This window comes from Pelodiscus sinensis, chromosome 7, assembly GCF_052426305.1.
Source record: "Pelodiscus sinensis isolate ZL-2025 chromosome 7, ASM5242630v1, whole genome shotgun sequence".
In the NCBI taxonomy this organism is placed as follows: Eukaryota; Metazoa; Chordata; order Testudines; family Trionychidae; genus Pelodiscus; species Pelodiscus sinensis.
The window spans coordinates 4266217-4516281 of NC_143058.1; the positions used below are offsets into that span (position 1 = coordinate 4266217).

Sequence of the window (250065 nt, forward strand, 5' to 3'; positions counted from 1 at the left end):
CTAGGGCTGCCGGGAGGCAGCAGGTCCACACCCCCTTGCCAATGAGGAGCAGCCATTTCAAGCAGCAGTTTGCCCTGAGGCAGGGGTAGATGAGGCCTGGCAGTGGGTCACTGAGGCAGGGTTGGTTTAGGGGGCTGGGGTTCCTTGGGAGAGGAGGCAATATTAGGAGGAAAGGGGACTGTGGGTAGGAAGGGACACAGGGCCTCAACCAGCTAGCGGGGGCACGCTGAGGCTGAAGAGCCGATTCCTTGAGTCACCAGCAGGAGGCGCTGCGGTGGTGAATCACTACCCTGTTGCAAAACCAAAGACACTACAGCTAAAACATCATCCTTGCTCTTTATTTTTCATCGGCGGGGCTTGAACCTGGGACCTCTGCAGCAACTAGCACAAGCACTCACAAGGTGAGCGATGACTTCAGATGAAAAGCACGACACTAACTCGTACCTTCATTACACAGCCCGGCTTTCAGAAAGGAGCAAACATCTGCCGTGATACTAACACAGGTTACACTTACGAACAGAAGTGCAAAGAGTTGATAATCCGGTCTGGGGGCACGTCTACACTACAGGGTTCTTGCGCAAAACCCTGCGGCGCGTCCACACCTCACGCGCGTTTTGGCGCAAGTAAATTTACAGTGACTTGACGGAACAGAGGGGTTTTTGCAGTATAGGTATTCCTCTTTCTACGAGGAATAACTCCTTTTTGCACAAGAGCTCTTGCGCAAAAGGGTGTGCGTGGACGGGAAACAAGGGGGGTTTTTTTTGTGCAAAAACAGTCTATCGAAAGAAGCACAGGTGCCCTGGTGGCCATTCTGTTGATGGCAATCAGCTCTTTCTTGTGAGAGAGTAGCACTGCAGTCTGGATGCTCTCTTGCACAAAAGGGCATCGCTTTTCCGATGTGCTTTTGTAGTGTGGATGTGCTTTTGCCCAAGAAGTTTTTGCAGAAGATCTCTTCCACAAAAAGCTTCTTGCGCAAGTAGCCTGCAGTGTAGATGTAGCCTGGGAGAATAACGTCATATGCTTTTTCAGTCTTGGCTTCTCTATATTCCCGCTCCTTGACTCTTAACTTGGAAAGGTGTCTCTTTCACTTATCCTGCTTATCTAGCTATGCCACTTTCTTTTCCCTCTCTTTCTTCCCCCCCATCCATTTGCTTTGTTTAACTCCTCTCATAGAACCTCCCTTTCCTCTTTGGCTTTTGGCTTGTTCTCGGCATAAGGAGCTCAGTGCAGCAAGGAAGCTACATAAAACCAAAATGTAACGCACCAAATCCTCACCATTGCTGGACAGTGTGGGGCGAATCATGAACAAATCCCTGACTGCCACTGATCTAGTATTTCATAGCTAGAGCTCTCTTCTCTAGGATGCACAGCATCACGCTTCATTAAACCGTTTTCCCAGCGGGTTATTTCGAAGGAGGAAGAGAGACCCATTATAGGCTGGTCTGTTGGTTTTTATGATACTCATGAACATGTAATCGAGGTGACTCCAGCAGTAGTTAAAAACCAAATAGAGTTGTCCAGGATAAATCATTATGTAGATTTCTTTAGCCTCAATTAGATATTATCAGGGTGAAAAAGACTGTACAAGTGTGAGTGAGCCCAAGAGGCCTGATTTCCTGACTATCTTGTCCTTAGTGTGGTCTCTAACACATGTACCACGTTGGTGTAAAATGTTATCAACCCCGAGCATCAGCAATTTGCAGCCACATGTTTTGATCTGAGGAAGTGGGTCTGGCCCACGAAAGCTCATCACCTAATAAACCATCTTGTTAGTCTTTAAAGTGCTACATAGTCCTGTTTTTTGTTTCAGCTACACTGGACTAACATGGCTACATTTCTATCACTTTTGCACATGTGGAAATACTTACCCAGGGGTGTGTCTAGACTACATGCCTCCTTCGACGGAGGCATGTAGATTAGCCAGATCGGAAGAGGGAAATGAAGCCGCGATTAAAATAATCGCGGCTTCATTTAAATTTAAATGGCTGCCCCGATCTGCCGATCAGCTGTTTGTCGGCAGATCGGGGCAGTCTGGACGCGACGCGCCGACAAAGGAGCCTTTCTTCATCGGCACAGGTAAACCTCATGAAACCAGGCTTACCTGTGCCGATGAAGAAAGGCTTCTTTGTCGGCGCGTCGCGTCCAGACTGCCCCGATCTGCCGACAAACAGCTGATCGGCAGAGCGGGGCAGCCATTTAAATTTAAATGAAGCCGCGATTATTTTAATCGCGGCTTCATTTCCCTCTTCCGATCTGGCTAATCTACATGCCTCCGTCGAAGGAGGCATGTAGTCTAGACACACCCCAGGGTAGGAGGCAGTGGAGAATCAAGCCTCCATGTTGGAGGCCTCCAGCCACAACTTAGAGCAATCCATCCCGTCCGGGGGAGGTTGGAGGTAGCTGTCAGTCATGGGATTGTGCAGGAGGTGACAATGGTTGTATAACCACCACCAGGCGGATTTGAACCTGAACTGAAGCGGAGTATAGAAGCCTCTACCCTCTGAGCTAAAAGCCAGCTGGCTCCCAACCCCTGCTGTAGAGGTCTCTTGGTCTTAACTGTTGCTGGGGTCTAGGTACCACTTGCATTGCTCAGTAACCACACTAGGTGTGTGGGTTACAGTTGCAAATCAGAACTCCTTGCAGTACCAAAGGGCTAGCATCTATGTCTAAAAACTTTCCAAAAATGTCTTAATTGGGGCCAAAAATGTAAAGAACATGTCGCAACAAAACACCACGCTGGGAGGAGGTCAAACAAGCCAGGTTGTAAGTAGTCGGGCAGAGTGACATTGCTTCTACAGGGAATAAACATGTGGCAAGCATGCGTTACCCACGGAGGTACAGCACAGATCACGTCCAGCGACTCCTGGATCTCTCTCTGTGGAAGGAGGGAGTAGGAGGGCACAGAGAGGAGTTGTACAACGGAGCGGAAGGAAAACTCTTGGCTCAGGTCCCAGAGTGTCTCTGCAAGGATAGTCTTGCTTCAAAATGTCTCTCCATGAAGTGATGCTGGAATATGGGAGCTGACAGCTGGTGGACTGGACGGCTAACACGATCGGTAACGAGATAGGGATCTTTTCCCATCTGTATGGCCGACTCCAATCTGTGGTAGATCAGTGGAGACCAAAGTTTGTCTAACAGCCCATGGGAAATGAGTTGGAGGGTTCTGAGTCAAGTTCCCAGTGGGCAGCGGAACATGTCACGAAACTTCCCCTGCTACGTCTGTTGGCCTAGACCCGTTGACAATCTAAGCAGAAAAGTCACAGGCCAAAAAGACTCAATGGGTGAAAAACAAGAGTTTCTTCTCACCTTGAGACTAGTTGCTCTGAGTTTTCACTATCATTCTCCAGACTGCAGCTACAGAGAGGCCTTCAATCTCCAGGCTAGTCAATCCAGCACCTTTCAACAACATTAGAGGACTTTTTAAATGTGGAAATACTACTCCAAGCCATCTATCGCGGATTAGGGTTTTACCTGTTATCATGAGAGGAAGTGCACAATTTCACAAACTCATAGGTGGTGGTGTCTAGATGCTACAGTGATTGGCTCCATGGAAGGCAGTCTCCCAAATTCCCCTGTGCAGGAACAGTAAGAAATTGGCAAGACTCTCCGTTGCCATCTGACAAAGCCACTCTTGACTTTTATGCTCATTAACTTTCTGCTGGTATCTGGGAAGCCTGAATCAGGTCGGCAGGGATGGCCATGTTTCAAAACACCAGCAGAGTCATGAGAATTCAGCAATAAGCATCAGCCACTGGATTTGTCTTTTCTGTTGGAAAAGTAGTAACTTCAGAGCGCTTCCCCATGAGTGAAAAGCCCCCTTTCCGAGGCAACAGACATTCACGCTACGTCACTAACTTGAGTAACCATGAAGCACCTACAAAGTGACAAAAAGTCACGGCGTGTGTGAAAGGAGCAGAAAGCCACTGAAGAGAAGGGAATGGGTTGTGCGATCCAATGGAGCAGGAGTCAGTGGAACGGGATGAAGTTCAGACAAGGATGGATAGAACTCAAGAAATGTTTCTCGTTGGTGGAATCTAGTAGGTTGTGGGATAATGGCCCAGAGGAAGGGGATAAAGTCTCATCTCTTGGAACAAATAGAATAGGACTGGCCAAAGCAAAAGAAAAAATGTAGGGATCAAGTGTGCACGGGGCAGAGTGGGCAAAGGAGAAGTAGACAACCTGACCCCATGGGATATTTAAGTATTTAGTCTACAATTTAATGCGCAGATGCCTAAAAGGTCAGCATAGGTCTTTACATAATCGCTACTACTTCGGGTGGTGCAACTACAACCCAAATGAATCCCCGAGAAAGAAAACATGTGCCTCCCAGCTGGTAGGAAACCGTAGGAAATATTCCATTCGCAGGAAGCTTGTAGAACAATTCTGTTCCTTCCCCACCCGTCCCTCACCCAAGAAGAATTTCACAAACCCTCTCTTTTCCTGATCCCAGGACAACTGCAACCCGTGGTGAGCCTGATCCCATGAGTTTGTGAGATGAGGAGAACTTTCTAGGGGTGGCTGAGAGCCCTCAGATCCTGCTAATTTCAATGGGAAAGGAGAGTGCCCTCCAGAATCGGGCCCTTGGGTTCCTCTTTTATAGACTCGGGTGAGCTCCTGACACATTCCTCCCCATCACTAGCCCCATGATTGAACTCATCATCTCCTATCTAGAGATCGGACAGTGCCACCCTCCACGGGTTTTATCTACCTGGACAAAGTCCCCTCTGGTCATCAGCAGTACTGATAAGAAAAATATTTAGAAGTACATTGTCCTATCATCAAGCAGCAATGGGCTTAAACTGCAGCAAGGGAGGTTTAGGTTGGACATTAGGAAAAACTTCCTACCAGTCAGGGTGGTTAAACACTGGAATAAATTGCCCAGGGAGGTTGTGGAATCTCCATCCCTGGAGAAATTTAAGGGGAAGTTGGACAGACACCAGGGATGGTCTAGATCAGCGGTTCCCAATGGCCGTGCACACTGCCAGGCCACACCCATGGGGGCGGGGCTGAGGCAGAGTGGGGCAGCGCGCAGACCCACGGGCAGGTAGAAAGGGGCATGGAGGAGGCAGTATAGAGCCCGCACAGCCAGGTGTTCCCCGGGATGTTGGCAGAGGGGGAGGCGAAGCAAAGAGGAGTGCAGATAGATGGAAGCAGTGCGGAGCCCTTGCAGCCGCTAATCATTTTTGTTGCGCTTTCTTTGACCTTTTCCATTTCTACTGATTTGTTTTGAGATAAAATTACCAATTCTATCTATAAAACACTTTCCCACCTTCTTCCTGGTAGGCGTTGGAGTTCTCATAATAGTCTGTAAAAGGTTAGATTCCTTTGAGCGAAAAACAATAACTTTAAGACTATTATGGCAATGTATCTATGCGTGTATATAGATCATGCATTGACACCCCAGTTAGTCAGGGTCTGAACTTCACCATGCCAAGGTTGTTGTCTGCTCTCTGGGGCATAAGATAGAAGAGAGAGAAATTGAGAGAGCGCTCCCCTTTCCATCACCATCGATCTAGGTTTACAGTCGTTTTCTAACGTTTTCATGGAAACCTTGTGCTCTTCCTTTTAAACAGTGATCTCTGTGGGTGTTGTTTTCTGCCTATTCATTCTCTTTCTCCTGGCTAGCATAAGGCAAACTATTCTATATACCGTATTTTCCGGCGTATAGGGCGACTGGGCGTATAAGACGACCCCCTAATTTTTTAATTAAAAGATAGGGTTTCATCTTATACCCAGCGCCCCTCCGCCTCCTTTGCTCCCGGTGTCCCTGGTCTGCTGGAGACGGTCCCCAGCAGACCAGAGGCACCGGGAGCAAAGCCACAGCAGCTTTGGAAAGCCGGGGGGGAAGCCGGCAGGGGGGGCAGCCCAGGCGCGCCTGGGATGCCCCCCCGCTGGCTTCCCCCAAGGCTTTGCAAAGCCGCGGAGGGGCTCGGGCGGGGGGAAGCTGGCGGCGGGGCATCCCAGGCGTGCCTGGGATGTATACCTGGCGTACAAGACGACCCCCGATTTTGGGGGATGTTTTTTAACATCAAAAATCGTCTTGTACGCTGGAATATACGGTATTTTACACTGACATCATGAATCTCTACTGAGAAAATCAGAATACAACTGATTTCTATGTTTCTGCTCACATTTGAATGTTATATATATAAAATACTCTAATTATAAGGTTCATTATTCATTCATTTTATATTCTTGGCGGAGGTGGAGGCTGTCAGCAGGGGCTGGCTGCTGGATTTCACTAGCACTTCTGGGAGGGGTGTACGCAAGACTTCGAGCGGAGCTGGGACACAGTGCTAGGTCAGAAGGGTGGGGCCGTGGGAGATGGGTTGTGGTGCCTTCTGCGTGGGCCGGCCATGGCCTCGTTGGTGGCAGTGCGTGTTGCTGTGGGGAATTTCCCTGTTGCACGTGCTCCCAGCCTGGGCGCCTGCATAAGCCTGGCTCCACACAGAGTCCGCCCTGCCGAGGGATGCAGCCCGCCACTGATGGTTCTGCTCATGAGATACTTGGCTGGAGGGGTGAAAAGAACAGACATTTCTTACAGTACTATCCTATCACAACGTGCCCTCTGAGATGGGGGGGCAGTGTGATACAACAGTACCTATAAGAAATATGTGTGTGGGGGGGAGGCGCTCAGGGCAGGGAATATGGGGCGGGGGGGGGGATGCAGACGTCAAGGTTGGAGTGTATGAGGAGCCTGGGGCAGGAAAGCAGGAGGTTTGGCAGACTGGCAATATCGTATTCACATATTTGCATATTCATTATTTGCATAATAAATATGCAAATACAATTATACCGGTCTGTCAAAAGATTGTGAATGGGTCTGCTGGTATCAAAAATGTTGGGAACCACTAATCTAGATGGTGCTTGGTTCTGTCATGAGGGCAGGGGACTGGACTTGGTGACTTCTCAAGGTCCCGTCCAGTTCTAATGTTCTATGATTCTAAGAAATATAAATGTTCACAGTTCTTTTATTTTTCTACTTCTGTTACTTGCGCTCGTTGAATTCTCTCTTCTGAGCATTACAGTACTGTACTTATAACAGTGCGTAAGCTAGGGACTGTCCACACAACCACAAGGTTTCAAGCATACAACCTGTAACGGCAGTGGTTGATTCATAGGATCTCATTCACTATTATATATTGTCACCCCAAGGCTGTGCAGATTTTGGGGCATAGCCAGGTTTCTTCCAACAGGAGGGGAGATAAGTTATGTGAAACTTTGGTTATTTTCTTAGTATAATGTGTACATTTGTGTGTGCACCAGTCCTTAAACACAGGTGGTCATAAACAGCATGCAGGCAAACCTCTCCTTCCAAAATCTCAGCACAAACAGCAGCGCCTGGTTCACAGGGAGCAACTGTGCACCAAGAATGGATTCCAGTTAGAGAGAAAGAGGCAGAGATCAAACTCTCCTGCTGTTTGCAAAACAAAAATGCATCTGAAAACTAACAGTGCAGTTTGCACATCAAGAAAAAGAACCTGTTTATCCAAACACAACACCACTATCTAGCAATGCCTGCCTCAGCAATATATATCTGCATAAAATCATTCAGCGCTAATATAGGATGGAGGATATGACACAAGTAATAAACAGAGCATGAAATATTTCCCTAGCAAAGTGCCACAGGAAATACAGCGTTCAACCAACCTTTTTGCTATTTTATTTAAGGTTCTAGGGTCCTCCCAGGAATGATAATATGATTTCACATTTTTACAGACTTTACACATGATACCCAGGAATCACTTCCTTACTAAAATGCAGCCACTTTTGTTTTGAAACATGGCTTGCTGGTTAACAGTTCACAGAAATGCTACATACTTTTAAGCTGAGGCTACAAAACAAAGAAAAACAATGCATCCAATTGACACAGCAATGGGAATTTAATTAGGTAAAACAGAATTATCCCAGAATGGAATTTGGCCAGGACTTTTGGGCCACATTCACAGTAGGCCAAATTCTATCATGTTACTCTGAGGACAAACATAAACTGTAGAAATCCAGCAGCAAACAGCAAAACAAACTACATAACAAACCGTGACTGTAAAACTGGCATCGTGGGGTTTCTGCTTTATCGTCTCTTAAAGGGTATGTCTACACTGCAGAGTTTTTCTAGGAAAACAATAATTACGTCCACACCGCTATTGTGTTCTTTCAATTTTCAGTCGAAAGAATGGAGGGGTTTTTCTGAAAGCAGTAAACCTCATTCTACGAGGAAGAAGCCTTTTTCCGAAAAAGCTTTTTCAGAAAAAGGCATGTGTGGACGCGGAAGAGAGGGGTTTTTTTTGAAAGAAGAGGCCTCCAGGAAAAAGCACAGGTACCTTCGTGGCCACTCCATCCACAGTAATCACAACTGAAATGCGAGATAGTATCCAATCAATGTGGATGCTATCTTTCAAAAAAGCAGATCGCGTTTTCGTTGAGCTTTTGCTGTGTAGTTGCGCTCTTTCGAAAGAAGTTTTTCCAGAAGATCTCTTCCGGAAAAGCTTCTTCTGAAAGAAGCCTGCAGTCTAGACGTAGCCTTAGTGATTCCAGATCAAATTTTCCGGCTTAAAGAGATGCCTTTTCTAGCAGTCCGTCATGCCAACTTTGCTCCCTCTGCTACCACAAAGACAGGTTCGACAGGCCAAATTATGCTTATTGTGACATCAGAGCCACCTCGTTGCTTTTTATATGTTTGCACAGGCATAAATGAGCAGAATTTACTAAACAACTCTTTCGAGATACAAAAGAGAATAGAATTAAGTTGCCTCTCTCCTAGCTGTGCTGGCTCTGTGGGACTAACAGAACTAAAAAGATGCATGAATGTAGTATGATCATTGATGCTGGGATTTTTAGGAATCTAGTTAAAGTCGCCTTTTCGTAATTCGTGGCTTCGCTCCAAGGAATCCACACAGCAAGGTTACAAGAATAGCACAGACAAAACATATCACCTAGGGAGACGGTTCTTTCCTGGTGTCACATGCAGGTGTGTAATGTATTCTATTGAGACTTCTGCAGCCAGGAAAAGGAGAGTTCGCAATGAGAAAATTTTATACTTACAGCTCTGCAGGGGTTTGTGTGTGTCGACAATAACCGCAATGGATGGAAGATATTGTGGTTGTGTACGTGCACTGTAGCTTTCAATATCAGCCGTTACAATGCCTGACTTTTATTTGCATACCTTGGCGACCATATGTGCTCTCAGTTTTTGTCAGCGTAAATAGCAGGAAATATACTTGGAAGCAGGAACTTTGTCAGGGGATGGGGTGTAAGATCCAATCACATATGACCCAAAAGGACCAGAGGAAAGCGAGATCCCTTTAAAACCCCGAGCTCTTTGCAACAGATTAAAGGTGTTTTCTCACTTTCAAGCTATGGAAGGAGAAATGCAGACGACCTAGAAGCTAAAAGCTTTTTGAGTAAGATCAGTTGGGTACCAGTGAGGGCACCAGTAGTGCAAAGATTCAAGAACAGGTTAGAGATGCCGTTAATAGGCATGTTAAAGGAGGATTCCCAGTACAATGTAGAGAGGCTCAGAGTGCTTCTCAAGGGATCTTTTATGGCCTAGCAAGCGGCGAATCTAGAGTATGTATCTTTCCTTTATAGCATGGGATTGGATAGCAAATAGGGGATTTATCAGCTAACTTGTTTGCCCTCTGCTGGAAGGCAAGAGATCGGCAATATTTCGAGGTACATTTTCAACATGCTCATTTATCCTGCTGGGCTATTTTGCGTATGGCTGCGTGCGCTTCTCCCTGGCGAGTGGCGGGATTGTAATGCAAAGTGTAAATAGTGATGGGGGCAGATGAAACGGGGAATACGGAATGGGTCTGTGTTCGAATGAGAACGCCCTGACGGTACATCAAATGATACCAGAGGGTTACAAACACGTGTAACTTCTCGGTGACAGTTTTCCCGTGACACGGTCATGATCATACCAGCCCCCTAGAGCCTCTACAAAGCGAGCGTCTGGTCTAATTCCAGTTCCCAGGGGGCAGGCGGCCGCAGCAGAAAAGGTGGCAGCTCTGTTTTGTGCAGGCAGTACAGAGTAGACAAGCCGTCACCTGCGACGGGCTCATTGACTGATGCCGGGTCGTTACGGTTGGCATTTACCGTCGGTGGCAGGGGTACCCCACTCCTGGGCCCCAGTACCCTGCACAGTCCTTCCCCGGACAGTCTCCATCCTGCATTACTAGCCTTTGGCAGGGTTGAACCTCTGGTTCCTCTGCCACAAAGGGCATTGGGGGCCAGTGTCCCGGGGTCAGCCTGAGCTGCTGAAACAGTCCTTTCCAGCTCTCAGCTGGGCTCTCGGGCTGCCCGGAAAAGGTGGGTCTGAAACCCCTGTTCGGAGCATCCTGCACCCTCTTTGCTTTCTCTGACAATGTTGCTGTTACCTCTCTTAGTCTGCTCAGGTCTCTTCTCACTTTACTTCCTCTCTCATACTCCCTGCATGGAGGGCGTCCTTTTAAAAGGCTCCCTGGCAGCCTCAAGTGAGATCAGCCGGCCCTGACTAATTAACAGCAGCCCTATCTCCTTTGCGCCTGATTGACCAGGGCTCTTGCTGCCTCAGGGCTACCTTTGTCTCTCCTGGTTGTAGTCCTCCAGCCTGGCCCTGTCTCACACCCCAGCAAGGGCAATCGAGGACTGAACAAATATTGGAGTTGCTACTCCTCTCTCCAGTCAGCCTCTCTAGAGATTTGTAAGCCTCGGTGAGCAAAGTGTTGGTGGATTACAGAGCAGGTAGGACCCGACAGTAGTGGGATAGCTGCCTAGTGGTCTCAGCGGGCAGGTTGCCTAGTGGTCTCAGCATCAGGATGGAAACATCCCTGGACAGCTGAACACATCGTTCAGCTGGCCTGAAAACATCCCCGTATGATACGCCAGAAGGTTTAAAACAAACAAAAGGAAGTTTTCTTCACTCAGCACACAGTCAACCTGTGGAACTCCTTGCCAGAGGATGTTGCGAAGATTAGGACTTTAACGGGGTTCAAAAAAGAGCTTGATAAGTTCAGGGAGGTTAGGTCCATCAATGGCTAAATCATCAAGATCATCGAAAGTGAGGGCCTCTCCACTCTGCCGCATGGTAACAATCCCAGGACATTTGCTGTAGGAGAAGGGGGGTTTCCCCAGAGCACTTGGTGTCCCAGAGTACTTGGCTACATTTCTGCTTGTCCCCCTCTCGTGTGTTGGGTAGTTGCTGCTTCTTTAGTATTCAATAGAGAGATCTTGGAGTCATTGTGGACAATTCTCTGAAAACATCCACTCCGTGGGCAGCGGCAGTCAAAAAAGCAAATAGAATGCTGGGAATCATTAAAAAAGAGATAGAGAATAAGACAGAGAATATCTTATTGCCTCTGTATAAATCTATAGTATGCCCACAGGTCAACCACTGCGTACAGATGTGGTTGCCTCATCTAAAAAAAGATATCTTGGCATTGGAAAAGATTCCAAAAAAAGGGCAACAAAATGATTAGGAGTTTGGAACAAGCGCCATATCAAGAAAGATTAAAAAGGCTGGGACTTTTTAGCTTAGAAAAAAGGAGACTAAGGAGGAATATGACAGAGGTCTATAAACTCATGACAGGTATGGTGAAAGTAAATAAGGAAAAGTTATTAACTTGTTCCTATAACATACAAAATAGGCATCACCAAATGAAAGTAAGCGGCAGACGGTTTAAAACAAGCAAAAGGAAGTTTTCTTCACTCAGCACACAGTCAACCTGTGGAACTCCTTGCCAGAGGATGTTGTGAAGATTAGGACTTTAACAGGGTTCAAAAAAGAGCTTGATAAGTTCATGGAGGTTAGGTCCATCAATGGCTATCAGCCAGGACTGGTAGGATTGGTGTCCCTAGGCTCTGTTTATCTGGAAACGGATGACAGGAGAGGGATCATGTGAGGATTACCGATTGTGTTCATTCCTTCTGTGGCATCTGGCATAGGCCACAGTTGGCAGACAGGACACTGAGCTAGATGGCCCTTTGGTCTGACCCAGTCTGGCTGTTCTCATGTTCTTTTGTTCTGTTCTCTCTGCCCCCAGAGATGCTGCCTTTCACCAGGTGCTGCTCTGCCAAAAAGAAAGGGGATAGGCAGTGGAGCCAGGAACCGGCAGCGTCTTTCCCCCTGGGATTTTGAGGTCTATGGGCAGTGGTGTGATGGTCTCAACCTCTGCCGCCCACATCACACTCCTTCCGCCAAGAGAGCAGAGCAGAGGGGAGCCTCAGAATTCTCCTTCTTTGGGGACGTTTTCTGTGACAGGGCAGATCTGGTCCATCCATTGGAATTTGGACAGGACACCCAGGCTAACTCCTCAGCTCTTGTGATGGGATGAAAATGCCCAGGTCTCCCTTCTCCCCCGGGAGGTGAATGCTCTCCGTGCCGTGCGGCCCCGCTTGGAGAAACGAAGCTCGGAGTTATTCCATGAACCAGGCACGCCCCACGGACTTGATCTTGTATTTAAACTGACTTTGGAGGCTTTCCCCCTCCTACTCCCGTCCTTGCTAAAACAAAAACAAAACCTTTGGCTCTTTGTGAGCCCGCCCCTGCAACGAGACCAAAGGTCCCCTAATAAATAGCTCCCTGCGTCTTCTCATTTCAGTGGACAGGCGCGGGTGGAGCTCAGCCGTTCCCAGCGTGGAGCAGCATAGATGCTAACAAAGGTCTCTGTGTCCATATAATAAAGGCAGCCTGAACAAGGGCCCCATTAGATTTAAAGCAAGGCTGTAGGGGAACACTGGATTTTCCAGCTGACGCTATTCACAGCCACAACAATACCGCCGAGGGGAAGTCGGAAAGGTCTTCTTGCAAGGCAGACACATTCCACGCACAGAGCAATTCGTTAGGCCCTCATCTTCCCTCCAGAGAAGTGGCATCAGCCTCTCCATCAGCTGCAACTTTCCTTCCTCCCATCCCTACGTGCCAGCCCAAAGGAAACCCAGGAGGTGAATTTTAGGGAGGTCGAGACCTGAATCCAGCAGGTTCTCCGAGCCCTCTCTAGATATGTGGGCAAATGGTTCAGGATGGAGAATCATCGGGCCTCTGATTCAATTGTTTATGTGGTCTGGCATGGCCTTGGTGGGTCACTTCACCTCCACGTGAATTTTACTTTCCCCGTCTGTAGCACTCGGCTTCCTTTGCGGGAGTGTAGTGAAAATGAATCCATGTCTGGAATGTCCTCGTGAAAACGGGTGCCGTCCCTGTGTTGGCGACCAATTTTCAACAATCTGGGGGCTAGCGTCCTGGCTTGTCACATCACACCCATGGCTAAAGGTTCAACGGGCTGCCAACCCGCCTGAAGAATCAATGGGAAACCCTCAGGCTACGTCTAGATTGGCATGATTTTCTGGAAATGCTTTGAACAGAAAAGTTTTCCGTTAAAAGCATTTTCAGAACAGAGTGTCTAGATTGGCACAGAGGCTTTTCCGCAAAAGCACTTTTTGCAGTAAAGCATCCGTGCCAATCTAGATGTGCTTTTCCGCAAAAAAAACCCGATCGCCATTTTCGCGATCCGGGCTTTTTTGTGCAAAACAAATCTGAGCTGTCTACACTGGCCCTTTTGCGCAGCAAAAGTTTGGCGCCAAAGGGACTTTTGCCTGAACGGAAGCAGCATAGTATTTCTGCAAAAAGCACTGATTTCTTACAGTAGGAAGTCAGTGCTTTTGCGGAAATTCAAGCGGCCAGTGTAGACAGCTGGCAAGTTTTTCTGGAAAAGCAGCTGATTTTCCGAAAAAACTGGCCAGTCTAGACACAGCCTCGGTGTCTGGCACGGAGGGACTCCCCACCTCAGAGGCACCCTGGAGAGGAAGGGGAGCCAAATCTTTCCAGAGCTGCTGGTAGGGGATGGCCTTCACCCTGAGCAGAGTGGGAAGTGCAGGAGGCTGAAGAGGTGGTGAAGAAACCCAAAGGTACGCCCCTGAGTCACCCTGGCAGGGAACACCGGCTCTCCAGAGATAACGCAAAACCTGCTGCTTCAAGCCTTCAAAAACTGCGGCACCAGCAGAGAAATCTAGGCATTCGCCGGAGGGGGAGGGAAGCAAGATGCAGATGGAACGTACCATGCCAGAAGCAGGTCTGGAAGACCCAGTAGCTCTGTGCAGCAAGGCACCACAGTTTAAGGCTGTGGGCATAAGCACTGACTCTATGGGGCTCAAGAGGAAAAATTAGTGGGTGCTAAGCAGCCACCTGGCAGCCAAGCACCCCTCCTTCTGCCTCCCTCCTCCTCATGCCTTCCTCACCCATCTCCTAGCGCTGCCTGGAGCATGCAGCATGGAGTTCCACCAGTAAGTTAAAGACTCGGGGCTCTGGCCTTTAACAGTGGTCCCCTGTGCCCCTGTGCTGAGTGTGGGCTGTGCCCTTTGTAGTGTCTGTGCCACAGATGCTGTCACACAGAGACCAACTCTACCCCAGTGCAACTATTCCCATAAACTACATCAGCAAAATGCAACTCGTCGGGGGGCAACTTAATCCAGCCCAAATGCGCTTTCCGCAGACTTTATTCCAGCTCCTTCCTCTCCGCCCAAGTGAAATCACCGATAGTTTTCCAGGTCGAACTGTGCCTGCTCTAGGACAGTTTGCTGGCCCAGCTCTGTCGCTTAGGGGTCACACCATCACACCCCTCAGCTATACCTGCCAGAGATGGGGACACAGGAAAAACCTAGGCTGCATCTAGACTGGCAAAAAACTTGCCAGATGTCTACACTGGCCGCTTGAAATTCCACAAGAACACTGACAATCTATTGTAAGATTGTCAGTGTTCTTGTGGAAATACTATGCTGCTCCCGTTCAGGCAAAAGCCCTCTTGTGCAAATGCTTTTGCGCAAGAGGGCCAGTGTAGACAACACGGTATTGTTTTGCACAAAAAAACCCCGATGGCAAAAATGGCGGAAAATCATGCCAGTCTAAACGTAGCCCTGGTTTTTAAAATAAGTCAGAGGAACTTTTTCAAACCCCAGGGGAAAAATGGCTTGAACGCCATGCCGAAGCTCAGAGCTGAGACGTACTGTATCCGAACTGGTTCATCCTAGGGATGTTACATTTAGATGAATCGGCTAATCGAATAGTCGATGCAATTTGCCTCAGGGCTGTGGCCTCACTTCAAAGGCGAAAGTTCTGTGGGGAGTGTGGGGCCAGCAGGGGACTCAAGCCGTCCCCCACTGGCCCTGTGTTCCCTATCAAGCCATGGGTATGGCTGTGGGGCAATCTAAGTGAGAAAAAACCACCTTTCATTTCTATAGCACTGTGCAAACATTGCCCAGGATCCCAGGGTGGGGCTCTCTCTGTGCCCCGGTGGTTTTCTGAATGAAATGCTCCTTTAGCTGGTCTCAGATCACCACCCCAGGGCAGAATTCCCTGGGGGCACAGCCCCTCCTACATCCCCCCTTCAACCTGGCTGGTGCCAGGCGCATTGTATGGGCTTCCCTGCCTCCTGTTGATCCCTGGTTGCCCCCCAGCAGCTATTTTGACTCCAGAGGGGCACGTGCTCTCACCGTTTGGGGACAGCAGCCTGCCGTTCTCAGGGAAAGGCTCCCACGTTAGGGCACAGAACGTAAAGTGACAGAAAGGCAGCATCGGAAGGGAGCTGAAGACGCCGTCGGCAGGAGGCAGGACCAAGCAAACCCAGGCTGTCCCTGAGAGGTGTGAGCCCAACTCGCTCTGGAATGTCTCCGTCGATGGGGTTTCCGCAGCCTTGTTCCAGTGCTTAACTAGCCTCAGAGTTAGGAGTCTGTCCTAGTATCGGACTTAAACTCAGGGGCTCGCAGTGAGGAGAGATAAGGGCCACAAGACCACCCCACCTCCACCCCTAGCCCAGGGGAGGGCCAACACACACCCCTCTGTCCCAGGTCCCCCCCCCCCCCCGCTTCCCTGCCCCTGCTCTGGCCTCTCCTCACCTCTCCACACCCTTGCTCCCCTGAGCAATGTAGCCTGAGGGATTGGAGGGGGAGGGGAGCTGGGCCTGGCAGCAGGGGTCCCCCCCACTCACCAGCAGCCCCAACATGGCCCCCGCTCACACTGCCCCGTGGGGGGGCGGAATGCAGGGGCGGTCCTGCCCCCAGCGGGAAAGGAAGCGACAGAGCCGGGGGAGCAAAGCAGCTGGGGCCGCCTGGCTCCAGAGAGTGGGGCGAGAGGGGAGGTGGATCCCTGCCACCGGTGCCAGCCCCACTAACTCCCCCAGCTGCCTTGCTCGGGGACAGAGGGAGGCAGCGGGGGCAGAGCAAGGGTGAGGAGGGAGCTGGCTCACGATGGGGGCTGTGCTGAGTAGCAGGGGAAGCGGCTGGCCCTGCTCAGGGCATCTTTATCCCTCCCCTGGCCTTGCACAACCGCCTCCCCTCCCTCCTCGGCCCCCTGATCCCCTACCTCAGCTGTCTCTAGGGCACCATAGAGGGCCCATTTATTCCCATTGCGTCGTCATGGCTACACTGGGCCCGCTTTGGCTTGGGTCTCTGCTGCGCCCTTCCCTCCCTTGCAGCCGTGAGGCCTGGAGCCCGCGGCTCAGGGCTGGCTTGCGGGTGCGGAAGGGATCCCTCGGCCGGAGGCTGGCCAGGTGGCTAATGGGCTCCTCTGGGTGCCGGATTGTGTTGAGGCTGGTTGGGTGTGTCCTGTGCAAAAGGCACCTTATACACGGATGAAATAAATACACAGAAACCACTGGTTTTAATCCCCCTTTCAGTTCGCCCTTTTCTTTATGACCACGACCCGTCCACCCCGCCGGCACCGCCTCGCGCCGAGGCCAGCCCTGTGCTACAACAAATGCTTTGGCTTCTGCTAGGACAGTGGTCTCCAGTCTTTTTACACCCAAGATCACTTTTTCAATGACAGACCAAGCCAAGATCTACCGCCCCGCCCCTTCCTTGAAGCCCCGCCCTCTCTCTTCTCCTCCTCTCCATCACTTGCTATCCCCTATCCTTATACTGCTACTTTAAAAAAAAAATTCCCACCATTCCTCGCAGCTACTCACCTGTGCTGTTGCTCGGTGAGTAGCTGCTCCTCAAATGAGGAAATCTAAGGTAAATGTACTGCGCAGGCGTGCAGTTCAGAGAGGGCTCAAGAGCTGCTCTTAGAGCCCCTGAGATCTACCAGTAGATCACAATCTACTGATTGGTGACCACGGTGCTAGGGGGAGCAGACGTCCTTAATGGGACAGTCCCGTGTTTAAGCCCTTCTGTAGGTGCCTCGACTTTTTCGACAAAACAGGCAAATTGTCCTGTATTTTCTATTCTCCTCCCCCCCCCATCGGCACTGGGGTGCCCTGTTGCTGGCCGGATCCCTGCTCACCAGCTGTCCTCCCATCAGTAGTGAGCAGGGAGGCGGGGGCTGACGACGTGGCTTAGTGCATGGGGCTTAGCGCTCTCCCGGCTGGTCCATTGCAGCCTCTGCTGTGCGCCGGCTCTGGACCAGCAGAGAGATGACCCCTGTCCTGTTTTCAGCTGGTATTGGCTGCAGCGGCCACTGAGGGCAGGTAGACACCAGGTAGCGGCGAGTTCGGTATCGCCTCTGCTGCCCACCGATTGGCCCTTCACCTGCTCCCCCACTTGCTGTCCTCTCTCTGCTTTGCCTCTTCGCCCCCTAGCTCCCTCACATGCCCAACGGCAGGGCACGTCCTGCTCCCAGCAGCCTGGCCAAAAGGCTCTTTCCTTACCCCATGCCCTCTGGCTGGGCAGGCACCAGGTGAAAGCCCAGGCCCTCTGGCTCTGGAGCCGCTAAGACCTGTGTGGGCCAAAGCCCTGCCCAGCACCGGCATGGGGGAGCCTCTCTGCCCCTCAGCTAAGCTCGGGAGTGATTTCCTGCCCGTACACACCCCACACAGGCAGGCTCCACAACAGCCCTTGGGGCAGGGCGTTAGCGCCCTCTCCACCCAGCAGTCCTGCCCCTATGCACCGTCCCCCGCTGAGCGACCTCTCAGGCTGGGTTCATTGAAGCCCCTTCAGCCAGGCTCTCTAGGCCCTGGTGCACAAGGCAGCCTTGGGGTTTCCTTGGTGACCAGCCGCAGCCGGGAGGTGGTAGCTGCCTTTCGACACTGTCTTGGCAGGAAGGAACAAGCTGCTTCCGGCCCATGAGAGCTCTCCTGGGAACAAAGCACTGTTTGCACTAACACTTGCCACCAGCAAAACTTTGGTCGGGGGAGAGGAGGGGTGGGACGTTTAATCCCCTGTGAATGACAAAAGCTTTGCCGCTCAATTGCCAGTGTAGACAAACTCTCAGGCTAAGTCCGCACCGGCTGTAAGAACTAGGGGCCACCCAATGAAACTAATGGGCAGCAGGTTTAAAACAAATAAAAGGAAGTTCTTCTTCACACAGCGCACAGACAACCTGTGGAACTCCTTGCCTGAGGAGGTTGCGAAGGCTAGGCCTATAACAGGGTCTAAAAGAGATCTAGATACATTCATGGAGGTTAAGTCCATTAATGTCTGTTAGCCAGGGTGGGTAAGGAAGATGTCCCTGGCCTCTGTTTGTCAGAGGGTGGAGATGGATGGCAGGAGAGGGATCACTTGAAGATTCCCTGTTCTGTTCACTCTCTGGAGCGCCTGGCATTGGCCACCGTGGGCAGGCAAGAAACTGGGCTGACCCCGTCTGGCCGTTCTTAAGTAATTTTCGGGCTCAGGAGTGTGAAAACCCCCTGCTCCCCGCACACAGCAAGCTACAGCGCCGTAACATGCCGGTGTGCACCGAGCGGCAGCACTGGGAGCCAGGCTACTCCCCTCGTGGAGGTGGTTTCCACAGAGCACCGGGAGATCTCTCCACCAGCGCGAGTGCAGTGGCCACCCGTTCGGTGGGAAGCGTTGCCATGGGAGCGCTGCGGCGGCTGTGCTTTTCCGGGTCCACGAAGCCTCGGGATCCCTGAGTGGAGGTTATCTGGCTCCCTGCAGCCAGAGGAAGGGAACAGCCAATTGCTAGGCGGGAAGTGGGGTAAGGGGATTTGGGGGCTTCATCTCCTGGCTGCCTCCTGGCTTCATCTCTGCCTCCCCGCCCCCGTCCCTGTCAGGGTCCCTAGGGGGTTCCCCCACCGCCAGCTGTCCCCAGCCACCATTGCTTTGTGTCTTACATCCCCCACCCCACTCCCTCATGGGTCTTTCTTTTCCTAGAGAGTCAACTCGGCTGAGCACCAACAGCCTCTATTTGCAGCCCAGCCACCGGCTGGCATTTCACAAAGCAAACACTCGGCGCTTTTATCTCCTGTTAATTATCACTCCGGGTCGGATCACGCTCGAGGACAAGGCCCACTCGTCTTCTTGCCCCGAGGTCCAGTCTGCGCCAAGGCATGGGCAGGAGCAACAGCTGGGGATGTGGATTGGCTAGGCAGCCAGCCTTCCGCCCACGTCCCTGCCCCTTTGGTGCAGCAACGAAACAAACAAAGAGAGGAGCGAGCGAAGGGAAAGCAGCAAAGGTCGCCAGTCCCGCTAGGCAAGTCGATGGCGCTGGGCCCAGACAAGGTGCATCCCCTTCACGGTCAGGCTTGTCTTTCAGCCCCCGCAGTGGGAGGAGGCAATGCCATGCCCCCGGGCTTGGTACCTACACCACCAGCACTCCCAGCTATCTCCGGGACACCACTGACTTCCTGAGAAAACTACAATGCATTGGTGATCTTCCAGAAAACACCATCCTAGCCACCATGGATGTAGAGGATCTCTGCACCAACACCCCACACACAGATAAGAACATAAGAACATAAGAACGGCCGTACTGGGTCAGACCAAAGGTCCTTCCAGCCCAGTATCCTGTCTGCCGACAGTGGCCAGCACCAGGTGCCCCAGAGAGGGCGGACCGAAGACAATGATCAAGCGATTTGTCTCCTGCCATCTCTCTCCAGCCTCTGACAAACAGAGGCCAAGGACACCATTTTATCCCCTGGCTAATAGCCTTTTATGGACCTAACCTCCATGAATTTATCCAGCTTCTCTTTAAACTCTGTTCTAGTCCTAGCCTTCACAGCCTCCTCTGGCAAGGAGTTCCACAGGCTGACTACACGCTGTGTGAAGAAGAACTTTCTTTTATTAGTTTTAAACCTGCTACCCATTAATTTCATTTGGTGTCCTCTAGTTCTTCTAGATGGAATACAAGCTGTCAGGAACAGTATCCCTGATGATGCCACGGCACAAACGGTGGCCGAGCTCTGTGACTTTATCCTCACAAACAACTATTTCAGATTTGGGGACAATATATACCTCCAAACCAATGGCACCGCTATGAGCATCCGCATGGCCCCACAATACGCCAACATTTTTATGGCTGACCTGGAACAACGCTTCCTCAGCTCTCGTCCACTAACGCCCCTTCTCTACCTATGCTACATTGATGACATCTTCATCATCTGGACCCATGGGAAGGAGGCTCTGGAAGAATTCCACCGTGATTTCAACAGCTTCCACCCCACCATCAACCTTTGCCTGGACCAGTGTACACAAGAGACCCACTTTCTGGACACTACAGTGCAAATAAGTGATGGTCACATAAACACCACCCTATACCAAAAAAAAAAAAGGGGTCAAGATATTGAAGCCCCAGGGACTCGGGCTCAAGAACAATGTTCCCTCTAATTTTTTCCATCCATGTGCAGAATAATTTTTTTTCTGTGCACCGAGGCATGTGCCGATGTGCACCACCCATAGAAATGCATGCTGGCTGCTATTCACCTGGGTGGCATTTGAATCTCTCCTGGGTAGCCGCCCAAGCACACAGCTTATAGGAGACACTGGTGCCCAGACTAGCGTTGATCTACTAGCCTGGGGACCAATAGTAATGCAGGCATGGGAGCATAGGCTTCAGCACAGGCCAGTTGCTCCGGTACAAACCCACTGGGGACCCTAGAGACGTGCCCAGGCCACACCCTCCCTGCTACCATTACATGTGCCAGCTAAATGAAAGCCAGGGTGGGTTTGACCTCCTGCACTACCAGCGCACTTTCATTGTGGTGCTGCTGTTCCTCAGGCCCTCATCAAGAAAATGACACTAATGAAGTTATACTAGGAATTAACCTGGCCCAGTGTGAGTGCATCATTTGTCCTTCTATCTGCTCCACTTATAACATAGAACACCGTTATCGGAATAGTGAGGGGTCCGGACGGGGAAAAGCACCAGACACGGCCAATTCTGCACTTCCAAAGTGCAAGCTCAAAACTGTAGCGGTCGTGAGGTGGGGCTCAAGGGCGGGCAACAAGCAGCCCGTGGGCCAGATGTGGTTTGCCAGGGTTAGCGCCCGTGGGCCACTAGGGATGTAAGCGACTAGTCGACTATCCGATAAGCAGAAGCTTATTGGACAGTCAGCTAGTGATGTGACAAGTCGCTTCCCCCCCCCCCCCTCCTTGCTGCTTCTATCAGAGAGATGCAGCAATGGCGGGGAGCAGGAGCTGGTGCTGGGGGGAGCGGGCTTAAAGGGCAGGGGAGGTAGAGGCACAGCGGAGGCGCCCTTATCGACAAATGGAATAATCGATGGAAATTCCATCGACTCTTTGATTAGTTCATTAATCTGAATGTAACATCTCTAAGGGCCACCAGACACTTGATTGACCTGGGCGTCTGCAGATACAGCCGCTTACAGCTACGGAGTGAGTTATTGCTCCCAGTCAAGCGTGACGAGCTACCGGTATCACACATGGTAAAATCAGTTCAGTGGGGAAAGGCCTATATTGCCTCTCACCTGTGGGTTTGCAAAGGTCCCTAGAATTTGCTTGTTTCTAAAAACAAATAGCCCAGAGCAGTTTTTTTTTCTGAAATAAAATTAAATCAACGTCAGCCTCTCGTGAGCAACCCTACAATTCCATTCCAACACCCACAGCCAGAGCCCCTAAACAAGACAACAGCAACCTACTGGGCATGCACCGGGGGAGACAAAAGTAATCCATCCTGTAAACTTACTTCAGCATGGAGCTTCTGGGGCTTTGAAATCAGACACCAAAAAGACAGACTCTAAACAGTATTTAAAACACCACAAAAGTGTCCTACTTAGACGAGGGGCTCAGGTCTGATTCATGGGCATCTCCATCCCCAGCCATGACCCTCCCAGCTGGAACCACAGAACATGCCAGGGTGTATGTACTGTTCTTGTTGGAATGGAAAGGGCAGGGGATTTGCATGTGCTTAGGTGTCTTTACGGGGGTTGGGGTTTTGTTCATCATACTGGCCAAGCGTTTGGTAAGTAGGGCTCTACCAACAGGAACAGCTTTACCCTAGTGTAATGCCGACAGCCAGACTTTGGTTGTAAGCACCACGTTAGTTAACACAGTACAGACTGCAGATCCCTAAACCGGAACTCTCTGGTCCAGCAACATCCATGGTCCAGCAGGATCATGGATGTTCCTGGGCCGGCTGGGAGTCAAACACTTCAGCGCATGCTTAAGCCCATCCCTTAATCCCCATCACTGGGAATTAAGCATATACTCCAGTGCTTTGCTGAATCTAGGCCTCTCTTAGCAGGAGCCACTGCAAGCCCAGCGTTTTTGAAAACTGGGACATTTATTTGAAGGGCCTAAATACAATTGAGAGGCGTAAGCTTACCCTGAGTTGCTGGGATCTTTCTTCTCCCTTCTTCTCTTCTTGCAAGAATGGTGTGGAGCAGCTCTTCTGATTGGCTGCTCTTCTTCAGGAGGTGGTACAGTGGGAAAAGCAGCCAGTCAGAGTTTCTGGCCAGGGCTGGAAATGATTATAAGGCTGGAGCTATTTTGTCCCGTGCTGGAAATTTTTTACCAGACTTCCTCCAGCAGGGGTCAAAATCCCGACGCTCTCCCAGGAGAGTTGGCAACACTGTTACCACAACAGGCCAAGTGGGGACGGATGAAATGTGTGACAGCATGATTACGTCCACCACGTGGAATCCACCAATTAGTGCTCTTTATTGACAATGCAGATAGGGGGCATAGCTCAGCCATTAACAAGGGCAAATTACCAGAGCTGGCTGGAAAATTGGAGCAGGAGAGGAAAGATTCCCACCCAAAAAATCTCTCTTTTTAAAAAATGTCTCTACAATCTTTCAATGAAAACCCACCCTTTTTTGGTGACCAAAGCTAAAGATTTGCTGAAAACTGGGGGGGGAGGGGGAGAGGAGGGAATCAGTTTGGGGTTTTCAGTGCAAATTCAGAAAATTTTCATCAAAAAAGAGACATTTCCAAGCAGAAATATCTGATTTGGAGAAGATGCTATTTTTCATCTAGAAACATTTCCAATTAAAAATGGTGACCAGCTCTAAAAATTAGGTGATGTCTTGCACATCTTGGTCAGTGGTTACAGTATCACTGCCAATGCTAGTCGATTTCAGCCATGTTAGTCGGTTTCAGTAAAAAACAATGAGAAGTCCTGTGGCACCTTAAAGAATAATACATTTATGTTAGCATAGTTGGGTGTTAGCGTAATAGCCTAACACTCCCATCTTTGCATGTGTTTATATTCCTACCAAACTGAAGTTTCCACTTCACACGTCTGATGAAGTGGGCTCCAGTCCACGAAAGTTTATGCCCAAATAAATCTGTGAGTCTTTAAAGATGCCACAGGATCCCTCATTGTTTTTATACGCCTGACTGTTTCTCTTTCTGAGACAGCAGGTAAATAGCACATAACCATGCTCCAGAAAACAAGATAACGCATGCTTTGCACTGTTTGTTTTGGCCTGGAATTTGCTGTTGACTTTGAGGGAATTAATTTGCAGTATTCTACAGCTTAGCAGTTTCCCCAATCCCTCAGCACATACAAACCCCTGAAAGGAAAACATTCAATGCATACCCCATCTCTATAGAGTGCACGGTGAGTGAGGCTCTTTTAAAGGAATAGCGGATTAAACAGAAATGTCACACTGTTTTAGGGGCAATAGGGATGTAAAACCTAGCCAGGCTGGAGCGCCCCTGCACATGGCGTGCCGGGCTGGGCCTGCTGCATGTGGCCGACAGGGACCCGCTTCAGCCTCCTGTTGGTTAACCGGTTAAGCGTTCACATCTCTGGTGGGCAACAATAAACTAATCCTCAAGTGGGGAGACGTGCAAGTCTGCGGGGTAGTGACTGGTAAACTTGTTTAGAGACTGTTCCTATTGACACCACCCGGACACTGCGGCCTCACCAAATCTCGCTCTGCCAGTGATACTCAGACTGACGCCCACGAGCTACAGGGCCCTGCCATGTATCTCCTGTGCTTTTTTGCAGCACATACTAAAACACTGTGGCTGTGTCAACACTGGGCCACTTATTCCGGAAAATCAGCCGCTTTTCTGGAATAAGCTGCCCTTGAATTTCCGGAAAAGCACTGACGATCTACTGTACCCTTTCCAATTTCTCCACATCTTTCTTGAAATGTGGCGCCCAGAATTGGACACAGTATTCCAGCTGAGGCCTAACTAGTGTAGAGAAGAGCGGCAGAATGACTTCATGAGTTTTCCTTACAACACACCTGTTGATACAACCTAGAATCATATTTGCTTTTTTTGCAACAGCATCACACTGTTGACTCATATTCAACTTGTGGTCCACTATGACCCCTAGATCCCTTTCCGCCATGCTCCTTCCTAGACAGTCGCTTCCCATCTTGTATGTATGGAACTGATTGTTCCTTCCTAAGTGGAGCACTTTGCATTTCTCTTTATTAAACTTCATCCTGTTTACCTCTGACCATTTCTCTAACTTGCTAAGGTCATTTTGAATTATGTCCCTATCCTCCAAAGAAGTTGCAACCCCACCCACTTTGGTATCATCTGCAAACTTAATAAGCATACTCTCTATCCCAATATCTACATCATTGATGAAGATATTGAACAGTACGGGTCCCAAAAGAGACCCTTGCGGAACTCCACTTGTTATCCCTTTCCAGCAGGATTTAGCACCGTTAACAACAACTCTCTGACTACGGTTATCCAGCCAATTATGCACCCACCTTATCGTGGCCCTATCTAAGTTATATTTGCCTAGTTTATCAATAAGAATATCATGCGAGACCATATCAAATGCCTTACTAAAGTCTAGGTATATGGCATCTACCGCTTCTCCCTTATCCACAAGGCTCGTTATCCTATCAAAGAAAGCTATCAGATTAGTTTGGCATGACTTGTTCTTCACAAACCCATGCTGGCTATTCCCTATCACTTTATTAACTTCCAAATGTTTGCATATGATTTCCTTAATTACCTGCTCCATTATCTTCCCTGGGACAGACGTTAAACTGACCGGTCTGTAGTTTCCTGGGTTGTTCTTATTCCCCTTTTTATAGATGGGCACAATATTTGCCCTTTTCCAGTCTTCTGGAATCTCCCCTGTCTTCCATGATTTTTCAAAGATCATAGCTAAAGGCTCAGATACCTCCTCTATCAGCTCCTTGAGTATCCTGGTATGCATTTCATCAGGACCTGGTGACTTGCTGACATCTAACTTACCTAAGTGATTTTTAACTTGTTCTTTGTGTATCCTATCTTCTAAACTTACCCTCTCTCTGCTTGTATTCACTACGTTAGGCACACCTCCAGACTTCTCGGTGAAGACCGAAACAAAGAAGTCATTGAGCATCTCTGCCATTTCCAAGTTTCCTGCTACTGCTTCTCCCTCCTCACTGAGCAGTGGGCCTACCCTGTCCTTGGTCATTTCCCCTCCTTCCCAGTGCCCTACCTCCTTCTCCATCACAACCACTTCATTCAATGGTTTGGACCCCCTGGCCATAGAGAAATCTCTGACACACATGTCCCCCTTCCTTCTGCCCAGTTGCATTTCCCTTCCATGGATCTTCCTCTGCACCCGGACTCAGCACTAGTACAAGCAGGTTACTTTGATAGGAGATGCTGGTATTTAGGGGGAGAAAAGTGGAGGAATGCGATACAAATAAAAGGAAAACCCAGGGTGTTTGGATAAGGATCCACCATGCCTTGATGGACTTGTCAAAAACTTCTAGAACCCCAGAACTTAGAAGTTAAAATATGAAAAGTTAAAATTACTTTGAGAATTTAGATGCCTTCAAGACACCAGGGCATGATGGAATGCAGTGCTTTTTTTGTGACGGTACTGCCTGGCACCTCTTGTCAGAGCTCAACAACTTTTCCCCTGGAATACCAGCAATTTTATTTATTTATTTATTTATTTTACAAAAAAAGCATTGATGAAATGCATCCTAGAACACTCAAGGAGCTGATAGAGGGGGTATCTGAGACATTAGCTGTCATCTTTGAAAAGTCATGGAAGTTGGGAGAGATCCAGAAGACTGGAAAAGGACAAAAATAGTGCCCATATATAAAAGAGGAAATAAGGACTATCCAGGCAACTACAGATCAGTCAGCTTAACTTCAGTGACAGGAAAGATAATTAAGGAATTCATCTGCAAACATCTGGAAGATAATGTGACAAGTAACAGCCAGCATGGGATTGTAAAGAACAAATCATGCCAAACCAATCTGACAGCCTTCTTTGATAGGATAACAACCCTTGTGGAAAAGGGAGAAGCGGTTGACCTGGTATATCTAGACTTTCGTAAGGCATTTGATATGGTCTCAGGATATTCTTATCAATAAACTAGGGAAATACAACGTAGACGGGGCTACTGTAAAGTGGGTGCGTAACTGGCTGGAGAACCGTTCTCAGAGAGTAGTTATCAATAGTTCACAATCATGCTGGAAGGGCATAAGAAGTGGGGTTGTGTAGGGATCAGTTCTGGGACCAGTTCTATTCCATATCTTCATCGATGATTTAGATACTGACATAGGGCACCGGATCGCCCTCAGGCTGCATCACTTGGGGGAGGGGGAAGAGACGGGGGCGGAACGAGGGCAGGGAAAAGGCAGGGCCTGAGGTGGGAGGGTTGTCCCAGACCTTCTCCGGGTGGGGGAGGGTCACATGGCCGGAAGGCCTCCTCTCCCCCCTTCACCAGTCGCTTCTGTTGAGAGCCACGGCCGTAAATCTCAATCACAAGCACTTTTCCCAGAAGTCAGTCCTTCCACGTAGTGATTTTTTAAAAAACATCGAATAAAAGCATTTATGTTCAAAAACCTGTCCTAGGACGGCCTGTCTGCGTTTCTTCAAACTCCCTGAGCCTGCCCCATCCTTCGCTAGCAGGAGACATTTCCGTCAGGAGCTATGCTAGAAGCCCACAAGGGACCGGGGGGCATGTTCGGAATGGAAAAGTCTGTGCCACTTTAACCATGGCGCGGCCAAGCAATGAACAGCACAGCACCACGGAACACACACGGAGCGTTAATCTCCCACACGAGCTTTTCTAGACCTAGAAACCGCGGGTATTGCTGCTGCTGTTGCTTTTGCGCGCTCTCTCTTTTCAACTGTCCGTTTGGCTAGTGTCCTGAGTTCAAGCCAGGAGATAGCTACTGATTAACAGCAAATTAATAATTAGATTCCAGAAGGCTGGTGCAGGAATGCACATGGGGTGAGAGGTTCTGTGTGCTACCTCAGAAAATCAATGACTTGGCTCTGGCATTGGTTTCTACCCAGAGAGATCATTTGGAGGAATTCTCCAGTTGTTCCTTAATGTGACTGCTAAGAGATGAAGTACTTGCACAATTAGTGACAAAATTCTTGGTCACCACATCGATCCCTTGCTCTTGATGTTCTTTCCTTCTAAGGCCTTGTCTACCCTGGTGACAGCGCAGAGGGGAGGTGTAGCCACGCACCACAGTGAAAAGTAGGCCGTGTCCATGCTGTTGGTGTGTAAGCTGCATGCTGCAGGGAACTGCTCTGCCTGAGGGAAGCAGCGGGACACAACGCTACCAAAACCAGCAGTGTAGACAGGTATCAGAGGGGCAGCCGTATTAGTCTGTATCCACAACGAGAAGTCCTGTGGCAACTTACAAACGAACAGATTGATTTGGGCATATGCTTTCGCGGGCAAAGACCCGCTTCGTCAGATGCCGGGCGTGGAAATGACAGAGGCAAGTATCCCTATACTAGCGCGCGAAAAGAAGGGAGCTACCTTATCAGCTGGAGGACCAGTACTAACAGGCCAATTCAGGCAGGGTGAAAATGGCCGTCTCCCAACATTTGAGGAGGAGGTGTGAATGAGTATGGACAGGGCCGGTCCAAGCCATTTGTGTGCTCCGGGCTCCGGAAGCACAGCGCCACCCCCGGGAGTGCAACGCATGCGTGGCCCCGCACCTGGGCGCCTGCGTGGCCCCGCCCCCAGGCACCCAGCGCCTCTGTGGTCCCGCACGCGGGTGCCCGGTGCGTGCATGGCCCCACCCCCAGGCATGAAGAGCATGAGTGGTGCCGCCCCCGCCTGGCCACGCAGCCCTGCGCGGCGCCCCCTACAATGGGGCACGGCGCCCCCTACAATGGGGCACCCCAGGCAGTTGCCCAATTGGCCCATACCTTGTACCTGAGTATGGACTGCGCTTTCAATTGACGGATCTCATCTTCTATGATGCCAACCCAATCCTCGACGGCAAATCCGATTACCCATGTCACATAAATCCCTGCCCTCTGTGGGTGTTGTACACTCTTTTTGGACTCTACGCTTTTCTTGTAGTGTCTGGATATGCTGACGCTCAAAGCGATTGAGAGCTTGTACAATAGTTTGTCACCAGAACAATCTGTCCAGTGCTAGGATTTCCAAGTGACCAGAAATCCATGACTTCATATTGACCCTGAAGACATCTTTGTAACGTTTGTACTGACCACTACTAGAGCGCTTTCCCTGGACAAGCTGTCCGGAGAAGACCATCTTCAGTAACCGTGAATCATCCATCCTCCTAACATGACCAGTCCAGCAGAACTGGTTGCACATCAGCATTGCTTCCTGCCCAAGACACCAAACAGCTTAAGGACCTCTACGTTAGGAATTCAGGCCCACCAATTCACATGAGCAATCTTCTCAAAGCCAAGTATATGGAATGGATCAAGGTTCAAAACATGGCAGTGATATAGGGTCTGTGACTCCAAGCTACACAGCAGGATTTTCAGGATAACTGCCTGATACGTTTGTTGTCTTCGTATAAAGTTTAACACCATGGTCATTCCATAAGCACATGGGCAATCTTCTGAAAGCAGCACTGGCTTTGACTAGTTGAGCAGATGCATTGTCATCAGCAGGGCTCGAAGATCGCGGCGAAAACCACTCGCCAGCCCCGCACTGCGCATGCGCGAACTGCTGGTGAACTGGGCGACCGGCTGAAATCGACTCGCCACGGGCAAGTAGATCAGCGGGTTTGTCGAGCCCTGGTCATCAGCATTTATGCTGGAGAACAATACGCTTCCAAGATAATGAAACTTATCAAGGAGGTATGAATACCCAGAGAGGGATTGTGTGGGCACCTAAAGAGCCAGGGAGGGTGTATATCTACTTGCCTGAGCAGTGCTTCACCATCTATACTACTATTTATACTCATGTTAAGGGCCACGCAAGCTGCTAAAAGTGTAGACATAGCTTGAGTGGCCAGGACCTATTTAAATAATGCTAGTCCTTGTCAGAATAGCACAATAGGGCTGAGCAAAGAGCCAGGGGTGGAGCTGGTCAGCAATTTTCCGATGGAACTTTATTTGTCAGAAAATGCAGCTTCATTTATAAATGAAAAAAATGTTCTGGGACTGCCAGACTCCCTGGAAAACAGAATTTTTTCAGCCTTTCCCTCCCACAAAAGTTTTTGAATGTTTGATCTTTCATCCCAATTCCGGACACAAATGTTTTCTAAAAGTTTCATGGGAGGGAAAGAATATTTTCAGCCACCCCTAGCAACAGCACTTCTTCTGCAACAGACCAGATTTATTAAGTGGATCACACAATTCGGGCCACTGAGTTGCAGAGAGAGAGAGAGAGAGAGAGAGTGTGTGTGTGTGTGTGTGTGTGTATCTGGAAATAGAATATGGGCAATGTTGTTGTACCCATGTTGGTTCAGAATAGACAAGGCAATATCTTTTATTGGTCCAACCCCTGAGCGACAGTTATACCGACTTATCCCTCTACCCCTATTTAGACAGTGCTATGACAACAGGAGAGCTTCACACGTTGATATAGCTCATGCCTCTTGTAGGGATGCTAAATTTAGATTAATGAGCTAATCGAATAGTCGATGCAATTTGCATCGACTATTCGATTAGTCGATAAGGGTGCCTCCACCTTCGTAGTGTAGCAACAGCCCCAGAGCTGTTGCTACACTTCAAAAGCGAAAGTGCTGTGTGGAGCACGGGGCCAGCAGGGGACTCAAGCAATCCCCGGCTGGCCCTGTCCTCCATGTGGTGTTTCAAAGCGGCAGCACCGCATGGAGCCCAGGGTCAGCGGGGAGTCCCCAACTAACCCCAGGTTCTTCCTCTTCCACACACCCCTCCCCTCGCTGCCTCTTTCTGATAGCCGCAACAACGGGTTGGGGGAAGCAACTAGTCGACTAGAGTGTCAACTATCCAATAAGCATTGGCTTATTGGATAGTCGACTAGTCGATCACATCCCTAGCCTCTTGGGAAGGTGAATTAACTACGACAATGGGGAAGAGGTCTCCCATTGGTGTAGGAGCATCTTCATTTAAGTGCTACAGCAGTGCAGTAGCATCAGATACAGCATTTTTAAGTGTAGCCTCAGACTTCACAGAGCTTCGCCTCTGGTCTGGAGAAAGTAACCAGGATGTCCAAGTTAAAGACAAGGTGTGGGACAGATTAAGTATAAGGGTTCTCACATGTTGCAGGAGAGCACTTAAGTGAGCAATTCATATATCTGCACCCATAGGACAATGGAGGATTAAGCTGGCAGGAAGGTTTGTGACAATGAGACATAAAACTTCTCTGTTAAGTCCATGGCTCTCAGCTTCCAGTGGAATTTTGCGTTTAAGTTCCCAGGCTCAACGGTTGAAGATGAGGCGCTGATTTCCCGTGAGGACAAGGACTGGGAGGTCAGAGATGAAGTGATCACTTTGTTCTGTCCATGTTTGTTTTTGTCCATGTTTTGTGTTTGTCCATGTCCATATTCAGCAAGTGTTTGTCCACGTGTGAAAGTGTGTTTTTAAGCTTTTATTATTTGTCTGTGTGAGTTCATTCAAGAGCACAGCGATTGTCTGGTTTCACACACAAAGTTGTTGCTGAAGCATTTGATGGACTGGAGGAGGTACGCCACATATGGCAACAGGCATGTCTAGGTCCCATGCAGCTGGAAAGGTGTGTTGTGGGGGGGTATTGATCATGGAAGCCACGGAGATACATCTGGAGGTTTTGCATCTGTTGTTCGGACAAAGTCTGATGCTGTTTGAGTTAGTGTGTCTGTTCTGCAGGTAGTTTGCTTCTGGTGACGGGTTTGGAGAGATGGGTGGGTTGTTTGAAAACCAGAAGAGAGAGTGTGAGAAACATTTGTTTCAGAACATGGCCTCCTTCAACCATAGGTTCCAACTCTTTGATGGTCCCTTGTGTGGCTTCTAATACGGAGTGGTAGGTGAGAGCTAGGAGTGTAAAGTCAATGGGGGTGTTCCATATTGAAACAGTTTCTGCTGGGGTGTTTGGGTGGCCCGTTCTGTGATGTGATCTATTTTCCTGGGGACCTTCCTTGGGGAAATCTGTTCTAATGGTTAATTACCCACACTGCTAAACTAAATAATGAAACAATGACAATAGACAACTATGCTTCGCATGCCTTGTGTAGCAAGTCCTGCAACACCGTAAGAGACAATACTTTTTTGTTCTAAACCTATGATCGATTTTTCCACGTTCTTGCCCCCCACTTGCCGGACTCCATCCATTGGCTGGGAAGCCTTTTGCAACTTCCACTGCACTAGAGTCAAACAAAAGCAAACAAAGCACAGCCCTTGCGCGGACGAGGCTGGTTAGACTCAGCATTCCCTTGCGTTTTGGGTTATGGAAAGAGTCGTTCGAGCCAGGCCCATAGCAAACTTCTAGAAAGAGTTCACAGAGTTATGTAAAATATTTTCCCGGCTTGGGTAGCTGGCAAACTTCATTTTATAAGAGAAATGGAATGTATTAACACAAAATATCCATCGAGCTCTTGTGGGTTTTCTTTCTCCAGAGGGTGGAGGACCCAATCAAAGAATCTTTCATCTTCATTTGTCTTTTGGATGCTAAACGCTCAAGCAATTCAGAATATAACCGGAGCCAGATTTTCTCTCTCGCATTGAAATAGAACCTCTTTTTCCCCAAGCAGAGATGTAGTCCCCTTTTTATGAATGGACATATCTTTCTGCGCTAGCAACAGCTTCTATTTAATGAGCCTATTTCATGCCAAAAATTATTACTACAGTAATTCCTCATTTAACACGTGCCCGCTTAACACGTTTTCGCGATTGCACGATTTTTTTTTTAGGAAACATTTTTTGAATTATTCGACCATCCCCGGAATAACACGATTTTCCTAGCCAGCCTGTCGCCGGCAGCTGTGCGGGGCTTCCCCCGCCTCCCTGCAAAGCAGCGGAGGGTTCGCTGCTCGTCGCGCTGTTCCACAGCGAACCCCCCTCGCCGGACGCAGTGCAGGTCCCGGCAGACCCGTCACAGGGGCATACTCCCAACCCAATTCCCCTCTCCTCTCCTCTCCTCCCCTTCCCTTCCCCAGAGTCAGACACCTCCCCTCCCTGCTGTAACCCAGTCCCCTTTCTCCCCCAACCTTATGTCCTGGTCCCAACAGACACCACCGCTTGAAACACAACCCCCACCTTTTCCATTATTTTCAATGGGAAAATTGACCCCGCAGAACACGTTTTCACTTCACACGCTCATTTTCTGAAACATCTCGATAGTGTTAAATGAGGAATTACTGAACTTTGCATTGTGGAAACATCCAGAAGTTCCAAACAGGGCCCTGTGGTGCTCAGTGCTATGCAAACAAATACACTAAAGACAGCGCCTGCTCCACAAGGCTCACGTCACCGAAGGTGATAAAGCAAGGTGGACGCGTGGAAAAGCTGGGAGGGGACAAGGTAGCAGCACACACACGGCTGCCGAAGGAAGTACTCTTAGGGCGTGTCTATATGCTGCAGCTAGGAGCCCAGGTAGAGACTCAAGCTAGTACCACTCAAGTGAGCGCAGTGTGGACACGGTGGCATTGGCAGCAGTGTGGGCGAGCTGTCCATGGAACAAGCCTGTGCAACCACCTGTGACAACTTTGACCACTAGGCCTGCTCTCTGATGGGCGGTCTGCAGGCCGGACTGGATGGCTCGGAGGACTGGTAACATACACTTGATTATAGTTAGGCAGCTGGCGTGCTGAGACCACTGCCTCCGACGGGATGAGGGGGACCAGACAGCCAAGCAATTAGCACACCTACTTCTGGCCCCTTGCCCCTCTGTCAGGTCAGTCTAGGTGCCTGTTCCTGACCTTATTTGGGAATCCTAAGAACATAAGACCGGCCGTACTGGGTCAGACCAAAGGTCCATCTAGCCCAGTAGCCTGTCTGCCGACAGTGGCCAACACCAGGTGCCCCAGAGAGGGTGGACCGAAGACAATGATCAAGCAATTTGTCTCCTGCCATCCCCCTCCAGCCTCTGACAAACAGAGGCCAGGGACACCATTTTATCCCCTGGCTAATAGCCTTTTATGGACCTAACCTCCATGAAATTATCTAGCTTCTCTTTAAACTCTATTATAGTCCTAGCCTTCACAGCCTCCTCTGGCAAGGAGTTCCACAGGTTGACTATGTGCTGTGTGAAGAAGAACTTTCTTTTATTAGTTTTAAACCTGCTACCCATCCTGCTTTCCCTCTGCATCAGGGCCTTCAAAGGGGCTGGCTAGGAGGATCTGATGTCCCTCTGATGCCAGCCCAGAGTCCTCTGAGAAGCAATGACGGCAGGTTCCTCCCTTCAGCAAGTCCAGGCACATTTCCCTCTTCCTTACCAATAGGCTCCTTCAGTCTGGGACATGGCCCCTGCAGTTGAAACAGTAAATGTCTCACCCCATAGAGTCCAAAAGAGCTGGGCCCTCTAGGTTCTCACAAGGTACTCTTCCCTTGTGTCCCCCCATTTGTCTGCACCCGTTGACTCTTTTCTGATACTTATGCGGTGATGGTGGAACAAGATTCTGCCTGAGGGCCTTACCGGCCCTGTGGTCCCTTCTCAAGTTTGACCGTTTGACTAGCTTCCCAGAGAAGGTTTCCTTTCACCAGCAGCCTGTCCGCTCCCTTAGCCTGCGCTTCGGAGCTCCCTTTGAAACCACTCCTCCAGTCAGAGCATATGCAGCGGATTGGGAGTATGGGAAGTTATGCGGGTATAGTATTGTCTTTTAACCCCTTCAGGACCAGAGCGGTTTATATACCTCATCTGCGCTGATTAATCCTCCTCTGGAATATTGTGACCAGTTCTGGGCACCACATTTCAGGAAAGATGTGGAGATATTAGAGAAGGCCCAGAGAAGAGCAACCAAAGTGATTAAAGGTCTCGAGAACATGACCTATGAGAGAAGACTGAAAGACCTGGGTGTGTGCAGTTTGGAAAGAAGACCGAGAGGGGGCATGAGAGAAGTTTTCAAGTACCTAAAAAGGTGTTACAAGGAAGAGGGAGACATTTTTTTTTCTTAAACTCTGAGGCTAGGACAAAAAACCATGGGCTTAAATTGCAACAAGGAAAGTTTAGGTTGGACATTAGGAAAAACATCCTACTTGTCAGGGTGGACTAAACTGCCTAGGGAGGTTGTGGAATCTCCATCACCGGAAATATTTAAGAGCAAGTTGGACAAACATCTGTTAGCAATGCTCTAGGCAGTGCTTGGTTCTGCTGTGAGGGCAGGGGACTGGATTGATGACCTCTCGAGGTCCCTTCCAGTCCTAGTGTTCTGTCATTCTATCCCAGAGACCAATACTTTCCTTGTGTTCCCCCCATTTGTCTGCACCCGTTGATTCTTTTCGGATACTTATGTTGTAAGATCTTTGGATTAGGTACCACTTCTTCTGTGTTTATACAGCACCTATCACAACAGGGCCATGGCCATGACTGGGAGGTATAGGCACTACGCCAACACAAACAACAAAATTGTTGAGGAGAATGAGAGACTTAAAAATCTGAAGAAGTGGGCGGTGCCCTCAAAAGCTCATGATACCATCTACGTGTTTTGTTAGCCTTTCAAGCGCTACCAGACTATTTATTGTTTTTTAAGTTTATCCTGTACAGACTAACTCGGCTACCCCCTGGAAGCTTAAAAATCTCAATTTGCTGGGAAGAGTTGAATGTTTTTATTGTTGTTTTACCATGTTTTGTGTTGCCTGCAATAGGATTCTGTGTTGACCAGGAATAATGTGTTTTCAGCTGTTTAAGATCTCTGAATTCTCTGCTGTGGATGCCGACGGTGGTTTTTTCTACTTTTCTTTCCCTAACTGGGATCCGGCCTACACGTCTTGGTACATGTTTTTTTTCCCCCTGAGCATTTTCTTGAGAAGTTTATTCTTTATATCAAAAAATTGCTCATGCAAAATCACCATCACGATGAACAGCCACAGGGAAGACTGGCTGGGTCATGGAGACTGGGTCATGGAGACCCTTCTCCACAAATTATCTAAATTCACACCCATTGCCAGGGTATCTGAGGGTACCTACCCTGAAACTAAGCTTTCTAGCTCAAGGGGGAGGCATATAGGGAACGGTGGTTTCGAAGATGGTCATACCTTTGTAAAAGTGAAGGCCTCTGCCTCTGCCTCTCCCTCTCCCTCGGATTGACACCATAGCACCTTTGTCTGCCACCACCTTTAAAATAAGGCTCATTTTGGGGAGGGAGGTTCCCCTTTAAGATAATGCATTCTCCTCCTTCACAGCTCTGAAACTGTTCCAATTCCGAATTGGCAGGCAACAAAGGTGACTAGTAGGTTGTTAGTCTCTGGAAGGGCAGAGGCTACAGAATAAAACGTTTGTCTCCTACTAATATTAGATTTAATCAAAGGAACGGAGAAGGGTCACGGAGCAAATTCCTGAGACCAAAGTCATGTGTTATAAATAAATATTTTTGGCGAGGCCGGAGGCCCCTTTGGAAAAGTCCAGCAAGTCCAAAGTAAAAATATTTCATTTCATTGGACACCATAAAAATCCTTCCTGTTTTCCAATCTTTGGTGTTAACAAGTCTTGCCATAAGCTGGTCTCCGCTGTCTGGGCTGACGCATCCTTTCTTTACGTCATGCAAAGCACCAAGGAGAGGGGACAAGGCAGACGTGAATGTCCCAACGAAAGGAGGAGATGCTTCTGATGAAGCAGTTTTTACCCACAAAAGCTTATGGCCAACTAAACGTGTTGGTCTCTAGGGGTATGTCTGCACTAGCCACCCCAGTTCGAACTAGGGTGGCTAATGTAGTCATTTGAACTTGCAAATGAAGCCCAGGATTTAAATATCCCGGGCTTGATTTGCATGTTCCCGGGCGCCGCCATTTTTAAATGCCCTGTAGTTCGAACTCCCTTCCCACAGCTACACGCGGCGCAGGTTAGGTAGTTCGAACTAAAGCCCCTAATTCGGATTACCGTTACTCCTCATTGCAGGAGTAATGGTAGCCCAAATTAGGGGCTTTAGTTCAAACTACCTAAGCCGTGCCGTGTGTAGCCGTGGGCAGGGAGTTCGGAACTACCGGGCATTTAAAAATGGCGGCGCCCGGGAACATGCAAATCAAGCCCGGGATATTTAAATCCCGGGCTTCATTTGCAAGTTCGAATGACTACATTAGCCACCCTAGTTCAAACTAGGGTAGCTAGTGTAGACGTACCCTATGGTGCCATGGGACTCCTCATTGTTTTCGCAGATACCGACTAACACGGCGACCCCTCGGAGACGTGTCACCGAAGAAAGGAGACATTACTTAACATGGGCCACCATCTAGTCTTTGGCTCATTTTCTGTCTTGTTCTATTCCTGGACAGAGTTGCTGCCTCCTCGGGGTTTTCACATCCCTTCCTCTTGCCCCAATTCTGCTAACTTGGTGAATGACTGAGCAACCGGTTTAGTTGCATCTGTGAATGTTGCGCCCAGCATTCCATTGCCAGGGACAGCCAGAGCTGAGCCCTGGTACCCCTGGACTTGGCAGTTCATAGCACCAGCTCCTCGGAGCTTGCCACATCAGTTATGAAAGTAACAACTGCGAGAGCTTTGGCACCTCTTCTGCTACCAATTAAGCACTGCATGGCTCCCAGCTGCCTTTTTGCTCTTAATCACCACTTCAGTCTTTAGATCCAGCAGCAAGTGGATTGCGCTTTGCCATGGGTCCTGAGGACCTTTTGACTCATGACTGGACGTATTTTTCAAACATGTGACACCCCATGGGAGAAAACAGGGTAAACGTGCAAGTGCTTCCACACTGGAAGAAGGGTGGTCTTAGAGTCCCAGACGCAAGACCGTAGCTTCTCCTGACTGCTCCCTCTCCCCATCGGTGCAGTCTGAGGCTCTCCAGCACAGCTGCATTTTCATGCTGCCACTGTATTCAGTGTCACACGGAATGGGACAAAAGCGGTGGCGGGTATTGGGACTTCAGAGATGTCAATCTGGATTAAGTGGCAATACTTGTGGCTTCTTTGTGGCGTCTGTGGCCAGAGCCATGGAGTGCCCTCTCTGCCAATAATGAACTCAAAAGAGAAAAATGGATCATGTCAACTTGATGCACTTGCTCATTGACCTTCCAATGGGGAGCGCATTGGATTTGCCCTTCCCAAATGCTGGCGATTTGGGGCTTTCAGAAGCGTTGAAGATCCACAAGCCCAGCTGAAGGCAATGGGAACAACGGGTCCTCAGCACCTTTAAAAAGGAGTCCCGCAAAGCTCCTGGGAATAACGCTCTTGGGCCCTGAAAGAGTCACCTCCTGGCCCCGCTCAGCTGCCTCCTGGGATGTGCTCAGAGTTCATATCAACACAGAACTGGAGAGGAGGGCGGCCAGTGCGTGTTTTTTGACTGTGAAAGGGGGAGAACTTAAATGTTGTGCTGGGAAAGCCGCACCACTGAGCTTGTTAACATTTAAAGAAACAGCTTGGCCCGAGACCACACGCCAATCCCTGCCAAACATTCATAAAAGTATATTTAGCAACCAGTGGAAAGCCAAAGCCTTGTCAAGAGAAAACACGTTGAATACGTGGAACAGCAATTAGGCCTTTTCTAAGAAGCAGTTTTCATAAGACACCATTCCATCTAACCACTTGGGCACCAGAAGCATAGCTGCAACGCGGCTAGGCTTAAATCTTAAAGGGCATAAGTTCACGGTCACACATATGGAGCAAGAATACGTTATGGAGGGTGACTGCCCATTTTCAGAGAACTGCAGCCAATTTTAGCTGTGCGATTCCCAGAAAAGTCAATGGAGCGAATGTCTCCACAGGACACTTGAAGACCTAGCAAACATTCTGTGTCAGAGAGCAAGCACCTAGGAAACGCCACCTTCCAACATGCCTTCTAGCTTGGTCTCTTCCCTAGTAAAACATCCTGAAGAGAGAGAAGCCAGAAGGGAACACACTGTAGCATGTCGTATCCAGTGGACGCGGGAAGCCTTCTCTTGCAATGGTTAAACTACTCCCCAGTGAGGACTAGACAGTTCAGAAAACTGGGAAAGGAATACATTCTGCTGCAAGGGTCTGGGGGCAGATCCAAACCAGATCGGTAATGCCTGGAAGCTGTTCCTCTCTGAAGTTTGTCTGCTAGCATATGGGAAATCAAAGGGCGGATCATAGAATCATAGAGCTGGAAGAGACCCCAGGAGGTCATCAAGTCCAGCCTCCTGCCCAAAGCAGGGCCAATCCCAACTAGTCACATCTGACTGAACCACTCCGCACGGGCCAACAATCTTCGTGGAAAAGCTGAGGACCTGCTGGTGCCCTGTTCTACCCATTCTGGGCCTTCCGTCTCCAGCATGCTGCATCCACTAGACTCAGAAGGCAGAGCGTTGAAAGCAGGCTATACATTTCCTGGGAGAAGGGAATCGATTGCAGCCCTTCTCGGAGCACCGCTGGCGTGCAGGGAGGGAAGTATTTCACGTGATCCCCAGAGATATCTTTGCTTATGAAGTGCTGCCAGGTGCCACTCACCACCACACAACCTTGGGGCCACAACCAACGTTCCTGCCAATCGTTTTCATCCACGTGCGGATTTTTTCCATCTATCTGCGTAATAATTTTGAATGTGCACCAAGGCATGTGTGAATGTGCACCACCAGTAGAAACACAAATCCTAGCGGTGGGCGGCATTTGGATCTCTCCGGAATGGCCGCACAAGCGCCCAACTTACAGGGCACACTGGATACAAGATGAAAAACCTGGAGAGCCCTTAGTGGGCTGCAGTTCTAAAGCAGGAGCGTCTGTGAGCCTGTGCGATCGGCTCCTATTTTGTATGAAGTCTGAGGAAGCGGCAGAAAGCATCCCCCCACCCACGGAGAAGTGGCATGCAGGAAGAGAGGATCAGACAAGCCGCCGGCGTATGGTTGGTCGTACAACAGGAAAATAGCTTCTAGAAGGCCTCCGCGACGGACTCAGGAGGCAAGCTGTTTATGTAAATAAGGAATCACATTAAAATAGGCTAGTTGGGGCGTTACACAATTTGCACAAACTCTCCAGATTTCCCCGTCTTCATCCTTCTCAGGTAAGCTCAAAATCAGTTTGGTTGTCCCTTACCTCACGGCCACTCTCTTGCACGGTCTTCCCAGGTCACATCTCTGTAGACTTCCCCTGATGGCCTATGTAGCGGAGCTGGGCTTAATTGCTTGTCTGAAGATGCAAGGATGTAGACCAGGGCTACTCAATATGTGGTCCGCGGGCTGGCCCACGGTGTGGTTTGGGTTTACGAGGGGCTCAACATGCGGCCCGTGGGTAGGAGCCAAAACAAAAAAGTAGTCAATATAAGTCTTCTGTTGACATGCGTTTTAGTTGTTAAATTCCTGGACTGTCATTGCTCATTAAAAGTGCTGTCACATGGGTGGAAATCAGGTAACTATTGCATTTTATTAATATCAGCAGAACTGACTTAGATGGGGCCTGTGTGTTGTGCAGTCTTGCCTTCATCTTTGTATTCATGCCCATCAGTGTGAAAGAAGCTATTTGCATATATATTTGCAAGTCTATGCAACCACACTTCAGTTGCATCCCTCGGCATGTGCTGTGGTATCATTGTGGCCCCCGGGGCTTCCAAACTTCAGTTGCCTTGATGTAGACATGATCAACGGTGAAAATAACTTATAATTTCTTGCAGGTACTGCTCTATTGCAACCCGGGTCCCTGCCAGCTCTTTCAATAGCTCTCTGCCAGTTTTTGCCACCGCTCAGCCAGCTCTTGCTGGAGCTGCACACCAGGGCTCACCCGCTTCCTTTCCCCTCTGCACGTGACCCCACCGGGGTTCTTGTCCTGGCTGTGCATGCCTGCAAGGGATCACATAGGCTTGGGCGTGTCTGTCATGTCAACTGTGAGGTGCAACATGCATGGTAACTCCTAGCAACAGGTGCCTGCTACAAACAGTGCCCGAGCCTTTGTACTCTGGTTCCCACCCAGTCATTCAGTATTTTCTTACAACGCCCTCAGCGCAAGCCGGTCCCAAGAACACTCAAGAATGGATGAGTTCAGACTAGCAAAGCCCATCTCATTTCTATGAATGAATCATAGAACCCTAGAACGGGAAGGGACCTCGAGAGGTCATCAAGTCCAGTCCCCTGCCCTCACGGCAGGACCAAGCACCGTCTAGACCAGCGGTTCCCAGCCTTTTCCAGATGGGGACCCATTTTGACAATTCAGGAAGACTTGGTGAACCAGGGCAATTCAAAAAATGTGTGAATGGCTCTTTAAGAGCCAGCTGGGGAGACGCCCTTTTGAAACGTAATGGCGACCCATATTTGGGTCTCAACCCATAGGTTGGAAAACCCTGTTCTAAACCATTCCTGACAGGTGTCTGTCCAACCTGCTCTTCAATATCTCCAGACATGGGGATTCCACAACCTCCCTGGGCAATTTATTCCAGTGTTTCACCACCCTGACAGGCAGGAAGTTTTTCCTAATGTCCAATCTAAATGTCTCTTGCTGCAGTTTAAGCCCATTGCTTCTTGTCATCAGAGGCCAAGAACAATCCCCCCCCCCCCCCCTTACAGGCTGGAAATCAGTCTCCTGCCAGTGCTGGGACAGCCCCTCGGGTGGAAAGGCTAACAAGCTTCCCTGGCCTCAGGCAGTGCCCATGTCGCATACATGATCCCCCTGGAGAAGTATTTTAAAAGGATGAAACTGGCCAAGGAGAAGACAGTAATTCTAGGAACAGAGAAATTGCCTGAGACCCCAAGTGAGCTCCAATAATAAAATGACATAGCCTCAGGCAGTTGCTAACCTTTTCCTTCAAACTCCCCCGCCTGGATGATGGGGATTATGAGACCCACGAGTCTGCTTCCAGCCACTCTCCTGTAAGGGGTCCTGGGAAGCGCTGCCAGGAGCTAGAGACAAGGGAGCTATAAACCGAGCTCTGAAAAGACCTGAACAGTCAGACTGTCCAGGAGCAGAGCTCCTTCAGGAGAGACTCCAAGATACTACGGCTCAAGCCCAAGTCGAGTGTCAGCCAACTCCACAGCCCGCCGGAGCGGATTCCTTCTTCAGTCACAGCACCCCCCCGATTCATCCGTTCCCACCCACACGGTCACAGGTCACTTTGCACCTCGCTGTTCCTTAACTGCTGCCCGCTGGGTTAGCCCGGCGGGTCTGCAGTGCATTGTGGGAGGTAAAGGATAGCTACCTGAGAGGTGCCCTGCTGTAACTTGTTCGCTTTCAAAGTCATTCCAGCGGGCGGCTGCTGTTGAGCCGGATCTGCAGAATCACAGTTGGGTCATGGCTCCTTCTTGAACTTGGTGGGCCCTGTGCTCTCAGGTGGATTTGCTTGCCTGAGGCTCGCAGCAGCCCTCAATTTTAGGCAACTAGGGCACCAGCTTGCTGTTTGTTGAGTTCCTCTCAGCACTGGCCCGTGTAAGGTACAGAGGGAGAATCTACTTCAGTCTTTTCCCTCAGTGGAAACGGGGAGTGAGTGTTTGGGGGGAACCCACCCTCTACTCCGGGTTCCAGCCCAGGGCCCTGCAATGAGAGTCTCCAATACCAGCTGCGAGACAGCTACAACACCCCTGGCTACTTCTCCGCACCTTCCTTTCTCAGGCTCGTCCTCCCAGTACCCTTCAGGCAGCTCTTTCCTCCGTCTTCTCCGCTACTCATGCACCCTGCGGGAAAGCTCCTTTTAAATCCCGTCTCAACTGGCTCTTTAATTGGCCCCAGGTGTTCTAATCAGTCCAGGCTCACCTGACTCAGCAAGCCCCCTCAATTAGCCCCAGGTGCTGAACTGACGCTGCTGGTTCTAGACGAGGCCTTGCCAGTTACCCTGGGAACAGAGATTTTCTTAGTCTGAGGCTAATCTCCCTCCCTCCCATTACATTTTTGTACCCCTCCGACCTGACTCTGTCATATAATATTCAAAGTCTGATTCTTTTCCCCAACGACACAAACTGAGGCCGTTATTACAAACACGGCACCAAGGGGGTTAAGACTCCACTTACTTGACCATAAACTCTTGGGGGCAGGACCTATCTTTGTGTCTGTACAGCAGTTACCTCAGTGAGGTCTTGGCCCATGTAGGGCTCCTAGGGGCAGCAGCAATACAAATAATAAACAAACCCTACCATCCAAAGTTCTTGTTCCTCTTTTTAAACATTAACATATTAACCCTTGTGCGGCCTTCTGGGGACTCAAGTGAGAGAAGCTTGGAGCGGAGGTAGTTTAATCGAGTGCAACCCCTAGTTCCCTCTGAATAATGCCTCCAATGGGTCCAGATTCTTACTTATAAAGAACTTTGAGATCCATGGTTGAAATAAAAGTTCTACGGTGGTCACTTAGCCAAGTCCTGCAGTCCTTAAGGGGGCAAATCTTCCCCTAAAATCAGTGGATGCTTTGTTGAGGAAAATACAGGATTCGCTTCTTAACATGTAAGCGGAACGCCCCAAGGATTACAAGCAGTAACAATATGTCAGGGTCCTTGGCTTCCAAACTTCTTTTTGAAACAAAAGACTGGTCTCATCTACAACGCATCTCAGCATTATAAATCTGTTTTAAAGGGGAACCGTAGTTTTAGCAGGTTTAAAACTAATAAAAGAAAGTTCTTCTTCACACTGCACACAGTCAACCTGTGGAACTCCTTGCCAGAAGAGGCTGTGAAGGCTAGGACTATAACAGAGTTTAAAAAAGAGCTAGATAAATTCATGGAGGTTAGGTCCATAAACGGCTATTAGAAATGGTGTCCCTGGCCTCTATTTGTCAAAAGCTGGAGAACGATGGCAGGAGACAAATTGCTTGATCCTTGTCTTCGGTCCACCCCCTCTGGGGCACCTGGTGCTGGCCACTGTCGGCAGACAGGCTACTGGGCTAGATGGACCTTTGATCTGGCCAGGTATGGCCATTCATATGCTCTTATGAGCTAAGTAACTAAATGGTTAATGTAAAGGCAAACAAAGGAGGGATGTAAAATCTGCTGAAGATGTTAACCGGCTATATGTGCAGCGTGGTGGGCCCAGGCAGGCTGCTCCAGGCTGGGTGCCGGTTAACCAGTAAACAAAGGGAGGTTTAAAGATGTGGACTAAAAAAGACTTTTTAAAAGCTGGATTTCAGTAGAGCAACAGTGCACTCCAAGAGGCTGTTTGTAGTAGTGCAGACTAAAATGAATGCTATAGCATTAACTGGTATTAATGGGCATTCTGCATTAGTAAGGATTACACAAAGTATACACTAGTCCTTCATTTAAAAAAATGTTTTTTGCACTCGTGGAATGCGCCAAATTAGCCTTCCCACAAACTGAAATACCATTGGCACCACTACAGAACTTTTCCCCATCAGAGCTCTTGACAAGCAAGACTAGACTCCTCCAGCCACAAAAAATGCATCATGGCATGTCTCCTCAAACTGCTCCCCCACTCATGGGCCTAACGCTGCCCTGGAAGGAAGCTTGTAAGGTGGAGGCAGAGTTTTCTCTCCACTGCCCGTTCAGATTGGACTGTCAGCTGAGCTAACGGGTTCATTAGGGATGTCTGGATGCATCCAAGAGCACACCCAGCAGGAATCAGGTGCCGGGAAGGATGGGGAACAGTCATTCGTTTCAAGTAAACCAAATAGCAAAGCTTTTTCTGTGCATGGTTACTCTCCTTTCTGCTGTATCCTCAGCAAGTAAAATATGCCACCGTCAGAGCAGCCGGTTTACACGAGACTGAATTCCCTTCTCCCAGGGAATGGAAGTCACATTACCATGCAGTATGATCAGTGCCATCTCCCCAAGACATTCAGTAAGCAAACAAAGACTTCTTCCCTCCTATTAATAGAGATTAGTTCCAGCTGGGTTTTTATCAGAAACTCATAATGGATTCTATCTTCTATAATTTCATAAATAGCATTAGGAATGTATATAAGGCAGCGGCATCATTTCCAGTTCCTACCACTAGTATATCAATGCCATTTCTCATAACTTTATCACAAACCTCACATGGCTACGTCTACACTGGAACCCTTTTCCGGAAATGCTTAAAACGGAACAGTTTTCCGTTATAAGTATTTCTGGAAAAAGCGCGTCTACATTGGCAGGATGCTTTTCCGGAAAAGCACTTTTTCCAGAAAAGCGTCCGTGGCCAATGTAGACACGCTTTTCCGGAAAAAAGCCCCGATCGTCATTTTCACGATCTGGGCTTTTTTGCGGAAAAGACTACTGTGCTGTCTAAACTGGCCCTTTTCCGGAATAGTTTTTCCGGAAAAGGACTTTTGCCCAAACGGGAGCAGCATAGTTTTTCCGGAAAAACACTGACAATTGTACAGTAGATCGTCATTGCTTTTCCGGAAAAGCAAGCGGCCAGTGCAGATAGCTGGCAAGTTATTCTGGAAAAGTGGCTGCTTTTCCGGAATAAGTGGCCCAGTGTAGACACAGCCATGGTGTTTCACGTAAGAATCTCAGCGCTCATATGAAACAAAAAGTACATTTCTAGCCCCCAAGAGTTCCGCGGAAGTTTGAAAATATGACCCAAATGCACTCATGGCGAAAGGGAACCTCTCCCCCGGCATCTTGTATCTCACCACTGTGGGGGGGTCTAGCATGATTTCTGAACAGTCCATCAGCTACTTATGACCAGGTATATGCAAAGTTTACAGGGACAGTTCATTAATTTATAGACAGCCTCTGCAAACATCCCATCTTGGCTTGCGATTTAACCAGGTCTCTTACTCAAAGCAGGGTTGGAGGTGGGTTAGTACAGGAAAAATCCATGTATTTAAAGGGGTGAGTGGTATTTCCTTTTTGGAGCTGCAGCACTAGGTCAATACTCAAGAATAGCACGGGTGTGGGGGGAGGAGAGAGGTTGGAAAGGCCTGAGCGATGGAACCACAACTATTCATTAGAGATCCCATGGCAGTTTCTACCAGGAACACTAGATTCGTGTAAGCTCCCTATGGCAGGACCATCTTTTTGTCCTGTTTGTACACCATCTAGCACACGGTCATCCTGGTCCACAACTGAGGCTTATAGACTCTACAAGAATACAAATAATGGGCCAGGCTATTTCTTAATGAGAGCAGTTACCCTGTGCCTGTCTAAAGATTCCGCTGTAGTTTCACTAAAAACAGTACTTCCCCTTCTTGTTTACAACCCTATTTTACAGTGTTCCTGGCTACAGTTAAGCCACTACCAGGTTCTACCACGTGGTGTCCACTGTGATCCCAATAGAGCAGTGGATTTCGACTTATCAACCACCAGGGGTCACACCCGCACTACCTGCATGGCCCTGAGGATGTCACATGGACCGCAGCTGCACGCTGATTGGGTCACAGGTGGAGAACTACTGCTGCATAGCCATGTGGGAAGTGCTGCAGGGTCCCTGCTGAATGCCGCTGAATTTCTGTAGCATCCTCCTTGCACAGCCTCAGCCATCTTTGTGAGCGGCTCACCCATGCTGCTTAGCGATGACAGGAGAAGCCGCTGGCGTGCAGGGCTTTTCAGCACGTTCAGGCGACAACGGACTGAATTAAAAAGCTGCTGCTTATGTAAGAAAGTTGTCTTTAATTTGAAGTTATGCAAAAACATGTCTGCTCAGAGCTTTTGGCCGCACTGCAGAATTACCGCTAGCCACAATTTTGTACATAGTCCCTGGTCAGCTTCCAGATCAGCAAGTGGCGTCTGTCTCCAGTTCTACTTCACATACACCTAGTAATCTTCACAGATTTCCTGGCGGTACCCCACTTTCAATATGGAGAAACTTCAAGGCACTCCAGTATAATGAATGGCAATGGGTCCAAGAGGAACAAGATAGTAACAGGAGTGCTTTGGCAGACTGGCTATGCCCTATCTAAAGAGGAAAATTAGACTACCAGTTGGAAAGGGAACTATACTGTTGTGCAGGAGGCACCACACAAACCGGGGTGAGCGGACGTGGAAACGCCTGACGCAAGGAGAGTTTGGCTGAAATGGGCCTTCTTAAATCATCCCTTTCCTTTAGTCCCTGCATCCCTGTCACCCATGACAAACCACTGGGCTAGTCTCAAGAACTATGAAAATAAAACCAGGCATATCCGAACTGTGGTGAGTAACACATTTCATCATACAGCGGATTTTGCTTCAGGTCCCCGCTGCAAGACAAGATTGTTCTCCCCCCCTCTCCTCCCCCAATCAAATTATTTTGCTATTTCCCAATGGACAGCTGGCAGGTGAGTCGATTGAACAAGAACCCAACTGGAGAGCTGTCAGGCTATTTATCCCAGCACATCTATGTGCAAGAGGGGCTCCGTGTACTAGTAGCCACAAGCCTACTTGCCTTGCTGCAAGTGGAATTCTAAAGTGCAGGCCTGCTGGTCAACACCCCCTGCTGGACACAGCCCTTCATTTCTTCTTCGGGAGGAGGTTTAACACTCCCAGCTGTCTGACGCAGGCATCCAGCTGTCTGTCAGCTTCGGTGTCCTCCAAAGACTTCACATTAGCTTGCCCAGCACAGTCCTTCTGCAAGCAGAGCAGCTCCTGATCAGCTGTGGAGAGGAAAGGCAGTCGTTAGGCCCTTCCTTCTTCAGGCAGATTGGTAGGGGTAACTCTCGGGGTAATCAGGGGAGGGGAATGTTGACAGAGGCAATCGGGGAAGAGTGCTCAGAGCTGGAAACCACGGCAGCCTGGGTGTCCTTTCTGGCATGAGGCTGAAGGACAATTGCCACAGCCACTCGTGGAAAGACAAGCGTCCCCCACCCATCCCGGTACTGCCAAGTAGCTGCTCATGAAGACGTGAGCTGAACTCCAGGCAGCAGCCGTAATGATGTCAGAGGAGCTGCACACCAAGGAGAGCTGCTGTGCTAGAAAGTATCTCCCCAGATGAATGCACCCAACATGTATATGGCTGGATGCATGATCTTTTCCACCCAGAAATGGCTTGATCTTTGGATTTTCCTCGGATGGCCACCAATAGCCTGTTCTAAAATTGAAAAATTGTGAGTAGCTAATGGGTCTTGACATGCAGGGTGCATATCTAAGACTGCCCCGGACACCAATGGGTCTTTGGGGCAAATCAGAGAGTGATTTAAACAGAGGAAAAGTCAGTATCATTTTGTAAGAGAATCAGGTTAGTGCCTAACTACCACTTTGCCTTTGTAAAAAATGGTAAAAAGCAATAGGCCATTTAGGTCTGCAATTTCAAGACACTTGCGGCTGACTTGTCCACTACAAGCAATACCTTCCACGAGAAGGGGTACAGACAGCAAAGCCCTATCTCCTCAAAAGAGTGAGTTCAGCTGACCCATGGATCAACTGGCCCCTAGTTGGGGGGTACAAGGTTGACAGGCTTTTTAAAAATTGATTTGCTAGGGACAGATCTTGACTTTTGGAGAAGACACTATCTTGGCCACATTGCGAACCACCGCTCTGTACATCCGACTCAGCCAACCTTAACACAGCACATCCATGGATTTGAAAAAGAAGTGACAAAGGTGTATATTGGTGTCAGGCCTAACACCAAAAGGCAGAGCCTTACTGGGCCTTCCAGTCTGGACATGGCTAAGTACATGGTCTCAAGGAGATCCTAAAACCATGTTATTGTATTATAATTCCAAAGTACTTGGAAGAATCACACTCCGGTTCTATCAAGAAAGGAGCCATACAGAATTCTTCTACAGAGACTAAATATGGACGTGATTAAATCAGACCCAAGCACCTCAGATCTTTGAGGAAGTTTCAATGTGGATCCAAGCTCTGTGCATTGCTATTATCATCCACAGGAGTTAAGATAGTAAGGGGACACTTCAAGTTAAAAAAAATATTCTTTTAAATGTTGTTACCAGCAATCTCCAAGAGTCCATTTTGGGGAGTCTTTCAGGAAGCCACAAAGGAGAGAAATTATGTTTTAAAGAAAATACTCTTGTGAAACTACAGAAATTGTCAGAGGGAATCAGGGACAGCATCATACTTGAACCTACTTTCAATTCAGTTTTTGAAAGTGACTAGGTTGCACAATGACAACATCAATTTAATAAAAATCTCAAGCTCAAGAATACAAATCTGCTTTCATTTATCCGAGCAAAGGTCAAAGTCAGTTACCTGCATGGCTTTCTGTCTGTGCCTCAGAAAGGGCTTTTTGGGTGGACTCCAGTACCTTAGTCAGATGAGCTTTCTCGCTTTTGAACATACGCTCTTTCTGATGAAGGGAGGCTATCCTGGTTTCTGATTCCGCTATCAACTGTTCCAATGTGGTAGCATCTGACTGCTCACTAAAAAGTAACCAGAAATAGAATTAACGTAAATTGACCCTATTCATTCAATTAGACATACACAAATCTTGTAGGAAAACAGGCACACAGGAATTGCCAGATTGGATCATTCTTGCCCAGTGTCCTGTCTCCAACAAGTGGCCTGTCCCAATTCTTCAGAAGAGGGTCTAAGAACCCTACAATAGATGACATGGGATAATCGGCCTTCCATTAGGTCTCTTCCTGGTATCTCAGAGTTAGAGATTAGACCAAGCTCTTGAAGCATGTGGCCCAATATCCCTTCCAGAAGATTTGGTATGGATAATTAAAACAACTCTGGATATCCTTGATACCCAAGTAAGTGTCCAACCTGTCTTTCAAGAGCAACAGTCTCAATGGAAAGGTAAATCATAGGATTCGTGGAGCTGCAACTCCCCCAATAGGCCGTTTGCAGTACTGCAACCCAACGTCCACACCACCACAGCGAGGATGGATTTAGCAGTTCTGACAAGTTCCATTCATGTTTATTTTTTTTTTCCTGTGTGAATGTAATTCTTGTGTGATGTGATGGAAAGACAGCCCTGCACACTGAATATCAGCAATGTGGGGCAGTTACATAGCGCTTCCTCTTCAAAGCTCTTGACAAACATTAATTAGCTGACATCCTCTACGCGGCCATAGACCCAGCAGACCTCACCCTTCCCCAAGAGCAGGTATGTCAGAAGAAGGTATTTTCATTACAGTAACATCCTTAGAGTCTCCAGTCAGAGCTCAGGGCCCCTTTGTGCTAAGGGCTGTACAAACAAAGGGGGAAATGAGAGTTCTGGAGTTGAAGAGCTTCTTAACAATGAGATACAACAGAAGGATGAAACTTACAGTGTTGCCTGGCGTGGCAACAATGTTTGTGTGCTCTGAACAGCCCTTAGCTTCTGGCTGGGGCTCCTATGTGCTACAATGATAATCGTATGCTTGCTTACATTCATAGACTCCTTTGCGGTTACAAAAATTGCAGATATCCTCAGATCTGCAGGGCTCTATTCATTCAGACTAGCTGCTCACACGACAGAGTGCCACATCTCGCTGTTATCACACATGGAAACATTCTAAAGGCATCACAGCGAAGACGGTCCCCAAGAGAGACTGGAAGGAGGATAAAAGGGTGACCTTAAGAATTTCGGGGGAGGGGAGAGGGAGACATAAGAGACAGCATAAGGGAAAGCACGGAGGTGCTTGTAGGAGACATCAACGAACGGGTTTGTTCTACGAATGGGTTGTGAGATGAGCGGGACTTGGCACTCATCTGGAGAGATCACAGCATGGCCCTGCTACAAAGGAAGGTGAGGATAAATACAGTGAAGAGAGCTGTTCAGATACTATCCTAACAGGAGTGAGGGCAGATAAGTCCCGTAGACGAATCATTTATATTGCAGTAGTGCCTACAAGGCCAGTCAACATCTAGACCTAGTCACTGGACACCCGCATAAAAAAAGGCAGCTCCAACCTGTTGGGGAAATCTCGCTCCCCTGGGGTACAGAGTCCCCAGAAGGATCCGAGGATGGAGGTCAAAGCAGTGAGGCAGGAGAGACATCTAGAAGGAAAACTTTATTATGCATGCATGCAGGCTGACAGCTACCAAAGTGAGAGCAGCAGCAGCCCTGAGAGAGAGTTTCAGGGATCCTTTATACAGTATGTTCAGACAGTTTAGTTGTTGATTGTTTTCTTTAACATATCAGAGTCTCAGCAGAAGTACTCTGAGACGTTTCTGTTCACACCAGAAGTGCTAGAAGTCAGTTTTACAGTACAAAGGCACATGAGAATCTGAGTGAGGAGTCTACAAGGCAAACTGTGACAAAGATAAGAGTTTACATGGCAATTTATGACAGACTAGGAGTCTCCATGAAGTTGAGATAGGAGGCATTGTAAGGGTCTTGATTAGAGTTCAGATGATTTCTCTCTGTTACAGGGAGAGAGGCCTGGATAACTTTTAGCCCTTCCAGCAGTTTTCTTTGAGAGAGTTTTGATTTCCTGCACAGTCCCCCCTTAGACACAATTGGAGTTATTTGATTTTTCTCCCACAAACCCCACAGGGTTTACATAGCAACATGATGGACGTTTGGGGTTTTTGTAGGGCCAGAATACAATAAAAGCACAGAGCACCACACACCAAACTAGGACCGTCGGTCACTGATGTGTTCATCTGAATGTGCCATTTTACTCTAAAATGTGACTGCAAAAATGGTACTGTGGGGCTCTGTGTGCACTCTCTCTCAGACAGTAGATCACACACACACAGCTTACAACTTATAGGATTTTTTCCCCCTGTCAGTTCAACACACACAGCCTGGTCTACACAGCACCAAATTTTGAAATATAGCGCTATTTTGAAACGTCCCTTGCTCCTCTTAGAATGAGGTTGACAGGGATGTTGGAATAGCGAGCCCAAAATAATGGGCTTGCTGGGAAGATGCAGGATAGTTATTTCAGGGTGCTCTGGTATCCCGGAATAGCGTTGCAGTATAGACGTATCCCGACAGTCATTGTTGGGTGGCTATGGCTTTCCACCTCAAATATCACAACTGGTAAAAGAGTTCTGAAGGCCAAACTCAGCCATCAGTGACACATCTGCCACTCACTGCATTCAGCAGGGCTGCTCAGGGGTAATTAAGTGCAACTTTGTAAACAATTCTGATGAACAAGATGGAAGAATCCGGCACTCCCTCTCCTAACTGTGCTGGCCTGGCAAAACAAGGAGGCGTTAAGACTTATTTTTGTCACTCCTCTGAGCAAGACAATTCTGTAAACTTGCAAGGAGCAATTTGAGCAACAGGAATGTGCCATTTGTACAGTTTCTTCTCCAAAGATGGCAGGTTAGAGATTCTCCAGGTTAGCGTTGACGCCTGATTGAACAAGCAAGCTAAGAAGTATTAACCTAACAGTTAAACAGGTTGAACCCAGCTGAACTGAGCTTGCCTGGCACAGCCGGGGAGAAAGTATGGGAAGATAGCGCTAAGTCTTTTCTCAACTCATGGGTATATAAAATGGACCCTAGTAACTTAGAGCCTGCTCAAAATCACATTGGCAACAGCAATCTCTTAGGGACCACTATAAAGACAGAGAAACCTGTGCTTAAGTCCTACCTGTCCCACCACCTGCCATGCCCTCAGCCCACACCCCTCCACCTTGACATGCCTCCTTCACCTGTTGGGAAAGGGAAGGAGAGAAGTAGAAGGGGCTGTGTACAGCCAGCTAGAAACGGATTTATGCCACCGGGAGATTCCCTTATTCTGGGGAAATCCCTGACTGACTCTTTAGGACAGCTTTCCTGCCACTTTGCAAGCAAGACAAAGCTGATACACAAGGAAACCAGGATCCGACACAGCATCTTTGCAAAGAAATGCAGGGAACTAAAAATGTTGCCTCCGAAATATGCTGTACATGTTCCCTTATTTAAAATGGCAATCGACCCCACTGGCAGACTCCCTCTGCAATTGAGGGAGAGGAAAGGGGAGAATTCTTCTGGCCTTAGATGAAAGCTTGTGACCCTTGCTGCAAATGGTAGAGCACATCAATGCTCTCAGACATTTCCAACGTGCCCTTTGCTGCAGTATTTTGATACATGAACCGACAAAGAACCTCTGAGGTCTAAGTGAATCTGATTGTTCCCGCCTACCATGCTTTAAAACGGTTGAAGAATGGAAGATTCATAGGGACAGTTCAAAGAAGAAGACAGCCTCCCAAGTTTAACATTGCATCATTAGTAGCCACTGGCTTATGCTAAGCCACAGGGTCTTGCTTTGTTTATATTGTGGGGAGAAAAAGAAACAGTTAGTCAAAGGAAACCAACCTCTCAGCAGTCTCCTAGTCCAGAGCAAGGGCCAGCTGGCCTTTAAAGCAGGACAAGCAATAGACCCGACAGAGTCCACTTGGCAATATCACCTCACTACCCAAGCAGAGAGAACATCACATACCTGCAGCTGCAACCCCAGCCCACAACTGAATCATTCAGGCACATAAAGGGCAGCCTTTGGGCTCTTGGCAGGTCACCAGCTAGCCCACCCCTCTGGTTGTTTTCTCTCATGCCCTGGTGGAAGAGACACTAATTGCTCAAATGCTACTATTTGATTTCATTTAATGAACCAGCTTAAGCTTCCAGCGTTCGTACTGTCCCTGTGTCAACGATATAACCCGCTCTGATGTGATACATGTACCGGTCTAATCACCATCTTTGAAGAGGCCACACTAGTGCCCTGCTAATCACTCTATATAGGCTATGTCTACACTGGCATGATTTTCCGGAAATGCTTTGAACGGAAAAGTTTTCCGTTAAAAGCATTTTCGGAAAAGCGTGTCTAGATTGGCAGGACGCTTTTCCGCAAAAACACTTTTTTTGCCAATCTAGACGTGCTTTTCCGCAAAAAAGCCCCGATCACCATTTTATCGGGGCTTTTTTGCGGAAAACAGTACTGTGCTGTCTACACTGGCCCTTTTGCGCAAAAGTCTTTCAGAAAAAGACTTTTGCCCCAACGGGAGCAGCATAGTATTTCCGGAAAAGCACTGACAATCTTACATGAGATCGTCAGTGCTTTTCCAGAAATTCAAGAGGCCTGTGTAGACAGCTGGCAAGTTTTTCTGGAAAAGCGGCTGATTTTCTGGAAAAACTTGCCAGTCTAGACACAGCCTATCAGTATATTGCAAGCCAAACACCCTCTGCTCGACCTGGGTATATCCATACCTGGTATCTTGAGCAATATCCTTTTTCAGTCTTTTCAGCTCAGATGCAACAGCCTGAAGTTGTTCTCGAGTCTTGTGTTCCTCCTCCAGTAGTGGATGCAAATGCACAATCTGCGCCACCAGAGGTAGACAGCTGTCTCTTTCTGTGGCGCTACAAAAGCAGAATAGAAAAGCATTGTTTCTGTTCCCAGTCACTGTTCCATTGACCACACTAGGTGTTCGTTATACATGGCAAAACTGCTTTAGCCCACATGTGACGGAGTGGGGAACTTATTCATGCCGGTATGTTGCAGGTGAGTTCTGCTGTCCTATAGTGACCTGGTGCATGTGCCTCAGTTTCCTGGAGCACTGTACCAGGATAGGAATTTTGGGTGTGATAGCCTCCCACACTTACACACTTACCCTTGTAATCTGAGCCCAGGAGAAAGTGAGACCAGGTGACAGCTTTTGCCTAGGAAGCAGGACAAAGGCCGGAGAAGGAGCCTGGCTGGGCTGCTGGAAGTGGGGCAGTCTGGGCTGGTTTGGGGAGCAGGAAGGGAGCCGGGCCCTAGCTTTCGGGGCCCTTTCCCAGAGATGGATGGTGCTGACGGCTTCTGGTTACTGTGCTGACAAATCTGCTCTACGCTGTGTCCCTGTCAACTAATAAACCTTCTGTTCTACCTGTCGGCTGAGAGGCACATCTGGCTGCAGTTGGGGGCGCAGGGCCCAGTGACTCCCCTGCCACGTGGCAGGTCTGGTTCCAGCCGGGCTGCAGTGTCCTGCCCGCCATAGCTGGAACTGGGGCCAGTGAGAGATAGCTTTCCTGCACGCTGGTGCCAGCCGGAGCAAATGAGGGTGGGGCAGGCCAGCCACTTGCCACCACATGGCCCTGCCAGAACTCACCAGGCCGCTGCCGCCACCACTCACCTTCCTGTCCAGCAGCAAAGTGAGCGGTTGTGAGCACTGCCGTGCGCCCCTGCAGGCGAATTGAGCAAGCCTGACATTTTTCTTGTGCACAGCCTCGCAGGCGGGCAGCTTAGAGGGAACCCTGGTGTGTTGTAAAAAGCCCTTTCACGTTCATTTACAGAAAGCTTCCTGCCAATCAAAGACCTTGTGATATGGCACTGACATTAAATCAACACACAGAGGTTTCTTACTTAACATTGCAGTCTGCAAGTCGTGATTAAAACATAAAGCTAACCACGATGCTGTTTAATGAGAAATGTTAAAAGACTTATTAGGAGACTTACTATTGTGCTATTTCTGTCTCAAGTCTCATGATCTCATCCTTCTCTGTGCTCACTTTCACTTCGCTCTCATGCACCTTGCCTACCAGGAATGACAGTAACATCTGGAAAGGCAAAAATAGGGGAAAAAATTCAAGTAAACACAGAACAAGCCAGACTTGCTAGGTGGAGTTTGAAAGCTCTGGTATTAGTCTCAAATCATAATTTTTTTAAAAAAAAATCTCTATTTTTGCCTTGAAGCCTCTAGTTTTTTCCTTTTCCAAAGTTGTGCTGGTGAAAATGCACCTTAATAGTCTCACTACCAATTAAAATTGAGACATCAGCAAAGCTGAACTTTACCAGCAGATAGCAGTCTCCTACTCAGATACCACGGGAAGATGGGAAAATATATTCTTCAAACACACAGAGCACTACGACTGGGGGTGGGTTGTCAAACTCTGTTTCAGAAAGCCTCTAGTGTCTGACATAGAAGACCCAACTCTGTTAGCCAAAACGATAGCAGGATCATCAACCTCTACATGTGAGCCAGCCACCAGCAAAGGGGGACAGAGCGCCACATGGAATGGGTGTGGTCGGTCACACCCTCATTAGTCCTGTGGATTTTTATTTCAATGAATATTTTTATAACATTAACTGCCATTAAACCAGGAGAAGTCTATGTCATGGAGTTAGCACGGGCTTGGGAGCAGGTCACCTCAACAGGGCCATGCTGAATGGCAACAGCAAGTAGAGGTGACGTGTTTTTGAGCACACTCGTCAGCCGGGTGCTAATTCAACAGTCAAGAGGCTGTTTAAACCACTAACAATAAGATTTGTAAGGAAAGCCACACACATATGGACCATAATGAAACGCATTACCCAGTTCACAGAACCTTACCTCTAGGTCCGCACTGCTTAGGTCAGAGAGCAAGTCATCTTCATCCCTCGTTAAGTAGGACTGTACCTTTTCCATCTCTGACACTGTAATAAGAAATACATAAGGGCTACGTCTACACCGGTTCTTGCGTTAAAGTAGTTGCACAAGAGAGCATTTATACTGGCATGTGCTTTTGCGCAAGAGCATCCATGCCAATGTAGACGCTCTCTTGCGCAAGAAAGCTCTGATGGCCATTTTAACCATAGGGCTTTCTTGAGCAAGAAATTCATGTTGCCTGTCTACACTGGCCTTTTCTGGAAGAGCTCTTGAGCAAGAGGGCTTATTCCTGAGCGGGAGTGTCAGAGTTTTGGCGCAAGAAGCCCCAATTTCATACCTTAGAACGTCAGTTTACTTGCGCAAGAACACGCGGCAAGTGAAGACAGACAGCAAGTTTTTGCGCAAGAGCGGCCGCTTCTGCGCGAGATCGCGCCAGTATAGATACAGCCTCAGTGTCATGCAGCAGCCCCCCCTAAGGACTTTTCAGCCACCTCAATGAAAGATAAGTTGGGCTGATTTTCCTGGCTCCAAAGAAGCTCAAACCACTGGGTCCTGGCAAATCATCCCTGCCAGAAACAACTTACCCTGAAGCTCATGGAAAGAACATCTGAAGAACAGATTTCTTTTGCTTTTGAAATTGACCAGATTGCACCAAGGGTCAGACCTTTAAACTACAGGCAGTCCCCGGGTTACATGGATCCGACTTACATCGGATCCCTACTTACAAACGGGGTGAGGCAACCCCGCACTAGCTGCTTCCCCCCAGCAGACCAGGGAGACGCGAAGCTAGCGCCCCCCCGCAGCAGACCAAGGAGACACGGAGCAGCTTTTCTCAGCAGACACCTCAGCTTGAGAATAAAGGACTGAGGGAAATGAGGTGTGGGAGATTAAAACTGAGCTCTGGAGAAATGTTTGGCTAGTGTTTCCCCTACAATATGTACCAGTTCCGACTTACATACAAATTCAACTTAAGAACAAACCTACAGTCCCTATCTTGTACGTAACCCGGGGACCGCCTGTAATTCCTATGAAAAGATACAGCAAAACCATCTTTAACCACAAGGACCCCACTTAGCCCTGCCCTCAATACACTCTCCAGTAGTAAAGTTTATGTATTTTCAGCAAAGTGCATCATGTTTGTTCACCAGGTGGCATGGCTGCTCCTCATTCAGTTACTGTAATTAAGGAAGTGCTGGTGTTCAAACAGGAAAAGAAATGACTAAATTCTTCAGTCTCACTTTTGCAGGTGCAAAATTCCCTAATCAATGAGTTTCTCTCAGGCTAAGGGATATAACTCGTCAGATCACTTGGTAAAGTAGTGGTGGCACATCACTGAGTAAACAAAATCCCTGCAGGTAACATTGAGCTTTCATGGCCTGTTGTCACTGACTTCAATGGGAGGAAGGCCTTTGTCAAGAACAACAGCCGAAAACATATTATCTTCTCTCCTCTAGAAACCTACCTGCAAATCTTTCCTAGGTCACCAGAAAAACAAGCAGTCCAGACTTAGCTTGGTCTCTAGTGGGTCATAATCAAATCCCATCAAAACCAGCCAGCCAAGCAGCCCGTCTCACTGCGCCCCTGCTGGACCAAGGCATGGGGAGAACTGCAGTCAGGCGGGATGCTGGAAAGAGGAGTAGGTGGCAGAAGAGGCAGAAGCTGGGGGAGACCCAGGGTTGGCCCCAGCTCAGCAGCTGTAACCCTGTTCCTTCAGCAGCCCCAAAGCTTCCCCTGCCTCAGCCAACCCCACAAACCCAGCTTCCCTTAGCTACCTCCTTACCTCCAAAGCCCCTCTATCCAAACCCCCAAGCTTCAGACCCTCGACCTCTGCCCTCGTCCTCCACCCCAACCCCCATATTCTGGTCCCTCTGCCGCAACCCTCCACTGACTTCCCCAGCCCCACACCTGCAACCCTCCCCCGCCTTCTCCCCTCCCCCCCCCGCCTTCTCCCCTCCCCCCACCAGCCCCCTCCCCCGCCTTCTCCCCTCCCCCCACCACCCCTCTTTCCTGCCTTCTCCCCTCCCCCCCCCACCAGTCCCCTCCCCTGCCTTCTCCCCTCCCCCCCACCCCCTCCCCCCAACCCCCTCCCCCGCCTTCTCCCCTCCCCCCACCACCCCTCTTCCCTGCCTTCTCCCCTCCCCCCCCCACCAGTCCCCCCACCCCCCCCCCCTGCCTTCTCCCCTCCCCCCACCAGCCCCCTCCCCCGCTCCTTCTCCCCTCCCCCCACCAGCCCCTCCCCCGCCTTCTCCCCTCCCCCCACCAACCCCCCTCCCCCGCCTTCTCCCCTCCCCCCACCAGTCCCCCTCCCCCGCCTCTCTCCCCCCCAGCCCCCTCCCCCAGTGGAGGACACGGGCCGAACTGTGCCGTCACTCACCGCATGCAAATGCCCATACGCCTAATTTGCATAGCAATCCCCCACCCCCACCGGAGCGCCCGCCGCGCGCGCCTCCCACCGTTTCAAACGCGCCGCTCGCAGTGACCTCATCGCCCTGCGCCGCGGCCGCCACCAGCGAGACGGGGCGCGCCTGCCGCTCCGGGGAGCCCGCCCTGCCGCTGGCGCCCCCTGCTGGGCGGCGGCTCACCCGCGGGCCGGGCGCTCTGGGAAGCAGCAGCCTCACCCCGCCAGTGGCGCACTGCAGCCCAATGGCGCAGCCAGCCCAGGAGCCTGCCCCCCGGGGCAATTAGCCCCCCTGCCCGCAGCCAGCCCCAGCACTTGGCAGTCGGCGGCTTGGCGTCACTCAGGCTTCCCTCCAGGTGTGGAATAAATTTTATGTGCACCAAGACGTGCAGATGTGCACCAATCGAAACACACGCTGCTGTCTGTGGGAGGCTGCAGGCACTGTTAAATCAGCTGACTCGCTCCTGGGGGGCACTCAGCTCACAGGGAACACTGGTTGCCTCCCAGACCATCCTGGCTCAGAGCCACTGATGGACCTATCTTCCAAGAATGTAGCTCTGTTATTTAACCCAGGGACACTTTTGGCCTTCGCAACATCCCCTAGCCCTCAGTTCCACAGGGTGACTGGGTTGTGTGAAGAAATCCTTTGAAACTTGCTGCCTATTAAATTCCTTGGGTGTCTCCAGTGCTTGAGTTACGTAAAAAAGAAAGTAACATCCCTATTCATTTTTGCACTGTAACACACAAGGTAGCCCGGCATTCACACCTTGCTCACTCTTGTAACCATCCCTGGATAGAGCAGTGGTGGGCAGCCTGCAGCCCACTGGGGTTCTACGTGTAGCCCACAAGACATTTTGTCTACTGTTGCCCATGCACAGGGTTGCCAGATTTCACTGGTTTCCAGCTGTGTATTTTTTTCTACCGGTATTAGAGAGGACATAAAGGACATGTGAACTGAGATGGGTACTGAGGGTGTGTCTAGACTACAGGGTTTTGTCCACAAAAGTGGACTTTTGTCAACAAAACTATACCTGCGTCCACACTACCGCTGAGTTCTGTCGACATAACGTCGACAGAACTCAGCAGTTTTGTCGACGCTGGTAAACCTCATTTCACGAGGCATAACGCCTTCTGTTGACAGAGTTCTGTCGATAGAAAGCGTTATTGCATGTAAACTGTCCTTGCGTCTACACTGCCATGTCAACAAAGCAGCTTGCTTTGTCGACAGAACTAAATGTAGTGTAGACGCTCTGTCGACAGAAGCTTTGTCGACAGTATTTGTCGACAAAACCCTGTAGTCTAGACACACCGGCTACGTCTACACTGGCCACAATTTCCGGAAAAGGGATGCAAATCAGGTAAGTCAGGATAGGGAAATCCGCGGGGGATTTAAATATCCCCCGCGGATTTAAATAAACATGTCCGCCGCTTTTTTTCCGGCTTGGGGAAAAGCCGGAAAAAAAGCGTCTAGACTGGCGCGATCCTCCGGAATAAAGCCCTTTTATGGAGGATCTCTTATTCCTACTTCAAAGCCCTACTTCAAAGTAGGAATAAGAGATCCTCCGGAAAAGGGCTTTATTCCGCAGGATGGCACCAGTCTAGACGCTTTTTTCCCGGCTTTTCCCCAAGCCGGAAAAAAAGCGGCGGACATGTTTATTTAAATCCGCGGGGGATATTTAAATCCCCCGCAGATTTCCCTATCCTGACTTACCTGATTTGCATCCATTTTCCGGAAATTGTGGCCAGTGTAGACGTAGCCACCCTGATTGTACACAACATCAGCTATGAGAGCCATACACTACCTCTGCATCCAAGTAGAGCAGTGCTACAGTTCAATTAGCATAACCCACCAATTCTAGGTACGCAAGCACAGTTAGCACAAATACCCTATCCTAGGAGAGCTTCTTGGTTCCAATTTTGTGGCCCACAGAGATGGTCGACCACTCACACAACCTCCTCACTAGCTTCAGTATAGACTATGCCTTGTGAGGTTGTATTTGAAAATATAATTTGATGGTCATTATTGTCCTGGTAAAATATGTGTGGCAATGTATTTGAAGTTTAGGTTCTACTGTATGGTGTTATTAATATGTTCCAGCTGAGGCTCGCAAACAGTGTCTCTGTGTCTTACTAAGGAGTGTGTATTCTGCTTAATTTGCATTTAAGCAAAAAACAGAGGCAGCAAGCAGGAAGGGGGTAAAGGAAGCTCAGACAGGTGAGGGAAAGCAGCCAGGATCATCTCTCTCAATCAACCTTTCGTTTCTTTTGCCCAGCTAGAAATGTTTTTCAAGCGAGGGATTGAGACAAAAAACAAATGAACATACCAAACAATCCCCTCTATCCTCCTGCCCATCATGTTCATAGCACCAGACAAGCATGGAAACATTCATCGAACTCTGGGAGAGGGCTTACCTAAGAAGTTTGATCAGTAAGACTGCTGGAAGCATATGGTGGGTGAGACATGGTGCTTGAATGCGATAAGGCTTGTCTACACTATCGTTTAAGGCAATGTAATTTACGTCACTCAGGTGCGAAAAAGCTCCCCTCAAACAATGTAAGTTACAGTAACGTAGTGTTTCACAACATGCGGCGTTGCCAGGCAATACTCTTCCGCTAACAGTTTCTGCCTCTTGTTGAGGTGGAGTAATCCCATCGGCATAACATCTTCGCCAGCGACGACCGCAGCACAGCTGTATCATTGCAGCTGTATCAATGCAGTGTGGGAGTCTAGACTAGCCCATACCTAGGCACCAGCAGCACTTTTATTATTTTATCTAATTCAGTGTGTTTAAATGGAAGCGCTTGGGAAATTCCATTTGGTATGGCAAGTTGCATGCATGCTATTTTTTAAAGAAATAATGGACTTGATATAAACTCGTGTTGTCCAAGAGAGGGCTGGGTAGGGAGCATACAATTCTGAGGGGAATCAATTGCCAGAAAAGGACACAACGCGAACAATGGCAGCCCACTGTCTATGGTAGGCTCAGTGCAGTTCATATCCAGTCAGGAGTGAGGGAGGACAGCTGCTCTTCATGATTTCAATTCCTACTCCATACGGATTCTTAACAGGGCTAGTCCCCCCTCAATGCTATGGAACACCCCCACCTCCCAAAAAAGCAGCACTTGGCGGGGTGCGAAGAGAACCTATATTCAGGTTCCAAAGCACGTGAGCTCTGCCCCTTCTCTCACTTTCCCCATACCATCTCACCCCTTCCATTTAAGATTTCCTCAGAAATACAGAATACTGACTACAGCTATGCCACAACTCTCAAGGTGCCACATTAGAGCCTACCTAGACTTTTAAAAACACGCACAGCCCACTGAGTCATTCAATTAATAGAACTGCAGTGGAATGGTGCTGATTGACACTGCACCATCAGAAGTAGCTCCAAAGATGATGTGTCCAGGACTGTAAAAAAAAAGATACAAAACTTGCTGTGAGTGCCTCCACAATACTATAGCCTACAATTAAGCAGATTCACAACCACAGTGCAGAAGACTAGATGGGATTCTGTACAGAAGAAAAAACAGGATTCCATTCCACTACACCCTTTTTATTGACAAAAGGATAACGGAGATTTTCAGACGCTGGAGAAGGAAAGTACGAATCATGGTAACAGGTAGAAGCTTCTACTGGTCTTTCAATTCCTTCAGTCTTCTGATGGCAGATTTCACTGTCACTGCCGACGTGGTGCTGGAAGAAAAAACATCGTGTCGTTCCTGCAGTGAAGCAACTAGCAAATCCATTGTACTCCCCATCCATTTAAGTTTACAAACTGAAGAGAAGCAGTTATTACTCGGTCCAATTCCACTTTAATATCCCATGACACAACACATCTGAGACGGAGCAAGCATACGTAGCTATTTCTAAACTGCGCTAAAAATTCTGAATTTGATGACTCTGATATTAAACAAGTCATCAAAAAAGCAACAAAAATGTTAAACTTTGCTTCAACTACCAGACAAAGTTAGATATGTTTCCTTACTTATAGGTCCAGGCCCCACCAGCTACTGTCTTCATACAGGATCCGCAATGCCAGATACCTACAGCTTTCCTCTTCATTTTGGTCTGTAACACAAAGTGTTTATACGCTTTCAATCGAAGAAACCAAGAAAACCAGACATCTTTGTTCAGTCCAAATGAATGACCTTCCAATATTATTCCAAAAACAACTCAATGAAAACAGGATATAAATGTTAACTTTTCACAACAGCACCATTTCCAACCAGAGTCAGAAGAAATATGAAGACAGCAGACTTTCCAGATTTCTTGACATAGGCCAACTTCAGTAAAAGCATTTACTCAGGGAACGTCTACACTACTGCATTAAGTCGACCTAAAGTACACAACTCCAACTACATGAATAATGTAGCTCAAGTCAAAATACCTTAGAGTTGAGTTAATGCGGGATCTACACTATGGGGGATTGGGTGTTCAGGTTGATGACAGAAACTCTTCCGTCGACTTACCTTACTCTTTTCATTGGGAGCAGAGTATACAGGAACTGACTGGAGAGTTCCCTGTGGTCAATTTTGCAAGTCTTCATTAGACCAGCTAAATCGACTGCTGGTGGATTGATCTCAGAGCCTCAATCTTGGCTGTAGGGTAAATGTGGTCTCAGGCAGATACTACAGGGTGCTCAGCACATTTGAACGAGGCCACTTTAACTGTAGGCATCTGAATCAGAAATTGGTGGATAAACTACTAACGCACGGAGCGAGTAGTCTTTCAAATGTCTGAGATCTGAATTCAAAACTTAATTTTGGTATGAGATCAAGTAGATGGTTTCATACCAGTCTAATTCAAGAGATCCAGGCTGGAATCTAAAATGTTGTTTCTAGGAAAAACTTGAGGATTACAGAGTTTTAACCTGAGAATTACAGGGTTAGTCTTTAAAGCGCTACTAGACTATTTGTTGTTTAAGTTTTTCCTGTTACAGACTAATTCAGCTACCCCTCTGAGGGTTTTAACAGCCAGAGGTACATGAAGAGTGAATAATTTTATCTTATGTCCCTTTATTAGAGGTCTAACATTTTCTTTTCACTAGCACCACTATGCAACAGTGAAAAATACCCTGAAACTATGTTAACTGAATTGCCACAAAAATATGTAACCTGAAACACGGTAAATCTTTTCAGATAACATGAAAAGGTAGGGATTTTGCAAAAAGGCGTAACCTTTAGATCTCTGAAAGTTGTGCACAATTCAAACAACACTTATCGACAGTCATTAACATGTTATATATTAAGAGGTGGAGAAATCCAAAGCAGAATTCCCATTTTTAAATTTCAACCACTGTAAACCTCTGAATTTGTTGGTGTGAATCCTGGGGCTCTTACCTTTCCACAGAAGGAGCAGGTATACTTTGCATGCTGGCTAATTTCAATTTTCTTTACCATTTTCCTGAGAGAAGCTCCATAACGGGTACCATATTTACCCACAATCCCAACTTTCTTGGTGCGCTTTGCCTGTCAGGATAGAAATCACCACACATAGCTTAATTAAAACCAGAGACTGGTTAGCGGTTTATTAAACAGCAGCCAAAGAAGTAAAACAAAATTACATGCACACTGCTTTCATCTATTTTAATTAATTATGTAACAGTACTTTTAGAGAATAGGTTCCACAAAAATGCTGTATAAAAACATCAGTGTTCTTGAGTGCAGTCACAGACAAGATCCCTGTAAGCTGTGCACTTGGGTAGTCCCTCAGGAGAATTTCAACTGCCCCCCAGATGATTAGCAGTGTGCCCACAGCTAGGTTACAGGTTTCTATTGGTGGTGCACATTCACACATGCCATTTATTCTGCACTAGGGATGTAAAATCCCATTTAATTAGATAACTAGTTAAAACATGTTTAACCAGTTAAACGGGTGGGAGGGCTGTTCCAGCTTAGCTGGAGCAGCTACCATCAGCAGTGGGCCAGCCATAATCGTCCTGGTGGTTATCTGTAACTGGTAAGCATCACCATTTTCACTCCTATTCTGCACATGAATGGAACAAAAGTCTGCACATGGATTAGGGACGTAAAAAAAACCCATATAAAAATAATAACCTTGTAACCAATAAATGTCTTGTCGGCTACATGGTTAATTGTGGGGCTGCCGACTGTGCATGCTCCGGCCGGGCACCAGTTAACTGGTTATATTCCTAACGTGGATGGAAAAGATTAGAGGAACACTAATTGGGGCCTAAATGAGGTTTCCATCGTCGCATGTCTACAGAGCCTTCCAGCAGATGTTCTCTGGATCACACTGACAGACAAAGTCTTGCAAAACGAAGTATTTTTATCTCCAAGTCAGATATAAGGGGAAAAAAACCAGACAAAGACTACATGACCTGCTCAGATTCACACAGCAAGTTGGTTTGACTAGTCTTGCCATTACCCATCATCTCAAGTTTAAACTTCAAGCCCCTGCTTTCAAAGTCTGCAATTCCACTCTGGCCTCCATCTCAGGTCTCCTCTCTAAACCCATTCTTCATCAATCCCTTCACGCTTTCAAGGATGCCAGCTTCGATTGCCAGTCCTAACACCCCAGGCTCAGAATGACCTCCCAAATCCTAGCACACCAGGGCCTATGCTTTCTCGTTCACATCTCCTGAAGACCCTCTCTTCCTCTGCAAAGCCTAGAAAGAGCTCGGGATGTCAACATGCAGTCAACTATAGGATTAATGGATAAGCCTCGGCTTAATCAACTACATGCATTCCCCACCCTTGCTGCCTCTGTATCAGAGGCAGCAAGGGGGGAGGGAGCAGGAGCTGGGGGAAACAGGCTTAAGAGGGGGGAAGGCAGGGGAGGCTGCCAGGTGCAGCGGGCCTGAGCTCCCCACAGACAGAGGCTGCTCCATGATACAGAAGCAGCAGCATGGAGTAGCAGGGGATTTCCCCAGGAGTGGGGCCAGTGCACCGTGGCTGACAGCCCCACCCCTGGGGACTATAGAATAGTTGAGTAACCGATAAGAACTCATGTAGTTACTCAACTATTCAATTACCTGATATCTAACATCCCTACAAAGAACATGAATGGAAATCAGAATACAAAGAGGAATCTGTTACTCTCTCCCTGGGTTCTCCTTGATCCTCTTCCTGCCCTAAAACCCCATAAAGGGAACAGCTTTGAGATCAGTGCCTGGTACCTTCCCAAGGTACCTTCTCACTGTCAGAACTCAACAGAGATGAGCCAACAGCGAAGTTCAGTGCTGCGAACCTGTTTCCTGGCTCTCATCATCATCCTGATCACCGGACAGCCAGACTCAGGGAATGCAATGATGCAGGCTGACCCACCCGCCAGCCCACAATCAGGTAGAGACGGCAAGAGAAAGCTACCACCGGGGAAGTAAAATCCCATTTATTATATGTTTAACCAGTTAACTGGCCCACCATGTCACAGATTAGAAGCCCCTGGAGCACCCCCCGCCACACAGCAGGCTCAGCCAGGCGCGGGTTAACTGGTGACCCATAAGCATCACCAGGTAAGGATAGTGATAGAAATGTAGCCGTGTTAGTCTGGGGTAGTTGAAGCAAAATGCAGGTAAGGATGATGCTTATTAGGTTTACCTGTCTACACCCCCTCCCGGCACCCCAACTTCAGTAGCGGGGTTCTACCCAGTAATGGGAAGGGGGCTGCGAGGAATGACCCCAGGCAAATTGGGCCAGCAGGTAAAGGAAAACACTTACCTACCCTGCTTCCTCCAAATCCCTCAGCTCTATCCCCCCCTGCCCTCACTCAGCCCAGGCCCTGCCCTCCTCCTTCTGCAATACCCTTTCCCTGTGGCCCAGGCCCTTCCCCTACAGCCCAGGCTAATGGCTCCCCCCACCCCAAGCTCAGCAGTTCCTAACCACCAGGCTGCGAACCGCTGGCTGCCGGGCCGCAGCGGCTCTGGGGGCCGGGGTACATCACCCAGCACCTCCCCTCCCACCGCGGTTGTTGGGAGAGGCATGTCCCGCCCCACCTCTCAGCCAACCAGTGCTGAGCAGGGCAGGGTCTCCTCCCAGAGGTGGAAAAGCAGTTCGCTGTACGGAGCCGGGCATGACAGCCTTAGAGCACTTAGAGCAGCCCCAACACAGGCAGCATGGTCCAGCTGGTAGCAATGTGGGGCTAGGTGAGGTGGGCAGGGCAGGGCTAGGTGAGGGGGACAAGGCAGACACTGGGGGCTCTGGGGCAGGGCTAGTGCTGGAGCAAAGCTAATTCTGGGGGGCTCTGGAGGCAGGGCTAGTGCTGGGCAGCTCTGGGGCAAAGCTAATAGTGGGGGGCTCTGGAGGGAGGGCTAGTGCTGGGCAGCTCTGGGGCAAAGCTAATACTGGGGGGCTCTGGAGGCGGGGCTAGTGCTGGGCAGCTCTGGGGCAAAGCTAATACTGGGGGGCTCTGGAGGCGGGGCTAGTGCTGGGCAGCTCTGGGCCAAAGCTAATACGGGGGGGCTCTGGAGGCGGGGCTAGTACTGGGCTGGGCAGCTCTGGGGCAAAGCTAATACTGGGGGGCTCTGGAGACGGGGCTAGTGCTGGGAAGCTCTGGGGCAAAGCTAATACGGGGGGGCTCTGGGGGCAAAGCTAATACTGGGGGGCTCTGGAGGCGGGGCTGGGGGGGGGGGCTAGTGCTGGGCAGCTCTGGGGCAAAGCTAATACTGGGGGGCTCTGGAGGCGGGGCTAGTGCTGGGCAGTTCTGGGGGCAAAGCTAATACTGGGGGGCTCTGGAGGCGGGGCTAGTGCTGGGCAGCTCTGGGGCAAAGCTAATACGGGGGGGCTCTGGAGGCGGGGCTAGTGCTGGGAAGCTCTGGGGCAAAGCTAATACGGGGGGGCTCTGGAGGCGGGGCTAGTGCTGGGCAGCTCTGGGGAAAAGCTAATACTGGGGGGCTCTGGAGGCGGGGCTAGTGCTGGAGGGCTCTAAGGAGCAAGGGGCTCGCACTGGGGCGTCCGAGGACTCTGGGGGCTGGGACTAGTTCCATTTTATTTGCCTATTTATTATCTGCGGAATGAATATGCAAATATTCAAATCCAATGAATATTTTGGCCCGCCAACAGCTTGTGCCCGGGTCTGCCAGCCCGCGACATAAAAACAGCTGGGAACCGCTGCGCTAGCTCTTACCCTCCCCCACCCACCCCGACCTGCTCGGCCCGGGGCCTGTCACTCTCCCCCCCCCCCCCCGCCGCCTCCGCGGCCCGGGTCCTGCCCTCGCTGCCCGGCCCCCTCCCACGCAGGGAAATCGGGCTGCGGCTGCCCCTGCCCCCCGCCCCGCTCGCGCAGGCCTCGCGGCACCGGCTCCGGCCCCCGCCCGCGCGGTCGGGGCGGCCAGCGGGGCGGATGGCGGCGGATTGAGCCGGGCCCCCCTCCGCCACACTCACCATCTTCCTGCCGGGCCTGGACGCAAAGGAGGCGGCACTTCCTGCGCAGGCGCGATACCCGGACCCGGACCGGAAGGAAGGAGGGCTCGAACCACAGAGAGGATGGGAGCGCGAGGCGGAGTGGGGCGCTCTGCACCGCTGGGGGTGTGCGACTCTATCGTCGCCTTGCTGCAGCACCTGCTCGAGGGAGCAGGAGCTCTGCTGCAGCTGTTCCAGGGAACACACGTTGCTGGGTCAGGCCCAGCCAGGCCTGCTTGAGAAGGGGGAGGAGCCCCACTTTCTTACCCTGCTTAGCCCCCCTCTGGTGCTCAGCCCCCGTCTCCCCTTCACACGCTAGGCGAGCAACAGCCTTTGGTGGAACCCCCCCGTTGCATTTCTGTACAAAGACCATCCTGGGGTAGGAGCCAGGCATTTGTACACAGGGGCAATATGCTGAATACCCTGGCTCCAAAGTGGGGCAAACCTCTGCGACGGTTTAATAGCAGCAGAGAGGATACGTGAGCACTGGTGTACTCGCTAAAAGCCCTTGCGTGGAGACAGACGTAGCCTGAAGCCTACTTCTCTGCTCTCACTCAACAGTCGCACTAGCAGCAGTAGGGGAGTGCTGAGGAATTCAAGGCAAAGACAAGCCGAAGGAAAAGTCAGAGAATTAGAACAGACACTACTATACAACAATATAGCAAGTTTAATTGTGCCCTTTAATTTCAGGAACAGAGGAATTGCAGTAGAAGCAGCACTTGTCCACCTACTCTTGTGTGTTAGCTGAGCGGGAGCTAATACCCAATGCTGCAGAGGAAGGAACAAGACCGCCCACGCTGGACAACAATAACAGAACCTTGCCCTAGGGAAATTTTCTTCCTAACCTCTTCCAGTCAGAGTTAATCATATGCCCTGAAACACCAGAGCTTTGAGCCTCCTGCCTCATTGTTTCCCATGCAGGCAAGCTGTTGACCTCACTATTATAGGGTCAAAGACTACAATTGGTTTTTTAAAGATGCAGGATAATTTTATGACCAATACTTCTTTCCTGAATAAATATTAAGTGGTGAGTCCAACACCAAACCTTAGGTGTTGATCTTCCTCCCACAGAAGTGCAGGTTGGGTTATGGGTTTTCCCCCCTCAGTACGTTAACCCATGCAGTTGGCAGGACCCCAGGTGTGACCACCCAACTGTCTGCTGTGATACATCTGATCCTATTTATACAGATTAGCTAGCGGCATGACAGACAAGAGGGTGGAGGAGAGGCTATCACGAAAGAACAAAAGGAGAAGACAATCAGTAGATTCAAATAAGACCATTCAACAGGAAACAGGTTCATTGCCATCAGTGAGCAGAGATGTCACCTCATGAATAAATGTACAATTAGAAAACTATGATCTAAAGCTAAGTGGAGTTAAGAAAACAGGAGATAACATAGTAGAAGACTTGCCTGGTATTGCCCAGGTCTGGCTAAAGGGGAGGGGGAAGTCAAAGGCCTCCCACCAGCAATCCCCAGAGGTACGGGGGAAAGAGTGTAGGCCTGCCGATGCAGCCACACTGGGTGGCCTGACAGTGCTGCACCTGTGGGTGCTGGGGGTAGGTAACTGGAGCTGTACTGCCCAGCCCTAGTGGTGCTCCAGGGGGAATGGCCGTGGTGGTGGGGCTTCTCCCACACCGGTTCAGCACTGGAGCCAAGGACCAGCTAAGGAAGGGTTTGGAGCGGGGTCCACTGACCTGGGCCGGTGGCTGGCAAGATGGCAAGCCATCCCCAGCTGGCCACTCCCTTCCTGGTGCGGCTGCCCCCACTGGTCACGCTGCGGGACAGCTTTCCCCAGTGCTTGCTGCCCCCTGTGGTGACTGTGCAGTATCGCGTCCCTCTGATCAATCCCCTCCTTTCCATGGTATGGATAACAATCCAATTCCAGGCACATCCCATTTTCCTGCCACAACCAAACCCTGACTTTGCTTTAAATTCATGGAGGTTTGGTCCATCAGTGGCTATTAGCCAGGATGGGCAGGGATGGTGTCCCTGGCATCTGTTTGTCTGGGAATGGGTGACCGGAGAGGGATCACTTGATGATACCCTGCTCTGTTCCCTCCCTCTGAGGCACCTGGTATTGGCCACTGTGGGCAGACAGGATACTGGGCTAGATGGACCTTTGGTCTGATCCAGTATGGCCGTTCTTATGTTCTTAAGTTAGGATAAGAGGAAGCTGCACACCAAATGTGGTGGTCCTAGCTGTTAGCATTTAAGGCAGAGGTGCAGAACCTAAAGCCCTGGCTTGCCTGATTCCAGACCCCCGAGGCTCAGGGTCCTGCCCTCGAGCACTGGACAGCATGCACTGGTGCTCCAGTCCCTCCGCTTCTCGTGTGCAGCCCCTGACTGCCTGTTCTGCAGGTCAGTGGCCTCCGACCCAAAAACAGTTCCCCACACCTGGCTTAGGAGGCACTCAAACAAACGGACTCACAGACAGACGGACACCTCTAACACATATAAAAAGACACAGCAGGTATAATGGATGAAAAAGGTTTGAATATTTATCTTTCTTAATCTAACAAAAGCTATGGTGGGGGAGGGAGGAGAAAGAATCAGGATATACAAGCAGTTATCACAAAAGCAAACTTCTGCTTCCATGCCGACAATCCAAGGATTCAGCTGCTGCAAAGCTACCTATGACACTTTCAGCATTACTTCCCTCCCAGAGTTTTGAGTCCCACACAAAACATCTGTCATGCTTTTCAGTTTTATGCAGCTAAATTTGGTAAATCTGTCCTGTGATAATAGGGTTATCTAAAGCCTTCAAACTCACAAAATGGGATTTATTTGCAGCTTGAGCTGGAATGATCCATCATTTGGAAAATATTGTCGAAATACATTAATGCAGGGATACAGCACATATCCAGACAGTAAAATTGATCTAGATCACAGTGGATTTTATTGGATTAGAAGTTTAGCCACAGAATGCAGATTTCTGACTGCCTAGCCTAAAAGCCCATGAACCAAAAATGGATAGAGGGGTTAGCTGGTTTTATTGTTAAGAAAAATCAAAGAACACAGTAGATACAAGAACGATAAAAAGGGGAACAGCAAATTTGGAGTTTTAAGAGACAAAAAGTCACTGATAATTTATAACAATTCTTAGGTTACCCCACCCCCTACCCCCAAACTGGATTTTTAAAAAAACATTCTTTGATCATCATACACATAAGGCCTCAATGTCCCTCACTTCAGGCTACAGTTATCCCGCAAAAACCCCGCCGCATTCAAGGAATGATTTCCTCTTCCGCTTTTTTTCAGAAATACCTCGTTTCACAAGGCATAAGGGCTCCGCCTAAAGGGGAGGCCCATCTAGACTGGGCCAAATGGTGGAAAAGCCTCTTTCGCAAAAGCGACTGAAAAAAGCTACGCAAATAGCAGCTGCCCGTCGTCTAGACCTAGCCTCAGATCAAAAAAGGGAATTTGTAGGATTCAGAAAGTATCCCACAAACAACATGGAATTTCTCTCTCTCTCTCTCTCAAAAAAAATCCAAAGAAAAACAAACCCAGCAACTGAATACCGTGCTATGTGGAAGATTATGAAGAGATGGCCGTGTTGTACGATCCATGAAGGGAATGCTCGAGTAATCCAAACTCAATGGACTAGCAGTGCTGTTGAGTTCTGTCAATACTTATAATAGGAGAATCCAGTTTGGTTTAATTAAGAAATGATAGTGATCTTGATCAACTGGTAAACGGGGTGTCAGCAAAGAGTCTTCTCCGTTGATACCCACATTTTCCCCTCACCAAAAAAAACCAACCCCCCACAACACAGGCTATAGTTACAGGCTGGGGACTCTCTCTGAGGATGCAGTGACTCTGAAAAGGCCTTAGCTATCGGTAGATAATCAGATGGGCAAGAGCTCCCAGTGAAAACTGTTGGCAAAAAAACGTGTGATCCTTGGACGCATAAACGGGGACAGGTTGAACCTCTATGGTCTGGGACTCTCTGGTCCAGCAACATCTGTGGTCAGGCAGGACCAGAGATGCTGTAGGACAACCGGCGAGCTCCCGCTGCAGAGGTTGCTGGCAGTCTGCACGCCCAGTAGGTTGGGGGCAGTGAGCCCCACCAGCCGGAGTGCCCCCGCTGACCAGAGCGGGACTAGCAGCCGTGGGCTGGGAGCTCTGCCGTGGCCGGAGGAAGACTGGCCTGGAGAGTAGCCCTGACTTTTGGGGCCCACAGCCCCGCCATTAAGAGCTGGGCCAGCGACCTGGAGAGGAGCCTGGCGGCGGGCAGGGAGCCCTGCTGGCCAGAGTGGGGCCAGCAGCCCATAGAAGAGCCCCACCAGGAGGGCTGGGGGCAGGAGAGCCGAGCAGACGTGCTGAAAGTAGCGCAGTGGCTAAGGCTGCAGTCAGGAGGGGAGCAACAGGAGAGCCAGAGGCTTGACGTCCCCAGTCCGGCAAATTCCCTAGTTCGGGACCACTTGGGTCCCAATGAGTAATATTCAAATTACTCATTTCTGAAAGTCCTTTGAGGGAAAAAACTGTAGTTAAACTTCCACATTATTAATACACATGGCAAACTGTTTGCCATGAATCCCTGTATGCAGTAATAACATTAACCTTCCAGCATACACGAGTTCTGGAGGACTAGCAAACAGGGAATCCTCTTAAAATAAAAGGGAAGCAACTGGATACAATCAAGAATGGAGACCTTAGACTTTCTGGAATGCCCTGCTGCCTGTCTCCAACTAGCTGCACCGTCTGCAGAAATGTGTGTACTTCTGGCTGGGGGTGCAATTCCCGGCTGTAGGAGCCATACCCATGCTAGCTCTTGTCGAACAGGAGTGCTAAAAATAGAAAGCAGCCATGGCAACGGGATGGGCTAACTGCCTGAGTATGGACCATAAATTAGCGAATATAGCCCACGGGTTGTCCATGTTTTTACCGACCACGCCCTGCCCCTCTGCAGAGTACATATGTCCGCGTCTTATGCAATTTGATTTTTGCTCATTTTACTCGTATTACAAGACAACAAGATCAACATAATAAAATCAGCATCTTCGATTTAATAATAATTGAATAAGAGCGGCAATGTTGTTGTGTTTACTAAAATAAAATAACAAGACCCAGTATTATCGGGCTGCATGATGTCGCAATCTTCAATCTTGATAGCTGGCACATGGCAACCACATCAAAGACCGCCAGATTCTTTTATGAAGGCGGCAGAAGTCTCTGCAGTTTATGTACGTCTGCGGGTTTTCTAACATTTTTTTACACACGATAGAAAAACTGTGGGTAATATGAATGCATGTTATACTTGGACGTATGTTATATTCGCTAATTTACGGTACTCATTGGGGATCTGAGGCACATACTCCGTGGCTACAGTCGGATGCAAACTTGTGCAAGATCTCACCCCACCTTCCACTGTAGATGGACCTTTTCTGAGGACCTGGAGGGTATAAACAGGCTGTGTACCAGCAACGAGCAATCTTGACTAAATCGTTAAAAGCCCTTTTCTCCAGGGGAAGATTTTCTTCTCTTTTTACGCTTGAAAGAGCAACGCGAATGTCAAATGTTCTTGAAAAGTCTCAGCGACTCTGCTGAGATCCAGCTGTGATTTTATGAGCCCCATTCCAGAGCAAGAGTATACCGGATGTCCTTGCGTGGAACTGGAGATTTAGCAGCATGGAGATAAGAGTAAATAGAGACTTTGATGGGAGGCAGAATTGTCCAAAGACGCAGATTTCAGACGGCGACTATTTGCCGCTCCTGCTCCTCGCACTGATGGGAGGAAGAAAATCATTCCTCAGAGAAGATAAGACTTGTGCATGAAGCCTCTCCCCATCCCTTTCACTGCTTCCTGCAGCCCACTGAATACAACCCTCTTTCAAATGGCCACAGGTTAGCACAGTCTGTAAAGGGTTAGCTGCAAGCTGTTGAGAGCCATTGGGGAGAGACATCCACCAATGTCATCTAGAACAGCGTTTCTTAAACTATGTTCTGCGGACACTGGTGTTCCATGAACAACTCGCAGGTGTGCCGCGACCTCTTCTTTGTTTTTGTCTTGTTTTGTCTGACTTTTTTTTTTTTTTAAAGAAAATATTCATAAAATAAATAAATAAATACATAAATGGAGATTGCCTATCTCCTAGCACTGGAAGGGACCTTGAAAGGTCATCGAGTCCAGTCCCCTGCCTTCACAGCAGGACCAAGTACCATCCCTGACAAATTTTTGCCCCAAATCCCTAAATGGCCTCTGCAAGGATTGAACTCACAACCCTGGGTTTAGCAGGCCAGAGATCAAACCACTGAGCATAGGTTTTCCGCATTAAAAAGAATTATTGTTTGGTGTTCCGTGGTCTCAAAATGTTTAAGAAACACTGATCGAGAGGCTTGTGCAGGTAGGCACCTACACAGGGCTGGACAATAGTCTCCTGCATGTGGCTCTTTCGATCGAACGTCCACAGTTGGACTTTTCTCCTCTCTCATTTTCCTCCTGCGATCCTTTCAATCTGCAGCCTACAAGTGAGAACTCGTTTTTCATAGCCATGAATGAATCACTGAGGCTCTGGACCAGATGCATATGAATCTTGTAGGACATTTTCACACTTATGGGCTGCTATTTGCAGTCAATTATGCGACAAAACCTTAATTAGGGAAAGCATTGGCATTGTCAATGTGTTCACAGGGCAGAAGTCTCTTGCTTTGGTGTCAATAATGCTTTTAAGTATTGTCTGGTAATCATCTGCAGCTAAGGACCCTGGCTAAACAGCAGCAGTGAGAGGCAAAGTGTAAGAATGGAGTTTGTTCCTTTCTCCACAGATGGTTACTGGGAGATGTACTGTCACCGTGGAAAATTCATACAACGGACTCCTATTCATTCTTACATAACACACTGTCAATTACACATGCCCAGCCAAATCCTGGGCAGTTTCTACAGGTGGAGCCTCTCTAGTCCAGCACACTATGGTCTGCAACCTCTGGGGGCCAAGTTTCCTACAGTCCCATAAAGTTTGTTTACAGCCACCAGTCCAGGCTCTCAGGCTGTGTCTAGACTGGCCAGCTTTTCCAGAAAAACTTGCCAGCTGTCTACACTGGCCACTTGAATTTCCGCAAGAGCACTGACGATCTCATGTAAGATTGTCAGTGTTCTTGTGGAAATACTGTTCTGCTCCCGTTCAGGCAAAAGTCGCTTTTGCACAAAAGGGCCAGTGTAGACAGCTCAGATTTGTTTTCCGCAAAAAAGCCCCGATCGCGAAAATGGTGATCGGGGCTTTTTTGCGAAAAAGCGCATCTAGATTGGCACGGACGCTTTTCCACAAAAAGTGCCTTTGCGGAAAAGCATCCGTGCCAATCTAGATGCTCTGTTCCGAAAATGCTTTTAATGGAAAACTTTTCCGTTAAAAGCATTTCCGGAAAATCATGCTAGTCTAGATGCAGCCTCAGTGTCTGGGTTGTTCTTTAGCTCCAATTAACCCCTACATGTCTTCTCAGAGCCCAGTAAGCAGTGGCAGTGTGGGTGATGTTGCTAGACGATCTTGACCTCCTGTAGTCTGGCAGATTCGCTCAAGATCCGTAAGTCACCGCCACTGCAGCAGAGTAGCAACAGGGGAGGGTACACCACCGTGCCATCTAACTGTAGTCAGAGCAGAGTTGGGTGGCACAGACGCCCGACAGGCCTTTCTCCACTAAAACCTCCACCACTCCACAGTGGCACTGCAATGGCAGCGAATTACGGGTCCTAAAGGGGACAATATAATAGCAGTCTTAGAGGGATACAAAATGCCCATCAAAGGAGTGGTTGGCACCTAGCCTAGAAGCCCGGGGTGTCCAACAGGCTGGCCGCTAGCCCCATGTGGCTCTTTGGCTGGTTGAGGGTGGCTAGTTGGCTCACAACATGATTTACATTTTCAGAAGAACGTGGCTAGTTCACTATAGCAGTAACCACTGCTTCAGAATGGATTGGATACCCCGGCTATAAGCAAATGTCCCTTATCAGAGCTAAAGCACTTAAAGGTGATGAATTGTTCACCAAAGAGATCCGAGCGGCAACTACTGTAAATAATTTAAATAAATGCTAATGCTTCTACTGGCTCGGGTACTTCTAAGACCTCCAGGCGCAGATGTGAGACAAGACTCCAAATCAAAGCAGCAGCAGGTGCACAGAGCACATAAGAGAACTGTGGAATCAATTTCTCTTCATGCAAAGGGCTGAGTCTGAAGCAGAGGTGGGCAAAAGAGCCTCCACAGGCCAGGGATCTGGTGGGGAGTGTGCGAAGTCTCCTCCCACCCTGCGAGGGGCCAGGCACTTCTAAGTGCCCCAAGTTCCTTGCAGGATGGGGGCAGGGCAGGAGGAGACGTCATGCACTCCCCCACCCCCACGCCAATCAGGCTCTGTGGGTGGGAAAGCAGGAAGTGTCCTGGCCCCCTTTCCTCCTGAGGTACCGCCCTTTTCGGGGTGGCCTGGGACCACTTCAAAAATGTCTGAAGTGGCCCCGTCAAAAATTATTGCCAGTCCCTGGTCTGAAGCCTGTTTCCTGAAGTGTGGTTTCTTCTGTAAATGAGCGAGAGCGCATACAAGCATTTCCGTACGTGTCTCTGGATGGCAGAGATGATTTTGAGCCTCAGTTGGCACGTCAATCAAAACCAAACACAGTGGAGAGAAAATATGGGGGCGGAAGGAAGCTTAACAAGAGGCTATGGCAAATCCATGGTAGTCACGGATTCAAATCTTGGTTGGATCACTTCAGTCCTTCTCCATCCCAAGGTAGACACATCACTTTCTAAGCTTACTGCATGGGGGTCTTCAGGATGTGATTTAATAACTGTGGTGTGCAGTAACTGCAGGTCGATCAGCAATGGACAACCTGGGCTAGTGAGCAGGCCACATGAGTGACCCTCCTCCATCTCAGTGGTATACAAGGTTGTCGTAGCCAAGACAGGCTCCCGGCATAAGATAGTTTTGCTAATTGTGCTTAGAACGTGCAGGTTGAACAGGAGCAGCACTTTGGTTGGAGGCAGAGGGACCAAACGGCTCTCATGGTCAATGCTGTGTGTTATCAGCATGTCCTCCCCCCACGTACGATTACTGTAAGTGCGTGTCGCTTCACTGGTAGGGGAAAAAACCCGACACGGACAAAAACCAGCAGAATGTGGCAACCCTGCGTGTGAGCAGCGATAAGCAAAATGTCTTGTGGGCCACATACAGAGTCCCAACGGGCCGCAGGTGGCCCTCTGCTGCTATAGATGGTCATATAGGCTTACCTGTTAGCCCAGGCCATTCGGAAAACGTGGGGTCAAGGTCCTGATGGTAATGATCCTCTTCACTTGTTGCAGATCTAGAGACCTACTAAGGATGCGAGTTTAACCAGTTCACTGGTTAACCCAGAAGCTGATGCTTATGGGTTTCCTGTTAACGGTTCAACTCTGCTAGGGAGCGCAGGGCCAGGAGCCGGGAATTTTACAGCACCCTTCCCAGGTAACAGAATTTTGATTGGTTACACCGTTACTGGTTTTATACACGTACATCCCCCAGAACTACTCCAGTATCCAAAATCCTCATCTCTGCTCTGTTGTGCCCCAGACTGCTGCTAAGCTGCCCCCTACCATCTCAGCAGTAGCTGCCTGGCGGGGGAATTGGCTCTTGTATATATCAGTAGCAGGTGAAGGTCTTTGGGGTGGCAATATTTTGCCTTAATTTGGCTCTCTCACTGTTCAAGGCAGCCTGTACCCATTTGCTAGTTCCTCCATGTGACACTCCTGCAATGGGAACAGGTGAGCATTATTTGCAAAGCAAACAGGTAGGGAAACTGAGGCCCAGAAGTGACATTCCTTGCCGAAGGCTATTGTGAGTCATTGGTAAAGGCAGGGTTAGGATTCAGGACTTGGGACACTGCGCCCTCCATTCGTTCACCCAGACACGTACCTCCTCCTTCCGCCCTTTTTTGGGGGGGAGGGATGAACAAGTTACAGAAATAAGAGAAAATCTTCTCAAACCCATTCATGTGTTTTATTTTTGGAAACTCAAAATAATACAATGATTCTGTGGAGTTTTTTAAAACATAAATAAAGATCTTTTAAGTGTCTCTTCCTTTCTGGTTATCGTCTGGTAAAAAAATCTTCCAGACGCCGTTTCTTACATGGACTCGTCGAGGAGGGGTCCACTGCCGCACTCCTGGGCTCAGACGCCTGGCAAGCGTCGACCGCCTCCACGAGCAAAGCTTCGTCGAGGTCGTCTCCCTGTTCCGATAAGGTCCTCTGGAAAAGGTCGTAAATGGTCTGCTGCTTCGGATCTTGCTGTGAAACGAGAGCAGAGAGGTTCCGCACACAGGGTCGCAACGAGCAAGCCAAAGCGCTGGCGACGATCATTCGCTCCCAGCTCTGGTTTCCCTCACGGCTCCCCTGACCCATGGAGAATGGAATTCTAGCGTGCGACAGGCCTGGGCGAGACCGGCAGGGACTCACCTGACCTCATCTCGACTGCTGTGCCCTCTGCAACGAAGCCGCATGCCCCTATTTTCTCAGAGGTGCAGGGAAAGGAAGGGGTTGAGCCGCAACATTTAGGGGGAGCTTTTCCCATGGAAATGTCTCTAAGCATTTCCTCATGGAGATTTCCTCACAGTGAAAGCTAAGGGGCGGCTCTCACGGATCCCTGTGAGGAGCGGCAAGAGGCCAGGCATATACACACATGGAGGTCCTGTGCTCCCTGCCGGCTCTGGTCCCTGGCAGCTCCAGCAAGGACTCCATTGGTCAGGGCTGTGCTTGGTCTCCCAGGGAATGCGGGCTCAGCAGATGGTAACAGAGCCTAGAGCTGTATGTACATTATGAGCACAAAGCCTGCTGAGTGACAGTTGGGGGACAACATGGCTGCCCTGACTCCACCCTCTTTCCCGTGTGGTTCCCTCCCACAGGGCGAAATCCCCACAGGGCTAGAGGGGCCTGAGGAAATGGTGAGGCAGAGGCACCAGGGCCACCTTCCGCATCACAAGACTGGGCTCTTTGCATGGAGGGTCCATTCCAGCACACCTCAGGGAGGAAGGTGCCCTGCACTGAAGGCAGAACTGGGGCCAGCTCTCCTCCTCTGTTAACAGCTCACTCGAGCACGTTTGGTCAGTTTAACGCCTCCAGTTAACATCTCAGGGCAGGTCTTCACCTACCAGGAAATCAGTGCTCTGGCAATTGATTCCCCCAGGGATCGATTTAACAGGTCTAGTACAGACCCACTAAATTAACCACCGATGGCTCTCATTGACTCCGGTACTCCACAGGAACTAGTAGTAAAAGGGAAGCCGACAGGAGAGTTTTTGAAGTGGAGACCCCCTGGCACCTCGACCTAAGGAATGTCATTTCCAGCTACGCTGTTCACAGAGTATCTTCGGTCAACAGTGCCCCATCCTGTAAGGCCTGTCCTACTTTCACATCACTTACCTTGTAGAAGTAATTAGTGGCTTCCGCGGTTTCAGAGAAACTGGCTTCAGAAAGACCAGCTTCACCCAGCACTCTTATCTTCTCTTGAATCATGGGCCTAGGGGAAGACGACAAGCACCAAATCTCACCCGCAAGGCAAGTGGGAACCTTTAAGATGTCACAGGCTCCTCTCTTGGTAGCAGAATACAGAATCATTTGTCAGGAGAGGCAAGGGGGGAGGAGAGGGAGGGTGATCTCTTTCATCGCACTCACTGTTACTGGTGAAAGAGACAAGCTTTCGAGCTTCCATTCTTCCTGTCTGGGTACTCAGGCTAAGTCTCTACTGGCACTCTACAGCACTGTAATTTTCTGGCTCAGGGCTGTGACCTCCACCCGCTTCCCCTTTAGCTTCCAGCACCACAAGTTACAGCGCTGTTAAGCACCAGTGTGTACCAGGCAGCTCCCAGCGCTGTTAGCTATTCCCCTTGTGGAGGGGGTTCACACAGAGTGCTGGGCCACACTCAATTTAAGGCATACATTTTTAAGTATGAACAAAACCTCAGTCTCACAGCTAAACACAAGGGGGGGAACAGGTAAATCAACAGGTAAATTCAAGGTGAGGTGGGCAGTTAACACCTCTCCAATCATAAAACAAAGGCGAGATAGTAGGTGACAGACTGTTATATGAGCCAAAAGTCCAATGTTTTTTGATCTGAGGAAGTGGGTCTGGCCCACGAAAGCTCATCATCTAATAAACCATCTTGTTAGTCTTTAAAGTGCTACATTGTCCTGCATTTTGCTTCAGCTACCCCAGACTAACACGGCTACATCTCTACCACTATTCCAATGTCTTTGTGTGCGTTTCAGTGCCAAGCAGAGTTATCAAGTTTCCTTGATACTGAGACTGGGACTTTTCAGTTTAGAAAAGAGAAGACTGAGGGGGGATATGATAGAGGTCTATAAAATCATGAGTAGTGTGGAGAGGGCCGATAAAGAAAAGTTATTTATTGGTTCCCATAATAGAAGAACTAGAGGACACCAAATTAAATTAATGGGTAGCAGGTTTAAAACTAATAAAAGGAAGTTCTTCTTCACACAGCGTGTTGTCAACCTGTGGAACTCCTTGCCAGAGGAGGCGGTGAGGGCTAGGACTATAATAGAGTTTAAAGAGAAGCTGGATAGGTTCATGGAGGTTAGGTCCATAAAAGGCTATTAGCCAGGGGATAAAATGGTGTCCTTGGCCTCTGTTTGTCAGAGGCTGGAGAGGGATGGCAGGAGACAAATTGCTTGATCATTGTCTTCGGTTCACCCTCTCTGGGGTACCTGGTGCTGGCCACTGTCGGTAGACAGGATACTGGGCTAGATGGACCTTTGGTCTGACCCAGTATGGCCGTTCTTATGTTCTTATGTTTGAGGAGAAGGACTGAGAGGTTTGATACCGAGTGATGGTTTTGTGAAGAAAAGCACTTGCCTCTGGGTGCTATGGAAGTTTCGCCTTTTATCATTTTCCTCCTGCAAGTTCATTTGAGTGCCCAGTGAGTGTCTGGTTTCACCCACATAGTTGAGATACACACAATAATGTTCAAAAGCTTCAGAGGGGGAGCTGAGTTAGCTTGTAACTGGAAAAACGTAAAAAACAACGAATCGTCTAGCAGCACCTTAAAGACTAACAAAACACGTAGATGGTATCGTGAGCTTCCTGTCATCTGAAGAAGTGGGTTGTGCCCACGAAAGCTCACGATACCATCTACATGTTTTGTTAGTCTTTAAGGTGCTGCTAGACTACTTGTTATTTTTTTAAGTTTTTACACAATAATGTGAAAGGCATGTGTAGGACCCACACGGTTTGCACGGTTTGTGTTGGGAATGTCAATCGCTGTAGCAGTGGAGATATGGCTGAAGGTTTTGCATTGATGCTAGCAGGATTTGGGGCCACTTTGGGGGGGTAACCCATGGCCTGAGGGTAGCTTGCTTCTGAGGAGGAGCTTGGTGAGGTTGAGGTACTGTCTCAAGGCCAGCAGAGGAAGTTTCAAAAAACTTCTTTTCAAAAAATGTCTTTCCTCCCATCGTGGAGGAGTTGTAATTGTTTAATAATGCCCCATATGGGTGCCACCGTGGGGTGATATGTGGTAAGGGGTGGGCAAGAGGAGGGTTCCCCCCGTATACTGAAGCGGGTATTCTCAGAGCGCTGGGGTGGTCCGTTCCATGACGAGATCTATTTCTCCGGTGGCATATCCTTACTTGTAACAGTCCATTTTAAGTGAGTCAAGGTGTGTCTCTCAGGGTGTGTCTAGACTACAGGGTTTTGTCCACAAAAGTTGGCTTTTGTCCACGAAACTAGACCCGCGTCTACACTACCACCGCGTTCTGTTGACAGTAAGTCAACAGAACGCGGCAGTTTTGTCGACGGCAGTAAACCTCATTTTACGAGGAATAATGCCTTTTTTTTCCCCGAAAGTACTTTCGACAAAAGGCGCTATTCCATGCAAACTGTGCTTTTTCAAAGGAGAGCATCTAGACACTCTTTCAAAAAAGCGGCTTGCTTTGTCAACAATACTGATCGTAGTCTACATGCTCTTTTTCGACAGAGGCTTTGTCGACAGCATCTGTCGACAAAGCCTCTGTCGAAAAAGGCGTGCAATCTAGATGTAGCCTCAGACTCTCTTCTGGGAACATCTGTGGTATAGGAGTGCCTAGCTGTGGATAACAGAGGTCTTGGTGTCCTAGGGGCGGGTACCGGTTCTGTGGGATTCTTGAATACAGCTGTCCGTAGGATTCCATAGCTGAAGCCGATCATGGTGCTTGGGAAATTGATGCTGATGGGGGAGGGTTCTAGCGAGAGTCTGACAGACAGTGTGTGGCGGTTGAGCTTGTGGTGGAAGTATACGAGGAAGTTTTGGCCGTCTTTCCAGCGGATCAAAACATCGTTGGGGCATCTCAGACGTATCCTTGGTTTTGTGGTGTCATTTACCATGGGCCAATGAAAAACTACCATCTTGGAGTATTGACACGCACCAGCCCTTTCATCTTAGGACAGGCACCATGCTAGCAGAGCCAGTCCTAGTAACCCACGTCAATTTCACTAGGCCATTTTCTGTTTGTATGCACACCCCTAGGACGCTGTGTTAAGTTTTGGGCACCTCAGGGCCAGAGATTGTAAATAGAGGAATTCAGAGGGGAAAAAAAAGCAGTAGCCTGGATTAGAGAGGCTAAACGGGAATGACCTGGATGTAAAGGGGAAGAGCTACACATGGGCAGCTGAACTAAGGGGAAAGAGGATGTGATTGCAACTGACAAATATTTGGAGGGTGTTAAGTTCCAAGTGAGAAATTGGCTCCATAGGGTGGAACCAGAGTGACCGTTTCTATTTCCCAGTCCTAGGATTTGCAGCACATGACAGGAAACTAGGAAGAAGCGAACACCAACGCACAACTAATGACCCTTCATTAATAAAATGACCCCCAATCCCCCGGAGTGGGCATGAGAGGGAGGACGAGCGAAAGGATAAGTATGCCCTCCTCTGAAAAGCACGTTTCCTTCCAGTCAAGCATGAGCGATTGCATGGACGGCACTGTACAAATAAAAAGCCAAATTACTGTCATTAGCGTTCCTTGAAATGTGGGCGACATGTCGGTTTCCAGTTCCTTGTGATGCAAGGCTGTAATTATTTGCAATCATGATATTCTGGGAACTGTAGAAGTTCACTTCAGCTCATTTACTCTTGCTGATGAGCTAATGGAAAGATATAATTTCGGACCAAGTACCAGCTGGTGGATCGTTTTCCTCCCTCGATTGCAGATTCCCTTCCCATCACACTGTACTCCCAGAATCCTCGTGAGCCCTTCATCCCACCAACCTGCCTACAAGCCAAAGCGGGATGAACTGTGTTCCCGCCGGGACACTTCAATGCTTCTTTGTGAGCTGATGAGGTGGCTTTGCTGAGGAGCGACATGGGAGACAGCAGATCGGCCTTCCTCTGTGTGCCCAGCAACTCAGGACGCAGGCAGTTGTATGGGCCAGATCTCTGCTGACCACTCTGGGTGCATCTTATTTCAACATACTAATTTGACACTGCAGGGAAGCCTCAAAATGAGTCCGAGGCAGCTCATCTATGTTAGGGAAGCCTATCTCGATTTAGAGGCACTGGGGAGGCATAACTTACAATGGCCCTGGGAAGGGTCTATTTCAAAATAGCATCAGTGGAGTGCCTACAATAGCTATTTTGGAACAGGCGTTATTCCTCATAGAATGAGGTTTACAGATTTTGGAATAAGCCGTTATTTCGAAATAACAGAATGGCTGTGTAGACGCGTGCATTGTTATTTCGAAATCACTCTCATTATCTCGAAACAATGGTGCAGTAGAGATGCACCCTCAGAATGAGCCACCCAACGGCCTTTCCTTGGAGGTTTCCAAGCCAAGCGCTAACGAAGGTGATACACGTCTGTTTTACTGGCTCGTCCCCTTCAGTGACAAGGCCAGACTGTTAATAAGACTTTGCCCTTTAGAAAGCCTCGCTCCAAACCGAGCATGTCACAAGCCTCACTCTCTCAGCACCCTGAGAGCACGTAACTGCCTCCCCCCCCAATGTACCGAGGAGAGTACCAGCATGGAGAAGTCAAAGAGACAGATGAACAGCTGGACAGAGCATATGCCACTCCCTACCATAAGTAGTCATCAGCCGTGCCTTTCGCCACCAGGTAGTGAATGTCAACAGAACTGGTTTGGCCAATTCGATGCGCCCGATCTTCTGCTTGAATCAAAACCTGAGAAAGCAACGAACAGGGTAACACACAAGGATTTACAAAACCGGCCCCAGGAAATAGGGACTTTGTTTCTGACGCTTAACGACCCCTAATTATACCCTATTAGCACCAGGCATGCCCTGCTGAGATCAGGGCCCAGCGCAGGCCCAGCCTGGCCCCTCCCCCTATGAATTTATAACCTAAACAGACAAGTGCCCAATGGACAGGAGGATGGAAGGGCTATTCCCCCCCTTTTCTACAAGAGGAACTGAGGAGACAGAGAGATGAACCAACTTGCCTTCGGACATGCAGGAAATTTGTGACAAAGCAAGAATCTGAGTTGAGATCCCAGGCCAGCACCTGAACCCCAAACATTTACCTGCCTCTAGGGCACTTTCTCTGATGCCCTTTAAACAATCAGCTGCTAAAAGAATTCCCTTCACTCAGTTCCTGCATTATCAGATGAGAGAGAGAGACTCCATGTGTGAGAGTGAGTGTGAGTGTGAGAGAGAGAGACAGACAGACAACTGGCACAAAGTACTGCACACTGCAAAAAATAATCCCAACTACACATACAAAATGATGGGGACTCATTTAGCTCTAAGGACTCACGAGAGAGATCTTGGAGTCCTTGTGGCTAGTTCTCTGAAAACAGCCAGGCAATGTGCAGCAGGAGTCCAAAAAGCAAACAGCAGGGGCTCTTGTGCATTTCAAAGGGGAAGTGCCCGCATGGAGCCTGGGGTTAGCAGGGGACTCGCCAGGTGACTCTGGATTCTGTAGAAATGCCGCACAGAGCACAGGGTCAGCTAGGGAGTCCCCAGCTGACCTCAGGCTCCACGCGCCGCTGCCGCTTTGAAGTACTCCCTCTTTCCCCTCCTTTGCTGCCTCTACCTGATCAAGGCGGGGGGTGGGGAGAGGAGCGACGAGTCGACTCGACTATCCGATAAGGATTTGCTCAGGCAGGGGCGGTGCTGCTTAGGAGCCGGACCTGCGGCATGCACCCTTATGCCCACTGAAATCCAGGGGAGTGAAGTTACTTCCAGGATCAGGTCCCAGGAGTCTAAATCAAGACCTAGTAAAACATGGAAGCCGCATGAACCTGCAAACCTAGAGAGACAGGGCCTGGAATCTGCGGCGTGAGCTCAGACCACCTCTTTACCACGGACTTATTTGCTATTGGCTGCAGACTCTCCCCTCCCCTCCCCCTCCACCCCCGAGTAGATAGGCCTGGAGCAAAATGCCGGGGCCAGTGGCATCCGATGGACAATCAGAGAGGGGGAAGAAGGACACGACTGAAGAAGGGCCCGTTCAAAGCAACCAGCTGCTCGACAGCGGTTCTCATGATCCCGGACAGGAGGGCTGGGCTTCAGAGACAGGAAACAATAATCTGTGTCACCTTGGAGCACTTCCCAGCAAAGGGTAGCATCAATAGCTCCATTTTACAGATGGGGAAACTGAGGTAGTGAGCAGCGACACAACTTCCCCAGGTCTCCTGAGTCCCGACCCAGCGCTCTCTCCGCCGGAGCGCACCACTTCAAGTCACACTGCCACCTTCGGCTCCTTACCCCAGGGTTCCAGAACAGCTCCGCGAACACCACCAAGTCAGCTGAAGAAAGCGTCAGCCCCGTGTTGGCAGCAGTGAGGGACAAGACAGCCACAGAGTGCTTCTCGGAGAACTGGAACTTCTGGCACAGAGACTGGCGCTCGGCAGAAGATGTGGAGCCATCAATGCGAATGTACCCCACGTGCTGGGAGGAGGAGAGAGCGGTGAAGAAAAAAATCGTTAGCGGGTCTTTATTTACCCAAGTTTTAGAGAATTTCCTACCCCTCATCTGGGTTTGTGACTGGGGAAGCGACAAGGCTGCAGAGACTCAGAAGAGATTCCAGTGTTGCCCAGCTGTTCAGCAGAGTGCCCACATTTAGGTTTTGTATTTCTCTTGGTGGTGCACATTTGCACCTGCCTCAGTGCACATGAAAAATTATTCCCCACATGGATGGAAAAAAATCTGCACATGGACGGAAAAAGATTAGAGGGAACATTGCTCACAGCCCACCTCATGAACTTGGAGACTCTGATAAATCAGATGAGACTGGCATGGAAAGTTGACCTCTGCTCAACACAGAAACAGGAGAAAGACCACTATGCAGCACTACGCAAGCGAAAAAAATCACAGCTACACAGGCCCAAGAAACTAAAGAAATGCAGGTATAGCTGGGGTTGCCTTTGCCTTCACGCCACCTTCTCCTAAGAGGCGTGAAATGCGGCAGTGTCGCCATTCGGTACTAAAACAGCGCCGTACACACATCACTCCAGTGGTGGTAAACAGCAAGAAACATCTGCAGCAATAGATCTCATGTACACAGAATGTGCATCACTCAGACTGTCTCATTTTGGAGGCTCAGGTATCATGGTCAGGGGGCACCTTGGAGCGATATCTGTGTCACCAACTTCCACACAGTAGGAGACTTGCCAGAACTCTCAGGAGCTTTGCTGTTGGAAGAATAAAAAAAATTAACAGGAACCTGATTTAAGAACTTACTGTTTTCTCCAGCTCTTTGCTTATTGCATTTAGTACTGTCTTGTGATGAGCAAACACCAGGAATTTGTGTCTCCCACTTTCCAGTAAATCCAGGATATATTCTCTGAATTAAAAACAAATAATCCAAGTTATATTATTGAAGTCTCTATTGTCCCATTTACACATCACTTTCAAATCCTAAGAAATATTGTTCATCTGAGGCAGAAATCAGGAAACCAGTCAGCAGAAAATAGCACTTCAATAGTATGTATTGATTCATTACTTTGATACCCACATATAAAAAAAACAACCTAGGGACACATCACCCATTATTTTTCTGGACAGCTGGTCACTGAATGACAAATGTATCTATTTTTATTCGTATGTCACTGAGTCATCCTTGATAACACAGAGTGGCCCAACTTAAAGTAATTTCCATTTATCCATCACATGCATCCATTTGTATTACTAACTCGACACATCTTGTGCAATACATTATGTTATCCAGAAGGCAATTACCCAAAATGCATTTATTTCATGCTGTTGTCTCTCTACACAAAGGAAACTTCTATGAAGAACAAATGCATCAGGACGTCTTGAAGCGAAAGACTAAACTCAGTTGACAATGACGTTGGCTGCAGTGAAAGTTTTTTTAAATTTCTCTTTAAAAGGAGCAAACCAATTCAATCATCAATGTCAAGTAAAGAATAGCCCAAACCAGAAGACTAGGTCCTAACCCCAAATCCATATTCTTGAAATACAGAACTAGGCATCTCAATTTGGGCCTCTCTGCCATTATAATCAAACAACTGGGCAGGTATAGAGATCCTGGAAGAAGAGAACGTTGTGCGTTGTAAATCTTTTTTTTTTTTTGTTGGCTGGCTTGAAGCTGCACTTGATTTTGCAGCCATCTTCTCTCAAAGGCACAGTTTTTCTCTTCTCACTAGTCAAATACAATTTGCTGGGTCACTAGGAGGCACTGGATTAGCCTCCAAGGATAGGACAAACAGCAGCATGCTTAAATTGCAGCCAAGGCGGTTCAGGTTGGACATTCGACAAAACGTCTTGCCAGGGAGGTTAAGCACTGGAATAAATTGCCTAGGGAGGATGTGGACTGTGTCATCATAATAGGAATCTCCAAACACCTGTCAGGGATGGTCTAGATCAGGGGTACTCAACTGGTGGCCCAATTAGCACACGACTGCATCCCAGCTGTGCGCTAAAATCATTCAAAATTTGCCACTCCAGTCTGGTGGGTCTATTGAGGGGGAGATGGCGTCTTGCTGCCTACACCAGCACACCAGCCAGAATGGGGCTGGTGAGCAGCTGCAGAGGGCAGGAGAGTGTGTCTGTGGGTAGGTTTGTCTGGACAGTGAGGGGGTAAGGGGCACTGGGAACTAGGAGTTTTGCCCGGCTGCTGCAACATCCGCAGGTTTTACGTGGGGCTCCTCTCTGTCTCAGCTTCTGGTTTCTGGCCCCCCGGGTCTGAGTTCTAGCTGCTGTCTGGTCCTGGAGTCCAGCTGCTGCCCGGCCCTGCTCTGGGGGTGACTGCGCTGGGCATAGAGGACTGGGGGTGTTTATTTGGGGGGGTGTCATGGTTCTCAACCTGCGACCTCCCATAAATTCTGGGCCAGCACGCAGCCCACGATGATAAACAGGTGGAGAGTCACTGGTCTAGATAATATTTACTCCTCCCTCGAGTGGAGGGAACGGGCCTGAAAGGCCTCGAGGTCCCTTCCAGTCCTCTGAGTCTCTGACCACCCCCCAACTTACATCACGGCACGGATTTTGGCTTCTGCGGTTCTGTTATAGAAGAGGAATAGCGCTTCCTTCTCCTGTTGCTTCTGCAGAGAGGGGAAAAACCGAACGTTAGTTTCAAATCTGCCTTCCCTCCACGGTGTCAGCCACTCCTGCGTGCCTGATGCCGCCGTCAGGCGCTGTGCTGGGGAAAAGCGGACAACCGCTACACCGTGGTATTTACAAAACAGAGTTCATTCATGGAGAGGAAAACGTGGCACTTACCTCTGTGAGGCGTGTACACGTACGCACACACCCCGGAGCACTTCCATGCACTACCAAAATTCTGCTCCTGCTGCCTACCTGCACCTGTACTATTCTGACTGGGGACCACCCAAGAGCTGGGAGAAGTAGATTTGCCCCCCAGCTGCTCAAAATTAAAATTCATAAACCAGAAGGAGTATGCTCTCAAGCGAACCATGTTTTATTTCCCCCACAGATGCAGTGCTGGCTCTATCTGCGCTACAAACAGCCATATTTAAGCACCGGGGTGGCCAAATCGTGCCATAATTTGCTTTTTTCTTACTGTGCAGACAGAAAAATGCATCATAACCAATGTTAGCACAGATGGGTCCAGTGATAAAAGCCTTTCCGAAACCTTGATCAGCTACAGACTTCGAACAAGTCACTGCAGGTATGTTTCCAGGTGTAAGTTTGAGTCCTTTTCAGCGAGCGCTAGCTTTGCCACTGTGGCCTGTGCCCATGCAGTGGTACAGACTAGCCGCCACAGTACAATCCCGACCAAAGTCCTAGGTATGTACTCATGACGCTGCTATTGTCAGTGCATGAGGCTGATCAGACCTAATGTGGGTAAATTACACCTCCAGCTCCCGGATAGATAGAACTCAACTCTCTCTAGACCTCAAGAGTCCCATCTGTAAAATGGGAAAAACAGCAGAGGCATTGCCAGGGTAAACAGCAGTTTGCCAGTTTGTAAGTGCCATAGAAAAGTCTCTAACCGGGTTATAATAGGCATTTTCTGTTCTCTGTTCGTTCGCTTTCGCTCTCTCTCTCGCTCTCTCTCTCTCACACACAAACACACACACACACACAAAACAGTTGGCTACAACTGTGATTCACAGCCCTGTTGGTTACATTTGTCAGGTAAGTGGGGCTAATGAGGTAAGGCAGGAGAGTAAATCCAGAGGAGCGAAAGACAATAAATAGAGTGAAGAAGAGATAAAAGGCACCCAGCTAGGGAGAGTGACGTGGGAAATGAAAGTGATCTAGAGCATGACAAGAAGATGAAAGAGCAGAAACTGAAGAAAGAGGCAGCTGACCTGTTAGGATTATTGATGTGCATTCTTGGATACCCACAAGAGCCATTTAAAACAGTTCCCCTTGATTACGTCTGCTGTACATTTCGATGCTGATGTTGGGATCTAGGAGCTGCTCTCCACTGATTTGAAGTGAGCTAAGAATGCTCACTCATCTCGAAAAGACAGAGGCACCTGAACTATCAACAGCCCAGGACACTAGCAGTTTTGGACTCACATTTGTGTATCCTTTGGCCATGTCATTTGCAGCAGCGGCTAGCTCAGCCTTAGTCTTTGAATTAATGCCGTCCGGAGACACCACAACCATTTTGCGCTGCTTTGCTGGAAGCTGAGAGAGCACGTCAGATTTCAGGCGGCGGATCATGACCGACTCTTCCAGTAAAAGCTTCAGTTCTCCTAGGTTGGAAGACCCGGAGTAGACCCAGCCCCATGGCATCTGAGGAAAAGGAAAGCACAATCAGCAGTTACAAACCCCATCAGAGCCTTTAAGCCAGTGTTTTTTAAATGAGGCAGTTGGAGGTGTGCCACGGAGAACAGAGTTCAAAATGGCCACCCTTAAAGGGGCAGGCGATTTTTTTTTTTTTTTGCTCAATAACCCATCACCCCCCCCCCACCCAATCCTTGGTGTTCTTCATTAAAAAAAAATATTGTTTAGTGTTCCTCGGTCTTAAAAAGTTTAAGAAACATTCTCAGCCAGGGGGATGGCTAGGGAGCAAACTGCCAGAGGAGAGCAGGTGGATCCGGAGCAGGCCTGTCTTTAGGGAAATGCTGCACAGCCTTCCTCCTTCAAAAAAGCCTTTACACGATAAGACTGATCCCTGAGAGGCCCTTTCACCCGCCAGTCCTTCTCACAAAAGCCCTACTCCAAGCAGCTGTGTGCCCCTGAAAATAGCTGAGACTCCATGAGGTCCATAAGGAGATATTGCTGCTGCGATTGATTTTACGTGGAAGGTGAGCAGCTACTCACGAAAGGGCAACGGCTTCATGGGGCAGGCAGCCAGAAGAGGCCATGAGTTTGGGCAGGAGCTGGAAGGCATCCTGGCTCGAGTGTGTGAGGGGACATGGGTGGAAGGAAACATTCTCCTGTGCTGGAGGCAGGTGTGCGAGAGCCCAGGTGCGGGACTGTATTGGTCAGTGCTAGGCTGGGACGGGAGGCGACCACTGAGGGGGTCGCAAGGGCAGGTCAAGGAGCAGTACCTCACCAGGCCAGAAATCCCGACTGAGCAGCCCGCAGAGGTGCAATGTATTTCACCAGGCTAGTGCATTTCCACACTGCGTGCATCACTGGTGGGACGAGAGGCCTCAGGTTGGGAGGCAGAAGCAGAAGGAGGGGAGAGGCCAGGGGGAGGGGCACCTCTAGAGGTGGAGAAGGGACTGTGCTATTGTTGCTTCCGTCCCTGCTCCCCTTTCAGCCCGTTCGTCTGTGGCCGTTCTAAAAATGGTTACCAAACCCCTCAGCGCCAGGGGCCAATGCCCGACCAAAGAGGGATCCATGCAGGCTTGCTACCTGCCGGCATCTGTGTCCGGGGTGGGGCTGGAGGACGACGCCCGCAGTGGTTAAGTGACTTTGCACACCTACCGAATGTTGAGTCAGTACCTCTCCCCACCGTGCCTGTCTCCTGATCAGCACCCCCCCGATGGGCAATGCACATCCCCGGCTTCTGCCCCTGCCTCGTCCGGCTCCGAGGCCCCCAGGTAGCTTGCAGGAAGTGGGTACAATGACATTTGGCCCCATCTCCGCATAACTCGGCTGGTTCTCCAGGCACCTCGCTTTCCTGGCATCAATTCTGCCACGGCGGCTTGCCACGGGCTCCCTCTGTTCCCTTCTCCCAGAAGCAGCTACCGTTCTGCCTAGCGGGCCCTCCCAGACCTGGTGTACAGCAAGGCAGGGACTAGCCGGACTCCTCACCTCAGGCTCATCCCTGCTGTGACCTTAGTCCTTTCTCCAATCGTTATCAGCATCCTCTGCCATACACAACGTAAATTTAGGTTGCAGGCTCCCCAGACGTCTCTCTGCCTGTACGCCCACTGCAGTGTACTAAAAACACCACTACCACCACCAATGCAAAACGAGATTACCTGCCTCTTGGAGAGGAGGGGAAGGTGAAAGAGCAAATGTGTATGAAGAGCTAATGTGTATGAAGCAATCTCGGTACAATCAGCAGGATTTCTTCCCAGGCTGGCGCCTGGCATGTTTGGAAACGTGATTTTGAAGACTGCTTTGGAGGGGGCTTTCCTGAATGTCACGTCCTATCGCTCTCTTCTCTGCTTCCTCAGAGAACAACTACACGGACAACCAACACCGTTACAATGGATCTCGTCTCTCAGCACCATTTCCTCTCTGCAGGCTACATAAGCAACGGGGGTTTTAACTTCCTACCGGGATCAGCCTTTGTGACCTTCTTTGCATCAGGTGGATCGCAACGTTTAACTCGACATTACGTGGTATCCAAAATGAAACGGAACGCGGCAAATGGAATTTCAGCCGAGAGGTGCTTTGTCTCATCTGAATGCCCATGCAATTCTGCTCTGGGTAGGGCTGATTACAAGGCCAGTGAGCAGAGACGCCTGCAGAAATTTCGCAAATGGAACCATCGTCTGGTTGTTACGGATTGACTTTCCATTTGAAACGTACTGAAAACCGACTGTGCAAAATGAGGACTGCGATTGGTGCCGATTCTCACACCCGTTGGTGTTTGCTAGAGAGGGGGCAAGGAGCTAGCTCAATGTCTAAGTCCCTATCTACAAAGGCGCTCAATGGCCCAGGGCCAGCGGTTCTCCAAGAGCCTGAAGTTTTGGAATAGGGATGTGATTTTTTGGCCCAGGGGAGCTTCCTATCATAAGGGCAAAGTATGTCTGCAGGGGACAGAGGTTCTTGAATGGCCACTCCACAATTGAGCAGCACATTTCTATTACTATTATTTGTTACTGTAGCACCCAGGCGCCCCCGTCGTGGATTCTGTTGTGCTAGGTGCTGTACAAACAGAACTAAAAAGCAGTCCTGGTCCCAAAAAGCTTCCAGTCTCAGAAACTAAGGACCACCACAACCCCTCACACCTTCTGCTCCAAGCATGTTCATTCTAAAAACCCCCAAAAAGCAAACCACCCTTTCTCCCCAAAACCAACACCCCACCAAAATAAACCCTCCCCACACAATTCTCCCCACAAGTTGGGGGTGGAGAGAGAGGGCAGGGATTCAACAAACCACACGTGAGAGATGTAATTCATGCTGCTTAATGCCGGACGGGAAGACACACAGACACTACATGTGATAGAAGAGCGCGGTAAGATTTGGGGTGGGTCAAGACACTGACGTGCCGTGTGACATCGGAAGGTGGAGAGCATGGCTTAGGGTAGAGGATCACGGATAATAAAGAAAAGGATGCTGCTGTAACCACGACACTACCACTAGTGCCCGGCGCCTGCTCTGTCGACCGTTAGCCAAGGAGGGTGCCATTGTTACATGATTGGTTTCCATGGTTACAGGCGTGTGTTACTGGAGTCACACCCTCGCAAATGTGGCCTTCGGGCTCTGTAACATCATCGCTATTCCAGATCAGTACGTGAATCTTAATAACTAACCCTAGCAATGAGTTCTGATGGGTCATTTCGAGAAAGTTAAAAATTGAAACGATCATTGTAAAAAGTAGCATTACCTGACGACCTGAGCGCTATATGTTTAACAGGACACAGTGTAGAACAAGAAGAACACAAGAACGACCAGACTGGGTCAGACCAAAGGTCCATCCAGCCCAGTATCCTATCTGCTGACAGTGGCCAATACCAGATGCCTCAGAGGCAGGGAACACAACAGGTTATCAGCATGTAATCCCTCTCCTATCACCCATTACCAGACAAACAGAGGCCAGGGACACCATTCCTACCCATCTTGGCTAATCGCCATTGATGGACCTAACTGCCATGAATGTATCTAGCTCTTTTTTGAACCCTGTTAAAGTCCTAGTCTTCACCACATCCTCTGGCAAGGAGTTCCACAGGTTGACTGCAGTGAATGAAGAAAAACTTCCTTTTGCTTGTTTTAAACCTGCTGTCTATTCATTTCATTTGGTGACCCCTAGTTCTTATATTGTGGGGATAAGTAAATAACTTTTCCTTATTCACTTTTTCCACACCAGTCATGATTTTATAAACCTCTATCATCTCAACCCCCTTAGTCTCTACTAAATAAAACCCAAGGAAAAATGAATAGAAATTTATTCTGACACCAGACATCTGGCTTTGATCCCTAATATCCAAGAACAAATGCATCAACTGTGAATTTATCAAAGTATTAAAGCGTCTCACTCAAGTCAGTAAATTTATTACAGCATTAACAGAAGCTGTCAAACCTTTACAAATTCGGAGTATGCGTTGAGCTAAACATTATTTAATTTTTATCGGTTATTTCCCAACCCCAACCAGTTTGAAAAATGGCTTCACAACATCTACTTCAAGAAACTGAGCAGGGCTTGTAAATAAACAGCTGACATTTCATTGGTTGCATTTTTAAAAACACAGGAGGTGCCAAGGAATTGGATCATAAACAAATAAACTCTAGTTTTATAGCTTTTCTTATTGCCTCCGCCAGAGATGTGCAGTTTCTGCCATGAGACTAAATCAATTTTTTTTAAATGCTGCACTGCCAGGATTTTATTTTAAATTAAATGGTTCAGGTTTGTCCATTTTTGTTTAATGTAACGATTACAACAGGATTTATTATAACTCATAACTCATTTATATGGCACCTTTCATTCCAGTGGGTTTTAAGAGGCTTTTCAAACTCTCTTTTACTCTGTTCAGTTCCACTCACCACCCTCACCTCGCTGCTTCTGCGGGAGACAGAGACGCTGGAGCGCCAGTACAGTCCACCACTTGCAACTGGGAAGATGAATTTTAGGGAGGCAGAACAGTTACCAAAACTAGAATCTGGCCGGGATTCCTCCAAATCTCAATTATTAGGAGGAATGCAAAGGAACCCAAAATGGCCAGCAGCCTCAAAGCATCCGCCGCCCTCTACTGACCTGCCACATTGGCGTGTCTTCCTTTGAGCTCTCTCATCCCAGTACTCAACTCACCAGGCTAAACGTGTGAGAGCCAAAGGGCGCGTAGCTGACGGAGGATGTGACTGCAGGCCATGATAAATGCAGAAGTGGGGGTCCGCAAAAGTACCCCAAAACTGTATCTCTCCAGGCTTTGGTATAAAAATTCCCCCCAAAATCCTAAAAACCTAGATTTGGAGATAAAAAAATCCACTGCCACCATCAAGTGCTTTTGGAACCACAGACAGGGGTGGACACTTGAAACCAACCCCAGGGAACCCCAAGCTCTTTTCTCCAAAGAGCTTGAAAAAGAAAAGAGAAAACACAAATTACTATTCCCTAGTCAGAGGCAGGCAGATCCCACAGATAGATTCTTCAGGACTCAGAACTGAACCAATTCCAGGTTAATAAAAAAGAAAGAACTTTTATTATCACAACAATACTCCTGTTACAAGCACAGTTGGATTGGCTAGATGGTAAGAGCCACCAATTAATAAACGCATGGGGAATTTTCCCATGGGCTCAAAACTTAGTTACAAAAGAGAGGAAAACCCATTTCTAACAGCACAGACATCAGTTCCAAAGTCCCACAACAGAAAACAATCAAACCTGACGGATTTATCTAAACGTTACCCTACTTACACATTATGAAGAGTCTTTTTCTTGGAGAGACACGTCTTCCATCTCCCTCAGTATCTAGCACAAAACTGACCCAGAGACAAAAGGAAAACCCCAAAATTCCTTTGAAATTCAGTTTGAAATCTCTGTCTGCATTTCTATTGGCTGACTGCTACCTGGCCAGGTACAGTTAACTCCTTAGTCCCCAGGCTGCTGCCCATCCCTCAGGACCATGACACATGGAGACAAAACACTCCCACCAGAGTGGGCGTTAGCCCTCAAACTGAATCTCGGTTCTTAATTTGCCCTCCTGTGCTTCGGGATCAGAGCACACTGCAGGGAAGGTCTCTCTCTGGTCTGGTGCAGCATTAGCAAAACCCTGCCTCCCTGACTCCCAAGTTTCCGGTCCAGTCCCCAACTCTTTTCACGGAGGATGTAGGATCCGAGCATGCAGAAATCTCAATCCCTCCCGTCACGGATCATTGGCGTTGTTTCCCACAAAGCAGCCCTTGTTCCCTGCAGACTCGCTGGCTGAATTCTTTCTAGTTTCACGACAGCCGCTGCTATCACTCACCAGCACTAATGACTCAAGCAGCTGCCGGCAGGAGCCTCAATACTCAGCTGCCTCGTAAAGGTGGGCCTTTCCCAATGAAGCAAAATAGTTACGGCAACCTTGGGGCTTCTGGGCAGCGACCATTTAAGACAGGACGTGGCTATTGATGGCTCCTTTCCTGTGGCTTTTACGGGAGGTGACAAGCTCATTTAAACAGTGGCGCAAACACGGGCCTTTATGGGACCCAAGCTAATGCTTCCCTGCTGCTGTGCTCCGAGCGTGGACGTGAGAAGCTCTCTGACTCCGTGTCTTCATCCCAACCTGAGCCCCACGTGGCTTGTACTGACGCAAGTCGACCTTCTGGAGCCCTACCCCACAGGTGCCTGAAATACCAAACCTATTCAGTCTTGGCCATGCAGGAAACTAAGGCCTGTTCCCCCCAAGAGTGCTGCTGACACAGCTCAGAGAGGAAGAATTCAGGAGCTGCCTGTGAAGACACGCCGCATGCACTGTGCCCCTCTGAATGAGCACCCCTCGGTGACTCAAACCCCCTTAATGCCCCCGGGAGAAGGGGCTACAAGACTATCCCCATTCCGGTACATACAGGCTGGTTCACCCAAGACGGTCAAGTGAGGCCTTCAATGAAAGCCTGTCTAGACTGGTCTTCAGTATTGTTGTGCACGAAGCGTTCAGACGCTAGACAAGGGGTTATGTTACCATACTGAAAATACAGCGGCCAAGTCAAGGCAGAAGTGAAAAATACACTTCCCCCCAGACAGGAGTAAGAAGCGTGTGTGTGTGTCGCTGTCCAGATATAGAATCATAGAATAATAGGACTGGAAGGGACCTCGAGAGGCCATCGAGTCCAGCCCCCCGCCCTCAAGGCAGGACCAAGCTCCACCTACACCATCCCTGACAGATATCTATCTAACCTGTTCTTAAATATCTCCAGAGAGGGAGATTCCACCACCTCCCTTGGCAATTTATTCCAATATTTGACCACCCTGACAGTTAGGAATTTTTTCCTAATGTCCACTCTAAACCTCCCCTGCTGCACTTTAAGCCCATTACTCCTTGTCCTGTCCTCAGAAACCAAGAGGAACAAATTTTCTCCTTCCTCCTTGTGACACCCTTTTAGATATTTGAAAACCGCTATCATGTCCCCCCTTAATCTTCTTTTTTCCAAACTAAACAAGCCCAGTTCATGAAGCCTGGCTTCATAGGTCATGTTCTCTAGACCTTTAATCATTCTTGTCTCTCTTCTCTGTACCCTTTCCAATTTCTCTACATCTTTCTTGAAATGTGGCGCCCAGAACTGGACACAGTACTCCAGCTGAGGCCTAACTAGTGCAGAGTAGAGCGGCAGAATGACTTCACGAGTTTTGCTTACAACACACCTGTTGATACAACCTAGAATCATATTTGCTTTTTTTGCAACAGCATCACACTGTTGACTCATATTCAACTTGTGGTCCACTATGACCCCTAGATCCCTTTCCGCCATGCTCCTTCCTAGACAGTCGCTTCCCATCTTGTATGTATGGAACTGATTGTTCCTTCCTAAGTGGAGCACTTTGCATTTCTCTTTATTAAACCTCATCCTGTTTACCTCTGACCATTTCTCTAACTTGCTAAGGTCATTTTGAATTATGTCCCTATCCTCCAAAGAAGTCGCAACCCCACCCAGTTTGGTATCATCTGCAAACTTAATAAGCGTACTCTCTATCCCAATATCTACATCATTGATGAAGATATTAAACAGTACGGGTCCCAAAACAGACCCTTGAGGAACTCCACTTGTTATCCCTTTCCAGCAGGATTTAGAACCGTTAACAACTACTCTCTGACTACGGTTATCCAGCCAATTATGCACCCACCTTATCGTGGCCCTATCTAAGTTATATTTGCCTAGTTTATCAATAAGAATATCATGCGAGACCGTATCAAATGCCTTACTAAAGTCTAGGTATATGACATCCACCGCTTCTCCCTTATCCACAAGGCTCGTTATCTTATCAAAGAAATATATAAATGAAGCATCATAAATTAACATGATGGGTGGCCATTCACCTAGAAAGTCATGTGTTAATGAAGAGATGTTAAGCCGACAGTGCAACAGCATACGAGAAAACCAAGCCAGAGGTGGCCATCCTGTCTCTGAGCACAGACAAGGAACTTTGGCGGTGTGTGAGGGTGCAGAGAAGGCACCCCCTCTCCGTGGGCCTAGCAATGAAATGGGCAGTGTGTTTGCAGAGGTGGGAGCTGAGCTAACCTTGGCTGAAAACGAGAGATTTCCTCAGACAGGAGGTTAACTGGAGAGCTGAGTTAGTCTCTAAAAAGCGCTGTGCTAGGATTTTGTTTTACATGTAGCCAGTTTGTTTCCAATTAAGAATGTGACTAGTTAACTGGTTAACCGGTAAGCCTCGCCCTTAACTGGGCTTACCAGTTCCAGTTCACTGACAGGGGCTGGAGCCCCTCCCATTCCACCGCAGACAGGGGGGCTGCTCCAGCCCCTCCACCCTTCCCCCCCTTTAATCGGTTAACTGGTCAAACAGCCCATTGAATGGGTTAGCTATAATTTTGCAGCCCTGTCACGTTACTGAATTTGAGGGGAGCAGCCAGATCACTGCTGCACCCGTAGGTGGGGGTGTTGGCCCCAAAAAAGGTATAAAAGGGGCCATGTGGGGTGTTGAATAAAAGTTCACTGTCTGCTAATCCTATGTACGCTAGTCATGTGATTGTATAATGTCTGTGTGTGTAGTTAGGAATCTGTAATCTGTGTAGATACTGAGTATTTCTCTGCATGTGGTTGAGCATTGGGCAGAGCCCGGCCTATGGACATGCTAATCAGCAAGGCCCTGTGGGACAATGGCACTCGATGGGCCAAGGACACACCTAAAGAAGGAATGGTGACTCATACCTAAGGGCTACCAGCAGGGAACACAGGAAGTAGCCGTGGGCCAGGTGACCTGCTGTAGCCAAGAAGAGACCAGGAAGGAGGGATAAATAGGCCATGTGGTGGACTCCATCTTGGTTCTCAGCTCAGCACTTCATCCCAGAGGCAGCAGTGCAGGGATCAAAGAGCCGGAAAGACCCGTGGACCCATCCTGATCCTAGAATGTGCAACAAGGACTCTTAAGCCAGCAACTGTAACGGCTCTGCTAGAGCCTGCATCGAGAACTGGGAGATTCGCTGTATGTAATGTATGATTCTTTAGCAACCTCACTCTCATACTTTTCTTTCTTGTGGTAATAAACCTTTAGTTGTTAGATGCTAAAGGATTGGCCCAGCGTGATTTGTGGGTAGGATCCAGAGGGTAAATTGATCAGGGATCTGTGGCTGGTTTCTTGGAACCGGACAGAACTTGTTTGGGGTAGGTGGGATTGGGTGCTAGGACCCCCCACCGGTGTATGAGGCCCGGGGCCATCTGGGGTGCGGATATTGCTGGGGTGTCAGAGGGGTTTTGCTCGCGAGGCTTCAGGCAGGCAGCTGAAGCGCTCTGTGGGACTGGTTTGTGGCCTGTTTGGAGAGGTCACCAGTCTGGGGGCTGTAAGGAGCTCCGAAGTTGAGCAATTCGCCCTGAGCGGACGCCCTCAGCTGTGCCCAGACACGGCCCGGTCCGTCACAAGCCCTATTTCCAATATCCTCACTATCTCTGGAATCTAGACGATGATAATAAACGTCTCCTCCTCACTGTCGCTGTACTTCAGGGCGGTGGTGTCAAGGACAGTACAGGTCCGGAGCGGAATGGTACAAGCTGGGGGTAGCCTGCTCCTTGGGGACAGCAGATCCGGTATTGTGCAGCACTGGGGCGGACAGCACAGGGAATGATTCCAGGGGAGTGGGATGCACCTGTTAACTTACAAGGCAAAGGACGGGCTGGTCTAAGTTCAGAGGAGAAAGCTTGCTTAGTGGCTGACAGGCTGATAATGTCAGGGAGGATGTTGAACTGTCATAAGAAAGGGGACAGTCCTGGTACCCCAAGAGCTGTCAATGGACCCTAGAGTGGCTGGGGAAGACTGAGGGGTACACGATAGCAGCTTTCAAGTACCTAAAAGGGTGTCACAGGGAGGAGGAAGAAAAATTGTTCTCCTTGAGCTCTGGGGGTAGGACAAGAAGCAATGGGCTTAAACTGCAGCAAGGGAGGTTTAGGTTGGACATTAGGAAAAACTTCCCACCTGTCAGGGGGGTTAAACACCGGAATAAATTGCCGAGGGAGGTTGTGGAATTTGCATCGCTTGAGATATTTAAGAGCAGGTTAGATAGACACCTGTCAGGGATGGTCTAGAGCAGATGGGGACCCATTTTGACAATTCAGGAAGACTTGGTGACCCAGGACAATTTAAAAAATGTGTGAATGGTTCTTAAGAGCCACCTGGGGAGACACGTGGCGACCCTTTTGAAATGTAATGGCGACCTATATTTTGTTGCCAGAAGGGGGTTGCGGTGCAATGAACTTTGAGAACCGGTTTCTAACATAGGCCGGGTCCCAGCCCGGCAGCCCTACAATCATCAGGAGGAGGTGGATCACAAAGGCAGCTTAAAGTCTCCATTGCTCCCCTGTCTCGGGACTTAGCAAAAGCAGAGCTCCAGTGCTCAAACGGCCAAGTCCCTCGGGCGGTTAAAAACAAGCATGAACATACAGACGACGAGAAATTGGTTTCCAGATGGCTAGTTCTAACTTGCAGCGGCTCATCACAGTCAGACGCCACGGGGTCCGGCCCTCTCATATCAGACTCGCCTACTGCTGTGATGACCGATTTGCCTTTTGGGCTGTTAAGCCCGCATCTTGCTAAGGCAGGTTTTAATTGAGTAGCTTGGCTTCCCCAGCCCCCATACACGGTTTACACACAGCCCAAAATGCTTCACAGCGTGAGAGCTTTCAAAGCCCTGCTGTGAGCAAGAGAAGAGTCTTCCTGAAAGTGACAGGCGGAGGCTACCCGCGGGAAGAACACAAGAGGGGTGAGGGTCTCCACTCTGGCAAGGAGATTAGCAGCCTGCCGGAGCCGGACAGCGTGAACGCGCGCGTCCGAGGCTACCGTTTCACCGCTAAGACGCTCCAGTACCTGCTTGGCATCACAGTAGCGGAGTCCGAAGGAGTGGAACTGAGGGAAGAAGGCTGGTCGGACAGCCACGATCTGCGTATAAAGCTCCGCGGGCCGCGACACAGCCGGGGTTCCCGACAGCAAGATCACCCTTTTAGCAGCCTGCAAAACCAAATTTGAACACGTCTGTTACTCAGATGACTCTCCCCCCCACACACACTTTAGGGAACCACTTAGGCAGCTTCTGCGAACTCTAAATCACTCCCCCAAAATGAAAGTCAAGTGCAATTGTTTCAACTCTCCTAAGGGAAGGATGCACGGTCTTAAAAACACCTTTGCTAGGCCACAGTGTTTTGAGGACAAGGGCTCCCTTCTCCACGGAGGAGCACAGCGCCCTGCCTGTCGTGGCTCCCGAGGAAAAGGGTGGTCTATTTTTACTGCGGCACTTAGACAACTGGCATTCGCCCCAACACCCGTTCAAATCTTACGCTGGGCTCAGCATTCGAATCAGCAGCAGATGTCACAGGAAGGCTTCAAGCACCTCCAAGGTGCAGTCTCTCCTCCCGCATAAATTCAACTGCAACCAGTAGGCAGCAGCAAGCCATAAACACACTCTGTCCTGCACACAGACACGCGAGGCAGGGAGTAGGGATGTCAATTCCCGTTTGAGCAGCTCTCTCGTTTCATCAGCTAGCCAGTTAAACGTTATGTTGAACCGGTTAAACAGGAGTAGGTAGGGGGCAGTCCTCCAGTCACGGTGAGATACAGTGTACCAGCCGGACTGGAGCATCCACTGCCAAGCCAGGCCAGGCCGCCAGTTAACCAGAAGCGGTAAGCATCACCTGGTAAGAGTGATGTTCACTGGTTAAGCAGGCACATTCCTAGCAGGGAGGCAAGAAAAGTTTGAGACTTATTTAAAAACACACACACACACACACACACACACACACTTCGAGACAAATTACACACACACACACACTTCGAGACAAATTACACACACACACACACACACACACACTTCGAGACAAATTACACACACACACACACACACTTCGAGACAAATTACACACACACACACACTTCGAGACAAATTACACACACACACGAGACAAATTACACACACACACACACACACACACACACACACACACACGAGACAAATTACACACACACACACACACACCTCGAGACAAATTACACACACACACACACACACACACACACACACACACACCTCGAGACAAATTACACACACACACACACACACACACACACACCTCGAGACAAATTACACACACACACACACACACACACACACACACACACACACACACAAAGTTGGAGACAAATTTCACTGCCTGGCTATACAAACTGCCTGCTGGATACCAAAACCATCAGCTAATAAACAACTGTCATGCAGGAAAATCGCATGCAATAGATCAAATGGGAAAAGAAGTCAGCACTTAAAAAAAAAAAAAAAGATTCCCCACAAAAGAGAACTGCAAATGGAAGAGAAATTCTATTTTATAAACATCAAATCCTCACTTGGCACTTTTGCCTTCTTACCTCCAATAATATCGAATCCCCCCATTACTAGAGAGCTATGAATTTCCCCTGCTCTAATATCACACACAATAGTTAAATTACACATGCCTTGTAATTTCCTGCATGGTTTAATGCAGGATCATTAAAATAACAAAGAGATTCTTGAATGACATCTACACCGACAGCTCATTCACACGGCAATGAAAAAGAAAATGAAATTCTTTTATCGTTTCAGCGAGATCTACCACTAGCCCAAGTCTATTCACTAGACTGATTCATTCACTTGCCGACCAAGTCTGGAGGAAGAAGGGTTCACTTATCAGCTACCGGAAATTAATTCCGCAGTTCTTTGTCAGATAGTCATCGGCTGAAGTCAAAGTGACTGGGATTTTTTTCCCCCTATTAAGCAGATCGGAGAGGCAGATGTGGTCAGAGCGAAGGTCAGACAAGACTCGCTAATACAAGAAGCAGGGTTTTTGTAAGGTGAATACACAGAAGAGATGCCAGCTTAGTTGACTTCTGGGAGGGAGCGAGGGGGGCTAACGTGTGTGGGACAGAAGGCCAGCTGCCTCAATTGAAGAGGAGGGCACAGAGCACATGTGATTCAGTGGGAGAACAAAGGCTAAAACAGATACAGAAGTAGAGGACTCGGGTTCAGCACGCGAGTCCCAGATGGGAACCTTAAGTCGAGAGCCCTGAGGGGGCCACTGCTCAAAGAGGCCAGAGGAACTCTGCTCAGAGATAGGGGACAAACAGGGGCCAAAAGTAAGCCCTGCTATGACCGCACTGGCGGATGGCCAACCTGGCCAGTGCCAGCGGGAGGCTGACACGCTTGCCTGCAAGCGGACGCTAAGCAGGAGCGTCTGAAGGAGCTGGAAGGAGGGGCTGACACCTGGCGCACTCAACACAGGAATGTGCCAAGGTCTCCTGCTCTCTGCAGATAGAGCAGGCATCAGGGCACCCGGGAACTATGCCAGCTACGTGCCCACGCTCACAGCTCCGTATCGGGGCCACCGACGAAAGAACCCTGGAAGATCACGGGTGGAGCAACGGCTGGTCTGTTGGGGGTCCTGCCCACGCCCAAAGAGATGCCAGGTTGACAGCCCTGGAAAATTATCTTCCTACCGCAGCATGGACAGTGGCAATGCAATCTTCTCTGCCATGCCCTGCCTCCTAGGTTCACAGGGGAGATCGGTCTCCCTGGCTCCAGCACGCAGAGGACGTCTAACCAGGGACCAAGCCCTGCCAATGCTGCAGTGGACTGGTCCAAGGATGCTCAGCGCTGTACGAAACACAGAGAACAGGGCGGTCCCTGACCTAACGAGCAAAAATATTTGGGGGGGGAGGGAGGTTTGTGACGCAGACACCTGCTCATTCGGAACTGAGCTAAGACAACTGGCCTCATTCCAAAGGAACTGCTGAAACGCCGAAGCAGATGGCAACAGCTTTCAGTCACTACTGACAGAGGCTGGATTCCATGCGATGGAAAATTAGCAACAGACACGAAAGGCTTTTATCCTCTCCCTGGCCGTTCAGGCGGCCTCTTCCCAGATCCTACATTTTACCCCACGACAAGGTGCAGAGGGACTCCCGGAGCCACAGTACGCAAGAATTTAAGTCTGGCTTCTGTTCCTTCTCCCCCTGCACAGGTGCGGAGAAGGGGGCTATGAAAAGGGCTGCTACCGAGGGAGAAAGTCAAGAGCTGGGTGAACCCCTAGCTAGATGGGGGTTTCCTCGTTTCTTTTGCTTGCAGTGACTGTTCTGAACAAACATGCTAGAGATTTGCTCCTGCTAAGTCTCGCTGATCACGGCTTAGGCTGCATCTACGCTACAAGTTATGTCCGCAGAAATCATGTCACTTGATTGGGGTGGGGAAGGGAGAATAAACCACCCGAGTGACATAAGTTACACCAACATATGTGCCAGTGCAGACAGCCCTACCTTCCCACTGGTGTTCGAGAAGGTCGTTTTATCCTGCCGATGGGACGGCTCTCTCCCATCAGCTTAGCGCCTCTTCACCAGACACCCGGCAACTGGGCTGTTGCAGTGCTGTACGCATAAAGGTGCCTACGTCTAATTTCCTCAGAGATTCCCGATGGTGTCAGCAGTGGGATTTCAGACCAACAAACAGAGAAAATCTACTAAGCTGGAGCAGAAAAAGCTGGCTGAATGACTGGTGGAGCAGAAGTGCAAAATAAGACAGCTGCGACCAGCAAGGACTTTCCAGCAAGAGCAAACCTTCCTAACCAGTCGAAACATGTTACCACAAACAGCAGCAGCGATACAACACTGCTCAGCCCCCGGATCCTAACCTTCCAGGCTGGCAGTCTTCTCCCCACAGTCTCTTTAGAGAGGGATGGCAGAACAAGGAGCAATGGTCTCAAGTTGCAGTGGGGGAGGTCTAGGTTGGAGATTAGGAAAAACTATTTCTCTAGGAGGGTGGGGAAGCACTGGGCTGGGTTCCCTAGGGAGGGGGTGGAATCTCCATCCCTAGAGGTTTTAAAGTCCCAGCTTGACCAAGCCCTGGCTGGGTTGATTGAGTTGGGATTGGTCCTGCCTTGGGCAGGGGGCTGGGCTCAATAACCTTCTGAGGTCTCTTCCAGCTCTATGATTCTTTTGCCATTTCTATAGCTCCGTCCTTGGGAAAGTGAGTAAGGGAAGCCAGCTGTGGAGTCTCGTTCATTGGAAACATGCGCCCTGTCCTGCAGCCTTCAGCGATCATCACCATGGCCTACAATAATAATGCCACCTTCTTAGCCAGCCTTTCATTTGTAGATCTCAGGCACTTTTTAACGGATGCCCCGCACACGATGGGACGAGTTCCGCAGACTTAGCCACACTTCCAAAAGCCGCTTCGCAAGGACTGGTTTATGTAGTATTTCCCACCCCTGAGCAGGTACAGTACTCCGCGTTGAGGTCAAAACCCAGCGCCCAACCGCTTCCAAGTGCGGAACGGAGGAAGTGATGCCGCACAGAAATAAATGAACATGCAAAGAGGCTCATTTGCATACAATGGCGCTCTGGATGGCAATGAATTTCACAGCATGAGCCCCACGATTCTCTAACAAAGCTGATGCTTTTTTTTCTTCCTCAACACAGCTGGTGCTGGAGGTGCAGTGACAGAGGCTGCAGTTCCTGCTAACTCTGTCATTTTGAGCTGATTAACGTATTATCCGGACACAAAGGAAGCCCCCCAGGACCATTTTAAGGCAGAAGCCAGTCCCGCCTGAGAGATGAGACTTGTGGAAGGGGAAAGATACCGACTTTGGAGAACAGGTTGCTCTATGCCGGTCGGACAGTGCCCTGGATCATGCTCAGGTGGAATCAGGACTAGTCAGAAGCCCGAATCCCACAATACTCAAGTGATTTCTTTCTAGAACGTAGAATTGCTGCCAAAATAGAGTCTTTTTTTTTTAATGGCAGTGGTTGCATTTGCCTGGGGTAGGATGGGACGATGCAAGGGGTGCAGGGAATCACAAGCTCTTGAGATTATGACCAAAAATCTAGCATGAGCCCTGAGGACCAAAATCGTCTGCAACTCCAAAACAAAGTTGTTGCGCTCTGGGGCCCTGGTTCCACGGGAATTTGCATATCTTCTTCCGATCACTTTTTCAAAAGCGGGTCTTTCAAAAGTGAAAGTAGTCTGGATGCTTTTTTTTTTTTGAAAAACAAAAAACAAAAAACAAAACCCTTTTTGAAAAACCGCGTAAACCTCCTTTTTTTAAGGAAGAGTGGGTTTTTTCCCCCGAAAAAGGGTGTTTTTTTCCAGGAAAAAACCCGCATCCAGACTACTTTCACTTTCAAAAGACCCGATTGCTTTTTCGAAAGCGGAAGAAGATATGCAAATTCCCACGGAATTTGCATATCCTCTTTCGGAAAAAACCCCCGTAGTTTAGACATACTCACAGAGACTTGGTGGGATAATACACACAATCAGACTATTGGCACAGAAGGGTACAGCGTGCTCAGGAAAATGGAAGAGGTGTTGCTTTGTATGTTAAAAACATGTACACTTGGACTGAGATTGAGACGGAAATAGGAGACAGACTGATTGAAAGACTCTAGGGAGGATAAAAAAGGTAAAAACCAAGGGTGATGTCATGGTAGGGGTCTACTACATATCACCTACACGGGAAGAAAAGGTAAATGAGGCTCTTTAAAAACAATTAATGAAATCATAAAAAGCACTGGACTTGGTGGTGGTGGGGAACTTCATCCACCCAGACACTTGTTGGAAAAACACCACAACAGGACAGACTATCCAAAAAGTTCCTATAATGCATTTGAGACCATTTTTTATTTCAGACGCTGGGAAAAGCTACTCGGGCGGGGAGGCGGTTCTATATTTGATTTTGACAAATAGGGAGAAACGGACAGAGAATTAAAAGCGGAAGGCAGCTTAAGTGAAAGTGACCATGAAATGGTAGAGTTTGTGATTCTGAAGAATGGCAGGAAGTGAAAAACAGCACAATAAAGACAGTGGATTTCAAGAAGGCAGACTCTAGCAAACTTAGGGAGTTGGTTAGTATAATCCCAAGAAGGAAACTAGTTCAAGAGAGCTGGCGATTTTTCAGTAACACTATTAAGAGCATACGAGCAAACTATCCCACTGCATCTGAAATACAAATAATACAGCAAGAGATCGCCCTGGCTTAACTAGGAGATCTTCCATTTTTGTAGGACTCCTGATTTTCAGACAACTGAAACAAGGTCACATTACAAAGGTCAAATATAAACAAACAACTCAAATACGTGGGGACAAAATTAGGAAGGCCGAGGCACAAAATGAGATTAAACTAGCTAGAGGCATGGAGGGTGAGAAGAAAACATTCTATAAATATATTAGAGGCAAGAAGATGACAAGGGACGGGGTAGGCCCATTACTAGAGCCCTACCAAATTCATGGTCCATTTTGGTCAATTTCATGGTTGTAGCATTTTTAAAAATTGTACATTTTCATGATTTCGGGTATTTAAACCTGAAATGTCACAGTATTGTAATTGGAGGGTTCCTGACCCAAGAAGGAGTTGGGGGAGGCAGGTTTGCAATATTATTGTAGGAGGACTGCTGTGTTGCCACAGGTAAAGGGAGCCTGTGGTGGGCAACCCAGAGGAAGAGGGAGAAGGTATGGAGCGGGCACCCCAGTTAGCAATTAAAATTTGGATGGGGGGGAGGGGCCACACATACAAAATGGGAAATGGATGCCTAGGAAGGAGAACTGCAGAAAAGGATCTAGGGGCCATACTGGATCATAAGATAGATAAGAGTCAGCACTGTGGCTAAAAGAGCAAACATCATTCCGGGATGTATTAGCAGAAGTGTTGTGTCGCAAGCAAGACATGAGAAGCAATCCTTTCGCTCTACTCCACGCTGACTACGCTTCAACTGGAGTATTTTGTCCAGTTCTGGGTGCTACATTTCAGGAAAATATGTGGACAACTTGACGAAAGTCCACAGGAGAGCAAAAAATAAATACACGGAAGACCTAGAAAACGTGACCTATGAGGAAGATTGAAAAAAACGGGTTGTGTAGTGTGGAAAAGAGAAGAGTGGGAGGAAAGGAAGCAATGGGCTTAAATTGTAGCAAGGGCAATTGGACAGAAGGAAAAACTTCCTACCTGGCAGGGTGGTTAAACACTGCAATACATTGCTGAGGGAGGTTGTGGAATCGCCATCGCTGGAGATATTTAAAAGCAGGTTAGACAAGCACCTCTTACAGATTGTCTAGATCAGACAAACTGTGGGGCAGGACCCCACCGTGGGTCACAACTCCATCTTAATGGGATCGCCAGGGCTGGCTTAGAGTTGCCGGGGCCTGGTGCCAAAGCAGAAGCCTGAGCAAAATCACTCGGGGCTTCAGCCCTAGGCAACAAGGCTAAAACAGGTCCCCTGCCTGGGGCTGTGGGGCTCCGGATTCGGTCTCCCCTCCTGGGGTCATGTAGGAACTTTTGTGGTCAGAAAGGGGTCACCATGCAACCACGTTGGGGGACCCTGCTCTAGAGAATCCTTAGTCCTGCCTTGCTGCCCCTTCCACTCCTATGACTTTATGTAGCTAGGGTTGCCAGGCATCCAGTTTTCAAAGGGGAACGTGACAGGGCCTTAAAAGTCTGCCTGGCATCACAGTGGCGACTCAGAGCTAAAGCAGATTCCCTACCTGGGGGTCACAGGGACCTGGCAGCCACCTCCTGGGAGCCGCAGTGAAAGCACCACCAGGACCTGCCCCCAATTCTCTCCCCCCAGGATCCCCCTCCACACCCTAACTCCATTCCAGAACCCTCCACCAAGGTCCTGTCCCAACTCAGCGCCCCTCCTGCATCCCAAATCCCTTATCCCTGGCCTCACCCCAGAGCCTGCAGCCGCAGCAGTACATCCTGGAGAAGAAACTCAAGTGGGGCCCTCAGGTCGGGTGGGCAGACAATGACAAGGGGGGGGGGGCATTGGGGACATCTCCTCCCAACCACTCCAGACAGCCTTTCAGTGGGTGATGGATGCTCTGGCCAGGCCCTCCAGGGCCCCAGGCAGCATCCCGGGGAGATGGCTCTCCAGCAACAACGGTGCCCATCTTACAGCCCCCACTCCCTGGCTGGACAGGGCAAGCCCCCACATCCCAATCCCATTCCCTCACAGGAGCGCCCGGCAGACAGGCAAGCGCCGGGGTCGGAAAAGAGCCAGGCCTGGGAGCGGTGGGCCTGGATGCTAAGTGGGTGCTACGCCCCTGCCTCACCTGCCTCCTGCACCCCAGCCGGGAGGGGAAAGTGAGCAACAGAGGGAGGGGTGGAGCAAGCGGGACAAGAGTGCTCAGTTTGGTGGGATTAAGAAGTTGGCAACCATACACGCAGCCTGGTTTTTTAAAGTACTAAATCAAAACACGCTCTTCCAAACTGGGAGGACCAAAACTTCTTCCCTACCCGTGCCTGGCCCTTGAGGGAGTAGCAGAAAAATCTCTGGTGTCCAGTACAGAAGACCAAGACACGTTGCTGTTTATACGAGTGATTATTTCTACCAATGCACAACGGTGGGACTGCAGCCACATGCTTTATGCCGGGGTAGACGGGAAAGCAACGTACATCACCACCCTGCACCTACTCGAGGCCACATTTACACCAGAGCAGAAAAAGAGGAGTTACACGTTACCCGTCCCACCTTCGGTTAGAAAACGATCAACTACGATCTTCGAGACTGAAACAAGCCCACGGAAAAGCGTTTCGGAAACAGGCATTCAGCCCTGTTGCTCAGACGGCAATTTCCAAACTCATGCTCAACTTAAGTCTTCTTTCTCGATTTCCTCTGAGTAGTGGGCACGTTGGTCTAAATCACCACAAACATTTCGAAGTTTTACTTGCCACTGTAGTAAGGAAGCGCCGGCACCAGATTCCAGGGCAATAAAAGGACCTGATAACAAGTACCCAAGCGAAGCACGCTATCAGCTGCAGAAACATTTCAATTTAAATCCGGCCACGGTGGTTACAGACGTATAAATATTTATAGCAAATAAAAAGCAGAGATCACATTTCTTAGGAGGTTTTTCCTCTGCCATAAATCAGCTGGAGTTTAAGCTTTGGAGGGTGCCTACATACTTGCTACTCAAGAAAGTGACTTACACACCCAGAACGAAATGGTGTGCTGCCTCTCCAAGGGGGCGTAGGCAGATTTGCACACTACAGACTCTGGCGGGGGCAGGGGGGGAGAGAATAGAGAGGCCCACAGTTCAACGAAGGGGTTGTCTGCACTTTGAGCTGGGGGTGGTTCCCAACATGAGACATACCCGTGCTAGCTCTGAGCAAGTGTGCTAACGAGTGGTGAGCGTTGGGATGTCTTGGCCATATGCCCATCAAAGGCTACAGAATGATGCTCAGGGCAGCTAGTCCCTCCCACTGCTGAGAGCTAACTATTTTTAGCAACAAGCTCGATCGGAGCTAGCACAGGTGTCTCTCTCCAAGCGGGGAGAGTACATAGCTATGCTCTGGGGCTTGCTGTTTTAACTAGTGCTAGAAAAGCAGCAAACTGTAGCCTCCCGTGACTTCCCATTGCCCTCACCACTACAGTCAGCAGCACAGCCATACACAGCATTCCCATAGTCAGCTCCACCACTGGCACACCCCTACCCCAGGGCCTGTGAGAGGCACCTTGACCACACCACACTGCTCTGATCCTCTGACACAGCATAAACAGGCTGAACGGAGGGGAGGCCTTCCCCCTAGGTCTCAAAGCATGTAACGATAAACGATACACACTTTTATCTAGCCCACACAAAGTCCTTTAAATCTTTAGAATCTCGAGGTTTTGCTATATCAACCCATTTTGGCGCTTATTTGAGGCACAAAAATTAACAGTCAGCTCAAGACCTTGCTTTTTTTGTTCCTTTAAGTGAGAAAATACGTAATAGCTGCACCACAAATCAAAATGAGAGCAGCCAGATTTGAAACGATCAAAATGGCATTCACCTGGGCATCTGATATACAATTGGTGTGCACATTTTGGCCTCCATTTCCTTGCTTCTTACCACTTTCAGTTGAAAGTACAAAAAAAAAAAATCAACTTCCCTCCAAAGGACTGAAACTCACCATTTTGGAAATATTAGTTCTCCATTAAGTGTGATTAGTCACTTTCAGTGTAAAACCGTAAATTCTAAACAGGTTAACAAAGGACACTGGTCTCCTTTTGGAGTGGCCCCAGAATGTTACCTGCTATCCTGGATCCCACAAATACCTTTTGGCAGCTGATCCTCATGTAATTAGAAATAGGAAAGAAAACGCTTTCTAGGAACTGACCCACCTGGTGGAATCATAACACATCTGTAGTCCACCCAGGACTTCATAATTGCAAGCCGTGACAGACCTTAAATCCATCTAACAGGACAGGGCCTTCCACACAAGTGAACAGAGAATTTCCTTTTGTTGTAAGGGAATCAAGAGTGCTCTCTCTCACACCCCCTCAGCTGAGCAAGTCTGATCCTCCAACCAGCAGAGGGGAAGAATTCGCACTCGAGTAGGTGTTGTACATTACATGAAAGTGATGCAACAGAAAAAGGGCCCTGGTTTAACTTATTGCAGTTTGCACAGAAAGTTGCAACATATGCTCAACTTACAAGTCTTAAAGTCTCACAACCAATGGCAAACAGGATTATTTTGACCTTTATTCGTCTAGCTTGCTATTTTTAAATACACGTACAGATGTGCATTTTTACTACAGCCCTGGGAGGAACTGTTGTTATCCCTGTTGGGATATAGATATTCAGGCCAGATGCTCTGGCCAGATCCACTGCTCCACCGGATCCTGCTTCATCAGTTAACCATAACGTTTAACCAGTTAACTGATTACACGGGATTTTACACCCCTCGGAGGAAACGGTCGAGGGCGGGGGCATACAGAATACACACCTTAAGAAGAGGCATTGCAGCTCGGCAGCGTGCGGTTTTTGTGTTCTTTAGGAAATGAGATTCATCCTGAAACAAAACAGGCGAGAAAATGAATGGAGCTCGGTCCTGATCCATAGCTTAGCTCTGGAATAAAGAGCACATTCCCAGAATCCTATGCTTCATAATGTTTCAAGCCGATCGTCCCCAAATAGGTTGCAATCTCTGGGCTGGCCACCAGGCTATTTTGACCGTGAAACCATCACAAAAGGGGCAGGACTGCCTGCAAATTCGGAGGAAGGGGGGAAACAAACATTCAAACACAAACCATGACTGAGCATAGCCAAGCCAAGCAAGCGGAGAGAAGAAGTAAAAAGAGGCAAAGAATTTCCACCACTGATCTTCATTTGCCACTGTGTGTCCTTTCTTAAAGTGGAAATTCACAGGGACCCTGGCGTGATGCTGCCTCCCTCAAATGAAGGGGTTAATGAAAAGCATCAGAAGTTCAGAAATCTAATTAGAAGCCTACTGTTTTGCTGTTAGGGCTCTCCAGGTGGATAATAACCTCCCGGCTGAGACATGACTTGCAGAATAGGCTACATTTCCTTTGTTGCAGTTTAGGCAGAACTTAACAACACGAAGGAAATTGGCACCGTCCAAGGGTACGTTCTTGCTCATCTTGCTGTGCTTGGCTGAGCAAGCAGCCACCCGGAGAAAGGAGGATACACCACTTAGATTCCAACACACAGCTTTCTCCTTCCTGGTTAGCAAGAAGGTAAAGTTATTACGACACCAGGCAGAAGACGACGACTGGAAGAAAAAAGTAAGGAGGCTAACCACTCCACGGGGCCATTTTGACACATACAAGATTTGAATGTGCATACACCTGGGCATGGATAGTGCATCTGTCACTGTAGCGCAGGTTAAAGGCAGTGGACTGATTGCTCTAGATGCAGAGATCCTTAATCCCAAACAAGAAGTGGCTGTGACTTTCCTCCGTCCTGATATGCTCTCTGTGCCTGGACCCTTGCAAAAATCAATCAAAGGTGAGAAAAGTTCAGTCTCCAGAGGCTGGTCTGTTCTCATCCGCTCTGCTGACACTGCCAACAACTGCCATCATGGTGCTTTATAGGACAGAAACATCTGTTCACTGGAAATCAGGCCGAGAACGCTCAACTCACTTCACACAAGATAAAAAGGGCCATCAAACCGTAATGCCTTTTGGTGGCTACCAATCTAGGCTGGATTTGAAACAATGAGAGTGATAAAGGTTCCCATCAAACAGATACATAACTAGAGACCTATTTTAACTAACAGGAATGGAATTGAAGTCTATGTAAGAATTTTCTATAATGCCTAATCCCTTTGTATCTAAAAAAAAATATAGATTATAGATTCGGAAAGCAAAGAGAACGTAGAAATCACACACACACGCAGAGAAAACACCACGCCTGCAATGGAACAGCCCCACTGAAGCACGTGGCGCCAACCTTGATTTTGTCTACACTGTATCTTGATACATTAGAAAAGATTCTGGACATTATTCCAAGAATTTTTTGGTGTACTGGATTTGTAGAGAATGTAGCCAATGGCAAAACTGTATAAACACCGGCCCTTCATTGAACACATTCACTGTGGCATTCTTTGGGCAAAACACAATCCCATTGACCTTCTAACAGAGCATTTCTGGGACTCGATTCTCCAGCCACGGGAAACATCTGTCTTCCCCTGAAAGTCAATGGGAGCGGCTCACACCCAGCAGGGACGACATACGGTGTCAGGAGTTGGCGAGGAGGAGGAGGAGGAGGAGGAGTACAGAGCAGAGGAGAAGCAAAGCATATTTGAGATGGTTTCAGGCACCCTTCCCATATAGATCTACAGGTACTAGTGATAGCTGGAGACTGCCCGGGAGCCAATGTACGGTTGAATGAATTCATTACCAATCATTAACAGAACCGGGATCAGAATGTTCAAGCCCATGATGCAATTACAATGGGGGAGGGGGAGAATAAAGCCATTCCCGCCCCCCTACACAAAGTAATGTAAAAGTTATGTAACTTGCTGGGCAGAGCATCCAGTCTCTACAAAGTTTGCTCTCTACAAATGCTTCTTAACAACCCAGGAGAACCCAGCCTATCCAGGCCTCCTACTGCCGTTTAAAGGAATGCTACTTACAATAATGACAACTTGGAAAGTGTCTTTGAGCTGCTTCTCCATCTTGCTGAGGAGGTCAAAACTGATGATGTTGATCAATTTTGCTGACCGGTTGTCTTTACCTGTCAGCACAACATTGGTGCTGTCTGGGTTCAGGGAGGGAAGCCACCTATGAAACGCCTGGGAAAGGAGAACAAGTGATTACGAGGATGCTGAAACCTCTCTCACGTCTTTCCTTGGAGGATCCCCAAAGCTATAATGGAGCCTCACAACCACAATTGTGGAAAGAACCCGCCTGTGCTTCAGTTTTACCCATCTGGAGAATGGGTCTAATGATGTTTAAGTGACTGGCTCAAGGCCATGCAGCGAATAACTGGCAGAGCAAGCATCAGGAGTGGAGTCCCACGTGCTGGGCACTCCACTATACTCCTCCTAATAGGAAGACCCAAGTCTGCTATCTCTTTGCTACTTGCTCAGCATGGACCCTAGCTGTGACGAGACGTGACCAGGAACTAAAGACCATCACAACACCCAAAGGGCAAGGTGAATTTATCTGGCTTTGCCTTCCTACCGTACACACATAGCTACATGGATTAGGGGGTGGGGGAGAAGATCTACAACAACACCACACTCCACTGCATGCACATCTCCCCTCCAGGAAAGGAGGAGAGAACAAAAACCAGATGCCAAGTCGATACATGACCAGGTAGTACGCAGACAAGAGCCGACCCAGAACGTGACCAGAGGCGAAAACGCTCAGCGCTTCTGAAAGTCAGGACCTAAGACATTCCGAGCTGGGCACCCAAAACTGGAGAGATCCTAAATCAAGAGCTACCTGTTAGAGTGCTGGCCCAGATCTCCACCAGCCTCTGAAGGATGCTGCCGCCATCTTGTCCTTCCTCATCCCAAACGCAAGCCACTTTACTCCCTGTCACAACTCAGCTAAAAATCTAAATGCGTCTGCCGAGTGCCCGGAGCTTTGTTGTACCAACGGTAGCGGAGAAAGAGAACTGTTGTACGTAGTACCAAGGTCCTGCCTCACAACACCAGCCAGCCAATTTACTAGTCTACAGGCCTCAGTACAGTGAGCTGAAAAAAGACCGCCACCGTCAGGCACGAAACGTATTAGCACTTCTACACTTCACTTTCTCCCAGCATTAATCAACAGTTCACAGGTAAGGAAAGCAGGCCTCAAAATCATCTTGCTCACACAGGCTGCTTAATTAACAGTCATTTTCCTCCGAGGACAGGGCCTGCAGTCCTGCTTTCTTTCTATTATGTGTATTGCCAATCCGGGAGAGTGCCCATCTCTAGGTCCTGACTCGGGCCGGGTAGCAGAGTCCTGATTAACAAGGACAACAAAGAATTATGAGGATTGTGTAAATTAAAGCTAATGGACCGAATTTTGCCCTGGAAAAAAAAACCACTGGTCACGTTTGCTGAGCTCAGCAGGAACTGAAGAACACAGACTAGAATTCAGCATCTGGAATTCTGTACCAGCGGAGACGTTGGTAGAACCCGCTTTGGTAAGTTTCAAAAGAAGTGGGTAATTGCTCACATGTCATTGGGGTCCTGGGCATTATTGAAATTAAGATGCGTAAGTGCAGTGAGCCTGGTTCACATGCACAAGGTTAAATCGACGACATGGTTACAGGGGAATTTTTCCCCTTAAGGTCTTTTTGTCGAAGATCTGTAACCTGCCTCGAATACAGCACGAGGACCATCCATTAGGCTCAGGCAAGCATTTATCTTATGGTCAGTGTCTTGCAATTGCAGGGGATAATGGAACCTCATCCCTTCCTGGGTTTTCCCATTTTTCTAACTGGATGGCAATTTTGCCATCCTTCATAGTATCCATATTTTAAAAAAAGAAAGGAAAAACCAAACAGGCGAGCCCTTAAAAGCGCTCCTTAAACATGCAGTACCTCTGCCCAGGTGAATCGCACTGACGAAGGGGTTACCACCAGCAACGGCCACTCCTTTCGGTAATACGCTGCAATGCAGATCGCCTGGATCGTCTTCCCCAAGCCCATGTCATCCGCAAGAAGCAAACGGCCTTCTCGGGAGATGGCAAAACTGAAAGAACGTGAAGCAGAAGGGTAAAGCCTGGTCCCATCTTCTCAGCCAAGTTTAGCACCACCTCTCCCAAGTCAGAGACGCTCGCTCCCGAAGGAGAGGGAAGAGCAGGTGGCTTCGTTGGCAGCCCTTTGGTTTTATTTTTCAAGTACATATTAGCGCAAGGGTGGGCAATCATTTTTGCTCAGGAGCCACTTCAAAAATTTTAGAAGTAGCCCAGGGCCACCCTGGAAGGGTGGGGCCTAAACAGGGAGGGGCGGGGCTACCCCACCCCCAGACCATGATTAGACTGGGGGTGGGGGTGCTCCTTTGCCCCCACTTCTCACTAGGCACCCATGCCCTGGAAAAGGCTTGGCACGCTCCCCCACTCCCAGGCCAATCAGGGTCTGGGGGCAGGAGAGCAGTAGGGCCTCCACAGGCTGGAGCCAGATCCACCCCTGTATTAGCAGCAACCTGACAATCCAGCAGCCAGGAGCCGTCTGCTTAGCACCTCGGCCGGCACAGTGCAGACAACGGCAGCACAAGCTTCCCTGCGCAGCCCTGCCAAGATGCCTCCCCCTCAGTGGCATGGACCATCTCCAGGACAACAGACAGTTTTACTTGGTTTGCTACAGTAAGCTTATAGCTTTATAGTAAAGAAATGTGGCTGTAATGCAAGGGACCTACAGGCCATATCTTGTATGTTAAGCTAAGGGAAAGTTAGTATCTTTGTCTGGAAACTTTCGCCCAGATAGCACAGTTAGCTTGCATATATCTGGGACTTTCATCCAGATAGCAAAGCCAGCTTGCATATATCTAGGACCTTGCACCTGGACAGATGGTGCCAAGATAAAGAAACTTTTAATGGCATAGGAGATTTCCAAGAATACCCTCAAACTTAACAAGTACACCACCAAAAGAACAGAAATAGCATAGAAACAACCTAAGTGAAAATCATTTAACATCATTACTATGCATGCACCATCAATACATACAAATATGCCATGTATGTCCAGCCTATAGAATTAGTGTACCCAAATAGTTTGGGGGCGAGGAAGTTAAATTTTGGCACAGGAGGAGGACCCAAGCACCTAAGCATATAAAACAGGGTGCCCAGAGCTTTTAGTTATTCCGAGAAGTTCAGGAAAGGGAAAAGAAGAGCAGGAAAAGTTAGGAGTTGAGGTTCGTCTCTAAACTGTGTCTTCCTAATAGTCTCTTAGTTCAGGGCCAGGTTTCTCAGCTTTCAAGTGGGAAGTGCAGAGGCTAATGCTATGAGCTATTGAAGCTAACTGTTGAGCTAAGTGATAGAGATGTAGCCGTGTTAGTCTGGGGTAGCTGAAGCAAAATGCAGGACAATGTAGCACTTTAAAGACTAACAAGATGGTTTATTAGATGATGAGCTTTCGTGGGCCAGACCCACTTCCTCTGACTTAAGCCTACTTTAAACTATCTCAGCACACCTTTGTCTCTTATCACCAGGTCATCAAGAATGGGTGTGAGTCTATTAATCACCACATATAGAAATATTCCCAGGTGGATCTTAGACTAACAATACTGCATTTGTAACCCCAATTCATTTTACCATTCGAACTGCTACCTCTATCCATATATTTTAATGCAGTTTTATACTATTTTGTCTCTGGGTATGTCTACACTACACAGCTATTTCGGGATACCAGAGGTATCCCAAAATAGCTATCCCGCATCCAAGGAACACGCCTGTTATTTCGAAATATTTTTTTGAAATAACAGACACGCTATTTCGCTATCCCTGTAAACCTCATTGCACGAGGGATAAGAAATGGCTCAAAATAGCACTTTATTTCAAATTTTGGCACCGTGTAGACGCGCCAAATTTCGAAATAGCCTGATTTGAAATAAAATCTAAATAAGATATGCAAATTGCAGAGCACAAATTGCATATCTTATTTCGAGTTCAGAGTGCAGTATAGACACACCCTCAGTGTGAAAATCCGGTCATCCTCCAAGGGCCCTTTGTATATTCTGTGCAGCCTCATTCTAAGACAAGAACCTCATTAACTTCTGATCAGTTCAACTGATGAGCCTACAACCCAAACTAATATTACCCTTCCTAAATCAGGCTACATATGGAAGCACTGAGACAACACTGACTATAAGAACTTTACAATAAGTCTCTCCACGGCTCCTTCTCTCCTCAAACTCCTTGCACAGTCTGAACTAACTGAAAAGGAGCCCTTTTTAACTGGTCTAAACTGATTCTTCATTGGCCCCAGGTGATCTGACTAGTCTGATTCACTTGACTCTGGAAACATGCTAATTGGCCCCAGGTGGCTTAATTGCCCTAATTGGTTCTGGAAAGTTCCTGCTGGTTCTGGATTGGCCTTTGTTAGTTTACCCCGAGAACAGAGACTTACTCAATCTAGGGTTACTATACTTCCCTTTTACCACTCTCCTGTACCCCTCTGGCCTGACCCTGTCTCAGCCGCCATTCTGACCTTCGTCCAGGGGACCTGGCTCCTAGTATTCTCCCATTGGCACACAGCACTCTGGCTCCATCATCAAGTTCAGTGCTGAGAAAAGACTTGTCCCGAGATGCTTAGCACCAGCACGGCACCTTCCGAGGCCTGGTGGAGAGCAAGCTCTGGTCTCAGTCGCTGGTGCCCAAGGAAAAAAAAATAAAAAGAAGCTGGATTGTCGGTCACTTCCAGCCAAATCGAAGAAAGTGAGATCCTGGTGGGCCACAGTTGGCTCCTGTCCAGACAAGGCAGTTGAGTTTGGGCCCCCTACATTCACCGGTCCCAAGGAGCCAGCAGCTGCCACTTCCTTCAGCATTGGAAGTGTTTGAAACCACTTAGGACCTGCTGCACCTTACAGTGACATTCTTGCCTTCTAGGCAGTGGCAGGAACCTCCAGTAGAGTGAGGCCAGCAATGATGTCCAGGCATGCTCCCTCTCCACACCTAGGCACTCCCCAAGCGCTCAACGCCCTGAACTTCAGCTCCTCCATGGTCTTCAGTCTCAGAGGCCTCAGCGTCAGACTCCTACCACTTTTGGTGGAGTACATAAGAATGGTCACACTGAGGCAGACCGAAGAACCACCTCGCCCAGTGTCCTGTCTTCTGACAGTGGCCAATGCCAGATGCCCCCAGAGGGAATTAACAGAGCAGGGAATCATCAAATAATCCATCCTCTGTCACCTTCCCAAACAGAGTCTACGGACACCATCCCTACTCATCCTGGCTAATAGCCATTGATGGACCTATCTGGAGCATTGCATCACATCTGGAGTATTGCATCCAATTCTGGGCCTCCTGTTACAGAGGGACGTGGATGCGCTGGAGAGGGTCCAGCGGAGGGCAACCAAAATAATAATGGGGCTGGAGCACATGACCTATGAGGAGAGGCTGAGGGATTTGGGCTTATTTAGTCTGCAAAAGAAAAGAGTGAGGGGGGATTTGATAGCAGCCTTCATCTTCCTGATTAAAGGTCTAGAGAACATGACCTATGAAGCCAGGCTTCATGAACTGGGCTTGTTTAGTTTGGAAAAAAGAAGATTAAGGGGGGACATGACAGCGGTTTTCAAATATCTAAAAGGGTGTCACAAGGAGGAAGGAGAAAATTTGTTCCTCTTGGTTTCTGAGGACAGGACAAGGAGTAATGGGCTTAAAGTGCAGCAGGGGAGGTTTAGATTGGACATTAGGAAAAAATTCCTAACTGTCAGGGTGGTCAAATATTGGAATAAATTGCCAAGGGAGGTGGTGGAATCTCCCTCTCTGGAGATATTTAAGAACAGGTTAGATAGACATCTGTCAGGGATGGTGTAGACGGAGCTTGGTCCTACCTTGAGGGCGGGGGGCTGGACTCGATGACCTCTCGAGGTCCCTTCCAGTCCTAGGATTCTATGAAGGGAGGTTCCAAAGTGGATGGAAAGAGGCTGTCCTCAGTAGTGATGGATGGCAGAACATGGAACAAGTTCACAGGACCAGATGGCATTCACCCATCTGAAAGAATTTATACGTGAAATTGCAGAACCATTTGCTGCCGTTTGTAACCTATCCTTAAAATCAGCTTCCGTACCTAATTACTGGAAGATAGCTAATGTGACGCCAATATTTAAAAAGGGTTCTAGAGGTGATCTTGGCAATTACAGACCAGTAAGTTAACAGCAGTAGTGGGCAAATTAGTTAAAACTATAGTAAAGAATAAAATTGTCAGACAAATAAATGAACATAATTTGTTGGGGGAAAATCAACATGGTTTCAGCAAAGGGAAAACATGCCTTACTAATCTGCTAGAGTTCTTTGAGGGGGTCAACAAACATGTAGACAAGGGGGATCCAGTGGATATAGTGTACTTAGATTTCCAGAAATCCTTTGACAAGGTCCCTCACCAAAAGCTCTTACGTAAAGTAAGTTGTCATGGGATAAGTGGGAAGGTCCTTTCATGGACTGATAACTGGTTAAAAAACAGGAAACAAAAGGTAGGAATAAATAGTAAGTTTTCAGAATGGAGAGAGGTAACTAGTGGGGTCCCCCAAGGGTCAGTACGGGGACTGATCCTATTCAACCTATTTATAAATGATCTGGAGAAAGGGGTAAATAGTGAGGTGGCAACATTTGCAGATGATTCTAAACTGCTCAAGATAGTTAAGACCAAAGCAGAATGTGAAGAACTTCAAAAAGATCTCCCCAAACTAAAGTGATTGGGCAACAAAATGGCAAATGAAATGTAATGTTGATAAGTGTAAAGTAATGCGCACTATGTATACAAAATGATGGGAACTAATTTAGCTATAACTATGAGAAAAAGATCTTGGAGTCATGGTGGATAATTCTTTGAAATCATCCACTCAATGTGTAGCAGCAGTCAAAAAGCAAACAAAATGTTAGGAATCATTTAAAAAGAGATAGAGAGTAAGACAGAGAATATCTTATTGCCTCTATATAAATCCATGGTACGCCCACATCTGGAACACTGCCTACAGATGTGGCCGCCTCATCTCAAAAAAGATGTATTGGCATTGGAAAAGGTTCAGAAAAGGACAACACAAATGATGAGGGGTTTGGAATGGGTCCCATATGAAGAGAGATTAAAAAGACTGGGACTTTTCATCTTAGAAAAGAGGAGACTAAGAGGAAATATGATAGAGGGCTATAAAATCATGACTGGTGTGGAAAAACTGAATAACGAAAAGTTATTTACTTCTTCCCACAATATAAGAACTAGGGGTCACCAAATGAAATGAATAGGCAGCAGGTTTAAAACAAACAAAAGGAAGTTTTTCTTCACTCAGTGCACAGCCAACCTGTGGAACTCCTCGCCAGAGGATGTGGTGAAGATCAGGACTTTAACAGGGTTTAAAAAAAGAACTAAAATTCATGGAGGATAGGTCCATCAGTGGCTATTAACCAGGATGGGCAGGGATGGTGTCCCTAGGCTTTGTGTGTCAGAGGCTGGGAATAGGTGACAGGGGAGGGATCACTGGATGATTCCCTGTTCTGTTCATTCCCTCTGGGGCACCTGGCATTGGCCATGTGGGCAGACAGGACACTGGTCTGGATGGACCTTTGGTCTGACCCTGTCTGGCTGTTCGTATGTTCTAAGTGAGTCCAACCCACTATCTTGTCATAGGTCAGCAGCCAGTTCCAGATTCTTCAGATGAAATTAACAGCACAGGGCGATTAATCAAGTAACCCATCCCCTTGTCATCCAGTTCCAGCTTCTGGTCCTTAGAGGCTTAGCAACACCCAGAGCATGGGGTTGCACCTCTGACTAGCTTGGCGAACAGCCAGAGAATTCGTTTAGCTCCTCCGCTGTGGCCTTGTCTTCCTCGAGTGCTCCTTCAGCACCTCGCTCAGCCAGTGGCTCCACAGACGGTTTGGCAGGCTGCCTGCTTCTAATGCCCTTGCACATTGTTTTGCTGGTAGTCTGTGTCTTTTGCTAGCTGTTCTTCAAATTCTTTACTGGGCTGCCTACTTATTAGGCCCCAAACCATTTTATTCCATTGCTGCATCACACCTCAAACCAAAAGTCAGGATGAAGACTTGTCCTTAGGCCACTGGATTGTACATGGTAGGAGAGACGCTTTGTGTGTGGGGTGGGAGGGTCACTGATAAGACTGAGCAACAAATATATCATCTTTCGCTGCACAGACACCAGGCTGCTACAGTACGGTGACAAAACAGACGGGTTAAAAACTGCCACCTTGCTTCTGAATGACTTTGATTTTGCTGGGGTTGACTCAGACCCTGAGAGATGTTTGAATCTGCTCTTTCCATGATACTACTAAACACTCTTAGTCTTCCAGACTTTACCTTCATGCAGCTAGCAAAAGAGTCCTAATCGCCCTATGCTAAGAACCGCAGCTGTGACATTTTGTTGCTTGAGTCTCATCACAGTGGCCAGAAATGAGAAGAAAAAAAATCAAAAAAGTTGCTCCCTCCACAATCAGTTGTTTTGAATCTTCCTTGGGCTCAGTTTTGATCCCCTACACGTGCCGTTTGTAAAGAAAGTCAGCTAATGCACAAGCTAGATTGATGAGACAAAGCAAACGAGACCTGTACATACAGTCAGTCCAGAGGGGCATATCAAAGACGTACCAAAGGGAGAGATTTACATGACTTGGAAATACTTCACACTACAGTGTGCCGTGGCAAAGTGTGATTTCCTTCTGCAGTCATCCTGAGAAATTCTGGATATATACTGGCCAGACATGTGTGACAGGTGCCATTATCCTTCTATTCAAAGACAAACGGAGTCCAAACCAAAGCACGATACCCCTAGCCCTTGGGGAAATATGGATGCAAGTCCATCTCTGATGTTTTTTTTCTATGAACCAACAAAAAACAAAAAGCAAACCAGTCCTACTAAGGATGTTGTGATGGGGCGGGCCATGTCTACCCCGCAGAAGCGGGCCCGCCCCGCACTGACCCAGCGATCGCCCTCTCGCTCCTGGGGGCGGCCAAGAGCACAGGAGCGACATGCGGGCAGTGTAGCGCCCCCGCCGCTCAGCTGAGCGGCGGAGATGGGACAGGTGCGGGGCATCAGCTTGCGCATGGCCCGGAGGCGGGGCTTGCAAGGAGCGTGGCGTGCGCCGCCGCTGACGTCAGACGCCCCGGACGCCGACACGGGACTTTTAAAAACCGGCCTCAAGGTCAGGAGGGGGAAGCACCCGGGGGGGAGAGGGCAGGGAAGAGGCAGAGGAGAACGGGGCACGGAAACGGAAACGGAGGGTAACAAAGGAAGGTACCAGCGGGGTAGAAAGTAGCCCAGGGCAGGGCATGGAGCCGGCGCACCGGTGTGTTTAGGGCATTCGCCCCTCCGGTGGGACAAGGCCTCGCGACCCTGTCCTTAGGGCCCTGGGCTGGGGTCCGGGAGAGAGGGTGGGCCCGGACCCCCCACCCCGCACGCCAGCCGTCACGTGCACCGTGGCTCGGGGAAAGACGGAAAACACGCACCAGTGCGAAAGACTCCTGTAGATACGAGACTTTTGGGGGAGAGTGAGAGGGGGAGGTACGGGACCCCCACAGATGTTAAGAGGCAGGTAATTGACTACTCATGTAGTCGATACAATTTGTATCAACTACACAATTTGTTGATAAGGGAAGGCTCTCTGTCCTGGCTCACACAAGTCCAGAAGCTTCCCCCGCTGCAGCTCTGCAGTTTAAATGTAGTGGGAGCTAGGCATGCAGGCAGCCTGGCTCCTACTACATTTAAACTGCAGAGCCGCCGCAGGGAAGGTCCCTGACTGGCGTGAGCCAGAACAGAGCCGGGACGGCTGCAGCTCTGCTTTTTAAATGGTGTAAGAGCTGCCTGGCTACGATTACATTTCAGATGCAGAGCTGCAGCAGTCCTGGACCGGCGCGAGCCGGGACTGAGCTGGGCGTGCTCAGTCCCGACCTGCACCGGGTCCAGAAGCCACTGCCCACGGAGGCCCATGCTCACAGGCAGTCCGGGCTGCTGTGGACGGGAGCTGCTTCACAGCAGCAGTCGCTGTCTGCGGGGCAGAGGGGGAGGGGAGAGGAAGGGCGGGCTCCCTGCTGGAACCCCCCACGGACAGGGGCTGCTGTCCGAGCAGCCTCTGACCACGGCGAGCCTGGGCCCACAGCGGGCAAAGGCGGCTTTGTGGCAGCCTCCCTTCCTCCCACACTGTTGCCTTTTAAGCTGGCTCCCCAAAGCACTAACTCCTGTTTCCCCCACACACACACTTTGCTGCCTCTAGCACAGCTGACTCTATTACCCGATAAGCTTAGGCTTCTCAGGTAGTCGACTACTCCCTTCCATCACACTGACAGGAAATGCCAAACCATAGCCCAGGCCCAGCTTTTCATGGCAAGACAACGGGACCTACTTCACGCCTTCTCTTTGAAAGGGCATAAGGCTCAGCACAATTTTGGAGTCCACGGCTGAAAGGTCGGCTTCGGGAGTGTCTGAGGCACTCAAGGCAGGCTTGTCAAGCAGAGGAGCAAAGACTTGTATGACCGACTTGGGCAGCGGCTCTACCTCTACGGACGGAAGTCTCCGTACAGCTTCCACTGAAAGAACAAGAAGCAGCCCGTTAGAGGAACGAGGACGACATATGGAATACACCCTCGTGGCAGGGAGGCGTTTTGACCCCACCAGCATTCTGAGATTACGCTGGTCTTGAAACAGCTCGAAAAAGCTTTGTCTGATCCAATAAGGGTTGCCCATCTCTGATCCTTAAATTTGGTTTCGCACCCTGGGACGTTCGCTACCCACACATGCAGATACAATTGCCAAGCACAGCTCTGCAAGAACAGCTTGACGCTGTTTTCCCGTAACAACGGCTGCTAGCACAAGTCCACAGGCCAGCGTGAACAGGAAGTGTTTAATCATTTATTTTAAGAGCCAGGGCACAGATTACCCCCTAGGCAGCCTACAGCACCTTGTTCAAATGATTATTTTTATTACTGCCTAAGAGGGCATCTGCACTGCACCCGTAGCTCAAAATAAGCTTAATTTGAAATAGCTTATTTCGAAGAGAAATCCTGTGGCATCTTATAGACTAAGGGTACGACTACACTAGCCCCCTAGTTCGAATTAGGGAGGCTAATGAGGGCAAACGAAATTGCAGTTGACGTGCGGGATTTACATTTCCCGTGCTTCATTAGCATGTTCCCGGGCAGTCACCATTTTTGGAAATTGACTAGCCTGGAATACACGCGGCAGTGAAACGGGAGTTCGAAGTAAAGCCCTAACTCGAATTAGCTGTTATTTCTCCTGGAATGAGGTTTACAAGGACGTCGGAATAGTGAGCCCACTATTTCAAAATTACGGGCTTGTTTAAAAGATGCTAAATAGCTATTTCGGGATAGCGGAAGTATCCCAAAATCGCACCGCTGTCCAGACCCTAGTAGAGTCCCCCTCGGCACTGCAGAACTAAGGTTTTGATCTCATGCTGCCTTACAACTCCGGAAGAGCAGAGCACCAGGGACTACCACCGCAGAGCTCCTCTTCCATTATCCCAACAAGATGGATTGGAACAGCTGTTCTCTCAACAGGCTCATGCCCGTAGCCTAAAACCTCTTTCCTTGTAAAGGTGTCCATCTATTAAAAAAGTGTCATCTCATTGGATTGCATCTGCCCTCCATCACCCAACCTGAACCTCTCTGGGGCAGGAACAGTCTTCATGCCGTGTGTTTGTACAGCACCAAGCACAATGGCTAACTAACTGGGGACTACAATGCAGCAAGTGTTAAAGAAAAACAAACAGGAAACCTTCGCTGTTCCCGGTAGATACGTTCCTGGCACCACTGTGAAGGGTGAAACTGGCCATTGCTCCTGGCCCACCCAGTGAGCTCTCTGCAGCTTCCTGCGGAGGCCAGGAGCCACGGGGAACTCACCACAGGTGCCAGGAGCCGACCCCCGCCAGGCCAAGAGACGCCTGTGATTACATTGAACAGCAAATAGCAACCCTGTGAATAGTAAGGGTCTGCTATCAAATAAAATAATCCTGCTTCAAATAAGATAGGGCTTGGAATGCTAAAAAAATGGGCCGATGTAAGAACATAAGAATGGCCGTACTGGGTCAGACCAAAGGTCCATCTAGCCCAGTAGCCTGTCTGCCGACAGTGGCCAGCACCAGGTGCCCCGGAGAGGGTGGACCAAAGACAATGATCAAGCAATTTGTCTCCTGCCATCCCTCTCCAGCCTCTGACAAACAGACCAGGGACACCATTTCTATCTCCTGGCTAAAAGCCTTTTATGGACCTAATCTCCATGAAATTATCTAGCTTCTCTCTAAACTCTGTTATAGTCCTAGCCTTCACAGCCTCCTCTGGCAAGGAGTTCCACAGATTGACTACACGCTGTGTGAAGAACTTTCTTTTATTAGTTTTAAACCGGCTACCCATTAATTTCATTTGGTGTCCTCTAGTTCTTCTATTATGGGAACTAATAAATAACTTTTCTTTATCCGCTCTCTCCACAGCACTCATGATTTTATAGACCTCTATCATATCCCCCCTGTAGGTGGGTTCCACCTACTCTGGGAAAGAATCGGGAGAGAGATTTTGCCAGTTTTACATTTTTTAAAACTTGCTGGGACTTTGTTTAGTTCAACCAACCTCTCGGCACTTTTAAAAATATTCTTTAATGCACGGACATACCATATCTTTAGGGAAGCTGTTCCGCATTTCTAGCTGCTACGAAACCATTACTATCACTAAACATTAGGGACGTGAAGGTTGAACGGGTAAACTTCACCCATAGTGGCTGAAGCAGATGGATTAAGGTTCACCGTGGGGCTGGAGTAGCTCGCCACTAGGGGTGTGAATGACTAGTCGACTATCCGATAAGCAAATGCTTAACACGCAGTCGACAGCTAGGAGTCCCCCGCTGGCCTGGGCTGCATATGGCGTTTTAAAGGGGCAGCGCCACGTAGAGCCCGGGATCAGTTGCGGACTCCCCTGCGGACTCCGGGCTCCATGCAGTCCTGCTGCTTTGAAACACCGCAGGGAGCACGGGGCCAGCGGGGGATTGCTTGAGTCCCCCACTGGCCCCATGCTTCCCGCAGCATTTTTGCCTTCGGGGCTGTTGCTACACTTCAAAGGCGGAGGTGCCCTTATCGATGCAACTTGCATCGACTATTCGATTAGCCTATTAATCTAAATTTACATCCCTATTACACGTTGCGCTACACCAAGCATGTGCATATGCATGCCCACCTCCCATTATTACTGGAAGCACCTCTTCAGTTTTCAACCACTAACACAGGAAATGGAGGGAACAGAAACAATTCCAGCTGTACACATATATGGCGCAACTCACATTTAAATCTGTACGTGCTGATTTTATGTCTTACAACTGTGGGGGCCCCAAATATGCCTCAAGACCGTGGATTTTTCATTTTAATTTCAGTTCTCGCGACAGTGGAGGGAGCAGGCTGGATGGATTCCAGCTACATACGTAAAAAAAATCCTTATTTGAAAGGATTTTTGCTGGAGTGTGTGTGATGGTCTAAACTTCCTCAGCTCTCTCGTTTACTCAATAGTCTCAATAGCAGGAAATCTCTCTTCCAAAACCACAGCAAAAGCCCATTATTATACTCTCAAACTTATTTACTGAGTTACTATAATTGCTACCCGATAATTCTGACGCTCTAGCTCTGCGGAAAAGCTAGAAAAGTCATTAGGATGCGTCTGCAGCCAGTGTGATTCATCTCAGAGTCATTTTTTTACTGACGTGACCTTTTAGCTCAAGAGGACTGAGTAACCGGGCAAACAGATATTAACCCCTGGGAACAGTTCCTGACACGAGGAAATCAGCACAGGACACAAAGCACCGGCATAAAGCAATTTTTTTTTCTGCTAGGGTAAGTGAAGAGGGACAGAGCTTCTCAACAGGTTCATTATAAAAGGGCTGCCAATCGCTCACCAGCGTGCTTCTAGAGTACCATCCACAGGATCCTTTATCCCTTTGTGGCCCTGCCAAACGCTGAATGGTTCTTCCAAGACAGCGCAAGCCCCGAACCCGCAAGGAAGCCAGCGGATTGAACAGACAGAGCAAACTCAGCGTCTAGCAGGAGCTGCTGGTCACCTGACAAGGTCAGGCCTCTTTGCACAGGCCCAGGCCATGTATCCTCAACTCCCAGTTAACAGGAGCCTCCATTGTGTGACTGCATCCTCCCCTCCTTTAGGTGGTAGTTTCAGAATGAGGCCTTGCTCACCTAAAAATCTTGTGTGTCCTCACCACTATAAAGCACCCTCTCCTTTAATACTACAGTAAACTTCTGATAGTCCGGCATCTTTAGGACCCAGGGGGTGCCGGATTATCAGATATGCCGGACTATCAGAAGGGGGTCCGGCTCTGCCCCCGGTGTCCCCGATTCAGCTGCTGCTGGTCAGTTTCAGCAGCGGCTGAATCAGGACGCCTGCAGCAGAGTAGCTGGGGTGCTGCCGGGTTGGTCCGGTAACGCCAACCCTCGGCGCTGCAGGACCAACCCGGCAGCACTCCAGCTGCTCTGCCCCAGGCATCCCCGAGAGTAGCTGGGGTGCTGCCGGGTTGGTCCCACAGCCCCAAGGAGCAGCGCTACGGGACCAACCTGGCAGCACCCCAGCTGCTTTGCCCCCAGCTGAATCGGGGAAGCCGGGCGCAGAGCAGCTCCAATTGGCTAGCTGCCTCGAGCAGTTCTGGGCTCCCAATGGTGCTGGACCATCAGGAGTGCCAGAGCATTGGATGCCGGACCAATGGAGTTTTACTGTACATCCAGCATCCAGGCTTCCAGCTTAATTGCTATTAGCATGACTCTAGTGCTGAGTGCGTTAGCACACAGGCATTCAATTATTGCATATGTACCTATTATCCCATAGTAACGGCGTGCACTACTAAGCCGCAGGATTTTGGACCACGACGGTACAATCCTGCACAAGAGTGCTCTAGCACCATGCCAGGGCATCTTGCCATTTCTTTCTAAAGCTTAACCTGCTCTAACTATGCAGCCTTATATTTCGGGAAGTACGAGGAGGGCTAATGGAATGAGAAGTAATAACTGCAACACCGAGTGCTAATGCGGGGCTTTTCATCTTCAAAGGACTTCCCAGATGGTAACGAAACACACACAACTGAGAAGCAGGCGTGCTGAGAGCACGCTGCTGGGAGCGAGCTATTTGCAAAGCAGATCCATCTTTCAAGAGAAATCCATGTTTACACCCTGCTGTGTGGGTCAGAAGTTTTTCCATCAGTATACATGGGCGCAAAGGGAGAGGAATCTACACATCTATCTGTGTCCAGAAGGGAAGGTTACAGCTACAACATATTTTTACTAACATATTTTTAAGTGCCCATCATCTTAGCACTTGGACTTTTCAGAGGAATACGAAAACCCGCAGGACCTGTCTGATCACTTTATTGAAACAAGCAGGGACTCGTTTGCCCATCTGTCAACATAATCCCTAGAGAGTGAACTGGAGTCTAGTCGGCCTTGTACATCAACAACAAGCCTGTTGGCTGAGTTCCGATCACAGCGCCTTCATTTCGCGACGTACGGTATCAAGCTGAACAAAACCGCTCTGACGCTCGGCACCCAGACTATGGGTCTGAGGCTGGCAGTTAGAAAAATCATCAGTTCACGGATAAACTGAGCAGACCTTGATCAGAAGGTGCAAGTCACCAGCATGAGGTTCTCCCTAGTGCTTACGTCCTGCAAAGGGGTATTTGCAGGGCATGGGCAGAGCACTCACGCATGTGCATCCGTTGCTCACCATGAGTCGGGAGTGACCATATGCCAGCAGCGGAACAAGCCAACACAAAAGAGGAAGGTGGGGAATGAGGGACCGGCCGGGGAGAAGACACGACCGGCATCTTTACACAGCAACTCAACACCCATGGCTGGCCTGTGCTAGCCTACTCGGACTGTGGGGCTGTTGCACTGCTGTGAGACTTCTGGGCTTGGGCTAGTAGCCCAGCTCTAGGACACTGGGGGGGGGGGGGGGGGGAGGGAGATCCCAGGAGCTCAGACTTCAGCCTGACCCCAGAAGACTACAGAGAAATGGAACAGCCTCACAGGCCTGCTGCGGGTTTATCTTCACTGCTGAGACGTACCCTGGACAGACCTAGCGACCCAGAATTCCACAGATGGACATGAAGGGCAAGCAGCCCTTATTCCATCTTGCCTACACATCTGGGGAAAGGGGAAACAGAAAGGGAACCCCTCCTCCCTCTGCTATTTAACTACAGGAAGTCCCCGGGTTACGTACAAGATAGGGACTGAAGGTTTGTTCTTAAGTTGAATTTGTATGTAAGTCGGAACTGGTACATATTGTAGGGGAAACTCTAGCCAAACATTTCTCCAGAGCTCACTTCCCTCAGTCCTTTATTCTCAAGCTGAGGTGTCTGCTGAGAAAAGCTGCTCCGCGTCTCCCTGGTCTGCTGGGGGGGGGCGCTAGCTTCGCGTCTCCCTGGTCTGCTGGGGGGAAGCAGCTAGTGCGGGGTTGCCTCACCCCATTTGTAAGTAGGGATCCGATGTAAGTCAGATCCATGTAACCCGGGGACTGCCTGCATTTCTTAGTTCTAAAGACAACGATGCTAGGACCGCCCCACCCTGCAATTCATTCACGCACAGTTACACTCACACACACTACAAATATATGAACTAAAAACAATAGAAATTACACCCTTGCACAGATCACATCTTCGTATCCCTTTGTGCAACACCCAATTCAATGGGGCCCCAATCCCAAATGGGTTTCTGACAGGCCACTGTAAGTATTACTAATATTCACATGTTAATTTCTCGGGAGGCAGGTGACGGGAGGGATCACACGAGGACTACCCATTGCAATCCCTCCCTCTGGTGCTGGCCACTGTCGGCAGACAGGATACTGGCTAGATGGACCTTTGGTCCGACCAGTATGGCCGCTCTTATGTTCTTATTACAATCAGGCTTCTGAATCTCTGAAACCCCTACAAAAATCAATTGGATAGAGCAACGAGTCAGCCCGTAGGGGAGTTCATCACCACTTCTATCCCCTCTCCCAGGAGACGTTCATCCCCAGCAATGGAATTAGAATTTGTCACCCTCCCAAGAGACCAGACCCCCATAGGAAAATGCAGCTTCTCACTTAGCTTTGGGTAGTCCTCCAACTGGAAACTCCATTTTCTGGTCTTCATGTCTGTAACAGTCACAACAGTAAAAGAGTCAAATGTCGGCAGAAAGGAGGTTTAAAAACATCATCTGGCTCTCCCATGAATGCTGCGGTTGCTGCGTGTTTAAGAGTCACTCATTCCCGAACTGCTTTGCAACCGTCTCCACCTCAGGCAGCCATCTTTAAAAAAACAACTTTCCTGTCAACTAAGGGAGGGAGACTATGCCTCAGCAAAGTGCACAGGCCGTTAGACCCCAGTGGACTTTCAGAGGGCAATAGCTAGTGGCAGAGCTGCCTCATTCACGGGTACCCGCATTCGGACCAAATTCGGCCTGCAGTTCTGGCAGCAGATACCTTTGACTCACCGGAAGATGCGAGTCAAAAGCTGGCCCACGACAAGTAGGCAGCACGATGCAGCCAATCGGGCACTGGTTGTGAGTGAACAGGCCGTGGTTCTGTTCCACGTTCTGTCACTGGCCTGTTCACTTCACCTCTTTGTCCCTCAGTTTGCCTGTTTATAAAGTGAGTGGGGGGCGAGGAGGATATTTAACTACCATTGTTGGTCTGAGTTCTAAGAGTGTTATAAGACTGTCTCCTAAACACATAATATGGCTGCCGGGGACCTCCACCGACTTCCATTCGTTGTCTGGGAAGATCATGCACATTTCCACATGGAGTTGTTGTCATTCTTGATAACAAAAACTACAAATGAGGTGGGGAGAAGCAGAAATTGGGCACCACTGGCCAAATTCAACACACCTGGCACTGAAATATGGTTTTAGAAAATTACCTTTGAACAAAACGAGGAGTCCTTCATGCTGCCACAGAGCAAAACAGTAGGCACAATGTTTTAGTCTCCCAGCGTTATTGTAGCAGATACCAAAGCCCTCCCTAAGGCAGAGCTCTCATTCAGCCTGCCCAAAGCAGATATGCTTTTATAGACTACCTGTCCTCTTTCCATCCCAAAGCACATTATAAGTGTTACTGAACGCAGCCAGCACCTACACCCCCATTACATTAATGCAGCACTCAAACCAGACTCACCGTAATTCCTGGAATTCATCCGTTTAAAAACGTCAATCATTTCTGCAGCGTACCCAATATCAACCTCAAAGCGGGAGCGCGAGATCAGAACACATTTCCCCTTGACGGGGGCAGAGGGTTTCTGCCAACCGCTGCACATCTTCAAGAAGGATTTCAAGCTAGGACTGCTGCTGCCAGACTGAGAACACGCCGCTGGGCCAGCTGTATCCATCTCTTCCAATGGCACCAAAATCACCGAGGAAAGCGGCTTCACTGCTTCCACTGGAGGGGGGGGGGGGGGCGAAGAATGGCTTTATGGGACAGCGTACGTGAAAAATTGGGCAGATCACAAAAACTTCAATTCCCAAGGGACAGAAAGCGCAGGAATTGGTTCCCCGCCCCACACACACACACCTTAGAAAACTCAGGGGCCATTCCTGTGTGAGTTGAGCTATACGACAGTGGTACAGCTTCTTTCTCCAACATTCGGTGCTACTGACGAGCCACAAAAGCTTGGAGGTTTTATTTTTGGAAAGCTGGAAAAGTAGCTTTTTCACCCTCCTTCTCCCACCAATAATTCCAAACAGATTTTCATTCAGCTTGCCTTAAAAAAGAAAGCCACCTCCAAACGGAATCCTAGCATGTGAAATTTCATCCAAAAAGGAGAATTTCAGAAGACGTCTTTAGTAAGTGAAAAGCAAGGCTTTCAATTAATGTCTGTATGGAAACTTGCATTTTTTTCTGATTCTTTATGTCGAATATAGTTATGACCCACTGCTGCTTTAAAGAAATTAGAGGGGGATGAGGAAATGCTCTTTATTTGTTCACTTTGTCTACATTTTGTTTCACCTAGTTGATTAATTTTTTTCTTGAAAGTCCCAAAGACAAACTTAAAAAGTATCAGAAAGCGTAATTATAAAACCACTGAAACTGGCAGGGGAACGCATAGACCCTGCCACTAGTTTTTGAACCATTCTTTAAAACACAGTCTAGATTTCAAGTTGATACAGTTCATTTAACAACAGGGTATGAAACACTCAGGACAGTGTCTTCTGATATGGATGCCAGCAGCTGCTTTTCATTATGTGACTTCCACCATAAGCTTCAGGATAATTTGACAAGACATTTTTAGAAAAAGATTACACACTATTTAAAAGCTGTCAATTCAGACTGTGAGGATGTGTGTACACAGCTGCATTATTTCAGAATAACATCAGTGATTCCGAAATAACGTAGTGCGCGTCTACACAGTAAGCCCTTTATTTCAAAATCAGTTCGAAGTAACGGGCTTCTTTCTACAACTCCTGTAACGCCTCTTGTACGAGGAGTAAGAGAAGTCAGGGGAAGAGTGCTCTATTTTGAAACAACTGCTATGTAGACAGTGCCAAAAAAGGCGAAATAAGCCATTTCGACTTAAACTACGCAACGAGCGTTGCTTATTTCGAGTTTAGCCCTGCTGTGTAGACGTGCCCTGAGTGTGCAGGGCTAGGACTCTGCTTGTGTGCTATAAGATACAAATACAGGCAGTCCCCGGGTTACGTACAAGATAGGGACTGTAGGTTTGTTCTTAAGTTGAATCTGTATGTAAGTCGGAACTGGCGTCCAGATTCAGCCGCTGCTGAAACTGACCGCCAGTTCTGACTTACATACAGATTCAACTTAAGAACCCCAGGCTTCCCCAAGTCAGCTGCTGCTGAAACTGATCAGCGCTGATTCCAGGAAGCCTGGGGCAGAGCAACTCTGCCTCGGGCTTCCTGTAGTCAGCGCTGGTCAGTTTCAGCAGCGGCTGACTTGGGGACGCCTGGGGCAGAGCAGCTGGGGTGCTGCTGGGTTGCTCCGCCCCAGGCACTGCTCTGTCCCAGACATCCTGATTCAGCCACTGCTGAAACTGACCAGCAGCGGCTGAATCAGGACCTGGGGCAGAGCAGCTGGGGTGCTGCCGGGTTGGTCCAGTAGTGCCCAGAGCGGGCGCTGCAGGACCAATCCGCAGCGCCCCAGCTGCTCTGCTCCAGGGTCCAAATCAAAAGCCTGGTCTGCTGGGGGGGGGGCACACTAGCCGCGCCCCCCCCCCAGCAGACCAGGGACACGGGGAGCAGAGCCGCAGCGGCAGCGGGGTGCCGCGCCTCTGAGGCTTTGCTCTGGCAAAGTCTCAGAGGCGCGGGACCCCCCCGCGGCTGCGGCTTCAGTCCCGGTGCCTGTGGTCTGCTGGGGACGGTCCCCAGCAGACCACAGGCACCGGGACTCAAGCGGCAGCAGCGGCGGTTCCCCGCACTTCTGAGGCTTTGCTCTGGCAAAGCCTCAGAAGCGCGGGAACCCGCCCGGTGCCCCTGGTCTGCTGGAGGCGGTCTCCAGCAGACCAGGGGCACCGGAGCAGCTTACGAACGGGGCTTTCTCGCCCCGGAGCTCGCAGGTAGCAATCCACCACCTCGACCTCCGGGGCGAGAAAGCCCCGTTCGTAAGTGCGGATCCGACATAAGTCGAATCCGCGTAAGTCGGGGACTGCCTGTAAAAGAGTCAGCGCTTAAATACGCAGCCATCTGTCTGGGAGGTTAAAATTAGGGCTGAAGGGTTTTCCCCAAAGCATTGGCCTAAATCTGCTCCCATTGAAATCAACAGCAGTTTCACCACTGACTTCAAGGAAAGCGGAGTTGGATGAAGGCTAAGTACTTTCGAAAAAGCCCACCTGAAAAGCATTTTCTCTGCAACCATCTCAAATCCTCTCCAGTCTACAGTGAAGAAAACCATCCCCTGATCTTTCAAATTCTGAGGCAACCCCATGACAACCTCATACAAAGCTAAGCTCATTCCATTTCACTCCCCACACTCACAGTAAACAGGAAGACAAACAGCTTCCTGAAACTGTTTAGTGTACTGTTTAAAAATATAGCATCAGAGGAAATCATTAAGTAAAGTATTGGCCAGCCTGCACTTCCGGTATGTTGTCGCTTTCTCTGCATGGATCCATATGAACGAGTTGCATGAATTCAGCCATAATCTATGGTTTGTTCACTCCTAATATATTCAGTTAGGGTGCATCTACACTGCACTGTTATTTAGAGATAACTAGCATTATTTCGAAATAATGTGAGTGTCTACACAGCCATTCCGTTATTTCAAAATAATTTCAAAATAACAGATGTCTTATTCCAAAATCTGTAAACCTCATTCTACAAGAAATAACGCCCGTTCTGAAATAGCAATTTCGAAATAAGGCGTGTGTAGACGCTCCACTGCTATTTTGAAATACAGGCAGTCCCCGGGTTACGTACAAGATAGGGACTGTAGGTTTGTTCTTAAGTTGAATTTATATGTAAGTTGGAACTGGTACATATTGTAGGGGAAACTCTAGCCAAACATTTCTCCAGAGCTGTTTTATTCTCCCACACCTCACTTCCCTCAGTCCTTTATTCTCAAGCTGAGGTGTCTGCTGAGAAAAGCCGCTCCGCGTCTCCCTGGTCTGCTGGGGGCGGGGGGCGCTAGCTCCGTGTCTCCCTGGTCTGCTGGGGGGGGGGGGGAGGGCGCTAGCTTCGCGTCTCCTTGGTCTGCTGGGGGGAAGCAGCTAGTGCGGGGTTGCCTCACCCTGTTTGTAAGTAGGGATCCGATGTAAGGCGGATCCATGTAACCCGGGGACTGCCTGTAGCCCCTCACCAGGGCCGTTGTAAGTTATTCCTCCCCAGTGCCTCCTGGGAATCTATATCAAGATAGCGCATCTACATTAGGGAATCCTGCCCTAGACTAATTTTGAAGCTTCCCTGCAGTGTAGACATGCTATTTCAAAATAAGCTATTTCAGAATAACTATTCCAGAATAACTTATTTCGAAATAAGTCTGCAGTGTAGATGTATCCTTAGTGAGCGGAGAAAGCATATGTTTAGCATTTGGATTACACCTAGAAATCCAGTTCATTCTAACTAAATTCGGAGATTCGCAGAAGGACCTCAAATGTGTTTATTGTTTTAACAGTACAGTAATAACACAGCCAACAGTAAAGATGCAGAGGTGAGAGAGAGACTTTCATCTTGTCTATCACGCCATAGACTGCTCACTTACTGAGACTCCTGTAGTCTTCTAAACTAAAATTCCACATCTTCATAGCAGGATCTGAAATTGGACGGAATTTGAGTCATTTGAGAACAGAAACACACAGGGCTGGTAAAGGCTTAGCAATTAAAGAGAATCTGGTCTGTTTATACAAACACTTCACACATACCTGTCAAAAGCACTGCACATTGTTATTACAACTGCAGGACAGTTGGGAATACAGAAAGACTTAGCAGTCGGATAGCACAAAAAAAATCCATACAAATAGGAGAAGAGAGTGGAAGTAAATCACAGAAGGCAGCACGGACTGAAAAGAGGAAAGGATTTTGCAAAGAAGGGTGGGTACAAATATTTGTGCACAACCTTGGACGTCAAGGAGGTGAATGTAGAGGACACTAGGACAACTGGAGACCACAGGATTAGACTGGTGCTGATTACAAAGTTGAGTTAAGGGCCAATGTGAGCACAAGAACAAATGAATAGACACGGCCCATCAACAAGTTTAGGCCCAGTTGTGCTGCTCCAGACATGCAGTTGTAGGTCTTAGGTCTTTGTGGGAGGCAGCCTGCTGTCCTGCAGACAAAATAAAAACCCTCCCAACAAGGGGCAATGGCTTTGTCAGCAGGAGAGCATCTCCACACTGGCCCACTTTTTGGTGGTAACACTTGTGTCAGTCGGGGGGATTTTTTCACACCCTGATCCGCACACGTTTTATCGCTGAAAGGGCAAACGGAGCCTTAGATGCAGGTTTCTAAGTCAAAGGAATGAAGTTCTGTCTCGGCTTTCCATAAGGACGTTGCCTACAGTGGCATATGGTCCATGAATGACTGCGACTAGCACATCTCTCCAGTGGCCAAAGAGGCGGCACTAGATGAGAAGGGCTCTGAATTATTACAGAGAATTCTTTCCCCAGTGTCTGGCTGGTGGATCTCAAATGCTCGAGGTCTAACTGAGAGCCACATCTGGGGTCAGAAAGGAATGTTTCCCTGGTCAGATTGACAGAAACCCTAAGGGAGGAGGGGGCTGCCTTCCTCTGAAGCACACGGCAGGAGTCACTAGTTTAAATTAGGGATATGAAATTGGTAATCAGTGGGAGCGGGAGCAGCGCTCCAGCCCCACAGGGGTCTGCTGCAGAGCTGCCTCTGTCCAGGGGGAGGCAGGGTCTGCTGCAGACAGGTGCTGCTCTGGCGGAGGCTGGTAGCCACCTGCAGACCGGATCCCACTTTAATTGATTAACCGGTTAAATGTTAACCTAATGTTTTACCGGTTAAGTGATTAACCAGGATTTTACATCCCTAGTTTGAACTAGAGTAAATGGTAGATTCTCTGTAACTAGAAGTTTTTAAATTGATATTTCAGGTCTTCAGTACTTCAGTCGGAGGTTATGGGCCTATCTCAAGAGTGGGTAGGTAAAGTTTTGTGGCCTGTGATGTGCAGGTCAGACTAGATGATCTCAACAGTACCTTCTGGCCTTCAAGACTATGAGACAACCTATTGTCCAAGAGCAACAGAAACTGACCATTTCTCTATTCCGATCTCCAAAGTTCTGTTTCCCCCACCCTCAAAGATTCCTACCAAAACTGGCAGACTTTTTTTTTTTGTCAAAATAGTTTTCTGTCAGAAAATGCCATTTTGGTAAAAGCAATTTTTAAACAATTGTACCAATTTACAACAAAATTTCATTTTGAAACAAATAGAAAAAAATTTAGAAATGTCAAAATGTTCTTTTTTGATATTTCTGGAGTGAAATCTTTGGATTTGTTTTTTTTTTTTTTTGTTTCAAAGTGACTTTTCATTTCAGAATGTACTTTATGTATTTTTGAAAGGTCAAAATCCATACAGTCCAAATTTACTGAAATTAAACATTTTGATTTACTCCAACAATGTATTTTTAAAAATGTCATGGGGAGGAGAGGGGATTTAAAAAAAAAATCCCAAATCAGGACCATTGTTCCAAAAGTTCAACATTTTAGGCAAAACAGTTTCCAAACCAGCTCTCGTTCTGAATGCCTGAAGTCACAAAACATCTCAGCACACTTCTCATATGAGCAGGGGGCAAGATGACTAATGGAGATTATCTTGGCTAAATTCAAGTCTGAGTTATTTATTCCATTAATTCTTCTGCAGTTTCAACTGCCTTACTTTTCACACACACCCTAAAAATTACATACAACATCACTGCCCTATTCCACTCCTGCAACAGCTGCATTTCTGTGATGGGGAAGGTGATTTCTGTCCAGTTCCTTAAAGAGACTGATATGCAGATTTTTCTTAAAAGCAACAGGGGCCCACACCAAGTTTTAAACACTGTTATAAATTTTCTTACCATAAATTTTGCTAGGTATGCTCTTAAACACAGCAATGAGTTCAGCATTGTAGCCTACTTCCACCTGGAATCGGTCTTCTCTGTGTTTCACACACCTTCCTGTGATAACACGGTGTGCTTTTCTTTGACCGGATGCCTCCAAGGTAGAGCCCACACCACCAGAACTGGCCACCTTCTGCATCTTACCCTCCTTCAACGGAGTGAGTGACTGCACCGTACCACAGAACCGTGAGATGCTACCACCGTCCTTTCTGGCGGCTTTCCCTGCATTTGTTGACATTTCGGAATCACTCGAGGTAGCGCCGCTCGATAGCGGCAGGTATTTAATGCCAACATGTCCACTGGCAGATTTGTTTAGACTTTGCAAACCTTTAACATCACCTGGGTGCTCATTAGCAGTTAATTTCGGATGAGACGTTTCTGTCGGTTTTTTGAATGCTGGGTGGACCTGGGGTGGTTCAGCACCTGAATAACTTTGAGGGCAATAAGTCAAAGAATTCTCGACTATCGAGAGGTACTGCTTAGTGCTGCACATTTGACTCTGTGACCCTCGGCCTGAGTCCTCCGAACAGTTCTCCTGTTGCATGCTGCATGAACCAGAGGTCTGCTGGGGTGGGTTAAGGTGATTATTTCCTTTCTGAACATAGCTCGTCTGTGCCACATGGCTGCTGAGATTCTGCTGGTGCTGGCTAATGAACCGAACATGATTGTTTTCTTGTTTCAAACACTGATGTTCCAGGTTTCCTCGATAGTTTGGATTCTGCTGGTTGGATTGTTGGCTTATGAGCCCACTAGGCCCTCCTTGCTGGGCTGCTAGTCTCTCCGCTCTCCTAGCCAAGGCCTTCTGCCTATTCGCCTCAATTTTTCTTTTCTGTTCTTCTGTAAGGCCAGATGACATCTTCCGCAATTCAAATGATCGTTCTGAAATCTGTGTGTTGAATGCAAGTGAAGAATCCAAGTGTTCCTTTTACAGGATTGCAGGCGAACCTAAAAAACCCACAAAACAAAGATGACTAATAAATGGTAACCACATGCATGAAAAGCTTTTTTGGGGGGGGATGAAATGGTGCCACTGGCACCTAGACTTTAGAGTGACAGGTGCTGTACAAAAACTGAAAACAAAAGTAGGGCAACAGCATGGCAAGTCATATGCAGAGTGGGCAACCATAAAGACACTTGCCTTTGGGGGCCTGCACCCTAGACCTTGCTAAAGCACAGGGGGGAGAAGAGGGGAGAGAAATAACAAAACCATCCCCCATCACTGCAACCGCCAAAGTCTTCCCACAATCCCACCGAGATGTGAGCACATGCTGGAAATTCAACTGAGGCAATGCACACGACCTCCCACGGGGCCCTGACCAACACAGGGCCAGCCCTAGGTGGATGCAACCAGACACACTGACTGAAAAAGATCTCTCATCCAGGTAACTAGCCTAGAAATCAAGGACTCCCCTTGTATGATCACACTTCGTCCTTCCTGCTCAGCCTCTTGCCACAAGTGGTAAACAGGCAGCGAGCCCCAGAATCCCTGGCATAAGGCAAGGGGTCCCCTCCTGCCTTGGGAAGTTTACAGTCCAGCACCAAAGCCATTCCCGGACGCTATGGGTAGCAATCCAGCCCCCTCCTCTGGAAAATTCAATGGCGAGGGATCATGCACCCACCCTCTCCCAGATACTGGGACTCAGCCACCCCCCCAGCCCTCCTAGATACTGGGGCTCACCCCCTCACCCATTGGGGCTCACTCCCCCAACCCCCCTCAACTGGGGCTCAGCCCCCCCTCCCAGCCACTGGGGCTCACTCCCCCACCACCCCTCAACTGGGGTTCAGCCCCCCTCCCAGCCACTGGGGCTCAGCCCCCCCCCCCCCTCACCCCCCCCCTCCCAGCCACTGGGGCTCAGCCCCCCCCCCTCCCAGCCCCCCCCCCCCCACTGGGGCTCAGCCCCCCCCCCCACCCCTCAACTGGGGCTCAGCCCCCCCTCCCAGCCACTGGGGCTCAGCCCCCCCCCCCCACCCCTCAACTGGGGCTCAGCCCCCCCTCCCAGCCACTGGGGCTCAGCCCCCCCCACCCCTCAACTGGGGCTCAGCCCCCCCTCCCAGCCACTGGGGCTCAGCCCCCCCACCCCTCAACTGGGGCTCAGCCCCCCCTCCCAGCCACTGGGGCTCAGCCCCCCCCACCCCTCAACTGGGGCTCAGCCCCCCCCACCCCTCAACTGGGGCTCAGCCCCCCTCCCCCTCCCAGCCACTGGGGCTCAGCCCCCCCCACCCCTCAACTGGGGCTCAGCCCCCCCTCCCAGCCACTGGGGCTCAGCCCCCCCCCCCTCAACTGGGGCTCAGCCCCGCCTCCCAGCCACTGGGGCTCAGCCCCCCCCACCCCTCAACTGGGGCTCAGCCCCCCCCCGGCTCACCCGCAACGCACCGGCGTGGCGTGGCCGAGAGGGGCCGCGGCCCGCTCCCAAAGCCAGGAGCGCGCCTATGTCCGGACTACAACTCCCAGCAGCCATCGCTCCGCCGGGGCGGGCGATAGGCCGGCGGAGCGCGCGTTGCACGCCGGGATGTGTAGTCCCATTGCACCGTGGGAGCTGTAGTCTCCCGGGGCCCCCCATCAGTAGCCCTTGTGAGTCTGATCGTGGCTACGCCTTGGGCGGGGGAGGGGCAGCCGGACCCCTGGGTTCCCCGCCGGGCTCTGCCCCCTGGTCCCTCCGTGCCTCAGTTTCCCCAATATGGCATAGTTCATACTAGCATGAACGGTGCGTAGTTGGGTGTGTTAGGGGCTGTGCCTTCCTCCCCCACCTGCCCAGTGTGTGCAATGTGCTAGCCACAGGCGGGCAACCTGCGGCCCACCCGGAGACCTCCTGTTCACTGTTGCACACTCACACAGGGCTGCCGGATGCTGCTCGGTTCCACCCACGTAGGACTGTACTCACTTGTGCAAAGCACGCGTGAAGCAAGGTGCGGGCTGGTTGCACACAACACTGACCGGCAGCCGTGCGCTCCCTCTGCGCCCCATCAAAGCGCTGCTACGGTTCAGTCCGCACCCCCTGCAAACTCCAGGTACACACGTGCAGCCAGTAAAAATTCCCTATCCCAGGTGACCGTCTTGGTTACGACAATCTTGCAGCCTGAGTTGAGGGAGGGCCCTTCGTGCGGCCCACTCACTAGCCTAGGTTGCCCCTCGCTGCCCTAGTGCAAACACGAAAGTGACAGGTTACCTCCCTGCATTGTCACTTAGATTGTAACATTTCCAGGGCGGCGGGGAGCGGGGGGGGGGGGGGGGGCAGAGGCAGGAAAGGCAATCGGGGGTTTGCAAGCTTTGGAAATGTTACCATCTAGGAGACCAGGCGGAGGAGGGAAGATCTTTTATTAGACCAGCTTCTGTGGGTGAGAGAGACAAGCTTTCAAGCTACACAGAGCTTGTCTCAGGTTTTCTTCCGGAGCTCACCCAGACTGCTTGGGCAGACAGCTACTGAAGAAGAGCTCTGTGTATCTGCCAAGCTTGTCTCTCTCGTCAAAAGAATTTGGGTTCAGTAAAAGATATTTCCTCGCCCTCCTTGTATTTCTCATACGCTAGACCAACGCACCTATGACAATGCTGCAAATTCCAATTTAGAGCAAAGAAAATTCCTAGGAGCGCACCCTGATCCTTCAAGGTCGAGCATCCTCTGTCAACCTGTACACTCATGCATGTGCCAAGACATGTGGTAAGGAATCATAGAACCATAGAGCTGGAAGAGACCTCAGGAGGTCATCAAGTCCAGCCCCCTGCCCAAGGCAGGACCAATCCCAACTAAATCAACCCAGCCAGGGCTTTGTCAAGCCGGGACTTAAAAACCTCTAGGGATGGAGTTTCCACCCCCTCCCTAGGGAACCCAGCCCAGCGCTTCCCCACCCTCCTAGGGAAATAGTTTTTCCTAATATCCAACCTAGACCTCCCCCACTGTAACTTGAGACCATTGCTCCTTGTTCTGCCATCTGTCACTACTGAGAACAGCCTCTCTCCATCCTCTTTGGAACCTCCCTTCAGGAAGTTGAAGGCTGCTCTCAAATCCTCCCTCACTCTTCGCTTCTGCAGAATAAGGAAGAGAGAGAACAGTGTAGGAATACAGGAAGGGAAGCAGAAGGACACAGAGAGAAACTCACACCGGAGAGGAGATAAAAGGGAGTCTGTATCCCAGCGTGAAGCACTGAACCCGTTCAATCAGGAGTGAATTCAGGAAAATCCCCTGGCCTGCACTATGCAGGAGGGCTTAGGCTAGGTCTAGAATGGCAGAGAACGTCGATGCAAGATAATTCATGGAGCTGGAGTTGTGTATCTTGCACCGATTTTCTGGGGCAGCCCCACAGCAGGAGGTTGACGGGAGAGACTTCTCTGCAGGGAGTACCAAGGTCGATGGGGGCCCCTTCAGCGTTCAACTTAGAGGTCCTTACCAGACCTGCTAAATCGAACGCTGAAAAATTGACCTCCAAAGCGTAGATTTTCCCAGAAATGTAGATGTGGCATAATTAGACGATCTCATTGGTCCCTTCTGACCTTAGAACCATGGAGAGCAAAAGTAAGGAAGTTGGGAAAATATTGGATGTCAAATAAAGGATTTCCAGTGTGAAAAAGTGGAGAAACACTGTTTCATTGTATTCCTTATACAAGAGAACGCCTGGAAGCAATTCCTGTTGGAGGACTGGACTGAGTGAGGATACCCATGCTGAATAGCCAGTGTTATGTTCTCTTAACAGGAGTAATGCAGGCCTATAATCTGAGAACTACACTAAGCCCTGGTCTACGTTAGGACGTTATTTTGAAATAACCCTCCTTAGGTTGAATTTATAAATGGTGCATCCACACTGCCAAGCTCATTATTTCGAAATAACGGGCTGCTTAATTTAAAATCTGGATTCCTGCTTCCCTCGGGGAATAACACTAATTTTGAAATACTTTTTCAATATAGCGGTAGTGTGGATGCTCCGGTACCGTTATTTCGAAATAACTACTTCCCAGAGTCATTTGAACTAATTACTCTTTAAGTTGAGGTAGCGCGTCCACATTAACGGAGCCTGCCTAGGACTCGTTTCGAGGTTTCTCCGTAGTGGGGACATGCTAGTTTGATTTTGTTATTTCGGGAGTTATTACATCAATGTTAGATAATCTGAAATAGTTTCCTAGTGTAGACATGCCCTAAATGGAGCCTCCGCCCCTTCCCACCATGGGAATTGTCCATGTCCCCTTGTGCTGAGCGTGGAGCTCTTGATCCATCATGTTTCCATGAGCAGTTTTCTCCCACCAGACAGGCCCACAGGACGGGGGAAGAGAAGCCAGCTGGCAGTGTTATAAATTATTATGGTTTGTTTGTTCATCTCTCTACTCGTTATTAAAAGGTTATCCTTAAATTACTTCTTGATTAAAAAGCAGTGGCCATCATTAGTCAGGGGCTCATCAGCTGGAAAAAGAGCAAGGAAGTCAAGAACAGTAAGGTGCAACATGACAAATAACAGAAGCCATGGAAGTTCACAGATCCGTTTGGCACAGCGTGCACACACACACCCTCCTCTGCACAAACCTAAATGCACTGTACACTATTCACGATCCCTTCGAGAACACACATGGAATATCTATGCGCACACACAACCCCACAGTGGCTCACCTTTCTGCCTGCACATGTTTACTTACACACAGACACATGTGCACACATGCATACATGCCTGAATATGTACTTGTTCACACACCTACCCCCGGCCGCCCTTTTCCATTTAAAAATGCCCCCTCCCCCTGCATCTCACCTGCAGCTTTAGAGAACACAGGCATTGAGTTGTGATTGTTTTATGGGTATCATGTTAAAAAATACAGCGCTAGTGAATATGCCCTAAAAGATCGCATGGCCACCAGGTGACACAACCCACATCCGATCAGTGCCCCGTGCTCAGAAGAGGCATAGGAAACAGAGGAGGAAGAGTTGGTACCTGCTTTCCAGTTCCTTGGACTAGATGGAGTGGGTCATGTGGGGTACTTTGTCTGAATTGGGAATTCTCCTGTTATCTTTATTGGTCTCAGTGAAACATTCCTGGGGCTGCTCTGTAATCCTCGCCTGGACACTTAATAGGAGCAGCAGCCTTGTTTCTTCCCAGCAGTAGGAGACGTTCCCATGCCACTCAGTGATGAAGACGGCTGGCACCACTGCAGGAAACAGACTAGCTGCACAGGGGTGTGGTTGGCTGGAGACACCACTAGCAGCTGGGTTCTCGATGCATTTGTCCCTCTCAGGAGTGAGATACCAGCCAAGAATATGTGAAAATATGGCCAACAGGAATTGCATTTTCCCTATGCCCAGTTTTTTCCAGGCCACAGAATGACTCCTCTCCTCTCCACAAGGCTAGGATGCCCTCCCCTCGATTTGAGCCATGGAGGATTGCTGTTGCAAGGTGCACTGGAACTAAGATGATTTGCATTTCTTAGTTACACCTATTACTTTTCAGGAAGAACGGCATTGCGCAAGAGGGTTTTCCTTGCGCAAGAAGGGGCAGAGTAGATGCTCCTTCTTGCGCAAGAGCCTCATCTGAAAAAAATGGTGGCTCATTAGGTATGCAAATGAGGCTCGGCGATATTCCACACTTAGCCTTATTTGCATATTACTCGCGCAAGAAGCCGCGAGTGTAGACATAGCCTAGGTGTGTGGGTTACAACAGCAGCATGCTACAAATAGCTGTGTGGACGTTGCCACAGTGCCGGATGCTCTGGCTATCTTCCCGAGCTTACTGCTCCGAACTCCAGGGGCTAGCCAGAGCTGTAGCATCCACAGAGCTATTTTTAGCCTGCTAGTGCAAAGCCCTGCTAATACAAGTCTGCCTGCCCAGGTTAGAAGCCTTGTTCCCATCTGCAATGTAGAGATACCCAAAGAGGCCTGAAGGGAGGTTCCAAAGAGGATGGAGAGAGGCTGTTCTCAGTGGTGGCAGATGGCAGAACGAGGAGCAATGGTCTCAAGTTGCAGTGGGGGAGGTGTAGGTTGGATATTAGGAAAAACTATTTCCCTAGGAGGGTGGGGAAGCGCTGGGATGGGTTCCCTAGGGAGGGGGTGGAATCTCCATCCCTAATGGTTTTTAAGTCCTAGCTTGACAACCCAACCTGGCTGGGTTGATTTCGTTCGGATTGGTCCTGCCGTGGGCAGGAGGCTGGACTTGATGACCTCCTGAGGTCTCGGCCAGACCTAGGATTCTATGACTGACAACCTCAGAGGGCCAATCCCGGGTGACAGTACCATATAAATGCCATGTTTTTTATAAGCAGCAGAGTATATCTGCAATATGAAGTTAGTTATGTATTTGTTTATGGTACTTTAGCTTCTCATGTGGAGCATAATCAATCTGATTCTGACCCGCCACTGAGTAGCAGCTACAAAGGTGCTGTTTCGAAATATGACTACAGAAACCAGATGCTTGTCGAGTTAAATAAGGAATTTAATTACCCGGCGTTCGATCTTGTTTTCGGCAATATGATGACAAATCACATCTTAATAAAAATAACATTGGGGGAAGCACAATTCTGGTGCTTCAGGAAATGAAAAACAGCATAAGTTACAGGCCAGCTAAGTCAATCTCATTCTGAAGTCAGACATGGATGCAAAGAGGCTTCAGCAAAATGAACCTTGAATGGTTCAAAAGATTTACGGCTACTTCAGGTTTTAGAAGGCATGGCGGGGGAGGGAGAGTGCGCAGAATAGCTCAGGGGATGGGTAATGTGATAGATGCTGTTATTTTATTCCTGTAAGCGCGCGTGGCTTTCTACAGACAAATAAAAGGTTGGTGCCTTCTGCAGACTGTTTACGCTCCGTGAAGGACATTAGATGTTGGACATCAGAGAAGGGGTTGTCCCTGGCAGAGGGGGAAATGGCTGTATCAAATGGTGAACTCCATTTTGTAGTGTGACCTCCATTTTGTAGTATGTGCGGAAGCCAGCCACAGGGCAGCCTTTTCCACTGCGTTACGGATACCCCCGGGAAAGGAGCGTGACATCTCACTGCAGGTCTGCCATGGAGAAGCCATGAGGACTACAGTGTCGGGCTACCCGCTTTGAATGATTCTCGGCTCCTGACACGCTCCTGGGACAATGGGTTTTCTGATTGGCGAGGGGGCTGAGATGTTCCAACTGAGCCTGGCCTTGAAACACGGAGGCTACGTCTACACTGGCATGATTGTCCGAAAATGCTTTTAACGGAAAAGTTTTCCGTTAAAAGCATTTTCGGAAAAGCACGTCTAGATTGGCAGGATGCTTTTCCACATAAGCACTTTTTGCGGAAAAGCGTCCGTGGCCAATCTAGACACGGTTTTCCGCAGAAAAGCCCCGATTGCCATTTTCGCGATTGGGGCTTTTTTGCGGAAAAACAGGACTGTGCTGTTTACACTGGCCCTCTTGCGCAAATGATTTGCGCAAGAGGGCTTTTGCCTGAACGGGAGCAGCACAGTATTTCATGAGATCTTACATGAGATCGTCAGCACAGTATTTCAACAATCTTACATGAGATTGTCAGTGTTCTTGCGGAAATTCAAACGGCCAGTGTAGACAGCTGGCAAGTTTTTCCGTAAAATCAGATGATTTTGCGGAAAAACTTGCCAGTCTAGACACAGCCGGACAGTCCCCAGAATCACAGGGGGGTGGAATCAGATACAGGGAAGGAGATGTCTTGGGCCTTTTGTTATTTGTTAGAGAGTTGTAACTCTCAAATGTTTTTGAGAGTGATGTGGTAGTGGGTAAGAAATTCCTTTGCTTGGCCTGTGTTCCTTACTTTCCTAATATGTGTCCCCAATGGGTTAAGGGAGAAGACCAAAGCCTCAATGAACCTCAAAAAGGAGCATGTGCCCCTGACTGGGGGCCTGAGGAAGCGTAAGGCACTACTTTCAGGGCCGAGTGGCTGGACAGTGGAGTCACACCTCCCAAGGAAAGCGGTAGGCCCGCGGGCTGAGCCTGAGAACACGCTTACCAACCCAGAATTAGAAACCAGGACTGGTGGCTTCCCAGACCCAGCTGGCTTGGAAGCATATGGGACCTGGAAGCCAGATTCACTTGTAACAGACTGGTCTCTGTGCAGAAGGGTATAGAGCTAGGTTATAACAGAGGCACTGAAAGGACAAAGGTTGCAACAATAAAATAGGATGATTATTCCTTTTTCCAAAAGGAATATAGGAAATGCTATACCAAACCAGCATTCCAGCACTCTCCTTATCCTATCAGCCGCACTGGCCTGTATCAGATGTTCAAGAAGAAGACACAAAAAACCCAAACCAGCAGTGAACAATATTTAAGAATCATAGTTGATGTTTCTTCCTAATCCTATCAGTTAGTAGTTGGTTTATGCCTTGAAAATATCTATCCCTAATACAGTAGACTTCCGATAATCCGGAACCTATGGGACCTAGGTGGTGCCGGATTATCAGATATGCCGGACTATCAGGAGGTACTATAAGCTGGTTATGTATATACTGTATATAAAGTGTTCTTAACCCTTTTTATTGTACATACTATATACAGTATACTGTCATGTTTTAGTTTTGTTAAGCCTTTTTTACCCTTTTTGCTCAGTTCAGCTGCTGCCCCTGTTACCTTGTGACTCATTTTTTGCCGAAGCTCACTCACTAGGCTCTTGCCATTTTGATGCCGGACTATCAGGAGTGCTGGACTATTGGATGCCGGACTATTGGAGTTTTACTGTACTTTCAATAATGTCTAATGCAATTGTGGGTGGTCCCATTATCTATATAAATATCTACTTCTTTTTTGACTTCTACTAAGCTATGGGCTTCAGTGATATCTTGTGGCAATGAGTTCCACTGGTTACTTGTGTGGTATAAAAATAATTCCTTATTATGGCATTAAAATGTGTTGCCTTTCAATTGAACCTGCTAGTTTTTGTGGTAAGTGTGTGGGGTGAATGTTATTATCCATTGGTATTACCAATGCTTTTTTTGTGACCTATTTTCCCCTCTCACTGGAATTAAATGGTATTCCCCTCTGGCATACCAGCACCTATTTCCTGTGACGGCTTGGCTCCCGATGCCCAGGACATGTGGCTCTTAAAGGGGCCGTGACTGCATTTCGTCTTACCCCCCCAGCGCAGTTTTTTTTTTTTGCTCAACAAGTTTTTGCCTTTTTTTTGCTCAACAGCTTTGAGCCTTACACAAAAAAGCACTGAGTATTACTGTAGTGCTTAGGTGCGCGAGACATGGACCAAGACCCTCATGGTGCTCAGCACAGTACATAGGGCAGCCCCTGCTCCAGAAAGCTTACAATGTAAGTATTAGACAGGAGACAACAGGTGGATACAGACAGACAGGGGAGCACAAGGAATGAATGAGCCACTATTGATCAGCATGACTGGTCTTATCACACCAGCCCATCAGCCCAACCACTATTCATTAGTATAGGGGCCATTCCAAAGGATAGTTTTATGGGGGAATTTGAAGAAGAACATTAAAGTGGTTTTGTGGAGGTAGAAGTACCTGCTGAATGTACCCATCTTTTTCATTCCCTTGTCCGGAGCATGTATATAAGTTTAGATATATACACCTGCAGCTTGTATGGGTTAATGCATTATAGGTTGAATCTCTCTAGTCCAGTACCCTTGGGACCTGACCCGAAAATTTGCCAAATTACAGGAGGTCAATATTGTCTAGCAGCATCACCAACACTTCCACTGCTTGCTGGGCTCTGAGAAGACATTTAGAGGTAAATTAGAGCTAAATAAAGCCCAGGACACTGAGAGCCAGGACTAGGGGCTGTAAACAAACTTTATGGGACCGTGGAAAACTTGGCCACACCCATGATAAGTAGACATCCAGCTCACTCAAATCATGCTGGACCACGGAAGTTACTGGACCAGAGTGTGCTGGACTAGAGAGGTTCCACCTGTATTTTGAGACATTGGTCTCCTTTATGAAGGAAAAAAATGGAGTGGAGCGGCCACTGTTGGGTAAGAAGCCTTTTGATTGCAGGTGGTTGGCTTACCGATGGCTCAGCATAGTGTTGGTTGGAAGCTATGTTCAGGTATGGGTGTGAAATGAACTAATGGGAGTCAGTTCACTTCCTAGTGGGCAGATGTCTACACCACGTCTCTAGTCTGATGGTAGAGAGAATGTCCTTTTCTAGGACTCCCAGGCACCCCTCTTTTAACAGCCAAAAATCCCCCCCTAAAAAACCCACACCCTATACAATTGGCTAAAAGGCAGGATTTCAGAGCTGGAAACTGACTTGGAAAAGACTGGATTTCCACTCTTTATCAGCAGGAAAAGAGGGTTGATATTTATTGATGTAGGAATGCTTAGCTCCAAAGTTGCATCTGGACTTTCGACACTTTACACTCAAATTTGAATAAAGATGCTAATTATCTTACCCATTACAAAGGTAGCTTCCCCAATTATCACCTCTAATATCATTAGCTCACAGACATTTACCTCCTCCCCATCCCCTGTCTGTTCTGAAATTTGATATGTCCTTTTCATATGTGTTCATTTTCTTAATTGTATCCTTTGGTATATATGGTTGTGACAATTTTCTTCCACTATTTGATCTGAGGAAGTGGGTCTGGCCCACGAAAGCTCATCATCTAATAAACCATCTTGTTAGTCTTTAAAGTGCTACACAGTCCTGTTTTTTGTTTCAGCTACACCAGACTAACACGGCTACATTTCTATCACTATTCTGGACTTTCCGTGAGCCTCTTATTTCTTTCGAATAGCTCAGACTTCTGGGTGCTAGCCAGCTACCTTCAGGGGTCAGGAAGAGCTCCATCCCCCATGAATTTGGAGAAAGAGTTGGTCTCCTTCCTCTGAAGCATCAGAGATGCCCACAGCTGGAGACTGGACATCAGGTGGCGGGGCCAGGGTGCTGAGGCAGCACTGAGTATTCTTTGTCTCGGGTATTTCACTGGCTAGTTCTTCTTACATGCCAGATTGCCATCTGTGGGGTCAGGAAAGGATTTTCTCCCAAGTCAAATTGGGAGTGAGTTGGGAGTCGGGGAAGAAAAACAGGTGTCACTTTTGGTGGTGGGCCACTGCTAGGGTTATCTGTGTGTATCTCACTCCATCATTTCCCGGTCTGTCCCTCCTGTTCTCTGTCTGTAGCGCTTCCCAGCCTGGCCTCCTGTGGGCTGTAATACTTGGTCTCATTTCGGGTGTTGGATTGATATGTGGCTGCTGGAGATCAAAATGATCTGGTCATCCCTTCTGGCCTTAAGCTCTATGATGATTGTCAATCTAGAGTCACTGCAGCATCAAGAATTTAATCATCTTCTCCAAAGGCACATAAGTGGGGTCGTGGCCCCAGTTTTCATAAGACTATGCCAGTTTTGATAAAGCTGGCCTCGCATGCTGGGAACAGTGGCTAGCTAGCGAGGGCCTAGTCCTGCAAATACTCATGTCAGTAACTTTACTCATGGCACGGTCAGTCCCAAAAGGTATTTGGAACCAGTGTGGCACCAGCAAGTCATGCGGTTGCATTGTGATTCCATCACAGTACATGATCTTGCAGAGATTGAAAGCATTGCCACTCACATTTATGATACCCAATGTAACATACTTAAACAATCATCAGGTGACACCATCATCTTGGAAGACAATGACTAAGCCCTCATCTGCCCTGCCCAAATTCTCCAGTACCAGAGCACATTTCAAGACCACGTGAAAAATCTCTCCAAGCGAATTAGCCTTGCTCTCCAGCTAACGACTGACGAATGTTCTGTACATCAGTGGAAGGGTAATTTCTCTTAAATGTTCCTAGATTTTATTTCTGGCCACAATCAATGTTCCGCTAATCTTTTCCATCCTTATGTGGATGGATAACATCCATGTGTGGAATAATATTACGGGCACCAAGGCATGTGCGAATGTGTACCATCTGTAGAAACAATAACAACAAAAACTAGCTGTGGTTACTCTGCTAATCAGTTGAGCAACACTGGGGTCTCTCCTGAGCGGTCGCACAAGCACACAGCTTACAGGGAACACTGGCCATGATGTCATGTGGTGTAAGTGAGCTCCTCATATGCAAAATGCATATAGACAACTGCACACTTTTTACAGATTTGCTACAATTTCATTAACTTACATAGACAAATCTCACTAGAACCAGCTGATATCTAAAAAGTAATTTCTTTGCCTATACCTGTTTCTCTGACAGGCAGAACTACTAGTGACAAACAAAATTGTAACAACCCCCCCCCCCCAAGCCATTTTCTGTTGTCTCACCTCCATCCCAGACTCACCCACAAAGTCGATGTGTTTCCAGAGCAGTTATCCTGCTACCTGGGAATAGTCATGATCAGAACGTGTTAGCGCTGCTTTGGGCGGTGGGAGGGGGAGGACAGCTTGTATGAATCAGATTAAGGTATTGACAGCTATTAAGCAACACTCATTCCAGGAATAAGCTTAGCTAAAGATAACACTGCTCACAAAAGGAAGGCATTTTGCATGTGCACCGTTATTTTTGCAAAGAGATGTCATGTACGTTGTGAGTGGTGAGTTGCCAAGGCTCAGTCTCTGGAGCAAAATACAGGCTTGCGTTGTGAATTATTTGATCTTGTAAAGAACAGATCAAGAAAACGCTCCGGGGTGTTTTGTGTGTGTGTGTACGTACGGTCTTCAAACTCTTTCCACTCTCAGGATGGTGGTTCAAATGGATCCCAGGTTCATGGCGGTTAGGTCCGTAAAAGGCTATTAGCCAGGGGATAAAATGGTGTCCCTGACCTCTGTTTGTCAGAGGCTGGCGACGGATGGCACGAGACAAATCGCTTGATCATTGTCTTCAGTCCACCCCCTTTGGAGCACCTGGTGCTGGCCACTGTCAGCAGACAGGATACTGGGCTAGATGGACCTTTGGTCTGACCCAGTATGGCCTTTCTTATGTTCTTATGTTCTGATGTTAGGCGTGGCTACCGGCTATTGATTCCAATTGTAGGTTAGGTGACAAAAGTAGACTGTCACCATCCTGTTTCTCTGTGAGTGTACAGCACCTAGCACAGTAGGGTAACTGTTCCATGACTGGGGTCAAGGTGCTGTGATCGTCATAATAGACAAACAAACTCTGCAGCCACACAAACCAGCCTCAGTCAGCAGACTTAGCAAAATGAGCCAGGACCATCCTGCCCTCACAAAATGAATTCTAGTCTCAGCTCTAGACGGCTCTAGAGGTGGTGTCCTGGGATTGGGACGAAGAAATACTGGCAGTGTGGAGAATCACCAGTGTGTGTCACATGCCCCCTCTGTGCCCGACCCCTGGGGTGCGTTTGTGACTGCTCTCTGCTGGTTCAAGCTGCAGGGACGTAACATCTTTAGCTCCTGAGATCCCCAGCGTTGGGCAAGATGGCTGCCATCAACCTGTCACGACTGCAGGGGTGTAAGGATGTCAGAGTGTAACAGTTTAAACCAGCGGTTTTCAAACAACAGGGGGTGACCTAGTACTGAGTGGTGGAAAGTCGGGTGCTCGGTCTCGTAGTGGGGGGGGTCAGGTGACCTGTGGGGGGCTAAGGCAGCTCCCTGCCTGTCCTGGCACCCCAGACTGCGCTGCGCCCCAGAAGCAGCCGGCAGCAGGCCTGGCTTCTAGGTGGAGGGTGTGTGGAATAGCGCCCAGGGCTCCGTTCACTGCCTCGGCCCCGAGCACTAGCTCATTGGCTGAGAACCTGCTCCTGTCTGTGGAGCCAGGACAGGCAGGAAGCTGCCTTAGCCCCCCGCTGCACCGTGGCCCGGGAGCCACCCAAGGTCAGCACCTCCTGCCTCAACCCTACCCCCCTCCCAAACTGAAGCTCTCATCCTCAGCCCCACCCCAGAGCCCACTGAGTCAAACGATGTCGGGTCGCAGCATCAACCATTTTCTTCAGCTGGGTCATGAGGAAAAAAGGATTGAAAACCGCTGGTTTAAACGGCTCGCCAGCGAGCGTCGGTTTCTTAGTTTCTGTGAGGGTTACATGCCGGCGCCCGGCCCTGCCCCTGAGCAGATGGCTCTGCAATACAAAACGAGGGGTGGCCGCCAGCTCCCTGGAAGTGGGACCAACAGCCAAAGCCGGTGCATGCTGGGAGCCAGCGTGCACCAGCTCCCGCCTGCCGGCCTTGCTTGCTGGGGACCGGCTGCGCTGCAGGCTTTGCAGTCTAAGCTTTATGCTGCTGAGCTCACGGCACGTGTAACCGTGTCCCTGCTAATATTTTTAACAGTTACATCGTGACGTTATTAACCGTTTTTAACACCCCTCCTGGGGCCAGACCAGTGACTCTGCTGCCGTTCCCCAGGCTTCTCAGCCTGGCCCCTGTTCATCAGCACGACAACCCCGTCGTTATTTGTATGTTGCAGATTAATCGTGTGTGCGAGAACACAGCTTTCGTGTGAGGCCTGCAGGCCGAGGAGGGTGGCGGGGTGCGAGCGGGAGGCGGGAAGTAGGAGACACAACTCCTGGAAGGGAAAGTGACAATGTCAAGCAATGGGGGAGCATTACACCCTCCCTGGCGCACACATGTGGCGGCGCTGTGGTGAGGGAAAACAAATGAGCTCTAGCGGAAAAGTGTCCCGCTTTGCACAGGCCTGCTCTTTTCCTGGCACATACGTCTGCCAGTCAGTACATACAAACCAGTTATTTATTTATAGCAGAGAAGACGAATCAAAAAGAAAAATATGGGGCTGCAGCCTGGGGAAAAGGGAAAAAAATCAATTTCTTCTAGCACGGCCAGACCTGGCTCGGTGTTTTCATTGGGCAAACCGTTTCACCTGGATCCGATATCTCTAGCTACCGATTGGATGAACCGTCTCTCAAAGGAGAGAGGAGGCAGAGAGCGTGTCTTTCACTGAGCTCCTCTGCACGCTGGTTCCAGCTGGGGCTAAAAACTTTTTCCCGCACCCAGCAGGGCACAGCGATTGAGAAGGGTTTACCCTGCAGTGATTCCACCCGATAGTTGACAGACTGGAGCAGCGAGGAGAGGAGGAGGAGAGGGGATCTCAGGGCCTTGCCTTCCGGGGACAAAGCAGGAGCCCAGAAGATTAAAGTGAGATGGGGGCACAGAGGAAGAAAGGATTTTGGAAACAACTGTAAACAAGCTCTTCCCCCTCAGGGTATTTCTACCCTGCAGAGATTTTTCGGAAAAACGTCACTTATGTCCACACTGCAATGGAAAAAAAATCAAAAGAACAGAGGAGTTTTTCCAGCATTGGTAAACCTCTTTCTATGAGGAAGAAGCCTTTTTCCAAAAGAGCTCTTTCGGAAAACGGCGTGTATGGACGGGGAAGAGGGAGTTCTTAGAACAGAAGAACATAAGGACGGCCGTACTGGGTCAGACCAAAGGTCTATCTAGCCCAGTATCCTGTCTGCCGACAGTGACCAGCACCAGGTGCCCCGGAGGGTGTGGACCGAAGACAATGATCAAGCAATTTGTCTCCTGCCATCCCTCTCCAGCCTCTGACAAACAGAGGCCAGGGACACCATTTCTATCCCCTGGCTAATAGCCTTTTATGGACCTAACCTCCATGAAATTATCTAGCTTCTCTTTAAACTCTGTTATAGTCCTAGCCTTCACAGCCTCCTCTGGCAAGGAGTTCCACAGGTTGGCTATGCGCTGTGTGAAGAAGAACTTCTTTTATTAGTTTTAAACCTGCTACCCGTTCATTTCATTTGGTGTCCTCTAGTTCTTCTATTATGGGAACTAATAAATAACTTTTCATTATTCACCCTCTCCACAGCACTCATGATTTTATAGACCTCTATCATATCCCCGCTCAGTCTCCTCTTTTCTAAACTGAAAAGTCCCAGTCGCTTTAGCCTCTCTTCATATGGGAACCGTTCCAAACCCCTAATCATTTTAGTTGCCCTTTTCTGAACCCTTTCCAAGGCTAAAATATCTTTTTTTGAGGTGAGGAGACCACATCTGTACACACTATTCAAGATGTGGGTGTACCGTAGTTTTATACAGGGGCAGTAAGATATTCTGTGTCTTATTTTCTATCCCTTTCTTAATAATTCCTAACATCCTATTTGCCTTTTTTACCGCCGCTGCACACTGTGTGGAAGTTTTCAGAGAACTATCCACGATAACTCCAAGATCTCTTTACTGATTTGTCGTAGCCAAATTAGCCCCCATCATATTGTACGTATAGTTGGGGTTATTTTTTCCAATGTGCGTTACTTTCCACTTATCCACATTAAATTTCGTTTGCCATTTTGCTGCCCAATCACTCAGTTTGGTGAGATCTTTTTGAAATTCTTCACAGTCTGCTTCTGTCTTGACACTCTTAAACAGTTTAGTATCATCCGCAAACTTTACCACCTCACTGCTTACCCCTTCTTTCACAAGAAGAGGAAAAAGCACAGGTGCCCTGCTGGCCATTCCACTCGTAGTAATCACAGCTTACATGGGAGAGAGCATCCCTTCCGTATGGACTCCATCTTTCAAAAAGCAGATTGCTTTGTTGACGCGCTTTTGCTGTGTAGACGCTCCCTTTCGGAAGAAGTTTTTCCAGAAGGTCTCTTCCAGAAAAGCTTGTTTCGAAAGAAGCCTGCAGTCTAGATGTAGCCCCACAAAAGTGTGTCCAGGTAACAGAAGCATAAGGTGTCCTGGGAAAGGGATTGTCTTTTTGTTCTGTGTTTGCATCACACCTGGAATAGTTCGGAGCCCTAGCTATAGGTCAGACCCAGGTAATGTGACAATACAATCCCTAAATGATGATCATCACAATGTCCATTAGCATGCTCCAGTTTCCTCAGTGTTGCCACCTCTTACAATGTTTATCTCGAGTCTCACTATATTTGGTGATTTCATTTTCAAAGCACCAGTTCCCAGAGATGTGAGAGTGCACCAGAATCTCAACTTGCATTAAAAACAAAACACATTTCTAACTCCCTCCTCCCCCCTCCGCCCCACTTCTGCCTGGAGAAACATTTATGTTAATGATGCTTTCTGTTTTGTGTTTGTTTTTTCCTGCTTGCTGTTATTGCAGACTTTTCCACAAACCCAGGACCTTCCTTGCTTAGGAATTTCACCAGTTCTTGCGGCTTGTTCCTTCCCAGAGGCATTTGCGCCACTTTCACTGGTTGCTGTGGAAAACAATGTCCTGCCCAGATTCAGATTATGAATCAGATTATCCGAGGACAATAAGGAGCAGAAGCTGATGAACGTCGAAGAACCAAAGACCTTGTTTTTACACAACCATCTCTACCAATAAAAGCAAAGGAAGAAAAAGAATTATAATATAAAACTGCATATAAGAGGCATCCTCACTCCATCGTAAAAGACAGCATAGTACAGAAGCAGAAGTCTGCGTGCGAGGCAAAATGGTTTCTAATTCTGACGTTGTTACTGATCACTGTTGCTTATAGACAAGTGTCAGAGGGGTAGCCATGTTAGTCTGTAACTTTAAAAATAATGAGTAGTCCTGTGGCTCCTTAGGGTAGGTCTACACAGCAGCGTTATTTCGGAATAACCGACTTTATTCCGAAATAACATAGTCCGCGTCTACATACAAGCAGGTGTTTCGACACAATGTCAAAATAATGGCTATCTGGAGGACTTCTTACTCCGACTCTGGTAATCCTCATTGTGTGAGGAGTAAGGGAAGGTGGAAGAGTGCCCTTCCTCGGACTTCCTGCTGTGTAGACAGCACCAAAAGGCGAATTAAGCTGCTTTGACTTCAGCGACGCGATTGACATGCCCTGAGAGACTAACCAAAATCTATAAAATCATGAGTCAGCAGTGTGATGCTCTTGCAAAAAAAGCAAACACGATTCTGGGAGGCATTAACAGGAGTGTTGTGAGCAAGACACGAGAAGTTATTTTTCCGCTTTACTCTGTTCTGATTAGGCCTCAACAGGAGGATTGTGTCCAGTTCTGGGCACCGCATTTCAAGAAAGATGTGGAGAAATTGGAGAAGGTCCAGAGAAGAGCAAAAAGAATGATTGAAGGTCTAGAGAATATCACCTGTGAGGGAATTCTGAAAGAACTGAGCTTGTTTAGTTTGGAAAGGAGAAGACTGAGAGGGAACATGATAGCACTATTCAGGTATCTAAAAGGGTGTTACAAGAGGGAGGGAGAAAAATTGTTCTCCTTAGCCTCTGAATATAGGACAAGAAGCAATGGGCTTAAACTGCAGCAAGGGAGGTTTAGGTTGGACATTAGGAAAAACTTCCTGCCTGTCAGGGTGGTTAAATACTGGAATAAGTTGCCTAGGGAGGTTGTAGAATCTCCATCTCTGGAGATATTTAAGAGCAGGTTAGGTAGACATCTATCAGGGATGATCTGGATGGTACTGGGTACTGCCATAAGGGCAGGGGACAGGACTCGATGACCTCTTGAGGTCCCTTCCAGTTCTAGTATTCTATGAGCTTTTGTGGATAAAACCCACTTCATCAGATGAGTTGAGTGGAAATAACAGAATCCAGGATATATATAACAACAGACAAGTGATTCCTCTCAGCCTTTGTAACGCGCTTTGAGATCTTTAGATAACAATGCAAGTTCACATCCAATCCAGACAGGTAGAAGTTCTTGTGTGGGCCATGATTCCTGAAGAACAGCGTCCTTATGTCAGGGTTTTATAATTCTGATAACTACCTGAAAAAGAAACTGATTGCAAGGTTAATATTCTGACTCCCCCGGCCTTGTTTGAACAGATTCAGATGTTCATCTTTGTATGAAGATCGAGGGATCTAGACCTAAAGGGAAAATCTCATTCATAATACAGAGCTAAGGGATGATATCTCAGCTGAAAACCAATGGTACCTTGACAGTATCCTTTCTGGAGTAACTTAGCACCTGCTCTTGAGTGGTCTGAGAACCTTCTGTTCAACAGGTGTATCACCTTGTTGTATCAACAGGTGTGTTGTAAGCAAAACTCGTGAAGTCATTCTGCCGCTCTACTCTGCACTAATTAGGCCTCAGCTGGAGTACTGTGTCCAGTTTTGGGCGCCACATTTCAAGAAAGATGTGGAGAAATTGGAAAGGGTACAGAGAAGAGCTACAAGAATGATTAAAGGTCTAAAGAACATGACCTATGAAGCCAGGCTTCATGAACTGGGCTTGTTTAGTTAGGAAAAAAGAAGATTAAGGGGGGACATGATAGCGGTTTTCAAATATCTAAAAGGGTGTCACAAGGAGGAAGGAGAAAATTTGTTCCTCTTGGTTTCTGAGGACAGGACAAGGAGTAATGGGCTTAAAGTGCAGCAAGGGAGGTTTAGATTGGACATTAGGAAAAAATTCCTAACTGTCAGGGTGGTCAAATATTGGAATAAATTGCCAAGGGAGGTGGTGGAATCTCCCTCTCTGGAGATATTTAAGAACAGGTTAGATAGACATCTGTCAGGGATGGTGTAGACGGAGCTTGGTCCTGCCTTGAGGGCGGGGGGCTGGACTCGATGACCTCTCGAGGTCCCTTCCAGTCCTATGATTCTATGATTCTATGATTCAGCTTGTGGTCCACTATAACCCCTAGATCCCTTTCTGCCGTACTCCTTCCTAGACAGTTGCTTCCCATTCTGTATGCGTGAAACTGATTGTTCCTTTCTAAGTAGAGCACTTTGCATTTGTCTTTATTAAACTTCATCCTGTTTACCTCAGACCATTTCTCCAATTTGTCTAGATCATTTTGAATTATGACCCTGTCCTCCAAAGCAGTTGCAATCCCTCCCAGCTTGGTATCATCTGGGAAAACTTAATGGCTGTGTCTACACTGGGCCACTTATTCCGGAAAATCAGCCGCTTTTCCGGAATAAGTTGCGAACTGTCTACACTGTCCCCTTGAATTTCCGGAAAAGTACAGACGATCTACTGTACAAAATCAGCTGCTTTTCCCGAAAAACTATGCTGCTCCCACTTGGGCAAAAGTCCTTTTTCCGGAAAACTGTTCCAGAAAAGGGCCAGTGTAGACAGCCCAGTAGTCTTTTCCGCAAAAAAGCCCCGATTGCGAAAATGGCAATCAGGGCTTTTTTCCGGAAAAGCGCGTCCACATTGGCCATGGAGGCTTTTCCGGAAAAAGGGCTTTTCTGGAAAAGCATCCTGCCAATGTAGATGCTCTTTTTCTGGAAATACTTATAACAGAAAACTGTTCCGTTTTAAGCATTTCCGGAAAATCATGCCGGTGTAGACGTAGCCAATAAGTATACTTTCTATGCCAATATTTAAATCTATGCCACGTGACCCTGTGCCTTGGGCAGTGGCTTCTGCTGTTTCCAACTGTCACACTATAAATTGGCCTTAATTGCTCCTTCAGGTTAGACTGAACGAAGGCTGGTTAGCATATCCGTTGGCTTTAACCAGATTGGTGTTTGCTCCATAGATCAAAGAGCTTGATGGCAGCCATTAAACCCTTCCAATATAACAGCACCTTTGTGCCAGCTGTGTCCAATTATACACCAACCTCACATAGCATGCTGCTAGCAGAGATACTCGGTGTTCTTGAGCCTAGTCCTGCTATGTGCTGTGTGTCCTCTGAAATGCTGAGCCTTCTCAAAACCGATTGGTTCTGAAGGTGCAGCTTGTATCTCAGGATCAGACCCAATTGACTTGTTAACAGCATCGTTCCTGCTCTGTGTCCCCTGTCCGATTGCTACAAAATGAGTATTTGTTCTAGGAGGAGAAGCTGTAGGTAGTGGTCCCTTGGTCTCAAACTAGTCCACTGCATCAGGCAATGAACCACAGTTAATTAGCGGTCCCTACTCCAAGCCTTCTGGTTAAGGTGCACAGTATTCACAGAACAGGCTCTGACCTTCTAGGTGAGTCGCGGCAAGAAGCCAACTTTAGGCTCAAGTCTCCTAGGTGAGGCAAGCAGTAAATACAGTCTAAGTTCTGATGCCCTGAGTAGCGGAGCTGGAGCTAGGAGACAAAAGATGACTATAAACAAATCACACAAATGTGTCAGGGCAAAATTAGAAAGGCGAAGGCACAAAATGCGACCAGACTAGCTAGAGACAGAAAGGGTAACAAGAAACCATTCTGCAAATACTTTAGAAGTGAGAGGAAGAAGTGAGATGGGATAGGGCTGGAACTCAGTGAGGCGGGGAGTAATATAAGAAGGTTGGTGGTGATTGGACATCTACAAGGCTGCCGACAGGATTGCTGGGACCCCCGGGCAAGGTGTGGGGGGGTCCTCAGGCAGAAGGGGCAAGACTAGGGGGTAGCGTCCCCCAGGCAGCCCTTCAGCACCATCCAGCCCTGACAACCTGGGGTTATGATGGTGATTTATAGGTCCTGGGGCCTCTGACACTGCCGCTGCCACTCTAGAGGGAGTAGTAGGATCAGAGGCTAAAACAGGAAAAACACAAGTTCAAATTACTTAGAAAAATTAGATGTTTGGGGGCAGCACGTTGGGTACCCCCTGATCCTGCACCCCATCTGCAGCAAGATGAGACTCCCCCAACCAGTAGTATAGAAAGGGTTTATTGCTCCTTCAGCACCGCATAGACGGGATGTGGTTTCAGGAGTCAGGGCCAGGATGCCTCAGACCCCTTGGATTAGGGGGTCCCTAATCCAAGCCCTCACCTGAAGCTGCTTCCTTAATGTTTCCCAGCCAGCAACTGACCCTTCCCCCGAAACCTCCCTTCCTTTTTTCCCTGCCTGCCCTCAACCGGTCGGACAGGTTGGGTCTTTTTGCCTACGTGACTTAAGGCAGCTGTCCTGCTGGGCAGTGCTACAGATACCCGCCAGTAGGGGTCACCCCAACCCACACACAGCCACCACTGGATGCCCAGAGGGTATGGCATGCTCACTACATCACAGTCTTCAAGTCACCAGGGCCTGATGAAATTTGCAAGTTGCAGTTGGGGAGGTCTAGGTTGGAGATTACTATTTCCCCAGGAGGGTGGGGAAGCGCTGGGCTGGGTTCCCTAGGGAGGGGGTGGACTCTCCATCCCTAGAGGTGTTTCAGTCCCGGCTTGACACAGCCCTGGCTGGGATGATTGAGTTGGGGTTGGTCCTGCTTTGAGCAGGGGGCTGGACTCGATGACTCCTGAGGTCTCATCCAGCTCTAGGATTCTGTGGTGCTATGATTCTATGAAATGCATCCTAGAACACTCAAGGAGCTGACTGAAGAAATCATAGAATAATCATAGAATCATAGGACTGGAAGGGACCTCGAGAGGTCATCGAGTCCAGCCCCCCGCCCTCAAGGCAGGATCAAGCTCCGTCTACACCATCCCTGACAGATGTCTATCTAACCTGTTCTTAAATATCTCCAGAGAGGGAGATTCCACCACCTCCCTTGGCAATTTATTCCAATATTTGACCACCCTGACAGTTAGGAATTTTTTCCTAATGTCCAATCTAAACCTCCCTTGCTGCACTTTAAGCCCATTACTCCTTGTCCTGTCCTCAGAAACCAAGAGGAACAAATTTTCTCCTTCCTCCTTGTGACACCCTTTTAGATATTTGAAAACCGCTATCATGTCCCCCCTTAATCTTCTTTTTTCCAAACTAAACAAGCCCAGTTCATGAAGCCTGGCTTCATAGGTCATGTTCTCTAGACCTTTAATCATTCTTGTAGCTCTTCTCTGTACCCTTTCCAATTTCTCCACATCTTTCTTGAAATGTGGTGCCCAGAACTGGACACAGTACTCCAGCTGAGGCCTAACTAGTGCAGAGTAGAGCGGCAGAATGACTTCACGAGTTTTGCTTACAACACACCTGTTGATACAACCTAGAATCATATTTGCTTTTTTTGCAACAGCATCACACTGTTGACTCATATTCAACTTGTGGTCCACTATGACCCCCTAGATCCCTTTCCGCCATGCTCCTTCCTAGACAGTCGCTTCCCATCTTGTATGTATGGAACTGATTGTTCCTTCCTAAGTGGAGCACTTTGCATTTCTCTTTATTAAACCTCATCCTGTTTACCTCTGACCATTTCTCTAACTTGCTAAGGTCATTTTGAATTATGTCCCTATCCTCCAAAGAAGTTGCAACCCCACCCAGTTTGGTATCATCTGCAATATCAGAGCCTTTAGCCATCATCTTTGAAAAGTCATGGAAGTTGGGAGAGATTCCAGAAGACTGGAAAAGGGCAAATCCAGTGCCCATTTATAAAAAGGGAAATAAGAGCAGTTTAGGAAACCACAGACCAGTCAGCTTAACTTCTGTGCCTGGAGAGATAATGGAGCAAATAATTAAGGAATCCATCTGCAAACATCTAGATGATAAGTAACAGTCATCATGGATTTGTCAAGAACAACTCATGTCAAACCAACCTGATAGCTTTCTTTGACAAGATAACAAGCCTTGTGGGTAGGATGGAAGCAGTAGACATGGTATATCTTGACTTTGTTAAAGATTCTGATATTGTCTTGCATGGCCAACTAATAAACAAATTAGGGAAAAACAACCTAGATGGGGCTATAAGGTGAGTGCAAAACTGGCTGGAAATGTGTTTGCAGAGAGACAATAAGAATGGCCAGACTGGGTCAGACCAATGGTCCATCTAGCCCAGTATCCTGTCTGCCGACATTGGCCAATATCAGATGCCTCAGAGGGAGGGAAGATAACAGGTAATCCTAATGTGATTCCTCCCCTGTCACCTATTTCCAGACAAACAGAGGCTACAGACACCATTCCTACCCATCCTGGCTAATAGCCATTGATGGACCTAACCACCATGAATCTATTTAGCTCTTTTTTGAATCCTGCGAAAGTCCTAGCCTTCACCACATCCTCTGGCAAGGAGTTCCACAGGTTGACTGTGCACTGAGTGAAGAAAATCTTCCTTTTGTTTGTTTTAAATCTGCTGCCTATTAATTTCATTTGGTGACCCCTAGTTCTTATATTATGGGAATAAGTAAATAACTTTTCCTTATTCACTTTTTCCTCATCAGTCACGATTTTATAGACCTCTATCATATTCCCCCTTAGTCTCCTCTTTTCTAAGCTAAAAAGTCCCAGTCTTTGTAATCTCTCTTCATATGGCAGCCATCCCAACCCCCTAAACATTCTTGTTGCACTTTTCTGAACCTTTTCCAATGCCAATATATTTAGCGGGGGATGAGGCGACCACATCTGTACGCAGTATTCAAGATGTGGGCACCTCATGGTTTTATATAGAGGCAATAAGATATTCTCTGTCTTATTATTTATCCCTTTTGTAATGATACCTAGAGTAGTTATCAATGGTTCACAGTCATGCTGGAAGGACTTAACAAGCGGGGGCCCACAGGGATCAGTTTTAGGACCAGTTCTGCTCAAAAGCTTCATGAACAATTTAGATAATGGCATAGAGATTACACTTTTGAAGTTTGCGGACAATGCCAACCTGGGAAAGGTAGCAAGAGTAGGATTAAAATTAAAAACGATTTGAACAAACTGGAGAAATTGTCTGACGTAAACAGACTGAAATTCAGTGCCGACCCATGCAAAGCACTCCACTTAGGAAGGAACAATCAGTTGCACACATACAACATGGGAAATGAGACCCGCTCGCCAGCCATGTTGTCCAGCGATCTGCGCATGCGCAGATCACCCGAACCCGGCTCTTCCGGGTTGTAATCTACTCGCCACGGGCAAGTAGATTACATAGTTTGTCGAGCCCTGTAAATGAGTGTTGTGGAAAGGAATCTAAGAGTCCTAGAAGACCACAAGCTAAATAGGCGCCAACAGTGTGGCACTGTTGCAGAAAAAGCCAACATCATTCTGGGCTGTATAAGCAGTATTAGAAGCAAGACACGAGAAATAATTCTGCTCTAGTTTGTGCTGATTAGACCTTAGCTGAAGTACGGCGTGCCATTCCTGGATGCCACATTTCAGGAAAGAGGTGGACAAATTGGAGAAGGTCTAGAGACGAGCACCACAAATGATGAAAGGTCTAGAGAACATGAGCGATGAGGGAGGAGCGAAAGAGTTGGGTTTGTTTAGTCTGAAAAAGAGAAAACGGAGGGGGACCATGAGAGCTATTTTTAAGTACACAAGAAATTGTTACAAGAAGGAGGGAGAAAAATGCTTCTTGTCCTAGCAGCAGAGGTTGGGAGAGGCAATGGGCTTAAATTGCAGCAAGGGATGTTTAGGCTGGACATTAGGAAAAAATTTTATACCAGGGTGGTTAAACACTGGAATATATTGCTTACGGAGGTTGTAGAATCTGCACCTCTGGAGATGTTGAAGAGCGGGTTGGACAGACACCTGTCAGGGATGGTCTAGACTCTAGCTGATGCTTGGTCCTGCCGTGAGGGCAGGGGATTGGACCCGATGATCTCTCAAGGGCCCTTCCAGTTCTATGATTTTATAATAAACCAAGTCTGGATCTTCCCATTGGCTTCACCAGGGAGCTTTTGAAAATTCTCTCCATATTCTCTCCAATGAGAAACAAGAGTGGAAGTCTTGCTGTGCCACGCATTCACCGGGGTACTCAGCTCATGAGCAGCTCCCCGTTGTTCAGAGTGCAGGAGGGAACTTCAGGGACGAGGCCATAAGTTGTGGTTTGCCAGAGGGATGTGGCAGGTAAGGCAATCAAAGCTGCCGTGGTACCACTAAGGAGACTTATGCAGAAGAGGAAGTGCTGGGCTGCTATTGACTGAGCAGGTGGGCAGCAAAACCGGTTTTGGTAACAGTTCACTTTCTGAGTGACAGAGAACACAAGGGAGGTTTCTACGTCTGCCTTCTGGCCGGCTGCCACTGACTGCCCAGATCAGTATTTTATTTCCTTCTCTCTCTCTCTCTCTCTCTCTCTCTCGCACACACACACACACACACACACACTCTTGAATTGGTTGTGTTTCGATCACTATGCTGCTGTTCATTCATTCTAATAACTCAGCATTTTTTTTCCTTTTTGCATTTTGTCTTTGACCTGCCTGTGGTCAAACAGGTTTTGACCAAGCACCCAGGTTCCTACACATGGGTGCAGTACAAAGAGACAGAGCGACGACTGTGCGACTTTACTTGTGACTGTTGGTCAAATCTCTCCTTCCCTGGTGGCCCCTTTGCAGGGAGGTTTTGCAAGAGCGGCACAGCTGCCGTTGCTAATGTGTATGGTGTTGAGTCTAATCTCGGTTTCCACTGTAATAGACAGGAAGGGATGGGCCTTTGGCCACTGAGAAAGCAGGTTACTAATCCAGATGATTTCCTCCGGCTCCATCCAGCATGGCTCCTTAGGCTGTGTGCTCCATCCAAGAATTTCTCTGCTCCACTATTCTCACACCCTGGGGAGTCCCCACCCCAACTATCTTCCTTGACCTCCCTTATCAGCAGTTTAGTTCATTGTCTCAAGGTCTCTAAAGGCCTCCTTACCAAACCATCTATAAAGAGGATAAAAAGCTTAGTCTTATTAATAATAGTTAAGGGGGAGAGAGATTATCACATTAGCTCCTTGGCTTAATTTGAGAGGGGGGAATGTAAATCTAACAAGCTGTTTCCTTAAAGAGAATTCATTGGCCAGCAAGTTCCAAAGGCCCCAAAAACTCAGGGCTGGATTACATAAGAAGATAAGAATGGAAATAAGAAAATGGATCAGATCAGTGGTCTATAGAATCATAGAATACTAGGACTGGAAGGGACCTCGAGAGGTCATCGAGTCCCATCCCCTGCCCTCATGGAAGGACCAAATACTGTCTAGATTATCCCTGATAGACATTTATCTAACCTGCTCTTAAATATCTCCAGAGATGGGGATTCCACAACCTCCCTGGGCAATTTATTCTAGTGTTTCACCACCCTGATGGTTAGGAACTTTTTCCTAATGTCCAACCTAAACCTCCCTTGCTGCAGTTGAAGCCCATTGCTTCTCGTTCTATCCCCAGAGGCCAAGATGAACAAGTTTTCTCCCTCCTCCTTATGACACCCTTTTAGATACCTGAAAATGGTTCTCATGTCCCCCCTCAATCTTCTCTTTTCTAAACGAAACAAACCCAATTCCTTCAGCCTTCCCTCCTAGGTCATGTTCTCTAGACCTTTAATCATTCTTGTTGCTTGTCTCTGGACCCTCTCCAATTTCTCCACTTCTTTCTTGAAATGCAGTGCCCAGAATTATTCCTCCTGCAATGAGGTTTACCAGCTAATTCGATTTAGGGCTTTAAATCAGAATACCGTTTCAGTGCCGCATGTAGATGTGGGCAGTTACTTCGGGCTAGTCAATTTCTAAAATGGCGATCGGCTGGGAATATGCTAATGAAGCGTGGGATATTTAAATCCCACGCTTCATTTGCAATTTCAGTCGCCCTCATTAGCCTCCCTAGATCCAACTAGGGGGCTAGTGTAGACATACCCTATCTGATCTACAGATGGTGGCTAATGCCATATGTTTCCAAGGGAATGAACAGAACAGGGCAGTCATCAGGTGACCCATCCCTTGTTTTCCGGTCCCAGCATCTGATAGTCCCCAGCACTCAGGTTTGAAAATGTTGGTCCTAATCTCTGTAGCTGGGTGGCTGCTGACTGAGCACCCACTTTTAGAGGCTCCGGAAGGTTGCCAGACACTCTCTGTTGGGGCTCACAATACTCTTTCTAGGGCTGGCTTAATATCAAAGAAACGTCACAGAGTCCTCAGAGTCCTTAGCCACAAAATAATCCAAATAGTCAACACAAAGTCCAAAATCATAACTCAGCTGTTAATATTTAGCTTTGGTTTTCTGCGGCACCCATACCTTTTTCTCTGAGGCTGTACTCCACCCAAAGCTACCAGTCCCAGACCTTTCTCACCAGAACCCTATCCCAGGCTTCCTTCTCCTTCACTCTCCCTTGTTCTGAGACAGAAGGCAGCTTATATATTGCCCTCCTCCGGAGACCTCCTCCCCATTGGCTGGAAGAGAGGGGAGCCACGCCCCTACCCACTCAAGAGAGCTCCTGGTTCCAGGCTTTAAAGGAACACTGATGGGGGGGGGGGGGGGGAGAGAGGTTATTTCCCTCATCCAACTCCTAGTTTCCTGCTTTAAGGCCATTTTCTAGGCCTTTATTCATTCCAATATCTGGAATGGGGTCTTCTGGTCCCCTGTGCTTTTTAAGGTCCAGGATAATCCCTTACAATCTCTTTTCTCCCCATCTGTAAAACAGTGATAATAATACATATCTGTCTTTGTAAAACTTTTTGAGAACCTCAGATGTATTTGTTTGTTTTATTTAGAAAAAAATCTATGGGCAGCCAACCTACGCTCCAGGTGCCTAGCCTATACATTAAAATGTATATTATATTATATTATATTATATTATATTATATTATATTATATTATATTATATTATATTATATTATATTATATTTAAAAGACTCCCCATAAATGTTCCTCTTGAAAAGACTGAGAAGGGGAAAAGATGATAGTCACATTATTATTAGAAGGTTGTTGGGTTTGCTTCACATTTAGTATTGGTGGAACACTTCTGAAAATATTGGAGACATTAACAATTGAACAGGGAAGTAAAGGAAAAGAGATGGAGAGTCGTTCTGGGATGCAGGCATCGAGAAAGAAATCTCTCCCCTGTCTGGCTGGAGCTCAGAAAGGCCCTAAAAAGCTCTTTTCATTATTTCCATCCAATGACCCTATTAGGAAGATTTGAAATTCACAGAAGCTTTAACATACTTTTGGAGGTCCTGGAAGGGCAATTTGTTCTGTTGTCAAAGACGCGCTTTTGAAAGGCATGGCAGACTACAGTGATGAATGCTTTAACTTTACAGCATTTTGACGTGTAATTTATTTGCTGTAAATTAATTGCATCTGCTGTTTTCATTTTGCTGTAGTGAATAATCGGTTTTGCTCTATTCTTAATTAGATAACACTATCAGATCCGCTACTGATTGTGGCGCTACCATTTACCCATTTATTATTTTTATTCCAAAACAGGCAGTCTCAGATCTCTGTCTAGGATCCAGTATAACCTCTGAGTGACATTGGTATTTTCCCCCTCCTATCAGTTATAGGTACTGAAACCCTGTTGATGGAAGGGGTCTTATGCAAGGCTACAAGATCTGCCTAAGATCACCAAAGGCATCACAAGTCTTAAAATCACAATAAAGTAGCAGTGTCTTTCCATCACCTCGTTGGGTAGGTGGAGGAACCAAATTGAGGGGAGGGGTAAGATATCAAAACTGCCAGACCCTGCTTCAAATCCAGGCATCATTTGTAGTCAGTAAAAGTCATTTTCATTCCACAGCTACCTGGGGGCCTCTTAAATAAATCAATTCATTGGCTTCAGGGGGTTTGTGAGGGTTGTATGCCTCTCAGTCGTGCAGGAATTTGATCCTTCTTGTCCACATCAAAACTGGCACCTTTGTTCACAGCTTCAGTAGTGAAGCCAAAGACTGAATCCCTGTGGGCAGCTACCTTTCCGCTTTGTTTTATAGGTGGTCTTTCCATGTCTGGATGGATGTCCGGTGGCGCGGCAACATAGAATAAAATTATCACTGCTGTTGCAATTGACACACTTGGAAGGTGGATAGCGAATGGACTTTGGTATCTATTGTGGTCCAGCCATCTGATGATTTGGCATCGCAACCTTATTTAGAGTTTTCAAAGCGAATGAGGCAGGGTCTACAAAACTACCCCCTATATTGCCAATGTGGTCAATTATCTTTAGCAAATACCTAGTAGAATGATGAGCTCAAATGTACTTATTCTGCACCAGAACCTGTATTTCATAGTAAAGGATACTTAAAACAGCAACACAATTGAAAAGAATAAGTCTATGAAATTATGAGCAAGCCCTCCTGGCGTGAAATGAAAAATATTGATTATCACACCTGTTAAACCATGAAATCCTCTGCAACTAATTAATCAGCTAGGGAAAAGTTTGTCAGTGGATTGTTTTTTCATCTTGAAATTCTCTAAAATGAATAACTGTGACAGAATAAATCTATTACATATAACATATATCTTGACTTCACTTGCACCTGAAAGTTTCCACTCATTATTTTATAGGTCCCATCATAGATTGAAATACTACTCCGAAGTAAAATTAGACTTAGACAAGGTGTATTTCTTCGGACTTTGGAGCACACAATCTATGATCTGATTTCACATTCTTCATTCATGCCTTTTTAGAAGGAAGTAATTCTGTAGTTGCTCTTTTCTGAAAAGTGATTGTTGTGTCACTAGTTTTTTGTTGTTGTTTTGGTTTGTTTGTTTTTTCCAGGGTTTGTGAAAGCCAGACTTTAGAATGCTGTTACGTTGGGCACTGTGTATTCACAGTCGCACATAAAACAATAGACACAAACATTCCCACAGAGACATTCATATACACCTAAAGACACACATACCTGTGTGCACCATTCACACAGAAATAGTCATACACCCTTATTTGTACACCATACACACAGAGATAGCCATACACACACATCTGTACACAGCAAGATAACCATACACCCCTATTTGTACACAGTCAACCACACCTTCCTACAGGCAGGCACACAGAGAGACATTCAGTCACCCACACGTTTAGACATTCACACAGACACCCCCCCATTCATCCTGACATTCACACGCACAGCTAGTTACACACACACACCTTTGTGCGTATACACACCCAGACACATGCCTACACCCATAGAGATAGTCAGCTACAGATATTTGTATACACACACAGACCTTTCCACACAACACACACGGGCTGCCCGGAAACACCCAGCCAGCGCCAGCCCTACAGACAGGGAGGGTGGGTGCAGACCCGAACCCCACCTTACCCCTCTCACACCTCCCGGAGCGAACCATTTCCTAGAGCGCAGCACGGAGGCCAGCTGGGGAGGCGGCTGCCAGCCTGTCTCCCCCCCTCTCCTGCCTTGGTTGCGTCATTCCCCCAGCTGCCTGACGTGCCAGGCCGGGGAGGGAGCTGTCCAGCGGCTCATGGTGCTGAAACTGCAGCATTGCCCGGCTCCGTTGTCTCTGCTGCTGCCACCCCAGGCGCGGCCGGATTCCCAGACACTTTCCACCGACCCACATTTCCCCCCCTTCTCTCCTTTTCCCTTCCCAAGCTGAAGCCAGAGGCCGGAGCAGCCTGAATTCTTGCATTGATCCCTCCCCTCCCCTTTGCTTCTCCCCCCTTAATTTTTTTCCAGGGGGGGAGGGGAGGAGAGATCCGCGTTACGCCCCCTCCCCTCCTCAGGAAAAAAAAATCCCCATTTGCTCTGCACGCCCGCCTCCTTCCCCATTGCATCCCAGCGAGGTAGCAACAGCACCATCATCCCTGCAAGGCGGATGGGGGAGCGGAGAGGCGGCTGAGGACAGAGGCAGCTTGCTGCTGCCCAGACGGTAGGCACTCCCGGGAAAACCACCCCTGGGTCGCCCTGTGCCCGCGGCGGGGTGTTTCGGCGGAGGCTGTCAGCGGGAGAGGAGAATTGGGGGAGGGCGGGGGTGCAGAGAGACGTGCCATGGTTGGGTGTCCATGCCGGGCAGGGCGAGGACAGCCGCCGGAGGAGGAGGCGGAGAGAAGGGGCGGAAAATGAAGCTGGTGGCGGAGGAGAACACGGCGCCTCATCCCGTGAATCCAAAGGAGAGCCCTGCAGTGGCGGAGCGAAGCTTCATCTTCCTGGCCACCCCCCACGCAGGCGACACCGGCGTGTGCTGACGTCCCTGGCTTGTGGAAGGCGAGCGGGAGCCGGAGCATGTCAGCCCCACGTTTGCCTGGTCAATTACACGCAACGAATCGATCCGATGTCTACGGGTTTTTAGTCCGGGGGAGTAGGAGCTAACCCCCCCCCCCCAGCGCCTCACCAATTGCCATATTTGTGTGTGTGTGGTCCAGGCAGCGGCTGGAGTGCAGGAGGTCAACGAAAATTCAATACAAGGCAAGGCACATCGGAGGCCAATCATGTCGTTCAGGACTTCTGATATTGGCCATTAAAGTTTTTTTGGACGCTCCAGCAAGGTTCGCCAGAGCCCGAGAGGGCGGTGTGTTAAATGTAGGGGATTCTCACAACCGCTCCCCCTCCCCCCAAAAAACTACGAAGAAGCTTTTGCCAACGAAGGCAGTTTTGATCCTGAGAAGAACAAAACGTCCAGGTTTGCCTTTTATGAGCCTGCTGGGTCTCCCCTCCGGTGCCACATCCTTTTGTACCCTTTAAAATAACGCCCCCAAGAAGAATTAAGAGAAAGGGGGGTACTTTGGGCATGCCAAGTACTGGTGAGAGAACCAAACCCCCCTGCCTTCTCCACCCCCCCTGGAGCAGCGCCCCCCATTTTTATAGGGGGAGCAGTTGAGACTTTCCAGGAACCTCTCCCCCTGCTTCTCTGAGCTCCTCCAGAGCGGAAGGTTCGTGTCCAAGAACCGGATTATTTCTAAACCAACTTGTGGCATTTCTCCAGTTTGGGGGAGGGGAGGCGGGAAGGGCGAGGGTCGTTTTGCACCGTTATTACGGGCCAGCGGGTTGCTGTGAATTTTAACCAGGTCTTGCCCGTGAATTTTAACCAGGTCTTGCTCCGGATCCATTTTTTTTCTAGACACAATCTTTTTTCGTGGGGAGGCACTAGCCAAGCGGCCCCCCGGTTGCTCGTCCCTCCTCCTCCCCCCCGCCGCTGGCTGGCAAGGGAAGGCACATACATGTTCATACCAACCGGTGTGATCGTGGTCTGGTGCTGCTGCTGCGGGTTGCTGAGTCCCAGACAGATGTTGCGCCATCAGAGCCTCCTCAAATGCCGCTGCCGCATGCTGTTCAATGACCTGAAGGTCTTCCTGCTCCGGCGACCCCCGCCGCCCTCGCCTCCCCTGCCCATGAACAGCGCCGAGCACCCCCTGGGCTCGCAGGCGGCCAATAACAACACCCTGCCCGCGCTGCATGGAGGACGAGGGGGGGGCTGGAGGGCGCCGGCTGCCGGGGGGGGCGGCCCGGCCAGCCCGCCCGAGGAGGAGTGGACCAGCCCGGCCGGCGAGCCCCTCACCTCCACCATGAGCAGCGCTTCCTCGGAGGACTTCTGCAAAGGGAAGGCGGAGGACAGGTACTCGCTGGGCAGCAGCCTGGACAGCGGCATGAGGACCCCGCTCTGCCGGATCTGCTTCCAGGGCCCTGAGCAGGTGAGCCGGCGAGGCGGGGGCGTGGAGAGGTGGAGTCCTGACCCGTGGGTGTCTGTCTGTCTGTCTCCCACCGCTGGGTCCGCTCCGTGCGGGGGGCTGGTGTGGATTGTCTCTTGGGCTGTGACTTGGAGTTCTGAAAAAGTTTTAGAGGAGGGGTTGTGTTTGAACGGCTCTTACTTGCAAGCTTTGTACAGAGTGTGTGTGTGGGGGGGGGGGGAAGAGGCATACACAACATGCCCCCACAAAGGGACACCATACCTAAACGCTCTCCCTCAGAAACACAAATGCACCCCTTCAGGTGCAGACCCAACACACCCATGCATGGATGCAGAACTCAGGGCTACACACACACACACACAAAGCCACACCAACCCCCACTCCCACCACAACACAGACATAACTCTCAGCCTAGAGACACCACACACCAGCATGCCCAGACACAATACACAGACATGCCCAGAGCCACGCTACAGCAAGACTTGGCTTTGTTGGGTGGATAGAACTGTGATCCCTTGACAAAGGTTTGGGAAAAGAACTGCAGTTTAATTCTGTCTAGTTCTGGTTCTCATTCCCTGGATGAGGGCTAGATGCAATTTTGAAGATGCCAGAAATGGTCTTGTGCTTGTTGTGTTAAGGATTCTCTATTCCGTTTTTGAGGTGTGGCACTGATAGGGACATATCAACTTTCTTTAATGACATTGTGAACATTGTCAAACGTAGCCACTGGGTTACTGCATTCAATCAGTTATATCAAAATATCCCCAGAACCCCCCAGGGGTACTTTGGTTTGTCCCTGGATTGGCAAGTGATACTTTTGTTGTTTTTGTGGTTTGCAGCTTGGCCTAAGACTTTTAAAAAGAGAAATGTGGGGCTTGCACACTTCCCTACAGAGTCAGAGAAAATATTCTGTGTATCTGGGAAAACTCTGAATCTGAGCTAGAAAGATTGTGTATAATCAAAGCCTCACCTTAACTTCTTCTTAATTAAAAATACCCAATAATTGAAATGTGCCTGGATCTGCTTAATTACTCCACCACTATCTACAAATGGATAATGGCTCAAAGAACACCCAGAGGGAAATTATAGGGAAAGGTCTCCATTGCATAAAATCCTATCAGGGTTTAACAGACACTTCATGACTTAAAAATGGAACCGCAAAGTTGACATTCATTACACAGGAGCAGTTTTCAGGGGCAGATGTTTAGAGAGCAATGTCTTCCAGTAGAGAAATCTTGAGCCATTCATACCGCATAGCAGGAATTCTCAATTTTTGGATAGTGTTAGTATCTTAATAAAGAGAGTATTTGTCTGTGTGTAGACATTTTCCCCTCCCCCATTTGCAATCATATAACATCAGCAATTGCTTGCAAGGAAAAGTGTAGCAAGAAGGTATTAAACACATTCTTTGCATTTAAAATACAATTTAGCCACTGTAAATACATTGCAGGAACCAACGTCACATGAGCAGACAGTTTTTTGTGGAGCACCACCAAATAGTCGGCGGATTATCCTGCTCCACAAGCTACTGTATAAAACCCACGGGTGGTCAGGCCATGTCAACCTTTGAATAAAGCAATTGTGTGAGATTGGACATGCTAAACATGCTGCCTAAAAATGTTCCATGGTACATGTTACTAGTAGGCCAAAGAAGTTTCTCCCCACCAAAATGCACCACAAAATGAAAAAAAAAACCCACAAACCCAACAACCCAAGGCAATCAAAAATAAAATGCGCCGTTTTTACACCATTTTCTTCAGGCAACAAATGATTAAAAGTAGATCAAGAATTGTAACCTAGTATATTTGATGCATTTCGTATGTGGGCAAAATTCATACTTAGCATAAAACAGTTAAACAATCAGGAACTACTGGAGACCTAAGGTTTGATCTAATAACCCTAACATGCAAGCAGCCTTTGTTCACCAGAATAGGTTCATTGACTTCAATGTAAGCTCTGCTTGTATGAATTGTAGGATCTGGCTGGCGAAGATCTTTGGGTCTGTAGGATGGTAGATCCAAAGCAAAGTTCAATTAAACAAGATTAAGCCCCATTCTCTCCTTCCTATTTTTGGTAGCTCTTCCTCTGCTATGGTAACCCAGTGCTACATGGCAGTGCTGAGGATGGTAGTATTATGGTCCACATTCTGCCTAGCCTAATAAAAGTGCCAGCATTTTACATCCTCAGGGGAACAGTCATTTGTATCTCTCATAAGTAGGCTGTTCAAAGGTGAGGGGACATGACCCATCCCAGTGTGTGTGGGAAAGAAATAGATCCTTCCTGAAGATAAGTTATGTTCCTCCAGCAACTCCTCCACCTATCACAGTTCAGTGGGATGAGCCTGCTTCATACCTACAAGTCTCTTAGGGTATGTCTACACAGCAGGGCTAAAGTTGGAATAAGCTGTGCAACTTCAGCTATGTCAATTGCACAGTTGAAGTCAAAATATTTTCACTCGGTTTTTGGCGCGTCTACACAGCAGGAAGTCGAAGGAAGAACACTCTTCCTTCAACTTCCCTTACTCCTTGTAGAATGAGGGTTACCATGAGTTGGAGTAAGAAGTCCTCCAGCTTGACATTATTTCAAAATAAAGGCTTGTTATTCCAAAATAATGCTGTTGTGTAGACGTACCCTTTACAGCAGAGCCAGGTGGCCAATGGGACATAGCCCTTTGGAATGGCTTGAGTATCTGACTGATAGCTAAAGATGTCCTTTTCACAACAGGCTTTTAGTGGAATAAAAATATAGAACAAATCATTCACTGTTTCCAGAGGCAATTTATGCCTGGATTATTTTTTTCCGTCTCTTTTATAAGCAACACAGTGGAAGATATATGCAGATAGCTGCCTGGATGTTTTAGCTATTTCATCTTTACAATACTAGCTACACTACTGATCATTCTGCTCAAACACAGGAAAGGTGATGTCTGTGAGGTTGGTTTGTGGGTGGGACCAAACAGATTTTGAGTATACACACAGGTGACTAAACTACCTTGGGGAACAGGAATCTGTTAAAACAACTGGATGCTTATTTTTACCCTTTCAAATCTGCATATGTTGCATTTTAAATGGGAAGCAATTCGCTGAACATCTACCAGTCTATCAAAGTGAAAAAGTGAGCAGACAGGATGTACAGGTTCTGCTTTTGCTTCTCCAATCCTCAGAATTTGCTATAATTAGATTAATTGAGGCTAGTCAGCTACCTTACACCTTATTCTAGAAGTTGTCTCATTTTCTTCACCAGGATTTCCTGTGGAGTGAGGCTATGTGAATGAGGTCGTCAGAATATGGCCTCTATGTACAGAGCCAACTCCTAAAGTCCCAACTTCAGAGCCAGGTTTTATAGTCGCATCTGTGTAAATTCAGCCTAACTCTTGAAGGTCAATGGAGATACTCCAGAATTGCATCCGTATGACCAAAGTCTGAATTGGCGTCTCTATTTTTATTCAGTCTTTATTCCAGTAAAACTGCCATTGGGCCAAATCTGAGCTCCTGATCCAATTTTTGTTCAGTGTTGACTAAGGCAAACACCCACTGTGTCTACACTGGGCCACTTATTCTGGAAAAGCAGCCGCTTTTCCGGAATAAGCTGTGAGCTGTCTACACTGGCCCCTGAATTTCCGGAAAAGCACTGATGATCTACTGTAAGAAATCAGCTGCTTTTCTGGAAAAACTATGCTGCTCCCGCTCGGGCAAAAGTCCTTTTTCCAGAAAACTGTCCTGGAAAAGGGCCAGTGTAGACAGCACAGTAGTCTTTTCCGCAAAAAAGCCCCGATCGCGAAAATGACGATCGGGGCTTTTTTCCGGAAAAGCATCCGTGGCCAATGTAGACGCTCTTTTTCCAGAAATACTTATAACGGAAAACTGTTCCGTTTTAAGCATTTCCGGAAAAAGGTGCCAGTGTAGACGTAGCCCCATTGATTTGCCTGGATACAAACTGAGCAAGATTTGGATGCTGAAAAGAACATCAGTGATGAATGCACGTTACCTTATACCAACCTCAAAAAGACAGTCATATACTTTTATGAGCCTGGGCACACCATTAAATTGCAAGGTGACCACTGGGGACAATGACAAAAAGCTGAAGCCACCTGCCTTTGGGAATTTGAGAGCAGCCTTTAACTACCTGAAAGGGGGTTCCAAAGAGGATGGAGAGAGGCTGTTCTCAGTAGTGACGGATGGCAGAACGAGGAGCAATGGGCAGTTGCAGTGGAGGAGGTCTAGGTTGGATATTAGGAAAAACGATTTCCCTAGGAGGGCGGGGAAGCACTGGGATGGGTTCCTGGGGGTAGGGGGGTGGAATCTCCATCCCTAGAGGTGTTTAAGTCCCCCTTGACCAAGCCCTGGCTGGGACGATTGAGTTGGATTGGTCCTGCTTTGGGCAGGGGGTTGGACTCGATGGCCTCCTAAGGTCTTTTCCAGCCATAGGATTCTATGGTTCTATGATTCTATGGCCTGGTCTATGCTATACAGGAAGGTCCAAGTAAGATACGCAACATATCTTATATCACGTTTCTGCACCATTCACACAATGGGAGACCAATGGGTGCACATGCTCCTGTTGTCTTCCCTTACCCCACATGAGGAGCAGGAGTACTGGCACCGGCATGGGCACCATTTCAGTTCGATCTAGCAGGTCTATACTACTCCTGCTAAATCAAATCCCGGGAGATCATCCATGTAGTGAAAACGGGCCCTAGCTAGAGAGGAATGGGCAAACAGAATTTTGCAAGGCTGCGTCATGCCTTGTGGTTTGTTGGGGAAAAAATTGTCGTTATAAAGCAGCGGTTACCAACCAGCAGATTGGGTTCTATCAGTAGATCTTGGAGCCTCTGACTGGTTTGGCCAGGAAGCTATCAAGCACTGGCACTTCAATTACCCCTCCACCCACTGTCATGCTGCTCCTGCGTTCTGCCTTGGAGCTGCCTCCTGGGGAGCCTCCTGCTTGTTGTGCAGGGTGTGGGAAGGAGAAGGGGGGGTGCTGATGTTAGGGTGTCCCTCCTCCCCTAACTCCTGTACCCCATCTCCACACAGAGAGAAGGGGATGGAGGGCGGTTGTCAATGCAAATCTGTCACTCTCACGCTGTGTGTGTCTCTCTCATTCTCACACACACGCACTGTCCTTCCCTCTCATCTCCCGACCCAACACATCCGTGGGGGGTTGTTGTTGTTACTCCTTCTACTGCTTGCAAAGTGGGTTACGTTTGGTTTTAGACTGGTCTGTGCATTTCAGAAGTTTCATTTCTCTCTTACGCTTCAATTTAATTCTTTGAGTTCTAAAATGCCGAACCTGGCGTGGCTGGAGTCGTTCTCCCGGTGGGAATTGCTGCTCCTGGAGGTGGCTGGCATGTCCCTGCAGCCCCTGAGAGAGGCAGAGCAGGGGGTCTCCACATGCTGCCCTTGCCTGCAGACACTGCTCCTGCAGCTCCCATTGATCAATAACAGGGAACCGTGGCCAGTAGAAGCTGTGGGCTCGGTGACTGGAGATGTGGGGCAGTGCATGGGGCCATGGAGCTGTTGTACATGCTCTCAGGGGTGGTGCAGGGCCAGGGCAGGAGTAAGCCGGCCTTAACCCGACTGCTCCACCACCCGAAAGCTGTCTCAGATGGTGCCCAGCCAGAGCCTGCTTCCTGAACCTCCTCCTGCACCCAACCTCCTGCCCCAGACGTGAGTCCCCCTGCAGCCAAACTCCTTCCCAGAGCCTCTTCCACACTCCAAATTCCTCGGCCCAAGACCAGAACCTGTGCCCCAAACCCCGCCTGGTGAAAGTGCATGAGGATAGGGGAGAAAGGCGGATGGAGTGAGCAGGGTGAGGTCTCAGAGAAGGGGTGGGAAGGAAGTGGGGCAAGAGTATTGGGGTTTGAGGTAGATCTTACACTGCACTGAAACTGAAAAATTTATCTTGGGGTTCAAAAGGTTGGAGAGCACTGCTATAAAGGGTCTTTTAGGCATTCTAGGCTATTGACAAAAAGCGATGGTAAGTCTCTAAAAGATCTTTTAATCCCATTTTGATTTTCTTTTTAAAAAATGACAACCACCACCACCAAGTTCCTTATTAATCTAGTTTCTCAAGTAGGCTTTATGCAACATCTAGTGCAAGAGAAAGTCTGAGAAGATTTTGCTTTACATTTATAATGGCTTCAACATGTAATGGGCCTCCGGCTATGGAGCAGCTTGCATTGTAAACTCCTTGTGTGTCTGTGGCTCTTATGTATACGCTGGTTGTTTTATTTAAAATATGCCGGGGGAATTTAGTAAAGAGAAAAGCTCTTTATTGCAAAAAAATGTTTTGATACTTGCTGGTTAGTTGAAAGCAGCCACTAATGCAAAGAAAAGCTTGGATCAGATGACCAGGCGAATAAAAAGTCCAAGTAACCGTTTCCGGTGCTAGAAAGGGAGTGTTTATTACAATCGAGGCTGGCTGTCAGAACGGGTGAGTGCTCTTACTGACAAGTCTGGCTTACATTGTAAAAGCTATCGGGCCAGATTCCGTTCTTTGTGATTCCATCGACTGTCATGGAGTTGTTCTGATTTCCATTGGTTTCACTGCGTAGAGATGCCGGCCTGCTGCATTAGCTAATCTTGAAGCGGTGAATCACAAAAATGTGAGCATGAGGTGTTGTGGGCGGAAGGGAAGGGTCCCTGGATATTTTCATCTGTTTTGCTTTATGTGCTCTGTTTCGCAGAGCTCTGCCTGGATCCCTGGCAAAGTTCTCCAAGAGATAAAAACTGAAGACGAGCTTTACTGTTCAGACATTTCTCAGTATTTCATAGCTGTGGCTCCATACTGGAGGCAAGCCAAGCAGGTCAGCAAAAACAATGTGGAGAAAAGAAAAAGCCTTGTTCACGTCAGTTGGTTGTGTGATTGCACATGTAACAGACGATAAACAATCCCTCTGTGGTTAGAGTCCCATTTTTGGGGCACATTATAAAGAAAGGAACATCATTAGAAAGAAAATCAGACCTCTATCAGACGCGGAAAGCAGTGTGGTTTCCTGCAAATGATTCATGGCTACATATATTTTCTAGCTGGCAGTCTCCACTTGTTTGTCTTGTTTCTCAGCTTAGTTGCACTTTATGTTTCTTCCAGGGAAAAGTGCTAGAGAGAGGAAGAGATGTGAAAGGTAAATAGAAATGGGACTTGGGTGGATTGAGAGGGATTGAAGAACTGGATATGGACTCTTTCTCCTCTAGGCTAGTAGGTTGTATTTAGGTCAGTGCTGATTAGAGATGGTTGGAAATTGGAACACTGGACTGGAGCAGTTTGTATTCAGATAAAATGATGAACACAAGAACAAGGGGACAGTCAATGCAATTAAAAAGTGGGAAATTCAAAAGGGATGAAAGGAAATATTTTTTCACATAATGTGGGACTCAGCTGTGGAACTCATGGCCACAGGAAGTCAGTGAGGCCAAGAATGTAACAAGATTCAAACAGGGAGCAGGCAATAGCACTATCGTAGTGAATAACAGCATTTTAGGACAGAATATCAAATGGTATGTTCCCCAGTGTAGGCGTTTCTTGATTAAGGATCCGGGGGAACACTACATAGGGGGCAGATACTTTCACAGCAGCTCGTTGCTGGGTTCTGATAACTTTCCTCAGAGATATCCAGCATGGGCCACTGTCGAAGGCAAGATACTGGGATCAGGTGGGTCTGATGCAGTCTGGTATCTCTTGTGCTCCTATTTCTAGAGCCAACGCTCATAGTTTGAGCCCCTTCTTGGTAATGATTGACAGATGCTGCCATCCGATAGCTGTTCGGTGGCATCCAGGAAATGAGTTAATGGGTTCTTAGCTGAATTCCTGCTGGGAACGTCACAAAACTCATAAGCACCAGACACCTCTCAGGTGGCAATCCTCTGCAGAGAAGCTATGAAGTGACCCAGTCATGGGGTTGACTATATGGAGATGTTTGTGCTCTTGTGTCCATGTTACATCTGTCGGATGGATAAATGGAGGACTTCTTGGAGTTACTCCTGATTGACACCAAGTTGAGAGCTAAATTGGGGCTGCCATTTCCAGAGCCAAATGAAGTAAAAACAGAGAAAATACAACCCCAAACCATTACAAAGATGCCAGCAGGGACATGACAAAGAAGGGGAGCACACAGGGACAATTCTGAAATCCGTATTATACGCAAGGATAAAATGTAGATGCCGGAGTGAGAGGAAGGTGGGGAAAGAAATGCTAAAAGAGCAGAAAGAGCCTTGTTTTCTAACATTGTGCTGAAACGGACCCTAAAAGCTGTGATTTGTTAGCTAATAGGTTGAGTCATGTAGCCACAGTGTTCCCAGCTTGGGTCTCCAGTCCATATTCTTTTCATCTGTGTGTTTCTATGTGATTCATTTTCTTGGTGGTAGCAAGAGTAATAAAGCTCGGGAAAGCAGCCACTTCTGTTAAAATGAAGCTTAGGGTTGTTGGCATCTATCCATGTGGATTTAGACACCCCGACATCAGAGATAGGAAAGATTCCTTGGGTCATCTAGCTCACCCTGTCCTTCCCAATCTGTTCCTGCCCTTACACCTGATCTTGAGCACAATTGTACCTGCCCTAGGACGAAATCTCAAATCCCCTGCTCAGGCAGAATTCTCTTGGGCGTCAGCAGGAGCCTTGCTGGAGAAAGAGCCAAGTAGAAGCTGGAAAGACGTCAGGATTTGACCTTCGTTTAGGGTCGGACCTGGTTTCTCTTGACGTCAGTGGCAGCGGGGTCAATCGCCAGATCAGGGATGGGCAACTGGTGGCTCAGGACCACCTCTGATGTGCCAGGTCATCTCATTGGGCCCCCTCCCCAGAGGTGGTGATGCAAATATTTTCTGTGGGGCTGAGCAGCTGCATAGCAACAAGTGGGCCTAGCAGCCAGGCCCCCGGTTCTGGGCACCAAGCACAGTGCTCAGAGTGCAGGGGGTGGCCGCAGATACTGCGTGGGGCCTGGGACTGGGAACAGCCCATGTGCTGGGTTGCAATGTCACTCATTGGCTCAACAACTGCTCCATCATACATGCAAGGGAGGGACATTGCCCCATACCACGTGGACTTGCTACTGCTCTCCCATTGGCTCTTAGCTCCCACAACCCATCTGATTATGGCCAGCCTACCCTGGAAGTGGGCGGGTCCGCACACACCTCTGCCAATGGCGAGGCAGTCACCACAGCAGGGTCACATGACAGCAGAGCCCTTCCCCTGCTCATATGACGACGGAGTTGCCACGTCAAATTTGAGTGATGTTGTGGCCTGGCACATGAAGTCTTGCTGCGCCCAGTATCTGCCTTTGCTCTGTTCCCCTACTAGGCTCCCAGGCTGCGTCAAGACTACACCTCTCTGTTGACAGAGAGATGTAGATTAGGCACGTCGAAATTGCTAATGAAGCGGGGATTTGAATATCCCGTGCTTCATTAGCATAAACATGGCCACTGCTTTTTTTCAAAACGGAGCTTTTTCAAAAAAACCCACAGCAGTCTAGTCGTGGATCTTTCAAAATTACAACCTTTTTTGAAAGATCCCTTATCCCTCATAAAATGAGGTTTACAGGATCTTTCGAAAAAGGGCTTATTTTTCGACAGATCCGCATCTAGACTGCTGGGTTTTTTTTTTTGAAAAAGCTCAATTTAAAAAAAAAGCGGTGGCCATGTTTATGCTAATGAAGCACGGGATATTTAAATCCCCACTTCATTAGCAATTTCGACGTGCCTAATCTACATCTCTCTGTCGACAGAGAGGTGTAGTCTAGACACAACCCCCCAGACACAGGCTCTGGCTCAGTCCCACACCATCCAGGTCTTGTTACCGCTTTCCCATTGGCTCTGCCTAGGTTGCAGAACCTGATTGGCTCTCAGCTCCCAAACAATCAGCCAATAGGACTGCAGTAAGTGGATCTGGGTGGCATGGGGCAGAGTTGGGATCTAAGTTGATGGGGAAGATGGCGCCCCTCAGCAACCCAGCTCAATTATAAACACTGTTTTTCTGGAGAAGGTACAGAGAAAAGGAACAAACAATGATGAAAGGTCTAGAAAATGTGAGCTATGAGAGAAGTTTGAAAGAACTGGGCTTGTTTGGTTAGAAAAGAGAAGACTGAAGGGGGGCACGATAGCAGCTTTCAAGTATCTAAAAGGGTTTCACGAGGAGGAGGGAGAAAAATCGTTCTCCTTGGCCTCTGCGGATAGGACAAGAAGCAATGGGCTTAAACTGCAGCCAGGGAGGTTTAGGTTGGAGATTAGGGAAAACTTCCTACCTGCCAGGGTGGTTAAACACTGGAATAAATTACCTAGGGATGTTATGGAATCTCCATCTTTGGAGATATTTAAGAGCAGGTTAGACAAACATCTATCAGGGATGATCTAGATGATCCTGGATCCTGCCGCGAGTGCAGGGGACTGGACTTGACCTCTTGAGGTCCCTTCCGGTCCTTTGATTCTACAATTCTCTGTGGCCCAACAAAGGATTTAGTGGATTTTAGTGGTCCTCAATAGCCTTAACGTTGGTAAGGTCGTTGGGGCAGGAAGCCGATCATGCATGTTTGTTACCGTGCCGTGCAGAGCCGGGGCCTCCTACCAATAACAGTAAAAGAAATGTATCCAGTTGACTTTTAAATGCCCCACGTGACCGGGCGTCCATGTTCCCAGGCTGTCGAGACCTTGGCGACCTATTTCTTTGTTCAGGATGCTCACCTCTATCTTCATAAGCACATCCGCAATCTTCGTTCTTCACCTCCCCGCCTCCCCCAAACCCTTCCTCTAGCACGGGCTGGCGTTTATGTCCCTGCACTTGCGCAGAAACATCAGGCCGTGAGTAACACGAGCCTGGCTGTTCTGAATCAGTCCAACGGTCCATCTAGTTCGGTGTCAGATTTTCCAGTGGTGACCGGTGCCACAGAATTCAGAGAAACGGAACAACTTGGGCAATGATCTAGTTTCTGCCATGGCGGCCAGGGGGTTAGGGAGAGGCAGAGCGTGGTTGTACATCCCAGGCTGTCCTGAATAATAGCCTCTGATGGACCTCTCCCCTCCCATGAGCGGGCCTGAGCCCAGTTACGCTTCTAACCAGCCATCACACTGGCCCCGAGAACAAGCTCCACAGGTTTCCCTGGAGGCTGATGTCAGGTAGTGCCAGCATGAAGCACGTGGCTCCCGTTGTTTGCCTCCTCTTCCTCTTCTGTCGTTTTTACAGCACTGGCCCCTTTCCCTTGCAGGGCCCGTTGAGTGCAGCTGAAATGAATTGCATGCCCTCTCCCTGCCAACGGTCTGCTCCTTTTGCCTCTGCCGGTGCTCTCCCCACTCCACCCAGGGAGGGGACGGAGTCTCGGAGGAATGCACTTGGCCCTGACCACAGACGCGTGAGTCATGACGGTTAACGTTCCTGGTTTCGTAGTCCCCGAAGTGTTCACGCCGCGTGCCACTCAAAGGCTGCACAACGGGCATGTGCAGAAAGCTTGCGTTTTTACATGGGCACGGGGTGATGGCCCAGGCCGGCTAGATGTAGACTGCCTCCAGAAGGATGCTGCACACCCATAATGGCTTTCTGAGGAGTTTAAGGTGCTCCGTGCCTCTCAAGAGTTTGCCCTTAGAAAGTGGCTCATGCATGGCTGGCCCCTGCCAATTCCTTGGGCCGCTACCCATATCCCATCCTCCTTGAGGTCTTGGTTGCTCTTGACATTGACTAGCAAAAACGCCCTATGAAATGGCCTTTCCCCCATCTCTCCCTCTTCCATCCTCTTCCCCTCTCCGATTGCTCCCTCATCATCTGACTGGGTTTCATTCCCTCTTCCACTCTTCATTGGGGACCCACCACATGGTTCCTTCCTTGGCACCCGCCTTTTCCCCTCTGGCATTGCCTCTCAAAGTTATCTCATCCAGCCACATGGTTTCGTTACGCCGATGATTCACAGATCTGCTGTTATGCTCTTGCCTTGATTCCCCCCTCGCAGTCCCACACCACTGCCCGGCTTCTGGATGTCTTGCCGGCAACTTGAAACTTAACAGACCAGACCTGAACTCTTGATTTTTCCTTTCCTCCTTTCTTTCCTCCCTTTTTCTCTATCACTGCCGACAGCCCTTCCATCCTCTCAGTCACTCTAGACATTAACCCGAGTACCATCTTCATCTCCTCCCTCTTTCTTGCATCACCCCTCCAGGCTGTGTCCTACTCTAGTTCTTTTCTTTCTGTCCAGACAGCCAGAACTCTTGTCAAGACCCTACTTATCCCATGGCTTGATTACTGAGACCTCCTTCTCTCCAGCCTCCCTAATGCTGACATTACCCAGGTCTGGTCGTCTTCACATAATGCACAGTCGATCTGTGGAACTCCTTGCCAGAGGATGTTGTGAAAACCAGGATTTTAACAGGGTTCAAAAAAGAACTAGATAAGTTCAAGGTGGATAGGTCCATCAATGGCTATTAGCCAGGATGGGCAGAGATGGTGTCTTTAGCATCTGTTTGTCAGAAGCTAGGAATAGGCGACAGGGGAGGGATCACTTGATGATTCCCTGTTCTGTTCACTCCCTCTGGGAACCCCCGGTATTGGCCTCTGTTGGAAGACAGGACACTGGGCTAGATGGATCTTTGGTCGGACTCTGTCTGGCCGCTCTTATGGTCCATTCAGAACACAGCTGTTAAAATCATCATATTCTTTGCCCATCACTCTGACGACATCACCCCCATGACTCAAACTGTCCACTGTCTCCCCGCATCTCTCACCACATCATGTTCAAATGTCTTGTCCTCATCTACACAGCTCTGCTTGAGCCGTCTTGTTTCTTATCACTGTCTCTTTCACAGCCTCAGCTATTCCAGGTTGGTCTGCCCATTTGTGTGTGTCACACAAATCTCTCTGGGCTTAAGAAGACATACAGTCTCTGTGGCATGCATCCAATATTAAAGATAAGGATGCCTACAGAGCAAAGTGTAGAACTAGGGGCTGCCCCCTGTGGATTGTAAACCTTTATTTTATTTTATTTTATTTTATTTTATTTTATGCTATCTTGGATCTACACTTCAGGACAAAAGGTTTCATGTATAGCAGAGCCCCTATTTTATGAACTAATCTGGGAGTGAGGAGTTCATAAAATCAAAAAGTTCGTAAAAACAAACATCTCAAAGTGACAGTAGGTCTGGTGCAGAAGTTAGAGTTCACCAAATTGCTTGCTTTTTTCTTCTTCTTCTTCTTCTTCTTCTTCTTCTTCTTCTTCTTCAAATCACTGCCAAGCAGCTTCCAAGGCACTGAAGGAATCTGCGTAAGATGGGAAGTTGACTTGTTCTTCATTGACACCACTTTCATTATACAATTTTTTTTTACCTCGTCAGGGAAAAATGGCTCGTATAGCTGGCTGGATGTTTGTAAAATCAAGATTCTCCTTAGCATAGAGAAATATTTTGCAGTATATATTCTGAGGTAATGGGCTATGCTTAACAACAACAACAACAACAAAGGACATGCTAGTTTTGTAGAACTTTAAAAATCTATAATTTGCCTAAAATCTCCACTTTGGGTTGGGCATCAAAAAATACCATTGGAGCGTTTGTCGATTTCACTTTCAGATTTCACTTTCACAGAGATCATGAATAGTCCTGTGGCACCTTAGAGACTAACCAAACTATATAGAATCATGAGCTTTGGTGGGTAAAACCCACTTCATGCTATGAATAAATCCATAGAGATGTTCAATGTCACAGAGAGCTTGTTTGGAGGCATTGCAGGGAAAGGCACACTCTAAGAATAGAGGGGAGAGTGGCATTCTGGGTCTGTCTTACACTCCCTAATAGACCTCATTGGGGCTTTCTTATAATGGATTTGCACAATGGGCAGAGTTAAGGCTATGCATACTTCTGTTTACCATGCGGCTTTTGTCGTAACACCGTGGTAGCATCTCAAGGCTTAAAGCAGGATCTCAACACTCAAGATCCTGTACAAACAAATAAAGTAAAGACGATCCCCGCTGAAAGAGTTCTCAATCTAGGAATAAGCAGTCTCCACAGTTTCTTTGTATCGTTTCCTTCATGGAATTTCCCAGGGTTTTCTTATGAAAGGAAAATTAATTCAGAATCTGTAACTCCTTGGAGAAGAAACATCATTCCTGAACACACTTACAGTCAAGACTGGGCACTCCAGATTGAAAGCAGTACGTGTGTGTGTGTGTGTGTGTGTGTGTGTGTGTGTGTGTGTGTGTGTGTGTGTGTAATGGAGGGATTGCTTGACATGGCCACTTGGGTGCAGAGTGTGATTAGAACTGGTGGCATTCCATGTGTGTCCGTGTGCCTGAGTGTGAGAGAAAAACACTAGCCGCCAATGGTACTTTCTGTCCTGTGCAATTTACGAGATCTGTGGGGAATGGATGGTGCCAGAGCCCAGATCTTAGCAGCTAGAAAAGCTGATCACAGGAGGCTCCGGTGTAAACACAAAGCCCTCTCTGTCACAGAGCTCTTCACCGGTAAGTCGGAGAGGCTGCCGAACGCAGGCCATCCGAGGCCCGGCCTACACGCTTGAGGATAGAGCCTCGCTCCAGTGAAGCTGACAAAATGTGCAGGCGGGCAGGCTGCAGCCGTGGGGGCTGCTTTGCTATGGTCCCCCATGCTGGAGGCTCCTGAACAGCTAGTGAAGCTTGGCGAGAGAGGGTTTCAGTGACCCACAGTCAGGGAACATTAAAGGGTGGGGGGTAGATTTTGAGGCCAGGAAGCAGCTGAAGAGATTGAAACTGGGTTTGTTTTCAGTGTCACCAAAAGCTCTCTCCTCAAGCTGTGTGAAGTTTTCCATGCAAACCCAGATTCATTTGCATGGGCTCCTCCCAAGCTTCTCTTGGCCAGGCGTCAGATTTTTTTCCCCCGAAAAAGCATCATCCTTAGGCTTCAGAGTTAACACCCTATTGGCATACATGGGGGTGGCTCTCATTTCAGGTTGCCTGGAGACCTGAGTGGATATCACTGTATCAGCTACCTCTGGTCCATGGTTTGGACATTTGTCTTCACAGCCCCGAGGGATAGGAACAGCATTTCTAGGAAATGAAACCTTCAATTCTATCGCAGAAGATGAAGCCTGAAAATAATAGTAGAGGTTTGCCGGTTTGCCACAAGCCAGCCCAGTTTCACAACAGGAGCCAGCTGGCAGGCTAGCATAAACACTCCCTTTCCCATCTCCCCCAGTTTATAGTCTGCTGCTTCGGCTGGTCTCCAAAAATATGCAAGAGGATAAATTCTCCCCTTCCTTTGCTGCTGTCCTCCTAAAGTCTGCAAGAGCAGCTCTCCTCTCTGGCCTCGTTTATGTCCATCAGGTGGTCCACAGGAGAGGAACAGAGCGCCTCGGTTGTGGACGTGGGTGGAAGCAAAAACCTTGCGATTTTTAAAATATTGCAGTCCCATGAAATCAACCCCCCTGTTCACTAGGCTGCTTACAGACTTACGGTCAACAGGGACCTTCAGGATCCTCCAAGCCTAACCTTCTGCACTTCCCTGTCCTCATCTGGAATAGACCCCCCAGCCTTGGGAGAAGTTACTGAAGTCCTCAGAGCACCACTGAAAGGTTCACAGCCATTCTCCTCGAGGAGGGCTGTTTCCCTGCCACGTCATTTTGCCTGGAGAGTTGCTCAAAAACGGTCCCATCCCAACATGGCTGAACGCTTTTTGCAAAGACCCCGCTTGGAGAATTCTAGCCCCATCGGGGAACATTGCAGAAAGTGCTGAAAGTAGAGGGTGCATAGGAACAGCTCGGGAGCCGTGTCCAGAGCTGTCGCTATGGCTCCCCCTTTCCCACGCGTAGGCTTGCCAGATGCTTTCCCCCAAAATCCCGAACATGGCAGGAAATAGCTTGGTTGAGCAAAAAATAAAAGGAGACCAAACTTGTTGACCATAAAAATCCTCCCAAAAAACCAGGAGATGAACGTTGCTGAGCAAAAAAACAACAAAAAAACCCACCAAGTTTCTGCGCCTTTAAGACTCCCCATGCTCCTCACGCCACATGCAGCAGGGGAACAATGTCCCCACCGGGCTTCCATCCAAGGGAAAAAAAAAACGGACATTTTACATGTCCGGTATTTTCTGTTTTTTTTTACTGGACAGGGGCCAGAAATAACAGACTTTCCGGGCAAAAACCGGACACCTGGCAACCCTACCCATGCACTAACAGACAAAGCAATTACATCCAGCCTTGCCAGGGATGCTTGTCGTCCCCACAGCATTGGCTGCCACATTCTGGCACTGAAGAGACCAGGCGAGACGTGAGGGTAAACTGGCCTCTTTAGGATCTTGGCGGATGACAGCTGAAATTCCTGCAGCCTACCAAGCTGCATGGGGCACACGCTCATTCCAGCAAGCCCAAAGCAGAAGCGCCATGTGATAGGGAAGCAATTATAGCCCGGCATAAATAGCTTCGCATGCATTGTGGGGAGAGTACCAGAAACAACTTTGTGCGGTTTCAGGAGAGAAAGAACGTTGATTAGCGGCTGCCGGCGTGGATTTGGAAGTGGCAAAGGGAACTAACGTGTCCAAAGAGAGTATTGTCATGCTCAGCTTGGAGGAAGGCAGCGGGAGACACCGGCTTTCCAAAAAGCCAGCAGTAAAGGTCCATGGCGGAGGAGATTTGCGAAGGTCAGGAGTTGGGTGCTTGTGTGTGTAGCTGAGCTTGTGGGTGTTATTGAGGGGATCCGATGCATTCATGCTGTACGGGCATTGGCATGTGGGTGTTGTCCCCATACAACTGGGTCTGGAGGAGGTGCTCCTGCAGAGTCCACGAGCCTATCAGCTGGCCGGTAGCAGCGTTCGTGGCACTGACGTTGCAGGCACAGGCGAGGTGGCGAAGGAAGCCCTAGCTCAGCTCCCTAGCCAACTCAGGGCTGTACTTTGCCGTACAGAATGGGGCTTTGTAAATGTTCCCTTTGAAGGCAGGAGCACCCTTCCGAGAGCTCACCCGCAAGAAGATTTCAGTTATACTCATCGTCAACAATCTTGTTCCTACTTCCCTCCGGCTGCCCCTAGTTACTCCCCCGCCTGCCCAAATAAGTCTTCTTTCTTCTTCGTGTTGGCATTTTCCGGGCGATTGTGAGGTTGCTCTGTCTCCCACCCACATGTGGCTCTTACGGTCTTTATATGCGTTTCCAAATGGGCCACTTAACACCAGCTGCTAACCCAAGTGAAAAGCCACGTGGCTGCGTCATTATTGCTACTGAGCTGGCTAATGAGGGTGCGCTCTCTTGAGTTAAACCCATCGGCTACGTCTACACTGGCAGCTTCTTGTGCAAGAACAGCTGTTCTTGCGCAAAAACTTGCCGGGTGTCTACACTGCACACGCGTTCTTGCACAAGTAACTTTACAGTACAGCGTCAGAAAACAGGGCTTCTTCCGGAAGAGAAGGAAGGTATAAGTCCTCTTGAGCAAGAGATCTTCCACAAGAAGGCAGAGTAGACAGGCAACATGAATTTCTTGTGCAAGAAGCCCCGATGGCTAAAATGGCAGTGTGGACGCGCTCTTGTGGAAGACCTTTCGTGCAAGCACTCTTGTGCAAAACAGTTCTTGCACAAGAAGCCTGCAGTGTAGACGTAGCCCTTGTTTTTGTAGGGTGGGCATCCTCTGAGAGGAGGTCCACACAGCCAAGAAAAACCCACAGCTGACTGGGCCCAGGCGTGGGTTTTTCTTGGTTGGGTGGACCTACTTTGAGAGCCAAACTCTTGTATTCTGTTTCTGGCTCTGCGAGCAGGTTCCTTGGGTCTTACGGCATGAGAAGGAGGGTTAGGACACCCAGGTTCTCCTCCCAGGTCAGGTGGGTAGGGCAGGATGACCAGCAATCTGGACTCTAGGGCTACGTTCCCCTGCCATCAAACACCCATCGCTGTCTCTAGTCAGCTGGCTCCAGCTGGCAGGGCTATAAAATTGCGGTGTAACTGTTCCGGCTTCAGGTCCGCTGATGGGGAGAGGGGCAAAAGGGGCAAATGCCCCAGGGCCCAGAGATTCAAGGGGGCCTGGAGCTCCCAGCCACTGCTGCTGCGGCTGTGGCTGAAACTCCAGGCCCCTATGAATTGCCTTCCGAGTGCCACACTGTGGCTCCATGAGGCTCCAAGGGCTGGGGGAGGGGAAGGAAGTGCCCCACAGTCTGGGTGGCACTAAGGGCCGATTGCCCAAGGCTCTGCCCCTTCTGCCTGAAGCCCCACCCCTTCTGCCCGAGGCTCCACCCCTTCTTCCTGAGGCCCCGCCCCTTCCAGAACCACAGAGCTGCCTCCCCTCCACACACACACACACACACACACACACACCCTTGCTCCAGGGCTTCTGGTGGCTGTCGGCATGGCTGTCCAGCGTCTGCTAGAGCTCAGGCACTGAGCTCCAAAAAGGGGAAGGGTCCCTGAATGTGAAACGTCATTGCGCGTTGGGAACACACTTTGAGAACCCCAGAGGCAAGGCTGTGTGCATACACCAGGTATTAGCACTGTAAGTGAACCGGGCCTGCAGGCAGAGCGTGGAGAGTAGTGAACAGAAGGAAGAAGTCGCCAAGTAAGGCCACATGGCATCAGCTAGTCCAGTATTAACAAGCTTACGAGAGAGCCTGACGTTTTACGAGGGGAACAGATGGGATTTGAAGCACAGAGCAATGAAGAGCAAGCAGGGAGATGAGCTGGCTTAATTTGGCCAAGTCCTTTCCTGCCCGGCAGTTTCTTGTTCTCCGGAACTTGCGAAACACCATGTTGGCTGCGTCACAAACCTGTGAGATAACCACTCAGCCACACAGCTATGCAGGAGCGGTCAGGAGGAATGAGCCAGTTTATGGAGAATTGCAATGTGGCGAGAAAGAAATTCAAACCACTAGCCAGATTCATTCATGGGATCACGCCAGGGTTGAGCCGACAGTGCTCAGAGAGGAAAATGAGTCAGTAAAAAGCAATAATAATAAAGTGTCTTAACTATAATTGCAAAGAATAATTTACCGGCAACTGTGTGATTCAAGGTATGGAGGAAAGTCTACAGATCAGCATTAGCATATATGAAAAAGAGATTTTCAAAATTTCTGCAAGACACATTCTGCTTTAATTAACTGACATCTAAAAGGACTATTAGCACTGACCAAAACAGCAAATACATTCTGCACCAACATCAACAAATCTCTTGCTCTCGCCTGTTTTCAGATGCTGGGTTGTATTTTCCCAGCTGTTAGGCGGAAACAATGGCAAAACTCCCACTGACTTCAGGGATTTCATCCCTGCTCTCGACAACATCAGACTGCAATTCCCGTCGAGAAATTTCCAGAGGGCGGTGACTTCCCCAGAAAGGGCATTCACCTTCCGGAGAGATAATTCTTGGTTATGGACAGAGGGAAAGAGTGGCAGGTATTTTTCAAACCATTATTAAAATCTGTGCAGGTGGCAAAGGTGTTCGAACTAATCCTTGGGGGTGGGGTAAATATTTGTGGGGGTGTTTATAGCGCATCACATTAATGCCTGTCTATGATTCCTGATTCCACAGAGCATGTGCGTGCGTGTATGAGACCTCAAGAACTATAAGGAGCTGGCAAAGCTAATGATCTGGCATGTAGCTTGATATACAGAGCCTGTATTGACATCACTGGCTTGATTTGCTTCTGGCTTCAGTCCTCACATGTGCCCACAGTGACTGCAGAGTGAGTGGGAAATGCTCCCATTCTGATCCGGCGGTGTTGTGCATTCCCCTTGTTCTGGTGTATCACCTAAGGGGCCAGGCAGCCAGCAACATGCTAGGATGCGGTAACAGATGGCTGGAGGTTCAGAGGCCTCCTTTCTGTCGCTGCCTCTGAATCTCTCTCTGTGCAACCTTGGGCAGGTGGTCAACAGTCAACGTGGCCACCGATTTGAGGGTGCCTCAGTTTTGAGTGTCCACTTTGGTTCTGATTTCCGCAATTGGGCATGATCAGCACCCCTTGACGTCCATGGACAGTCTGGGTGTTCAGCGCCTCCAGAAGCTAGGGCCCAGGCATCTCAATTGGACACTCAATCTAGCGGTGTTTTGGGAAATGTCGGCCCTCGCAGCTCTGCCGGTTTCTCTTCTGAACACAAAGCCTCCTGCTAGTGCAGTGGAAGCTTCACGTCAGTTCAGTCACTTCTAGTCCGTACACGCCCCATGAATCTTTGACTGGGGAAGGAGACACACATCTCAAAGACCTGCAATTACTGCACAGCTGAGTAACCGCTCTCTGCTTACCTCATTAAATCATAGAGCACTAGAACTGGAAGGGAACTGCAGAGATCATCAGGACCAGTCCCCTACCCTCACGGCAGGACCAAGCACCGTCTAGATCAGTGGTCCCCAACGCGGTACCCGGGCGTGCAGCACATGCCGGTGCTGGCCCATGGCGCATGGGCGGCCCCGCCCCCAGGCGCATGGGCGGCCCCGCCCCCAGGCACGCAGCACATGCTCGGTGCCAGTCTCAGGCATGTGGCATATGCGTGGTGACGGCCCTGGGCATGCGCCGCATGGGCGGCCCCGCCTCCCGGATGCACGGCGCGTGAACGGCCCTGCTCCCAGACGTGCGGCACGTGAGCGGCCCCACCCCTGGGCGCCCAACAGCCCCAAAAGGTTGGGGACCACTGATCTAGATCACCCTGACAGGTGTCTGTCTAACCTGTTATTAAATATCTCCAGGGATGGAGATTCCACAGCCTCCCTGGGCAACTCACAGGAGAGTTATTAAATCGTCCCCAATTCGTTACTATTTGGAGGGCACTTGGAGATCCTGACACAGAATTTGAGTTTGAAGTGTGAATCCTCTTTTCCGAGGGGGTTGCTCTCCATCTCGCTGCCTGCTCCTAACTATAGGGCAGCTTCCCTGAAGCCCATTCTTGAAAATTCCCCGGAGTCCTTGCTTAGCTGGTTCACTCTGGACTCAAAATAGGAACAGGCCTAATCCAAGAGACTTCTAGAATCCTGGGGGGGGAAGGGGGGCTGTGTGGGTGGCGTGAGTGACGGCTGGGAGCAGCAAACCCACTTAGGCGAAGCGTTTCACTCTCTCGGCAGCCTGGTTTAGGAGGGATAAGATTAGAGGGGATTTCACCAGCAAAGTGACTAAAAGATTTATCTTATTCAGAGGCTTGGCTGGTACTTAAGGAATTTACATGATTGGGCTTTCTCAAATCTCCCTGCTGCTGAATGTATCCCGCACACAGCAGAGTCATAGATTTTCAAGGATAGGAGACCGGTTATTCCCTCTCTGCTCCCCTGACTGGTGCACGATTGTTTCCCACTATCCTGTGGTTTTGTCCAGACTGGTTTTAAATCTCACCAGTGAAAAGGCTGCCATCAAAGTCTTGGGAGAGGATTCTACACTCTAAGAAGTCTCCGTGTCGGGACATTTTTCCTGATGTCATCCTAGATTTTCCTTTGCTTCATGAATTTCACCCCCCATTACTCCTAATCAGCCACTCTGCTCCTTTCTTGGTATTTATTCGTTGAGGTATTTGCAGTCAAGTTGGGCTACACCCGTTAAACCTGGGCTCCAAATCTCACAACTCAGATCCATCTCTCGAAAAGGAATTCGCGCTGGACCATGGGGTGCAAAGCCATCCCTTAAGTTTCGAAGAGATTATTGGAAGAAGCCCATTTAGGTGCATTTTCCATGGGGGAGGAGGGCGAGGTCAACCCCACGATGGCACTCAGAGGCTGACATTTTTCATAACCCCGAGCAACATAGCTCCATCCGTCTATGTTTTACATGTCGACCAGGCCTGAATCTTGTTGGAAATCGAGTTCCGTGCCTGCCCTGGATCTCCTGTTGGGCTGCCCCCAAGGGAGATGTCTCTCTGTCTAGCACTCACTTTGGGAGGGAAGAAACAAAGGAGCCTGAGATCTCGGCCCAACGTACATGTTCTCTTCCCAAAGCAGCAGCACCTATGGCAGGCTATGCGGTCTGAGCGATGCAATCTCCCCTCGCCCTGTTCCAGCGCCGACCTTTGGGAAACCAAACCAAGGTGTTTGCTGGGCTGTGGGAAGGGGGTGGTGAGGTACTTAGGAGTGAGCAAGTTGCAGAGGCATCTCCCCCAGCGGCTAAAGAGAGAAATTCACCCCCGGCCTGCCTGGCCAAGAGCCCCGGAGGGGCAAAGTCTGCAGCAGATAAGCAGTTCCAATGTTCCATGTGTCTGCAGGAACCCTGAGGGAAGGCTGGGCCAGTGGTCCAGGCTGCCCTCGGGGGTGCTGTTGACAGTTCCCTGTGAAAGCCGCAACAGATCTGACCTCAAAAGTTTGGGTCATTATGAATCCATAGAATCACAGAACGCTAGAACTGGAAGGGACCTCGAGGGGTCATCAAGTCCAGTCCCTGCCCTCACAGCAGGACCAAATACCAGCTAGATCATCCCTGACAGGTGTCTGTCCAACCTGCTCTTAAATATCTCCAGTGATGGAGAGTCCACAACCTCCCTGGGCAATTTATTCCAGTGTTTCACCACCCTGACAGGTAGGAAGTTTTTCCTAATGTTCAACCTAAACCTCCCTTGCTGCAGTTTAAGCCCATTGCCTCTTGTTCTATCACAAGAGGCCAAGGAGAACAATTTTGCTCCCTCCTCCTTGTAACACCCTGTCAGGTACCTGAAAACGGCTCTCATGTCCCCTCTCAGTCTTCTCTTTTCTAAACTAAACAAGCCCAGTTCTTTCACTCTTCCCTGATATAGCTCATGTTCTCTAGACCTTTCGTCATTTGTGTTGCTCTTCTCTGGACCATCTCCAATTTTTCCACATTGTCCTTGAAATGTGGTGCCCAGAACAGGACACAATACTCCAACTGAGGCCTAACCAGCGCAGAGTAGAGCGGAAGAATGACTTCTCATGCCATGCTCACAACATACCTTTTAATGCATCCCAGAATCACATTTGCTTTTTATTTGGATCTTTCCTTGGAAGAATCAGGAGTGTTAGGATCCCTGAATATTGAAATAGAAATATCAAGCAAATGGGTTTTCTTTCTCCTCCCTGCCCATCCACACTTCTGTTCTGAGCTGAGTTTGAAAGCTCATTCGCCGGGAGTGGAGTATTGGTCCATAACAAACCTCCCCGGTGCAGTTCAGACAAGATAGGGCACGATTCAGGCCAGTCTCTGAGGCTGGAGAGTTCGTCATTGCTCAGGTTTCTCTCCCTGCACCTTTTGGGTTTGCTCCCCCCTCAGTGTGGCAGCGATACACGCGCTGAGGACATCGCAGGACCTTGAGCCTGGGGGCAGCCTCGTCTTCGGTCTCGTGTGAGGCTTCTTGTCTCCTGCCCTTCCTCAGAGCCATCCCTGCGGGTTCCTGAGAGCATGTCAGAGCCGTGACCCTGGCAAACACGTGCGCATACCCACACCTCTTGGCTGCGCGCCGATACAAGTGACTGAAGCAGCCCTTTATGCCTCCACCCGACAGATGCAGCTTGCTCAGTGGTATCCCAACGTTAGGCTTACTGACCTTTAAGTGCCTCAGCGATCCCAGCATGATAGCCTTCCGTAACGAGCGCCACAAAGCCACGGGCCTGTTGCATGCTTTTCGCTGAGTGGCACATGGGGCTTAACAAGTGCACAAGAAGCTATTCATGGCTGACTTTCCTAGGCATGCCAAAAGGCAAGTGCAAGGCTTTCCCGTTCTGCATCTGTGGCCCGTACAGAGACAATAAAAATAGAGTCACAGGACGCAGAGATGGAAATGACTGTTTCGGACACTTAGTCCCATGCAGAATTGGTCCTATGTCAGTGGGTCCGAAACGTGTTCATAGTGCGGCTCGTGGGCCTGACAGCACATTCTTCCTTATTGCTCTATTCTGTGCCTCCCATCCCAGAATCCCCAGGTGACTCCTCACACCTCAATACTAGTTCCCAACGGGCTCTCGTTTTCTCTCCTCCCCTCTTCCGGCACCCGCCAATCTCTCTTATTCACCGCCCCCTCGCTGCTCCCCATGCTAGGGTTGTTACCCCGTGGCAAGTTACTATAGCAACACTTCTGACGGTTAGCCCAATCGCTGCAATGGGCTCGTTGAGATTGTAGCTTAGGGTTCCGTGGTCTTTGTGATGGGTGTTGCTCCTTGAAATTCCTGGAGGTGTTTGAGAACAGCTCCCTGCCCCAGATTTTCCAGAACGTACATTTAAAGTGCCTTGTTTACACTCATCCGGATGTGTAGGGTCTGATGTTTTCCATGCCCTTGCACTGGTGTCTGCTAGGAAGAGTTGAACTGCTTCAGATAAAATCAGAGTCACTCTGAAACATCATCCATACAAGAACTAGACCTGCACCCTTTTAACTTTTTTCTGGGGCTTTACAAAACTTGGTTACTGTATACTTTACTTTTCACCCCCCTCTCCCCCTCCAATGCACTTTCTGGTTTTGTATGAGCTTAAAAGTGGCCTTACCTAATAATGGAAATGTCTGTTTCCTTCTTGTTTCTAATTTGGTAAAAATCAAGAAGTGACAGAAATCTGTAAGAGCCAGTGCTACGAAGAAAGCCTGGACTTATTAGATTTCCAGTAGAAGTGGAGGTAGATCACAAATTTCACATCAGACCATTCTCATATAGATCAAAGATTTGATTCTCTCCATTAGAAATAGGTCCAACTGCATGTATGGATGCAGATCTTTGTGATTACTTGTACCTGGTGTTTTGAGTTAGATAACACAAGAACTAGGGGTCGAAATTAAAAGGCAGCAAGTTTAAAACAACCAAAAGGAAGTTTTTCTTCACACAATGCACAGTCAACCTGTGGAACTCCTTGCCAGAGGATATTGCGAAGGCCAAGACTATAACCGGACTCAAAAAAGAACTAGTTAAATTCAGGGAGGATACATCCACCAATGGTTGTTAGCCAGGATGGGCAGGGATAGCCTCTGTTTGCCAGCATTGGGGGTGGGCAACAGAGGATGGACAATTTGATGATTTTTTCCTGTTCTGTTCATTCCCTCTGGGGCACCTGGCATTGGCCACAGTCAGAAGATGGGATACTGGGCTAGATGGACCATTAATCTTACCGGCTACGTCTACATTGGCATGATTTTGCACAAGAACTCGTTTACGGAAGAGTTCTTGTGCAAAAACTCTTCCACAAGAGAGCGTCTACACTGGCATGTGCCTTTGCGCAAGAGCTGCACTTTTGCACAAGAGCATCCGTGCCAGTGTAGATGCTCTCTTGCGCAAGAAAGCTCTGATGGCCATTTTAACCATAGGGCTTTCTTGCGCAAGAAATTCATGCTGCCTGTCTACACTGGCCTCTTGCGCAAGAACAGTTGCACAAGTGGGCTTATTCCTGAGCGGGAGCATCATAGTTCTTGCACAAGAAGCACTGATTTCATACATTAGAACGTCAGTGTTCTTGCACAAGAACCCGTGGCCAGTGTAGACAGGCAGCAAGTTTTGGCGCAAAAGCGACTGCTTTTGCGCAAGATCACGCCAATGTACACACAGCCACCCAGTATGGCCGTTCTTCAGATCTTATGGATTGGATTGGTACCAGCCCTTTGAAAACCCTTATCTAGCCTTTCACACACTTCACTGGCATGCAGCCTTAAAACGGTTGTTGAGGGCATCTCAAAACAAAGGGCAGGTTTTAGAACGGACAGGTGTGGAGGAGCACATGGTTTGGGCAGAGACAGGAAACATTTCATCAAAGGGGGATCTCTATATCCTAGTAAAAAGGACAGGAAAGGAGTTGGCAAAGTACAGGCGAGAGCTAATGAGGAACAGCCAAACAGAAAGCGTCCCATTTGAAGAGAAGACATGAAGGCAAGCGACTGACTATTGACAACCCGTACAAGTGCTTGCATACAAATGCTACATGTCTAAGTGCCCATCTTAAGATAGGTGAACAAGAGTGCCTGGCATTCAATGAGCAAACTAGTAGGCGTTGAGGATACTTGGTGGAATAATGATAATAATAAGGAACAGCAAAACCAGGGCATAAATGGGCATTATATGTGAAATGAAGCATTGAGTCTAATACAGTAAAAATCTTTAATGAAACAAACTGTACTACAGAGTCTCTGTGGATAGAAATGCCATGCTTGAACAATCAGAGTATAGCAATCAGAAAATACTTTGGCCTCCTGACCAGGATTGTGACAGGACTGTGAAATGCTCAAAGAGATTAGAGAGGCAGCACATGCAGAAAACACAATAATAAGGGATTTCTGCTAGCCTCATCCTGCCTGGGTATGTGTCATCTCAAGAAGGTGGGCAGAGACGACATGCCAGACACATCAACTGACAGCTTCTGGGAGCAGCTTGTCCCGAATCCCACAAAGGGAGAGGCAATTCTTGATTTATTCCTACATGCCAGAGAAGATCTGGTCTAGGAGGTGAATATAGCTGGCCCATTTGGTAATAGCTACCATAATGTAATTAAACTGAATATTTTTGTAGTGGGAAAAGTGCTAAAGAAACCCACCACAGTAGCACTGAACTTCAAAAAGAAGAACCATACAAAAATGAGCACGCTAGTTAAATGGAAATTAAAAAGCACAGGCACAAGGGTGAAATGCCTGCAAACTGTATGGCGCCGATTTCAAAACACTTTAAAAGAGGCTCAAATGAAATATATACCCACAATAATAATTTAAAAAATAAGAGGACCAAAAATGCCAACATAGCTAAACAGCAGAATAAAAGAGGTGGTTGGAGCCAAATTGGAAGTCAAATCCTACTGAGGGTAATAGAAAGGAGTATAGAGTCATATCGGAACTGGAAGGGTGTGTCTTCGCAGGTGAGTTATTTCAAAATAACTCCCCTTTTTTCAAAATAACAAAGCGAGCATCCACACTACCAAGCCTGTTATTTCGAAATAATAACTCCTGCTTGTGAAGAGGAATAAGCTTATTTCGAAATAGTTATTTCAGGAGTTATTATTTCAAAATAACCTGGCAGTACAGACGTAGCCGAAGGGACCTCAAAAGGTCCTCAAGTCATATCCCATGCACTCATGGCAGAACCAAGCACTGTCTAGACTCTAGACCATCCAGCTATGTCTACACAACCAAGTTATTTTGAAATAAGTTATTTCCTAATGTCCAACCTGAGCTTCCCTTGGTGCAATTTAATCCCTTTATTTCTTGTCCTATCACCAGAGGCCAAGGAGAACAATATTTCTCCCTTCTCCTTGTAACACCCTTTTAGATACTTGAAAACTGTGATCCTGTTCCCTTCTCAACCTTCTCTTTTCCAAACTAAACAAACCCAGTTCTTTCAATCTCCCCTCCTAGGTCATGTTTTCTAGACCTCTAGCATAAACTCTGGCAAGTCAAGTCTAAAACTATAGGGCATCTCAAGAAAAAAATTGAAGAACAACAAGTCAGGAACACAAAAACTAATACCGACCTGTTTTTCAAGGTACATCAGAAGCAGGAAGCTTGTCCAATTGTCACCGAGACCACAAGGTGCTAAAAGAGGAAAACTAGGCCACTGCAGAAAAGCTAAATGAATTCTCTGCATCACTTGTTACTGCATGGGGGAAGGAGAATATTCCCATACCTGAGCCGTTCACTTGACAACTCTGAGGTGTCAGTAGAGGACATTCTGGAACAAATCAATAACTTAAGTAGCAATAAGTCATCAGGACGAGACAGTATTCACCCACAAGTTCTGAAGGAACTCTCCTGGACAACCGCAGCACCACTAACTGTGGTATGTCCCCTGTTGCTTAAATCGGTCACCATGCCAGATGACTGAAGGGTAGCTAATGTAATGCCCATTCTTAAAAAAGTTTCCAGGGCCATTTTGGCAATTACCGGACAAACTAGTCAGCCTAACTTCAGTACCAGACACGCGAGCGGAAACTGCAGTAAAGAATCATCAGACACCCAGATTAACACAATATGTTGCGGAACAGTTAATATGGTTTCTGTGAAGAGAAATCGTGCCTCACAAATCTTTTACAATTCTTGGAGGGTGTGAAGAAGCATGTGGACAAGTGTGATCCAGTGGATATGATGTACCTGGACTTCCAGAAAGCCTTTGACAAGGTTCCTCAACAAAGGCTGTTAAGCAAAGTAAGGTGTCATGGGATAAGCAAGGTGGTGTCTTTTCACAGATCAGTATCTAGTTAAAACAGGAAATAAAGGGCAGGACCAAGTCTCTTTTCACAATGGAAAGGGGTAACTGGTGGAGTCCCCCAAAGATCTATATGTGCTGTGCTGTTCAACATACCCATAAATGATCTGCAAAGGGGGGTGAATACAAAGATGGTAAAACATGCAGACGATACAAAATTAGTCCAAACCCGACAGTAAGGAGTTACAAAGGAATCTCACTAAACGGGGTGACTACATTGCCGATGAAATTCAATGCTGATGAATGCAAAGTAATGCATATTAGAAAACATAGTCCCCGCTGTCCATACAAAACCATGGGGTCTATATGAGCTGTTAGCACGCAAGAAAGAGATATTGGAACCATCCTGGACATTTCTCTGAAAACATCTGCTCAGTGAGCAGTGTCAGTCAAAAGAAGCCAACAGAATGTTGGGAACGGTTAAGAAAGGGACGGATTATGAAACAGAAAAGATCACAGTGCCGCTCTACAAATCCGTGGCGTGCCCACATCTTGCATACTGCATGCAGTTCAGATTGCCCCATCTGAAAAAAAAAGATACATTAGAAGTGGAAAAGGTAAAAGAAAGGACAACAAAACTGCCTTCGCCTTCTTCTGTAGCATGGGGCACGGATCACTTGCTGGAGGATTCTCTGCATCTTGGGGTCTTTAAACCATCGTTTGAGGACTTCACTATCTGAGATATAGATTATCTGAGAGGATTATTCTAGCAGTGGGTGGGTGAGATTCTGTGGCCTGCACTGTGCAGGGGGTCAGACTAGATTATCATAATGGTCCCTTCTGACCTTAAAGTCTATGAGTCTATGTTACGGCGCGTTGGGGGTCCCCCGTCTCCTGCAGCCCCGAAATGGCACAAACAGACTGCACCAGCCGGTGGAATAGAGGAACTTTATTCCCTCTCCAGGATACAGCACAGCACAAATGTAATCTGGTCACAGAGCTGGGCTAGGATGCCTCAGGCCCCCTTGAGATGGGGGGAGACTGGGCCCCTAAACTCCAGCCCCTTTCCCTAGGCTGTCTCCTCCATGCTCCCAGCCAGCCACTCTAACTCACTCTCTTCCAGCCCTGCCCCCCAGCCAGGGCAGCATTCCCCCTTCCTTTGTTCCTCTCCATGGGGTTTATCTGGTTCAACAGGTTTGGCATCACCTTTGCATAGTGAGGTTTTCCCTGCTGGGTCTTGCTCCAGACAGCAGAGGTCACCACAGCCCAGCAAGTACCCCCACTACGTCACAGTCTAAAACTGCTGAGGACGTATGGAATAGCTTCCTTAAGAGAAATTGAAACAACTGGGACTGTTCAGATTAGAAAAGAAATGACTGAGGGGAGGATAGGGTAGAGGTCTATACAATCATGAATGGTATAGAGCAGCATTTCTCAACCTTTTTTTGCTCATGGCCCCCTTCTGAGACTCGTTTACCTCTGTGACCCCCCTCAGAGCCACTGTTAGTTGGAAAAAAAGGTACATAATTGACCGAATGTTCCGTTTTTTCCATGTGGCCCCCTAGAGGTAAGGCATGGCCCACGCTTGAGAACCTCTGGTATAAAGCAGTGGTCACCAACCAGATCGGAATCTATTGGTAGATCCTGGAGCCCCTATCATAGAATCCTAGGGTTGGACAAGACCTCAGGAGTCATCGAGTCCAGCCCCCTGCCCAACGCAAGGCCAACCCAACTCAATCAGCCCAGCCAGGGCTTGGTCAAGCTGGGATTCCACCCCTTCCCTAGGGATTCCATTCCAGTGATCCTGACTGGTTTGTCTGGGAGGCTATCGAGTGCTGGCACTTCAGCTGCCTCCTCATTTCCCCCACTTGCTCTCAAGCTTGAAGCTGCCCCAGGGCAATTTTAAGCAGGACTTTGCACATAGCAGTAAGTCATATTTAAAGACCCATTAGCTGGGCATGGTCGGCTCTGGTTGATTCCTTGATTTCTCAATGCAGGGAGGGCCCTACGCAGCTCCTTTTGATCATGACTTGTCAGTTCTAGGTGCAGAGTGCTCTTTGAGATGACGTTAGCGGGCACATTTTAACACATTGCCCTAAAGTAGACATGGGGTTTGGGTTTTGCTCAGACCAACGAGGGAACAGACATCAGAAAACGGATGCAGGGGCTGCTGAAAGCTAGAGACGAGCAGGGGAATGCTATGTCACAGGACGGCTGGAAAAAAGCGAGGAGAATACGGAAAATGATCTTGTGGTTGTGTGGACAGACCTCCAGGGTTCTATTTTGCCACAGACTCCCAGTGCTTTTCAGTACCACACGTAGCTACCCCAAAGGGGCATTGGGAGGCCCACATTAATTATTGCAAAGCATTTTGGCCACTTCAAACAAAGAAGTTGTTTGTAAAAGGGTTTCTAAAAGTCGTACTTGCCTTTCAGCACACATTTTGGGCTCGCCATAAAATAACGTTCTCCCCATAACAAGATGCCAGATGTGCTCGCGTGGCATGTTTTGATACAAAGCTGGTTCTAGTCTTCACCCGTGATCAACCTGCAGAGGTGATGCCAGCCTCACGTTGTTCTTTAGCTGACAAAACACAAAAGGGAGCATTTTCGGGCCCGGCCCTCTGCAAAGAAAGAAGCAAAGCTGTCATTCTCCGCTGTCATTGTTCCACCTTAGTTACCGGAGCGAGCGCTGCCTAGAACAATGAGACGCAACGCATTTTGTTCTTTCCTAAAGTAAGAGTTTTGAGGCAGTGTTCTCAGGGAATATTCGATGTTCATTTTGAAATGTTCTTTGCTCGGGAATTCGCTTTGCTTTTGAAAGGGATGCTGGCCAAATAGATTCAAACCAGGATTCAGATTTTGTTACCAAGGAAAACACTGTTTCGCAGACCCTAATCAATCTTTTCATGAAGGGTAGGGAAGAGCATGCAAAATCAACGGGTCCTGCTCAAAGAGCTTTCAGTCTATAGCCCAGGTGCGGCCAAAACTTGTGCACCTGAGTAGTCCCACTGAAGGCAAGGGAATTACTCCCGTGCTGAAAGTTTGGTGTTTCGAAGTTTGTGATGGAAGGCACCAATCCTGCCATCAGAACTGCATGTGCAGAACCCTAAGCAGGAGTCTGCTGGAATGCAACTTCAGAATCAAGGCATAAATAAGGCTCAGTTAAAAAGGAGGCGCAGGGGAGAGCAGAGGAGGAGATAAGGACTTTATTGATGATTATTCATTATAAGCGTTATTACCGATTCTCTTGCGCAGGGTCAGAAGCACCAGCAGTCTTTGGCAAAGGCATAAGAACAAGATAAGGAAACTCCCTGCAAAGTGAAACTGACTATTCTGCCATTCCAGATTCAATAAACAGTTCCAAATAAAATGAAACAAATTAACAAATCCAGCAACAAAGGAACAGCGGAAAAAGTGTAAAGTAAGCTGGATCTCTAATATTTCCCCCTTTCCGATAGTCTACAGGAGCTGTTGGTGATGCCAGTTAAGAAACATTTTCCTATGAGATCAGGTTCTCTTCATAGCCTGCTGAAATCACTGGGGAACAGTCCCATTGATGTCAATGAACTTTGGAGCAGTCTCTAGATGAGTTTAAGTGCCTTGCCCAAGGTCACAAAGGAAGCAGTTTCAGGAGCTGACAACTCCCAGTTCTGTGCTCAAATCACTGACCCAGAAACAAAATTATGCCCCTCTTTGTTTTGCTGGCAAGCTGAGCTCTGCCGGGGGGGAAACCCTTTCTCTTCCCTAATGGGTGAGTGGTGATGGCAGGTTACTGATCTGGAAATGATTACAGTGTGCCAGAAACATGAGTGTCACTTTACGTTCAAGCTCTTTTATGTGGAGTTATTTAAGGTCACTGCCAAGCTAGCTGGAGCCTGCAGTGTCTTTGCTATTTGGTAATGAAAAAATATTTTCTTAATTTCTTCCCAGCGTCTGGTTGAGCTGGTCCCCACCCTTGTGGTTGTGCTTACTCAAGTCAATAATTGGGGTCATATAAAATGGAGACCTGATCCATTGTCAGAACTCTGCCAGCTAAATTGCATCCCGCTTATTTCCCTGCGAATGTCTACACTGCCCATCCTGATAAAGTATTAATGGACCTATCCACCATGATTGTATCTAGCTCTTTTTTGAACCCTGTTAAAGTCCTGGTCTTCACAACATCCTCTGGCAAGGAGTTCCACAGGTTGACTGTGCACTGCGTGAATACCTCCTTTTGTTTGTTTTAAACCTACTACCTATTCATTTCATAATATTGGCCTCACACGGTTTGTAGAAGATCCTTGAATGGAAGGTAGCAAAGAATGACATTTATTAATGTGCCTATATGTGAATCAGTGTTTACGTAGATCTACCCTTTACACCTTACTATTTGCCACACCCCCATTGATTACCCTTCCACGCTGCTAGAAAACTGAATTTGAATGAAACGCTTTGTATACGTGCCTCTGCTAGACAGCTGAAGTGGTTTGCTCTAGCTAGATCAGAGCTTTCTTTGAGTATGTGGGCACTGTACCTCTGCTTTGTTTTAACACAGAGGTGCACGGTATCATATGGATCTACCTGGGAACTCCCATGGATTCCGGCTCCTTTTGCCCTGGCTACTGTGGGTGCATGAGGTGAAATAGCCTCTCCCCAAATCACCAAATCGGCTATGTCTACACTGGCATGATCTTGCGCCAGAGCTATGCAAATGAAGCTAAGCATGGAATATCGCCAAGCCCTCATTTGCATAGCTAATGAGCCGCCATTTGTGCAGAAGAGGCTCTTGCACAAGAAGGAGCTGTCTACACTGCCCCTTCTTGCGCAAGAAAAATCCTCTTGCGCAACGCCGTTATTCCTGAAAATAATCAGCGTTACAGCATTGCGCAAGAGGGTTTTTCTTGCGCAAGAAGGGGCAGTGTAGACAGCTCCTTCTGGCGCAAGAGCCTCTTCCGCAAAAATGGCGGCTCATTAGATATGCAAATGAGGCTCAGCGATATTCCACACTTAGCCTCATTTGCATAGCTCTGGTGCAAGATTGCGCCAGTGTAGACCTTCATGTGTCCTTGGGGCAGCCACAGAAGGTGACCACTCACCAGAAAGACCCAGGCTATGTCTACACTCGCGGTTTCTTGAGCAAGTAATATGCAAATGAGGCTAAGCGTGGAATATCGCCGAACCTCATTTGCATACCTAATGAACCACCAGTTTTTTCAGAAGAGGCTCTTGTGCAAGAAGGACCGTCCACACTGCCCCTTCTTGCGCAAGAAAAACCCTCTTGCGCAATGCCGTTCTTCCTGAAAAGTAATAGGTGTAACGGCATTGCGCAAGAGGATTTTTCTTGCGCAAGAAGGGGCAGTCTAGATGCTCCTTCTTGCGCAAGAGCCTCTTCTGAAAAAAAATGGTGGTTCATTAGGTATGCAAATGAGGCTCAGCGATATTCCACGCTTAGCCTCATTTGCATATTACTCGCGCAAGAAGCCGCGCGTGTAGACATAGCTCCAGTGGCAAGCTACGTGGATCCCACCGGCAGTACAATCCAGACACTTTTTCGGTGTCATTGGAACCCAGCGTCTTGGTACAACCCATCTGCTTTCCTCCGCGTCGCTGCCGCCGAGTCCCCCCTGCACCTGGCCCATTTACCGTGCCGGTCGCTTTTAATGGCGCAAAAGAGGGAAACACTCTCCAGGAAATCGGCTGCAGCTGTTGGCATTAGAATGAGAAACGGCAAGCAGCCGGGAAGACGTTGAATAGGAAGGAGGGAAGAGCCCAGCTGAGTTGACAAGGAGATTTGGGCGACCAGTAGCACCCTCTAGGAGAATGATTTGTTTGCCTTTTCTTTCCCTGAGCTGGTCTCAAACCGCGCGGCCAGCTACCCCGGGGAAAACCATTACTGTCTGAATAAGGCGGTGACCTTGTCCCTACTGTGGGAACATGCACCAGGGTAAATGAACTGAATTAATCACACCAGAGCAAACAGCTAACGTAGACATGCTGCATTGAGTGGGGAGGGGGATTAAATCTAAAAAGAGGGGTATTTAAAGAAATAGAAAAAAAAAGGCTCTAGTTTGTCCAACCCCTTGCATCAGAACTCCCTGGCTCCGTTGTGAGTGGAAACTTTTGCATCTGACGAAGTGGGCCTTTGCCCATGAAAGCTTATGCTCCAATAAATCTGTTAGTCTATGAGGTGCCACAGGACTTCGTGTTCCTCTTGTATGTAAAGCACATCCCGGGGAAGTAAGCTGTGCCCACGTTCCCGGCAGTGTGTGAGGCCTGTAAGGATGTTACTATCGGGAGTCACTAATTCAAGGGGGCAGGAGCTGGTTTCTGAGGCTACGTCTAGACTGCAAGCCTCTTTCGAAAGAGGCTTTTGAAAGATATGAAAATGAGCAACGAGACTACAACCAGTACTTCCGAAAGAGCAAGCCGCCTTTTCGAAAGAGAGCCCCCAGGCAGTCTGGATGCTCTCTTTCAAAAAAGCACAGTTAGAATTCCATAGCGCCTTTTTTCAAAAGAGCACTTTCAAAAAAAGGCCTTCTTCCTCGTAAAACGAGGTTTTCCGCGGTCGAAAAAACTGCTGCGTTCTTTCGATTTACTTTCGAAAGAACACGGCAGCAGTCTAGATACAGGGGAAGTTTTTTTGAAAAAACCCTGTAGTCTAGACACGCGTGAGGGAACTGGGAGGCCAGAGGGAGACCCAGAGCGGATGGGGAGGGAGAGCCGCCCTGATGCGCTGTCACAGAAGCACTGCCCCCTTACCAGACCCGCTGGAGTGTAGCACCCTGATGGCTCCTGACGGCAGAATGGCTGACCGGGGATCCGTCACAGCACAGGCTGAGTGGCAGGCGCTTAGCTATAAACACTCGTTATTGAAAAAAAATAGCCACAAATTAGCAGGAAAGGCCATGGAGCCAAGACTGGAATTCAGCCGCTAGCATCGCTTTTGTTTAGTCTGTGGTTCGTTATCTGACTGGAGGATTTACCCGGCGTCCCTCGGATCCTAAACGGAAATAGTTTTTTGTTTTTCTTCATGTAAATCGTTGCTCTAGGGTGGGGTTCAGGATGCAGGCTGCCCTGGGAGAGGGGACAACGCAAGTTGTCTCTCGCTGCGGCAGCTTGGGACCAGGAGAGAGGCCCCTCTCCATGGCCACTACAGCTCCAGCAAGCACAGGCAGGGAGGGGCGCATGTCCCCCGGCTGGGAGACAGACAGACACATGAACAAACTCTCAAATATATAGTAGATAAATCTGAGGGCTGGATCACCCAACGGGCCAGGAGGCCCTGGAGCTAAGCCAGCTCATTCACTTCACCTCTCCTCACTCCAGGAGAGGTGGAGCGGCACCTTCATAAGGTATCTTGGCTCAGCTCCGGGGCAGTTCCAATGTAGCATGCTGTACAAATGCTTCCACAGTTAACCTGTGGAACTCCTTGCCAGGGGATCTTGTGAAGACCAGAACTTTAGCAGGGTTCAAAAGAGCTAGATACATTCATGGGGCTTAGGTCCATCAATGGCTATTAGCCGGGATGGGTAGGAGTGGTGTCCCTAGTCTCTGTTTGTCAAACGCTGAGACTGGATGGCAGGGGAAGAATCATTTGATGATCGTCTGTTCTGTTCACTCCTTTTGGAGACCCGGCATTGGCCACTGTCGGCAGACAGGACTCTGGGCTAGTTGGACCTTTGGTCTGAACCAATCTGGCCATTCTTATGCAGTCATTTAGCTATTGCTTGAGAGACTGACAGATTATTTTTGAACATTATTTTTGAGTCCTCTTCTCTCTCCTCTCTCCCTTCCCACCCCCTGCCTAACTTCCCCACAACTAAGTGTAAGTGTGAGCGAGAGGATGTTTCCATAGGGGCCGTTAATGTGTGTGAGTGTGTGAGATTCTGTCACACTGTGTGTGATTCTGTCGCACATGCCAATCTCTGCACAGTTGACTTTGGATATACAAATAAGGGTTCAGAAGACAGCGAAGAGCCCGCCATGATAAATCAGGGCTGGGTACTGCACTGAAACCTCCAACAAGAGGAAGCACTTTTTCCATACAGCACAAAATTAACCTGTGGAACTCATTGCCACGGGATTGTTGGGATGGCCAAAAGTATAAGTGGGTGTGACAGGGCAGTGGGACCCCGCACTGCCGGGGAGCCGCCTGAAAAAGTAGCCCCGCCAGAAAACCGGAACCCAACCGGTGCACGGTCCGGAGACACGGCGGTCGACATGGGCCGGGGGGGAGGAAGAGCCAGAGACAGCGCTAAGCCCCGGTGCATGCGCGGAGGTGGGGGCCGACGTCAGGGTGCAGGAAGCCGTGCCTGGAGGTACGAGACAGCACGTGGGGGACACTGGGGATTGGCCGGGAAGACGGGTCAACCAGTCAAAAGGGCACAACAGGCCCAAGTAGGGGGGCTGGCATCCAGAGAAGGAGGCAAAGGTACGGACAGACAGGGTAGTCGGTCTGTGGAGAGAATCGCTCCCTATTGAGAGCTTGGAGGGGGTGAGGCAGCAACCCAGGGTGGGCAGCTGGAGTTCTGCTTGCGGGCTGACGAGTTGCAGCAGACAGCCCCATCAGCCAGGTGGGGGAGAAGTCCCCCCCCCACTTTAGGGCCTTGGGTTGGGACTTGGAGAGGGGGAGGGCAGGGGTCCCCCTCACTCCCCCTTGTAGGTGTTGTGGAGAGTATATATTGTTGGGGAACGACCCCAAGCAGGCATAGGGTTCCAAAAAGGGTGTGTATCCCGGGATGGGGGGGGGGAGGGAGGGAGGTAGCCCCCTACAGTGGGTTCAAAAAACAATTAGATAAGCTCATGGAGGATAAGACACCAACTTCCCGTCTCTGCAATGGACTCCCCCACCACAAACACAAGCTTCCAAGAGCTCACACTTCAGATTGGTTGTTGGCGGAGGGTCGCTGCAGCCAACCTCTGCTGGCGCTGACGAATTAATTGCCCCCTGGTTCGGGTGTACAAGGAGCGCACCTTTTCCTAACGGTTCTACTATGGCCACGGCCTGCGTTGGGTTGCTACACGCGTGCAAGGCAATGGTTGGATGCAGTAGGATGTCATGGGACGGGCACTCACCCCCACGGCACCTCTGGTTGGTCACTTGGGGAATCCACTCTCCTGCCTCAGAGCGCCCCCTGCTGGTCGGCCTCCTAGCTTCTGTGGCAGTTCTTCCTGCTGGTGCAACCCCGTATCCTTTCCTGGCCTCGGGGCCCTTTCCGCCTCATACTGCCCTGGGTCAGTGCCCCTGCACTCTGGGGTCCTCCCCTCCCAGGGAACCTCCAATTCCCCTACGCCCACCTTGCCTCAGTGACCCTCAGCCAGTTGGCATATAGCCCTGGCCTCAGGGGCAAAATGCCATCTGCAATGGCCACAACTCTTTGGCCAGGAGCATCAACCTGCCGCCTTTTTTGCCCTGGCTGCCTCCCTGCAGCTCTAGTCCCCTCAGGCCTTGCAGCCTGGGAGTGGAGTTGAGTCAGGCCAGAGCTCTCCAGCTTCGCCCGCCTTTCTCCAGCCCTGCTCTGTTCCAGGAAGCCTCCAGCTCCCCTGCCAACCAGACCCCTCCTGCTCCACAGTGTGAGCGAGTCTTTGGCTGGCTGGAGCCCTTATTTATACAGCCCCAGCTGGGCCCTAATTGGCTGACTCTGCCACAGCTGCGGGCTCCGCCCTCTCTGCCTTCTCCCAGGGCTGGGTTTTAACCCTTAAAGAGCCGGTGCAGGGCAGACGCCCCATCACATATGGCAAATCTTATAATCCCATGCAAGTATAATCCTTTTTAACCCTGACACAGGTAATATGGAGGTCAGTACATGGGTTCCCATGCCCCTGGATCACTGCCGTAGGCATTTCTATACGTTTAAATCGGGGGGGGGGACCTAAGGCCTAGGGGCTGAATGCAGCCCCCAGCTTGCCTGAATCTGGCCCCCGAGGCTCCTGGCTCCCCTCCCAGCACTGGGAAACCCGCAATGGCGCTCCAGCCTCCCCACCCCCGCCATCCCTCCACGCAGCTGGAGCACCCCAAATCTACCAGCCTGGACTCCCCAAGCCCCGATGTGCGAGGGGAACGTGGGGGGTCCAGGCCGGTCGGGGGTCATGCCTGTGAGGGTGTTTCTTTTATTGCTTCTCACTTGCATGCAGCCCCCGACTTTGGGTCAGCGGCCCCCAGCCCCAAAATGGCCCCTCCCCCCTGGTTTAAATAAACCTCTCAGCTCTTTACGTGGACTCTGGGTGCTGACGCAGGACACGTTCCTATGGATTTCAGAGAGATTTTGGGGCTTCAGAGTATTGTCCGACTAGCTGTACCATGCGTAACAGCTTGGGGCAGTCTACAGCTTTTAACACAGGGGTGGGCAAACGTTCTGGCCCCAGCTCCACATGAGGGTATGAACATTGTACGGCAGGCCATGAATGCTCATGATCTTGGGGTGGAGATTCAGGAAGGGGTGAGGGCTCTGGCTGGGGGCGTGGTCTCTGGGGTGGGGCTGGGGATGAGAGGTTCGGGATACAGGAGGGGGCTCTGGGCTGGGACTAAGGGGTTTGGCAGGTGGGAAGGGGATCAGAGCTGGGGCAGGATTCAGGCAGCACCTACCTAAAGGAGCTTGTGGAAGCAGCAGCATCTCTCCACCCACCTTGGCTGTGGTTCTCAGCCACAGAGCCACAGCCCACGCCCCCGACTCCGGCGCCCCGCTTGAGGTCTGGATTAAAACAGCTGACAAGCAGACACGGCTCACCCCATAGTTTGCCCACCTGTTTTATCAGCATGAATTTGAGATGGCCATCTACTAGGCCAGGGTACAGAATGACTATGACTCCTCCCATGGCTTTGCCATTCATAATGGGGATTCCATGACACCATGATTCCATAACGGGGATTCCATGATTCCACGATTCCATAAAGGGGATTCCATGATACTATGATTCCATGATTCCATAACAGGGATTCCATGGTACCATGATTGCATAACGGGAATTCCATGACACCATGATTCCGTGATTCAATAATGGGGATTCCATGACACCATGATTCCGTGATTCCATAATGGGGATTCCATGGTACCATGATTCCATAACGGGGATTCCATGACACCGTGATTCCATAACAGGGATTCCATCATACCATGATTCCATAATGGGGATTCCATGACACCATGATTCCATAATGGAGATTCTATGACACCATGATTCCGTAATGGGGATTCTATGACACCATGATTCCGTAATGGGGATTCCATGGCACCATGATTCCGTGATTCCATAAAGGGGATTCCATGACACCATGATTCCATAATGGGGATTCTATGGCACCATGATTCCATGATTCTATAATGGGGTTCCATGGCACCCTGATTCTATAACGGGGATTCTGGGTGACTTTCCTTGCCCAGTGAGAGAGAGGAGCCCCTTCCAGACATTTGCTTTTTTGTCATGCATAGCGACAATCCATCCATGTGCAGGGCCAGGCATTCAGAATGCACAGTTAAAGCTCCCTGGAGAATTTAGGCCAGTGAAATAGAATTCGCTCTCTGGCCTTTGGGCAGAACAGGCATTGACAAAGTGCCCAATCCTTTGGGAAAGTTGCCAAGAAACCTTTATGGATGGCAAGAGAAGCCCAAAGTCAAGCTCCCTCGGATAAAGCTAGCCTGACTCACTGTGAGGGGTGCGCCATGGAGCTGCAAAGGATAGGCAGGGCAGCAGAGTTCAACACCCAGCCCCTGCTTAGGAAAGTCTTATGGACTTGTATGTCTTCATGAGGGATTTTTCTCATCTCCCTAACAAATTGTCAGGGAGCTAAAGGTTGTGAACAGATCCTTAATGTAAATGGCACAGGTGATAGCCTGAAACAAACACATAGCTCTGCATTTTAACTCTCCCAAGGTAATTGGCAATCAATTATCTCGACCGTTCTGTGCCTCAGTTTCCCTAGATGTGAAAAATAATTGGGGCGAATACTACTTCTCCACCCCTGCATGGCCCTACTGTCTCCTGTCGCACGCAGCTGGCAGGGCAGAGGGTAGCAAATTTAGCAACAGCCCCACTCATGGAGCTCGTGGGCTTCTTTGGTGTTTTCCCTCCTTTAAGTATGTTCAATTTAATTATGTTATGTTTGCTATTACTGAGTGGTTCCGCTATATTCACCCCTTGGACCAGATCCGGTGTTGCACATAGGGTTAAATTAAAAATTGCTTCTCCCCCTTTTGAGTTCCAGGACTAGCTGCTCTAAGGAGCAACCATTTATAGTGTCAAGACATTTTATCTGTGTACCCTGATCTCAGGTGACCTATATCCAGTTAATATTGGGATAGTTGAAATCCCCCCTTGTGATTGAGTTTTCTACTTTTTGTAGCCCCTGTAATCTCCCTGAGCATGTCATAATCACCATCACCATCCTGGTTAGGTGGCTGATAGTATATAGAAGTATATGCAGAAGCAAGAGGAAAACCAAGGACAGGATTGCTCAATGAAGAGGGAAAAACAATAGCTGAAAATGTAGACATGGCAGAGGTGCTTAATGATGTCTTTGTGTCGATTTTCACCAAGAAGATTGGTGGCGATAGGATGCCTAGCACAGTGAATGCCGGTGAAAAGCAGGTAGGTTCAGAAGCTAAAAGAGGAAAAGAACAAGTTATAAATTATTTAGAAAATTTAGATGCCTGCGAGTCACCAGGGCCTGATAAAATGCATCCTAGCATCTCAATGAGATGATTGAGGAGATATCTGAGCCATTAGCCATCATCTCTGAAAAGTCATGGAAGATGGGAGAGATTCCAGAAGACTGGAAAAGGGCAAATTTGATGCCCATCTATAAAAAGGAAAGTAAGAACAACCCAGGAAACTACAGACCAGTCAGCTTAACTTCTGTACCAGGAAAGATAATGGAGGAAATAATTAAGGAATTCGTCTGCAAGCATCTGGAAGATAATAAGGTGAGAAATAACACTCAGCAAGATTGGTCAAGAACAAATCATGTAAAACTAACCTGATTGCTTTTTTTGGTTTACTAGACTTTAGTAAAGCATTTGATACAGTCTCGCATGACCTTATCAATAAATTAGGGAAATACAACCTAGATGGGGCTACTATAAGGTGGGTGCATAACTGGCTAGATAGCCATTCTCCGAGAGAAGTTATCAATGATTCACAGTCATGCTGGAAGGGCATAACAAGAGGAGTTCCCTATGGATCAGTCTGGGGACCGATTCTGTTTTTCATCAATGATTTAGATGGTGGCATGGAGAGCACACTTATAAAAAGTTTGCAGAGGGTATCAGGCTGGGAAGTGCTTTGGCGGACAGGGTCCTAATTCAAAATGATCTGGACAAACTAGAGATATGATTTGATGTTCTCTGAGACTTTCATCAACCTCAGGAGCCCAGAGGTTGTCAGACTGGGGGAGGGATCATTCTACTGTGTCCCAGGAAGTCTCCTTGACATACCTCCCTGTCTCCCTTAGTAACTCCAGTTCAGCCACTCTGGCCTCCAGAGCTTGTCGTCAGTATCTGAGAGCCATAAGCTCCCTTGCACCAAATGCACACCCATGCCAGCTGCCCAGAAGGCAGGTAATCGTACGTACCGTAATCAGTGTAATACACTGGACAGTCCCCTCTGAGCTGTGGGATTTTTCCCTGCAGTCTTATCACTCTTGCTGATTTTTGTTGTTGTTTGTCTGGGATTGGGATTTTTTTTTTGAGTGGATGGGGGCAAGGGTGTGGGTGTGTGAATTGTCCTAAGGTTAGAGGATGTTAATACGGTGTATTGAGCTCTTGCGATCCTGCTCTAAGTTCCCTTGCAAAATCATGGACTCATAGAACACTAGAACTGGAAGGGACTTTGAGAAGTCACCAACTTCGGTCCCCTGAATTCACGGCAGGACCAAGTACCATCTAGATCATCCCTGACAGGTGTCTGTCTAACCTGCTCTTAAATATCCCCAGTGATGGAGATTCCACAACCTCCCTAGGCAATTTATTCCAGTGTTTAACCACCCCAATAGTTAGGAAGTTTTTCCTAATGTCCACCCTAAATCTTCCTTGCTGCAGTTTAAGCCCGTTGCCTTTCATCCCATCATCAGAGGCCAAGGAGAACAATCCCCCGGATTCTCCTTGCAACGCCCTTTTAAATACCTGAAAATTGCTATTATGTCCCCTCTCAGTTTTCTCTTTTCCAAACGAAACAAGCCCAGTTCCTTCAGCCTCCCCTCATAGCTCATGCTTTCTAGAACTTTAATCATGTTTGTGGTTCTCCTCGAGACCCTCTCCAATTTTTCCACATCTTTCTTGAAATATGATGCCCAGAACTGGACACAATCCTCCGACTGAGGCCTAATCAGTGCAGAGTAGAGCAGAAGAATGACTTCTTGTGTCTTGCTAGCTTCTCTGGTGGCTTAGGAGCCAGCTCTTTAAACTTCTGTTCTCCCTGAATAGCGTGGCCCTCTGGTTAAAGTTTTAAAGGGTGCTAACGGGTTAAGAGATCAAAACCTCATCAAGTGGGAGACGTCTAGGTTGGAGATTAGGAAAAACTATTTCCCTAGGAGGGTGGGGAAGCGCTGGGATGGGTTCCCTAGGGAGGGGTGGAATCTCCATCCCTAGAGGTGTTGAAGTCCTGGCTTGACAAAGCCCTGGCTGGATTGATTTAGTTGGGGCTGGTCCTGCTTTGGGCAGGGGGCTGGACTCGATGACTCCCGAGGTCTCTTCCAGCCCTGGGATTCTAGGATTCTAAGCTCTTAGCCTTGCCTAGCAGGTGGTTAGACTTAGCACATGCTCCCCACCCCAAACAAACAGACTGCACTAGATACTACAGTCAAGCAGCAAGCACACAAGAAACTGACAGCTAACAAACTCACCCCAAAGGGTCATGTTGTCTCTCCTCCATCACCCGGAGCACTCCCTTGCAAAAGTCCCCAGTTTGCTGTTCCTGGTCGGTAGCCAGCAGGTTGTTATAAGTGTCACTGAGTGCAGGAGGGAGGAAGAACTGGGGAATGATGAACAGTACCTTGACAGTGTCCCTTTGGAAGTAATTTTTGTTTATCTCCGCCACACACGGATCCTCCACTCCAATTGCGTGTTGTTTAGGTCCAATGCACGGTTGTTTACAAGTCTTTTTGCACCCTTTTCTGACCTCGCAATCACCCTTGTTCTATTCGGCTTTCTCAGTGGGTGTGCAAAGAGGAGATTTACAATGGCATCCCAGAACCCCCAGGGGCCAGACTGTCATAGCTTTATCCTGGCCGGTCTTCTAATGACGGCTCAATGTATAATTGCATCTCACCAGGATGCTGTGAGTCTCACAGGATGTCGGAGCTTGCGGCTTTGGAGAAATTACGCTTCTGTGGCTTCCTCACACTAGCTCACGCAGGGAGCTGCCCTCTCTACCTGGCACCTTTCTTGCTTCACTAAGGGTATGTCTACACTACCCCGCTAGTTCGAACTAGCGGGGTAATGTATGCATACCGCACTTGCTAATGAAGCCCGGGATTTGAATTTCCCGGGCTTCATTAGCATAAGCGGGGAGCCGCCATTTTTAAATCCCCGCTGCTTCGAACCCCGTGTAGCGCGGCTACACGGGGCTCGAACTAGGTAGTTCGGACTAGGGTCCTATTCCGAACTACCGGTACTCCTCGTGAAACGAGGTGTACCCGTAGTTCGGAATAGGCACCCTAGTCCGAACTACCTAGTTCGAGCCCCGTGTAGCCGCGCTACACGGGGTTCGAAGCAGCGGGGATTTAAAAATGGCGGCTCCCCGCTTATGCTAATGAAGCCCGGGAAATTCAAATCCCGGGCTTCATTAGCAAGTGCGGTATGCATACATTACCCTCCTAGTTCGAACTAGGAGGGTAGTGTAGACATACCCTAAGAGACACACACAGACCAGGCACAATTCTTAGGATTTATAGTTTAACAGTGCCCAGGATTTGCTGGGTGCCCCGCACAGACTCAGACATGCCTCCAGACCATGTGCATTCTAAACAGACAATTAAACTAACACAAAGCAGCGGTGAGCAGAGAATTAACCCAGAAGCATTTATTGGTTTGGTTTTTTCCGTATAAATGATGGACATATATAACACACTCCTAGTCCTTATGGTCAAGAGGTTGCAATAATTCCTGTGATGGGTTGTCCACCCCACACTGGCATGCAATAGGTTAATAGAGCCCTAGGGAGGCTGTACAGAAAGCAACCAATAGGAGAGGTTCTGTGAGGAGCAGCCAATCAGAGCCCAAGAGGCCCATATTAGAACCGCAGCAGGGCAGAGTAGGGTCAGTTACCCCCTGGAGCTCAGGGAGGGAGACCTGGGGGCTTTGCAGGTGGAGGGAAGCTAGCACCCTGGAAAGAACCGTGCTGGGCAAAAATAGGGGAGAGAGAGCTCTTAGTTGGCTATCGGGACAGGCAGGCTAAGACCCAAAGGCAGGGGTTCTCAAACTTTCTCATACCACGACCCCCTAAAATGCTAAATGAATTTGTGTGACCCCCCTTCTTACTGCTCTGGATCACTTCCTCCCCGCTTCTCACCAGACTCCTTGCCCTCCTGGGGTTCCTTCAAGGTGTTTGCGGTCCTTAACGCTCTTCCCCCCCTGCAGGCTCCTTCCCCCCATCTCTTTCTTTCTTTCTTTCTTTCTTTCTTTCTTTCTTTCTTTCTTTCTTTCTTTCTCTTTCCTCTCCTCTGCTCTGACCCCCATGTGCCCTTATTTACCTCCAGGCATCCCCGACCTAATCCTCCAGCCTGCTGCCTGAGGAACACTGCCCTCTCCCAGCTGGGGAAGCGTTCGGTCACCCGGCAACCATGCTCCAGCGCTGGCTTCATTCTCCCACCGCCTTGCCTCCTCCTGCAGCTGAGCCATGCTACCGGAGTCCCGTGGCCCCAGCCACGCTGTGCGGATTGCCGGCGGCTGCCTTCCGCTGCCCTGCCGCTCTTCGTGGCCCAGGGGAGAGGGGTTGCAAGTGAAAAACCGAATCCAGCTGCGACCCCCGACTAAGTTGCTCGCGACCCCCCTGGGGGTCACGCCCCACAGTTTGAGAAACTAAGGCAAGGGTGAAAAAGGTGCTAAGGCTATGGAGAAGTGGACCAGAGGAATGTACCAAGGAGCTGGAGGGGACGCAGCATGTGACTGCCGTTTACAGGGTCTGTGGGCTGGGACCTGGAAAGTGGACAGGTCCAGCTCCCTCCCATTCACCGCTAGAGAAGTGGCTGGACAGTTGCCTACAACACCCCCAGAAAGAGGGGTGGGGTAGAGCACACAGTGTGGCACTGCTGGAGGGCCCGTCCAACACATGGCCTGGCACAGCTGGCGTTTGTGGGTGGAGGGGAGTGGCTGCTACCCCTTTAGCAGAGTTGTCTGCCCACGCGCTCTCAGAGTCTTAAGCATGATGGGGCACTGTCGATCTACTTTCCGTAAATTCCAGTCCCGCTCGGACTCTTCGTCGAGGGGCCAGGGCAGTCGGTAGCAGAGTACCGAGTCACGCCACCCACCCTAAACAAAGCAGGGCTCCAGGCGAGGAGTGGGGCGTCATGAAAGGCCGAGATGCTAATCACAACTGATGGAATTTGCAGAACAACTAGTGCACACCAGGGGAAGAACATGGCCCATCACGGAGATGGCAGTGCAAATGAGGAGACTTGGGTGCAACCCTGTCTATAAGGGGAAGCACTGATAGTGTGCTACACTCCTAGGCTTAAAAGTGAGTTTTCATTACAGTTAATACACAAAGACAGCCGGCATAGATCCCACACCAGCTCAGACTGACCAGACCACACTTTGCTTAGGAACATCAGACGAGCCATACTGGGTCAGACCAAAGGTCCATCTAGCCCAGTATCATCTGGTGAACTAGGGGGTCACCAAATGAAATGAATAGGTAGTAGGTTTAAAACAAACCAAAGGAAGTTTTTCTTCAGGCAGCACATAGTCAACCTGCGGAACTCCTCGCCAGAGGAGGTTGTGAAGACCAGGACTTGAACAGGGTTCAAGAAAGAACTAGTCTAGATAGATTCATGGAGGAGAGGTCCATTGACAGCTATGAGCCAGGATGGGTAGGAATGGTGTCCCTAGCCTCCGTCAGATACAGGAGAGGGATTGCTTGATAGCATTCCATCCATCAGGTTGACGTATTAGCAGCAGTCCATTAGTTCCATCAGAATGGCCAGACTGGGTCAGCCCAGTGGTCCATCTAGCCCTGTATCCTGTCTACCCACAGCGGCCAATGCCAGGTGCTTCAGGGGGAGTGAACCGAACAGGGAAATGACCATGTGGTCCAGCCCCCGTGCTCATACGTAGTCATTCTCGGACTTGGTCACTCGCCTCCTTCCCCAGTGGTGAGCCCGACGCCGGGTGCTGGAACAACTTGTACAACGGGGGTGCTGAGAGCTAAACCATTAACCCTGTATGTGAGGGAAACTGCTTCAAGTCCGAGGGTGTGGCAGCACCTCCAGCAAGCCTAGTCAAGGGGGGCAGAGTCTTCCCAAAACTGAGGGGCAGGGGCCCACCTTCTCCTAAGGCCTCTTCTTGGCCCCGGCCATGTTAGAGCAGGATGGCCAAAAGCAGCTCCCTGCCTGTGTCCCAACCTCCCAGACCCCTTGTCTGGGGCAGGTGGAGGGTCCCAGAGTCCCCATAGTGGCCTGGGTAGCTCTTACCCCAAGCTGGCTCCAGCCGCGGGATAGGTGAGGGGGTGGGAAGGCTCTCAGAGGTGCAGCCTGACATGGGTAAGAACGGTGAGGGCCGCTGTGAGGAGCTGCAGCGTGGACACCCCCCCGCCCACCCTGCCCTGGGAGGCTTGGGGAGGGTGGGGACATGGGCCAAGACTGCATGGAGCAGCTGTGGAGAGCTGGCACAGACCGTCCATCTCTTTTTGAGGAGACCAGAGGGTGGGGACATGGGGGGGGGCGGGGCAAGAGAAGGGCAAGGGGGTGGAGGCTGCCGTGGCAAAAAATGGACAGACCAGGCCCCCTCTTTCAAAAAGGGGGAGCACCAAGCCCCCCCGGCCCCCATTCTGACACCACTGCTCCTAGATCCAGTGCACGTGGTGGCAAGTCGTTATGGAACACAATAGCCAATTGTGAACAACCGAAATCCCTAACGGGGAATTCTGGGGAGAGCATCTCCCTGTACGTTAGCGTCCCATGGATGACAGTGAACTCTGAAGTAACAGCCAGTTCATTCTGCAACTCAACAGCGGGCTGCGGCCTTCTGCGGGGGAGAGGTAGAGAGGTGGGTTAGTGGGCTGCTCTCTCTAAACTGTTCAGGGCTGTGCCGCAGTCACAAATTCTGCCAGGTATAGCCCATTTAAAGGCGAGAAACTCAGCTTTCCGATCATTTTTCTCAGCAGAAGATCATATTTTTGACCCATAACTGGGGATTCTCAGCTGACGTTCCTGATCGAGGTACAGGGCTGCACTTTTACTGGAAGCATCTGCATCTACGATACATATGAGAGAGTTTGTCCGTGCGTCTCTGTGTGCGCGTGTCTGTTGTTCAAGAACTCCTCCTAAATGGTAAAGCATGAAAGGGGCTGGCGAGGGACACCTCCCCCCCGGCAGCTATGCAGGCCTGCCTCAGCCCTGACCCTCCCATCTCCTGATATGTATGGGGACGTTGCCGGCTGTTTCCCTTCACCAGGGAGCCAGGGGAAAGGTCACAGTTTGCTGCATTCCTCAGTCTGGCTGGGGAACACAGGGGAACAAAAAATCGGGACCTGCCTTGGTCGGGGGACATGCACCCCTCCCCCGGCTATGCCCACGGGAGATGTAGCAGCCCTGGAAAGTGTCTTCTCACCTGGTCCCAAGCTGCCGCAGAGAGAAAGGGCTGGGGTTGTCCTCTCTGCTTGGGGCAGGCTGTATCCTGAACCCTCCTCCCCAGCCCCACCCCAGAGCAATGATTTCAATGAAGCACGGACATTCTCATTTTATTTTCCAAAAAACAAAAATGAATTGACCGGCACAATGCCGGGTAAATCTTGGAGTGCAGAAGGCAGGGCGAGGCAGAATTGAGATAAGCTATTATTGGTGGCTATACCAGGCAGTGGACGAGCTAGTTTCAAACATCTCGGTGCTGCTTTGTGCAGGGGTGTTCGGAATGCGCCGGTCCAAATTTCTTGCCCCTTTGACTTCCGTCTTTCCATTTGATGAGCCATACTAGTGAAATGTAACCTGTTGTCTTAATGGGGGCTCCCAATCTGCCTTGTTAGTTCAATTCTTATTTAAAACTTGTCCTATTTTTTGGAGGGAAGATGACCACATTGTCACGGAGGATTGGGTTTTAAAATCTTTTATGCTTTCCTGCAACTACTATTTCTAGACACTTCACTTGTTCAGCATGCTATTTCTGAAGTGCCTCTGCTTTAGGGGCTGCAGACGGTGAATTTTTACTGTAGCAATCAGTCGTAAAATCTTCTCTCTTAATGCCAGTAATGTGACAAGCCCTGATCTTCCAACTCTTCACCGTGTGAGTGGCTTATCTGTTTGATTAAAACCCAACCATTTTTTGATGCAGTTTGTAACACGGTGAGACCCACGGTCACAGCGCCTCCTGCTGGTTTCCTGGGAATTAGCATCACTGCACTCTGGAATGCCTCCTTTCGGCTGGTGTTTCCTCCGCTGTTACCTATTCTTCCTCAACCGCTGTGTTAGGACCTACATCCCTCCTAGACTGTGGCATCCGCCTCTCTGGGTACTGCCCTGCTATAGTACACTCTAGGGTCCTCTCCCTCAGGGAACCTCCAACTCCCTAGGCCCACCTTGCCTCAGTGACTCACTGCCAGTCTTCATCTAGCCTCTTCCCTCAGGGGCAAACTGCTGTCTGAAATGGCCACTCCTCCTTGGCAAGAGGGTGTGGACCTGCTGCCTCCCTGCAGCCCCAGTAGCATTTAGAGCTAGGCCTCAGCCTGGGAGTTTGCCTGACCAGAGCTCCCCAGCTCTGCCTGCCTTTCCCCAGCCCTGCCCTGTCTCAGGAAGCCTCCAGCTTCCCTGGCAGCCAGGTCCCTCCTGCTCCCAGCTGGAGCAAGAGTGAATGTCTCCACCCCTCCAGGCGTCCTCATTTATACACTCCCAGCTGGGCCCTAATTGGCTGCATCTGCCTCAGCTGCTGGCTCCACAGCTCCAGTGCTCTTCCAGGGCTTGATTTAACCCTTTTTTAGCTAGTGCGGTGCAGACGCCCCATCACACAGTTTTACTGATTTGTCCGAGAAATGCACAGAGACACAAAGGTCTCTTAAATGCCTGTCTTCTAGCCGATAGAAGAACCCTTCTGCCTCCATAAGGAGGTAGTGAGAGCAGTAGAATAAGGACAATGGACAAAGCAAACTTGACCAAACTCGGAGAACTATCTCAGAGAGCCATGTTAGGCTGCATCTGAAAAAAACAACAAAGAGTCCTGCGGCACCTTATTAGAAACTAACAGATTTATTAGGAAAAAACAACAAATGGTCTGGTAGCACTTTATAAACTAACAAAACACGTAGATGGGATCATGGGTTTTCATGGGCACAGCCCACTTCTTCAGATGACTGCAGTTTTGAGTTTATGATGTACAGACCCAAAATAAATAGGAGAGAAGGTAGGGGAGAGGGGGGGGGAAGGAGGGTGGGAGACAGGGAGCAGAGGGTATGGAAAATCAAAGTGAAAACCAGGAAGGTGAAGCTGGGAATTGGTAAGTATCTGAAGATTGGGTAGTTAAAACAAAGCAGATAAGAATCAAAGTCAATTGATAGTATTCTTCCTGACACAGGAAACTACACAAAGAACTGTTTGCACCTTCATTGAATGTTAGGTCGATAGTGTCCCAACCATCTTTCATCACGATTGAGTCCATTAGCATGAGAATTGAATTTGCGGCTGAATTCTAATTCCAATGCTTCTCTGTGTATCTGGCTACTAGAATTGGTTTGTGACAAGACAGACACTTGAAGATCTTTTAAACAGTGATTAGGAAGATTAAAGTGTTCCCAACTGTATGTTCCCTTTATGTACCTCTGATTTGTGTCTATTGGTTCTTTCCCTCAGAGACTGTCCAGTTTGTCCAATATATATAGCAGTGGGGCATTGCTGGTATTTGATGGCATAGATCAAATTGCTGGATGTGCAGTCAAATGACCTTTTGATTTGGTAGCTTATGTTGCTGGCTCCAGTGATGAATTCGCTTGTATAGATACGTGGGCAGAGTTGGCATCGCGTTTGGTTGCAGGGCTGGGTTCCTGGATGCTTATGAAGTGGTTGTGTGGCATGGTTACCGGAAAGAATTCGTTTCAGGTTGGGGTGTTGTCTGTAAGTGAAAATAGGCTTTTCCCTCAAGGCCTCTGAGAGTGAGGGATCGTTTTCCAAGATGGGTTGTAGATTGTGGGCTATAGGTAAAAGCTTGTGTGGTAAAACCCACGTCATCAGATGAATGGAAGTGGAAGTTACAGAAGCAATGGTCTATAAAAGGGAGAAGTTGCTTGTGTTAATGAAGCTCATCAAACCAGGATGGAAGTGTCTCATTCACAGCATTTGCTCTGGAGAACTGAATATCCAGAGAGGGGAAATGGCCTTTGTAGTGCGTTAACCAGTTGAGATACTTATTCAATCCTACATTGATTTTGCAAATTAATTGAATAAGTTGAACTTACAAATGAATTCCAGTTCAGCTGTCTCCCTTTGTAACCGGATTTTGAAATTCTCTTGTAGAAGGATGGCTGCTTTCAGAACCATTATTGAATGTCTTTATTAAACTTCATCCTGTTTATCTCAGACCATTCTTCCAGTTTGTCCAGATTATTTTAAATTTTGAAATCACTCAAACTGGAGTTTAGCCAAGACACTGGCTCTGACACCAAGGCCTGAGAATAAGGACCAGCTGCTACATAGAAAATAAGAACATAAGAATGGCCATACTGGGTCAGACCAAAGGTCCATCTAGCCCACTATCCTGTCTACCGACAGTGGCCAGCACCAGATGCCCCAGAGAGGGTGGACCAAAGACAATGATCAAGCGATTTGTCTCCTGCCATCCTTCTCCAGCCTCTGACAAACAGAGGCCAAGGACACCATTTTATCCCCTAGCTAATAGCCTTTTATGGACCTAACCTCCATGAATTTATCCAGCTTCTCTTTAAACTCTATTATAGTCCTAGCCTTCACAGCCTCCTGTGGCAAGGAGTTCCACAGGTTGACTACACGCTGTGTGAAGAAGAACTTTCTTTTATTAGTTTTAAACCTGCTACCCATTAATTTCATTTGGTGTCCTCTAGTTCTTCTATTATGGGAACTAATAAATAACTTTTCTTTGTCAGCCCTCTCCACACCACTCATGATTTTATAGACCTCTATCATACCCCCTCTCAGTCTCCTCTTTTCTAAACTGAAAAGTCCCAGTCGCTTTAACCTCTCCTCATATGGGACCTGTTCCAAACCCCTAATCATTTTAGTTGCCCTTTTCTGAACCCTTTCCAAGGCCAAAATATCTTTTTTGAGGTGAGGAGACCACATCTGTACACAGTATTCAAGATGTGGGCGTACCATAGAGTTATACAGGGGCAGTAAGATATTCTGGGTCTTATTTTCTATCCCTTTCCTAATAATTTCTAGCATCCTATTTGCCTTTTTGACTGCAACTGCACTCTGTGTGGAAGTTTTCAGAGAACTGTCCACGATAACTCCAAGATCTCTTATTATTATGTAGTGTTCTAAGGCTTTTTCTACACTGCAGGGTTTTTGCAAAAGAAGCTTTTTGCAGAAGAGATCTTCCACTAAAACTTCTTGCACAAAAGTGCGTCTACACCTGAAACGTGCATCACAAAGGTGATGTGCTTTTGCGCAAGAGAGGAATATCTCTACCAGCAAAAGCCCTCTGTCCTGTCGATTTACTGTATTTTTTTGTGTGCAAAAACGCACTTGAGGTGTGGATGCTCCACCAGTTTTTGCGCAAAAACCTTGTACGGTAGATATAGCCTAAAAGTAGGTCTAAACTTCCAAGGAAAATATGTGGTGCCAAGACTCAACAACTGGGTCAATAGGCTTGAGCTTGTGGGTCTAAAAATAAGTGTCGATGTTCCCACTGGGCTACGTGACTGACTCCCTCCACTAGTTTTCAGAACACAAGCAGCAGCCCGAGTAGGAATGTCTACGCTGCTATTTGTAGCTCTGCAGTCTGGACCAGAGTCAATTGACCCCGGCTTTGAAGCTCAGGGCTGCAGGTTTTTCTTTGCAGTGTAGACATACGGCGTGACAGACAGTACTCTTATGGTCACTTCTACAAGACTATGATAAACTTTATATTAAGTATGCCTTGTGAGGTATTATCTTAAAACTCATATTTTGCTGAGCATTATTGTTCTGGTCAAAGATGTATGGCACTGTCACAGGGCAAGCTACCCCCAGCGCATCTCCAGTTGGTCACTCAGGGAATCAACTCTCTTGCCTCAGAGCGCCCCCTGCTGGTCAGTGTCTCAGCCTCTGTGGCAGGTCTTCTGTTGGTTCAGCCCCGTGTCCCTTTCTGCCCATAGTGCCCGTTCCTCCTAGTACTGCCCTGTGCCAGCGCCCCTGCACTCTGGGGTTTTCCCCCTCAGGGAACCCCAATTCCCCCAAACCCACCTCACCTCAGCGATCTACAGCCAGTCATCCCCTAGCCCCTGCCTCAGGGTCAAATTGCCATCTGAAATGGCCATTCATCATTGGCAAGGGGTGTGGACCTGCTGCTTTTTGCTATCCTGGCTGTTTCCCTACAGCCCTAGTACCTCAGGCCTTGCCTCAGGGCCTGCAGATTGAGAGTGAGGTCAGGCCAGAGCCCTCTAGCTCTAGCTCTAGCTCTAGCTCTAGCTCTAGCTCTAGCTCAGTAAGTCCCCCGCTTCCCTGGCAGCCAGGTCCCTCCCAGGAGCCTTTATTTATACAGCCCCAGCTGGGCCCTAATTGGCTGTATCTGCCTCAGCTGCAGGTTCCACTCTCTCAGCCCCTCTCCCAGGGCTTGGTTTTAACCCTTAAAGGGCCAGTGCAGGGCAGCCGCCCCAGCACAGGCAGTGTTGTATGTACAGATGTGAGATTTTACTGGCTAGCACCGCTGAGACCTGCTCCAAGTTTAGAAAAGCAGGCAGGAGTCAGTCCCTCAGAGACAAAAGGAACACCGATGCAACAGCCTAATCAAATGGACCGACACTGGATTAAACGGCCAGGCTTTGTCAGGAAGAGGAGTGTGAGTGAGAACTTTACATCTTGGCAGGCAGGCTTGCTGTCACCCGAACCCCAGCGGGAGATGATCCTCAACGAGGGGGAAAATGAGGAACAGAGGCCCCAAACCACCTCTCTCACCTCATCTCTACTCACAGCATCAACAATGTCTGAAAGACAAAAAGAACATCACTAAACTGAGGGGCTGTGTGTAGACTGGCCAGTTTTTCCGGAAAATCAGCCACTTTTCCAGAAAAACTTGCCAGCTGTCTACACTGGCCGCTTGAATTTCCGCAAGAGCACTGATGTAAGATTGTCAGTGTTCTTGCGGAAATACTATGCTGCTCCCGTTCGGGCAAAAGTCCTTTTGTGCAAAAGGGCCAGTGTAGACAGCAGAGATTTGTTTTCCGCAAAAAAGCCCCGATCACGAAAATGGCGATTGGGGCTTTTTTTGTGGAAAAGCGCGTCTAGATTGGCACAGACGCTTTTCTGCAAAAAGTGCTTTTGAGGAAAAGCGTCCATGCCAATCTAGACGCTCTGTTCCGAAAATGCTTTTAACGGAAAACTTTTCCGTTAAAAGCATTTCCGGAAAATCATGCCAGTCTAGACGTAGCCGGGAGAGGTCCTGGCTGAATGATCCAGCCAATTCCTGTGAGCATAGAGGGCGAGAAATCTTTGCTTTGAATTTGTGTAACTCGCTGAGTTAGGTATTAGTTTACCTTTTATTTCTGTATAACCAGTTCTGACTTTTATGCATTACAGGCAGTCCCCGAGTTACGCGGATCCGACTTACGTCAGATCCGCAGTTACGAACGGGGTTCCTCTCCCTGGTCTCCAGCAGACCAGGGAGAGGAAGCAAAGCGGCGGAACACGTTGGCAGCGGACAGGGCTGTCCGCTGCCCACGCGCTCCGCGGCTTGGCTCTGCTTTGCCCCCCCCCCAACCCCCTGGTCTGCAGACCAGGAGGATGGGGGGGGGGGGGCAAAGCAGAGCAAAGCCGCAGAGCACACGGGCAGTGGACAGCCACGGCGCGTCTGGGCTGTCCCGCTGCCCCCGTGCTCCGCGGCTTTGCTCCAGACACCTGTGGTACAGCAGCTGGGGCGCTGCCAGTTGGTCCCGTAGCGCCGCTCTGGGCGCTACTGGACCAACCGGGCAGCACCCCAGCTGTTCTGCCCCAGGCGTCCTGATTCAGCCACTGCTGGTCAGATTCAGCAGCGGCTGAATCAGGACGCCTGGGGCAGAGCAGCTTGGGTGCTGCTGGGTTGGTCCAGTAGCGCCGAGGAGCGGCGGCGCTACAGGACCAACCCAGCAGCACCCCAGCTGCTCTGCCCCAGGCGCCCCCAAGTCAGCCGCTGCTGAAACTGACCAGTGGCTGACTACAGGAAGCCCCTGCCCCGGGCTTCCTGGAATCAGCCGCTGATCAGTTTCAGCAGCGGCTGAATCTGGACGCCAGTTCCGACTTACATACAGATTCAACTTAAGAACAAACCTACAGTCCCTATCTTGTACGTAACCCGGGGACTGCCTGTACTTGTTTTATGCAGTACAGGCAGTCCCCGAGTTACGCGGATCCGACTTAAGTCGGATCCGCAGTTACGAACGGGGCACTTCCTCTCCCTGGTCTCGAGCAGACCAGGGAGAGGAAGCAAAGCGGCGGGGGAACGCGCGGCCAGCTGACAGCCCAGACGCGTCTGGGCTGTCAGCTGGCCGCGCGCTCCGCTCTGCTCCCCCCCCCCCGTCTGCAGACCAGGGGGAGGGGGAGCAGAGCGGAGCAGAGCAGAGCGGCGGAACGCGCAGCCAGCTGACAGCCCAGACGCGTCTGGGCTGTCAGCTGGCCGCGCGTTCTGCCGCTCTGCTCTGCTCCGCTCTGCTCCCCCTCCCCCTGGTCTGCAAACCATGCGGGGGGGGAAGCAGAGCGGAGCACGCGGCCAGCTGACAGCCCAGACGCGTCTGGGCTGTCAGCTGGCCGCGCGTTCCGCCGCTCTGCTCTACTCTGCTCCCCCTCCCCCTGGTCTGCAGACCTGGGGGACGGGGAGCAGAGCAGAGCAAAGCCGCGGAGCCCGAGGGCAGCAGGATAGCCACGGCGCGTCTGCTGTCCCGCTGCCCCCGTGCTCCGCGGCTTTGCTCTGGACGCCTGTGGTACAGCAGCTGGGGCGCTGCCGGTTGGTCCCGTAGCGCCGCTCTGGGTGCCACTGGACCAACCCAGCAGCACCCCAGCTGCTCTGCCCCAGGTGTCCCCTAGTCAGCAGCTGCTGAAAATGACCAGTGGCTGACTACAGGAAGCCCCTGCCCCGGGCTTCCTGGAATCAGCCGCTGATCAGTTTCAGCAGCAGCTGACTTGGGGACGCCTGGGGCTCTTAAGTTGAATCTGTATGTAAGTCAGAACTGGCGTCCAGATTCAGCCGCTGTTGAAACTGATCAGTTTCAGCAGCGGCTGAATCTGGACGCCAGTTCCGACTTACATACAGATTCAACTTAAGAACAAACCTACAGTCCCTATCTTGTACGTAACCCGGGGACTGCCTGTACTTGTTTTATGCAGTATATATAATCCCTTTTTAGTGCATGTGCAACATGCTCCAAGTGGCATGTGACTAGGATGCATCAACAAATTTGGTCCATGGGTTTGGTCATTAGCTTCCCCTGTTCTTAAACTCTACCTTTCCATAGTTAATACACTTGCTTTGTTGTTTGAGCTAAATCGGCATAACTTTGGACTGAAGTATTCAGAAAGCTTCATTTGAGATGGCAAGGTGTGTGCATAGCGTTTTCTATTCATAACACGATGGACTTTCCATGAGCAGAAGGGACGTCCAAGACACATTTTTGGGGCAGTCGCCCTGCAGTATAGCTCACAGGTGGCAGGCTGACTCAGGACTTCTGCAGTGTGGCTGGTGGGTAATATGCATTTTGGAGGCTGTGTGGGAACAGGCCAGGAGTGGTTAATCTCACAACAAAACAATGTAAAAGGCACCCCACCTTGGAGAACTGAGGGGACACAACTGTCCGATAGTCCAAATTGTATCCTGGAGAAACACAGAGTCCCGGGGCGGGCAGAGACCTCATGAGTCATCAAGTCCAATCCCCTGCCCAAAGCAAGACCAACCCCAACTCAATCAACCCAGCCAGGGCTTGGTCAAGCCGAGACTTAAATACCTCTAGGGACGGAGATTCCACCCCCTCCCTAAGTAACCCATTCCAGCGCTTCCCCACCCTCCTAGGGAAATAGCTTTTCCTAATATCCAACCTAGACCTCCCCCACTGCAACTTGATACCGTTGTTCTTTGTTCTGCCATCTGCCACCACTGAGAACAGCCTTTCTCCAGCCTCTTTGGAACCTCCCTTCAGGAAGTTGAAGGCTGCTCTCAAATCCCCCCTCCCTCTTCTCTTCTGCAGACTAAACAAGCCCAAACCCTCCTCCTCTCCTCATAAGTCATGTGCTCCAGCCCTAAGGGAATGTCACATACCCTTAGGGGTTTTCTTAAAATGACTCCTGTCTGGAGCTGGCTCTTGTAGGGTTAATTTCTAGCTTTGAAATAGATTAGTTTGCATGACTCTTGTTTATTTTTGGTGTATACTTGTCAAGGAAAGGCCCATATGTCCTGTCTGCTCATCTGATGTCAAGAGGACTGACTCAAATGAATGATCCTCAGCCAGATCATGTATCATAGCCTGGCATTTGGCAGAGGCTCTGGAGCTGGATTTGAAAAAAAACCCTCAAGATGCCGTCAGCCGTTCTTTCCTTAAGGTCTTATTCAAGGGGTCATCTCAGCATATTCATGGCTTTCTCAAGGGAACACAGCAAGGGTACATCTGAAGGACTGACCCAAATCTTTGCCCATAACTCATCTTCTAACTTACTGGGAAGCTGAACAAATTCATGAACTTTATCCCTTTCCCATTTTCATGGGCCTCTTCCTTGCTGGTTTTGGAACTAGAACATTGAGAACAGCTGGATCGTTGTAATATTTCCAACACAACTAGTGTACAAAGTACAATATCTCTTGAAAACACCCGTCCCAGTGGGTATGTCTACACTGCAGTTTTTCTGGAAAAACAATACTAACGTCTACACTGCTATTGCGTTCTTTCGACAGAAGGTTGAAAGAACGGAGGGGTTTTTCCGACAACAGTAAACCTCATTCTATGAGGAAGCCTTTTTCCAAAAAAAGTTTTTTTGGAAAAAGGCATGTGAGGACGTGGAAGAGAGTGTTTTCTTGAAAGAAGAGGCCTCCAGGAAAAAGCACAAGTGCCCTGGTGGCTATTCTGTCCACAGTAATCACAACTGAAATGCGAGATAGCGTCCAATAAATGTGGATGCTCTCTTTTGAAAAAGCACACCACTTTTTTGCTGCACTTATAGGCTGTGTCTACACTGCACCCTTTTCCGGAAAAGGGATGCAGATTAGACACATCGGAATAGCAAAATCCGCAGGGGATTTAAATATCCCCCACGGCATTTGCATTTACATGGCTGCCGCTTTTTTCCGGCTTGGGGATAAGCCAGAGAAAAGCGGCAGTCTAGACGTGATTCTCTGGAAAATAAGCCCTTTTCCGGAGGATCTCTTATTCCTACTTTCCTCTTATTTCCTACAATCACGTCTAGACTGCTGCTTTTCTCCGGCTTATCCCCAAGCCGGAAAAAAGCGGCAGCCATGTAAATGCAAATGCCGCGGGGGATATTTAAATCCCCCGCGGATTTTGCTATTCCAATGTGTCTAATCTGCATCCCTTTTCTGGAAAAGGGGTGCAGTGTAGACACAGCCATACTGTGCAGATGCTCTCTTTTGAAAGATGTTTTCCCAGAAGATCTCTTCCGGAAAAGCTTCTTCCAAAAGAAGCCTGCAGTCTAGACGTAGCCAGTGAGATTTCCAGTCCCATTTTGCAACATATTGACTTTATCGACCTATCAACACATATATGGTCCTCAGACCTAGAGTATGTAATTGCCTTCCTGCAATGTTTATAATCCCCATTCAATGGACAAGGGAATGCGGCATTATGTGATGCTCTCTACGTCACACAGGAAGTCGATGGCAAAGATCAGAACTGAACCTAGATTTAGGGATGCCTAGTGTTTGGTTTTTGACCATGGGGGGGCTCCGTGTGCTACCCCTGCACCATGCACCAGCTCCACACCTGCCATTGGCTGAAAACCATAGCCAATGGGAGCTAAAGGGTCAACGTTTTTGGGCAGAGGCAACATGCCATACATAACCACCCCTATGCCTAGGAGCTGAGACACGTGTCATCACTTAGAGGGAATCCCCGAGGGGCTGCTGATTCAGCCAGGGACCAGCAAAGTGCCTAGATTTCATCCACTGTTCCAAACAAGCACATTATTATTATTCACCCTAAAGCCGACCTGCCACACAGACTTTGGACTGCAGTGAACTGCACCAAACAAAAATGATGGAAGACGTGGCTACTCAGTGCACAAGCGGCAAAGCAAAGACTCCGCTTCATGCGATTGGGGTAAGAGAACATCCAAAACGTCAGAACACAGTGCCCTGATACAGATTCAAGGGTGAAACTGAACAACAGCCACATAGTCACAGAGGAGGCCTTGAAATGACTTGTGGACCTACAGTTGCATCTACAGAATGTTGCATTGATAGGCTGTTACCCTGCAGATGCAATACACACACACACGCATGCACAAGAGAGGGATTAAGGATATAGGGCTTATAGCTATTGGCTAGTTGCATATGTTAGAGGCCTTTGTTCCTGGAGCCAAAGTGACTCTAGTCTCAGAGCCTTTCTAGGTGCATGTTGTACCCATAAGCCTAGTTTGCTAGCTTGCTATCTTACACAATTGGTTTGATTCATATTACTCTCCTGTCTTGTTATGGTTGAATCATAATTGTCTTGAACTGTGTTTGTGTTGAATTCCAGCTTGTGTTGCTCATAACAGTTATTCATGGTTATTCATACTAGTTGGCTGTATCGCAAGCAACCTACATGCCCATATGATTAGCTAACGTAAGCCAATGTGAGTGTTTGTACCCTTTGGCAGCGATAAATAGCCAAGCGGTGACCCCTATTGACTTTGGGAAACTAAATGGGGAACTGAACAAAAAAGAATATGTCTGGAACAGTCTGGTATCTAATAAGTCTGGAACAGACTGGTAACCAGGGTACTCCACAAAGTATACAAGTCAGAAGTCAGGCCAAAACTAATGTTTTTGAGATGAGTATGAGTATATGTCATAATATGTTATCCTATAGAGTAAGTAGGTAAGGAAATAAGACTTGAGTATGGTAGGTTGGATCAGGATGGTGGAATAAGCCTCAATTAAGGCAGTACCAGGACCTTATAAGAGAGCAAACAGCCATGCATGAGTTGTCTTTGCTTCCTCCTATTTTCTATCACGCTGTCAGCTCAGCTTTGCAATACAGCTTAGCTACTCAACACTCAAACCTAACCTGGGCCATCAAATTAATCAGGCAGACCAGAGACAAGGCTGGTCCTCGGTCTCCTACAACCAGGTCTTCAGGGAAGGGTGTGAGTAGGGTAGCTTACTCCTCGCAACAAGCAGTCACTCAATACTCACCCTTTCGTAGTCTTTTAGACTAGAGATGTTACCACCAGGGGTCATAGAATTGTATTACTTCTTGATGAGCTTGTGTGTTAATAATATTGATTGTTCTTTCACTCATTTTAATAAAGAGCTTATCAAATTAAACGATTTCCCTACGAGGGTGGGGAAGCACTGGGATGGGTTTCCTAGAGAGGGGGTGAAATCTCCATCCCTAGAGGTTGTTAAGTCTCAGCTTGACAAAACCCTGGTTGGGCTGATTGAGTTGGGATTGGTCCTGCTTTGGGCAGGGGGCTGGACTCGATGACTCCTGAGGTCTCCTCCCGTCCTAGGATTCTATGAATCACCAGGGAGAGCATTCACAAAGGAGGTGCCAGCTCTCAGACAAACTGGGAGGCATCTAGCAGCCACTAACAATCCTAGGGAGCTTTTGGAAAGAGCATTGAAACGTCAAAGACCAGGCCAGATCCCAGTTTGGCTAAGTGCTGTACTTGCTGCCCATCTACGTTTCCCTACAGTTTCCAAGAGACTGATGATTGTTTATGTCCGGGTAGGGTTCATTGTAAATATAAAGAGAACCCAAGCTCTCGCTGATGTGCTTACAAAGAGTTACCCTGCTTTGCGCTCCTTATAGTTAAAACTTGTTGTGACATCTGACTGCCAGTATGAAAGGGTGGTGGTGCTGTCCCAGACTCATGGACGCATATGCCAACAGGCCTAAGAGGGGACACCTTTTCTTTGTGTTCCGTTAAAGCAACAGACGCAAGCAGGAGGAGCGGTGAAAATTTTGTGTTCCAGCTGGTTCCTGAGACAGGTTCACAACACATGCCATTATAGACAATATTCGCATTAAAACAATCAATCCGTATGTGTTCCAAGAAGGAATTGAAGGAGATCTCTGTCATTGGCCATAAAGGATTTATTGCAGTCTGTGAGGTAAAGCTGACTAAATATTGTAAAACCATGTTAGGTAATGTCTGAACCGCAACCTTAGGGCCAATTACAAAACTTCCTTCTTTGATTTGAATTTTGGTGGGGTGGCTAATCTTTTCCTTCCCCTTCCCTCCAACAGAGATATTACAAATACAAGCTTCAGCAGAACACTTTTGGATAAGCAGAAGTTTACCAAAATTACGCAGGAAAATTTCAAGCCTTTCAGGATTTTTCAAAACAGAACTCATAGCAATGTGTAATTTTATGAGACAATATTTTAGGGCTGTTCAAACCTGAGGAAATGTCTCTCAGGTACTTTCCCTGTGTGAACTTTATGGATGTTGATCTGCCCAGTCATGCATATTCTCCATATTTGCACATTCACACCCTAAAGTTAGAGGATACAAAAAGACCGGGACATCTCCCAACTAATAAACACAAACGATTTTTTAACAGATAAAGGGAAAATAACATACTTCATAAGATAGCAAGCAGTGGGACTATGTTTTTGCAAACTCTTTAGCTCTTGCAGTCTCCTAGGTTTTGTCTACATTACCAAGTTTTGTCACCAAAAGCTGCCTTTTGAAGACAAAACAACACCCAGTTTTGGCAATAAAAAACTTCTACCCCTATGAGAAACGTTTCCCCCCCTATCCTTTATTGTTGACAATGAGCCAGTGTGGACTCTGCTGTTTGTTTTGTCAACAGAACTGGCTCCTGCCAGTATCCTCCAATGCCTACCCTGATGGCTCTGCTCAGTGTTTTGTAATTTCTGCTGCCCTGCAGGTATGCACTCCTCCCCCTTCCAAGCTCTAGGAACTATCTGACAGCTGAGTGGGCTGTTCCATTTGGGGAACAAAGAACAAATCATTAGACAGATCCTGTTCTGTCCTGCTAGGAACACAACGGCAGGCAGACTGCTATTGCAGGGGGAGGACTGGAGAGACTGCCATGCTGCTTTGACATTCCTCAGAATGGAGAGCTCACAGATCTACTCATGATGCTGCTCCCAACAGCTGAGGAGATTGTGCAAGAATTCGGAGAGAATCCCAAAAAGTGCAGGGATCAGTTCTGCCTACCAACAACACCGCTCTGAGGGATGCTTATCCAAATGCTTTGCTTTATCTGTTGACAGGCTGCTAGCAACGTAGCCATGAAATGTCTACAATGGGAGGCAGAAACACTTGTTTGACTGGTTTTCACTTTGGCGACTTTTGCATGTCGACAGCAATTTCGTTGCCGAACCTTCCAGGTGTCAACACAGCCTTAGACTCTCCAAGTAGGATCTGGGGTTGCAATCCAGAAGCCAGATGGTGATTTTTTTGACAGGAGAGGCCTTCTTACTAGCAGGCCTCCTTCCTGTGCAAGGAGAGACTGGTCAAAGACTGGAGTGGCAATTCAGTCTTCTCTCCAGTGGTGTCGACCTAAACAGCAAGTTTTCTTTGCCTTATCACTGATTCATACAGTTTGTAAAATTCACTTAGTCAGCATGACGGCACCTCACTTTGTGGTCTTTGGACACATCTGGCACAAGCCCTGCCTTGCAGCCATGCAACTTGGTCCAGTGACGTTTGAATTTGGTCACTGTTAAAACCAGCACATTTTTAAATCCTGACACCTCAACTGACTAAAAACCCAGCCCTGAAGAAGAGCGGTGTGAAAGCTCAAAAGCTTGTCTTTTTCACCAAAAGAAATCGATCCAATAAATGATATTACCTTGCCCACCTTGCCTCTCTAAAAAAGCTGCCCTAGCTGCATCTGAGCAAGAAAGGGTCTTGAGCTGGCATTGCATCACCATTTTACTGAAAGTTCAATGTACAAATCCTATTAAAAATAGCTAATTGGGGGAAAAACAGAAAGAAACCTAGACCCCTAGCAACAAGCAGTCATTCAATATTCATCCTTCAGCAAAATTAAAAACAAGTGCAATCTTATGATTAGTTTCATCATTTTTGGTTTCTTGTTTCCTTTTTTGTGCTTTCCTGTTCTGAAAGTAGGTTATATCAGACAGCGTATTGTTTGGAATCTACATTTTGACAGCAAAACGGTACTGTACTTTAAATCTTATCAAGACGATTCCCATGTGACACATACAACTTTATATAAGGTTGTTCCAATATAAGATCTGCTACCCAGTATAAGCATGGAATCCAGGCTCTGTCAGACCCAGGGAAGTAAGAGAGAAGCTCAAGAGCTAAGAACTCTTCACTGCGCTAGATGTACCACCAGCTCCATCCTACTTAGCTAGCATAGACGGCTTGTAGTCGCTTTGCCTCCCTGTACGCCTGCCAACATTTCTGTTGTTAAATGGGGTGTCCACTCATGCCCCCTCCCTGTTCCTCTGAGTGGCCCTCCCTGCACCCCCTGCCCCTGCAGACACCCGTCATCCATGTTAGCTGGGATGGTATGAACATAAATGTCATACAGTTCCCCGCCAAGATGCAGCATTTGTTTTGTCAAAACCATCCCAGAGAGATGGCTATTCAGTCTCCTTTGGAAAACCCCAGTGGAGAAGTTCCCACAACGTTCCAGGGCCATGTGTTCCTTTGTCCTGCTGTTCTGACAGAGAATTTTCATGACTTATACGGGGTCACAGCTTGGGTGAGTCTACACTGCACCGTTATTTCGCGATAACTAGTGTTATTCCAAAATAGCAATGTGAGTATCTACACAGCCATTCCGTTATTTCAAAATAATTTCGAAATAACAGATGGCTTATTCCAAAATCTGTAAACCTCATTCTTTGAGGAATAACATCTACAGGCAGTCCCCGAGTTACGCGGATCCGACTTATGTCGGATCCGCAGTTACGAACGGGGTTCCTCTCCCTGGTCTCCAGCAGACCAGGGAGAGGAAGCAAAGCGGCGGAACACGTGGGCAGCGGACAGGGCTGTCCGCTGCCCACGCGCTCCGAGGCTTGGCTCTGCTTTGCCACCCCCCGTCCCCCTGGTCTGCAGACCAGAGGGAGGGGGGGGCAAAGCAGAGCCAAGCCGCGGAGCGCCCGGCCAGCTGACAGCCCAGGCTGTCAGCTGATCACGCGCTCCGCGGCTTGGCTCTGCTTGGCTCTGCTTTGCCCCCCCCCCCGTCCCCCTGGTCTGCAGTCCAGGAGGACGGGGGGGGGGCAAAGCAGAGCAAAGCCGCGGAGCACACGGGCAGCGGACAGCCACGGCGCGTCTGGGCTGTCCCGCTGCCCCCGTGCTCCGTGGCTTTGCTCCAGACACCTGTGGTACAGCAGCTGGGGCGCTGCCAGTTGGTCCCGTAGCGCCGCTTTGGGCGCTACTGGACCAACTGGGCAGCACCCCAGCTGTTCTGCCCCAGGCGTCCTGATTCAGCCATTGCTGGTCAGATTCAGCAGCGGCTGAATCAGGACGCCTGGGGCAGAGCAGCTTGGGTGCTGCTGGGTTGGTCCAGTAGCGCCGAGGAGCGGCGGCGCTACTGGACCAACCCAGCAGCACCCCAGCTGCTCTGCCCCAGGCGTCCCCAAGTCAGCCGCTGCTGAAACTGGCCAGTAGCTGACTACAGGAAGCCCCTGCCCCGGGCTTCCTGGAATCAGCCGCTGATCAGTTTCAGCAGCAGCTGACTTGGGGATGCCTGGGGTTCTTAAGTTGAATCTGTATGTAAGTCAGAACTGGCGTCCAGATTCAGCTGCTGTTGAAACTGATCAGTTTCAGCAGCGGCTGAATCTGGACGCCAGTTCCGACTTACATACAGATTCAACTTAAGAACAAACCTACAGTCCCTATCTTGTATGTAACCCGGGGACTGCCTGTATTCCAAAGTAGTTATTTCTAAATGAGGCATGTGTAGACACGCCACTGCTGCTATTTCAAAATAGCCCATCCAAAGGGCCATTCTAAATTATTCCTGCCCAGTGCCTCGTGGGGCTCTGCATTGAGATAGCATGTCTACATTAGGGAGGGCTGCCTCGGACTCACTTTGAGGCTTCTTGCAGTGTAGACATGCTATTTTGAAATAAGCGTATTTCAAAATAAGCATGTAGTGTAGACGTACCCAGAGAGAGAGAGAGAGAGAGAGAGAGAGAGAGAGAGCACCCAAGCCACTTAGTACTTCATCGGCAAAAGCTTGATCCAAACCTTTCCCCAGCCTGAAGTGTTTGCACATCATGGAGTACAGCTGTCACATGCTCTCGGTAAATAATGCCATTGAACATTCTTCATTCACCAGCTTCTCAATGACCTTAAGGCATTGCCCAAGGAAGAGTGCATGTGACAGTCCAACTACAAGATGAATGTGGCTTGAAGCCTGAGGTTTATGGTGAGGTCCCCTCATCTGAAAGAATAGCTTATGTGGAAGCTCCTTCCCTGCAGGTTTTCAGAAAAAGGCTGGATAGCCATCTATCTGGGATGGGTTAGACTCTCTAACCCTACGGTTCTGTAAGTCTATGGCTGTGTCTAGACTGGCCAGTTTTTCCAGAAAATCAGCTGCTTTTTCAGAAAAACTTGCCAGCTCTCTATACTGGCCACTTGAATTTCCACAAAAGCACTGACTTCTTACTGTAAGAAATCAGTGCTTTTTGCAGAAATACTATGCTGCTCCCGTTTGGGCAAAAGTCCTTTTGCGCAAAAGACTTTTGCCCGAACGGGAGCAGCATAGTATTTCCGCAAAAGCACTGCCAATCTTACATGAGATCGTCAGCGCTTTTGCGGAAATTCAAGCGGCCAGTGTAGACAGCTGGCAAGTGTTTCCGCAAAAGCAGATGATTTTGTGGAAAAACTTGCCAGTCTAGACACAGCCAAGAGGTTTGCCCAATGAAATTTATAGGCAGCAGATTTAAAACAAACAAAAGAAATTATTTCTTCATGGTCAACCTGTGGAACTCTTCGCCTAGAGATGGTGGAAAGGCCCAAACTATAACAGGGTTCCAGTAAGAGCAAAGGAAGTTCATGGAGGTTAGATCCATCAATACTTATTAGCCAGGATGGGCAGGAATGATGTCTGTAGCCCCTGTTTGTCTGGGAATGGGCAACAGGGGAGGGATCACTTGATGATTCCCTGTTCTGTTCACTCCCTCTGGGGCACCTAGCATTGGCCACTGTCGAGAGACAGGATACTAGGCTAGATGGACCTTTGGTCTGACCCAGTCAATACTCTTATACAGAGCCCAAATGTAACCGCCGCCTGCTGTAACCCATTGGACCCCACCCATTCCAGAGCTGAGATAGAGCCCAGGAGTCCTGACAGGGTTTCTCTCTCCCCACAGAGTTAGTAACAAAGTAAGAATATATATTAACATTGTTAGGCTCACCTGTGTCCCGTAAGTGACTTGCCACAACATGTCAGAATATGTGAGTGTTAGAGCTGAGTGGGTCTCATATTTATTTAATTTGTTCTATATAGGAATTAGATACAGTGCTCATGTCAGCTAATTCCTACGTTGCGTGCCAAAATGAAGACATACCCACGGAGTATTGGTTTAGGGCGGAAACGGGGGTAGGAGGAGGAGACCAGAGAGAACACAGCAGCGGTGTGAGCAGGAAGAGGAGCAGGTAGACACAAGGGCTACATCTACATTGGCATGATTTTCCGGAAATGCTTACAACGGAACAGTTTTCCGTTTTAAGTATTTCCAGAAAAAGCGCATCTACATTGGCACGATGCTTTTCCGGAAAAGCACTTTTTCCAGAAAAGCGTCCGGGCCAATGTAGACACGCTTTTCCGCAAAAAAGCCTCAATCGTCATTTTCGCGATCGGGGCTTTTTTGTGGAAAACACTACTGTGCTATCTACACTAGCCCTTTTCCGGAACAGTTTTCCGGAAAAGGGACTTTTGCCCGAACGGGAGCTGCATAGTATTTCCGGAAAAGCGGCTGATTTCTTACAGTAGATCGACAGTGCTTTTCCGGAAATTCAAGGGGCCAGTGTAGACAGCTGGCAAGTTATTCCGGAAAAGCGGCTGATTTTCCGGAATAAGTGACCAGTGTAGACACAGCCAAGGGGATTGGTGTAGAAAGGAACAAGTCTGGAGGCAGTCTGAGAAATCAAGATGATGCCGAAATGCCTCCAGGGATGGACTAGAAGCCTGGGAATCCAGCAGTGAGACGGTCTCTCAATATGATGGCTCCCCGGTAATGCATGTGTCTGCGTTGGGGGGGAGAGGGAGAATTGAAGACATTTGGACAGTTTAGGTAACGCGGTGCCAACCCTGCAGCAATTATGTAAAGACTTTGTGTCCTTATCTAATATATTGCTTGTGATTAATGCTGTTACAATGTGTATCAAATTGATTAATGCTTATTACTTATTCTTAATGCTTGATCCTCGTTACTGATTGTAGTCCATTGAGCTGACTCATAAACCTGCCTCAGACACTAAGACACTCCCACAGATTAGTTTCCTAAGGTCGCCATGGGAAAGGTGGTTTGCTCCGGCTAGGGGAATTACAAAATCTGGGCAGAGAGGCGATCTGGTTCATGGGACACTGGCAGGCCTGTTGCTGTGTCAGCAAACAGCGATGTGCTATGAGCTCAGCTCTGTAAAGCGAGTTAGGCTCCTAACTCCCATCTCCTTTTGAAGGTCTGGGGCGTGATTCCTAGGGGTGTTGCCCAATGCCTTCGGCAAAAAGCAGGTTCTAAGTTGCATGTCCTCATTGGGGAGTAGAGTGAAAGCAACTGAGCCTGGCACACCTTGTTGAGCTCCTCCCAATCCCTCGCTAGCTCCTCCACTCTCCTTGCAATCCCAGTCCGCTTTGCCCAGGACCTAAGCGTGCGCCCTGTTACCTCCAGCCCAGTTTCAGCTTTCTCTGTGGCTTGCATTTAGGTGCAGGTGTCTTTGGCTTGGAGGGGTGTTTTGCAAGAGCACTGGAAGCTCCTTAGAAGTGGGGAGGGGGCCAACAGAGCCTGAACCAAGGCCCCGCCCTTGCTCCGCCTCTTCCACACAGCTCCACCCCCTGCTCTGCCCCCTGCCTCCTTTTGCTCGCCCTTAAGGCAGGTAAAATCGATGCCCTGCCCCATTGGCCCCCACCATTCCAGCACCCCTGGGCTGATCCACACCCATCTCTGGACCGAACTCTTCCATAGCTCCATGTACTCCTCTAGTTTGGTTGTTTTTCCAAGGGACACAGGTCTCAGATGCAAAACACTTGGGGCTTGTCAGACAAAAGGCACCATGGCAGGGCAAACATGACAACGGCAACACGTCCTGGCCTTGCTCACAGGAGAACTAATCTATGCAGCCCCGCAAGCGGCAGGCAATTCGGCAGCTCCTGTTCCCCTCCATCCCTTCTCTCAATACTTCATTGCCTTTGAAAACTCCCTTGATCTTCTTTCCCGTTGTCATCTGATGTTGGCAACTGTAAGTGACAATGGTCGATTATATTAACGATCGGAGTTTCTCCTCGGCCGTGACTGGTTACCCAGGGCCCTCCCTGTGGATTTCCCCTTATCCAGGGACAAAGTCTCCCCACCCTGGCTCCCTCCCACCTCCACCCCCGCCCGCAGCCTCTCCTTTTGATTTTTTTGGATGGGGTTTTGCCTTCTGACAACCCGTTGCCATGGCAATCGGCCTATGCTGTGGCATTAGACTTTCAGCAAGACCAAAGACTTCAAAGTTCCCTCGCGCCGTCAATGGTCAAGAGGCTGGCGTGCCAGCCTGCGATTCCTCGCCGGCATGCCCGTGAGGCAGAGAGAATGAGGCGAAAGCTTCCCTTTAATGAGCCCGTGATGGAGCTGGGCGCACACAGCTCCGCTTCTCTGTCTGAAAGACGCCGGAAGAGATGAAAGGAAACTGGCGTCGCTGAAGGACGAGCCGATTTGTGTATTCCGCTATCTTTTCAAATGATTATCCACCTAATTACAAGCATGATGACAGGCCACTTGGTGAGGATAAGACAAAACTGTATCTTAGCACCCAGGGGTCTAGCTAGGTCCGTTGGCTCTGGACAAGGTTTATTTTGTGCCTTTTGGATACTTGGCACCTTGCTGCTCCTTTCATGGTACAAAGCCGTGCAACCTTTTCCTTCTCTTATTGGGTCAAGAAGAACAACAGAGTCTCTGCAAAGGGATCCAGGCTCTCGGTACTGCCTTCTTGTAATGCTCTTTTTAATCTTGCGCCATAGCACCTTCCCTCTAATAGGTGAGGGTGGATAGGGGTAGGATCCAGGCATAAGACTTGAGGTCATTGGAGGGGGTATCACGTGATCTCGATTTCCGTCCTGGCTCAGCCAGCAGTTTTCAAAGGATGGGTCACGACCTAGGACTGGGGGGTGGGATGTCTCGTGGCTGCAGGGGGATCAGGTGTGCAGTGGGGATGCTGAGGCAGCTCCCTGCCTGTCCTGGCACCTCACACTGCGCTGCGCCCCAGAAGTGGCCGGCAACAGGCCTGGCTCCTAGGTGGCGGTGGAGGAAGAGCACAGGGCTCTGCATGCTACCCCTGCCCCAAGCACTAGTTCTACCACCCATTGGCTAGAAACCTGCTGCTGGCTGCTTCATGGTCTACAGTGCCAGGAGAGGCAGGAAGCTGCCTTTGCTTCCCCCTCCCCGCATGCTTCACCGCTGACCCGCAGCCATTCAAAATAAGCCCCTTCTGCCCCAGCCCTGCCCCCCCCAAAGCTGGAGCCCCCTTTTGCTCCCCAAATCTCTCAGCCCCACCCCAGAGCACACACTGCAGTCAAATGACGTTGAGTCGTGGCATCAACTATTTTCTTCAGCTGGGTCATAGAATCACAGAACATTAGGACTGGAAGGGACCTCGACAGGTCATCGAGTCCAGTCCCCTGCCCTCACGGCAGGACCAAGCACCGTCTAGACCATCCCTGACAGGTGTCTGTCCAACCTGCTCTTCAATATCTCCAGTGATGGGGATTCCACAACCTCCCTAGGCAATTTATTCCAGTGTTTAACCCCCGACAGGTAGAAAGTTTTTCCTAATGTCCAACCTAAACCTGCAATGGGCTGCAATTTAAGCCCATTGCTTCTTGTCCTGTCCTCAGAGGCCAAGGAGAACAATTTCCCCTCCCTCCTTTCTGTGACATCCTTTAAGATACCTGAAACCGCTCTCATGTCTCCCCTGTTCCCAAATAAACAAGCCCAATTCCTTCAGCCTTTCCTCATAGCTCATGTTCTCTAGACCTTTCATCATTTGTGTTGCTCTTCTCTGGACCTTCTCCAATTTCTCCACATCTTTCTTGAAAGGTGGAGCCCAGAACTCAACTGAGGCCTAACCAGCGCAGAACATAGCGCAACACTCCTGTGAATGCAGCCCAGAATCATGTTGGCTTTTTTTGCAACAGTGTCACTCTTTTGATTCATATTTAGCTTGTGGTCCACTATGACCCCTACATTCCTTACTAGACAGTCCCTTCCCGTTCTCTATGTGTGAAACGGATTGTTCCTTCCTAAGTGGAGCACTTGGCATTTGTCGTTATTATACTGGGCTACTCTCTACCCTTTAGTGTGGGCCCTGTCCGCCCCATCACACCCCCAAGCTGCGCAGCCACACAACTTCCTAGTAAACCTCACGTAAGCCCCAAGGATATCTCTCCCCAAACCCTGAAGCTGCTGCAGCCGCTGGGGTGGGGGGGCACCCCTCCCTGCTGGCTCCACCATGGAGCTATGCAGCTGGCAGAGAGGAGCCCTGCCTCACCATCCCCAGTAGGGAGCTGCCCAAATAAGCCCAAGGCTCAACCAACTTGAACCCCCTTGGTCCCGAGTCCCCTCCTGAACACCAAGCCTTCATCCCCAGTGACATCCCAAAGCCCACACCCCCCAGCCCAGAGCCCCCTCCTGCACCACAAACCCCTTACCCCCAGCCCCACCCTCAGCTAGAGCCTTTGCACCCTAATCCTCTGTCCCAGCCCTGAGCCCCTCAACCCCTAGAGCCCGCACCCCCGAACGGAGCCCTCACAATCCTCTGCCCCAGTCCTAAGCCCCCTCCCACACTCAGAAGTCCTTGGCCCCACATCCAACACATGCATTTGGTTACGTGCACCAATAGGAAAGTGATGTATCGCACTTCACCTCCATATCGCACACCACCTCCATGTGCACGCCATCTCCGTGTCGCACGTCACCTCCATATCGCACGCCACCTCCATGTGCACGCCATCTCCGTGTCGCACGTCACCTCCATATCGCACGCCACCTCCATGTGCACGCCATCTCCGTGTCGCACGTCACCTCCATATCGCACGCCACCTCCATGTGCACGCCATCTCCGTGTCGCACGTCACCTCCATATCACACGCCACCTCCATGTGCATGCCATCTCCGTGTTGCACGTCACCTCCATATCGCACGCCACCTCCATGTGCACGCCATCTCCGTGTCGCACGTCACCTCCATATCGCACGCCACCTCCATGTGCACGCCATCTCCGTGTCGCACGTCACCTCCATATCACACGCCACCTCCATGTGCACGCCATCTCCATGTCACACGTCACCTCCATATCACATGCCACCTCCATGTGTACGCCATCTCCGTGTCACACGTCACCTCCATATCACATGCCACCTCCATGTGCACGCCATCTCCATGTCTCACGTCACCTCCATATCACACGCCACCTCCATGTGCACGCCATCTCCATGTCTCACGTCACCTCCATATCACACGCCACCTCCATGTGCACGCCATCTCCGTGTCGCACGTCACCTCCATGTCACACGCCACCTCCATGTGCACGCCATCTCCATGTCTCACGTCACCTCCATATCACACGCCACCTCCATGTGCACGCCATCTCCATGTCTCACGTCACCTCCATATCACACGCCACCTCCATGTGCACGCCATCTCCATGTCTCACGTCACCTCCACATAAGAAAATTCATTCCGCACAGGGCTGGGAAAAATTAGAGGGAACCCAGACCATGAACCTTGATAAATTGGGCCAGTGGTTAGTTCCTCCGGCTATTGAAAATGTGGACTCTAGTTCCAGTCTGAAACGATCTTTCATCTTCCAGCCATTGGATCACATGGTACCTTTCTCCGGTTGGAAGAGCCCGCGATCACATCTGTGTCCCCTATGGGTATATCCAGACTGCAGGCTTTTGTCGACAGAGGCTTTGTCTACAGATACTGTTGACAAAGCCTCTGTCGACAAAGAGCATCTAGACTACAGCCAGTTCTGTCGACAAAGCAAGCCGCTCTCTTTTGAAAAAGCACAGTGTGGATACAATAGCACCTTTTGTCGACAGAACTCTGTCGACAAAAGGCGTTATTCCTCGTAGAATGAGGTTTACCACCATCAACAAAAGTGCCGCATTCTGTCGACTTACTGTCAACAGAACTCAGCGGTAGTGTAGACGCAGGTATAGTTTTGTCGACAAAAGTTCACTTTTGTTGACAAAACCCTGTAGTGTAGACACACCCCACGTGGGTACTTCTCAACAGTAATCAAGTCACCCCCAACCCTCTGAATTGACTGAGCTCCTGAAATCTATCGCTATAACGTTTTCTAATCCTTTATTCATTCTCCCGGCTCTTCGCTGGACCCTCTCCTATTTATTATCATCTGCCTTGAATTGCAAGCCCCAGAACAGGACACAGGATTGCAGCAACAATCGCACCAGTGCCAAATACAGAGATAAAATAATCTCTCTGCTCCGACTTGAGATGCCCTTGTGTATGCATTCCAGTATGACATTACCCTTTTTTGCCAGTTTTGCGCTGGGAGCTCCTCTTTAGCTGCTTATCCACTGGGACTTCTACGTGTTTTCCCTGCTTCCCAGGAGAGAGGGCCCCGTTGTGGATATACAACTTGCTTTCTTTGTTCCTAGTCATACCCATTTGCACTGAAGAGCCCACAGCCCCATGCCCCAAGAATTCAGGGCAGGAGCTTGCTGGCGATAGGCAGAATAATTGGTCCAATTAAAATTTGGCTTGGACAGAAGTGAAGACACCTATTCCTGTAAAAAAAGCCCCTTCCCTAAGGTCATATATGGTTCCTTCTCAAAATCGCATGCAATGGCTCTTCTGAAAGATGGCACCTCTAATTACCCGGCACTGCACGACACCAGGGTTGGCCATCGGATCAGTACTGACTCAACAGGAAGAGGGACACTGATGTGGAGATCTGCCATATAAGGGTCCTGACTCGGGGGAGCTCCTGAGATCTAACAAGACAGTAGCCCAAGACGGCATGACATGCTTGTCGTGACTCCCGGGCCGTGTTATCTGCTTGATCAAAGAGCACTTGACTTTCTGAAAATTAACATTTGCAAATGACGGGCGAGAATTTGAAGCACAGCAAGTAACGGGGTTAAAGAGTCATCTCCATCAGTGCTAGACGGGAGTTTCAATAACAGGAATTGTAATGAAGAGAACCCCAAATGGATATGAAATCACAGCTTCCCAAATCAGTCACTTTATCTAGCAGGCTGCTTGGAATTTCCTTAGCCTCAAGGGATGACGCAGAAACTCCCTCTCCCCTCAGCAACAATGCCTTTTGCATGAGAACTGAGCCACTAGAGGGAGCTTGGATTGTCCCAGGAGCATAAAGAAGCATATCGAAACTGACAACAGCAAATCTAATTCGCCACTGTCCTATCAAGGATGTGGAGTTCAAACAGAGTGCACCTCTGGCTCCTGCAGCAGCCCACTGCAAGGCAGATATGCAGGCAAAAAGTGATGAAAATCAAGCTCACATCCCTGAGCGGGTGGCGTTTTGGATGGGGATGCTAGGAGGCGAAGGTGGGCCAAGAGATTTTACTCAGGAGAAAAGGATGCAATTTTTGGTTGGCACTTTGGCTGTGAGGAAGTAGCATGACCACTGCCGGGGTTGTTTTTAGGGAATGATGAAGTGACTGCATTTGTGCATAAATACCAGACGAGGATAAAATTCTAGCCTTGAAACAGTTGAATAGTCCAAGAAATTGTGAGCAGGAACGGGGCTGGTACACACACAGATTACGCACAACACTATTTTGGCTCCCCATTGTACCAAAGCGCCTTTAAATCAGTATCACACACTAGGGAGACTGGACCAATATAATTGAAGCTGCACATCTTTAACCTGTAGACAAGGCCTAAGGAACTTTTCACTTCTGGGTCACTGATGTACGTCCAGCTGTGATCAGGAATGATTGAAAGTTGTTACATTTTGCTGGCTGTTCAGTGAATAGACAAATTAAGCCAGCTTCATTCTACAAACACCACTGAGTACTACCTGACACTCCTGGTAGTTTCATTGGGATTGCCCAGAAATGTTGATCCCAACACTAAAAGTCAGCGATGTAGCATGTTATAGGGAAGGCGTGGCATATCTATCCTCCCTCTGCTCATTCTCCCCGTTCTGCGAAACATAAAAGTAGGATAAAAAGTCTCAGAGGGGAAGCCATATTAATCTGTAATTTTAAAAACAACCAGCAGTCCTGGTCCTCCTTTGACTATGTCTAAACTACCAGGATATTTTGAAATAATGACTCCTGAAATAACCATTTTGAAATAAACTTACTCCTCTTCACAAGCAGGAGTTACTATTTTGAAATAACAAGCTCATTATTTCAAAATAACAGGCTTGGTAGTGTGGATGCTCACCTTGTTATTTTGAGATAAGGGGAGTTATTTCGAAATAACTCCACAGTGTAGGCATGCCCTTAAGTCATTATTAGGTCATGAGCTTCCTTGGATAAAATCCACTTCATCAGATGAGTTGGAGTGGAGAGTATAGAATCCAAGGTATATATAACAGCAAAAGAAGTTACCTGTCAGTTGTAGGACTAGTGTTAATGGCACTAATTAAGTCAGACTGGATATGTCTCGTTCATAGCATTTGATGTGGAAATGTGAATATCAAAGGTGGGGATATGGCCTTTGTAGTGCACTAATCATTTCAGATTTTATTCAAGCCTATGCGGATAGTGTTGAACTTGTAAATGAGCTCCAGTTCAGCTGCCTCCCTCTGTAATTGGGTGATAAAGTTCTTTTGTGGAAGGATAGCTAGTTTTAAATCTATTACTGAATGTCCAGGAAGGTTAAAGTGTTCCCCGACTCGTTTATGTGTATTACCATTCCCGATGTCTGACTTGTGTCCATGGATCCTTTGTTGCAGAGACTGTCTGGTTTGGCCAGTATACATGGCAGTGGGGCATTGCTGGCTCTTGATGGCATATCTCACATTAGTGGATGCGCCCCTGATGCTGTGGTTGCACTCCAGCTCATCTGATGAAGTGGGTTTTACCCATGAAAGCTCCTGGCCTAATGAATCTGTCAGTCTCTAAGGGTACGTCTAGACTACATGGCTCCGTCGACGGAGCCAAGTAAAGCAGTTTACTTGGCATAGTCAAAGAAGCGGGGATTTAAATAATCCCCACTTCATTAAAATAAAAATGGTCGCCACGTTGTGCCGACAATCAGCTGATCCGGCACAGCGCAGCAATCTAGATGCAGCGAGGTAAACAAGGGAAGCCTTTGTCGACCGTTCCGGTAAACCTTGTGAAACGAGGTTTCCCTTGTCGATCGCGCTGCGTCTAGACTGCCGTGCTGTGCCACCTCTTCCACCAAGAGGAAGTGTAATGCTTTAGCGTCGTGTGGATTTGGAAATGTAGGCGCCTCAGCTGCCTTCTCTGCGGGGTGAGATTTCTGCATCCCCGGCACACTGCCATCCTCGATTCCAGTGGGGCTGACAGACTCACCTGCGCACAGCGGGAGTCTGGCTTTGTGTCCCCCAGAAAGGACAGCACGTCAGGCAGAAGGGACAAGGCTGGGGTTAGTCTCCCCCAGGCAGCCTTCAGAGATTCCTGGAGCGCACTGTGCAGGGCTCTGGTGGCGATTTAAAGGGCCAGGGGCTGCAGCCGTCCTCACAAGCCTTTGGCCCTGGGGAAGTGTTCTCTTTGTCCCCCCCCCCCCCCGCTGGCCCCACACTTTCCCCCATGGGCCTGCTGGACTGTAAGATCCTCAGGGCAGGGCTGAGGGCTCTGAACAGGGATGAGCATCTTTGTTGTGGTTAATCAACAACTTGGTAATAACACACCAGGGAGTGTTGGTCCCTCTGGCCACTCCGGGGAGGGCATGAGACACATCTCCGTGGTAGTCACAGCACGTCGAGTTCACCCTGAGGCAGAGCCAGGGGTGCCCAGGGCAGGAGAGAGACGGGCGAGTGATTTCAAAGTCTGTCCGTGTCAGGAGCTCCTTCGCGGTGTTGCTCTCACGCCGCTGAAGCCCGAAAGTCGAGGGAACCCGGCGGCGTGACTGCACGTCTCCTGCCCGCCAGCCAGGCACGGGAGGGCAGCCCCACCAGCTAAGCAGACGCTGGCGTGGTAATTGTTTGCTTTTCCTTCCGCCCAGCTTTTAGTGCCTGGAGCACTGCGGAGAAAAGAGGAGGTTGCCCTGAGGTGGGTGGCGTGACTCACTCCCTCCCTCTGCCTCTCTCATGCCTTGATCTTGGTGTCTAATGAACGTGAAGGGCTGCGCTCTCCTCTCAGTGTGGGCGGTGTGGTAATGTCTCTCTTGGAGGCTGTATACAGCCTGACAGTCAAATCCTCAGCGAGTGCAGAGCAAAGTAACGAGGCTGACTTCCAATAGCATTGATGGCTTTAGCACATAGAGGTTTGACTGCATGGTCCCCTTAGCTCTGCCCTCTTTCTCTGGGCCTCCCAGGGTATGTCTACACTGCAACGAAAAACTCACGGCTGGTCCATGCCAGCTGCCTCGGGCTAAGAGGGCTGTTTAATTGTGGTGTGGAAGTTCTGGTTCTGGTTGCATCACCTCACAGGATCCTAGAACCTGGATTCCAACCCCTTAGCCTGGGCCTCACAGGTAACTGGCCTGGGACCAGCCAGGAGCTTTGAATTGTAGTGTAGACCCGTGGTCAGCAACCAGTAGATCGCGATCTACCGGTAGATCTCAGGGGCTCTGAGAGTAGCTCTTGAGCCCGCTCTGAACTGCGCACCTGCGCAGTACATTTACATTAGATTTCCTCATGCAATGTAGGCGGGGCTTCAAGGAAGGGGCGGGGCAGTAGATCTTCGCCTGTTCTGAGACTTAAAAAGTGATCTTGGGTGTAAAAAGGTTGGAGACCACTGGTGTAGACATACTCTCAGAGCACCACGGGCTTGGCAAACAGCGGAATGGCCTCCACACACTTGCACTTTCACTAGAATCAATGCGAACGATCTCTCGCTGTGTACCCCACTCTTGCCGTCTCCGTGCGTCTAGCTCCAGGCGACTCAGTCTTGGTCACCCAGTGCCTACCACAAGGGGTAGGCACAGGATTCCTCGTTGTTCTTGACTCAGTAGGGAACTTTATAAGCAAGTTAGTTTTTAAACCTCTGCTGCGCGTTGGATTTAGTGCTTAGCTCGTCCAAAGCTGAGATCTGTGGGACTCCCTGCAGCAGTAAGTATGCTGGCTCAGCAGTGCTGGCACAATCAGACTCTTTTCCTGCCAGGATCTTTGCCAATGATTGAAGATGGCATAGCCATAAGAATCGGCATGCCATATTTCAGATAGTTACATACTCCCTGGGATAATTGAACAGATATGTTCATAAAACACATTAATAATTCAACAGCTAGTCTAGGGTAAAAAAAATTAACTCACATAATTATTCCTTTGTCGCGTTAAATTTCACTAATTGTTTGCTGTAGTCTCAAAATTACATAGAAATATATTGACATTAGCACTTATGCAAAAACGAGGGACATTTGGCCAAGGTGACAATGAAAGACGCTTGCAGGTCCTCAGACAGGTGACTTGCAGCTTGTGGTCAATGGGATGCGACCTCCTTTTGGCCCATCATGTTAGCTGGCTGCACTGATGACCAATCAGAACCCACAGGAAGGGTCTGTTGTTGATTTGCTGATGATGTGCGTATCCATGGTTTTTTGCTGATTCATTATTGCATATCACACCAGCCACAACTTGGTGTCATCTCTCTTTAGTGTGGAATAAATAACTAATGGTCATATTTTCACAGCATGTGTATTCAATGCAATATCACATGCAGAGCTGAGTTTATGACACATGCAGAAATAGATGGCCCTGTAAAATCCCTGCTTTGGATGTTGTCCTATTAGGTTAACTTTTATTTTCTGTTGCATTGTTTGGAAATGTAGCCAATTCCTCCTGCACATATTTCTCTGCACTGCCATCAGACAGTAGAGACAGCCCAGTGGGTTAGAGAGCTGGCTAATGACTTAAGAGAGCACAGTGCAATTCCCTGCACTTGTGCGATCTTGGGCAAGTCATTTCATCTTCCCGTGCCTCAGTTTCCCCTCTGTGGAATGAGGACAATAGCTTTGCCATGCCACACAAGAGTGTTGTGCAGATAAAAATAGCGATCAGACACTATGGTAATCGGGCCATTCACGCACTGAAGATACAATATGACCGAAACGAGATGAGCCCACACTAAAACCGTGAGTTCTCAACATCCTTAGCCTCCAAGAAAGTTTTAATTTCGATCAGAACATTATCGGTTCTCATAGCTGTAATGGGCTGAACCAAATCGCCCCAGATTCAAACACCTTCTTATCTGGGGGAAGGTTTGGAACAGATTCGGACGTGAATGAGACAGCTATTATAATAGGAAAGGCTTGAATTTTATAATATTTCTAATGCTGGAGGGCAGTTTCCAAAAACTAGTTTTGCACCTTTAAATACCACTCTCCCAAGACATTAATATTCATGGTGGAAGTATCCCAGGGCCCTCTCGAGAGATTTTTCTCCGTTTTATACGGTTTCTCCTTGTCCCTCCCTTCCCTTTCTCCAAATCTCCACATTGAAGCTGCCGCCTGACTTACTTTGGGATGGATCCCCAGAGCTGTCTGCTTTCAGATTTCACTTCCTTTCTAAAGACTTGAAGCTGGCTGCAGAACTGGCTGGCTCCGGGGACCGAGTTTTTCATTTCTAGCTCACTGGTTTAAACCCAGATTTGCAAAGCGTGAGTGTCTGATGCCTGAGCCCGTGAGAGGAGTTTGCTGGAGAGCCAGGAAGGCATCAGGCTGGGGGAGTTTGCCACCTCCAGTGGGTGATGAACTGGGAGCCAGGGAGAAAGCCACAAGAAAGGCTGGAAGCATTTCCAGGCATGAAATACCGGAGAGGACAGGACT

General features: G+C 48.8%; 3 protein-coding genes across 11 annotated transcripts; all 3 read right to left on the bottom strand.

The window, feature by feature from the left end:
• Positions 1–45816: 45816 nt before the first annotated feature.
• LOC102445901 (uncharacterized) lies at positions 45817–57869 on the bottom strand. Of its 7 annotated transcripts, none has more exons than XM_075933023.2 (7): positions 57741–57840; positions 56829–56990; positions 55331–55413; positions 54457–54557; positions 53229–53378; positions 48348–48517; positions 45817–46795 (listed from the first exon to the last, which is right to left on the bottom strand). In XM_075933023.2, exons 3-7 carry the CDS (start codon positions 55403–55405, stop codon positions 46653–46655), a joined length of 639 nt encoding a protein of 212 aa, XP_075789138.1. In that variant the 5' UTR covers positions 55406–55413; positions 56829–56990; positions 57741–57840; the 3' UTR covers positions 45817–46652. The 7 variants fall into 7 exon arrangements, with proteins under 7 accessions (XP_075789138.1, XP_075789139.1, XP_075789140.1 ...); XM_075933024.2 differs by having other exon boundaries at positions 56829–56950; positions 57741–57835; XM_075933025.2 differs by having other exon boundaries at positions 56829–56947; positions 57741–57829.
• A 3428-nt stretch (positions 57870–61297) lies between these two features.
• Positions 61298–67254, bottom strand: RPL37A (ribosomal protein L37a). The gene is made up of 4 exons (XM_006124727.4): positions 67107–67254; positions 63105–63233; positions 61751–61833; positions 61298–61458 (listed from the first exon to the last, which is right to left on the bottom strand). Exons 1-4 carry the CDS (start codon positions 67107–67109, stop codon positions 61395–61397), a joined length of 279 nt encoding a protein of 92 aa, XP_006124789.1. The 5' UTR covers positions 67110–67254; the 3' UTR covers positions 61298–61394.
• A 9810-nt stretch (positions 67255–77064) lies between these two features.
• On the bottom strand, positions 77065–140172 carry SMARCAL1 (SNF2 related chromatin remodeling annealing helicase 1). Of its 3 annotated transcripts, none has more exons than XM_075933020.2 (17): positions 140059–140172; positions 137654–138640; positions 135337–135387; positions 131308–131568; positions 130240–130290; positions 123510–123693; positions 115049–115199; positions 113145–113303; positions 110994–111059; positions 100090–100230; positions 89031–89249; positions 87513–87583; positions 85761–85863; positions 84786–84968; positions 83141–83241; positions 78497–78593; positions 77065–77365 (listed from the first exon to the last, which is right to left on the bottom strand). In XM_075933020.2, the coding sequence occupies exons 2-17, from the start codon at positions 138549–138551 to the stop codon at positions 77168–77170; spliced, it is 2934 nt and encodes a 977-aa protein (XP_075789135.2). In that variant the 5' UTR covers positions 138552–138640; positions 140059–140172; the 3' UTR covers positions 77065–77167. The 3 variants fall into 3 exon arrangements, with proteins under 3 accessions (XP_075789135.2, XP_075789136.2, XP_075789137.2); XM_075933021.2 differs by having other exon boundaries at positions 140070–140164; XM_075933022.2 differs by lacking the exon at positions 100090–100230.
• Positions 140173–250065: the final 109893 nt, after the last annotated feature.

Coding starts and splice junctions, on each gene's coding strand:
- LOC102445901 (XM_075933026.2), bottom strand. CDS start 55,405: ATGGAAAAGGTACAGTCCTACTTAACGAGGGATGAAGATGACTTGCTC. Junction 54,558..55,330: donor TAAGCAGTGCGGACCTAGAG/GTAAGGTTCTGT, acceptor TTGCCTTTCCAG/ATGTTACTGTCATTCCTGGT. Junction 48,518..53,228: donor GATATTGCTCAAGATACCAG/GTATGGATATAC, acceptor GTTACTTTTTAG/TGAGCAGTCAGATGCTACCA.
- RPL37A (XM_006124727.4), bottom strand. Junction 61,834..63,104: donor CCTGCTCCTTCTGTGGAAAG/GTAAGAGCCCCA, acceptor TTTGTGTTACAG/ACCAAAATGAAGAGGAAAGC. Junction 61,459..61,750: donor GGTGGGGCCTGGACCTATAA/GTAAGGAAACAT, acceptor TTTTTCTTCCAG/CACCACGTCGGCAGTGACAG.
- SMARCAL1 (XM_075933020.2), bottom strand. CDS start 138,551: ATGTCATCTGGCCTTACAGAAGAACAGAAAAGAAAAATTGAGGCGAAT. Junction 135,388..137,653: donor CATACCTAGCAAAATTTATG/GTAAGAAAATTT, acceptor GTCCAATTTCAG/ATCCTGCTATGAAGATGTGG. Junction 131,569..135,336: donor AGAAGACTACAGGAGTCTCA/GTAAGTGAGCAG, acceptor CCCCCCCTCCAG/TGGAAGCAGTGAAGCCGCTT.